This window comes from Esox lucius, chromosome 17 (assembly GCF_011004845.1).
Source record: "Esox lucius isolate fEsoLuc1 chromosome 17, fEsoLuc1.pri, whole genome shotgun sequence".
Taxonomy (NCBI): domain Eukaryota; kingdom Metazoa; phylum Chordata; class Actinopteri; order Esociformes; family Esocidae; genus Esox; species Esox lucius.
Genome location: NC_047585.1, coordinates 27,242,604 through 27,530,961, shown reverse-complemented (window position 1 = coordinate 27,530,961; position 288,358 = coordinate 27,242,604). Strand labels below are relative to the sequence as shown.

At 41.6% G+C, this 288,358-nt stretch overlaps 13 protein-coding genes across 24 annotated transcripts; 6 read left to right on the top strand and 7 right to left on the bottom strand.

Annotated features, from left to right (window-relative positions):
- Positions 1 to 4,847: 4,847 nt before the first annotated feature.
- On the top strand, positions 4,848 to 18,592 carry os9 (OS9 endoplasmic reticulum lectin). 3 transcript variants are annotated; one of them, XM_010881637.3, is made up of 15 exons: positions 4,849 to 5,050; positions 5,515 to 5,697; positions 10,110 to 10,173; positions 10,665 to 10,741; positions 11,698 to 11,796; positions 12,309 to 12,510; positions 12,650 to 12,787; positions 13,459 to 13,538; positions 13,615 to 13,669; positions 13,765 to 13,856; positions 13,945 to 14,160; positions 14,413 to 14,620; positions 15,318 to 15,485; positions 16,812 to 16,921; positions 17,119 to 18,592. In XM_010881637.3, the coding sequence occupies exons 1-15, from the start codon at positions 4,901 to 4,903 to the stop codon at positions 17,257 to 17,259; spliced, it is 1,983 nt and encodes a 660-aa protein (XP_010879939.1). In that variant the 5' UTR covers positions 4,849 to 4,900; the 3' UTR covers positions 17,260 to 18,592. The 3 variants fall into 3 exon arrangements, with proteins under 3 accessions (XP_010879940.1, XP_010879939.1, XP_010879938.1); XM_010881636.3 differs by having other exon boundaries at positions 13,444 to 13,538; XM_010881638.3 differs by lacking the exon at positions 15,318 to 15,485 and having other exon boundaries at positions 4,848 to 5,050; positions 13,444 to 13,538.
- A 1,884-nt stretch (positions 18,593 to 20,476) lies between these two features.
- c1galt1b (core 1 synthase, glycoprotein-N-acetylgalactosamine 3-beta-galactosyltransferase, 1b) lies at positions 20,477 to 29,299 on the top strand. Its single transcript, XM_034287486.1, has 5 exons — positions 20,477 to 20,769; positions 21,345 to 21,604; positions 23,191 to 23,855; positions 26,269 to 26,587; positions 26,658 to 29,299. The coding sequence occupies exons 2-4, from the start codon at positions 21,379 to 21,381 to the stop codon at positions 26,584 to 26,586; spliced, it is 1,209 nt and encodes a 402-aa protein (XP_034143377.1). The 5' UTR covers positions 20,477 to 20,769; positions 21,345 to 21,378; the 3' UTR covers position 26,587; positions 26,658 to 29,299.
- Positions 29,300 to 29,366: 67 nt separating this feature from the next.
- tac3b (tachykinin precursor 3b) lies at positions 29,367 to 33,481 on the bottom strand. Its single transcript, XM_010881641.3, has 7 exons — positions 33,406 to 33,481; positions 30,759 to 30,891; positions 30,499 to 30,598; positions 30,240 to 30,266; positions 30,073 to 30,126; positions 29,819 to 29,891; positions 29,367 to 29,683 (listed from the first exon to the last, which is right to left on the bottom strand). The coding sequence occupies exons 2-7, from the start codon at positions 30,864 to 30,866 to the stop codon at positions 29,665 to 29,667; spliced, it is 381 nt and encodes a 126-aa protein (XP_010879943.1). The 5' UTR covers positions 30,867 to 30,891; positions 33,406 to 33,481; the 3' UTR covers positions 29,367 to 29,664.
- Positions 33,482 to 56,610: 23,129 nt separating this feature from the next.
- On the top strand, positions 56,611 to 59,919 carry apof (apolipoprotein F). Its single transcript, XM_010881549.5, has 2 exons — positions 56,611 to 56,730; positions 57,296 to 59,919. The coding sequence occupies exon 2, from the start codon at positions 57,331 to 57,333 to the stop codon at positions 58,642 to 58,644; it is 1,314 nt and encodes a 437-aa protein (XP_010879851.2). The 5' UTR covers positions 56,611 to 56,730; positions 57,296 to 57,330; the 3' UTR covers positions 58,645 to 59,919.
- Positions 59,920 to 74,693: 14,774 nt separating this feature from the next.
- Positions 74,694 to 98,809, top strand: stat2 (signal transducer and activator of transcription 2). 3 transcript variants are annotated; one of them, XM_013138247.4, is made up of 25 exons: positions 74,694 to 74,927; positions 75,117 to 75,203; positions 75,357 to 75,492; positions 75,755 to 75,902; positions 79,855 to 79,950; positions 84,154 to 84,246; positions 84,353 to 84,431; positions 86,018 to 86,097; positions 88,303 to 88,454; positions 89,215 to 89,373; positions 89,837 to 89,926; positions 90,053 to 90,112; positions 90,333 to 90,353; positions 90,458 to 90,551; positions 90,788 to 90,835; positions 90,946 to 91,029; positions 91,210 to 91,308; positions 93,873 to 94,011; positions 94,382 to 94,434; positions 94,516 to 94,610; positions 94,734 to 94,873; positions 95,855 to 96,043; positions 96,182 to 96,236; positions 96,451 to 96,551; positions 96,862 to 98,809. In XM_013138247.4, exons 3-25 carry the CDS (start codon positions 75,362 to 75,364, stop codon positions 97,071 to 97,073), a joined length of 2,418 nt encoding a protein of 805 aa, XP_012993701.2. In that variant the 5' UTR covers positions 74,694 to 74,927; positions 75,117 to 75,203; positions 75,357 to 75,361; the 3' UTR covers positions 97,074 to 98,809. The 3 variants fall into 3 exon arrangements, with proteins under 3 accessions (XP_012993701.2, XP_019911221.2, XP_010879849.3); XM_020055662.3 differs by lacking the exon at positions 75,117 to 75,203 and having other exon boundaries at positions 93,876 to 94,011; XM_010881547.5 differs by lacking the exon at positions 75,117 to 75,203.
- A 1,333-nt stretch (positions 98,810 to 100,142) lies between these two features.
- Positions 100,143 to 102,226, bottom strand: gpr84 (G protein-coupled receptor 84). Its single transcript, XM_010881544.2, has 2 exons — positions 102,120 to 102,226; positions 100,143 to 101,712 (listed from the first exon to the last, which is right to left on the bottom strand). Exon 2 carries the CDS (start codon positions 101,710 to 101,712, stop codon positions 100,447 to 100,449), a length of 1,266 nt encoding a protein of 421 aa, XP_010879846.1. The 5' UTR covers positions 102,120 to 102,226; the 3' UTR covers positions 100,143 to 100,446.
- A 273-nt stretch (positions 102,227 to 102,499) lies between these two features.
- LOC105017160 (zinc finger protein 385A) lies at positions 102,500 to 179,758 on the bottom strand. Of its 2 annotated transcripts, none has more exons than XM_029113685.2 (8): positions 179,378 to 179,758; positions 121,446 to 121,609; positions 115,879 to 115,989; positions 110,142 to 110,313; positions 109,010 to 109,342; positions 104,873 to 105,060; positions 104,509 to 104,595; positions 102,500 to 104,362 (listed from the first exon to the last, which is right to left on the bottom strand). In XM_029113685.2, exons 2-8 carry the CDS (start codon positions 121,602 to 121,604, stop codon positions 104,108 to 104,110), a joined length of 1,305 nt encoding a protein of 434 aa, XP_028969518.2. In that variant the 5' UTR covers positions 121,605 to 121,609; positions 179,378 to 179,758; the 3' UTR covers positions 102,500 to 104,107. The 2 variants fall into 2 exon arrangements, with proteins under 2 accessions (XP_028969518.2, XP_028969517.2); XM_029113684.2 differs by lacking the exon at positions 179,378 to 179,758 and adding an exon at positions 153,989 to 154,498.
- Positions 179,759 to 181,816: 2,058 nt separating this feature from the next.
- On the bottom strand, positions 181,817 to 185,839 carry LOC105017158 (neurogenic differentiation factor 4). Of its 2 annotated transcripts, none has more exons than XM_010881541.4 (2): positions 185,587 to 185,839; positions 181,817 to 183,858 (listed from the first exon to the last, which is right to left on the bottom strand). In XM_010881541.4, the coding sequence occupies exon 2, from the start codon at positions 183,850 to 183,852 to the stop codon at positions 182,836 to 182,838; it is 1,017 nt and encodes a 338-aa protein (XP_010879843.1). In that variant the 5' UTR covers positions 183,853 to 183,858; positions 185,587 to 185,839; the 3' UTR covers positions 181,817 to 182,835. The 2 variants fall into 2 exon arrangements, with proteins under 2 accessions (XP_010879843.1, XP_019910943.1); XM_020055384.2 differs by having other exon boundaries at positions 185,681 to 185,839.
- Positions 185,840 to 190,147: 4,308 nt separating this feature from the next.
- On the bottom strand, positions 190,148 to 198,253 carry endou (endonuclease, polyU-specific). The gene is made up of 9 exons (XM_020055240.2): positions 198,195 to 198,253; positions 197,552 to 197,674; positions 196,480 to 196,608; positions 196,099 to 196,267; positions 194,153 to 194,358; positions 193,841 to 193,954; positions 190,805 to 190,911; positions 190,558 to 190,700; positions 190,148 to 190,352 (listed from the first exon to the last, which is right to left on the bottom strand). Exons 1-9 carry the CDS (start codon positions 198,250 to 198,252, stop codon positions 190,238 to 190,240), a joined length of 1,164 nt encoding a protein of 387 aa, XP_019910799.2. The 5' UTR covers position 198,253; the 3' UTR covers positions 190,148 to 190,237.
- Positions 198,254 to 199,369: 1,116 nt separating this feature from the next.
- tsfm (Ts translation elongation factor, mitochondrial) lies at positions 199,370 to 203,738 on the top strand. The gene is made up of 6 exons (XM_010881540.3): positions 199,370 to 199,507; positions 199,907 to 200,059; positions 200,546 to 200,674; positions 202,581 to 202,703; positions 202,778 to 202,859; positions 202,985 to 203,738. Exons 1-6 carry the CDS (start codon positions 199,460 to 199,462, stop codon positions 203,374 to 203,376), a joined length of 927 nt encoding a protein of 308 aa, XP_010879842.1. The 5' UTR covers positions 199,370 to 199,459; the 3' UTR covers positions 203,377 to 203,738.
- A 1,392-nt stretch (positions 203,739 to 205,130) lies between these two features.
- Positions 205,131 to 214,560, top strand: myl6 (myosin, light chain 6, alkali, smooth muscle and non-muscle). Of its 3 annotated transcripts, XM_010881539.3 has the most exons (7): positions 205,131 to 205,242; positions 205,507 to 205,534; positions 206,886 to 207,029; positions 207,708 to 207,881; positions 209,367 to 209,444; positions 212,509 to 212,544; positions 214,034 to 214,560. In XM_010881539.3, the coding sequence occupies exons 1-6, from the start codon at positions 205,240 to 205,242 to the stop codon at positions 212,535 to 212,537; spliced, it is 456 nt and encodes a 151-aa protein (XP_010879841.1). In that variant the 5' UTR covers positions 205,131 to 205,239; the 3' UTR covers positions 212,538 to 212,544; positions 214,034 to 214,560.
- A 1,096-nt stretch (positions 214,561 to 215,656) lies between these two features.
- Positions 215,657 to 239,249, bottom strand: smarcc2 (SWI/SNF related, matrix associated, actin dependent regulator of chromatin, subfamily c, member 2). Of its 3 annotated transcripts, none has more exons than XM_034287057.1 (25): positions 239,111 to 239,249; positions 238,103 to 238,222; positions 233,200 to 233,285; positions 232,893 to 232,974; positions 232,205 to 232,297; positions 231,908 to 231,977; positions 231,633 to 231,702; positions 230,116 to 230,191; positions 229,327 to 229,574; positions 228,996 to 229,120; positions 228,539 to 228,598; positions 227,752 to 227,920; positions 226,747 to 226,818; positions 226,479 to 226,592; positions 225,452 to 225,605; positions 224,595 to 224,717; positions 224,446 to 224,508; positions 223,267 to 223,525; positions 222,503 to 222,664; positions 220,863 to 220,921; positions 220,606 to 220,726; positions 220,330 to 220,493; positions 218,791 to 218,925; positions 218,299 to 218,683; positions 215,657 to 218,146 (listed from the first exon to the last, which is right to left on the bottom strand). In XM_034287057.1, the coding sequence occupies exons 1-25, from the start codon at positions 239,219 to 239,221 to the stop codon at positions 218,088 to 218,090; spliced, it is 3,180 nt and encodes a 1,059-aa protein (XP_034142948.1). In that variant the 5' UTR covers positions 239,222 to 239,249; the 3' UTR covers positions 215,657 to 218,087. The 3 variants fall into 3 exon arrangements, with proteins under 3 accessions (XP_034142948.1, XP_012993721.3, XP_028970006.2); XM_013138267.4 differs by having other exon boundaries at positions 220,863 to 220,924; positions 239,111 to 239,248; XM_029114173.2 differs by lacking the exons at positions 232,893 to 232,974; positions 233,200 to 233,285; positions 238,103 to 238,222; positions 239,111 to 239,249 and adding an exon at positions 232,631 to 232,635 and having other exon boundaries at positions 220,863 to 220,924.
- A 6,450-nt stretch (positions 239,250 to 245,699) lies between these two features.
- On the bottom strand, positions 245,700 to 281,981 carry LOC105017154 (complement C1q-like protein 4). Of its 2 annotated transcripts, XM_034287006.1 has the most exons (4): positions 281,448 to 281,981; positions 280,551 to 280,833; positions 279,075 to 279,751; positions 245,700 to 252,168 (listed from the first exon to the last, which is right to left on the bottom strand). In XM_034287006.1, the coding sequence occupies exons 3-4, from the start codon at positions 279,618 to 279,620 to the stop codon at positions 251,989 to 251,991; spliced, it is 726 nt and encodes a 241-aa protein (XP_034142897.1). In that variant the 5' UTR covers positions 279,621 to 279,751; positions 280,551 to 280,833; positions 281,448 to 281,981; the 3' UTR covers positions 245,700 to 251,988. The 2 variants fall into 2 exon arrangements, with proteins under 2 accessions (XP_034142897.1, XP_034142898.1); XM_034287007.1 differs by lacking the exons at positions 280,551 to 280,833; positions 281,448 to 281,981 and having other exon boundaries at positions 279,075 to 279,810.
- Between the last annotated feature and the right edge of the window lie 6,377 nt (positions 281,982 to 288,358).

The window sequence follows — 288,358 nt, the reverse complement described above, 5'->3', positions numbered from 1 at the left end:
CGGTTTGAGGCGACCAACACCATTCCTTCTGGAAGGCTTACTGAGGACCAGGAGGACTGCACTCTGTCCCTAAACACAGTTAATGTGAGGAGAGTTTTTAAAAGAGTGAACCCTCAGAAGTCACCAGGGCCAGATGGCTTTCCAGGCCTTGTTCTCATGGGGTGCACCATTCTGGTTAGCGGAGGTTTTCACCTCTATATTCAACCACTCCCTGACTCTGTCTGCTGTCCCCACCTGCTTCAAACATCTCATCTTCATCCAGTATCAGGTCGCGGGGACAGCAGCTCCAGCAGGGGACCCCAAACTTCCCTTTCCCGAGCCACATTTGCCAGCTCCGACTGGGGGATCCCGAGGAGTTCTCAGGCCAGGGTCGAAATATAATCTCTCCACCTAATCCTGGGTCTACCCCGAGGTCTCCTCCCAGCTGGATGTGCCTGGAACACCTCCCTAGGGAGATGTCCTGGGGGCATCCTTACCAGATGCCCGAACCACCTCAATTGGCTCCTTTCGATGCAAAGGAGCAGCGGCTCTACTCCGAGTTCCTCACGGATGGTTGAGCTTCTCACCCTATCCCTAAGGGAGAAGCCAGCCACCCTTCTGAGAAAACCCATTTCAGCCTCTTGTACTCACGATCTTGTTCTATCGGTCATGACCCAGCCTTCATGACCATAGGTGAGGGTAGGAACAAAAATGTACCAGTATATCGAAAGCTTTGCCTTCCGGCTCAGCACTCTTTTCATCACAACGGTGCGGTAAAGCGAATACAATACCGCACCCGCTGCTCTGATTCTCCGGCCAATCTCCCGCACCATTGTACCCTCACTCGCGAACAAGACCCCGAGATACTTGAACTCCTTTACTTGGGGTAACGCCTCATTCCCTACCCAGAGGAGGCACTCCATCGGTTTCCTGCTGAGAACCATGGCCTCAGATTTAGAGGTGCTAATCCTCATCCCAACCGCTTCGCAATCGGCTGCATACCGGTCCAGTGAGTGCTGAAGGTCACAGACCGATGATGCCATCAGGACCACATCATCCGCAAAAAGCAGCGATGAGATCCCCAGCCCACCGAAATGCAACCCCTCCCCACCCCGACTACGCCTCGATATCCTGTCCATAAAAGTTACAAACAGGATTGGTGACAAAGCGCAGCCCTGGCGGAGGCCAACCCCCACCTGGAACGAGTCTGACTTACTACCGAGAAACTGAACACAGCTCTCAATTTGGACATACAGGGATTGGATAGCCCTCAGAAGGGACCTCCTCACCCCATACTCCCGCAGCACCTCCCACAGTATCTCCTGGGGGACCTGGTCATACGCCTTCTCCAGATCCACAAAACACATGTAGACTGGATGGGCATATTCCCAGGCCCCCTCCAGGATCCTTGCAAGAGTAAAGAGCTGGTCGGTAAGAGCTGGCCGACCAGGACGGAATCTGCATTGTTCCTCTTCAATCTGAGGTTCGACTATCTGCCGAACCCTCCTTTCTAGTACCTTTGAGTAGACTTTCCCAGGGAGGCTGAGAAGTGTGATACCCCTGTAATTGGCACACAATCTCTGGTCCCCCTTTTTGAACAGGGGAACCACCACCCCGGTCCGCCACTCCTTAGATACTTTCCCCAACTCCCATGCAATGTTGAAGAGGCGTGTCATCCAAGAAATCCCCTCCACACCCAAAGCTTTCAACATTTCTGGATGGATCTCGTCAATCCCTGGTGCTTTGCTACTGTGGAGTTGTTTGACTACCTCAGTGACTTCTGCCATGCAGATTGACGATGCTTCCCCATCAGCCTCCAGCTATGCCTCCACTATAGAGGGCGTGTTAGTGGGATTTAGGAGTTCTTTAAAGTGTTCCTTCCATCGCCCAATTACCTCCTCATTTGAGGTTAACAGTGTCCCATCCTTACTGTACACAGCTTGGATAGTTACCCGTTTTCCCCTCCGGAGGTGGCGGACGGTTTTCCAGAAACACCTTGGTGCCGACCGAAAGTCCTTCTCCATGGCTTCCCCAAACTCCTCCCACACCCGCTGTTTTGCCTCTTTCACAGCAGAGGTCGCAGCCCTTCGGGTCTGTCGGTACACTGCAACCGTCTCTGGAGTCCTCCGGGATAACATATCCCGGAAGGCCTCCTTCTTCAGTCGGACGGCTTCCCTGACCACTGGTGTCCACCAGGGTGTTCAAGGGTTACCGCCCCTTGATGCACCTAAGACCTTTAGACCACAGCTTCCCGCCGCAGCTTCGGCAATGGAGGCTTTGGACATCGACCACTCAGGTTCAATGCCCCCAACCTCCACAGGGATGCCAGAAAAGCTCCGCTGGAGGTGTGAGTTGAAGATCTTTCAGACGGGGGCCTCCTCCAGACGTTCCCAGTTCACCCACACTACCCGTTTGGGTTTTCCCGGTCTGTCCAGAGTCTTCCCCCACCCCCTGACCCAACTCACCACCAGATCAGTTGACAGCACGATCACAAAATCAATCATCAACCTTCGGCCTAGGGTGCTCTGGTACCACGTACACTTATGAGCATCCTTATGTTCGAACATGGTGTTCATTATAGATAATCCATGACTAGCACAGAACTCTAACAACAAACGACCACTCGAGTTCAGATCAGGGAGCCCGTTCCTCCCTATCACACCTCTCCAGGTGTCTCCATCATGCTTCAAACAGACCAGATTTTCCCTGTACCGAAGAAACCTTTCATCACCTACCCTGTTGCACTGACCTCCATTATCATGAAGTGCTTCGAGCGGCTGGTCAGAACCCACATCTGCTCAACCCTTCCTGACACCTTGGACCCCTTTCAATTTGCACACCACCCCAATAGAACTACGGATGATGCCATCACCCTGATGACACACACCGCCCTCTCTCTCCTGGAAAAAGGCAACACACATGTAAGGATGCTGTTTGTGGACACTATTGTGCCCACTAAACTTGTTCCTAAAGTCAGGACCCTGGGTCTTTACCTCCCTATACAATTGGATCCTAGACTTCCTGACCTGTGGACCCCAGATGGTGAGAATGGGCAACCTCTCCTCCTCTGCACTGACCCTGAGCACAGGAGCCCCCCAGGACTGCATACTCAGTCCTCTCCTGTACTCCCTTTTCACACATGACTGCTTGGCCAAACACAGCTCCAATGTCATCCTTAAGTCGATGGTATTGAAGTGGAGAGAGTCTCCGACTTCAAGTTCCTCAGTGTGTTCATCAAAGATGACCTCATCTGGGGACAAAGCTTAGGAAGAAACTTAGAGAGGAACAAGGCTCTGAGGGGCTAGTCCGCTTCTGGTTGTGCTGGGTGAAAATTTTAAGAGTACCAATTGTAGTAATTAATAGATGCATGTAGGCTGTGTCCAGAGTCTATAAAACATAATCCACGTCAGAAGCATGACCAAATGGACGAGGACAGGGCAACCCGGGGGGAGGAATGGTCAGCAGAGTGGCAGCAGGAATCGTCAGGTATTGTCTTGATCTGCAACACAACCTGGAGGACTTTGGACAGGGACATCTATGAGTCTTTGAGCCTGGTATTCTTGAGTTGTAGTGAAGACCTCAAATTTAAATGGAGCAGGAGACCAAAAAACAAATTGAGAATGCATTCCTTAGATTAACAAGGATTTGCAATGGAGAAGGAGAACTCACCTTACTCCCCTGGCACAATAATATAGCAGCATAAACCTAAGGGCTGAGACAGGGAGGTCCAGTGACACTGTGGCCCATTTTTTAGCAGAGTTGAAGAGCATTGTACCACCAGATAATTCACGTTTAGCTTCCACTAGTTCTTATTAAGTGGCACTATGAAATGTATTACATATTGAAATGTTTAATTTGGCCTACATGTGCATTTCACAATTTGAGTAGCTAGACACGTAAGGTATGTATCATTTCTGTCATTGTATCAATTTAAAATACAGTATCACACAGATTCTAAAAACTATAATAACTTGTCTCCTCAACAAAGAACATCTTCATATTTCCTAGAATATGCTTGAACACAGGCGCAGTTATTTTTAACATAAGGTACACTACTAGGTAATTACATTAAAAGGAAATAGACGCAGATCATAAAACATACATATAGAAATATGTAATTAGCGTAATATGAAATCAAAATATAATGGTTCAGAGTATAATTCTCCAACAGACGCTATATCACTAACCAACATATTTTATCTGGCAGATTCGTAAGATAAAAATAAGTAGGAAAAGATTGTCTCACGCGCTGTCCCTGCACGCAAGATCCGTACGTTTCATTAAGTGCAGCAGATATCTTCATGTTCCAATTAATTATATGTATAAAACTTGCAAGCAGACAAAAGGCACGGGAGCACCTATTCATACTTATGTTATTTATCATTTAGTCCCATTGAATAAAATGCTAGGTCAAGTCAGGCTACATTAGACATAAGACTTTCTTTTTATTTGATTTATTTCTCCGTTTTTCATTTAGGAATTATTAGGCATTTTTCGGACTTTTCCTGGATTTAGGTTAATAGTGCATTTATTATCAAGGCATTTCGTGAATATGGGTTAGCCGTACTTCTGCTGGATGTAATGATTGCAACGTACTTAAAGATATCATTACGTGTAATCTGAATTTGATTACATGACATTGCCTTAGATTTTTAAAAGGGAGTAACTTGATATTACCACATGACATTCCATGCCATGATCCAATCGAGGAAACGTTCAATAGGCGGGATTCAGAAAATTATCCAATAGAATAACGAAGTTGCTTTGATTGACATGTAGAATAACTTATGGTGGGGTTGTTCATGTCCATGTTGTCCAATCATCATTAACCATGTCAGACGTTCAATTTCTTTGGACCAAATAAACACTTAGGAGATCTGACAGATTCAGCAACCAGTATCTTTAATGTAGCTTAGCTGTTATGGCTGCTTACTTGGTTAGGTGGTTAAGAGGATTGTACGTTTTCTTTTTGACATGTCTGCTATCCGTCTCGACCTTCTTAAATCTGGAAGAACTAAACGAGATGAAATATGGAATCCAGATTCTTCCGGATCCTGTCATTATGGGACAGGTGAGGCTTTTAATAAATAACTTGTTTTCTGGCTAGCGCAATAACAGTTAGCCTGTAGCATAATCGTTACTACATGAACTACCGCGTTAGCATAGTCTCATCTGTTCTGCACATTCTGCATGCTACCGATTAAGTAAGATGTTGTAACGTGAACTAGCTAGATAATTAACTAACTAACTAGATTATTGTTGTGAACGTTTGCGAGTTTAGTTGGCTAGCTACAGTATTTTTTATCGATCAGAACACGTAATATCAAAAGTGAATTGACAGCTGTCAGATCATACAGCCTGCTTTCCTAACGTCGTTAGCTATTATTACCCATTCAGCAACATTATGTTCAAAGGGTTCCTTTGAACAAATACGTATTTTTATTTACCGTGTGGAGTACAAGTGGTAAGAGTAACTGACTATTACGGTTCGTTTTTATCTAACCAAGGTTATACGTTATCTCTCCCACCCTGCAGGCTAACACAGAGGAAGTAATGCTTGTGTCAAGCAAATACAAGCAAATGTACGAATGTCGCCTTCCAGCCCAGGCAGTGAGGTTTCACCAGGACCCATCCTCTGAGTCTGATTCTGAAGGCTACACAGGACCAGGCATCCCAGACCTGCTCAAGCCCATGCACACTGCCCCCTGCCTAGTTAAGGTCAGACACAAACAAACAAACCCAAAGCTAGAGTAGCAATTTTCATACAAAAAAAACCTTGTGCGGTCCAAACTGTCAGGTTTTTAATGTCTTTGTGGGGAATTTTGATCCTTACCCTGTACATCATTTACATTTTATAGCCCTTAGTTGACACGTATCCAGAGCGACTTACAGGAGTAAATAGAGTAATGGTGTTGTTCAAGGACAGAACAAACTATTTTATGTTGCCAAATTGCAATTCAATTTAGACGCCTTTCTTTTTCTGATCAGATTGTTGTAGCTGCTGGATTGTCCGCCATACAAACACTAACATTTATTATATGATGTGTTATGAATGTACCAGGACCTGGTGTACAAAGACAATGATATGACATACATACAGGGAAGTTCGACTTGAAGTTTTATAGGTAGAATTTATTTGGGTAGCTGCTGTTTCCAAATCATTGCAATGCACCACATTGTAGAATAATACTGAAGACATCAGAACTATGAAATAACATGTAGAATAATGTAGTAACCAAAACAAGTGTTTAAAAGATACAAATACATTTCATATTGAAGATTCTTCTTAGTAGTCTCCTATTGCCTTGATGAGAGTTTTGCACATTCTTTTGATTCTCTCAACCAGATTCATGAGGTAGTCACCTGGAATGCATTTCAATTAACAGGTGATCCTTGATTAAAGTTAATTTGTGGAATTTCTTAATCTGTTTGAGCTAATCATTTATATTATGAAAAGCTAGGGTTGGAATACAGAAGACCATCATTATGTCTGTACTGTAGTAGTCCATATCATGTAAAGAACAGCTTGAATAAAGACAAATAAACAACAGTCCACTTTAAGACATGAAGCATAGTCAATCTGGAAATTTTTAAAGAACTGAAAATTTCTTCAAGTGCAGTTGCAAAAACCATCAAGCGCTATGATGAAACTGGCTCTCATGAGGACCGCCACAGGACAGAAAGACTCCAAATTACCTCTGCTGCCAAGGATTCATTCATGGGAGTTACCACCCTCAGAAATCGGCAATTATCTGCACCAGGTCAAATAAATGCTTCACATTGTCCAAGTAACAGATACATCTCAACATCAACTTTTCAGTGGAGATTGTGTTAATCGGGCCTTTATGATAGACTTCCTGGGAAGAAACCACTACTGAAGGACAACGATAAGAAGAGACTTTCTTGGGGCATGCAACATGAGAAATGGACGTTAGACGGGTGGAATCCAAATTTAAGATTTTTGCTTCCAACTGCCATGTCTGTGAGAAGCAGAGTGGGTGAATGTATGATCTCCACAATGTGGGGTTCCCATTATGAAACATGGTGGAGGAGTTGTGATGGTGTGGGGGTGCTTTGCTGGTGACGCCGTCTGTGATGTATAGAGAATTCAAGGCACGCTCACTCCGCATGGCTACTACAGCATTCTGCAGTGATACGCCATCCCATCTGGTTTGCGCTGAGTTGCACTATCATTTGTTTTTCAACAGGACAATGACCCAAAACACAACTCAAAGGAGAGTGGCCTCCACAATCACCTGACCTCAAGCCATTTGAGATGGTTTTGAATGAGTTGGATCACGGAGAAGGAAAAGCAGCCAACAAGTGATCAGCATTTGTGAAAAATCCTTCAAGGTTGTTGGAAAACCATTCCAGGTGACTACCTCATGAAGCTGGTTGAGCGAATGCCATGATTGTTCAAAGCATTCATCAAGGCAAAGGGTGGCTACTTCGAAGAATCTAAAATTTCAATATATTTTGATTTGTTAAACCCTTTATGGATGTTTTTGCTTACAACATGATTCCATGTGTTATTTCATGTGGATAAAAGTTAAAATGAAGAAACACCATTGAATGAGTAGGTTGGTGTGTCCAAACTTTTGTGTGCGTGCGTGCGCGCGCATATTTCATGTTGTGTTTTATGACAATACATTTTTGTTGGATGCAAGATGTCGTGTTTGGCCATTTTGTATTGAAAAATGGAATAGCACAATAAGCTATTCCTAACTATGAAGTCTGAACTTTGCATTTTCTTGTTTACTTTATGAAGCTGATTTTTTAAGAATTGTTATGGGATTATTTTCTTCTAGTCCAAAAATAACCCTCAATAAGATGTTCACTGCTACTCTTCCTTTATCCTACCATTTGATCGATAGGCTGGTGGTGGTGAGTTGGCTGGATATATGCCTGAGTGACTAAAGCGCTATACATAGTTCCGCAACAGTGTCTGTGCAGGCATGAGCGGACCTCATCCACAGGCAGTTGCTTAGGTGCTTGCCAACATACATGCCCGTTCAACTAATATACACTAGAGCAGGGGTCTCCAAACCATTCCACGGAGGGCCATGTGTCTGCTGGTTTTTGGTTTTTCCTATAAATTGGTTCCCAGTTCACACCTAAGAAACCAGGTGAGGGTAGAAACGAACCAATTAGTAACCTAATTAGTCAATCAAATACAAGGAGAGAGCGAAAACCTGCAGACACTCGGCCCTCCGTGGAATAGTTCGGAGACCCCTGCACTAGAGGGTAGTGTCGTATTTGTTAAGCAAGAATCTACAAAAAAAGAAAAAACGGAAACAGAAAAGTTGTAAACACAGATGATGTGTGCCAAAAAAATTTGTAAGGGAAAGAAATTAGTGAATGTCTTGAGAAGGACAACCAAAGCATGCAAAGCTGTATCAGTTTTATGGCGGATAGCTTTTTGCTGTTTATGTAATTCTGTGTAATACCGAAAATTAACTGCTCACCCAATCAGTGTTTGTTTGACACCCCGCATAACAGAATACGCACAAAGTTGTTAAATATTGGGAGGTCTGCATGAAAGCTCCTCAGTTGGCCTCTGTGAGCTACGATCACCCAAAACCCCTTTTAGCTGCGGCGTTTCACAGACCAAGAAAAACTAACAGTAAATGGTACTTTGCAGTTTTATAACCCTCTGGTAATCAGCGGTACCTTGATTTTGCCAGATGTAGTGCAAGGCATTCTAGCCTCATTGTTATCTGATCAGACCAGATAATATTTTTCCTCATGCTCTCAGGCGGCTTGTCATATGCCTTATACTCAGGAGTGGCTTTCGTCTTGCCAGTCAACCATAAATAACTAATTGATCGATACAGAGTTGGTATTCCTTCTGGCAGGTCTCTTCATAGAAACTCAGAAGCTATGTTACAGTGGCCATTGTGGTCTTAGTCACCACCATGACCAAGGCCTTTCTTGTCCAGTTACTTAGTTTGTCCAGACAGCCAGCTCTATGAAGAGGTTCCAAACTTCTTTTTTTCACAATGATCTATCCTGTATACTGTTTTCCTGGGAACTTTTCAAAGCTTTAGCAATTTTTTTATAACATTCCCCAGATCTATGCCATGACACAATTCTGTCTCTGAGGTCTACTCAGAGTTCCTTGGATATCATGGCTCGGCTTTTCCTCTGACATGCACTGAAAGTATTGGGACCTTACGTAGACAGGTGTGTGCCTTTCTAAATCATGTCCAATCCATTGCATTTGCCATATGGCAAGTCCAATCATGGTATAGAGACATCGCAAAGATGAAAATAGGACACCAATGCACTCAGTTCAGTGTCATAGGACAGGGTCTCAATACTTATGTACATGAGATTTTTCAGGTTTTATTTCAATAAATTTGGCACCCATTTCAAACATTTCTTTCACTTTGTCACCAAGGGGAACTGTGTGGAGATTGAGGATATTTTTTAATTTCTTCAGTTATAAATCTATAATACAACAACATTCAGAGAAATAGAAGGGTTCTGATTACTTTCTGAAGCCACCAGACACTTTCTTATTACATTTGGGCTGCAGTCAAGTCACTTTTTATTTTTGTATTAGTTCTTTTTTTTCACCCCTGTTGTGTTTTACAGGGAATCCCTGTCAAAACAGGATGCTGTTTGATTGCCAACCTCAGTGGTGGTCCATTCCACAAAGGTTTTTCCGTGGCCCCTTGATGTAGCTTGGGGGGATAAGTGTACTGCTTTGTTTACTTGTATGGTGATTTCACAGTCCGAGGCATACCGTAGTCACGGCATAAAAACTGGCGGCTGTGGTGTGTTAACTGTACTTCTGTAAATTGCTGTCTACTTCTCATTTTGACTGCAGAAATTGGGTCCGTTTACACTACGTTACATGACTGGTGACATTTACATGGTGCCATTTACATGACCAGTATTTGCTGTTTTGGTAGTGCTGGTTCTAAGACCACAGTGGGCCCATGTACTATTTAATGAGAGAACTGTTCATTTGGATGTGAACACGCAAAACCTTTTGAGGGTTCTTTTGGTCTGCTTAGTGGAAACACCACCGGCGAGAAGACTTATCATTATTCTGAATTTATAATACTTGTATGGAAAGAATGTTGCCACTTGGATGTCAACCAAGCCATTCTCTATGATTGCAGACTAAAGACTGGTGGACATATGAGTTCTGCTATGGACAACACATTAGACAGTACCATCTTGAAGGTAAGACTTATTTTCAAGAAGGACCAACAGCTGCGTACACACCTCTGTGCTTGGTACCTTCTCTGGTCCTGAAAAACCCCTTGGTAGATGAACTGTCAAATGACACTACCGACAGAATCCAAAATAAATCCTGGCTTCACGTTGATAGCTCCCTTGTGCGTGCACTAACAATGCAAACAAACATTTGGTCCAAGTAAGTTTGGTGGCTGAAAGTGTGGGTGTGTGTGTGGGTGAGGGATGGAGGCTATGTTGAAAAATGTGCTGTGTTTTTTTTTCTGGTATGAATGAAAACACCCACAACATAAAGCTGGCAGTTTTTGTATAATTTCCAATCCATATTGCTAAAAAAACTTGTTATTGTCCAAATACCTATGGATTTCACTGTGTTTTACTCATGTTTACCTGTCTTTCCAGTGCTGCTGAATCAGTTGGTGTAATTCATTATTACTGGTCAAGCCTCTAATGGTTTTCTTTATTTTGTATCTCTACAGACACAGAAATCAAAGGGGATGTTCTCTTTCTGGGGTACTATGAGTCTGAGTTTGACTGGAACAATGAAACAGCCAAGGTGAACTTGCTGTCTGTCGCTAGCAGCCTTTCTGTCTTCTTTCCATAGGATGTCATATGTTTCAAGGTTTATTTGTCAAATGCACCAAACAACACAGTGTCATCCTGCACAATAAACATCTTATGACATGACACAGAGAGTGAAAAGAAGAGTATATAAGTAAAAATATAGCAAGTTAGACAATAATAATAATTAAATAAAGCAACAATATACATAACACTGTAAACTTGCAGCAGTTTAAAAAAAGAGTACTGCAAACTAGCAGCAATCTGGGTAGTATTATTGAACATTTAGATATTACAAATATGGCGGTAATATACATAAGTGTAAGCTAGCAGCAATCTGGGTAGTATTATTGAACATTTAGATATTGCAAATGTGGCGGTAATATACATAAGTGTAAGCTAGCAGCAATTGGTGGAGTTATTGAATATTAAAGATACATATGAGTGCAATAAGCCTATGAATGGTGGCATAGCACACTACAACTATGTAGTGAGTATTTGTAGTGAGAACTTTACACACAGCAAACATATAATGAGGATAAAGCAATAATATACATAACCCTGGTGTGCATTTATAACTCTACTCATACATTACAAAAGCAGGAGTACGTTTTTCACTTGTGCTGTAGGTTAAGTAGGGTTCAAACGAGTGCTTGTTTAAATATGGCATATGACTGGTTCATGTCAATGACATGATTCGAGGAGAGCCTGTTTACAGCAAAAGTGACCCATGGTGAGATTCACCCGCTCTGGTGTTGCAGTACAATGTCCCATCTGTGCTTTGATATACTGTAGGAGCTACGATGCCGAGTGGCAAGAAATCTCTTGCTTTACTGAAATAACGACCCTGCTTTACTGCATCAATACCAAATCTGAATTCCAGTGCCATTGACACACTTCAGCTCTGTTCCTCTCCCTTTACTCCATCACTCTGTCCCACCTGCCGCCTAGGCCTCTAAGCAGCACAGGATGAAGCGCTATCACAGTCAGAGCTATGTCAACGGCTCCAAGTGTGACCTGAACGGGAGTCCTCGGGAGACTGAAGTCAGGGTGAGGGAATGAGTTCTTTTTATGTACCTGAATTACCCAGAACCAACTCTTAGTTGTATTTATGATATTAAATATTTAAATATTTTAACAAATTTGATGTGACTTGTAGGGCAGGGAGTTGTAAGGGAACTCTCGATACGATATTATAGTACTTTCATGGTGAAGATTTTTTCTAGTGTTGTTCTGGTTTCAAGTAAGGAGAAGAGGAAAGTGTAGGAATGCACAATGCTTCCGGCCAGCCATCAGTCGACCTATCATGTTCATGTTGTCATGCTGCATCAAGTGGTTGCCTAGCAAAAGTTACCTCCAGTGTACTGCACAGCTTATTGACCGTATACGGGTAACAAAACCAGCTTGCGTCAATACAATTCCACTGAGGTTTCCCAAAATCTAATTTAATGCTGTCAAAAAGAATAATGCAATACATTTCTCACATTTTCTGCCCCATCCCTGAGGACTACTTGAACTCCATTATAATTTGTGACCTCTGACCTCTGCTCCGTGTCTCCTAGTTTGTGTGTGAAGAGGTCTCGGCGGACTACGTGGCACGTGTGGACGAGCCCCAGTCCTGTCGCTACGTGCTGACGGTCCACACATCCCGCACCTGCCAGCACCCCTTCCTGCGCCCGCCCTCCACCGCCAAGCCCCAGGGCATAGTGTGCCAGCCGGCCCTCAGCGCCCAGCAGTACATGGACTATGTCAAGGCCCAAGTCTGTGAGTCACAAGGGTGTTTGGGTTATATGTATTGTGATATGAAGGCTGGGTGAATACTTGAATTGGTACTTTCCAAAGTGGACATAACCTGAAGGTTAAATGTAACCTGCTTTTTATTCTGTCACTCACTAATTTGTAGCGGACACAAAGCGTAAAGTGGAGCAGATCTCGGAAGAGCTGAAGACTCTGGATGAGATATTAGCTGGTGATGAGGGAACAGATGAGGAATCGGCAAAGCCAGCTTCTGACCAAGACGTCCTGGGGTCAGACACAAAAGGTACAAGGCTGTTTGGTTTACAGTTTTTCTCTGTTTCTAGGATTTCAATGTCAATGTCCTGGAGTTTTGCAAAACAGTAAACACAACTCTACAAATAAAGGTATATCTCAGTTGCATAAAATACAAGCATAAATGATCAGAAGACATCTACCATTATGTTTTAAGTTAATTCTTAAAATGTGGTTCAGTGTGCCTGAGATATTCCCAATTGTAACTTTTTCACCAGTCCTTTTATCATTTTGCATTGGCTTATAGTCTCCTCATACTCATTTTAAACACTCAAAGTATTATCCCCTGACCCTAAACCCCCCTGGACTAATACTATCCCCCACCCTAAACCCCCCTGGACTAATACTATCCCCCACCCTAAACCACCCTGGACTAACTAATACTATTCCCCAACCCTAAACCACCCTGGACTAGTCACAAGGGAAGAGTACGACAGGACAAGTTGTGTTATTGTTTAAATTCAGTCTTGTAATGTAAGAGGCAGGATTCTATAGTGCCCCTTAACTGTATTAAAGTGCTTGGACTAAAATGAGTAAGCAGTTAAGAAAAACAGTGATCATAGTACTTCATTTACTGTGTCATGCTGGTCTGATACTAGACTGCTTGCTTGATCAGTTATCTTGATTCATTCTTGTTGACCCAAATAGTTGTTTCCTCTGAAGAGTCGGAAGATTCTGATTTCTGGGAGGGAGTGAAAAAGCCAGGGGGAGGCACCACAGCTGACGCTGCTTCAGAGAATCAGGTATGAAGTCAGTGATTCTCATTGAACTTATGCTTTAGTTTTCCACAAGATGGCAGCAACAGTGTTGTTTTCACAGGCTGAAGAGGACGTGTATGATAACCAGCTCACAGACGATGAGGTCACGGAGGAAGGTAATGTAATGACCTTTTGCATTTAAAAAAAAAGCATACTTCTGTATCACATTAGAGGCTTTCAGTATCAGGTTGGTGTTTTTTAATCCTCACAGCTTTTGGAGATGAAAAATTCAACTTCAAGATCATCACAGACCCTGCAGACCTGATGAAGTTTGTGCAGCATCTCAAAGAGAGCAACAGAAAGGTTAATGCTGTCTTTAGAGCGTGGTTTGGTTTACTGTTATCTGTAACTGTTGTGTCTCATTTCAGGCTATTTCTGACTTCCTTCTCAGAAAGCACAAAATGAAGCCAAAACCAAAAGAGAGGCACAGAGGAAAGAGGAGAGGCGTACGGGCGAGGATGAGGAGGGTGATGTTGATGATGACGAAGAAGAGCGTCTCCTGCTTCAGGAGTTTGAGGATGAGATCGTTGATCTGTCTGTGCCCTCTGCAAACATCGAGGAGATCAAAGAAGAAATGCAAAAGGAGTTTGACAACATCATAGATGAGGTATTGATTGACCCTGACGATGTTAGACGAGTGCAGGGGGTAAATAGGTCTCTGTAGTAGGTCATGGTTTACAGTTATGTCTCAAGCTATTTACAGTGGTCAATATGGATGTATGGTAGACACAGATCTAAATTACTAGTATTCTTTGTCGAAATTGTACATATTTAGTTTTTCATTTGAAACCCAACCAACTTCTATTTACTGATTGACCGGCGCTGTCTTTATTTGACTTGATGGGTTTGTGTGTTCTAGGCTCATCAGGAACTGGAGACAGAGGGTCTGAAGGGGGAGTTTGACCGCACTCAAGCCACCCAGACCCTGGAGACCACTCTGGATAAGCTGCTGGACCGGCTAGAGGAAAAAGAGACCGGAAACGCAGATGCGGAGCCTCAGACAGAGCATGGACAAAGGGCCAATGACCCAGCCAGGGGAAGCCCAAGCCTGGCCCCACGACAGCCAGGTAACTGGGCTTTCTGGCTGGTGGTCCACTTATTCTTATTCTCAGTCTGTGTGATCATAGATAATACATCTACTGTCACTTAAAATTATTGGCACCCTTTGTAGGGGGGGAAAACATCTAAATCTCCTGGCTATTGAAACTGATGACGCTGTTGACGTTGACCAGGGCCACAGGAGCCAGTGTTGTTATTGTTGCTAAGGATGAGTTCTGGAATAGTGAGAAAGGGGTCCCAGTTTGTAAGAATACAAGAAAGCACAGAATTTTAATTATTTACTGTTTTTCTTTTTGCTCATCATTATCAAGTGTACCAATAATTTGTGGTGACTGTACCATCTGTGTATATTAATTTCTATGTAAATGTCTGTCATAATTTCTTGTCCCATATCATGTTCAGTACTGTTGGAGATTCACCATTCAAAGCTTAGGCGAGACTAAAACACATTTAGGCTTACTGGCGTTTTGAAAGTCCTGAAGAAAAATGATATCATAGAATAGCTTCTTCCTGTAGTTTGACAATGTTGTTATTGACCTTTAAAGGTATGACATTGTTGAAAAACCGGCATTAAATTTCCAGTGAATTGATGATTCTGTGAGCGACCCTACACCCTTTCCTGGCTTTATCTCCAACATCCAGCTGCCCTACATATTTACTGGGAGGTGACCTCTGTTGTTTGTCCCTCTTGTCTCGTCATCCCAGACCAAGCGGCTGACAACCATGTTAAGATCAGAGTTACTAAGTATAAGACTGGTGGCAGCCCCGATGGGGAGGTCAAAGTTCAGGAGATGGGCGAAGGCGACCCCCAATGGCAGCACATTAAGGACGTGGTTAAAGAACAGCTAGAGAAGGCGGGACTGAAGGCCGAAGGTAGGAAGGGGAGTGCCCAAAAACACACGGCCTGTCTCTCTCTTTTTCGCTTGGTATTTGTAGCATATGATCATATCACTCTCTTTAAATCTAATTTGGGCTGTTTGGTTCAGATTCCAAAGATAGAAGGGCTTCACTGGCAAACTGGCTACCCACCCTATAGGCCCCTATAAAATCTGTAATTTCTGGCCTGACAGTGTAAAAAAAAAGTGATAATTTTATTCTGGTTTCCACTATCAAAGTCAAGCTTGAGGCATGTTCAAATTCAGATACATTTTTAATTAATTTGGGTGTTGTTGTTGTTGTGGGCACAGAGCAAGAAGAGTCTGTTTAAGAGTTTCTTTATGACATACATGATGGTTATGCAAAACAAATACACACAGGTTAGATGAAGATAGTTATATTCTTTTGCCAGGTATGCAGACAACTACAAAATACTGTTTTCTTTAGCATTGTGTATTCAAATGTATTAATGGCTGCACAAAGTGGTGAACGTGCATACTGCAAACACCAATTAGAAAGTTGCAGGATCTACGAATCACTGATGCATTCTGTTAATCTTTTATGGGCAAACTGAATGCATTTAATTGGTTCCCTACAACAATGCTGAGTTTATGAACCCTTTAGCATTTTCTAAAGGGTTCACAAGAGTTCACAAATGTTTTCTGAGCACTAAGTTTGGATTAATATTGAGTTCCAATTTAATGTCTGTATTCTGTGATTACATATAAGTTTTCTGGGTGGCGGATTTCATAGAGGCCTCACGCGATCTGTTATGTAAAATGATCATCTTCAAATACTTTTTTAGAGAGTTGCAATGTCGTTTAAACATGTAATCCAAGGAAGCTTCCTGGTGTGTTTGTGATACTAACAATTCAATATAGGCTAATGTAGCTGAGACCAGACTAAGCATCAAATAAGAGGTGTACATGTCAGTGACATTGTCTCATCCATTTTCATTTAATTTTTTATGTGCTTTACATACGTGCAGTGTATTCAACAACTGTTTACTGTGCGTGGTCTTGTGGTAGCCGTCCAAGTTCAGGCACAGTTGCACATTTCCACCATCCATGCTGATATATGTTTGGTGTCTATTATCAGTGTAAGTGTGAGGTTAGATCAGCAGTTGCCAAAATGTATTTGCCCGTGTCCCCATATTCATAGCACATGTTTTTGTGAAGAAAAGTTTTTAACTGGATCAGTCTCACATTATTATTGACACATTTCTTCATTGACCATGCTCTTTTCCCTCATTTAGGCTGGTCATACACTATACATCTTTAAAAGAGTTGATAGTACTGTAACATTGCAAGATATTTTTTCCAGGTAAAATAGAGGTGAAGATTTTAACCCGAAGGACAGCTGAGGAGGCTGGGGACCAGTGGCTGACTGAAGAAGATACCAAGTCCTTCAGAGAGCTGCTCATCAACCTACTGGTCAGTGCATACATGACAAATATCAACCATGAATTACAATACAGGTGGATTGCGTGTTCGAGAATAATTGTCTGGAAACAGGCTTGAAAGATGAGAATCTGCTCCCTTTCCTTCAATTTTCAAAACTAAGATGAGCAATTGAAGACATTCTGGAAAAACTAAATGTATTAGTAATTGCGTTTTTTATCCCTGTATAGACGGGTGGAACAGAAGAGGTCTACAAAGAGCAAAAGAGACAGCAGGAGTTGGAAAACAACTACAGATTTGTATGGGGAGAGAGACAGGAAGAGGCCCAGTCCACCAATACTGCCCCAGACTCAGACGATGTGGAGTTATGAGCTCTGTAGAGACATATCCTGACATTGTGGGAACCAAGCACCTGTGAAGGCAAGGAGACAGGAATTGTCTCTCTGGCCTGCAAGGAATCTGAACTCATTGCCAAGTTTCTGCCGCCTACTGCTAAAACCAGTGTTCACAAACATCTGTTACCACACTCAGAAATGTAATGTGTCCCTATTAGGCACTATTTTATACCTGGCACAAACCAATCTAAATGTTTTAGTTGTGGTAGTGTAATAGTATCAGGTTTTCTTCTCTATCTTTTTTACTGAGAGGCCAATGTGTTTGCTGAAAATGCATTGTTTCGGTTGGGATAAGAGGCAGATTTGGACCTATGAAAATGTCTGTGGCTTTGACTGAATATGAGGTTTGACTTTGCATTTCTACAGAACTGTTTTGCCCTCTACTTGTGTAACCACACAGCACGGCTTATTACTATTCCTCTGTATTTGTCTATTGTTCTATGCTGTGATGGATGAATTGACCTGGTAGTTGCACTTATCTTCACAAAACTGGATGAATGCACTGTGTTTGCAAAAGGAGTGTTCTGTTTATCATACTGTTCAGACATTCTACAACGCTTAAAAATATTTCCGGTTCCTAATCCTACAGGACCTCGTGTTGTTGTTGTTTTAGAGATTCAAGCACAGTTTGAATGATCAGAGCCAGTGTGATTTAGTGAAGCTTTTAAAATGAATTAAATCAACATGCTAATTTGGTCATTTTGGAATTTAAATGGTTGTTTAATTAATTGTACTCCATTGGCATTTTCTTTAGCACTTTAAATGTTGAGAAAGTTCTGGAAACGCAGAATTAATACATTATACATTTAGTCAATTTCTTGGTTTGAAGATTTCTGATATACATTTTGGTTTAATTGCCATGTGATTTGGAACCAAATAATACTATAATTTTTATTTAGAATGGATCTAAAACATCGATTGGAGGGCTCCCAGGAAAATTACTAAGTTGTAATGTTGTCAAATTACAAAAAAACAGGTTCTAAGGAACCCACCGAGATTTTTATTTTGCTCATAGGTTTCTGTCAAAGGGCTTTGTGTACATTTTGTGAATAATTGCAGCTCCTTAAAATCTGTAAATAGCTTTGTTTAAACGTGAGGGAATAATTTTGATATTAAGTTAAGACCATTTATAAGCACACTTCTTTATGGGTTGAGGAGTGTTATTGGGTGATGTCAAACAAATACATTTTGTTACATTGTAAATTATTTTACACAAGATGGACACCCATACACTCACTTTGAGCTGCCTTGTAAATTCTTTGTATACTCATACCTTGCTAATTTAAAATAAAGACCATTAGAAAATGCATGGGTAGGATGCTTTAGTTTTCATTTATATATTGAGGAAATCCCTTAGTGGTTTGAAGTTGCAAGCAATAGTTCTGCAGTGCTTATACAGTGGGGAGTATTTGATACACTGCTGATTTTGCAGGTTTTCCTACTTACAAAGCATGTAGAGGTCTATAATTTTTATTATAGGTACACTTCAATTGTGAGAGACGGAATCTAAAACAAAAATCCAGAACATTGTATGATTTTTAAATAATTAATTTGCATTTTATTGCATGACAAGTATTTGATCAACTACCAAGAATTCCGGCTCTCACAGACCTGTTAGTTTTTCTTAAAGAAGCCCACCTGTTCTCCACTCATTACCTGTATTAACTGCACCTGTTTGAACTCGTTACCTGTATAAAAGACACCTGTCCACACACTCAATCAAACAGACTCCAACCTCTCCACAATGGCCAAGACCAGAGAGCTATCAGGGATAAAATTGCAGACCGGCACAAGGCTGGATGGGCTACAGGACAATAGGCAAGCAGCTTGGTGAGAAGGCAACAACTGTTGGCGCAATTATTAGAAAATGGAAGAAGTTCAAGATGACAGTCAATCTCCCTCGGTCTGGGGCTCCATGCAAGATCACACCTCGTGGGGAATCAATGATCATGAGGAAGGTGAGGGATCACCCCAGAACTACACGGCAGGACCTGGTCAATGATCTGAAGAGAGCTGGGACCACAGTCTCAAAGAAAACAATTAGTAACACACTAGGCCGTCATGGATTAAAATCCTGCGGCGCACACAAGGTCCCCCTGCTCAAGCCAGCGCATGTCCAGGCCCGTCCGAAGTTAGCCAATTAATCCAAGCTAGAGAGGCTACTTTGTTTTACAGATGAATATAAGAGCTGGTACAGCGCTTCTGATTGTTCTGGCCAAAGTCACAGATTATAAACATACACTATCTCAAATCACTGTATTTGGAAAAAGATGTTCCCTAAATTCTAGCCCTCATTTGACACTGGCAATGAAAGGTGTGTCTTTTGGCCAAGATGAGGAGACTAAACAATTTGGTTCTACTGTAGACATTACATTGTCATGGTCAGGGAATAATGATATTTTTAAGACAGGAAGAGGCCTGTTTGTGATAAAAATGTTTTGCATTCTTAACACCACACTCAACCAAGTTCTACAGGCTCTCAACCTATCTTTATTACCTTCCTGTGTTGCTACAAAAAGGCCCTGGGAAGCTGCAGCTGGTGGAATCGATTCCAGAACGCTGGCATTGCAGGTGCCATGCTGTACAAACGGAACTACACATGAATTCCTAAGTAAATATACTGTGTGACTGAGAGCTGTCTTGCATATCGCTCATCTGAATATCTGCAGAGAAGTTCGTGGCAAGTGTCAATGTAATTTCGCTAATTAGTGCAATGTACACCTTATAACAAAAGAGCCTCGTTCACATTTGCACTTTCAATATAAACACAACGAAGAATGCCCCCTAGCGATTGTTGCTGCATACTTTGACATTTTTCAAAGCTTCATTTCAGCGCAGCAAGTTTAAGTTCTCTTTGAAACAATAATCATAAGATAACGGGAAGTTAGAATCCCAGCTCTTTTTTGTAGGTCAGCTTGATGTTACAGAAACAGGTTGAGTAAAAGTAACCTAACAAAACCAATTTTATTTTGTTCTGAAACTTCATATTTCTCGTACGTTGAACACAAAGGTCATATTTTGCAATCTCTGATGAGATAAGGCCTATCATCCAAAGCGCTACAGACTGTACCCTTGTCCAATCAAGAAGCGGAACAAGATTGCGTGAATAGGACGTACGTTATAATGACACGTTGAAAAGTGAACGTTAACAGAATGCACGTCGCAAACCGGCGTACGGATACGTAACCAATGGACGTGAATACTATGAAAGCGACGTTTTCAATCTTCCCAAAAGTATCTCTGGTGATATCTCTTCGGCAGTACGGGTGATCTGACTGTTAGTGATCCCTTTGCTTTGGTCCTTCGCAATCGTTCCCGGAAGTCTCGCCATGTTGCGCCTCTAGTAACTATATGACCATTTGGAATATCGTATTTGGTTTGATGCTGTTTAACTCGTGAGCAAATGTCACTCATGACAGGCACCACAAATTCCCCAGTTTTCATCTGGACACAGATGGACTCTTCCGCAATGGAGTTTAAATAGTGGTAAGTGCCTTAATGATTTTGTAGTGTAGCCAGGCTAGCTAGTTAACTTAGTAATAGCATAACCAACCAGTTATTGTTTGGTGAACCGCTCCACCATCTGACATAAGGCCACCGGTAAAGTGGTCTTATATGTTACCAGCCAACAGTCTCACCCTTCCATACTGTGTCCTAAATTTAAAGTAGCGAAACTGAACACAACAATATTGTAGTTAAATCGTGGGATCAAGTTACCTGGCTAGTTAACTTAGATATTAGCTCGCTACGCCAAATTGTTGGTCATGGTAATTGCGCTCGTTTTTTTTAATAGATCACAGACCAAAAATATACTGTGTTGGCATACTATTTAACATTATATAATATCGTGCCTACAGTATAACAACTCAATGGAATTAACCAGCTGTTGAGAGTTTTCTCGCGAGTCCCTAGTAATGTAACGCTACACACCATACTGTAGTTAAGCTGAATTTTGATATAGATGATTTCAATACTACATTATTGTCAAATATCTGTTGTAGGATAACCCCACCCAGTCTTTCTAGGTTAAGCACACATTTTCCCTGTTCGTCTTGTTGTAGGGATTCAGTTAAAGGTACATCTTTGGAATTAGACATGAAGGCGGTGGGCTCGCGATGCGCCTTCTACATAGGCTTCCTGGTGGGGTCCTGTACTCTCTACGTGTTCCTGCGTCAGATGTGGTTCGAGAGGACCTTCCCAACACCCCAGTTTGAAGGCATGGAGAAGACAGTGACTCATCTATTAGATCTGAAAGCAGACAGCAAGAACTGGAAGAAAGATAGGTTGGCCCTCTTCAACCTCAATCACCCCCACCACACAGGTAAAGAGCCAACGGGAGGTTGTTTTGGTCAATACTAAGCAAATACTGCTAAATAGATATTGGGAGGGGTTCCATACATTAGCACATTCTTAGTGTGATGTAAACTTGCCACGTATACCAGACAGCTTTGTCATAATAGCCCAGGTGATTGTCAGGCCCGTTTTTTTTTTTCTCAGACATAGTCAAACAGACAGATGGCAGTTGGTAGGTCCTGGTTATTTGGTAATCATTAAGTAGAGGCACGATTTGTTATAAAGGGATATACAGTGCAGTGAAAAAGTGTTTGCCCATTCCTGAGTTCCTATTTGTCACACAGAATAGTTTCACCTCTTCATAGAAAATTTAATATAGGATGAGGAGAACCCATGTAAACACAAAATTCAGTATTTAAATAATCTTAAATAAAGTTATCCTACACCAATGGGCCCTGTATGAAAAAGTGATTGCCCCCTTAGTTACTCAGTTAACTCACTAACCAAATTCAATTGATCATTGGATTCAGTTGGAGCAGACACACCCTGAATTGACAACTGACAGCCCTGTTAAATCTGAACATGACTTCTATAGAATAACAACCTCTGGATAGAAACCTCACTGTTGAAGGACTTTTGATAAGGCTGTGAATCTGAAAGAAAATGACTTCAAACCATTTTACTAAAGTTACAAGTGTGTAGATTAGGAAAATGGTAAAAAGAAAAATCCAGATGTTCAGTTGGATCAATAATCACAAACATTTAGGTGGCATCACAACGACTAGGTACTGCTAAAAAAAGACTGACCCTCAAAACTTAGCACTCAAACACAGATAGTGGTTAGAAGGAGCCATATGAGATGACACAGAAAGGCCAAGGCTGGGAGTGGAGTAATAGTGCCGGAGTCAACCAAATCAAGAGCTCTGTATAAAATTTGCTTATGGCTAGAAAGAAGCCCTTACTTAACATTTGAAAGCCCATTTGGAATTTGCTAGAGTACGTGAGTGACCCAGCTGTAATGTGGAACAAGGTTATTGTAGTCTGATAAGATGTGAGTATGAGTGCTTTCTGGCCAAAACTGAAACCTCTTTGTGGTGCAAACCTAACAATGCCCATGTTTCAAGACATCACCCTAACACTATGGGTGTGACAGCATCGTGCTGTGGGGATGCTGCTTATCGTAAGGGTCTGGACATCTTGGTAATACAGAATGGAATAACGGATGAAGCAAAATACAGGGAGGTTTTGCTGATAGACAGTACTGTGCATAAGCCTTAGCCACCTGAAAGTCGAACTAAGGCCATATATTTGGGTAGTAGATGTTTTAAAAAAAAATGTGTATAAACAGTATAATATATAAGTACATGTGTATATAATATACTCCACAGTTCAAAAGTTTGGGGTCACTTAGAAATGTCCTTGTTTTTGAGTGTAAGAAAAGCAAATTAGAATAACATCAAACTGATCAGAAACACAGTGATCCCTGCTTTAAAGTCTTGCTGTGCCTGTTGTAGGTAGTTCCTTAAATGTGGTCTGTGGTTTTGGAGTGGGACCGCACACTTCTAATAAACCGGATCATAGACTGTTGGATAGTGAACCTGATGCATCCCCCAGGTGAGGACAGCCGCATGGCAGACGAGCTGTACAGGAAGGTGCGTATCCTGTGCTGGGTGATGACTGGGCCTAATAACCTGCAGAAGAAGGCTCGCCACGTGAAAAACACCTGGAGCCGCCACTGTAACGTGGTGGTGTTCATGAGCTCTGTGGACGACCCTGACTTCCCCACCGTGGGCCTGGGGACCAAGGAAGGCCGTGACCAGCTCTACTGGAAGACCATACGGGCGTTCCACTATGCCCTGGAGAATCATGGCCACGAGGCCGACTGGTTCCTCAAGGCTGACGATGACACCTACGTCATCGTGGACAACCTGCGCTGGCTGTTGGCCAATCACACGCCCGAAGAGCCAGTCTACTTTGGACGCAGGTTCAAACCCTACACAAAGCAGGGCTACATGAGTGGCGGGGCCGGCTACGTGCTGAGCAAAGAGGCCCTGAAGAGATTTGTGGAGGGTTTTAAAACCAAGGTGTGTACCCACACAACCCCAGTGGAGGACCTGGCTATGGGCCAGTGCATGGAGAAGGTGGGTGTGGTGGCCGGGGACGCCAGAGACACTGTCTTCAGGGAAACCTTCCACCCTTTTGTCCCCGAGCAGCATCTCACTGCCAAGTTCCCCAAGAGCTTCTGGTACTGGAGCTACTGCTACTACCCCATCTCAGAGGCAAGTACTGTGAGGCTGCTCTTGATTGTTCGTCTGAATAAGTATGTGAGACAAAGCTTAGGCTCAGCTGTGATACAGTATGGAGCAATGTTTATTTACTTATTTTCCCCCAAAAAAATTCTTAATACACTATTTGCTGTTGTTTGAGAGATACTTGTATTTTTATTTACTTTTGCCTAAAAGATAATTACCAGACTAGCATATACCAAGCCACGTCATTAACAATATACAGAATAGTCACTGCTATGGCCCTGACTGACCTAGTGAAACCAGTTTTACCAGTTCTGTGGTTGTGGATGCATTTAATAAGTGGATAGAGCCTTTAAGCCAATTGTCTTTCAAGGTCTGGATCATGATACATACTTAGCCATTCCATTGTAATTTCTTCTATTGTCGTGTAGACTGTTCATTGTCTCTGGTTGCTATAGTGCTGTAATAGCCCTGGGTTTCAGTGGTGGCACAGGGATTCAGGTGGGTATCAATGGGTCACGGGTGACCGTATTGATGGAAGTGGTGTGATTAGCTGTCAGTGGTGCTATATAACTCCGGTATGGGGTTGCCCGTGCGCTTGAATAAAATGCCTTTTCAAAGTTTTTCATGTTACATATACAGGTGCTGGTCATAAAATTTGAATATCATCAAAAAGTTGATTTATTTCAGTAATTCCATTCAAAAATTTTAACTTGTATATTATATTCATTCATTGCACACAGACTGATATTTCAAATGTTTATTTATTTTAATTGTGATGATAACTGACAACTAAGGAAAATCCCAAATTCAGTATCTCAGAAAATGTGAATATTACTGAAGACAAAAAAAAGTGTTTTTAGAAATGTTGGCCAACTGAAAAGTATGAACATGAAAAGTATGAGCATGTACATCACTCAATACTTAGTTGGGGCTCCTTTTGCCTGGATTACTGCAGGAATGCGGCGTGGCATGGAGTCGATCAGTCTGTGGCACTGCTCAGGTGTTATGAGAGCCCAGGTTGCTCTGATAGTGGCCTTCAGCTCTTCTGCATTGTTGGGTCTGGCGTATCGCATCTTCCTCTTCCATCCCTTCACCTCTCTATTAATGTGCTAGGGCTCAGAGCTCTGTGAACAGCCACCCTCTTTAGCTATGACCTTTTGTTTCTTGCCCTCCTTGTGCAAGGTGTCAATGGTCGTCTTTTGGACAGCTGTCAAGTCAGCAGTCTTCCCCATGATTGTGTAGCCTACAGAACTAGACTGAGAGACCATTTGCAGGTGTTTTGAGTAAATTAGTTGATTAGAGTGTGGCACCAGGTGTCTTCAATATTGAACCTTTTCACGATATTCAAATTTTCTGAGATACTGAATTTGGGGTTTTCGTTAGTTGTCAGTTATAATCATCAAAATATAATCTTGAAATATATCAGTCTGTGTGGAATTAATTTATAAAAAAGTTTCACTTTTTGAATGGAATTACTGAAATAAATCAACTTTTTGATGATAATCTTATTTTATGACCAGCACCTGAAAATACTAATGTATTTTTCTATCCATTTGTATAATTCACTCTGAATGCCTTATAATGAAGAAAAGGCATTGCCATTGCAACACATAGCTGTATTCTAGTAATATAATCTAAACTGTAAACTGTACCGACTTACTCAACTAGTAAAATCTGTTCACTTTCGTTTTCACTGTTAATCACTTATATGTTGCCTCTATTAGCTTACATATACTTGACAACTCTTTGAGAACAACGATTTCACAAATGTTTGATTTCTGAGCCAGCGGGTAGCAGCGAGCCTTTTCAGCACCACCCAAACCACAGAAATTCTAATATATTTGGCCCCATCTTTGGATTTCACATCACTGGTAAAACAGATGAAAGTCTTTTATTTCAGCTCATGAAACAGTACCAAGACTTACCATGTTGTTTATATTTTTGTTCATTGTAAATGGCAATAGCACTTTTTTTTTGTTTCAGTTATTCAAATTATGGAGAATGTAATGCATAGAATAATGATTAAATTACTCTACAGCTGCAGCCCTGTTGTTCATTCCATTTAATTAAGCAGTAAGTCAGGCATACCCAGGGAAAACATTTGCCAGTCCTCCTGTGACACAATTATCCTCAAACAGTGTGTGATTGTTCATGTATTATCAAAACATATCAACATATCTTGCCCCAAGTTTTAAGAAATCCTGAATAGTAAGTCTCGTTTACCTCACTTTCTTGCACATTCCCCTGGTACTCTGGCTTACTCCAACTTTGAACGTGTTTCAGTGAACTCATCTGAAAATCAAGGGCACTGCTTATTGCCTAAAACCTGTTCCATCCAAGTTGAGTCCTCTGTACATTTCTATGGTCTGCTCCCATTGTCTCTATCCCTGTTCTCTTCTCCAACCTTGCTCTAATCCTGTTATTTTGTACCATCCTCTAGGGGCCAAACTGCTGCTCGGACCTGTCTGTGTCTTTCCACTATGTGGATTCGTCCCTCATGTATCTGCTAGAGTATTACACCTATCACCTGCGTGCCTTTGGCTACAGGTACCGATACCAGCCACTGGTCCCCCAGGGCTATAAGCTGGAAGCCTGGGATGGGTCACTAGGGGGACATTACTCCAAAGAGAAGCTGGCCGTCCCGAGGGGGCCAGTGGCGAAGGTGGAGTCTCCGTCCAGGCTGGGCCAGGTACAGGAAGTGAAGCCTCCTGCAGAAGAGATGGACCTGCCTGCTGTTGCTCAGGCGGACAAACAGTAGCTGTGTGTGTGTGTGTGTGTGTGTGTGTGTGTGTGTGTGTGTGTGTGTGTGTGTGTGTGTGTGTGTGTGTGTGTGTGTGTGTGTGTGTGTGTGTGTGTGTGTGTGTCAGCAGTGATTGTGGGTATGGTCATTTCAGAGCTTGCATGTGTTTACTGTTGTGTGCAAGCACCCACACACACGTTGATGAGTGAAGAGCATGTGCAGAATGCGGTGCCTCCAAAGAAGCAGACATTTTGGGGGGGGATTCTGTCAGTGGTGAAGGATCTGCAAATCATTTCTACTGTGACTACAGGACTGGTTGTAGGACAGTGGGTGTGTTCCGTTGTCACTGGTGGCAGCCACATGCTTTTTAGTCTTTTGTTTGTTATTGTTCGATACCACACAGTCTATGTTCAAATTTCAATGGTCAGCAGTTGTATTTGTGGGTTTATATATTTAACATAACTGGTAAATCATCTATTTTTAACCAAATTGTTTGAATGCCCTCAACAGTTTCCAGACTACTGTCTTAAGACTCAAGAATTTCAAGAATGACTTCCAGAGGGTATTGATTTGGCAGGGTGACTGTTGGAGGTTCCTTCAGGACTGGTTCCCCTCACTCCTCCACACTGCCAGGTTGAACACTCCTCCTGGCTTTCACTTTGACCAGACTATTTTAACTGGATTAATCAGGAAGGATTTTGCTGGTGGATTTAGGCTCTGTTGCCCTTGGTTTCCCAAACCTTTTCTCTGGTCCCCCAGATGTCCCTAAACTGACACACCTGAATTAAATGAGTCAAATAATGATCAAGCCTTTAACTAATTGAGTCAGGTGTCTGGGATGGGGCAAGGGAGTGGTTTGAGAAACTTGACTCTGCCCTAATCATAACCTTACCTACTATTGGTTAAAACCCCATTGTTTCCCAGATTAAGCCAAGTCCTGGACTCAAAATCATATCTAATGGAAGAACGTCATGGACATACATTTTTTTAGTACTGGACTAGGCCTAATCTGTGTCTTGAAAACTACTCCATAGAAACAGGTGAGAAGCTTCTGTCTGCAATAGAAGATTAAGAAGACCAGCCTCTTGAGTATAATGCCCCCATTTCTGTTGAAGAGTTGGAGTGGCACATTACCTTGTCACCCCCAGTAGCTTGTGCCTTGTGAATATGGATTTTATGCACCAAGAGACAAAGCCTTTAATCCTGGGGGACCCGGCTTTGTTCTGTCACCCACGGTTGCTTGTGCCTTGTGAGTCAGAATTGTAATGCACATTCAGCTGCATGTTTTGAATCTGCACTGTGACAAAGTGTGAGACTTCTATTTTCAGAGTGAATAAATCTTGTTTATATGTTCCAGACAGATAGGGAAATCAACTACCTGTGCTTAATGAGTTATGTTATCTTAAACAGCTTTTGCACCATGTTAGGTTGGATACAATGAAGTTTGTTTTATTCTTGATTTAATTTGATAAAATCATATTTTTATGATGGAGGAGATGGTATTTTAAAGTATTTTTAATGGAGTGGAATACTTTTAGAATTTGCTTGTATTACTTTCAAACCAAACATGGATGATTAAAGTATTTAGGGAAGTATTTTATGGGAAATTACCAAATCGGTGGGGATGTCATTTAATGACCGATCTGTGTTTATTGTTGATTCTTCAATGTATTATTATCATATGAAAATGCACTCTTACTCTTTAACATTCTTGTTGACCCATTGATCACTCCATAAGCCAGAAAACCGTGCACTGTATCTTTTATTTTTGTCTTCCGTTCAGTCTCTCTACCACGTCCTGTGTTTTATTGATGTCTGTATGTTTAGACATTTACCTTAACACCCACGGTGCTGTATATTGGTCTGAGACATTAGCGTAAATAAGAGGTTCTGCATGTACATCCACAGTAACTTGAACAGTAAATTGAATCAACATGTGAGCAGAAATAATTATTTTATACCCGTTGGTTGTTTAAACCACCTGTCGTTTATGCTTTTCGTTCATTGTACGAGTCACCCAACTGGTTTATGGGTTTTGCCTGACTTTGAATGGTTCATAAAGGCCCTGGAGCTGTATTCGTTTTGTATGTTCTTTATGCCCACATCCTGGTAGGCTGAGGAACGCGTAACTAGCAGCTAATGACGTCAGTTAAAAGCTTCTGTTTAGTGGACATGTGCAGAGCAGGTCCTCTCTTTCAACCATAAGACAGAGTTAAAGATGCAGTCCGGGACTTTTGCGAGTTACAAAACATATTTTTAAGCCTCCCATTTTGGGTTGGATATATAATGTTGTTTAATATGTTTATGTACATAATCTGTAAGTAAAGTCAGTATCATACTTCAGTTAGCCATGAAGGTAAAGGTTTGAAAGTGGTTTTAATGACAACGGGGTACATTATTGGCACATGACAGTACAGTCTTTTGTCCGGCAGTGCCATTTATACAAACTGACCAAAAAACTCAGGAATGCATCTTTAAGTTTGCTTTAAATAACTGCCTATTAACACATCCATGGAATCCTCTTTCTGACGTAGGTCTGTTACAACACCCCAAATACAACACTCATTGATGATTTATAGTCCACTGGGAGAGGTTTACAGAACTACTCATTTTGTCAATTCATTTTGGCAGTGTGGTAAATCTTTTGTGAGGAAGAGAAAAGTTTGTCTTTTGTTTGAATCAATTCAATGGAAGGTAATTTAACCTGCTTAATAAAGAAGTATGTATTTGACCCTTGGGTTACTTGTGCCTTCTGTTTGAATGGGGAAAAGTCTCTTTTATGAGGTTATATAAGTTTATGGCTACATTACCCAAATGTTATTTTCTCATCTCTTCCCAACCAACAGAGGTTAGTTATCCTGATCACACATCCCTTAATTTGGTGTAATGTAGACATGTTTGTGCAACATTTAAGAACATACTATAAAAGTACCATGTTGGACCACAACAACACTATATTTTCTTTATGTTACAAATATCCATTATTTCTGATCTTGTGGTTGTGAGAGGCAAGTGCAGGGGAATAACGGCATGAAGGATGAGTCCAGCGTGGCCCAGGCTGCTGGTCAGGGATGTTGAAAGGAGCGAGACTGGACCCTACACACCAGGTACAAATCTGAGAGATGGAAGGAGGAAAATGTTGGGCAGAACTCAGTGAAGACTCAATTTACTCAGTAGACACGGGTCTTAGTTACAGATGTCTAGAAGCATTTTGTCATTTTTAGGCGGGGTCATTTCATGTTGTACTTGCCTCAGTCTTCCATTCTTGATGAGAATGCCTCTTAGCTGTGGGTATTGTTCCTCCCTCCAGGATGATGGGAAGGCTATTCCCATGCATAAATCAACAAGTTAATCCAGGAATGTGTCCCCCAGCCTTCTTTAGCCATAACTTCTTGTATTTGGGAATTCCCCACCGTGCCATTGGATGGCAGAATGTCCAGGCTTTACCCACCCACCTCCAGGACAACCTCAGCTCTGTGTAGACCCCAATAGCTAGTTACTCACCTGATCCAGAGCTCCTTCGACCCAGGAGGCCCACAAAGACATCATCCATGTCTCCTACAGAAAGAGGGGTGTTCAGAGGTTAAGAAAAACATTGTCATTGCATCTGGAACATTTTCACTGAAAGGTGTTAAATAAAATGTGAGCGATTTGAAACATTATTTTCTTACTTTTTTGTGACGGTTGAACACTGACACCTGTAAATAAGATGACTGCAAATTACTGCACAATATGTTGCTACCATCTGAAGAGAAGTTATCTGAATGGATTAGTCATAGACAAGGGGCTTCATGTAGATGAACCCACTGTGTATCAAATATTACTGCTTTATTTGCATATCCGAAAGGCTGATAAAATATATAATGAGAAGTCAGCTACCAAGGATGGCGAACAAAGGCTCTTTAGCACCCCAGATTCCCAGCCTCTCACCTGCACTCCTCCTGCCCATCAGACCCACAAAGGTGTCATAGTCAATGTCACTGTATCTTGTAGAACGACTTAAATCACTGCTGAGGTAGTCTGGTCTGTCCTGAGTGTGCAGACAGTTGGAATCAATAAAATACATTTTTTCTTTTTCTTTTTTATCTATCATTTAGCATTTAGTGTGATGGAAATACTGTCCATCAGCTACATGAGCTAACTGAATTATGAAGGACAAAAATGTATTTAGATACTGTAACAGTATATACCTGCCGTATTGAGTTGTAGGAGTCTTCTTTACAATCTGACTCCATGGGCCATGAGATGAGGGTAACCAGAATAGTCAGAATGGCCAGCACCCAGCTCTTGGTCATCATCTCCTTGTTGTCCAGGTATTACAAACTGGTAGAGGAGTTATGCCAATCATGGTAAATGGAAGGATTAAAATATTTATAGTACTAAACATGCAAATATTAGTTCTTACATAAACAAATAGTTGCATATATATAGATATATAACATTCTAATTTGCATATACAGTATCTCACAAAATTTAGAACACCCCTCACATTTCTGTAAATATTTGATAAAATCTTTTCATGTGACAACACTGAAGAAATGACACTTTGCTACAATGTAAAGTAGTGAGTGTACAGCTTGTATAACAGTGTACATTTGCTGTCCCCTCAAAATAACACAACCCACAGCCATTAATGTCTAAACCGCTGGCAACAAAAGTGAGTACACCCCTAAGTGAAAATGTCCATATTTTGTGTGGCCATCATTCTTTTCCTGGACTCCCTTAACCCTCTTGGGCATGGAGTTCACCAGAGCTTCACATGTTGACACTGGAGTGCTCATTGGGGTCATTATCATGTTGGAATTCCTACCCTGCAACCCAGTCTCTGAAGGGAGGTGATCATGTTCTGCTTCAGTATGTCCCAGTACATGTTGACATTCATGGTTCCCTCAATGAACTGGTGCTCCTCAGTGTCGGCAGCACTCATGCAGCCCCAGACCATGACACTCCCACCACCATTCTTGACTGTAGGCTAATCCTCACCTGGTTGCCGCCACACACGCTTGACACCATCTGAACCAAATAAGTTTATCTTGGTCTCATCAGACCACAGGACATGGTTCCAGTAATCCATCTCTTTAGTCTGCTTGTCTTCAGCAAACTGTTTGCAGGCTTTCTTGTTCATCATCTTTAGAAGAGGCTTCCTTCTGGGATGACAGCCATGCAGACCAATGTAATGCAGTGTGCGGTGTATGGGCTGAGCACTGACAGGCTGACACCCCACCCCTTCAACCTCTGCAGCAATGCTGGCAACACTCACGTCTATTTCCCAAAGACAATCTCTGGATATGACGCTGAGCATGTGCACTTAACTTCTGGCGAGGCCTGTTCTGAATGTAACCTGTCCTGTTAAACCGTTGTATGGTCTTGGCCACCGTGCTGCAGCTCAGTTTCAGGGTCATGGCAATCTTTTTATAGCCTAGGCCACAATAATTATTTTTTTCAGATCCTCAGAGAGTTCTTTACCATGAGGTGCCATGTTGAACTTCCAGTGACCAGTATGAGGGAGTGTGAGAGCGATGACACCAAATTTAACACACCTGCTCCCCATTCACACCTGAGACCTTAATGAGTCACATTACACTATTGTTCCCAGTGGTTTAGACATTAACCACATCGTACCTTTGACACAGTCAGTAATGTTGCACACAACCATTTGAACAGAGGAAATCAACCAATGCTAAGCTGCCTCATAAATTCAGCTGTTGTAATTTTATTCGGTGAAACAATTTTATTTCATTTATTTTAAAAGAACCAGATTTATAATGTATATAATGTTATTTATATATATATACAGTATCTCACAAAAGTGAGTACACCCCTCACATTTTTGAAAATATTTTATTTGTTCATGTGACAACACTGAATAAATGACACTTTGCAACAACGTAAAGTAGTGAGTGTACAGCTTGTATAACAGTGTATATTTTCTCTCCCCTAAAATAACTCAACCCACAGCATTTAACTGATAACAACAATACCTCGGCATTCTAATGTTGCATTCAAAACTACTCCAGATTTGGAAATCTATCATGTCCATTGTCCAACCTCCAACTGGGAGATCTGAAAATAAAGCTTAGACTGAGAAAATTATTTCTAAACCTAATTCTAATTCAGAAAATGGGGGAACCTCCTAAAGTGCAGACTTTCTGATGTTATGATGATAAATTGCATCATGATTTGACTTTTTTGGTCAAATAGGGTCTGGCAGGGGTCTGAGATGCCTGGGCAAAGGAAACATGCCCATTGTATCATTCCAATGAACATCTATATGATGTAACACAATGAGATGTGTAGGTCACATTTGATGCTTTTTTACACATAACACAAATAATATTACACATATAAATTGTCTTACTGCAAAGTAAGTTAAGCACATAATTCAATGATATTACATTAGGGGTACATTCTAGATAAGAACACATTAATGCTTAGCAACCATTATGGGCTTAACAAGTTTACATCAGTTAGTAGAACATCGGCTTGTGGGTTTGATTCCAATCGGTAACAGTTCATCGAAGTACGAAAAAATCCCTACGGCACTCTGGATAAGAGCACCAGCTAAATGTAAATACTGTGCATGCAGGTCTATCTTTTAGCATTATACATTGTAGTGGCTTATTATATGTAGTCTACACAAAATAGCAAAAATTTGCATGTTGTGCATTAGTGAGCCTCTTGCTGGAGACTTCTGTCTTATCATGTGTACATATCCAAAAACATTCAATAGCTCTGTTTTGTTACATGAGTGTAACTAAAAATACACAGGCTTACAGTAAAAAACATTTTGACATGTTTAAGAATGTTTTAATGGACTAAGAATAAAATAATTCTTACCTTATAATGTTGATGAGAGAGAGTGCTCCTGGTGCTTCTTCTGTGTAGCTCGCCTTTAGTCTTAAGTGAAAATGAAATGTCCACTGCTTGTTGAAATTCCACCACAATCTGTCTCACCTAATATCTGCCCAATTATAGGTACAGAACAGCACAAGGGCTCCAATCAGACTTCAACCATAGCTACACAATCACTCTTTTTCTCTTTCTCTCTCCCTGTCTTTCTCTTTTTCTCCCTGACCCCCCTCCCTCTCTATCTCGCTCTCTCAAACATCATTATCAAAAATATGTAGTAACATAAAATGCACAATATTTTATTATAACCACAGCAAGTTTATACCACAATGTTGGCTACTGTATAAATAATTAACAGTTCATTGAAGAAGTAGAGATGTAACTATTGAAATACATTTTTCCAACCAATTCACATTATATATTTTATGTCTGGATGTGGTAATAGACATTGAGGGAGTTCTCTTAGGATGTCACGTGTTAAACCAAGCAATAGTCTGTCACATTACTGTGAAAAAGCATTCAGAATGCAGTATCATTCTCAAATGGAATTTGAACAAATTTTTGCTCTGTTATTTGTATTGTCTTGCTTCCAGCAATGACTTTTTTCTAATAGCTAATTAATTAATGTGTATTTACTACACTTACTGCAACTGATCTATGTGTTTATGCTTTCTAACTATCATTTAGGCACTAACTGTTAATTGCTCTAGATATGAGCATCTTCTAAATGACTCAAATGTAAAAGTAAAATTGATAAAAACAGTAACCTGCACTGCTTGGTCAAGTGTTAAAAAAAAGCAGCTTTGTGCACTTTTCAATAAACTACAGTATGTTGGAATTTTCTGACTAGTTTTCATTGGGGAAGTAGATTGTGGTTTTATATGGAGAAAAAAAATCTGTTTTTTCATATAAATATATGTAATCCTACTGATTACTCCACATGCCTAATTGTGTCAATTATGTTTTAAGCAAATTTTACTGTAGGCTTTGAAAAGGGCAACTGGCTTATGCCCAGGAGGTAGTCAGGTTACAAAAGGAATCCAGTCCACTTCAACATGTGGAAAACACAAGTGCATGATCAGTTTAATACATTCCCCTCAGTGCTTGCATTTACACAAGCAAACCCATTCGGAAATTGTTTTCACTCAAAGTTAGAGCTGGTGTGTAAAGATCTGATTGATGTGATTGGTCAAAAGATCGATTTCTAGAAAAGGAGTAGGCTAGGATTAGGTTTAGGCTAGCTTTCCAATTTCTTTTGACTGAGGCTGCCAACCTATAACTCCTTGTAATGCATACTTCATTATCCTCTATGTCACTCTGAAACTTCTTTACAGGTAGAGCCCTAATATTGCTTTTTTCATATTTGAATCTCAAAATAATTTTCTCAAGTATTCTGTTGGAAAATTACTACATTCTTCTCCACTATTGTGATCAGATAATAGGAGACATGTAGGTTTGAAGCCACAGTTTTTAATTAGAATCTTTAAGAAGATCGATAAATAAATAATTGTTTTATTGTTGAACAGATTTTTGTTGAAGACAAAAGAGTGTCAATAGTTGTTTGGCCCTGAAATTTCTAGGCAAATGAGAAGATGATTGAATGATGAGCAAACAGATGTAAGGAAAAACTTTTGATTAGACCGTTGTGGGTGGTTGATTAAACCATTGACTGTGGCAAAATTATTCAATACAAAGTGTACCCATCTGTCCTTTAAATGAAGCAGACTGGAACAGCACAGTTCTAAAGGCTTCTATAGCCTTGTGACTGTATGTCTGCAAACATACATTTATCACATTTGACAAAAGGTGTGTGTATTCGTGAACAGCTTTTACTGTACTATATAAATGGTGACACAAATGTCCCTAATCAGGTGAATCCACACAAACTTAATTAATTGGGACATTTTCCCAGTCCCCTTATTGAAAAAGCAAATATTTTATTGTCTTGGGTGTTAAGGTAAGATTAAACGTAATAATTGAGGATAGAGTCAGAATTAAGGTTTGGATTAGTGAACATTTATTTTTTAAACTGTACTTTTGGTTCTTGCTCATGGTGATGTCCCTCTAGTATATGTGGAAGATAAATAGGACACAGGGCTTGGATTTTCATCCCATACATCTAAAGAGATGCCTGGAGGCATATCATGTGGGGTACTGTATGTATTAGTGTCTGAGCTGTATGTCATTTGACTGTAGAGACAATTTGTATTTCTCCTCACAGTAAAATGTCTCATTAACTGTTAACCGGAAGAGAGGCAGCAAATCCTTGTTCAAACCTTATGGGGTGGCAGGTGGCATAACATTTAAACATTTAACTTGTATTTGCCAGCCTTGAGAATTGAGCTGTTTTGGACTGCTGTGTTGTAGTCTGAAAGACTGTTATTGGACAAGTGTCACCCAAAAGAGATACTCAGAAAAGCTTTGTGTCTAGTAGCTATCAATTACTTGTAAAATGGTTGAGTTTCGTAGTTGATGTTGTGACCGGCAGATCATATATAGATGGTGTAATATTGAAAACAGAGGGATTTCTGGGCATGATGACAGTGTTAAAGGATTCCGAAGTTGAAAACATTTGGATCATAAAATGTAATACTGGTCAATTTGATCCCGCTCAGCAAGTATTTGTTTGATATTATATTATGTTCCCACACAATAACGTTCCAGACAGTTACTGTCTCTGTGTCTTTAATCAACACGGGTCTGCTACTCCCTGCATTCTCCTGCAACTGTCCTCAAGAGTCTGTTTTTGGTGGTTTTAAATATAATTCATTATGACTTGTAGAACGGAGAAACCTAGTTCCTCCTCTCTGTTTTTCACTGAACGCTCTCTTCCCAATGTCTTGATATACACTGCGCATAGAAGTGCTTTGTTATTTCAATACATTTGCGGCACTTGGGCTCAGATTGATGAGGTGAACGAAAAAAAGGAAGCATTGTAAGCATCCAAATGCGTAGTTTGTAGTAGGCTACAGTGTTCCAGAAAGTTATTTCCCCCATAGGATGAAGACAGTTTCTCACATCAGTTATGAACCCCGTCTCCAAGGATTACAAATAGCAGCAATCTATACTTTTTATTCAAGCAGGAAATCCCTGATTGTGTTTTTGCAACATAATAAACACATATGAACTACAATATAAACGACAAACTTTTTTTTAAGTTTGGGAAGCAGCATACACCTTTTTAGATAGGCAAGGTTGTAAAACGAGTTAGGCCATTTTCGCCATAGGATAAAAACAGCACACTCAGCATCAGCATATGTTTTGTAAAATTATGAATACAAATATTGTCAAAAGCATTGCCATGGTTACAGTCATGCATTTTGGAAGTAACCCCAAACGTAGCCCAGATTTCTAGAAATATAACAGATATGGCAACACTCCATCTTGTTCCTGTGCAACTTGGTTGACAGGTCACATCTGAATGTCATTGTTAGTTGGCTTTCAAGTATCCAATCATAGTGTTCTTAGCATACCACACTACAGTCCAATCAGAAAAGCTCAACCTAGCTAAAATTCGAACCCCTTATTGCATTTGCAATGCGAAGCATTGCAAAATTAAGAGACTACTCCTAATTTTTCTAAAATCAGCATCTCTACATGTATGGCAGCCATTCCATTCCAGTGTCTGCAACACAGGCACACCTCATTTTAGGTAATCAGGTACTGATTAGGTGATTACTTGAACGAAATCTAATTTAACAAGGAAAAGCATAAAAACCACTGCTGTGATCATTACTATCCTCTTGTAATAGGACCAGCTGGATGGCAAAAACAGTGCAAGTAGTACCTCAAAGGTAATTTGAATAAAAAAGTAACTATTCTGCATGACAAAAGAGTTGAAAATAAAAACTTCAAGTGGGGAAAAGAAGAGTTCAGTTCTGGCTTTACTGGCACAGGGATACAGTGAGCGTCAGGTTGCTTCCATCCTGACAATTTCATAAGAACAAGGTCAAGCAACAGACATTGGGGACAACAAAGCTACAGACTGGCAGAGGGCGAAAATGACCGTCCAATGAATGAGATGACCATCAACTCATTCGAATGTCACTCAACAACCATAGGATGACATTAAGTGACCTACAGAAAGAATGGCAAACAGCAGCTGGGGTGAAGTGCACGGCGAGGATGGTTCGAAACAGGCTCCGAGGGGCAGGGCTGAAGTCGTGCAAAGCTAGAAAAAAGCCCTTCATCAATGAGAAGCAAAGAAGAGCCAAGCTGATGTTTGCAAAAGACCATAAGGATTAGACCGTAGAGGAATTAAGTAAGGTCATCTTCTCTGACAAGTCAAATTTTCTGCTTTGCCCTACATCTGGTCGTCTAATGGTTAGACGGAGACCTGGAGAGGCCTACAAGCCACAGTGTCTCGCACCCACTGTGAAATTTGGTGGAGGATTGATGATGGTCTGGGGATGCTTCAGCAAGGCTGAAATTGGGCAGATTTGTCTTTGTGAAGGACGCATGAATCAAGCCAAGTATAAGGTTAGGCTAGAAGAACACCTGTTTCCTTCTGCTCTGACAATGTTCCCCAACTTTGAGAATTCATTTTTCCAGCAGGACAATGCTCCATGCCACACAGCCAGGTCAATCAAGGTGCAACTTGTGTGGATGGAGGACCACCAGACCCTGTCATTGCCAGCCCAATCTCCTGACATGATCCCCATTGAAAACTTCTGGAATTTCATCAAAAGGAAGATGGATGGTCACAAGCCATTACCAAGATTTTTGTTCCAGGAGTGGCATAAAGTCACCCGACATCAATATAACAGATTGGGGGAGAGCATGCCAAGACGCATGAAAGCTGTGAAAACATTAGCATTTTGTTGTTGAAAAATGAATATGAATTTGTTTACTTTGCATTATTTGAGGTCTGAAAACAATGCATCTTTTTATAACCAGTTGTTATTTTCTAGAAATAAATACTCTGAATAACAATATTTTGATTTGGAATTTAGGAGTCTGCAGTTTATAGAATAAAACAAAATGTTTTACTCAAACACAAACCAATGAATAATAAATAATGATAATTTTGCATTGGTCTATACATTTTTTCAAGAGCTGAATATACAGCTTCCTTTCCAAAAAGTTGAAAAGGAAGGTTTTGAGTGAGGAACAGAAGAGTTAAAATTAAGAGACATCTGCAAATTGAAGAAAAAAAAATTCATTTACAACCGTTTTGGAAAGGAAAGAAAAAGGTGCAGTGATCTCTTAATTTTTTCCAGAGCTGTATATGGGTTGTTGAAGTGACATTGACATTTTATGGTTCTGAGCATCAATCACAAATAAAAAAAAAAAATAATTGTCAAAAAACGTTTTTATTTTGTTCAGAACATGCTGCTTTATGTGAACACACTGAACATTCATGCAATTCATCCCTTACCTTTTCAAAAATGTTCAACCAAACATGAAAAGCTCATATGGTGTGACTGTCCCAAGAATGTTTCACAACGTTTAAACTTGAATAAACCTAAGGAAAATAAATGCAACTCAATAAAGTACAGAATGATAACTCAGATGTCTATTTGTAAGTCTCATATTTTCCAGGCATAATATTTTGAGTCAGCTCTGATCAAAAAGGTTTTGTCCCAGAAATTAAAATAATATAGAGTTTCACTATATTGTGATATTTAAATGGGCAATTGTTTGTTGACCCTTGGGGAGAAGGGGTCCTTGTTCAACCAGGAAGTACTGAAAACACCTCAGTAGGACATGGAAGGGTTACAATGTGAGTTGTCTATTGACATTTTTTCAATAAATCTAATATTTTTGTCACTCCCACTTCAGTACCCTTTCCCAGTGTCTTTTAGTGTGATGCTTTACACAAATGCCAAAAATAAATTACTCTTATGATTCATTAGTCACACCATATGATATGAACGGTTTTTTCCTACACACAGAATCATTATTAATTTGAGCTAACAAGTTATTATTGTGTTTTATAACTAATAGCTAAGCTTAATATATGATTTTTCCTTTTTAACACTTTTTGTCTATCATCACATCACCAGTGAACTAGGCTGATGCCTAGTTTTATAGCAGGACTGGCCTTGAACACCTTGCTAATCCGAGGGGTTTTCATTTCCTTCTTTAAGCTGACCTCACACAGTCAAAATAGACTATTATTTTACACTAGCACACATTGAAAAAGACTGTACCTACACCATTTGTCATACTCACTCATTACTAACCTAACCTTGTATATTTGACTGATTTATTTAGGGGTGGTTATGAGTAATCAATACTTACCAGTAGTTAATATTCAACAGACTTAACTGTAAACAATTACCTGTGATAATTATTCTTTATTTGTGTCACACCATATGATATTTTAGGCAATTTTCTATATTTGAAGTAAAAAGAAAAAACATTTTTTCAGGCTTATATGTCAACCACCCATGTATATAATAATTTTAGGAACTGTCAAATAAAATTAATCAATATCTATATCTATAGACCGGGGTGGGCGATAATTTTGGTTGGGGCCATATTGGGATTTTGAAATGAAAAAGAAATGCCGGTATGATACAATATAGTTTGGCCTTACCATTTGCCTCACTATTTTCACTGCTGAGCTGGTCAAAGCAGCTGAGTACATGTCTATTAGATTTGATCCTGTATGAATGGCACAGTGGCCCTAAGCACATTAGATATTTTTTTATTTTTTTATTACTTTACAGGCAGCTGGCAAATATATTTAAATTAAATAAACTCCATATAGACTCTATGCATTGTCCTGGGTAATGCTTTTGACAGATGATGGTGACAGACTCATAATGGTGTACTCCAGGTTGACTGAAGATTCAGTATGTTTTTCTAAATACAATTCAAAGATTTTACTAAAGTTTTTATATAAAAGAGACCATTCGCATTACATATCCATGCATAGAATGGTGTTAGTAAAAAATAAACTGAAAATCTTTGAAGGGAAAACAAAAAAAAACTCACAATAACCTGGTTGCATAAGTGTGCACACCCTTAAACTAATACTTTGTTGAAGCACCTTTTGATTTTATTACAGCACTCAGTCTTTTTGGGTAGGAGTCTCTTAGGCACATCTTGACATGGCAATATTTGCCCACTCTTCTTTGTAAAAGCGCTCCAAATCTGTCAGATTGCGAGGACATCTCCTGTGCGCAGCCCACCTCAGATCTCCCAACAAATGTTCAATTGGATTCAGATCTGGGCTCTGGCTGGGCCATTCCAAAACTTTAATCTTCTTCTGGTGAAGCCATGCTTTTGTGGATTTGGATGTGTGCTTTGTGTCGTTGTCATGCTGAAAGGTGAACTTCATCTTCAGCTTTCTAACAGACGCCTGAAGGTTTTGTGCCAAAATTGCCTGGTATTTGGAACTGTTCATAATTCCCTCCACCCTGACTAAGGCCCCGGTTCCAACTGAAGAAAAACAGCTCCAAAGCATGTGGCTACCACCACCATGCTTCACTGTGGCTTTGGCGTTCTTTGGGTGATGTGCAGTGTTGTTTTTGGAATTATGGCCAAATTGTTCAACCTTGGTTTCATCAAACCATAACACATTTTCCCACGTGCTTTTGGGGAACTTGATGTTTGTTTTTGCGAACTTCAGCCGGGCTTGGATGTTTTTCTTTGTTTGAAAAGGCTTCCATCTTGTCACCCTACCCCATAACCCATTCATATGAAGAATACGGAGATTGCTGTCACATGTAGCACACAGCCAGTAAATTCCTGCAGTTCCTTTAATGTTGCTGTAGGCCTCTTGGAAGCCTCCCTGACCAGTTTTCTTCTCGTTTTGTCATCAATTTTGGAAGGACTTCCAGTTTTTGGTAATGTCTCTGTTGTGCCATATTTTCTCCACTTGATGATGACTGTCTTCACTGAGTTCCATGGTATATCTAATGCTTAGGAAATTATTTTGTACCCTTCTCCTGACTGATATCTTTCAACAATGAGATCCCTTTGATGCTTTGGAAGCTCTCTGCGGACCATGGCTTTTGCTCTGAGATGCAACTAAGAAAATGTCAGGAAAATCCTACAAGAACAGCTGAACTTTATTTGTGATTAATCAGAGTCACTTTAAATGATGGCAGGTGTGTAATGACTTCTATTTAACATGAGTTTGAATGTGGTTGGTTAATTCTGAACACAGCCACATCTCCAGTTATAAGAGAGTGTCCACACTTATGCAACCAGGTTTTTGTAAGGTTTTTATTTTTCATTTTTCCCCCTCTAAGATTTCAGTTTGTTTTTCAATTGAATTGTTCACATTATAGGTCACATTAAAAGTGGAAAAGGTTCTGACATGATTTATCTTTTTATCATTCTTTTACATCACAAAAACCTGGCATTTTCACAGGGGTGTGTAGACTTTTTATATCCACTGTATATGGGTCTGGGTCTAGATTCAGAGGTGGAAACCTATGCAGTGTTTTCACCTGCAAGATAAGGTTGCCCTACCATATAACAAGTGGTTTTTACAAAACAATAATTTATATTTAATGTCAGTGATTCCGACTGGAGGTAGTCGGAATCACCTCTACGCACGGCTTGGGCTCTGGAACCACACTCCTTGAGAGAGGATGGACTCTTCACCACTCTGGAGTTGCCCATGGTGAGAGGCGGCGGGCTGGTGTGGGTTTGCTTATAGCTCCCCAGCTCTGCCGCCATGTGTTGGAGTTTACCCCGGTGAACGAGAGGGTCGTTTCCCTGCGCCTTCGGGTCGGGGATAGGGCTCTCACTGTTGTTTGTGCCTATGGGCCGAACGGCAGTGCAGAGTACCCGACCTTCTTGGAGTCTCTGGGAGGGGTGCTGGAAAGTGCTCCAACTGGGGACTCTATCGTTCTACTGGGGGACTTCAACGCCCACGTGGGCAACGACAGTGACACCTGGAGGGGCGTGATTGGGAGGAACGGCCCCCCTGATCTGAACCCGAGTGGTGTTCAGTTATTGGACTTCTGTGCTAGTCACAGTTTGTCCATAACGAACACCATGTTCAAGCATAAGGGTGTCCATCAGTGCACATGGCACCAGGACACCCTAGGCCGCAGGTCGATGATCGACTTTGTTGTCGTTTCTTCTGACCTGCGGCCGTATGTCTTGGACACTCGGGTGAAGAGAGGGGCGGAGCTGTCAACTGATCACCACCTGGTGGTGAGTTGGATCCGATGGCGGGGGAGGAAGCTGGACAGACTCGGCAGGCCCAAGCGTACTGTAAGGGTCTGCTGGGAACGTCTGGCCGAGTCTCCTGTCAGAGAGATCTTTAACTCCCACCTCCGACAGAGCTTCGACTGGATCCCGAGGGAGGCTGGAGATATTGAGTCCGAGTGGACCATGTTCTCCACCGCCATTGTCGAAGCGGCCGTTCGGAGCTGTGGACGTAAGGTCTCCGGTGCCTGTCGAGGCGGCAATCCCCGAACCCGGTGGTGGACACCGGAAGTAAGGGATGCCGTCAAGCTGAAGAAGGAGTCCTATCAGGCCTGGTTGGCTTGTGGGACTCCTGAGGCAGCTGACGGGTACCGACTGGCCAAGCGGACTGCAGCCCGGGTGGTTGTGGAGGCAAAAACTCGGGCCTGGGAGGAGTTCGGTGAGGCCATGGAGAAGGACTATCGGCTGGCCTCGAAGAGATTCTGGCAAACCGTCCGGCGCCTCAGGAGAGGGAAACAGTGCCCTACCAACGCTGTTTACAGTAGAGGTGGGCAGCTGTTGACCTCAACTGGGGATGTCGTCGGGCGGTGGAAGGAGTACTTCGAGGATCTCCTCAATCCCGCCGTCACATCTTCCATTGAGGAAGCAGAGGATGAGGGCTCAGAGGTGGACTCGTCCATCACCCGGGCTGAAGTCACTGAGGTGGTCAAGAAACTCCTCGGTGGCAAGGCACCGGGGGTGGATGAGATCCGCCCTGAGTACCTCAAGTCTCTGGATGTTGTGGGGCTGTCTTGGTTGACACGCCTGTGCAACATCGCGTGGCGGTCGGGGACAGTGCCTTTGGGATGGCAGACCGGGGTGGTGGTCCCTCTTTTTAAGAAGGGGGACCGGAGGGTGTGTTCCAACTACAGGGGGATCACACTTCTCAGCCTCCCCGGGAAAGTCTATGCCAGGGTTCTGGAGAGGAGAATACGGCCGATAGTAGAACCTCGGATTCAGGAGGAACAGTCTGGTTTTCGTCCGGGCCGTGGAACACTGGACCAGCTCTATACCCTCTACGGGGTGTTGGAGGGTTCATGGGAGTTTGCCCAACCAATCCACATGTGTTTTGTGGATTTGGAGAAGGCATTCGACTGTGTCCCTCGCGGCATCCTGTGGAGAGTGCTTCGGGAATATGGGGTCCTGGGTCCTTTGCTAAGGGCTGTCAGGTCCCTGTACGACCGAAGCAGGAGCTTGGTCCGCATTGCCGGCAGTAAGTCAGACTTGTTCCCAGTGCATGTTGGACTCCGGCAGGGCTGCCCTTTGTCACCGGTTCTGTTCATAATTTTTATGGACAGAATTTCTAGGCGCAGCCAGGGGCCGGAGGGTGTCAGGTTCGGGGACCACACGATTTCGTCTCTGCTCTTTGCGGATGATGTTGTCGTGTTGGCTTCTTCAAACCAGGACCTTCAGCATGCGCTGGGACGGTTTGCAGCCGAGTGTGAAGCGGTGGGGATGAGAATCAGTACCTCCAAATCCGAGGCCATGGTCCTCAGTCGGAAAAGGGTGGCCTGCTCACTTCAGGTTGGTGGAGAGTGCCTGCCTCAAGTGGAGGAGTTTAAGTATCTAGGGGTCTTGTTCACGAGTGAGGGAAGGATGGAACGGGAGATTGACAGACGGATCGGTGCAGCTTCTGCAGTAATGCGGTCGATGTATCGGTCTGTCGTGGTGAAGAAAGAGCTGAGCCGCAAGGCGAAGCTCTCGATTTACCGGTCAATCTACGTTCCTACTCTCACCTATGGTCATGAGCTTTGGGTCATGACCGAAAGGACAAGATCCCGGATACAGGCGGCCGAAATGAGCTTTCTCCGCAGGGTGGCTGGGCGTTCCCTTAGAGATAGGGTGAGAAGCTCGGTCACCCGGGAGGAGCTCAGAGTAGAGCCGCTGCTCCTCCACATCGAGAGGGGTCAGCTGAGGTGGCTTGGGCATCTGTTTCGGAAGCCTCCGGAACGCCTTCCTGGGAAGGTGTTCCGGTCCCGTCCCACCGGGAGGAGACCCCGGGGAAGACCTAGGACACGCTGGAGGGACTATGTCTCCCGGCTGGCCTGGGAACGCCTCGGTGTCCCCCCGGAAGAGCTGGAGGAAGTGTCTGGGGAGAGGGAAGTCTGGGCATCCCTGCTTAGACTGCTGCCCCCGCGACCCGGCCCCAGATGAAGCGGAAGAAGATGAGATGAGATGAGATGAGATGTTTGTGTTAAAAAAAAAAAAAAACAGAACGCAATGTCTATGTCCCATTTGTAATCCATTAATATGAGAATCCTAATGGGCTGTTATTCCTGTTACGGTTGACTGTCTGACAGGGTGAAAATTGTAATGTGATGCTTGCATAGGTATCAACCCCATTATATGTTCATGTTATTGTCGCCAATTCACTGATTTACTACATAGATTCTAACATACACAAATCGATAGATTTTTGGTATGTTAGCTTTGCTAACATCTAACACTACCAGCCTGGGTATCCCTGTAGGTTCTATAAATCTGACCCTCTCATTATGTCGGTCCTTGGCCCCAATATTCAGAAAGTGTGCTGAAGCCAATTCCCTGAATGGGAGAGAGGCTTAAGAGTCCTGGCCTATGGCATATATACAACCAGTTGATCTGTGCACACATTTTGACTTAACCATGCCATTTTTCACACCTGACAGTACAGATTAGGACATCTTCATCCTAATATAAACAGTTGTGTCAAGCAGCAAAGCTAAATTCGCTGGTGAGCTTAGCAGCCTCTGTAAGGAGAAAGAAGAAACAAATAGGGCATTCTTCTCTTCCCAAAAGGAACCCATAGTAAGTGAGTCTTCTTCAGTCAAACCACAAAAAAAAAATTGTGTCGGTTAAACACATGTGGAGCCCTGCTGAAAAAGCAATTCACCTGCAATGACACCTCTTCAGTTTTAAACAGTTTGAGTTTTGTTGTTGTTTTTGCTGTGGACCTGCATCAGTCAAACAAACTCAACAATTAATTCAAAAGATTTGATTCAAAGTCTCTCAATCACCAGGTGACTCATTCTTCCTTCCCCCTCAACACATTCTCCCCTCCTCCTTAACACATTCTCTACTCCCCCTTAACACTCTCTAATCCTACACGCCTGTTTTTCTTACTATACCCCATCCTTAGTGATGTAATTTGGATAACATGGATCACAAACAGTAGTCAAGGAAAAAATGTTATATATTATATATATTATATGTTTCCATTTTGAAATCAGTAGATGAAGTGGTCAGTAGTTGACAAATTATCCAGTTCTGAAAAACTGCCGGGGTATTTTCAAGTAGGCATGATTTGAGGCTTGCAATTTCCAGATACAGAGAAGAAATCTAAGAACCTTCACTAATATTAAGCTGTTGAGGCCATTATCCAGCAAAACATCCTCAAAACATCCCACTACTACCATTACTTCTGGGTGCGCATTGAAAAAGTATCTTTTGAATTGACATTTTTGGATCTTCTTTGAATAGGTCTACATGTTTTGTGTTTCATAATGACAGGATACAGCTGGCCCTTTCCAGTCACTACAGTAGGCTGTCAGATGCGACAGGCAGCAGAACTCCCACACGGACCAGAACTCCCACACGCTAGAATTGATGACTGGTCCACTCTCATCAGAACTGACATCCATAACTGCCCCGCTGCCTTTCCTCACTAATATAATTATTCTCTGTTCATTACCTGGATTATTCACTGGTTTAAATCAATTTACCCTTTGAGCAGTCACAGGGTTTTAATAATATGAAAATTAAGTGAATTTACCATCACTGGCATATTATGGCCAATATATTAGCACCCATGCACTTTTCTATTGGTCCCTATTTCTTAAATAAGTAAAAATAGACTTTTCTTTGGGCCCCACATTATTTTTAAAGCATATGTTGAGCATTGAACATCAAAAAACCACGAGCTGGCAGATTTTTATCATATCTTTTGAGGCCACCAATAACAGACTCAGCAATGCAGCTCCACAGAATAATCAAACCTCCACCATGTTTGATTATAGGGAGGTTCTTATCTTATTTGAATGCTTCATTTGGTTGTTGATTAACAGGGAAACAGCTAAAGGAGACACAAGGGTCCTTGTACCCCTTGGCCAGTTCTCCCACCTTCAAAAGGAAAATGGGTCATCGTTTCACTGATCCTCATCGGTTTTCTGTTATTTTAAGTTTCAGAGAAATCTACCCTGTTCTCTCCCAATTCGTAATTAAGGATATCCAAAAACTAGCACTGTCAAGGTAGGCAGGGAAAAAGGGGCTGCCGAACAGGGAGAATGTATTTTGTTTAAATCGGGGCCAGATAGTAACCAGAGAACTTTGTAATCGTTAAGGAAATCTAGCTCACTCACAGGCAGTTAAACAATTATCACAACAATCTGTATGCAGCTGAACAAGCTCTCTAATTAAGTGGCTATATAAGTGGTAACCTACCAGCCAGCAAACGTAATAGTCAGTCTGTGTTACTCAGACAATAGTGCATCCCTAATGACACCTTAGTTCCAACATTTCCCAATTATGCCCACAATCACTATGTAGGCTACTGTACTTCTTTTGACAAGAAACCTTAGATTTTCTGCATGATTGTGTGAATTTCCTTCTACATAATTTACAAACCCGATTCCAAAAAAGTTGGGACACTTTACAATTGTGAATAAAAACAGAATGCAACGATGTGGAAGTTTCAAATTTCAAAATTTTATTCAGAATACAACATAGATGACATATCAAATGTTTAAACTGAGAAAATGTATCACTTTAAGGGAAAAATAAGTTGCTTTTAAATTTCATGGCATCAACACATCTCAAAAAAGTTGGGACAAGGCCATGTTTACCACTGTGTGGCATCCCCTCTTCTTTTTATAACAGACTGCAAACGTCTGGGGACTGAGGAGAGAAGTTGCTCAAGATTATGAATAGGAATGTGTCCCATTCTTGTCCAATACAGGCTTCTAGTTGTTTAACTGTCTTAGGTCTTCTTTGTCGCACCTTCCTCTTTATGATGTGCCAAATGTTTTCTATGGGTGAAAGATCTGGACTACAGGCTGGCCATTTCAGTACCCGGATCCTTCTTCTATGGAGCCATGACATTGTAATTGATGCAGTATGTGGTCTGGCATTGTCATGTTGGAAAATGCAAGGTCTTCCCTGAAAGAGATTACGTCTGGATGGGAGCATATGTTGTTCTAGAACTTGGATATAACTGTCAGCATTGATGGTGCCTTTCCAGATGTATAGCCTGCCCATGCCACATGCACTCATGCAACCCCATACCATCAGAGATGCAGGCTTCTGAACTGAGCGCTGATAACAACTTGGGTTGTCCTTGTCCTCTTTAGTCCGGATGACATGGTGTGCCAGTTTTCCAAAATTAACTTCAAATTTTGATTAGTCTGACCACAGAACACTTTTCCACCGCAGTCCATTTTAAATGATCCTTGGCCCAGAGAAAACACCTGCGCTTCTGGATCCTGTTTAGATACAGCTTATTTTTTGACCTATAGTTTTAGCCGGCAACGGCGAATGGCATGGTGGATTGTGTTCACCGACAATGTTTTCTGGAAGTATTCCTGAGCCCATGTTGTGATTTCCAGTATCATTCCTGTATATAATGCAGTGCCGTCTGAGGGCCCGAAGATCACGGGCATCCAGTACGGTTTTCCGGCCTTGACCCTTACGCACAGAGATTGTTCCAGATTCTCTGAATCTTTGGATGATATTATGCACTGTAGATGATGATAACTTCAAACTCTTTGCAATTTTTCTCTGAGAAACTCCTTTCTGATATTGCTCCACAATATTCCGCCGCAGCATTGGGGGAACTGGCGATCCTCTGTCCATCTTGACTTCTGAGAGACACTGCCACTCTGAGAGGCTCTTTTTATATCCAATCATGTTGCCAATTGACATAATAAGTTGCAAATTGGTCCTCCAGCTGTTCCTTATCTGTACATTTAACTTTTCCGGCCTCTTATTGCTACCTGTCCCAAACTTTTTGGAATGTGTAGCTCTCATGAAATCCAAAATGAGCCAATATTTGGCATGACATTACAAAATGTCTCACTTTAAACATTCGATATGTTATCTATATTCTATTGTGAATTAAATATAAGTTTATGAGATTTGTAAATTATTCCATTCCTTTTTTACTCACAATTTGTACAGTGTCCCAACTTTTTTGGAATCGGGTTTGTACTAGAAATGTGTCAGTAGCACAGGGAAAGGTTGTTGAAGACAACCTACAATGGCGTAATTACATGCTTCCTTGTTTTAGAATGTATAATAAAATTATATTGGTCGAGTCCAAAGTTCTATAATGTTTTTTACTTTTTACATGCACATGGGATAATCGAAATACAGTATGACCGCACTCTGAGTAATCAAAGAATCTGGCTAAGACAGACGTCTTTATAATTTCTTCGCTGGCCACGCCCCCTACTCATATTACTCACACATTGAACACAGAACAAATACCAGGTCATTCCTCCAGCTAAGATCTCTTCAACAGATAAACAGAGAACCTATAAGTCAGTTAGTCTGTTAGTTTTTCATTTACCTAGGTCACAGCATACTAGTGTAACGGTCCCAGCCGGATGGGACTATTCCGCTTTGTGTTTTATCTGTGTTATTGGTTTGTCATGTCCTTGTTTGGTCTTTCCTGTTCTCATTTCACTTATTCCTTTCACCTGTGTTTAGCCCCCACCTGTTTCTGTTCTCCTTGTTAGAATGTGTATTTAGTTCAGCCATTTTCTCCCTGTCCTTGTTGGTCATTGTGTTGTTCATGTCACGTTTAGTGTTTTTGGCTCCATGTTATATTTTGTGGTGCACAGCACACAGTTTTTGTTTGCATTAAAGCTCCTTAAACCCTGTGCTTGTCTCCGTCTCTCATGGATCATGACAACTAGAAATTAATATGAACACATAACTGCCAACTTAATATAAAATAATAATAACATCTTATTGTGGTTCTCTGTTTCAAATTTCTATCACAAGATGTTGCCTGGTGAAAGTAAACCCAGCACACAAAACTAATTTGGGGTTCTGTAAAATTCAATTATAAGGTAATGTATGAAAGAAGTCACAATGAAGTGCAATGTAATTTGTTACCAGTGTTTTACATCCAAACTAATCTAATAGAATCCTAATGATGTGCAGTACTAAATATATTCTTGCGCAAATTAATATAATTTTATGAAAACAGTAGTGAATCAGCTTTCAAAGTAAACAAGAAAATACAACGTTCAGACTTCATAGTTTGTGTCATTCCATCTTTCAATACAAAATGACCAAACATGACATCTTGTATCCAACAAAAATGTATTGTCATAAAACACATGGAATATATATACACACACACACACACACACACAATCTCATCCCAAAGTCGGCAAGTGGGAAATGACAGTTCACAAATAAGTTAACGATTTAAAATTAAAAGAAAACACAATTAACTGTATTAACTCTCCAACATTGTGGGGTTGAAAAGAAAAACCTACATGACAGCAGATCTCCAAAAACAGGGTTGGGCATTCCTTATGTATTGGAAATAAATGAACAATGCGGTGTGCTGTTACCACCCGGCAACATATACAACGATTTAACTTGCTGAGGGGCGTAGCTAGATCCTGACAGGTAAAAGAGAAGTTTGACCATTAGGCTGGTAAAGTAATTGTTGATATGATCTAAGTTTACATGTTCATTGTAGAACATCCCTCAACTGGCACCTGAACAGCAGATTATCAGATGTTTTGGTGAGCGGTGTTCAACGCAGTGTACAAAAACAGAGTCTCTGTTAAATGTTGTGGGTCTTTCAGGAGGATAACAACTCTAACCGCAATCACATGCACCCTGCAATGTTTAAAGCAGAAATGCTGGATCGTTCTGGAGTGGCCAGGGACGTCCACATCTAAATTACATCCAGAACTTATACACACACAAAGATTGATCAGGCTGACCCCACATGGCTTCTAAATCTTCCATTCCATGTTGAGAACATGATTAAAGTTAACTGTGTTACTGTTCTAGTGAATCAGGGGCATAGCAGCAATACTGAACCACTTGCATTTCATGAGTTCTCCCAAAGCACTTTATTTTCACATCTCTATTCTTTAACAAATTACAGATTTTTCTATTTCAAATGATGAATGTAAAATCAATGCAAAGACAGACCCCTTCAAATTGTGTATGTCACATTCAATCAGACCCCAAGCCTTGGTAAATTAGTTTATTTGTGTTTTTATGTATTGGGTGGCTTGTGTGAAACAGGGTTTATTACGTTTTGCGTTTCCCCTGATAGATCCCTTTTTCGTTCTGTTTTATTAGTTCTTAATGAGTTTAAATCAGAGTGCTTTATAAATATCTGTAAAGACATCTACAAATGCAAATACCTTTAGGTCATGTCACCAGATGATTTATGACAGGGTGTCAAGTCTAATGCAGGTGTGTGTTTGTGAGTAACAGTGTACAGGGCAGATGTCAGAAACACACACACACACACACTTCAGGGTTTTGGTTAGGAAGATGTGGTCCTGGAAATTTACCAGACAGTGGAGAAATGTAACGTCATCCATATCCACCAGGGTTACACACCCATGTTGCTCAGAATGACAAAATCCAATTTAGATTTTAGTATTTCTTTATAACCAAAATGTATTTTGCATGTAAAGATGTAATAAAATAGAACTGCATTCTCACTCCAAATCCTGTGAACTGTCTCCTTAGTTATTTAATGTTTTGCAGCAGGCATGTGTACGTGCTTTGTGCATTGACCCTGGCTTTTTTTCTTTGTTGCTTTCAGACATGTTTGCTCTTCGTGTAGATCAGATTGAGACTGTTGAGCGGAAATGTTCTTCCCTCTTGCTTGCATGCCAGTGAGAACATGTTGGTTGTGTGAGCAGTGTAATTAAAAGCAGTGTGGCTTGGCGAGATGTCCTGAACTTTGACTGTCCTGCATCTGGTGTGAAGTTGTTATGATTTTGCTTGATAGATTTTTTGACCAACTTTTCAGTAGGCCTAGTGATGTATCTATGGCCCTGTCTCATCACAAAAAATTCCAATGTGTTTACGAGTTGTGGATTGCAGCAAGGCTTATCCTTGCACACACAAACTATGGTACACAAAATGTAACATAAACTATGTTGTTGTATTACAATTTCAGATTTCAGTACAACAAATTGTACATAATACACAGGCGCTAACCACTACCGACTCCAGAATTTCCCCCATTTATACAGAAATAGTACTTGCAAAAAGTACTCATCTTTATATGGATTCAAAAAAAATTGTGGGAGCCGGCAACAGTGTAATTTCAGTAATTTCTTGTTTTTTCTTTAATTGGACTGCAAATCCTGTCTCCCAAATATAGGTTACATTGTCATAATTGGAACATGAATACCACAGCAGTATCAACATACTCATTTTAGAATGTAATTATCAAATGTTAAAAGAATCCCATACAAAAAACATCTGCCATTAAAAAGTGTTAAAATATCAAGCAGCTGCCCCTGCCACATAGGAGTGTGTTCTTTCAACCCTGTGTTGATTTTTGCATTAGGGCAAGCTTTCCTGTCTACCCAAGGGAATCATTAACTCCAAATGGCCTGTTTGTGAGTTTGCGTTTGTTTGAGTGATGTGAGCCAGTGTTTGCATAAAAGGGGAAGGGCATTAATCCAACTTGTTATTAATGAAGACTGATGTATTCAATCCTCCTGTTGTATTGATGAGTGCTCATTATTGATGACCCAAGCACCACATCTTTTGTGTGTTTGCTGGTAATGGTAAATGTTTTTTGCACTGAATAAGGTACATTCTTTTCCTTTCCTATGGATCTTTCACTATTAAATAAAAGTTATTTTGATATTTATGGCTGGTTTAATAAACAACTCCTGATTTTGATTGAACAAATATTATTTTAAAAAAGATCCACAAGATGTTATCATCACAGTGGCTCTCAAAAGTATTCAGCCCCTTGGACCATTGCACATTTTTGTGTGTTAGGTTTAATTAGGATTTTTTTGATCAACACAAAAATGTCCATGTCCAGAAATGTTTCTAAATAAATTACAGATGAGAGTACATTTTCTCTGCCATAGCTCCTTTTGATAGTTTGTACATTCAGCAATAACTGCCGCAGATTGTGGCGGGAGATAGCTGCTTTGGGAAAACTCATGTTAGCTAGCTAGCAGTGATGGGCGTTCGGAGTTACAGTGGGGAGAAGTATTTGATAACCTGCAAAATCGTCAGTGTTTCTCACTTACAAAGCATGTAGAAGTCTGTCATTTTTATCATAGGTACACTTCAACGGTGAGTGACGGAATCTAAAACAAAAATCCAGAAAATCACATTGTATGATTTTTAAGTAATTAATTTGCATTTTATTGCATGACATAGGTATTTGATACATCAGAAAAGCTGTCCTGTCCCCTTTGCAGAAAAGCATCCCCAAAGAATGATGTTTCCACCTCCATGCTTCACGGTTGGGATGGTGTTCTTGGGGATGTACTCATCCTTCTTCTTCCTCCAAACATAGCGAGTGGAGTTTAGACCAAAAAGCTCTATTTTTGTCACATCAGACCACATGACCTTCTCCTGTTCCTCCTTGGGTCATCCAGATGGTCATTGGCAAACTTCAGATGGGCCTGGACATGCGCTGGCTTGAGAAGGGGGACCTTGTGTGTGCTGCAGGATTTTAATCCATGACGGCGTACTGTGTTACTAATGGTTTTCTTTGAGACTGTGGTCCCAGCTCTCTTCAGGTCATTGACCAGCTCCTGCCATGTAGTTCTGGGCTGATCCCTCACCTTCCTCATGATCATTGATGCCCCATGAGGTGAGATCTTGCATGGAGCCCCAGACTGAGGGAGATTGACCGGCATCTTGAACTTCTTCCATTTTATAATAATTGCGCCAACAGTTGTTGCCTTCTCACCAAGCTGCTTGCCTATTGTCCTGTAGCCCATCCCAGCCTTGTGCATGTCTTATCCCTGATAATTTTATCCCCGATGTCCTTACACAGCTCTCTGGTCTTGGCCATTGTGGATAGGTTGGAGTCTGTTTGATTGAGTGTGTGGACAGGTGTCTTATATACAGGTAACAAGTTCAAACAGGTGCAGTTAATACAGGTAATGAGTAGAGAACAGGAGGGCTTCTTAAAGAAAAACTAACAGGTCTGTGAGAGACGGAATTCTGGTTGGTTGGTGATCTAATACTTATGTCATGCAATAAAATGCAGATTAATTATTACATTTTTGTTTTAGATTCTGTCTCTCACAGTTGAAGTGTACCTATGATAAAAATTACAGACCTCTACATGCTTTGTAAGTGGGAAAACCTGCAAAATCGTCAGTGTATGAAATACTTGTTCTCCCCACTGTATTTGGTGGGATGACTTCTGGAACTGTTCACCTGAAAGAGCTGTCTCATCAAGTTCCCAAACTGCTTTTCATATATATAAAAAAACTTGAAATAACCTCAAAACAATGAAAAAAGCTTGGCTGCGGGAATATTTTTTGATCAGGGGGATAATGGTTGTGTGTGGGATGACATCTGGCATGCACATCAAAGGTAGTGATGGGGGGTCACAAGATGGCAAAGGAAAGGGTCTAAGTGACTTTGAAAAAGGGTTTATTACTGGGTCACTTGCCGAAAAACAATGGCCCCATCCACAGGGCACAAGGGGTCACTCAATGGTTTGATGAGTATGAAAATGATGGGAATCATAGGCTATGACCTTCGCAGTCAACAGATCTCTACACAACTGAACACCAATGGGAGATATTGGACCAACACGACAGCACTCTCCACCACCATCATCAAATGAATATCTTATAGAATAATGTTGTTCCATTCCTTCAGTAGAGTTACAGTGACTCACAGAATATATGCCAAGGTGCATTGAAGCTGTTCTGGCTTCTTGTGGTGACCCAACACCTTACTGAGACAGTTTATTTGGGGTTTTCCTTTTATTTGTCACCTGTCTGTATATCCACGTTTGACAATATAGACCTAAATATTTTTAAATGATTTAAATGTTTTTACTGAAAGTTACATTAAAATCCTTACAGTTCATGTTACACCTTCATACAGAATGCATGGTGCGTGTATTTTTTCAGCTGCAATGTAGCAGGATGTGCCAGACACCCTGGTTCTGTTCGCTGTTGATAACTTGGCTCCATGAAATGCTCCACAAATTCCTGCTCCAACTCGACTACACCTCCCGTAGTGAAACAGTGCCCTCTAGCGCCTTTAAGTTGAGGAAAACAAATTGGGATAGAACAGTGAAGTCCTATGACACAGACCTATCCACTCATCAGGCCAGTAATAAATCATTTTGGAAGGTTAGGTCAACCAAACTTCCCTGTCTCTTTAGTGTGTCTTGGATCTTTGTTTTGGACACTAACCCTTTTGCTGGCCAAGGATAGCCTTTGTCCCCGTAATGCCACTTGCAAAAAGTACTCTCCCAGTTTCCAGAAAGTAACTAAAGATTTGAGAGTGAGAGAAATAAAAAAAAAGATTTTTATGTGTAACTATTTGCACATTGGAATAATACTGTACACAGCTTATTCAAAATGCATTTATGCGTTCAAAACTTCTGTGTATTGAATAGTTAGAATTTCCGATTTCTTTATTTTATTTTTGTTTCAACTTTTGTTATAGCTTCCATATCTTCCACAACATTTTGAAATATCAAGCCCTTTTAAATAGAATTGAGAACAAAGCACAAAACCCAAGGTTGCATTCTGGGAAGCACATGAAATGTATATGTTACAAAGTCGCAATGTGTCACACGAAATGGGTGATGTGGTACACATTTGCATGATGTAGTAAAATTTACAGAAGTGCAAGGGAAGGGAACTGGACAGTCATTTCATCTCAATCAGATCATCATCAGCTGAAGCCCTGAGAGAATAACTATAATGCTATATTTAGAGGCTTTTCACCTCTAAACATGATGCTATACCAGTACACGTTATGATGCTGTTACATAACTTTTTGCATAGAAATGAATTTGAGTACCATAAATGTACTGCTAACCGTTTGCTTAGACTTTAGACAATGTTAATCATTTAACCATCATGATGTTCATTAATTAAATCTGGAACACATTGGTTTAGTTGTCTTAAGAAAAAAAACACTTGGCCATCTCAACAGGAGGGAATGGGATGTACCACGGTTGACACAACAGGGCTTAGAGAAGCGTGAGAGAGGGAGTCCATTTCCCATAGCTCACATATACTGATGGCATCCCGGGGACACAACTATACTCTGCTGAAAGCTCAGTGCCAAAGACATGGGCTTTTATTCACTTTCTATAGAAAGAAAGGCCAAATGAATAGGGCCTCAGAAAAGAAAAGAAGTGCATTTTCCATTAGATTTAAACATGAAGGGTTATTTTTTTTTCCGAATGAACAGGGTTATTGGAGTTAGTTTAGGTGTTACGAGATATGGAATTAGGTGCTACCATTGTGGTTGGGGGAATTTTTTGACAGTCAAACAAAAATAAGGAGGGGAGAGATGTCTTTTTTTTTTAAGATTAGGTTTTGTGGGACTGATGAAGCAGTCAACCTGGATTGCCTTCATCAGGAAGAAAAATACGCTCAGGGCACAATGGAAAATTCTTGGCAAGAATCTGGGTCAAAGAAACAAAGCCCAGTACTGAAGAATAGGAAGGAGAGTGGCAGGGTGGGAGGGAAGGAGGAAGATTGTAGATGCTGTTTTTATGTACAGTATCTATCTCTCTATATTTGTACATATATATACACATATATATATATATACACACACGCTGTTAACATTTATATACATTTTCATAATATATTATGTTGTAAAATATATATGCTTTGGCAATATTGACATTGTTACGTGCTGCCAGTAAGGAAATTTGAAGTGAATTAAGAAAGAGAGAGTGTGAACAAACACAACAGCTACAGAAATCATGGATTCTCTCCAGATGAATCAATATTCCCGCCCTGTCCTCCCTGTTGAGCAATGAGGCCCACTCTAAAAAATAAAGAGGGAGAGCAAGTGGGTACGAGAGAGGGAGGGGGTGAACCGTCATTGGCGAGGGGCGAAACCTCCACTGGTGAAGAACAGAAAAGATCTCTTCATTTTTTGGTTTGTACAAAAGCAGTTACACGGTTAGGCAACCTCACTCTGAGTATCACACAGACGAATGAGGTAAGTGTTTAATATTTGTTGAAGAAAACAATTATGTAGGGCTAGGGTTAGAACAAATTACATTGTAGGGTGAAAACAGGGAACTTTGATCGTGGTAAATATTAGATTTCTTACTTCATATTGCTTTATTGATTTATGACTGGAAAATGCTAAAGAAATACTACAAATTGCCAATACCTTTCATCCCTTCATCAAAACTCACTATTGTGTTATAAAGATTGTCATATATGTCTACAAAATAATGAGATGTTCATAGAATTTACTGTGTAAATAGCAAGGCCTATTGTTGGCTTTAAATAATGAAAGCATATTGTTGTACAGTATTTGTTCTGAGGGAAATAGTGCAGCTGTAAAGAGGGCTTAGCTAGAGAGCTAGAGTTGGCAAAAAGCCTGTTAGAGTGTTTGCCTGTTCCACGTGGAAAGTTTTTTATAAATTCCTTTACTGACAGATAAAACAAAAATTATTTCACAACCACAGTGGTTTAGAAAAATAACAAATGGTATTTGGGAAATCATTGATTTTGACTGACAGTGTTTCTCAACGTCTCCCCTGATTCCTGTGTAGAGGTGGATTGGAGTAAAACTCTAACAAGCAAAATAATGCATCACAAGATGAAGTGGCTGTTTCTGATTCAACTACTGCTGACTGAACAGGCTCTGTGCAGCACACCGACACCTCTGGATCTGAAGAACACTCCAACCTTCAAGACCTCCATCATAGAGGAGGGGGACACTATCAAAGAGCAGCAGATGCTCCTTAGGTCCCAGGCCCAGCTTGGTCTCCCACCAGGTGCAGCAGAGAGTGCAGCCCCTGAAGAGTGGGTGGTGCAGGATGAAGCCAGGGCCAAATCAGCCCAGCGTTTGGTCACCATGCTGAAGGCTAAGCTGCAGGGTCGGCTCCTCCTCCAGGCCAACGCCAGCTGTGTGGAGCTGCTGTCTGCCTCAACCATGCAGGACCCCTCCTCCCCCCTGTTTCCCCGGGAGCTCCTGGGCCTGTCCCTGGTACCGGTGCTGGTGGCGGCTGGCTGTCCCCAGGAAGCTCAGACCCTGGTACTCAGGCTGTACAACCTGCTCGGGGTGAAGGACACCGAGGAGCTCCTGATTGAGGTGGAGAGCCTGATAGCAAGGGGAAGTCCCCACCCCAGGACCACTACACCCCCTGCCTCGCACACGGGGAAGGTTCAAGCCGAGCGCCACCTCCAGGCAGTGATGTTTAACATCCAGCAGCTCGCCAGGGCTGGGGATGCCCGCAAAGGGCTTGGTGCCTCTGAAAGGAGGGGGCAGCAGGAGCAGTGTCAGGGCTGGACAAGGGTGAACGGGACCCTGCTTTTGGGGGATGCGATCGATGGAAGCACAGGGGGGTTGGAGGAGGAAGTGAGGGCCTGTGAGAGCCTGGGGTCCCAGTGTGCCGGTGTGTCCCGTAACAGAGGGCAGTACCAGGCAGTTCTAAAGCCAGGCAGCCGGGTGGTGCCCTCTGAGGACTGTGACTCAGAATGCTGGATTAGACAGTGCCAGGTGCAAGACGAGGAGTCCTCCATGGCCTCGGGAAGGCGGGTGCGGCGTAGCCCCCAGTGGAACTGTGTCAATAAGAAGGAGGAGCGTGTGTACAACGTAGTGGAGTGGATCCCCGTCGTCAGCACCCTATACAACCTGGGCACAGCTGTCTACTACACCTCCGTCAACTGTTCTGAGACAGCCAAGGAGAGAGCCATCCTCAGCGCAGTCGACCTGGGCACAGACGCCCTTATGGCCATCACTGGGGGAACGGTTGGCGTGGCGGGCTATGTTGCCGGGGCAGGGGTGAAGACGGGGGTGAAAGCTGGGATCAAGCACCTGTTGTCCTCAATGAAGCAGCAAGAGGACCTGATTGTTAATGAGTACAGTTGGCGGGAGGGAGTGTTCACCATACAGTAAACAGCTGGTTGGTGGTCCTGGTTGGTGGTCCTGGTTGGTGGTTCTGGTTGTTGGTTCTGGTTGGTGGGCCAGATAGGATTTTGCTTCAGCATGAAGAGATAAGGTGACCCACAATTGGTCTCAGGGAACCCCTGAGTCAACCCACGAACAGCTTGACCTCTACTCTAACCCCTCCTTTCATTCTAACGCCTCTACTCATTCTAAACTTGTCCTCTCATTCCAAAGTCTCTTCTCATCCCAAACATCTCCACTCATTCCAAAGCCACTTCTCATCCCAAACCTCTCCATTCACCTCAAACATTTCCATCTCATATCCCAAACCTCTCCTTTCACCTCAGACATTTCCATCCCATATCCCAAACCTCTCCTTTCACCTCAAACATTTCCATCCCATATCCCAAACCTCTCCTTTCACCTCAAACATTTCCATCCCATATCCCAAACCTCTCCTTTCACCTCAGACATTTCCATCCCATATCCCAAACCTCTCCTTTCACCTCAGACATTTCCATCCCATATCCCAAACCTCTCCTTTCACCTCAAACATTTCCATCCCATATCCCATACCTCTCCTTTCCTCATTCTATAGTACTGGTCAGGTGAGACTTGATTTTCATCTCTGATATAGATACTTCAGGTGCAGGGACTATTTTAATGAAACCTTTTGTGGTTATTGTTAATGGCAAAAGATTAAGAAAAATTCTAGCTTGCAATTTGTAATAATGTCAACTAATTGATTTATAAGCACTTTTTTGATACATTAAAGTCAACAACTTCCCTTTAAAAATGCAAGTGAAAGTCTTCATAGCCCACACAATTCACTCACAATTCACTCCACATATTTCAAGTGAAAGATCGATAAGGAATATTTTCTAAATTGTTAAACATTTAATAAAACAAATGACTATTGGTTTCACGTGTCTCCAAGCTCAGGGTTATTACCTGATAGGAACACTGTCGGTAGCAGTTTATAGCTGTGACTAAGTAATAATTACATTGCACCAACTTTGCTCAAGTCTTAGGGCTTCAAAATGCTTCAAACTCAGCTAAGATGGTTGGGCATCATTTATAGACAGCAATATTCCAATGCTGTCTTTGATTTTAAATCGTTCAGATTTGATCTTTAATTTTAGCAATATTCTCACTGAAGAATGAAACCATTTCCCAAAGTAAGATTTATGGAATACTGAGATGGATTTGCTCTAAAGTTGTGTTATTGAATTTAACTGAAAGAAACCTTTATATCAACGTCCCTTAATAAACCATTGAAAACAGTTTGCAATGTGTGGAAACACTTCATTCATGAGAGGTGAAAAGGTGTTAGATCATAGAATGACAATTTGGAAATGATGTACTACTAATGTACTTCTGATGTACTCATAGATCAGTAAATGAATTAGTTATTGTCAACTGAATAATTTATATTGTTTGTTAATGGTTAATTAATTGTTTTAATGATATACATTTATTTGTTTATATTTATTACATATTTATGTGTGTATTGAATCATATTTATAGTTTGAGTGCTTAAATGAATGTGAATATCCGCACTTATCAATACCACAATTAATTATTAATGGCAATCCTTTTAAAACATATATTTATTAAAGATTTAGCCAGACCCTGGTGTGCACTATATACATGATACTTTATAAATGTTTAAAACTTACCTTATAATTGCTTGTTAATCTAAAACATGTGTTTTTATATAAATGGAATACAATGGAATTTCAGTTACTTCCTGAATTGATTACATTTAGGAGGTATTTACTCCAGATTTGGTCTAATTTAGCAGTAACAAAATCTCAATAACAATCAAATAACTGAACCACACCATTAACAGCACATTGTGAGATATTTGTAAGATTTAGGAAACATTTAAAGCATGCAGCCAAGACACTGGCTGCACACCTTTTTGTTTCTCACTAATTATTCTTTTGAATAATCAGTTCAGGTTTTTCCAGTAACAGAAAATATCTGATTCTGACAGTTAAGAAAAGCAATTTTCTTTCCATTAAAATAACAAAACAAATTCTTTAGAAATACAGTGTAGACATTGTTAATGTTGTAAATGACTTATGTAGCTGGAAACGGCTGATTATTAATGGAATATATTACTGTGCAAAAGAACTAAGGCCAATTATTTGAATAGTGTTTTAATTTTAAAAAGTATGTACAGTATGCTATATATAAATACATAAACATGAATCACAACCCAAATAAATAACTTTAATTCGACTTTCAGGTGCCTAAGACTTTTGGACAGTACTGTGTCTACATAGTCGTACAGAGGCACATTATCAGCAACCATCGCTCATGTGTTTCAATGGCACGTTGTGTTTCCTTATCCAAGTTTATTATTTTAAAAGGCTAACTGATCATACCAAAACTCTTTTGCGATTATGTTAGTGCCGCTGAGAACTGCTTTTCAGGTGCTTTAAGAAGCAATAAAACTGGCCTTTAGACTAGTTGAGTATCTGCAGGATCAGAAATTGTGGGTTCAATTACAAGCTCAAAATGGCCAGAAACAAAGAACTTTCTACTGAAACACGTCAATCTATTCTGGTTCTGAGAAATGAATGCTATTCCATGCGAAATTGTTAAGAACCTGAAGCTATCGTATAAGTCATTATAAACATGTCAAGTAGTTACGGTCCGTTTGGAAAGTAGTCAGACCCCTTCACTTTTTTCACATTTTGTTAATGTTACAGCTGCATTTTAAAATGGATTACATTTATTTTTAGCCCCATCAATTTACACACAATACCCCATAATGTCCAAGAAAAAACATGTTTTTGAAAATGTCAGACCCTTTGCTATGACAATTTAGCTCAGATTAATCCTGTTTCCATTGATCATCCTTGAGATGTTTCTGCATCTTGATTGGAGTCCACTTTGGACATGATTTAGAAAGGTACACACTTGTCTATATAAGGCCCACCAGTTGACAGTGCAAAAATGTCAAAGAAAAGGCCAAGCCATAAGGTTTAAAGGCATTGTCTGTAGATTTCAGAGACACGATTGTGTCAAAGCACAGATGTGGGAAAAGGTACCAAAAAATCTGCAGTTTTGAATGTCCCCAAGAATACAGTGGCTTCCATCAATCTTAAATGAAAGAAGATGGGACCCACCAACACTCTCCATTGAGCTTGCCAAACAAAACTGAGCAACTGGACTTGGTCAGGAACATGAGCTGCTGTGTAGAGATGGGAGAACCTTCCAGAAGGACAATCCTCTCTGCAGCATTCCACCAACCAAGCCTTTATGGTAGTGTGGCTAGACGGACACCACTCCTCAGTAAAAGGCACACAAGAGCCACTTGGAATTTGCCAAATAGCATCTAAAAGACTCTCAAACCATGGGAAACAAAATTCTTAGTGGCTGTCATCAAGACAACTCTTTGGCCTGAATGCCCAGGTTAACATCTGGAAAAACCCATGCACTCATTATCACCTGGCCAATATCATACCTGCAGTGAAGCAAGGTGGTGGCAGGGGATGTTTTTAGCAGCGGGAACTGGGAGACTAGTCAGGAAAAAGAAAAACATTAACAGAGCAAAGTACAGACAGATTCTTGATGAAAACCTTTTGAAAGGGACAATGATGTTAAGCCCATGACAACCCAGGAGTGGCTTCAGGACAAGTTTTCTTAAAGCCACTGAGTAACTAATCCAGAACCCATCCATCCATCTTCTTCCGCTTATCCGGGGCCGGGTCGCGGGGGCAGCAGTCTAAGCAGAGATGCCCAGACTTCCCTCTCCCTAGACACTTCCTCTAGCTCTTCCGGGGGGGGACCGAGGCGTTCCCAGGCCAGCCAGGAGACATAGTCCCTCCAGCGTGTCCTAGGTCTTCCCCGGGGTCTCCTCCCGGTGGGATGGGCCCGGAACACCTTCCTGGGAAGGCGTCCAGGAGGCATCCGGAACAGATGTCCAAGCCACCTCAGCTGACCCCTCTCGATGTGGAGGAGCAGCGGCTCTACTCTGAGCTCCTCCCGGGTGACCGAGCTTCTCACCCTATCTCTAAGGGATCGCCCAGCCACCCTGCGGAGAAAGCTCATTATGGCCACCTGTATCCGGGATCTTGTCCTTTCGGTCATGACCCAAAGCTCATGACCATAAGTGAGAGTAGGGACGTAGATTGACCGGTAAATCTTCACCACGACAGACCGATACATCGACCGCATTACTGCAGAAGCTGCACCGATCTGTATGTCAATCTCCCATTCCATCCTTCCCTCACTCGTGAACAAGACCCCTAGATTCTTAAACTCCTCCACTTGAAGTGGGCAAGCCACCCTTTTCCGACTGAGGACCATGGCCTCGGATTTGGAGGTACTGATTTTCAGATAATCAAGAACCCAGACTCAAAAATCTCTGGAGACCTGAAAATGTCTGTAAGGTGATGTACCTGATCCAACCTGATAGAGCTTGAGAGGATGTGCAGAAAAGAATGGGAGGAACTCCCCAGATACAGATGTGCCAAGCTTGTAACATCATACCCAAGAAGACTTGAGAGTTTAATTGCTGCCAAAAGGTCCTTCAAAAAGGTACTGAGTGAAGGGGTCTAAATACTTATGTAAATTATATTTGGTAATAATTTTTTTGTAAAAATTTTTTTTAGGATAAGGCTGTAATATAACAGAATATGGTAAAAGTGAAGGGTTCTGAATACTTTCTGGAAGCACTGTATATATCCTAGTTACTGTAGTCAATTAAACTGCACTATCAAAATAGAAGTAAAAAATTTACCATGTGCCACTTGGTAAATATTGCATTTCCAGCTCAAAAAATCCCTCCCAAAAAACATGCTAACATGCTAGCTTTTGGAAGTGTGTAAATTTTTTCGAAAAAGGGGTTGTAATTTTTCTAAATAAGTATTTTTTCTTTTGAGACACACAATTTAAATCAGATGTAATCAATTGCATTATTATTAACATGATATAGTATACATAAGGCCTGACAAAAAAACAATAGCAACGTTTGTTTAAAACCATTTAGATCCCATAGCGGCCGCAGACGGCAGTGTTTCTTTAGCAATAATATTTGTGTAAATATCACAAAATATAACTGACAAAAACATGTTATTGTATTTCAGTGGATGTTGTAATTAATTTAAAAAAATTTAAAAGGGCATGTTGTCATTTGACTTTTTTTTTGTTTTTATAATTTATTTACTCGAAATGCTAGCAGCAAAGCCCGCGACTTTTTACATTAGAAGAGGCTGTTTCTGTGTTCTGTCATACTAAGTTGGAAAAGTCCTAGCTCTTTGAAAGCGATAATGATGTCGTGGTGAGTAACCAATACACTGCAGATATGTTTTGTTTTGTCTGTATTTGATGCTGTGAAATGTTGGTCATGTCTTTTGGCTGACAATAGACCTTGTTGTGATAACCTGATCGGCGAGCGCATCAGCTGTGGAGCTCGGTTGCTTGTTGTAATTGAAATCGTTGCAGTATTTAGCTGTGTAGTCGGCTAACTAGTTGGATGTTTTGTCGCGTTTATTTCCGATTTCATTCATAAATGCAAACTGCATTACCAAACTAGTGTAGATGTAGTGATTGTATGAGTTAGTGAACTGTTGTAAGCTGTTGTAACCAATGTAGATGTATTGATTGTATAAGTTAGTGAACTGTTATAAGCTGTTGTAATCAATGAAACAAAATATAGGACACCCTGTTCAAGCGGTTGCCGGGGAGAGAAAGATTTAGTATGTCTGTCTTGTGAGAAACAGGTCACAGGTCAGAGACACACACACACATAGTCGGACAGACAACACAGAAACCAGAAGCGGGGCAAGGGGATACTTGCAGTTATCCTATAAGGAATAGAACTGGGATTGAGCCAATGGCACACTTGCTTTGTAAGTTAACGCCTCTATCTTTTTGGGCGTAGTAGAAGTATAAAAATGATGTTTTGACTGTTGATCCTTAGACATTGTGCGGCGACAATTGTCTCCAGAAGCTTCTGTAATAAATGGATATACGATACGGTAATTGACCTGACTCCTGGTGTTTTATTCTCCTTTCCAACAAACCAACTCGAAGTGTTAGACTTCAACACTAGACAACTAATTGTCCGGTTCAGTTCGTATGCGAGACTATAGAAACGTTGTTTGGCCGCAAATGTGTTTCTCTTGTGAGGTGACGATCGAGCTGTCACTTTGCTAGCCAAGATTGGCCCCATTAATGTGCTTTTCTGACGACGTCATCACTTGATCATGACCTGCATTTGCTTACACATAGGGTACTTGTTTTGAGATGTGTGTGCCTTATGCTTACTTAATGACAGAGGTGGGGGACTCGAGTCACATGACTTGACTCGAGTCTGACTCGAGTCACCATTTTCAGGACTTGTGACTTGCTTGATTAAAGTATGAAAATGACTTGACTTGACTTTGACTTGAGAACAAGTTACTTGAGACTTGACTTGACTTGAAGTGGAAGACTCGACAATGACTTGACCTTATAATAAACAAACAGCAATAAAATTATTTTATATGTGACATCAGCACCACTAATCAGCGTATGTGCCTTTAACGCTGCACAATTCAAACCGCGCCAAACATGGCAGACAGTAACGTTAGTGGAGCTCCACAAATAGTATCGTTTGTTTACAAGGACTTTGAACTGGACTGTGTGAATAAAAAAAGATTTAAAAAAACAAGTTACACGTTGCTCGGGAGTAAGTTGTGCTTTTGTGCAGACTCAGGCGGTGTCTGAGCCTGTTAAGTCACTTGTATCTTTTGCATGCCCTAGTGTGCCTCCATCGGTGGCTATTAGAGACTCAGCGAGCACTGTCTCTGTCACTGGCATTTCCCTCATTCTCGCCCTGCAGCCTGCAGGTCTTCTAATGTTTTTGCTTTTGCACGCTCTATTCCTTTCCCTATGCAGTGTAAAGGTAAGAGTTATGTTTGCTATGTTCAGGGTAGTGAGTGTTCTCATGAAGTTATAGGTATAACTACTCTCCCCTCTCTACCCGCCACCTTTGACAGACATAAGCGCCGGCTAGCAGGTTCAGAGCGTCTCTTATTCAGTTCCCTGCCAGTCCCGAGCGTGTTCGCTATCAGAGTTCTGCCCCCTCACGACTGTTTACATTCACGCGTCGTCAGTGTAATGTTCCCATATGGAAATGCCGGGCTCCTCTCTCCCTTCGTTCGCGGGCTACCGAGCGTCCTGAGAGTTCACTTGATATTACAGACGTAACTGTGGTGGCTTCTCATCCCGCTCGCTGTGACAAGCTTGGTGCTAAATGTGCAGCATGATGGTTCAGTGGTTAGCGTGCTCGACTCTCGTTCAGTAGACCCCGCTTGACCTCCTGACGTGGCTCCAAATTTTCTCCTGTTTTTACTCATCCCTTTCTCTCCCTGCCCTCCCTAGGCCGTGTCTCTTCCTCTCAGGTCGAGCTCAGCGGCGGTAGGGGCAGAGAGAGGAATTCAAACTTTTCCTTACCAAGGCCCACCAACTTCATGCTCTTCCTCTCTCAGAGCGTTATTGGGAGGGGCGTCATCATTGTACCATGTCAGCCTGGCTCGATCGATCAATCAGACTGGCTTATCTGGTTCAGTTTCGCTCAGCTCCACCCCACTTCTCAGGGATAGTGGAAACGGTGATGTCATCACCCGACGGAGCGTCCGCTCTACTGTCAGAGGTGACAGAATTGTTGAGCAAAGGAGCAATCTCTGAGGTCCCAGAGGATCTCAGACAGGATGGCTTTGACTCCCGTTACTTTCTGGTTCCCAAAGGAATGGGAGGAGTGAGGCCGATCTTGGATTTTAGCAATCTGAATACGCACATAGCCAAACGACCGTTCCGTATGCTCACCACCAGTCGCCTACTAGAAGCCTTCCTGCTGGGAGATTTCTGTTCGAGCATAGACCTCAAGGATGCTTACTTCCGTGTCCTGATCGTTCGCAGACACAGGAAGTTTTTCCGGTTTGCTTTTCAGGGCAAGGTCTACGAGTATACGAGGATTCCATTCCGATACGCTCTGGCTTCATGCACCTTCTCCAAATGTCTGGAAGCGGCGCTGGAGCTCCTACGCAGAGAGGGCATCAGGATTTTAGCCTATCTAGACGACCTCCTGATTTTAGCATCTTCCCTGGAAATGGCCAGGATGCACACCTTCCGAGTGGTGTCCCTTCTCACGCGATTAGGTCTCGCTGTGAATTGAAAGAAGAGTGTGCCGAGGCCAGCCCAGTAGGTTTCTTATCTGGGTCTGGTCATGGACATGCGCACTATGAGAGGTTGCGTGGTCATGGTCGCGTACATCAATCGCCAAGGGGGGATCAGGTCTCCTGCTCTCCACCGGTCGGCGACACATCTTTGGGTATGGGCGCATGCCCACCTCCGCTCCCTGACTGCGACTCACATTCTGGGCCGTCTGAATGTGGGCGCGGACATGATGTCTTGGGGTGGCCTTCATCACGACGAGGGGAGTCTCCACCCAGACATCGCCCCCCTTTGGTGGTGGACACGTTCACGCATCACCTCTGGCCTCAGGGCCTCCTTTACGCGTTTCCTCCGCAGCGCTGCATAGCACGTCTGCTGGCTCAGATCAAAGCGGAAGGGCTTCGGGTCATCCTGGTGGAACCCGATCGCCCTGCGGCTATCTGGTATCCAGAGATTATCCAGTTGCTGGCGGACTGTCTGTGGTTGGTTCCGCTCAGACAGAATGCACTGTCCTAAGCGGAGGGCTCGATTCTACACCCTCTATCACTGTCAGGAACTCCCAGGGTCTGGCTCTTGAGCGGGACAGGCTTTTCAATAGAGCTTTCCGCACCGTCCAGGGTGCTAGGTCAGCGTCTACGTCCAAATTGTATTCCTCTCGCTGGAATATGTTTGTGTTGTGGTGCACGCAGAGGTCCTCGGACCCTTCGTGTTGTCCTGTGGAGGAGATTTCTTTTCTGCAGTATCTCTTTGATATGGATAGGTCTCCTTCGACGATCCGTGGATACACATCGGCCATCTCTGCATTTCATGGGGGCTTTGCTGGAAACACGGTTTTCAGCCACCCTCTCCTTCGCCCTTTTCTTTTGGGTATGCGCCGTCTGTGCCCGGTGGCCAGACTAGGCACTCCACAATGAGACCTTGCTAAGGTGTAATGTAACTCTGGTTATATGAGTGGAGCGGAGCCCCCTAGACCTGTTGTCCTGCCGTACCACGAGTTATGCTGAATAAACTCGAGAAGGCATTCTCTGGGCTCACAGGTTCTATATAGGGGCAGGCGTGCCCCTATTAGCTGTCACATCTTGCATAATGAGTTGTCAGTACGGCCGCGTACTGAAAACTTATGTCATGCAATAAAATGCTAATTACTTATGTCATGCAATAAAATGCAAATAAATTACTTAAAAATCATACAATGTGATTTTCGAGATTTTTGTTTTAGATTCCATCACCCACAGTTGAAGAGTACCTATGATAAAAATGACAGACTTCTACATGCTTTGTAAGTGGGAAAACCTGCAAAATCGGCAGTGTATCAAATACTTATTCTCCCACATACAGGTTCTGGTCATAAAATTTGAATATCATCAAATAGGTTTTAGGATTTAATAGGATTTATTTCAGTAATTCAAAAAGTGAAACTTGTATATTATATTCATTCATTACACACAGACTGATATATTTAAAATGTTTATTTCTTTTAATTGTGATGATTATAACTGACAACTAATGAAAATCCCAAATTCAGTATCTCAGAAAATTTGAATATTACTTAAAGACCAATACAAAAAAATTATTTTTAGAAATGTTGGCCAACTGAAAAGTATGAACGCATGTACAGCACTCAATACTTAGTTGGGGCTCCTTTTGCCAAATGTACTTTCATCAGAGACCATAACTCAGCAGCAGTCCAGTCCTTTTTGTCTTTAGACCAGGCGAGACGCTTGAAAAGACGTTTGTGGTGATGTGGTTTCACTTGACACTTGCTAGCTTCTGTTACTTCTAGATTAGATTACTGCAATGCTCTTCTCTCCAGTTACCCTGATAAATCAATAAATAAACTTAAATTAGTGCTGAACACGGCTGCTAGAATCCTAACTAGAACAAAAAAATTTAGACACATTACTCCAGTACTAGCCTCTTTACACTGGCTGCCTTTTAGGGCTAGAGCTGATTTTAAGGTTTTATTGTTAACCTATAAATCAATACACAGACTTGCTCCTACTTACCTCGCTGAAATGATCCAGCCATACATACCTACACATAACCTCTGATTGAAAAATGCAGGCCTTCTAATTGTACCTAGAATATCTAAACAAACAGCCGGAGGCAGGGCTTTCTCTTATAGAGCTCCACTACTGTGGAATGATCTGTCAATTAAGGTTAGAATTGTAGACCTAGTGCAAACTTTCAAGTGTCTACTAAAGACTCATCTCTTCACCATGGTCTATGATTAAGTGCAGTCTGACCCAGGGGTGTGAAGCTGAATGGAAATGCTTGATACTGGCCACCCTTGTTGTCTTACCAAGTGGGCTCTCATCGCCACTGGGATGCCCTCTTTGCAATGCCATTCGGGGGCGGAGTCACTGGCTTGTTGTTTTCTCTCTGTTGTGCCCATTGTGCAATTGGGTTGAAATCTGCTGGCAATAATCGGGCCCCATTTCAGGGTGGTTACAGTTGGTTGGTGTGCCTTTGGTTGATGCTTGGTAATGTGGGTGGATTCACTTCCTGCCTGTTGGGCCCTGTTCGAGGCCTCCCCCAGATAGGGCCACAGTGTTACTGGACCCCCCTTTCTCAGCCTGCTATATTATTGTGCCGGGGGAGTAGGGTCAATTCTCCTTCTCCGCTGTAAATCCTTGTAAATCTAAGGAATGCACTAAATGTTCCTTATCTCCTACTCCGTTTAAACTTAGGAGGACTTGAGGTCTTGGCCTACACCTCCTGAGTACCAGGCTCGAAAGACTTGTTGCTGCCCCTGTCCAAAGTAATATTGGTTGTGTTGCAGATCAAGATGATAAATGACGATTCCAGCTGCCACTCTGCTGACCATCTGGTCATGCTTCTGACCTGGATTAGGTTTTGTAGTCTGGACAAAGCCCACATGCATTTTCTAATTATTACAACTTGTACTCTTAAAATGTTCACCCGGCATAGAAGAGGACAGGTCACCCTCCAAGCCTGGTTCCTCTCTAGGTTTCGGCCACTCTTAGGGAGTTTTTCCTAGCCACTGTGCATCAACACGATTGTTGCTTGCTCCTTGGGGTTTCAGACTGGGTGTTTTGTAAAAGCACTTTGTGACAACTGCTGATTTAAAAAGGGCTTCATAAATACATTTGATTTGTGCACGTTTCCTACAGCTGTTTTCTCTTAAACTAGTGCAAGCAAGTAGTTAGTAGAAGAACAGTGAATGAAGCTGTTATAGAGAGCAGCCCCCTCTGTTGGCCAAAACTAGCACAATGCGATTGAGACATCAACAGGTAGGCTCTGCTGAAATGCCAGCAACAATTCCAAATAAATAGTGCCCCTTGATTATTTTTGCATAGAATCACTATATACAGTCTCCTGAACATTTCCTTCAATACATTTACTGTAGCGAATAGAATAGTTTTTTCTGTGTAGGGCAATATATACAAGCACAGTAGTTTATTATAGGCTTTTGCATTGGGGGCTAAAGAGGGTGTGGAAAATATTGTTGCTAGATGTAGCACACCATTCCCCATGATTAGACAGCTTTGACTTACTCTAAACACCCCCTTGAACATTTCCTACTTTGCTTTCTCGGTGGAACATTCAATAGTTTTTGATCTATGAGACAATATGTATTCCATAATTTCATAATTGTCTGAATTTTTACCTTGGAACATGTTTCAGCACCCACTTTTTATTGAAATTACTCTTAAATATGATAACATATGAATTGTCGTCAATGTTTTGAGAGGTACATATTTTTAAACAAGGAATAAATTAAATGTATACCAGTTTTGAGGTAATGTCGTTGGCCTGCTAAGTTTTCCTAATTTTCGTGACCCTGAAGTGTTTTTTAATGTTGCTCACAAGATCCTAACCCGTCTAAAGCTAAAATAGTATTTCACTTTTGCGGTCTGTTTTTAACGCAAAAAAATTCAGGGGACAGACCACCAAAAACGAGGACGTCTGGTGTTAAGAATTTGCGTGTATCAGAATCTCTGAAGAAGGATGAGGCTTGAATGAAGATTTAACAAAGTAGATTTATTAATAGGAAATGTTAAGTCAAAATACATGAAATACGCTGCAGCGGTCAAATACTTGTTGTAACCTTCTAGCTTCCACAAATATTTGCGCCGAATCAAAATGAACTATTGTTTCTCCCGCCACAGGGGCGGTTACTTTTCACTCTCGTGAGTAAAACCCATCCCTATTGGCTCTTCGTTGGCATGGTGACATGTTAGACGAATCTCGTTATCTTCGCTGTCCAATGAGGAAGGACATGCTGTAAACTCTTCCCCTTTGGGGTTATTTTTTGTCACCGATCAACAGGTTCTAGCATACAGATGTGAAATCTTAACAAGGTTACCGGAATTAGCATTCTATTGTCCTAACCTCGACTAGAACATCAGGGGTTGGAGACAGAAGGTCTCTTCGTGCTGTATAGGCAGCGGTTTCATTTGTGTGTTAATGGTTGGATTTTAATCCTGTCTCTCTAAATGAGCCAGGTGTAAAGTCTGAGTGAGTGTAAGACAAAAAGCGGTTTTGACCAATTCTTCCCAGAGATAAGGTGTGCAAATTACAACAGAATGTATGGAGTTTTAAACATAGAAAGTTATTGTATTCAATCATTTTCCTAACCTGACTGCAGCATACAATTTAATAAAACAAAAACATACAAATACATGGTTATTAAATCAGCATTATTTAAACTTAATTTATCTCAACACTGGTCACCCTACCATTGGCCTAAATACCAGCTATTTCGTTATTATGATAAATACTCAATTTATAGTCAGCCTCTAGCACTCGCCCTAGCCACTTCCTCTGGGGTGAATCCACAACTATACCGAATTCAGTTTTGATTGCCAAGTATCGATGCAATTTACAAAACCTGCGTCCTTGGTCCTTGATTGAGCGCGAGAGGACGAGTGAACCCCCTCGGTAAACCCAAACCGAGTTCACACAATGTCGTGCTATGCATACGCCAAAGTCCTTTTTTGCGTGCAGTTGAGACGCTATCTCCTACCATTACAGTTTTTTCTGAATGCTTAAGCGGTAATCGTGATTCTTGTAGCACAATTTCTAAAACTATTAATACGTATAGCAAAACCACTCACTGAGTTTGCAAAACTAAAAGCACAAACACTGCTTTGTACTCAGTTTGCAATTTTGTAACACACACTTTGCAAAACTGTAGGCATTAATTCACTGCACAACACTCTTTTTGCAGAACTTTAAACACAACTCACTGCTTACTCTCAATCACCAAATTTCCAACACACTTCTAGCAAAATTATACACATGTATGGCTATCATTAACACCATTTTGCCAACTGTCTGGCACACTTTCACATGTGAAAACTGTTTTAGATAATTAGTTCACTTTGCAATCAGCCTAAGCACTATAAAGAAGCCACAGGTAAGCTGTATGTGTGGAGTACAATGGAAGGAGCAGTAAGAGTGAGAAGAGTGAGAATCAGAGGAGGCCGAGGGAGAGGACGTGGAGGTGAAGAAGTTGGAGGAAGAGGACGTGGAGTTGAAGAAGCGAGAGGGTTAGAGGAAGTTGGAGGAAGAGGACATGGAGGAGCAAGAAGAGGACGAGGAGGGGAAAGAGGAAGGGTAAGAAGAGTAAGAAATAGAATAACTGATGACATCAGAGCTACAATAGTGGACCATGTCATCAACCATGACCCTGAGGGACGCTGGCCAACGGGTTCAGCCTAATTTGAGCCGCTACACTGTAGCTAGCATCATTAGGACATTTCGAAATGAGAATCGGTAAGTACTTTGTAGCACTGCCATACTCTAATGAGAAACACAACAGTACCATACATGCAAAAATACTGAAATTGTTACTTTACAGAATTGCTAGACATCCAGATGTTGGGGGCAGAGGAAGAATGTTCACTCCAGAGCAAGAGACCCATATAGTGAACATGGTGATTGCCAATAATGCAATAAGACTGCGCAAAATACAGCAGCGCATAATTGATAATGACACCATCTTTCAAAATATACACAGTGTAAGCATTTCTGCACTAAGTCGTGTACTTGCGCGCCACAGAATAAGAATGAAGCAAATTTACAGAGTTCTTTTCGAGAGAAACACAGAACGTGTAAAGCAACTGCGATGTGACTATGTGCAGGTAAGCTATAGTGTCATTGGTTCTGAATTTGGAAGTGCATACTGTTGTGCTGTGCATGGGCCTGATGTGTTGCATTTGTTTTGTCTTGTCCAGAGAGTGATGGAACTAGAAGCAGATGCCATGGGACATGAGTTACTTTTTGTAGATGAGGCCAGTTTTAACCTCAGTAAAACCAGGAGACGTGGCAGGAACATTATTGGACACCGTGCCATTATCAATGTCCCAGGACAACGTGGTGGTGACATAACCATGTGTGCAGCTATAAGCCTAAATGGTGTTGTTCACCATCATGCAACCATAGGCCCATACAACACTGCACACATTATTGCATTCCTGGACACCTTACATGACATGCTCACTGTTCAGAGACCAGAGCATACCCGATATGTCATCATATGGGACAATGTTAGTTTCCATAGGGCTGCTTTGGTCCGCAACTGGTTTACAGACCACCCATTCTTCATGGCACTCAACCTCCCTCCATACTCTCCATTCTTAAATCCCATCGAGGAGTTCTTCTCTGCCTGGCGCTGGAAAGTGTACGACCGTCATCCTCATCAACAGGTAGCCCTTTTACAGGCAATGGAGGAGGCATGTGGAGATATTGACCCGGCATCATGTCAGGCCTGGATACGGCATTCAAGGAGATATTTTCCCTGGGTCCGGCCCTGGTGGCCGGACCCAGAAAGACGACATGATGTAGGCTGATTGTCTTTTACTTTTATTTTGTTTTGTGAAATTACTATTTTGTGTTCTGACTTTGTCTTGGTTTTGATGAGTGTGAATAAACACCAATACTTGAAGTTTGGATCCTTGTATGTTTACATGACACTATGACAAAAGTATGACCTCAAATTGACATCTGTACACAGAGAAAGCAAAAGCCAGATGTGTTTTGTATTCATACCATCAGTGTGTAGTTGGCACATTGTGTGCTTAGTAAATGATGGCTTGTGTTTACTGTTTGATACGAAAACACAATTTTTACGAAGGTGTGAAGAGTTAATCTAGCTGTGTTCGCTTTTGCAAGAGAACTACAATGTTTTGATAATTGAGTGAAAGGTTTTCTTGTTTGTGTGTAGAGTTTTGCAAAAATAGCCAATAGTTACAAAAAAAGTGCTAAACAATCAGAAAAAACTGTAATAATAATGGTCAATAAAATCGTTTCATTGACACGCACCAACTGAAACTTATTTGACGTCACCATCATCGAGGCACGGATTTCCCGAAGATTGACGAATCGTTTAAAAGCCGAAGATTTACTTTTTTCTTGAAAGAACGTCAAAGGGTAAAGGTAAAACTTTAATATCGCATTTATTCACCATAGTTCTTAATTAGAGGAGATCGCGTCTGCACTGCACGCAAAAAAGGACTTTGGCGTATGCATAGCACGAAATTGTGAAGTGTGAACCCGTGTTATATGTACGCAAAGGGAAGAGAGTGGGTTGGTTTACCATAGTAACGAGTGTTGACCTTCCGGTTTCCATTGCTCAGTTTCGATACGCCATTCGTAACATTATTTCTTGTAAGTCTTTTTAGCGAGCCATTAGTTTCATTTCTTGCTGTTCTCCTGTTCGTTACGACCCCCTCTGCAAACCAAAATGCCTACTTCAATAGGCTATCCTATCTTATTGGCATGTGGTTTTAACCAATCATACTCATAGTGTTGTAGAAAGCACCAATCATACCATTGGGTACTTACACTGGTGGAAACTGGACTAACGTTCTACCATTTCAGCTCAGCGGATCCATGTATAACACGTTAATAAGAAACAAAATGGCGCCACGTTAAGTTGGTCAGAGACAACTTGAAATCGGAGGGAGGTGATTAGAATTTCGGAAATTTGTTATTTCTACTGAAATGAAAGTGACATCTGATGTTGATGGTGGTTTTAGGAGATATCAACGCCTTTCCTACAACATGTTCGGTTGTCAGAAACGCGAAATTCGTCGATTTTTGTTGAAAAACTACTGATAGCGCGTCTTCAACAAACGGAGCTACTGCGAGTGAGTGGATTTGCCAACACTAGTCGATTAGCATGCTAATAATACATATTATTTACTGACTAAGAAACTACTGGAGTAGTTGTGTACTGCAAGTTATTGCCGGGGTTAAAACCTCTACCTATATGTTTTAGTATTTCAATACATTATTAACAGTTTCTCAGAATGTCATGTGCCTTTTTTTCTCGACAGATTTTACAACCGAATGAACGGGTTCTTGAAACATAGTCAAAACCTCTTTTGTGACGGAGTTTAGAAAAAATAGTGTATATTAAAAAGGTACTGTGACTCTCGGTCAAATTGCCTTCTTGTTGTTATAGTCTTGTAACAGCTCAAGGAAGAGCGTCCCTGAGCAAACAACCTCATTGTGTGTTATGTACAAATGCCAGTTTTTATTGCTGGTGGCAAACCTGTCCGTGTTTGTGTACACAGCTAAAATGGCCCAATGGGAGAAGTTGAGGCAGCTTGACAACTTGTACCTGAAACAGGTGGATGAGTTGTATGATAAGGATGCCTTCCCCATGGATGTACGTCACTACCTGGCTTCGTGGATAGAGGGCCAAGATTGGTGAGGCAGTCCAACACATTTTTCACAATTGATTGTTTCAGTCAGTTTAGGAAAAACGTGTCAGATGTTTTTGGTAGCGCTACTTGGAGTGGGGTATATGCACATTTGCATTATCAATTTGATTGTATTTGTGTTTATATATCGTGTTTCTTATGTCCAATTGTGAATTAATAAAAATGCACAGATCCAAAGAATGCCCAGGAAAGAGGATGAGTGAGGTTGTATTGAGTTCCTAAACTCGTTTCCATGTTTTCACCCTTAGGGAGCGGGCAGGGCGAGAACATGACTTTGCCATGGTGCTATTCCAGTCTTTATTGGAGAACCTTGATATCCAGCATAGCCGTTTTGTCCAGGAAGGAGAGTCCTTTCTGTTGCAGCACAACATACGCCGCTTTAAACAAAACTTCCAGGTTTGTCTCTATGGGGTGACTGAATAGCACCTTGGCTTTGAGTCTGCAGTCTTGTGTTTCAGTCCACCACTAACATATTCAAGGTATTGATGAAGCAGCACTCTGTTAATGCAGAATTAAAATTTTCACATGTGTTTTTCACAATGTTCACACTGCATCTTTGCCTAGGGCTTGAGAGCCTCATAAGCCCAGGGCTAAGAGAGATTTTAGCCTTGGGCTAAGCAAGTGTTTTGAAGTTGGCTGGCGCCTCCTTAGTCTAGGGCTAGCTGGCCCAGCTCTGGTGCAGGGTTAGCACCGGCTTTTCAGGACTAGCCCCAGAATCACAGAGAGAAAACAAAAACGGTGTCATAGACAAAATCATAGAATGTTTATTGTCCAATCACAAAAGCTGCACTTTCACTTAATTTACATATGCGCTATATGTGGCCATTACCAGGGGCTACACTGTATTTCTGTTTTGGTCTTTTTTTTATACCAAACATTCGTTGTTTTAGTAAACTTTATCTTAATAAACAAAGTAGTTACTGCAGCGTGTTTTTGACGAAATCTAGCAATTATGTCAAAAGTATACAGGTTGACTAGTTACATTGTCTGCCTTATGTTTGTATTTCCATGCTGCGGTTTTTCTTTGCATAGTCTTAATGAAAAATGCCGACAGGGTGGGCATCTTGGTAAACAAATGTCAAAAAGTCATTAATTGTATCTTGGGAGAGTAAAATCGATCGCTTGTCAGTGATATACAGAAACATTATTCATATGCTAGAGAGAACAAAACATTTGTTGCTTGACATAGATAGAATGCAAAATATTAGCCCAGGGCTTAGGAATACTAGAGTGAAACCTTAGCCTATGGTTAAACCTTGGCCCAGGGTTAACAAACTCCTGTGTTAACACATGCTAAGCTGACCCAGGGCCAGTCTTAGAATGCGGCTAACAATGCTGTGTGAAAATTCCTTTAGATTTTTAACGTTTACCTATTGTAAAATGACCTCAGATATTAAGATAATCCTAGGACTTAGATATACTTCACCTTCAGTGTTTATCAGTAGGTTAAGTGTAGATAAATAGGGACATAACATTTCACCAGTATGCAATAAATCCCTTCTTGGCTCAGATTTCTACCTTCCATCTTTTGTAACTGTTGATACATCCTTTTTCCCCGCATGTAACTGGATAATCCCAGGGAATCTCAGACTTGACCCTAAGAAAAAGTAGGCCTATTCCTAATCTCGCACAAAGGAATTGCATATGTGCGGTTCCTTTAGTATTAGCATTCTTTGAAAATGGATTACATTTTTACTTAATAAAAATATTAAATGTTAGAGTTCAATCTTTTAGGCCTAGCTTGAGTACAAATGTTTTGAAAGAACCAATGAGGTTGCTTAGGAATCTGTTCTCAGCTTTTAGCCAGGAGAGAACATAATGAATGCCATCAACATGTACACTGGACAAACAGTGAAGAAGTAGGCATGCCGCTTTGTTCTGTCTTTTTGTCACACCCTACCAAACCACAGACCCATAGTCAAGATGAGGCATGACAAGCGCTTGTTTAACCTGTCTAATAGTGATCAGTCAGGAAATGAGCACACCTAATGACAGACACTGCCCTTCCCATTTTAGCTTAACTTTAGTGGCCCTCGAGGCAGAAAGGTTTGCCCTCCCCTGATCTAGGCAGTAAATGTTTATTTGATTCTTTGCTGAGTGCCAGGCCACACAATACATTTCAGTTTTAAGGGAAGACACACAGAGTATTGACCTGTTTTAAAAACAAAACTTCATTGTAGTAAAAATTGTTTACCTAAATAGTTTTTTTACTGTTCACATAATTGGCTTTGAATACTATTCTCAGGTAGGCTCTAGCTCAGCACTGCAATTGGTCATGTTAGATGGGACAGCAATCTTTTATATGCTTGTCTTTTTGTAGATGCACTGCAGGAGAAGGTTAAAATTGTATTCATTCACAAGGTACTTTGAAATTGTTTTAAAGTTAAATATTGATTACTGTTTATAACACTTCAACTGCAAAAATGACAAGTTAAGAAATGGTCAATGGTAATTTGAGATTAAGTAGGGAGCCAAAAAAGCTACTGCCTTGAGCCATTGTCATTGCTTGTTTTTTAATCTATTATAATTTTTTTCCTAATTGTTTTGGGATAAGAATTTCTTGACTCAAAGCCCAGTAGTACTATTGACCTCAATAGCAAATTTTATTCTCCTGTTTGTAAAAAACACATAATATGTCCACCATTAGCACTAGAACCACCAAATGCTTGCGCCAATTCGTAGGGCCATTGATAGGGCCTTGGTTTCAATAGGAGATACAGCTTTTTGTGTTAGCTAAATCATCAAATGTAAATCTAAAATGTCAATCGCATACACATCCAATCGTGTGAGTGATTTCACAATGGAAAACCGGACTCGACGCCTTGACAGCATTGCAGATGCTACAAAATTTGGGTGAGATGGAGTCAGATGGAGGATCAGAAATGGATCCTGAAATCGACGTGTCTGATTCTGATGATGAGCCGCCACCTCAAATGCATGAGCCTCCTCTCGATATAAAAATAAACAAATCAATGGTGATCACAAATGCCTCTGTGAGACAGTACTGTAAATTATCCTTTAATCATCCTTTTATTCTGCTAATCGAATGTAAATTTTTACATTTCGTTATTCATGTATGTCATGGTGTGGTAAGCAAGGAGACCAGGCGCAGGATGAACGGTGAAACAAAGGCTTACTAAGCTGAAAAGCGTAATGCCTAATACAAACGAAGGCTGAAACGGCTAGAACTGAGAAAAAGGAACAAGCACACTAGGCAAGAAAAACAATGAACACCCACGGACAACTAGCAGACAGTACTCCACCAGGGCAGTTATAGGCTGGGGTGTTCTGTGAATGCAGTTCAAGCAGTCAGAGGAATCGACGGTGGTGGCTAATAGGCCAGCAACAGGGAGTAATGTAGTCGAGCTTCCCCGGAGGGAGCCGTTATCATGTGAGGCACCATGACAGTGTAGGCTCCTGTTTATCATCTTTTGATCATCCTTTTACTCTGCTCATTGAATTTATAAATAAAAAACATTGAATACACTGCAATGTTTTTATGTGGAGAGGCTACATAACTTTGGATCTGTCTATTTTATTTCTACGAATCAGCTGTAGCCTGTGTTATTCATTCTTTGAAATGTATCGTGTTTATCAAGCAGCTGTGCTTTAGGCCTATGTACGACTATTCATGGGTATAGCCTTTGATTATTCCAAACTGGTCGATAATGTCTCTTATTTTACTTTGTACATCATCAAAATGAGATCCAAATGAAAAATACATTCTAATTGATTTATCTTTGAATAATTTAAGTGTAGTTTTCATTTTGTACATTTGTAGGGCCTAATAAACAAAAGAACATACTGTGTTCTTAGAAATAATAATTCTTCGTATTCTCAATAGTTTTTTTTGTATGATAAGACTTTCAATACAAACACATTTTTGTATTCCACAAACTTTAACCATTTTAAGCAAATTCTTTTAATAATGACCCACTGGCTGGCTGGTGATGAAGTGGAGGAGAATGTGTATGCTAATGACCCCGAACGGCATTTGGCTCTGGCGCGTACTAGGGGCCTGAAAGGCCTGGCGGTTCTAGTGCTAATGGATTTCTGTACTAGTCAACTGAACAGAGAAGGCAGTGCATGTTACATAAACATATGTAAGGTGACAAATTTTGCAGCTATGCTGAGCTCACTACGGGAAAAGGAAACTCCACCAAACTAGTTTAAATGTATGGAATCACTTGTGTGTTTTATGTAAATGTCCATTTGAATCTTAGTTCCATTATTTAAATTAAAACTCTGTTTATAGTCAGAAAAGGCAAACCTCTGAAAGCTTAAACTACCCCTGAAAGAAGTACAAATGCAACCCCTCTCACACTCTTGGCTTTCTGTCTTCCTACAGCAGTACCAGGAGAACCCTTACACTCTCGCCAACATCATCCTGTGGTTCCTGAGGAAAGAGAAATCCATTTTACAGAATGCTGAGCTGGCTGAACAGGTTAGAACCTCCTAATCGTTGTAAAGGAAATGTGGATCCTGCACGTACACCTGTCAAACCAGACAGACTGCAATGCTATTTAAAGAAGTAGAATATTCAGATTTACATTAGTTCAATTGTATTTGGAAAGAATGCTTAGGGGTTAGATAAGGAACAATAATTTTTTAACAAAGAACAGTGGTTCAAGTATTTACCTCCTATGGCAGGGCTCCAGATTACGACCAACTGGTTGTAAAATTTTTTTGTGGTGTTTTGAGTGACGTTTTTTGTTTGTTGCACCAGCACAAAATAAAAAAAAACAATAACAATAAAGTAAACCGAGCAAGGATGCCTAGATCATTGCGAAATTCAACAGGCCTGTATGCGGTTTAAAGTTCAGATCAGATAATTCTGGAAAAATCACCCTCCTGCTCAATCCAACGATGCTAAAGACAAAATATATGCTCTGTGTATTGGCATCATATTGGAACAAATATTTAAATATATGCCACTGTTCAACACAAAAGTCCATACTGTGAAAAATGAAATCTACTAAATGTTCTGAATTATTTACAAATGCAAAACAGAAAACAATGAATTGCGTAAGTATTCACCTCTTTCAGTCAATAATTGATACAGATATGAGTCTATTAGGACAAGTCTGTACCAGCTTTGCACATCTGGACACAGCAATTTCTATCCATTCTTTTTTACAAAATTGCTCAAGCTCCATCAAGTTGGATGGGTACACTTTTCACATTCTTAGTTGGACTGATGTCTGGGCTCTGATTGGAAAACTCCAGGACATTAACCTTAGTGTGTTTAACTGTCTTGGGATGTCTATCTGGCAATGATGGGATTTCAACTCTAGTTACCATGGTTGGCATATCCATCCATCCATCCATCTTCTTCCGCTTATCCGGGGCCGGGTCGCGGGGGCAGCAGTCTAAGCAGGGATGCCCAGACCTCCCTCTCCCCAGACACTTCCTCTAGCTCTTCCGGGGGGACACCGAGGCGTTCCCAGGCCAGCCGGGAGACATAGTCACTCCAGCGTGTCCTAGGTCTTCCCCAGGGTCTCTTCCCGGTGGGACGGGACCGGAACACCTTCCCAGGAAGGCGTTCCGGAGGCATCCGAAACAGATGCCCAAGCCACCTTGGAGGGACCATAAGGGGCCGGTGCGAAGTGGATCGGGCGGCAGTCGAAGGCAGGGGCCTAGACAACCCGATCTCTGGACACGGAAAAATGGTTGGCATATACTAAACTCTAATATACTGACTGTTTGAACAACAGGGAGGGGTTGGGTTGGGAACACGTTCAGCAAGGCCACTATCCTATGTGCCTGGCATTGTATGAGACAAACCTTATCACGCCCTTCAAACATGAATATTGCACATGATCATGTACCAACAACACTGTCATCTCATTCTTGTTTAATTACAATTATTGAAAATGTGTAACAAGAGTTTTTCACAATGTTCTTCCTGTGGCTGTGCTAGCAGCTTCTTTACATGTGAGGAAGGGTCCTAGGGAATAAACTAACCAACCTGGGTTCTTTCATCAAGAAACAAAAAGGCAAAGTCGGATGCAATGACAAATTATATTCTTCAAATGAAATCAAGATATCAATTCTCATCTGAGGGAATTCCGTATCTTTGCCGGCTTCTAGGGCCAGATGTCTCCAATGCCACTCGCCGGAGTAATGCGCTCATGTTGATCAGTGTAGCGTGCTTTGCGATATTTTGCCAGTGGACATTTCATGTATTCCATCGGTGATGCTGAACATCTGAGCAAGAAGAGTGTCGGCTATGATGTGCAGTTCACAAGGTGGTAGCTCTCACTAAACTGCTTGATGCATTTGTTGTGTTCCCTGGCCATTTAAGCGTTCTAAAGATCAAGTATGCTTTTTATGCGATCACAAGTAATTAGCAAAAAATACTTGGTCTATTTGTAATATGCATAGGCTGAGCCTAGGCAATATACATGAGAGATTTTTTTCCATAGGAATCCCAAAGGTGATTGGTGCGATTGACCGTACACATATCCTCATTAGAGCACCCCTGGGAGAACATGAGGGGGGTTGTGTGAATAGGAAGTCATTTCACAGCATTCATGTTCAGGTATTTGATCATTAAATTCATACAGGTAGTCCTACAACCTAGTTGTTTTATGGAGTAGATCTTAAATAATTAACAGTGAGTAATGGGTCTATTTCAGAGATGTAGCCCCTGACTATTTTACTTGTCCTTACATCTCAATCATACTACATATAAAAGTCTATAAGCAAAAAACTGTAGGTCATAGGACAAGAAAACAACTCTCAGAAATTTACTGACGGCAATACGCTGCCAACAAGCCTCCCTGTCTTTGTTGCCCGCCACGGTGTTAGATTTAGCCGTTAACCTTTTTTTTAAACTCCTCATATCCTTTCTATATTAACGTGCATACTTCCAGGAAAGAAGATGGAGCATGAGCCATTGTGCAAAAACTCAGCTTGCGTAGCCGTACGTGCCCCTTTTAGGCAAACACGCACAAACTCCAGTAAGTTAACACCGAGTCAACTAACAAACTTTTTAATCACTGTCAGAGTACCATTTATCACCACTTTAGGCAATCAGAGTTTGTCAACCCTGACCTTCCTTGATGACCCAGAGTTAAATCTGAGTAGGTTGAACACCCTTTGTAGTATACCGCTCTGGTTTAGGAGGACACCATAACTAACAATACATTTACAATATCTCTAATAATACTTTTATTTATTGAACTGATCTTTAGCCTATTCAGATGAATGACAACCAAATCACATTTTCAGTCGTGACAAAATTATTTCAATTGGAATACAAGGCAGGAGACAGAACCACGTAAATGATGAAAAAATAAATAAATACAGATGTTATATACAAGGAATAGAAATAAAAGAATCACATTGCACTAAACACTTTTTTAGAGGCCTTTAGTAAAAAAACATGCAGGGATTTAAATCAACCTGTTTAGCCAGTTGTTCCTTAGACAAAGAGGTGACTGAAAATATTTAGGTTTTTGACGCTGCAAGCACTTTACAACATAAGTATTATTTTTATTATTAGAATAATAGCGGTAGTAAAATACTATGTGCTAGCTTCTGCCCGGTAGTACTGTTCTCTCAAAATAACGGGCTGTGACAAATTAAAAATGTTGCTTAAACTAATTTTTGCCGGGCCACGTAAGCAGTGACGGCCAAGAAGAGCGAATGTCACTTACTGACTGACCGACTACCCTTTTTTTAAATTTTTTAATGGTTAGAGACGCAGGCTATGAAACAACAGGTCCCGCGTTCGAATCATGTCACAGTTAAAATAATATGCATTAGGATTTTTTCCAGATAGAGAGAAACTTTGCTGGCTACAACCTTCAGTAGCTACGTTATAGTAAGCCTAAACTAAAACTGTTTACGGTTATATTGCGACTATTTCTGGTGGCTTTTCAAGTACACATCCGTGCATGCTTTTTGTGGTAAGAGTAAGGATTTCCACAATTCTCTTGTCTTTTCACTTGACGTCACCTATATTAATTATTGTATCAATGTCATTCACAAATGAAAGAAAAATGAACATTGCTGTGCCATGAAATTAAGTAGCTTTGGCAGTGTAATCATCTTCAGTCTCTCTAGCAATTGCTCAGTGCTTATGACTTCCAGTTAGTAGGTTAGTAGATACTAGTAAGCCTATTACTGGCTAATAACCTTAAAATGGCCGGTTGCAAAAGCCATACAGGTCATAGACAGTATTTGCGGTGGAGGTAAACCTAATAAGAGGTTAGTTAAACACAATGCTTAGTGCCGTCTTATCACTTTTAATTGTGGGCCAGCTGAACTAGGCTTGCCTGGTTCCTTTTCAATTCTGTCATCAAACAGTGGACTTCTTTCTTGCGGGAGCCTCTGAGGCAAATTATTTCAAAACTGATGCATCTAGTAGCTACCACTTGTGCCTGTCAGTGCTGTAAAGTCCACTGCTGATTTGCTGTAACGAGGTCTTACACTCTGGCAATGTTTATTTTCTTGATATCGATCATTAAAAGGTTGCTAGTATCATATTGTTTTATTTACAATTACAGGAATGTCTCTGCTAACCGTGCATCGCCACTGGGTTATCCTGGATACTTTTGAAGAAGTACAATTATTATTATTTTTTTAAAGACTTTCAGCTTGTTGTCATCCTTCCTACCTTTCTTGACGTTCCGTCTCTCAGGTCCAGCTACTGCAGGTCCAGCAGGACCCCATGGAGACAGACAGCCAACGGAACCTTGAGCGTAGGATGGCAGAGCTAAAGAATAAAGTTCAGGTAAGATTCTCTGCTGAAGTCTGTTCATACAGGAGTTTTAATTGTTCACTAGAATTGCATGCTGACTGCTACTGGGAGTTTTGACAGTTTGTTTTTATTTATTCAGGGCATGGACCACACAGTGAAATGTTTGGAGGAACAGCAAGATGAGTTTGATTTTAAATTCCAAACCCATAACATGGAAGGTGAGCTCTTTTGAGGTCTTTCCTTTGTATTTGATGTGGTCTTAAGTGATGTTCAGTAGAGAATTCAGCAGGGGTGTCAAACCCTTTTGTGTTTTGTGTCAAAGAAAATATGAATATGGGGTAGGGGAACAACTCAATGTATTTGGGCTGTAATGGTACACATTTGTAACTGTACCGCACAGTATGGCTTGCTCTTCAGAGTTCGCACATGAACCCAAATTTACTTGAAAACATTCTGAAAATAAATAGCAAGCTGTGCTGTGTTAATTTGCCCTTGAATAAAATTGAAACAATAAAAAAAAACATGTATTGAGCTTTTGTGTTTAAATGGGAGCCTTTGAGAAGCTGTAGTCAAAATGATAATACTTGTTGGAGCTTTTCCAACTTGTGTGCCGCAATCAAGAAGGAACAGCTGCAGTGGCGTGTGTTGTTAGGCTATTTATAAACCAACATCGTAGAATCCTCCAGCTTAGTTTTAATCTCCAGTTTAACAGAATTGTAATTCCAGTAAACTGCTGTAGTGATTGACAGAGTTGTTGATGACAATAACTGTGTTTTTTCCACTTCTTGATGATCACAAACATGTTGACACTAGTTATTTGCTAGCTTCCTAGCGCTAGATTACACCTACGCCGCCATCACCACAATCGCCAGTAGCCGTTTACAGCTTTGACAATCAATGACTTATTCATTGATTGACACATACATCAAAGAATTTCTAATTTATTCTATAAATGCCATACATACTTTTACAACCTTTTTTTCAATATAAATTCTACTTAGGATTTAGTAGAAATTCCTGGAATCGGTAATAGTGCAATTAAAGCTATGACAATCAATAACCTATTGCTTGACATATTCACATCTAACAGCATATGATTTATTGAAAACAAAGGTCTTTATTGAAAACAAGTCTTTATTGAAAATGAAGGTTGCAAAACTATGCCATGCATTTATAGAATACATCAGATGTGGTTTGGGGTGTATATGTCAATCAATGAATAGGTTATTAATTTTCAAAGATGTTAATGGCTATTGGCGAATGTCTGTTGAATGTGCGAATATAAAACAAATTTTTCCTCTGTGTCATCACCCTTAGTCATCACCTCTGTGTCATCACCCTTAGTCATCACCTCTGTGTCATCACCCTTAGTCATCACCTCTGTGTCATCACCCTTAGTATCGCTGGAGCAATGCAGTAATGCAAAGAAACCACAGTTCGTCTCCCCAGTGCATTCAAGCAGCCCTTATGGAGCAGTTTAAACAGTCTAAAACAAATTACAAGAACAATCTCAGGTTGAGTTTTAGCACGGTTTCAGCAGACCGTTGGGCCTAGTACCCAGATGATTGTGAAACCATGTTTCCATATTGGACATCATTTTAAATTGTTTTCATCAGGCATTATGCATTATATATTCTTCCTGAAATGGTGCCAAGTCTTTTGCCGTATAAACTAAAAACTGTTTTCAAGAGTTGTTTTCCCAGTCAATTTCCTTCTATCTAAGAATGCATTAATGAAGTCTACAAGGTGACATCTGTAACCTCAGACTATGGTGTTTGAAGATAACTGGGGTTGTTTTGTGTAGGCACCACCAATGAGGAGCACAAAACTCAACAGCTAAAGATGCTGCAGACTCTTCTCAACAGACTGGACACCTCCAGAAAGGTACAGAGACAAACTACACCCTCTATACCTCTAAGTGTTTAGTACTGTCATATGTAAATTATAATTGGTGTATGTGAGAGTGTGTTGGAAGCTGTTCGATGGGAACTTTCCTGGAGAATCTAATTTGACACATCTGGTGTCATTGGTTTAAACCTCTTATAACTTGGGCAGTCCTGGTGGCCACATAACTGCCCACCCGGCAATTGTTTAATTAAAAGGCTGACATTGCCTTAAGCTACAGAATGTCTTGAAGCCATGTTATTCTCACTCTTTTTCATTCATTTCTTTCTGAAGCATGCTCAGTGAGAAATGTGTTTTCATTAGCTGAGATGTTCCTATACTAAATCCTGTGAGTTTTGATTGCTGCTACTGCTACAAGCTTATTGTTATTGGTAAAAAACGCTAATATTAAGGGATTTCTCCTCTGTACACTTGGAGTATCTGAACTGATACATTGGAAAAGGCTATTTACATTTGAGTCCTTTAGGAGAATCTTATCCGCCTTACAGTTAGTGCGAACGTTCAGGTACTGCATGTGCAGCCCCACTGTAGGAGTGTGTAGGGTGAGGTGACCAGATTTCTGACATGAAAACCGGGGACATTTCCAGTTTGGCCATCATTTTATCATTAAAATGTCCAATGTTATTACCTATGAAATACAAAAGGGGGAAAATTCTGGTTTAATGTATTTAGTTTAACAGGTACACTGGGATACACATAGAAACCAACTATATTACAGAAACATTACTAACAATACTTAACAACATAACAAGGAAATAAGATGATGAGATTGATAACTACATAATATACTTACACCAACATAATCTGTGTATTTCTCAGAAGAATGTATTTTCTTCAGGATTGCTTGTTACTCTTCTTACTCTCAACATTTTCTTCAGTCTTTCTCCTCTTTTCTTCACTTGTCTTCCTTTCCTACTCTCTACATTTCCACCTCACTCTTCTACACACTCCTCCCTTCACTCTTTTTACTCCCTTCGTTTTTCCTTCTCACTCCCTTCTCCTTAAATATATAGTACGCTATTAGGTTAAATACTTGGGTTAACAGATTAATGTTGCTTGCCTTATTTCTGTAAAAACATTGTTTGGAATAATAAATTGGCAGGCTTTGTAATCATATCTTTACCTTTCCTCGTCCATCTCCTTTACTCTTCTTCCTATCCAGTCTCCCTCCTCTCCACTCTCTAACAGAAAACATTATGCTAATGTTACAAAATATATTTTCACACTACTTATTATAATGCCAAACCACTAAAATCGTAATGTACAAATAAAAATGATCATGGTTAATTGTACATTCAATTAATATAATCTGGTTTTCAAAATAGCCCATCCACTGTGTGTTTTTAACATCTTTAAAAGTAGCTCTCATAATCAAAGGTTGGAGACCTCTGTGAACCCTTGTGAATAGTTTTATGCCATCTGTTTCTGGCCATAATTGTTGGGGTTAATTGTCCGCACTAGAGACAAACTACTACCCCAACAATAGAACAGTCCTCCTAAATGTATTTCCTTACACCTGATTTTTTATTTTACTAGCACATGCTCCTTGTAAAAAATGCCATTGTAGAGCCCTGTTATAGTGATATTACTGAAACTCCTGCCCTGCAATTCATTTATTCCTGATTTCTTAAGAAGTGAGTTGGAAGTGAAGGGAAAAAATTTATGTTGCCGTTTGGGTAACATACAATCACTTTGGAAGGCAACGGTCATTGCCAATCGGGTAGACCTGGTTTTTTTCTCCCAAATATCATAAGACATTCCTCCAAAAAAAGATTACGTTTATTTATCTTGTAAGATTGACAGGAAAGTGGTGAAAGATGAGGAGAGAGGTTATTCTGGAAGAGCAGTGTGTTGGCTTGGAACCTACACTGCAGCAATGCATGTGCAGTGGAGGCAGCCGGGCTAGGCCACTGGACTATACCAGGCCACCAAATGGCTGGACGAAACCAGGCCACCAAATGGCTGCACGATACCAGGCCACCAAATGTAATATCAGCGAGTGAATGACCACTCTAACCAAACTCAATAGCTGTTTGGGACTTCATAATTAGTTGGTTCTGGGTGTGTTGAATCTCAATCTGATGGTGGTTGGCTAGTTATAAAGTTGAATGCCAATCACTACATTATGCCCACTTTTCTTCATATAACATGGATTTCCCATTCCCTCCCCCCGCCACAATGTAGAGCATGCTGTCCGGCATCGGAGCGCTGCTGGACATGGCAGAGGAACTCCTGTGTGTGTTGGTGAGGGAGGAGCTGGTGCACTGGCAGAGGAGGCAGCAGAAGGCCTGCATAGGAGCCCCAGACAACACCTGCCTAGACCAGCTGGAAAAATGGTACAGTTCAGTTAATTGATCTACCTGACAAAAAACTGTCTGCTGTAACTCTGTTGAACGGTCATGACACCAGTCAGCTTGGCTCACAGTATTTCTGTTGAACGGTCATGACACCAGTCAGCCTGGCTCACAGTATTTCTGTTGAACGGTCATGACCCCTGTCAGCCTGGCTCACAGTATTTCTGTTGAACGGTCATGACCCCTGTCAGCCTGGCTCACAGTATTTCTGTTGAACGGTCATGACCCCTGTCAGCCTGGCTCACAGTATTTCTGTTGAACGGTCATGACCCCTGTCAGCCTGGCTCACAGTATTTCTGTTGAACGGTCATGGCCCCTGTCAGCCTGGCTCACAGTATTTCTGTTGAACGGTCTTGACCCCTGTCAGCCTGGCTCACAGTATTTCTGTTGAACGGTCATGGCCCCTGTCAGCCTGGCTCACAGTATTTCTGTTGAACGGTCTTGACCCCTGTCAGCCTGGCTCACAGTATTTCTGTTGAACGGTCTTGACCCCTGTCAGCCTGGCTCACAGTATTTCTGTTGAACGGTCTTGACCCCTGTCAGCCTGGCTCACAGTATTTCTGTTGAACGGTCATGACCCCTGTCAGCCTGGCTCACAGTATTTCTGTTGGTTTGCTTAAGGATGAACTACGAACAATCACTCTTTCCAAATAAAATACAAATAGTCTGGATTATAACTCCTGTGTATTTGACCTCTGACTTCTGTGACCTTATATGACCCTTATCTGACCTGTGGCTCTAGGTTCACGACAGAGGCAGAGTGTCTCTTCCAAGTGCGCAAGTTCCTGAAGAAGCTGGAGGAACTGATGGGAAAGGTGTCCTATGAGCGTGACCCTGTAAAGAGCCAGAAACCAGCACTGCTGAAGAGGGTGGACAGTCTCCTCACCAGCCTACTCAAAAGGTGTCTCTTAGATCATTTACAATACATACACATGCATCCACTCAGTGGACGCTTTATTGGATGCCTGACTTAGTATCAGGTGGGACGCCCTTTTGTCTCTAGGACAGCATGACTGTTTTGCAGTAAGAATTAAACGAAATGCTGGAAATACTCCTTAGGGATTTTTCTCCAAGCCGACCGCTGCAGATTTTTCAACCACAGTCTTGCCGCAAATCTCCAATTCCTCCTCATCCCAAACAAGCTCTATTGCATTGAGACCTTGTGACGTTCCTGGCCAGTGGTGGAAACTGAAGTCATTGTCATGTTTTTGGAACCAGCTTAAGATAATGTGTGCTTTGTTAAATGGCACATTGTCTTACAGGAAGTATCTATTTGTGTTAACAAGCAGGTTTACCTACTGTAATAAAGTTGACACACTGAAGAATGTTTGTCTCCCGTTTTTAATTTTTGTTTTTGTTTTCAGCGCGTTTGTGGTGGAGACTCAGCCCTCTATGCCTCAAGGGAAAGGCCCCTTAGTCCTGCGTACCAACGTCCAGTTCTCTGTCAAGACTAGGTCAGTACTTCAAACCAACTCTACAAATTATTATTACATTATTTACTAGCCGTATATAAATAATATTTCTGAAATTAATATAATCGCTAATGTAGATCCATTTAAAACTCAATTTTATCATTGTAGATTCCTTGTCAAATTTCCTGAGCTGAACCATGCCATGAAAGTCAATGTGTCCATTAACAGGTGAGGTGAAGTCAAATCATACATGAAAGATCACTTCCGTGAGCATTTCCTTGATTGTTTTGCTCCAGACGAGTTACTATACGTATTGATTATTGCTTTGCTTCTGCACTCAGCTTATGAGAACTTGTTCTTAAAATTGGCAGAAAATGAAGAAGGATTTTAGTGACCCTTCAAGACCAAAGTTTATGTGTGTTCCCTTCTGTCTCCTTTTCTGTTCTAGGGAGACTCCTCAGATAAAAGGGTAAGTAGTGACATTCTGGACTCATTCCAAATCTTACTGTAAAATGAAATCTCACATGCATATGACCAATATGCTATACAATCAATTACTGTCTTGGTCTATAGGTACAGGCTTTTCAATGTTCTGGGTACCAAAACTAAGGCCCTGAACATGGCTGAGAGTATGAGTGGAGGCATGGTGGCAGACTTCAGACATCTGGTGAGTTAATGAAGCAGCCTGACCTCTGCTGGTGGAGAAAGATGGATTGGTTGTTAGCTAAGCCTTGCAATGTGTAATAATTTACCCTACCTGTTGTGTAACAGTGCATCTGTGTACATCATAGTAATCCATCAAAGATTGATATCCTTTAACTGATTTGTAATGCAAATTAGTTTTATCACAATTGTTTATAGCCGAAATGGACTAACTGAACCTGATGTAATTGGTGTTTACAGACACTGAAAGAGCAGAAGCACGGTGGAGGGGGCAAGAGTATGCATGATGTGAGTTTCCCTCATCATTCTTCTACATATATCCACTGAACACCCAGAACCACAGACCATTATCAACAGCTGTACTTGAGCCCTTTGGTAATGAACCTCTCTGCCCACAGCTCTCTCTCAGCGTCACAGAGGAACTTCACCTCATCCATTTTGACACAGAGTTTGTTCTGCATGACATGACTGTCTCTTTGGAGGTGGGTCTTCCTGTGATTCCCAGTGCCCTTATTGGCTATCACCTAGATATTTTTGACTGACAATTGGTTTCCTAGATTGGTCTTCTATAATGAACGTCATTAATGTATTGAGATTCATGTTTCAGTTTTCTGTCCATCATACTTATGCATGTCCCTTTGTCACCTGCATCCCACTCTTAGACATCATCCCTTCCTGTGGTCATCATCTCAAACTCCAGCCAGCAGCAGAGTGCCTGGGCCTCTGTCCTCTGGTTCAACATGCTGTGCACTGAGTCCAGGGTGAGTCCAGTATACTGTTCACCAAACAACTGATGATGTCTACCATTAACAACAACTTAGCCTACTTTCTGTATTCAAAATAGTGCATAGTCATATGAAAAGGTAAGTGCTCCCTGGTAAAATCTTATTTTTGCCGGACCGCATAAGAGTGAATGTCTCTTACTGAGTGAGTGCCTGACTGATTGACTACCCATTGTTAAATGGCGTAGTGGTTGGAGACTCGGGCTGCCACGTAGGTGACCGGTGTTTCAATCCTCACCATGGACAAAATAAATTCTAGGATTAAATTTAGGATTTGTTCAGGATAGGCTAAAACTTTGCTGGGTACAAGCTTCAGTAGCTACATAATAGTAAGCCTAAAATAAAACTTTATGGTTATATTGCGATGGACGAACTGCACTGGCAACCAACACATTCCTCTTGATTGTGAACTTGGCTTGCCTGGTTCCTTTTCTTGTTTTGTTATATATTTGGACAAAAATTCCTAACAACATTCACTGATTATTTAACTTTATTTAATAAATCATACAAAAATAACTTTGGAAACATTCATGAGATTAAAATCAACAGAAATGCCATTTCATAGTCCGTTAAGCAATAAGTACACCTAGCTTCAATAGATGGTTTGTCCGCTTTGACTGAAATAACTTAACGGTCATGACCCCTGTCAGCCTGGCTCACAGTATTTCTGTTGAACGGTCATGACCCCTGTCAGCCTGGCTCACAGTATTTCTGTTGAACGGTCATGACCCCTGTCAGCCTGGCTCACAGTATTTCTGTTGAACGGTCTTGACCCCTGTCAGCCTGGCTCACAGTATTTCTGTTGAACGGTCATGGCCCCTGTCAGCCTGGCTCACAGTATTTCTGTTGAACGGTCTTGACCCCTGTCAGCCTGGCTCACAGTATTTCTGTTGAACGGTCATGGCCCCTGTCAGCCTGGCTCACAGTATTTCTGTTGAACGGTCTTGACCCCTGTCAGCCTGGCTCACAGTATTTCTGTTGAACGGTCTTGACCCCTGTGGAGCCATTTCTTGTAACTGTCTATCAGTCTCTTGCATTGTTTCAAGAGGAATTTACACTCCAGTCTTTAAACAACTGCCTCAGCTGTGTCATTTTGAGGGTTTGAGAGCTGTCTCTGTCTTTTTTTTTTTTCTTCCCTTTTTGTGTTTTTAATCATTGTCCTTTGCAAGATCCATGTTCAGTTCAGCTTTTTAACAGATTGCCTTACATTAACAAAGCATTCTCTGGTCCAATATCAAATGGTTGACTCAATGATGCCAAGTTGGCCCTGAGGCAGCAAAGCAGCCCAAAACCATAATGCCACGCTTTCCATATTTTACGGTTGGTCCAGTGTTATTCGGTTTTGTTTTTGCCAAACATGGTGCCCGGCATTGTGGCCAAACAACTCCTCCTCGGACATATCTGTGCAGAGCAGTAATATTTTTGGTCTATACCCAGGTATTGTCTGGAATACGTTGTCTATTTTTTGAAAACAGGGGTGTCTTCTGTGATGGAAATTCCAATGTATCGACACTCGGAGTAGGGGACACAGAGACAAAATGATCTTTGTACATTATAACCGTTTTATTAACTATTATGCACAGAGACTATTATGAGAGACGCGTCAACCGCTTACACACACATAATCGTCTGAGGAGTCTCTAACTCCATACATGAACAATCCGTATTTATTACAAAAAAGGGGTGTGGTAAGTTGTTGCCCATCGGTCTCATGTCAATCAAACACATGCCCTTTGTTCTATCACATGTCCTGGGCTTGACACAAGGGACATGGTGTCTTCCCTCATGTGGTTAACTTTCTCAACCCTTAAGGGAAACTTAAAGCATCTAGACAACCTCCAGGTCGGCTGATGATTAACCCTACAACCTACTGTGACCAATCAAGAATGACCCCTAAGACATATTCCAGATCCCTCTCTCCTACGTTCATAAAGAACAGAAAGGACTGACACCCTTCTTTGTCTAGGCAGGAGGACATGGCCCAAATACCTAATAACCCTCTGATATTATACAGACGTGTGTGTCACAATCAAAGTAAAGATCTACATACCAGCCAATAGAAAGACAGACATTTCTCAAATGCACCTTAGTTCAAAATGTCCATAACACTTCCTTCCTGACCTCCCATATAGGCTAGGTTTGGCACTTTCTGACTGTTGACTCGTGCCCTTTGACACAGAGAGGCCTGTAGATCCTTTGATGTTACCCTGGGGTTCTTAGAGAGTTCTATGAGCATGTTTCGGTCAGCTCTTGTCCTGAAATTTTTAGGATAATCTATGTAGATTGCCAGTAATCTGGAATTTTCTCAATTTGTAGATGATCCGTCGGACAATAGAATGATGTTGTTTGGAAATGGCTCATGGGCATTAATCATCTTCTGATGAACTTGATAGGTCTTTTTCATTTTGGCGTTTTGTAGCCACGCACCCATATAGTTTACACCAAACCAGACTTAAAGGTAGGGGTGTACTAAAGGTTTTAGAGTTTTTGTTAATTTACTGCTTGTTTTAATTGTTGATTTTGGATCTCCCTATGTGTTTCAGCAGAACTTAATTTTCTTCGCTAACTCTCCCGTGGCTACGTGGCCCCAGCTACGCGAAATGTTGAGCTGGCAGTTTCTTTCCTCCACCAAGCGGGGTCTGGACACTAAACAGCTGGAAATGATTGCCTTCAAACTCTTTGGTAGGGCTTTTCCTCTTCTCTATAGAGATGTACTAGCTGTGCTAGCTCCTCATTGTGTCAGGTGTGTTTACAGTTCAATGTCTTACAGTTACTGAAATGTACTGTAGCTGTTTTGTCGACGCTAGGGATGTGACTAATGGGGAGGTTTTGCATTACGTTTTCCCATGCGTTTTTCTATTGGTTTTCCTTTCTACCAATCTTTTTTTCTTTTTTTATGCTGAGTGTGTTGTTGGTTTTTGTCATGACAATGTCATTTAACCAGCAAATTCCTGCTGTACTAGCCTCATGCTTTACTAATGCTCACACCTCTGGGCAAAATTTTGTGTGTGTAAGGGTAGGTTAGATAAATGATTGTTTTCTGTCCCATCAGGATTGCAGCAAAATTATGATGCCTGCACAGTCTCTTGGAGTAAGTTCAACAAGGTAAGGATATTTTCACTGGTTAGCTCTTTATGATGCTGACAATGTCTGATGCTGTGCCAACTTTAGTTACTCCTGTTGCAGGAAAATGTTCCTAAAACCCACTTCACTTTCTGGGTGTGGTTTGATGGGATCCTTGTAATGGTGAAGGCTCACTTAGAGAACCTGTGGAGGGATGGGTATGTCTCAGGAAAAACACTACAGTTCTGAGATGGACTGGCAAATTGTTTCACAAAATATTGAGATTTTCTTTCCTCATTTGTTTTAATTAGTAACACATAAAGCACTTTTTTTCTCTACAGTTCTATCATGGGTTTTGTGAGTAAAGGCAAAGAGAAGGCCCTGCTGAAGAAGAAAAAGAGGGGCACTTTTCTGATTCGCTTCAGTGAGAGCATCAAAGATGGAGGCATCACCTTCTCCTGGGTGGATTATTCCCCCACTGGTGAGAGGAAATGATCAGATTTGCGTTGGACAGTGGGGAAGGATTTCAACATTACATTTCAAATGTAACAAATGTGGATATTAGTGCCCGCTTTTGAAGGAGGGTGTCATCTTCTCAACTCTGTATGCAGGGGTTTTCCTGTCTGAAGATTAGGTAAAGGTTGTACCCCAACTCCCGCTCCCCCGCACACATCTGGCTACACACTTGAAAAAGACAACTATTATAGTGTTAAATCTGTTCTGTTGTCCATGCCCACTTGAGCAGCTAATGCACACTACAATGTCCACCCAGATGGCAACCAAAATACAAGCAATATATTTATTTGTAACATACTAACATGTTACATATTTTCAGAAAGATATGTAATCACTCATCAGCTTTATAATTAATAAGTCATTATTATTGTCTATTTTCATTGTTATGCAGTGGGCTGTATTGTCTATTTTCATTGTTATGCAGTGGGCTGTATTGTCTATTTTCGTTGTTATGCAGTGGGCTGTATTGTCTATTTTCGTTGTAATGCAGTGGGCTGTATTGTCTATTTTCGTTGTTATGCAGTGGGCTGTATTGTCTATTTTCATTGTTATGCAGTGGGCTGTATTGTCTATTTTCATTGTTATGCAGTGGGCTGTATTGTCTATTTTCATTGTTATGCAGTGGGCTGTATTGTCTATTTTCATTGTTATGCAGTGGGCTGTATTGTCTATTTTCATTGTTATGCAGTTAGTGTTTTCCCCGTCCTTGCCTTGACTCCGCATTGTCACATTTGCTGCAGTGTTTTGATGGCATTTTATGTTTGAGTGCTAAATCATGTTTTACAATGCAGACACAGAGGCGGTGCGAGATTTGCGGAAGGTGGTTGCCTTTGAGTTTTAAATGCAGGAAAACCCCTGGTATCTCTGTATTACTATCCATGCCCCTTTAACAAGTAGTCTACTACCCCATGATCTCTGTCTTCACATCCTCCTCTTCCTCCTTCAGGTGAGCCTGACATTCGCACGGTGCAGCCCTTCACCAAGGTGGACCTTGCACAGATCCCTTTCCATGAGATCATAAGAAATTTCCAGATTCTGGAAGCGGGGAATGTTCCGGAAAACCCTCTTCTCTTTCTCTACCCTGACACACCCAAGCAGGAGGCCTTTGGGAAGTATTACTCAGAGAAGAGTGGAGGTGAGTATACCAGGGGGACATTTTGTGTTTGGTGCTGTCCATTAGTTGAGTATTGATTAACAAAAATGTAAGAAAATGTATATAGATTCATTTTAGAGTTGATTGATATTGATCTGAAGAATTTACCTTTCTTTTCAGTTGATAGTCCATATTTTAAGTACATCAAAACTAAGCTGATCGTGGTCTCTAAGGAGTAAGTATTATTTTTTATTTTTTTACCTTTATCTTGTCCAGTCATAGCGTGTGTGTTATGAGTGACCTGAGAATCCACACATGAGCCTACCTCACAACCTCTGACCTATTTGACCAGGGGCCATTTTGCTGTAAAGCTTTAGCTCCATTACCATAGTTGTGGATACCTAAGGGTCTGGTTCTGTGTAATGGTTGTTTATTATTGATTACTGTAGGAACATACTAGAGGCTAAGTCACCTGTGTATTCTGACGTTACGGATGTTGAAGGCCTGGAGACAATGAACCATATGGAGGTTCTGTCTGAAGAGGCCGCTGGTGAGTCACAACGCCTGCCAGTGAAACCACCAATCAGGGCCGTTTTACTTTTTTCTCATCAGACTGCAGTTCTACAATCCGTTTCCCACATGACACCAACTGATACCAGATGCATGGTCATTGCTGTGAATTGTACATCTGTCGCTGGGTTATGTTCTTTCAGTTACAATGGGATGTTTGAGCCTACTGCTTCCTTATGGAGTTACCAAACTCTGTTTCCAAAATTACCCCTTATTTGTCACTAGAAGAAATAACTTATCAATGAGTTCAAACTACTGAAACAGTAAACTCTGGTCCTCTTCTTCCTTAGGTCTAAAAAGTGAGGATCCTATGTTTCAAGGACTTCTCCTGAGTCCTGACCCAGGCCCCATGCTCTCTGGTGACATCAGTCCGGAGGAACTGCAGGAGTTCCTTAACAACCCCAGTGTGTTTGACCTTGGTGATATACACTCTGACGACGACGCCTTCTCCGAGGCGGCTCTACCCAGTTTTTTCAGTACCGCACCGCAGCCCTGCGAATGACTACTGAAATGGCATCCATACACCATGTCTAACCATACGATATTCTACTTCCTGCTGTAGAAGCAGATACCCATACCAACTAAGAAGACAACCTCTGTTCATAATTTATGAAACTGTTACCCCTACAATTCTTAAGGCCCTTTTTCACTAGAATATATTTTCAGAAATATATATGGAAAAATAAGAATAATTGATCCACTAAATGATTTTGTTTTGTACATTTGCTGAAAAAACATTGCTCAAGTCCAAGCATGGTTGATAATGTGAAGAAATATTTGAATAATGAGTAGCCTGGGCAAGTGTAAAGATTCTCTAAGCTTTTCGCCAGACCAATGGCAAGAATCGATGTAGTGGTACTGGCAGAGAGAACAGCAACTTGATGAGTAAATGTGCACCCAACACACCACACCTGTATATGAGAATAGTGATCATCAATTTCGGTGAGCTGATTTCCATGGTTGTTAACCAAAATGAGAGCTCATCTCCCCAGGGGTTTTCTATAGCAAAATGAAGAAATCTCCAATGTCATCTCCCAATAACCTTTTATGTAAACATTTGAAATCTGTGTAGAAATGGGCTACATTAAAACCTGGCTTAATTATAAGGGTGATCATCAGCTTACGTGCTGGGGTTTTCACACTCTAGTTTCTGGAGTTCACAGAGAATTATGCGATTATTGTCTGGGGCCCCTGGATGATAGATACCAGATGTTTGCTGTACGGTACCTCATATAGCGCAGTACCATTCTCTGTGTTGTGATCTTTGTTCAGAGTTAGTCAGCACTTATGTGTTGTGTTAAGTTTCTCAAGCCCATAATCTTTCATGAGGAGATTCCAGGGGAGAAGGGTAGGTCTTGGGTCAAGCACAAATTCTTACCCACAATCCTCTAGCATTAAATGCTATGTCATGTAAATTATCATTTGTAATAAGGCATGTTTTCTCTCTGGTTAACTGTCTCATAGTGTAAAAGGCCCTTACTAGTACAACCTTCACCAGCCTTGAGCATGCCTATTTAACCGCCTAGTTATTTGGTACATTGTAGTCTTGGTTTTAACAACATATAGAAATGTGCCAAAAAAGTTTTTTTGCACTAGTCTGACATTACTTCTGAGAAGACAACATATGTGAATTCAAATTTTTATTGAATCCTTTGCACTATGTCTTTTTGCTAGATGCAGAATGTTTTATTTTTTAGCAAAAGCAATGAATAAGGGACAAAACAAGCATCTGAACCCCATAACTGGAGTGACCGGTGTCTATAGTCTACCTTCCACAGATTTCAAGAACAAGTGAGATCCAAGTCTTTGATTCCCAGGTTGTTTCATTCAAGGCTATCAGACTGTACCACATGAATCATGCTTTTATAATTGTTTGGGATTTATGTTTTTTTTTTTTTATAAAACTTACCTAATGATTATGAATTCAATACATTCATTGATTCAACTCAACAAATCACAGCACAGATTACGGGGTGCCTTTTTTGCTCTCTGCATTTCTATATACCATTGTTCAAAGTGAAACATAACCACATACAACCTGTTGTCATTGTTGATGTCTTTTGTCTGCAACAGGGATGCTACGTAGCTGTCCAGGATTCACATAGCTCCTCTACGCAGAGTAGAGGAGCTATTGAAAAACACCATATGTATCATCTCTCAATTTATGTATAAATCTGTATCTTGAAGACAGTTATCTAATGATAAATGCGATAATAAAATGTCTTTCCTGCTCTCGCCCTGAAGTGTGGCAGTATTTTTCATATCAAAATCACAGTGATTTGTCTGTATTCTGTTCAGCTATGGCAGTGACAGATATGAGAGAATACCATTAGCCTTGGATGAGACAAGATCTGAAAAGAAAATCTAGTCTAGCCGACTTGCACAGTACATCACTGAATCTGTGCTATAATTGCGACCATTCCAATAACCATAACAAACAGTGATTGGCCCAGGCGTGGCCACGTGGGGTGCAGGGATATGGGTGGGAGGGAGCCCCTGTCCCCCTGCCGGTTGTGCTGAATGTGAAATGTAAGCAAAGCCCAAGTCAGTCTGCTGAATGTGAAATTGAAGCAAAGCCCAAGTTAGTCTGCTGAATGTGAAATTGAAGCAAAGCCCAAGTCAGTCTGCTGAATGTGAAATTGAAGCAAAGCCCAAGTCAGTCTGCTGAATGTGAAATTGAAGCAAAGCCCAAGTCAGTCTGCTGAATGTGAAATTGAAGCAAAGCCCAAGTCAGTCTGTATCACAGAATCTCAACTAAATGTTTTAAGATGTGTAGCACATTGATAAATACTGTCCCATCCATACCAATATCACTGCTATGTTAAAATGTGTACCATTACGACTGCTATGATTACATCCATACCAGTATGACTATTATCATTACATCCATACCAATAAGCTTACTATCATTATAGCCATACCAATATCACTGGCATGAATACATTCATACCATTACGACTACTATCATTGCATCCATACCAATAACATGAATATCGTTATGTCCATACCTTATTTATACAGTCTATGGTCCATACCAATACAACATTATTCACATCCATACCATTAAGATGACTATCATTACATCCATACCAATCTGACTACTATCATTACATCCATACCACTAAGATTACTATCATTACATCCATACCACTAAGATTACTATCATTACATCCATACCACTAAGATTACTATCATTACATCCTCACCAATATAACTTCTATCATTACATCCATACCAGAATCACTGCTATGATAAGATGCATACCGTTACGATTGCTGAGATTACGTCCATATCAATATGACTGCTGTTATTATATTCATTCCAATATGACTAGTACCATTACATCCATACCAATCTTATTACTATCATTACATCCATACCAAGAAGACGACTATCATTACATCCATACCACTAAGATTACTGTCTTTACATCCATATCAATAGGATTACTATCATTACAACCATACCTATATGACTACTATCATTACATCCATACCAATATGATTACTATAATTACATCCATTTCAAAATGGCTACTATGATTACATCCATACCAATATGAATATTATCATTACATCCATACCAATATCACTGCTATGATTACATCCATACCAATAAGGCTATTGTCATTACATCCATACCAATATGACTACTTTCATTACATCCATACCAATATGAAAGTCACCACCCCCTTTCAAAATGTTCACATTTTGTTGCCTTACAGCCTGAAATTAAAACACAAAATCGGATTTACACACAAAATCGGATTTATTTACACACAGTAGCCAAGCGAATAATAAAAACAAAATGATTCAGGAGCACAATATGACTTAGTAACACACAGGTTACATGGCCCATGTCAAGTTCATATCAAGTTAATGTGTCCAGAGGCGTGTGAGAGGCGTCAGTGGTGTGAGGGCCTTTGCCAACAGAGCCCTGTAGGCCTGTCCAAACTGCCGGTTCATGACAGCGTAAAGCATGGGGTTGATACAACTGTTGAGCCAGGTGAGGTTGGCACAGAACATGTGGAGCAGCTGTGGGGCACGATTCTGCTTATCAGCGATGTTCACTAGCAGAAACGGGGCAAAACAGCAGACGAAACACACAAAGACAGTGAAACACATCCGGGTCACACGCCTGAACTCACTGCTGTCCCCTGAAGAGGCGGCGGTGGAGGTGGAGGGGGGGGGGGCAGTGATTGGGGCAGGAGTGGCCACGTGGGGTGCAGGGATGTGGGTGGGAGGGAGCCCCTGTCCCCCTGCCGGTTGTGCTGATTGTGAAATTGAAGCAGAGCCCAAGTTGGAGAGGGAAGACTGGCCAGGACTTTCCTTCTCTCCACACTTGTTTTGGGCTAGTTCCTCCTGGCCGCTCAACTCACAGCTCTGGGTGCTGGCCACCCCACTCCCAAGCCCGCTGTCCCCCTCTGTCCCCTGTTCTGAGGATTTGGGCTTTTTCTTTCTGGATGAGCGCTGGCTGAACCGGTACTTGACCAGCGCCTTTGCCGCCACCTTGACTCGCCTGTAAATGAGCAGGTAGAACAGCCCGACACAGCCCAGGCCAATGAAGAAGTAGAAGAAGAGCAGCACGGTGGTGTAAGGGCGCCCTCTGGTGCGGTGGAAGCTGCAGGTGCAAACTTGCGGGGCAAAAACGTAGACAGGCCAGAGCGGGCCAAAGCTGGCTAGACCCAAGGCCCAGGTCATCGGAAGGAGAAAGAACAGGCCCCGCAGCGAAAACACCCGTTCAAACACAGCCCGTCGCGCCACCAGCAGGTAGCGGCTGAACGCAATCAGACACAGGGTGATGATGGAGACAGAGTTGGAGAGGAAGAGGAGGAGGCCGAAGACACGGCACCAGAGGGCACCGCCCCTCCAGCGGAGGTGGAGGTAGGAGTCCACGGAGACGGGCTGCAGCAGGGTGCAGTACAGCAGGTCTGCCAGGGCCAGATTCACGATGAGCACATTGAAACGTGTCCGGAGGCGCGTGTCCGTGGCGAAGGCCAGAATGGTCAGGATGTTCCCGACCGTTCCCACTATGGTCACGGCCGAACCCCACAGCACGCCAAAATAGCGGTAGACCTCCACCGAGGGGTTGTGGCAGGAGAAGGACTCATTCCCCGCGTCACCTGTGAAGTTCTCCAGCATCTTGGGAGAAGATAGTATCAATTCTGTTACATGCTATTGTATAAAATAGAAGGGTGTAAAAATACATTTACTGTATTACATACTGCAACCACTTGCACTGAGGGCTAAATCCAGTACCTTTAAATTATGTGTAAAATAATATTTTAAGCATATTTATTTTACGTATTGCTAAACCCTGTGCCCCCTCAGTTCTGAAGGACATTATGACCCCGGGTCCTGCATAAAAACTTTAATCCAATCTGTCCAACTCCAGGACTGCATAGCACACTTTACTTGATATTCAATTGTCTTTGATGGAATAACCATTCCGTTTCAATTACAGTTCTGAAAAATCAACATTTGAAACTACCGTAAATACAAATGTACATGTCAAATGTACAAGTAAATAAATCAAATCGGTTTCTCACCTCAGTTCTGAAGATTTATGTCATGAAAATATTAATAAGTGGTTCTTCCTGGGAGGTGAAGAACCAATTATTCTGTTACTGAACTGGTTACTCTTGCTTTTATCAGTGACTGGACTGTTTTTTTTTCTGTCACAGAAACTGGTTCCTTATTTATATATTTTAAACTTCCTGTAGTGTTGTCACTGTTGGGTTAGCACACCAAAGTTTCCTCATACAAAGCCTGGCTGAGTCATGAACTATTTTTGACTTAGTTCTGGTCAATTCCAAGTTTGCACTGACTGACTCTGCCCTCTTATTCAGTTATAATACATACCACCTGTATTCAGTAGCATTTCTATTAACACTGTAGTTTTTCCGCTGTATACAACATTACCAACAGAGACATTTTGTAAATAATTTATTCAACAGTAAGGAAGCTCTTTTGCTCACATAGCTAAAACAGTCTACATTTACAATAATGGATCAATCAATACAGTTGTCCTAAATAACATTTAATATATTTGTACACATATAATTCATTTCTTTATTGCAATAAACAATGGTTGTTAGCAGGAGTGCTGTAAGTATTGCTACGATTTCCCAGTCCTTTACCCTTCTTAAGACTCCATAACAAACTCAGTTAACAGTGATTCCAAGCTCAACCCAGGCCATATTCCTATGGGTTAGGGCGAGATTGGGTACCAATACATGAGGCAGAGTAGGAAAGCAGTCCCCTCTTAAAATGTAAATATATTATTGTCATTACTCTGGATAAAATGTTGACTTGACATTGCATATTATTCTACTATCCATGACTGCTTGTGATGAGCAGGTGAGAGAAAATACAGGTTCGTTGTCCTTGTTCATGTCCCCTCTGTTAATAGCAACTTTGTCTTACTTTTTCACATCAAAATGTCCCCCATCACAGTGTCTCACCTATGCCACACTCAACATGCTACCATCTGGGTATCAGGTCAGAGGTCATCAATGGCTTTGAAAAATACAAACAGAGATCTGTATATAATTACAAGAACCTACTGTCTCCGCCCAAATTTGACATAAATTGTTTGCAGTTTGAATGAAAGGGGTCAACACTGAGGCATAGTTGTGTGCTTAATATTTCTCTATCTCCAGAACACACACACACACAAACAAGCACACTCTTCGCCACCACCCATACAATTTAATAGAAGAGCCAAAACTTGAGGAATGCTCAAAGGAACCCAAGTGGACACCCCACTCTCCCCTTTCTTGGTCTTCTTACAGACAATAAGACTGAAAGTGGAGGTCTGCAAGGAAAACTACATTTAAATGGTTTATCACAAATGACCTTCAAATGTTCTATCGCTTTTCTCTCTCAACTGATCCAGCAACACAGCAAATGTAGGCTAACGTACCTTGTCCCTGAATCTGCACAGCAGGCATCTAATCTAACACCTGGAGTAACAGCGTGGGCTCAGTAGGTACTGTACTTATTGAACACCCTAACAGGGTTTTGCAGTAATGCACAATTGGTTCTACTGTTCTATGTACGACATATTACTAAGAGGCAGCTACAGTACTTTTTCTAAGCTAATGTCTTAGTTGGTGATGGGACATATCTTGCAATTGGCTTCAGGTGGATGAGCACTGAACTACAGAGGAAATAGGAAATTGAACTATTAAAAGAGCTCAGTCTAATGAGACATCCTGCCATTACAGATAATGTAAAATGTTTTCTATATGTGGAGGATCTCAGATTCAACTGAAAGTGGGAGGGTTGGTTAAAGGAGGAAGACAGAAAGTCCAACGGCATCTGTCAAGCGTACTTCCTCTTTGAAATATCTCAAAGCTTTTCACGTAATGTCCCCTGGAAGTTCCTGTGGAAATGTATGAATGAAGAAATGTGGAGGGATCGTTTTTTTTTGTTGTCAGTCAACATTTTGTAACCTCTGTCAAGTATCTATCAATGTTTTTCCCTGTTCATTTCACAGTGTGCTTCTTCCTGACAGGCCACCACCCCACCAAGCTCAATAGGGGGAGAAGAGGATTGGCCCATGGGTGGTGCGCATAGGCCCAGGAGCAGGCCGTAGAAGGCTGAGGTGCGTTCCCTGTAGGAGGTGGTGGGGGTAGTTCTGAGGGTGAGAAACATGACCAGGGGGACGAAGCTGAGCCAGCTGATTGGAGGAGGCTGCGGCTGCCATCACAGCTGCAACAGCCAGAGGATTCGGCAACAGTCCATGACCCAGGGTTTTTGGAAGGTCCTTTGAGAAGGTGAAGGAAGACTGAGATCCAGAGAGGAAAAAAAAACAAAATAGAGATGTAAAGAATAAAATGAAAAAGTTGAGAAGAGATAGAGTGTGGTATGCTGTCTAAAATAGAAAATCATTGAAAGTGTTGCTATAGCCTACACATAGAATTAAGTCATTACCACAAAATCTGCACGCTTCTTGTGCCGGCTAAGGAGGGGATTGGGCTTCCCTGCGACTCCGTCCCGATGCCTTCGACTGGATATATGCTGGGGACAACAAAACCAGGGTGTTACAGGTTTTCTCAATTCCTCCAACTATGTGTGCTTTTGTTCTGTCAAATAAAACATTATACTCTAAGATAGTCATAGGTGTAGGTTAAAGTTGCTTTTAGACAGTGGTCTTAGTTTAGAATGTTCTCATCCTGATAACAAAAATAATAATATATTGCATTTTAAGGACACTATACATCAACAGTTGGGATTGGTGGCTGAGTTCTTAGATCTGGTCCTAGTTTCCCCTCAGTGTGGATGTTGACTTCCTCACCTGTTTGAGCTGCAGTTCAGAGTTCACCCTCACATTGCATATCTCACAGTGGAAAGTTCGTTCCTGAGTGTTGGGGTCAGGGGGCAGGCCCCCTGCCTGCTCTGGGCTGAGGTTAGGGCCCAGACGAGGGTATGCCTTGATTGGGCCCAGGCCACTCCGCGCCTCCAGGATGGTTTTGTGTTTGGTACCTGTCACCCATGGAAAGAGTGGCAGTAGGAAAGGAAATAAATACACTTAAACAAATGTTTAAGTTATATAATCCTGCTAATTGACAACTGCTAGAAAAATAGGCTAGAAAAATCCTTGACCTAAAATCAGAGAATAATGTAAGCCTAGACATCAATGTTTTGTATTATGAAGAAATTACAGGACTTTATGGAATTGGCTACTCAAAACAAATAAAATATGGAACTAGGCCTAATTCATATTGTTATAGAATCATATACACTGTGGAGAACAAGTATTTGATACACTGCCGATTTTGCAGGTTTTCCCACTTACAAAGCATGTAGAAGTCTATAATTTTTTATCATAGGTACTCTTCAACTATGAGTGACATAATCTAAAACAAAAATCCAGAAAATCACATTGTTTGATTTTTAAGTAATTCATTTGCATTTTATTGCATGACATAAGTATTTGATACATCAGAAAAGCAGAACTTAATATTTGATACAGAAACCTTTGTTGCAAAGGCTGTTGCTGGGCAATACGGACTTTCAGCTCCCTCCAAAGATTTTCTATTGGGTTCAGGTCTGGAGACTGGCTAGGCCACTCCAGGACCTTGAGATGCTTCTTACGGAGCCACTCCTTAGTTGCCCTGGCTGTGTGTTTCGGGTCGTTGTCATGCTGGAAGACCCAGCCACAACCCATCTTCAATGCTCTTACTGAGGGAAGGAGGTTGTTGGCCAAGATCTCGCAATACAAAAAGCTCTACTTTGGTCTCATCAGACCACATGACCTTCTCCCATTCCTCCTCTGGATCACCCAGATGGTCATTGGCAAACTTCAGATGGGCCTGGACATGCACTGGCTTGAGCATGGGGACCTTGTGTGCGCTGCAGGATTTTAATCCATGACAGCGTAGCGTGTTACTAATGGTTTTCTTTGAGACTGTGGTCCCAGCTCTCTTCAGGTCATTGACCAGCTCCTGCCGTGTAGTTCTGGGCTGATCCCTCACCTTCCTCATGATCATTGATGCCCCACGAGGTGAGATCTTGCATGGAGCCCCAGCCTGAGGGAGATTGACCGTCATCTTGAACTTGTTCCATTTTCTAATAATTGCGCCAACAGGTGTTGCCTTCTCACCAAGCTGCTTGCCTATTGTCCTGTAGACCATCCCAGCCTTGTGCAGGTCTACAATTTTATCCCCGATGTCCTTACACAGCTCTCTGGTCTTGGCCATTGTGGAGAGGTTGGCGTCTGTTTGATTGAGTGTGTGGACTGGTGTCTTTTATACAGGTAAACGAGTTCAAACAGGTGCAGTTAATACAGATAATGAGTGGAGAACAGGAGGGCTTCTTAAAGAAAAACTAACAGGTCTGTGAGAGCTGGAATTCTTAGTGGTTGCTAGGTGATCAAATACTTGTCATGCAATAAAATGCTAATTAATTATTTAAAAATCATACAATGTGATTTTCTGGATTTTTGTTTTAGATTCCGTCTCTCATAGTTGAAGTGTACCTATGATAAAAATTACAGACCTCTACATGCTTTGTAAGTAGGAAAACCTGCAAAATCGGCAGTGTATCAAATACTTGTTCTCCCCACTGTATTTCAAGATGTGGTATGTGTCAAGGCAAGCCTACTGTGAGTATTATCCTGCCTTGCAACCTCCTGTCACAAAAGAGGCATTGTCATGATTTTCCAAACGCTGACATTTACTTTGACATCATAATGGTATGTAGCAATATCAGAAAGTTTTCAGTAAATATAAACTGCTTTTTTGTCAGCACTGATCGAATATTAATGTGTTGATGTAACAGGAAACTAGGCAAGCCTAGTTCAGCCTGTCTGCAATATAAATCTTGACATTCGGACCCATGTCGCCCTCGTGAAAGGCTTTGTCGTTAACCATTACACCACGGAGCATTTTATAGTTATTTGGCCTTTAATGATTGAAATTGATAGTTAAACAGACTAATGTTTCTTACTAAGTTTACCTCAACAACAAATATCGGCTATGTATTGCGTTTGCCACTGGCCGTTTTAACAGCGTACTAGCCAGCAATAAGCTTTACCGGTATCTACTAACTTACTGGAATAGTCAGAAGAATTGAGCAATTGCTAGCGAGTCTGCCAAAGGAATTATATTTCATGGCATAATAATTATTTTTTTTCTCTCATGGCGAAACAACGTACATCTTTATTTCATTTGTGAATTACATTTGTACAATAACTACCAATAAGGCGCCGATAACTAACGTCTTCATCAAGTGAAAAGACGAGAGAATCTACCAGAAATAATTAATGAACGGCGTTGCTCTCTGGTTGCTCTCAATAGATTCGAGCTTATGCCTTCCGCGTGAAAGGCTGCGGCACTGTCATTAACCACTACACCACGGCATTACACGTTTATACAGTCGCTAGACTCCATTGAGGATTGTGTTAAATAGGATTACTAGTATCTACTATCTTCCTAGGAATAATGATAAGAATTGAGCAATTGCTAGCGAGACTAAAGATTAACTTTTCCATGCCAGAAACATCACAATATAACCGTATACAGTTTCAGTTAAGGCTTAATATATAGTAACGTTAAGCCAGTAAGTGTTTGTCTCTCCTGACCCAAAACGCATGCTCGGATACGTACTTCGAAAATCCACCAGAAACAGTCTCGTAAACTGTTTTATTTCAGGTTTACCATAAAGTAGATACTAACGGTTTTAGCCAGCGAAGTTTTCGTCTATATTAAATAATTCACAATGCGTACTACGCATCGCCCGCTTCTCTTACCACTACGCTATTTAACAAGTTCAACTGAAAGTGGGAGGGTTGGCTAAATGAGGAAGTCAGTAAAGAGACATTCGCTCTTCTTAGCAGGCATAAATAAGACATTCAGTATGTAGTAGGTAGTGTATTGAATCGGAAGTGTTGTGACATTGACTCGCCGCTAGAGAGCTGTATTTGCACAGACAAATCTTTTCATTATTCAGTATTTTCCCCCTCTTATTGTCTTGTGATGAAGAGCCATTTACTCATTTAACATTTAATCCCCTGGCTTCTGTTTCTTTATATGGATACGTTTTTCTCATCATCCGCCGACTATCGACTACTGTTTTCATCTCTAAAATTCACCAGCACATTGTTTTTATTTTTGCCAACTCACTCTGTGGCCTATGATCCATTCCTAGACTGTTTTCTTTGATTACATAATGATTTACAGTATTCACCTGCTGTGAAGTAGCTTGGATACAGTGTATAACTAAACAGGGTGTATTTTAAATCAGTCTTTCTATACATACCGGTGGGCAAGCCCAAACCACTATGTGAAACGAGTATACTGTATACAGTACATAATGTTTTATGCACTGTGCATCATTAATAGTAGCCATACTGTTAACCTGAAGGTGATCCAGGCAGGAAGTAACTACATAATGTAATTACATCCTGGTTTGTGATTTGTCTGTCCATCTCTATGGTGGATGAAAATTGGTGTATACTGTAATTTACAACACCTGCCATTAACATGGATGGGAAGTTTCTTATCCAACAGAACCCAAAAAGTATCCTGACAGGATGAGGAGATGTAACCATAATTGCTCCTCAGGTGTACAATGTGGAGCCTCCTGGGCCTTTAAAAATTTGAGGGGTTAGGTTACCTCCTGGGCCTTTAAACATTTGAGGGGTTAGGTTATTTCAAAATGTGATTGTACCTTGTGTTCAGTTGACAAAAAATATATAATGCTTACAAATCTTATTAATATTGCAGTGGTTTACATTTCAATGGTAAATTATTGAGTGGAAGAAAACACAGTTTGATCAATTATGACACTGTATAGTTATTAATTATTACTTCATTGAGCTCAATTTAAACAGTTGAATATTTTTGGTTTTATAAATATAAATCCCTTCACAGCTGGTTTTAGGTCTATCTTGGCCAGAATGCACAGTGTCTGCTGTTGGAAGGAGCCTAACCTTTGTTGTGCGCCTCTAGCTGAGAGAGGGAGTTGACCGCCACCTTGCACAGGGAGCAGTAAAGCAGCTTCTTGGCCCTGTCCTCCTCAGACTCCCCTGGAGCGGGGCTTGGGACCGGGGACGAGGTGTCGGCGGGCCCCTCCATGGGGGTGTCCACCTCCGGGGCGCCCAGGGCCGGAGGCGGGGTGGAGGCGGTGGCCATGGGCACACTCAGAAGGGGCAGGGCCGATGACACAGGGTCGAGGGGTGTGTCTGGGGTGTCAGGGACAGGTACAGGGGCGAGGCTGTGTGTCATGGGTGAGCTGTTTGAACGTGGGTGGGACTGGACATCGTCTGTGAAGGGAACAGACACACAACATGTTGCAGGTAGACCAGATAGTGGTATGGAGAGGATTATAATGGTGGTCTTACTGTGACAACAGTGCAGTATGGCTGAACCTACTGGGTCTCTTACTCGGGGGGGGGGGGGAGACATCTGTCTCTCTGTTCGGATGTGACTTGGGTCAAGGGGAGACACTAAGGTCGTTCATTTTGGAAAGAGTGAAAGCCGGGTCAGCAGTACAGCTTAGTGTTGTTCATTTTACTGCAAGGTAGCCACTGTTTCTACCACAGGGCCATCTTAGCCAGCCAATTGAACCTAGCCATAGAGAAAACACAGTTCTTTGCCTTCATGGAAAAATTCACTAAACATCATCATAATAGACAGTATTTAACCATTGATAAAATGTAATCTGCCTGTATATCCTCTTAAAAGTTTATTTGGTTAAAGTCTCTGTGCTGTTTTTTCCTCTCCTTCCTCCCTACCGTCCATCCCCCTCTGCTGGCCAGTCTCATTGACTGATGCCTGCGAAGCTGATCCTTGTCAGTGCTGACAGAGGTGTTTCTTAGCAGATACCCTCCCTGCAACGCTCTGTTCTGTTTCACCCCTGACAACTGTCCTTTACACAGTTTATATTTCTGTTTAGGTTCAGTGTTGTGTTTGTGTTTAAGTTGTATCTCTGTTTGGGTTCAGTGTTTGTGTTTACATTATATCTCTGTTTGGGTTCAGTGTTGTGTGTGTGTGTGTTTTGGTTATATCTCTGTTTGGGTTCAAGGTTGTGTGTGTGCAGTGGAGGGCACAGGTGGTTCTTACCCTGTTTATTAGGGTTAGGCTCTGGGCTGGATGGTGAGGGGCCTACTGGAGAGGGGGGGGCGGCGGGGGTAGCGGTCAGCTTGTCTCCCTCCTGGGGGCGGGTCTTGGAAGTCTCTATGCCCTTTACCCTCCGAGCGTGGCGGTTCCCTTTGTAGTGGGCCTCAGCCTGACTCTGAGGAAAGAACAGGTCAAAGAGAGAGCAAGATATGTCAGTGTCCAAAATAGTATCAATAATAACATTCTTCATATGATGTTGCTACGAACTTGTACATGCCACTCTGATAACCAAAATACCTGACCAACATGCTAATCTGATTTTTGCCAGTATCAATGAAACAATAACCAAACTATAGTCTGTGACATCAATCACTCAACCCAATTACAATTTTCACTGTGGTTGTGTATTAAGTCTTTCCTGCCTTTCCAGTATGTCACAGGCCAAGTTGAGACCCAGTGAAGTCAATGGATTGAACTCTTAGCAGATGGCTTTAGTCTGTTGCATGAGCCCTAAGCCCTATACCCGCCTGTATCAGTGAATGCCATACTGGCTGGCTGACCAGCTGACTTACTGACTGGCTGGCTGACCAGCTGACTGACTGGTTGACTGACTGACCAGCTGAATTACTGACTGGCTGGCTGACCAGCTAACCTACTGACTGACTGGCTGGCTGCCCAGCTGACTGACTGGCTGGCTGGCTGCCTGGCTGACTACAGCACTTGTTAACAGTTCAGTAGATTAATGATGCTGTAATCTCAGATCCCTAAAGTTTTCCCCACATGTTGCTGCCATTGGAGTTCAGGGTTTGATAACTCACTCAACACGATCGAGCACTAAGACATGAGCGGGGTGTGGTATATTGACAATATAATAAAGCTAATTGCTATTCTAACCCACAACACAAGGCAAGGCAGGCGATGCTGGCCAATTTAAGTATAAAAGTGACAAACACTTGAATGAAACCATTGGATGCAACTAATATGGTCACAACAAAGCTTCTCTACAACTTTGATCTAAACCTATAAAGCTTGTTATATGCCCATTCATTTCAATTGCGGAAATAAAAATTCAAAATTCAGAACTCAAGCCACTGCCACAAAATAACGAGAGCTTGGAGAGCTTCCAAACACATAACTAGTCAAAAGCCTCCTTGGGAGGACCTACAGGGCACCATTTCCAAAGCTAACTAAAATGAAGCACTCCATAAGTAAAGTTGGCATTCAGTTTGGCAGAAATGAATACTTTGTCTCAGAGGCAGTGGCCCAGGATTATGGATCACCCTAGGCCACGCAACGTAAATTTTCAATGCAATGAGGACAGCTATATTTCAGTGACAAAGCCTTTGTTTCAGACGTAAGGAAGTGGAAGATTAAAACATTTTTCTTTTAAACTCGGAAAGAAATGAAATGCTCAAGAAAGAGATTGGATGTCGGATCCGACAATGAACGTTAATGCTGGTACAGCCACATCTCCCCCAAAACTGTGGAGACCTCATTGTTACTCTGGACCCTCTCTTAGGATGAACATTTCAAACATGTTTTGGGAGCAGCCCTTTTCATCTCTGGACTCTAGGTTTTGCCTAAAGTCTCTGGCCACAGCCCAAAGTATATTTATTGACCTTGTGGTCATCCAAATGTGTGCATATGAGGAAATATGAGGCCTCTTATAATGAATACCCGACACAGCGAAAACAGAAGAGTTCAGCTCCTCTGTACATTGTTTTACAGTGCTCACCTTATGTAATCAGCATCTTAATTTTAATCCAACATCTGGAATCGAAGTTAGATTTGGGAATAAATTAGACTAACCCATTGCCAATTATGACAAGAGTAAGGTTGTGTTCCTCCAAGTTATTTTTCTCAGATTCATCTACATTGTTGTCATAATGGCTTAGCTGTGATAGTATAGGGAGAATACCCAAACATGAATAATAATATTTAGAAATCAGGACACCTTAACTGTAGTCTGTACAGCAGAGGATTATGTATTCTAATGGTGGTCCTCTTCTTTAAATGACTGAACTGAGCCTGTAATGTTTATTGAGTGGTGGGATTATCTAAAATAGACCCAGGGGTGTAAGGAAACACTGACAGCTGCAGCTACCGTCGCTCAAGGAGAAATAAGGAACACAAGTGTGAAGTGTCACTGAGGGAGTGTGTGTGTGTGTGTGTGTATCTGGGCAGCTGCAAGGCCACAGAGAGAAGTGTGCCTGGGAGGGAGTGAGGGGATACTGGGACAGGTCAGGGATGCCTCCCTAAGCCCCAGGCATCAGACCCAGGGACAGAGGTACACTTACAGCCCCAGTCCTGATGGTCCATGACAGAGAAGCACATTTAGCCATGTATGTAACTCAACTCCTTGGAGGGCCTTCGAGAACTCATGCTCCCGAGCTACAAGTAGGTGAAGGAGGGTTGTGAAAATACGCCTCAGTTTTAGCTACAGGTAGGTGAAAGTGGGTTGTGAAAACACCCCTCAGTGACAGCTACAGGTGAGTGAAGGGGGTTGTAAAAACACCCCTTGGAGATAGCTACAGGTAGGTGAAAGGAGGGTTGTGAAAACACACCACAGAGATAGCTACAGGTAGGTGAAAGGAGGGTTGTGAAAACACACCACAGAGATAGCTACAGGTAGGTGAAGGAGGGTTGTGAAAACACACCACAGAGATAGCTACAGGTAGGTGAAGGAGGGTTGTGAAAACACACCACAGAGATAGCTACAGGTAGGTGATGGAGGGTTGTGAAAACACACCACAGAGATACAATTGTGCTCAAAAGTTTGCATATCTAAAGAAAACAGGAGTGAGCAGGCAAAAAATAAACATTATATTTCTTATGGAATTCAACTGTTAGGATCTCAAATTGACCAAAAAAATTAAAATAATAATTAGAATAGATTGGCACAATCATAAAAAAAAATGAACTGACACCTGTTCAAAAGTCTGCATACACTTAGTTCTTAATAATGTGTATTGTCCCCTTTTGCATCAATGACAGCATGCAGTATTTTGTAATAGTTCTTGCAGCTGCCCATTCGTCTTGGCAAAATGCCTCCAGGTCATGCAAAGTCTTTGGTCGTCTTGCATAATCACTCGTTTGAGATCTCCCCAGAGTGGCTTGATGATATTAATGTCAGGAGACTGTGATGGCCACTCCAGAACCTTCACCTTTTTCTGCTGTAACCACAGGAGGGTCAACTTGGCCTTGTGCTTAGGGTCATTGTTGTGCTGGAAAGTCCAAGAGCCTCCCATGCGCAGCTTTTGGGCAAAAGAATGCAAATTGTCTGCCAGTATTTTCTGATTACATGCTGCATTCATCTTGCCATCAATTCTCACAAGATTCCCCGTGCCTTTCGAGGTAACACGTCTCCAAAACATCAGTGAGCCACCACCATGCTTCACAGTGGGGATAGAATTCTGTTCACTATAGGCCTTGTTGACCCCTCTCCAAACATAGCACTTACAGTTGTGACCATAAAGCAGGTAGGTGAAGGAGGGTTGTAAAAACACCCCTCAGTGACAGCTACAGGTAGGTGCCCTAATGAGGTTGACTGTTGAGGTTGACTAATGCTTTGCCACCTCTCACTTCTCTATGACTCTTCTAACTGTATGTCCTTACACTCCTTACCAAACACTATCTTCCATATTCGTGACCTTCAGTAGTCAGGACTTGGGGGATCAATTAAGGTCAACTATCAATTACAACTGAATAGAGTCAACAAAATGGAGGCGAGATGGACAGGAACAGAGGATATATAGAGAAAGTGGGACGATATATCCAAGGTCACGATGGGACGAACTAAAGAGAGGAATAAATTATGTTTACAAGAAACAGGATTTTAGATGAGTGATAGAATAAGAAACTAGGTGAAAGCATTTAAAGATAAAAAATTTGAACAAAAGAGTGTCCCTGAAATCTTTGTCTCTCGGAGCAGGATGAGGCTTTGATGTTTTATCTATAAAGCCACAAATCCAAAGGAACCAGAGAGAACTGGTCTAGCAGCCAAAGCTACTGTACAGCCTACAGGCAACATCATGAAGGAGAGGGGAGGAGAGAAGAGACACAGGGACACAGGAAGAACACCAGAGACGTGGAGAGACAGTAAAATGTATGAAGAGGCGGAACAAAGAGAAGAAGGAAGTAGGGTATATCTTACAGTATACAGTGCGTAACAGTGACAGAAATGAGAGGACAGATGGAGAGACAGAAAGAAAGGTGTCCCGCTTTTTGGTGCTGCAGTGCAATTCAGTGCAGCCCAACCAAGAGGCATGTGACGTCAATCTTGCAGCATAGAGAGCCGAAGCTAAACGATGACAGCCCAATCTATCCTCTGTGACTGTTGTCCACTTACATCGTGATAATTACCCCATGTGGCCATTTATCCATTTCATTACTAGAGGCCAACTAACGGTTTGATAGGCCTGCAGTTACTTCTGGATTGACTGATGGGAAACACCTTCAGTATAGCATCACGTCTGATATAATAGCTTAAATCCTGGTTTTAAAACAAAGTTGTGATGTTTACTACTGTGTATTTTATTATTGGATCATATTATAACTCCGGAAATCGATCACGTGACATTCAATTATCAGTTAGTCCAGTAGATATTTAGAATAATGTTACTGTTACTGTTATGTGACTGTTATATGTCACACAGTAATCAAAACTTTATTGGTTAACTGGGAATATAAAGCATAGTGGGAAAAACCTATTCAAAAAGTTTTTATTTTAAATGGAACGCAAGAGAAAACAAGCATTCAGAGCTGAAGAAATCAATGTTCTTCTCGACGAGGTAGAGGCACCAGCACTTATTTGTTTTTAAATGGTTAATTTTGAGCACCTTTTCTTAATGACTTCTCATTTTATGTATGCTTTTCTTTAGCCTCAGTTGACCATTTGAATTTAATTACATTTATATCCACCCACACACTTATGATTTAATTTGTCTAAATAAATTGCTCTAAATCAAAACTGTTTTGATAATATGTAGTCGTTCTATAGCCTTAATATTAACTGTTTGCGATTACTCCTCGCATATTGAGAGAGGCGCTAACCGATCTTAAGTGTTTGTTAAGGTCGGTTAAGATGGACTAACGAGTGGTCCGGAACACTTGTTAATTAACGAGCGATGTTGCGTGCCACTTAATTAACGATACTTACGATAATCTTAGTGCTTTGGGAAACCGGGCCCAGGACTGAGAGATGCTGCCCGTACCCAATGCAAACTAATAAACAAAATTCTTTAAATCTACCAGTTTATCATGAATTGCACTTATCGTCACAACTGTCAATGAAACTGCTTTATTTCTGTGTAAAATGTCATGAAATGGTATCGACTGTCATAGGGAACTTGAAAAAGCAGTCTATGGCATGTAATCAATATTTCCTTAATTGTACTGGTGATGAAAACATTCCCCTCTATGTAGGGAGGTAGAGTGGGGAAGGGGCGGGGTGGGGTGGAAAGAACATCTAAAAAGTCCAGCCTTGAGAAACAATCAATGCCATCAAACAGAGCAGTGGTCTGTTTAATTCACATATGATGAGGTGTTCAGAGCTCAGGGCTTCTGCCTATATGAATGTATGTTTCAGAAGACAGTCAGTGGAATATCACCTGTCAGGGCCACCACTCTCAAATGGAATGTGACCAACCACAGGAGATGGACATGTGAAATAATTAAATGTTGGTTGGATGGAAGGATGAAGGGGTGGATGGAACACTGAGATGAATGAATGGGGCCTTACTTCTGAGTTGAAGCGGATCTGACAGACGTTGCAGGAGATGATGGGTCGTTTGGTCTTCATCATGGGAGGGCCAAAGGTGTGGTTCAGCACTGCCTTCTGTACAGGGTCCATCTGAAAGGGGGGAGGAACATTAGGTTGTTGTGTCACGATAGAAGATGTAGGGTTGGGTTAGAATCACTTAAAAATCACTTTGAAACAGTTTGAGAAAGACCCCTGTCCTGGGAAATCCAGTAATGGGATTTATTGGGGTGTGAGAAAGAGAGAAAAAGAGACAGAAAGAGAAAAGGAGAGTTAGGGAAATCGATTGATAAAGAAGGAAAGATAGAGAGAGAAAGACCTCATTGGTGATGACAACCATGAGCTGGCAGAGCTCATCTTGGGTGCTGTATAAACCCTTTATTTGACAGTGGGTTAATAGGGCCCCAATTAGAGACACCTAATTTTATATAAATTAAATCACATTGTTTGGGCTTCTGTGTTGAGCAGAGCAACAGCCTATTCAACATGAGGAGCGATTAAATGATACGCTCGAAAAGTTATTAACATTAACATGTTTTCTAATACTATATAAGGTACAACCTAACTTTACATATGAGGCATTCAAAGAGATGCCAGAGAGGTGTTTCCAATATTTGTGGTTTTGACAAGAATTCAAAAAATCTAGCGAGGCTGTCGTCTTCTGCAACCAATCCAGCAAATGTGAAAAAGGAGATACATTTACATATTAGTCATTCAGCAGACACTTTTATCTAGAGTGGCATTAAGTGCCAGTAGTGAATGTGCAAACTGTTTTACTGGCTTCCCATGGGAATTTTACCCACAACCCTAGCATTGCAAGCACCATGCTCTACCAACTGAGTGACTACCCATTATGAGTGCTGCTTTGCTGAAACTCATGGAGGTACAGAAATACTAGAAAATATTATACAATTCTCATTTCAAGCTTTTTTGTATATAAAGTTGTATATTACAAAGCATTTTCAAAAGGTAATAGAGCATTGGCTTCTCCGAACCTATCTGATAATGTTCCAATTTCCATGGTTGTATCGGTAATTGCATTGAAAACCGACAGGACATGCCTATCTTCAAACAGATCATTGGTGTGCCTGACTGAGAATACATTTATTTGTGCCCTAAATGGTTCAACAGCTGTTTGTGTAAGAAGACACATTCAAAAGCACGTTCCTCTGATTAAATGTACAAAGAAAGTCAAGTCCTGACTCCATAGGGGTTAGTCACCTTAATGAGATTAGAGTCTAGTTGCATTATCAAGGCCTTTTAAAAGCATAAGCAGAGTTTTTATTATAGATTATATTCTGCTGATTTGTTTTCATGGGGAAATAGAATCGAAAGTCTGACTTCCACTTTTGGACATTATGACTAATAAACGATGTATTAATACTTTGCAGCTCTTTTGTTATGTTGACTATGTGGAACTGACTCAAGCCAGCCCAGCTGGCTGATGTTTAAGCAGTTCCCTGACCAAAACGGCCCCAAACAGGATATGTGAGCGTTCTGACCACTTTCTAGGTAGCCACAACCCAGGCTGGGTGTTTCTCCACTCCGCAGCCAAAGAGACAGAGGTTTTACTCAACTTTTAATCGCTGACTGTTGCTGTGAACTTATACTGCAAAATGAGAGACTATTTCCACTTTCAGCCTTCAAACTCAGGCGAAAGATACAATTACCTTCCCATGTGGTTTAAAACATTTACTGGTTATATTTATACTCCTCATCCTTACTCTGGATGTTTCTTTGTTCCCCTCATCATAACAAACTTCATAGCCCTCTCTCTTTCTCGCTCTCGCCTCGTGTCATCCGATTTTGTGACTCGGACCTCGCATCCTACTTCTCCTCCAACCCTGCCCCGTTGTCCCCCGTTGTCCCCCGTTGTCCCCCGTTGTCCCCCGTTGTCCCCCATTGTCCCCCGTTGTCCCCCGTTGTCCCCCGTCTCCCTTCCTCCCTCTCTCAGTGTAACAATGGCCAACGATGCTGCCTGCAGATCTGTCTGTACGCTAATCTTTGCAGAATAACTATATCTCGCAGTAAAGATCCAGAAGCTTCTGCGCATGCGCAAGTCCTGCTAGGGTCATGTGTTGGTAGGTTAGTTGTATTAGTAGGTGAGTTGCAGCTCACCCCCAAAGTTTGGGGGACTAGCTGCAATTAGTCTACTTCGTGAACAGTTATCAAAACATGGTCTCACGACTGGCTAGTCCGAGAGATGCCGCAAGTGAGAATATCTGTTTGACAATCTCACTAAATTGTTTGTAAAAATTTAAATTAGCTTGAGTACAGATTTTCTTAAAAAAGGTATTCTTTCTATAATGCCCGGACACAGTTATAGGAAAACTTGTTTGCTATTCTTTATCTCAATTGTATTGGTTTCTGTTTATGAGTGTGTCCCTGGTAAATATGATTTTAGAAAAGGAATGCCAGGTTCCAAAAACTTGGAGAACCACTGAAGTACATCATACAGGGTGGGCAGGGAGGTCCTGGTCTCTACTCTGTGTCCTTGCATGATACTGTATGAGGTGTAGTATAGGATGCACCCTAACGTCTTAGAAATGAATAATGGAGGATTCAGTACAGCAGTCAGGCTAACTGAGCCCCATGAATCTGTGTCCTTACGGCGCTGCCATTATACACCCACATTGACAGGTCTTCATGAGAATTACATTCATTATGTGACAAATGGCAAACTCACCCTCATACATTATAAAACACTGTAGTTTTTATCACATATTATTCCAAATCGCTGTAGACAATTACCAATGGATATATTAATACAGTTATCAAACATTTTTGTCAGTCTGCCCTGTTTAATATTAACTGGCTGGTGTGCTCACAGCCTCGTTACTAGCACCCCCTAGAGGTTATACTGTTAATACGCTGTCGTAGGTCACCGCTCAGACAGACATGCTGCAATGTGACATTACTCATAGAGCCCCTATTTAAAGTGAAATGGAGGGAGTTGAGTGAAAGTATAAATTATACTTGTTGGACCATATAACTGGATTGTGAGTAATTATTATTAGGTGTTTGTTACATGGCGCGCGTGTGCTTGTGTTGATGCGTGCATATGTACATGTGGGAGTCTATCTGTTGTGAGTATATCAGGGAGTTTATGGTGTGTGTGTCTGTGTGTGTATCATCCAGGTCTAACAAAAATAGTAAAATCCATAGAGTAACACCCCAACAAGTAGATTTTTACCAGTTCCCACTACAAAAACAATTAAGGGCTTAAAGGTTAGGTTTAAGATAACATTTAGAATTTCGGTTATTGTTAGGGTTAGGTTACAGTTATGGGATAGGAAATAGACTTCTGGTTTTCTGGTCCCCACAAGTACAGAAAAACAAATGTTTGTGTGTGCATGCATGCGTGTATGTGTGTTCATGCCCACCAATGTTTGTCACTGTGCTGCTGACCTTCACGTGAAACCCAATCTGGAAATTAACTGGATGGTGCTGTGTTTAAACGCGCTGACTATGGAGAAAGCTGGCTGAGCTTCTTATAAAATTGATTAGCCATAACTCATTGTATTGCAGTAAAATGCACGCCTGGGCATTTTGTGAATATGCAGAGCTTCATTCTGCCATGGGGACAGCAAACACTTGTCAGCTTATTATTGAGGGTGATTCTATAAAAAACGCACTACTTCATCAGAATGCTTAAGGTGTGTTCATCCTCGAGAATAAATCTTTTCAATGACAGACACACTCATCCCATTGTCCTCTGTCATACTGGTGGCAGTAGGGCAACAAGGCGTGAGGGGGTGTGGTACATAGCCAATATGCCACCGTTAGGAGATTTAGGCACAGCACAGCACAGAATCCCTGTAAAGTGTCCATTACTGTATACCACAAACTCATAACGTGCCTTATTTCTATATAAACTGTTAACAAACGCAAGTATATAGAACAGTACAAAGAAATGCTTTGTCATACCCTTGACCCTCATATACCACAGTTTTCAGCTAATAAGTATTCAGGATTAAAACCACCCAGTTGATAAACTAGACGGATTTGATTCAATCAGCACATAGGAGCTAAACTACATGATTTAGTATTCAAGTTACCGTTTTTCTTGATAGCTTAGATACTTTTAATTCCACTGTGCTCAGTTTGATCTCCAATTTAACCTACTGAGCTCAATAGCAGCATTTTTATGCAAAAGAGTTAAAACAGAAGATGCAACACCCATTTGAGTAATCAGTCCATATTCATGTCACCCCTAAGTTTTTATTTTGCAAGAATGGACCAAGCAAGTAGTTCATTTTGTGTCATGCATTCAATGTTTTGAAACAGCTTATTTAAATGTTTTGAAAACAAGAATTTTGCTTGGATAAAAATATTTAAGCAATCAAGTAAAACTGTAACACTGATGTCGCAACACCAACATTCCACGGAGCATCCAGTTGCATAATGGTTATTGCCCAAAATTGGATCAATACCTATACATGTTTCTGTGGTTTTTCTACTGTACACCATGTTTCCAATAATACAGTTATGTTTATAACGGTGTCATAATAAAAAATAAAAAAAATGATTTGAGTTAAAACCATCCGGTCATATCCACAACATGTTCAAACAAAAGATTCTATTCACAACAACATGGTCATGTTCAAATTGACATGGTGTATGTTTTATTCGTGTGTGCTTGGGAATCCGAGCTTGGGATGATCCTGTGTGAGTGACCCTGTGTGTGAGTGACCCTGTGTGTGAGTGACCCTGTGTGTGAGTGACCCTGTGTGTGAGCATGCCCACCTTTATGTGAGTGACCCTGTGTGAGTGACCCCGTGTGTGAGCATACCCCCCTGTGTGTAAATGACCCTGTGTCTGAGTGACCCTGTGTGTGAGCATGCTCCCCTGTGTGTGAGTGACCCTGTGTGTGAGTGACCCTGTGTGTGAGTGACCCTGTGTGTGAGCATGCTCCCCTGTGTGTGAGTGACCCTGTGTGTGAGCATGCTCCCCTGTGTGTAAATGACCCTGTGTCTGAGTGACCCTGTGTGTGAGCATGCTCCCCTGTGTGTGAGTGACCCTGTGTGTGAGTGACCCTGTGTGTGAGTGACCCTGTGTATGAGTGACCCTGTGTGTGAGCATGCTCCCCTGTGTGTGAGTGACCCTGTGTTTGAGTGACCCTGTGTGTGAGTGACCTTGTGAGTGAGCATACCCCCCTGTGTGTGAGTGACCCTGTGTGTGAGTGACCCTGTGTGTGAGTGACTTTGTGAGTGAGCATACCTCCCTGTGTGTGAGTGACCCTGTGTGTGAGGGACACTGTGTGTGAGTGTGACCCCTGTGTGTGATTGACTCTGTGTGTGAGTGACCCTGTGTGTGAGTGACACTGTGTGTGAGTGACCCTGTGTGTGAGTGACACTGTGTGTGAGTGACCCTGTGTGTGAGTTACCCTGTGTGTGAGTGACCCTGTGTCTGAGTGACCCTGTGTCTGAGTGACCCTGTGTGTGAGTTACCCTGTGTGTGAGTGACCCTGTGTCTGAGTGACCCTGTGTGTGAGTGACCCTGTTTGTGTGATTGACCCTGTGTGTGATTGACCGGGTGTGTTCACTCACTGTTGAGTAACTGTTGGTGTTGAAATTGTGAAAGAGGCCCATGCTGTGTTGTGATGGAGCTGTTTCCAGTGGGAACTGCAGGAAGTGCTTCATGTCCAGTGGGGGTGGCATCATGGTTGGGGTCCTGAGGAAGGCAGGGACCGCCCCCGGACGGTTCATACTGCCTGGGGAGGGACACAGGGAGGAGAGACACATTATTCAGAATGTACTTAAACAATCTGTGGACTTTTTCTATTGTTGTTCAGTTTTTCGGTCTGTACTCCATCATCCACAGTTGTTCAATAGTTTTGCACTGGGGCGATGATTTGTAGTGTGAAAGGCTGGTCTTCGCTGTTGCACAATAACATCTAATAGAATGCATTGCCACACTGCTGACAGAAAGACTCTGCTCAATCCGTTCTCCTGAATCAGTAACTTACAGTGTCTCAGAAGCCAGATTGAAAAAGAGATCCGAAAAAAAGTTATTCACCTGACAGTCAATATTTCTCTAATCATTCATTCCCTCTGAGCCCAACACCAAGATATACCTCCAATCAGCAGCATCCATTCCCTCTGAGCCCAACACCAACATATACCTCCAATCAGCAGCATCCATTCCCTCTGAGCCCAACACCAACATATACCTCCAATCAGCATCATCCATTCCCTCTGAGCCCAACACCAACATATACCTCCAATCAGCATCATCCATTCCCCCTGAGCCCAACACCAACATATACCTCCAATCAGCATTATCCATTCCCTCTGAGCCCAACACCAACATATACCTCCAATCAGCATCATCCATTCCCTCTGAGCCCAACACCAACATATACCTCCAATCAGCAGCATCCATTCCCTCTGAGCCCAACACCAACATATACCTCCAATCAGCAGCATCCATTCCCTCTGAGCCCAACACCAACATATACCTCCAATCAGCATCATCCATTCCCCCTGAGCCCAACACCAACATATACCTCCAATCAGCATCATCCATTCCCTCTGAGCCCAACACCAACATATACCTCCAATCAGCATCATCCATTCCCTCTGAGCCCAACACCAACATATACCTCCAATCAGCAGCATCCATTCCCTCTGAGCTCAACATCAGAATAATCTATTTCCTTCCCCCTTCTAATGTCCTGTGATGTCTTCATTCCTCCATCGCTCCCTCCGCCAGCATTAAGCGGGGTTGAAAGCTTGCACTTGAGGAGTCTACTGTGACGGGCGGAGAGACTAAGCTCCTTAAGCCTCACAGCTGGAGCGCTGCAGATATCAGCCTGGCTCCTCCGTATTCCTCCCTCACTTTCTTTACCATTCTCTCTCTTTATATATATATATATTTATCCCATTTGCCTCACTCTATCTCCTTCACTCTCTTTACATCTGTCTTTCTCACTCATTTTCTCTCTCTACCCCTCTCTCCATCTCTCCCCTTCTTTCTACTGATCATTGTTTTACCTCTTTCCCTCACTCCCTTTCTCTACTACCCTGTCTCCCTCTCTTCCTTTCCCTCTCTCTTTTTTATCCCTCTCCCCTCACCCTTTTCTTGCCTCTCTCCCTGTATCTCTATTTACTTCACTTTACCTATCTTTTAACCCTCCTCTCTTTAACTCTCTCCTTCTCCCTCCCTCCCATGTTATTCCTCTACTCAGCTCACTTTAACGTACAAGCAGGTCCCAAAACGCAAACTGAACAGAATTTGTATGATCTGTTTTTTATTTTATTTTCAAGGATTATCTTTCATTTTCTTCTTTTATTGCGGGTGCCATTGTAATGGTAGCTACGTTTGGAAAAACTGTTCACATATTTGAAACACTGTGAGCAGTTGCTATTTTAGTGTTAGAGAGAGATGAGGCTCCTTTGAACTGGAGAGACTTGAAGTGGATCTTCACTGTGCTGTCAGTATTAGAGTTAGAAACAGTGGGAGTCTGTCACAGCTGTCGGAGATGATGCTCAGCTGCAACAAGTCTCATCTGTATTCATCTGCTCGTCGTGATGTGGCCTCCAAGTCTCTGTACAAGATGCCTGGAGAGTTTAGGAAGGAGGTGATGGTGTCAAAACCAACATCTGTAAATACACAATTATTTTCAACACCAGTATTTGTGACTACACAAATACCATCAACACTGACATCTATAACTACACACGTACCATCAATGCTATCATCTATGACTACACCTACTGTCAACACAGTCATATGACTACATTAAAGTTTCAAGGCTGACGTATGGCAACTCGAACCTTCAGCTCCCTCCACAGAATTTCTATGGGATTAAGGGCTGGAGACTGGCTTGGCCACTCCAGGACCTTAATGTGCTTCTTCTTGAGCCACTCCTTTGTTGCCTTGGCCATGTGTTTTGTGTCATTGTCATGGTGGAATACACATCCATGACCCATTTTCAATGCCCTGGCTGAGGGAAGAAGGTTCTCACCCAAGATTTGATGGTACATGGCCCCCATACATCGTCCCTTTGATGTGGTGAAGTTGTCCTGTCCACCTAGCAGAAAATCACCCCCAAAGCATAATGTTTCCACCTCCAAGTTTGACAGTGGGGATTGTGTTCTTGGGGTCATAGGCAGAATTCCTCCTCCTCCAAACATGGCAAGTTGAGTTGATGCCAAAGAGCAACATTTTAGTCTCATCTGACCACAACACTTCAGATGTTCACTGGCAAACTTCAGATGGGCCTGTACATGTGCTTTCTTGTGCAGGGGGATGTTGTGGGTGGTACAGGATTTCATTCACGACGTAGAGTGTTACCAATTGTTTTCTTGATGACTATGGTCCCAGCTGCTTTGAGATCATTGACAAGATCCTCCTGGTTAGTTCTGGGCTGATTCCTCACCGTGCTCATGATCATTGCAACTCCACGAGGTGAGATCTTACATGGAGCCCCAGACCAAGGGAGATTGACAGTTCTTTTGTGTTTTTTCCATTTGCGAATAATCGCAAACCTTCGCACCAAGCTGCTTGATGATGGTCTTGTAGCCAATTCCAGCCTTATGTAGATCTACAATATTGTCCCTGACATCCTTGGACAGCTCTTTGGTCTTGGCCAGAATTTGATCGATTGCTTCTGTGGACAGGTGTCTTTTATACAGGTAACAAGCTGAGATTTAGGAGCACTCCCTTTAAGAGTGTGCTTCTAATCTCAGCTTGTTACCTTGTGCTCCTAATCTCAGCTTGTTACCTGTATAAAAGACACCTGGGAGCCAGATATCTTTCTGATTGAGAGGGGTTGAATACTTATTTCACTCATTAAAATTCAAATCATTTAATAAAATTTAGCAGTCTTAGCTAAGCAGACAGTGGCTGGACAGATGCAGTCTTAGCTAAGCAGACAGTGCCTGGACAGATGTAGACTTAGCTAAGCAGACAGTGGCTGGACAGATGCAGTCTTAGCTAAACAGACAGTAGCTGGACAGATGCAGTCTTAGCTAAACAGACAGTAGCTGGACAGATGCAGTCTTAGCTAAGCAGACAGTGCCTGGACAGATGCAGTCTTAGCTAAGCAGACAGTGCCTGGACACATGTAGACTTAGCTAAGCAGACAGTGGCTGGACAGATGCATTCTTAGCTAAGCAGACAGTGGCTGGACAGATGCATTCTTAGCTAAGCAGACAGTGACTGGACAGATGCAGTCTTAGCTAAGCAGACAGTGCTTGGACAGATGCAGTCTTAGCTAAGCAGACAGTGGCTGGACAGATGCAGTCTTAGCTAAGCAGACAGTGGCAGGACAGATGCATTCTTAGCTAAGCAGACAGTGGCTGGACAGATGCATTCTTAGCTAAGCAGACAGTGGCTGGACAGATGTAGTCTTAGCTAAGCAGACAGTGGCTGGACAGATGCATTCTTAGCTAAGCAGGCAGTGGCTGGACAGATGCATTCTTAGCTAAGCAGACAGTGGCTGGACAGATGTAGTCTTAGCTAAGCAGACAGTGGCTGGACAGATGCATTCTTAGCTAAGCAGGCAGTGGCTGGACAGATGCATTCTTAGCTAAGCAGACAGTGGCTGGACAGATGCAGTCTTAGCTAAGCAGACAGTGGCTGGACAGATGCATTCTTAGCTAAGCAGGCAGTGGCTGGACAGATGCATTCTTAGCTAAGCAGACAGTGGCTGGACAGATGTAGTCTTAGCTAAGCAGACAGTGGCTGGACAGATGCATTCTTAGCTAAGCAGGCAGTGGCTGGACAGATGCATTCTTAGCTAAGCAGACAGTGGCTGGACAGATGCAGTCTTAGCTAAGCAGACAGTGGCTGGACAGATGCAGTCTTAGCTAAGCAGACAGTGCCTGGACAGATGCATTCTTAGCTAGGCAGACAGTGGCTGGACAGATGCAGTCTTAGCTAAGCAGACAGTGCCTGGACAGATGCATTCTTAGCTAAGCAGACAGTGGCTGGACAGATGCATTCTTAGCACAACCTCCACCTAAGTCTAATTTAGTGATAACCAATAGCATCAGATCAGTGAACACACACACTCACACTCTCGTTCCTCCAGCAACGATGGAGAGAGACAGCATCGATCTGACACTGTTTGTGGGGCATTAAAGTGTTAAATCCCTGCCAAACTCTATAAATTCTCATCCCACTCTCCTCTGCTTTAAGACAGCCCTGTACTATCGATACTCCCCTATTCCATCTCCTTATCGCCTTTCTCCTCCAAATGCAAATGTTTGGCTGAGGAGAAGATCAATGGTAGCGTAATAGCTTATTGGATTGTACAGGGGTTATAAGTGAGGTGGAGGAGACAGGAAAAGATGGAGGGGAAAAAAAAGTTGTACAGGATTAGAGAGATAACTGAGTAAGTAAAAAAGAAAAATATTTGATTTAGGTTGACATGTGGATTGATTTGTTGACACCACAAAACATCATTCTAGTAGGATGAACACAGTGACAGTCTGCGATGTGGTTGAACTGTAACAAGAGAAGTGATTTGATGGACAGATTAAAGGGTATTAACGGCCACTATTGAACTCCTTTAACTCATCTGTCCGGGGGAAGATAAACGTCTATGGGTGAAGTGAACAAATGAATGATACACAGAAGATTATTATGGCTGCACAGGGATAGAAGGGGTAACAAGTTAGAAGAAGCGTTATGGTTTAGGTAAAGGTTAGGTATTAAAGTTAAAGTTGGGTACAGTATTTATCCTGCAAGGTTAAGGTAAGATATGGGAAAGACCTAAAACAAACATCTAATTTTGCCTCTGCAGGGATAAAATCTCACAACAGTTGGAACCAAAGTCAACATTTCCATTCCCATCCAAAACACCCTCATTTAACCAACAGTCATTGGGATGGAAGCAAACCACCAGTCATTCTGATGGTACAGTAGCAATTTAATGGTGCTTATTGAAATGTTATGAAAATACATTTTACCCAGCGAGACAAAGTCTAATTTGACCTTTATCTGTCATGTGAAAGTGGGCAGCTCTCAGTCCTGGAGTGTGAGGTAGAGCAGGTCTTCGTTGCAAGGCTTAAAGCCCGCTCTCAATACATGTATTAATAAACTGCTCAAAATAATTAAGGGAACACGTAATCATCACAGTATAAACCCAAGTCAGTTAAACTTCATGGGTATCAATCAGTCCAGTTAGGAAGCAGAAGCGATTGTGAATCAATGTCACCTGTTTTGGTGCAAATTAAAGTGACAACAGGTGCACTGGAGAGGCAACAGTAACAACCCCCAAAAAGAATGGTTTTGCAGGTGGTGGCCACACACATTGGCTCTCGTTATCGTTCCTGAATTCATACAATTCCTGAAACACATTGGCTCTCCTTGTCGTTCTTGACTCCTTATCCTTCCTGACACACAATTGCTCTCTCCTCATCCTTCCTGGCTGTTTTCTCTAGTTTTGCATTATATTACTGTCCTTGTCACTACTGGTAGCATGAGGCGATACCTGCAGCCCATTCAGGTTGCACAGGTAGTCCAGCTCCTCCAGGATGGCACATCCATATGTGCCATTGCAAGAAGGTTTGCTGTGTATCCCAGTAAAGTCTCAAGAGCAAGGAGGAGATACCAGTAGCCATTAAACGAGGAGAGCTGGACAGGGCCGTAGAAGGGCATCAACCCTGCTGGACCTGGACCAGCTGGAGCTGAACCGGTATCTGCTCCTTTGTGTGCAGAGGAACAGGAGGAGCACTGTCAGAGCCCTACAAAATGACCTCCAGCTGGCTACTGGTGTGCATGTTTCTGACCAAACTGTTAGAAACGGATTTCATGAAGGTGGCATGAGGGCCCGATGTCCTTTAGTGCTCACAACCCAGCACCATGCAGCTTGATTGGTGTTTGCCAGAGAACACCAGAATTGGCAGGTCCGCCATTGGCAGCCCGTTATCTTCACAGATGAGAACAGGTTCACACTGAGCACATGTGACAGACATGGAGGAGTCTGGAGACGGTGAACGTTATGATGCCTACAACAAGATCCAGCATGACAGGTTTGGCAGTGGTTCAGTGATGGTCTGGGTAGACATATCCTTGGAGGGTCTTCACAACGGTACCCTGAGTGCTGTTAGGTACCGGGATTAAATCCTCAGACCCATCATCAGACCTTACACTGGTGCAGTGGGCCCTGGGTCCCTCCTGGTGCAGGACAATGCCCGGCCTCATGTGGCCAGAGTGTGTAGGCAGTTCCTGGATGACAAAGGCATTGATACCCTTGACTGGCCCTCATGTTCCCCAGACCTGAATCCAATTGAGAACCTCTGATTCATTATGTATGGGTGCATCCGACGCTGCCAAGTAGCGCCACAGACTATCCAGGAGCTCACTGATGCCCAGATCCAAGTCTGGGAGGAGATCCATGAATTGTCTCATCAGGAGCATGCCCAGACATTATCAGGAGTGCATACAGGCATGTGGGGGCAATACACACTACTGAGTCACATTATGAGTTGCCATGATGAAATTCATGCAAGTTGGAACTGCCAGTGATTTCAATTGTTCATTTTGATTTGGTTGGTGATTATGGTTTCCATTAACCATTGTTATGTAATTTTGTTCTCAACGAATTACACAATGTACCGTAAAGATTTTGATCTTTAAAATACTCCGTTCATTGAGACCTGATGTGTGATTTAAGTTTTCACTTAATTCTTTTTAACAGTGGCCCTAATTCGTTTAAGGTGCGTAAGATCAAATTCTATCTTAAAATGATTGTACAATCATTTCACCGACAGTGCTGGTATTCATCAATATAATCTTTCTTGTATCCTTACGATCAAACTCAGGTCTGGTCGGAGACCATGTAAACCAACGTAAAAAAACAAGATGATGCTTGATTCGCAATAAGACCATCATTATCACGAACACTGCGCCAAAAAACAGCCTCAGTAAAAATAACCACAATTCTAATTATAATAATAGTATAAAATAAGATGACAAGGAATAGAACACACACAAACGTACCACAATTGTATCACTACCGTAGGCTATTACTATATTATTTATTTCTCTTATTTCTGTTGTTCATGCGTTTATTAGGTTTGAAATGCCTTTGTGTATGTAAATTAACTTGCAAGACATATAAACTTCCTTTGCCTAAGTCACTCAGGCAGTATCGACATACTTGGAGATTGTAAATGTTCATTATAATTTCGGTGGCTGGCATATTGATTAGCTAACAGATCTTAAAATGACTAGTGAGAGGATAAATAAACCGGTGGTTCTGGGTCGGGCAGTTACCCTAATGATGGCAGAGCGTGCTCTGGGCTGAGACGCACAAGTGTTCCTGCGCTGATTTCGTCATGGAGAATTACAGCCGTTTCAGGCTGTAATTTATGTTTAAATCTGTCAATTCATAGGTTGCTGATCGCCACACCACATACATTACGGGTGTGTCATGTGTAAATGGACAGGTGCATCGCGTTCTCGCGTACACGTCTTTATCCGATGTATCAATCTGCGATTACATCTACGGTCATTTCGACCAGGTGCGACAGTTTCGTGAATCACACTTAGAGATTATCGTACATCTCTCCCAACGTTCATATCTGAGATCTTTTCTGAGAAGGTTTCATGTATGAGGGCCAGTGTGTATATTATACACTACCGTTGAAAAGTTTGGGGTCACTTAGAAATGTCCTTGCTTACCATGATTTTTTTTTTATTAGTTTATATAGGAAATATAGAAAATTATTAGGAAGGATAGTCATTGACAAGGTTTGAAATAATGGTTTTTAATTGAAATAATTATTGTCCTTCATACTTTGCTTTCATCAAAAAATCCTCCATTTGCAGCAATTACAGCCCTACAGACCTTTGGCATCCTAGTTGTCAGTTAATTTGTTGAGGTAATCTGTAGAGATTTTGCCCCATGCTTCCTGAAGCACCTCCCACAAGTTTCTTACGTCAAGCTCCTCCCACAATAGCTCAATAGGGTTGAGATCCGATGACTGTGCTGGCCACCCCATTATAAGCAGAATATCAGCTGACTGCTTCTTCCCTAAATAGTTCCTGTATAGTTTGGACCTGTGCTTGTCCTGTTGTAGGAGGACATTTTCTCCTATCAAGTGCCGTCCACAGCAAATGGCATGGTGTTGCAAAACGGAGTGATAGTCTTCCTTCTTCAAGATCCCTTTTACCCTGTACAAATCTCTGACTGTATCACCACCAAAGCACCCCCAGACCATCACATTGCCTCCAACATACTTGACAGATGGCTTTTTCTTTGCAACTCTGCCTAGAAGTCCAGCATACTGGAGTCGCCTCTTCACTGTTGTCATTGACACTGGTGTTTTGCGGGTACTATTGAATGAAGCTGCCAGTTGAGGACCTGTGAGGCGTCTGTTTCTCAAACTAGACACTCTAATGTATTTGTCCTCTTGCACAGTTGTGCACCGGGAGCCCCCACTCCTCTTTCTATTCTGGTTGGAGACAGTTTGCGCTGTTCTGTGAAGGGAGTAGTATACATCGTTGTATGAGATTTTCAGTTTCTTGGTAATTTCTCGCATCGAATAGCCTTCATTTCTCAGAACAAGAATAGACTGATGAGTTTCAGAAGAAAGTTCTTTGTTTCTGGTTATTTTGAGCCTGCAATCAAACACACAAACGCTGATGCTGACGACACTGAGCTAGTCTAAAGAAGGCCAGGTTTATTGCTTCTTTAATCAGCACAACAGTTTTCAGTGGAGCTAACATAATTGCAAAAGGATTTTCTAATGATCAGTTAGCCTTTTAAAATTAATGACTTGAATTAGCAAACACAACATGCCATTGGAACAAAGGACAGATGATTCCATTGAAAAACAGTTGTTTCCAGCTACAATAGCCATTTACAACATTAACAATGTCTACACGGTATTTCTAATTTGATGTTATTTTAATGCTTTTCCTTCAAAAACAAGGACATATCCAAGTGACTCCAAACCTTTGAATGGTAGTATATATAAATATATTTCATCATTTTTCATTTATGTAATTAAGATACAAATAATATATAATTGGAGTGCTGCCTTCATAATTTTAGTTAATGGAAATGTAGACTTATTTAATTTTACCTTGACACTGTCCAAAATTCATTCATTCCCAGTCTTCTTCCACAGTCTAGGAAAAGCAAATGATACACACTTACACACCTACACAGACACACATACACGCAAGCACGCACTCACACACATACACACATTTCTCCCCAACCCCCCACACCCAAGAACGTACACAGCTGTGACTAAGGCTGCTGAAATTGGCAATTAATTTACCCAATTCAAACCTAATGATCACAGAGGTAATGTCAATGTCAGTGATGTGGTGGATCCTCTCAGTATTCCCTGTCTGTCTCTATCTCTGCCTCTGTCTCTGCCTCATCCTGTTCAAGGGGAACCGGGGGGCGACTGTGTGTTGTCTACAATCTCCCCAAATGAAAACCTGGGAAGAAGCAAGGCTGCCAGGCTCCATAAACCATAGAGACCAACACGACACACACGCACGCACTCGCACTCAAATTAAGTGGATTACTTTAGCACTAAGCTGAGCACATTACGCTGCCAGCCTGCCCACATCTGCATGTCACCAGGACTGTGAGATGAGCTAGCTAACTCGCTAAACACTGTACTGGATTAACCACCAGCTCCTGACAAAAGGCTGTTTAACATAATTCTGGAGAACAGGGAGCGCAGGAGGGAAGGTTGCATGACACAATATGGACTGAACGCAGATCGCTTATCCACTGGATCTGCTGGATTTGTCCTGGCCATTGTGAAGTGTCAAGGTGACTTATTGTGCGCTGACAGCCATTCAGGAGAGAGATGATTACAATTACTATCGGGGCAATCAATTGCACACCACATTAGTAAGAGATGGACTGTTATTCAGCCCTCAGTTGCTCTGGAGCCTAAAATGGTTCCCAGGACAGTCTTTTATATGCAGTTGTTTGTCACATCATCACATGCATATTCAGAACTTTCATCCACCGATGTAGACGTGGTGTAAATGTTCTGTAGGTTGTGTCCTTTACAGAAACACTGTGCTGTAGACGCGATGTAAATGTTCTGTAGGTTGTGTCCTTTACAGAAACAGTGCTGTAGACGCGGTGTAAATGTTCTGTAGGTTGTGTCCTTTGCAGAAACACTGTGCTGTAGACGCGGTGTAAATGTTCTGTAGGTTGTGTCCTTTAGAGAAACAGTGCTGTAGATGCGGTGTAAATGTTCTGTAGGTTGTGTCCTTTACAGAAACACAGTGCTGTAGACGCAGTGTAAATGTTCTGAAGGTTGTCTCCTTTACAGAAACACAGTGCTGTAGACGTGGTGTAAATGTTCTGTATGTTGTGTCCTTTACAGAAACACTGTGCTGTAGACGCAATGTAAATGCTCTGTAGGTTGTGTCGTTTACAGAAACACAGTGCTGTAGACGTGGTGTAAATGTTCCGTAGGTTGTGTCCTTTACAGAAACACTGTGCTGTAGACGCAATGTAAATGCTCTGTAGGTTGTGTCGTTTACAGAAACACAGTGCTGTAGACGTGGTGTAAATGTTCCGTAGGTTGTGTCCTTTACAGAAACACTGTGCTGTAGACGCGGTGTAAATGTTCTGTAGGTTGTGTCCTTTACAGAAACAGTGCTGTAGACGCGGTGTAAATGTTCTGTAGGTTGTGTCCTTTGCAGAAACACTGTGCTGTAGACGCGGTGTAAATGTTCTGTAGGTTGTGTCCTTTAGAGAAACAGTGCTGTAGACGCGGTGTAAATGTTCTGTAGGTTGTGTCCTTTGCAGAAACACTGTGCTGTAGATGCGGTGTAAATGTTCTGTAGGTTGTGTCCTTTAGAGAAACAGTGCTGTAGATGCGGTGTAAATGTTCTGTAGGTTGTGTCCTTTACAGAAACACAGTGCTGTAGACGCAGTGTAAATGTTCTGAAGGTTGTCTCCTTTACAGAAACACAGTGCTGTAGACGTGGTGTAAATGTTCTGTATGTTGTGTCCTTTACAGAAACACTGTGCTGTAGACGCAATGTAAATGCTCTGTAGGTTGTGTCGTTTACAGAAACACAGTGCTGTAGACGTGGTGTAAATGTTCCGTAGGTTGTGTCCTTTACAGAAACACTGTGCTGTAGACGCAATGTAAATGCTCTGTAGGTTGTGTCGTTTACAGAAACACAGTGCTGTAGACGTGGTGTAAATGTTCCGTAGGTTGTGTCCTTTACAGAAACACTGTGCTGTAGACGCGGTGTAAATGTTCTGTAGGTTGTGTCCTTTACAGAAACACAGTGCTGTAGACGCGGTGTAAATGTTCTGTAGGTTGTGTCCTTAACAGAAACACAGTGCTGTAGACGTGGTTTAAATGTTCTGTAGGTTGTGTCCTTTACAGAAACACAGTGCTGTAGACGCGGTGTAAATGTTCTGTAGGTTGTGTCCTTAACAGAAACACAGTGCTGTAGACGTGGTTTAAATGTTCTGTAGGTTGTGTCCTTTACAGAAACACAGTGCTGTAGACGTGGTGTAAATGTTCTGTAGGTTGTGTCCTTTACAGAAACACAGTGCTATAGACGTGGTGTAAATGTTCTGTAGGTTGTGTCCTTTACAGAAACACTGTGCTGTAGACGCGGTGTAAATGTTCTGTAGGTTGTGTCCTTTACAGAAACACTGTGCTGTAGACGCGGTGTAAATGTTCTGTAGGTTGTGTCCTTTACAGAAACACTGTGCTGTAGACGCGGTGTAAATGTTCTGTAGGTTGTGTCCTTTACAGAAACAGAGTGCTGATTTTTTTCTTGCAGGGGAAAGATGCGTAGCACACTGCCACTGTGAAAGACTGGGCATGAAATCGTATTTACTGCAGCTTATCTTACCCCCTTGCCAAAGGCAGCTATAGCAACTGACGCAGGACACTCAGATGCGCACACACGCACACACATCCATGAGCACAAGTGCACAAGCATGCAGGCAAATACCAACACACACATACAAGCAGTCAACATCGATTTGGATTTCGAATCATTGAATTCCGAGGCTTCTTCAGTGGGGGAATGGGAGATATGAGAATCACACACACAGACACATACACACACACACACACTATTTTGCATTCAAATGGCTGCACTGATGTTTTAATGCAGAATTGGCTGTTTTCCCATTGTCTCTCTTACAGTGCGAAACTATAACTCTGGACCCATCAAAAGTTAATTCCTAATAGGCACGCAATAACACCAATGATATCACCTTATTGACATAATGACCTATTAGTTCTGTGATATCCCCACATTGACATAATGATCTATTAGTTCTGTGATATCCCCACATTGACATAATGATCTATTAGTTCTGTGATATCCCCACATTGACATAATACATTTCTCTTCCTTTGGAGGTGAGCTCAATAGAACAGAGAGAGAGAGAGCGAAGGAGGACACACTGTTCACGTCAGTCTTCAGTAGCTTTAATGATAGATGCTCTGCACCTCAGTGGACTGGTTGAAATGCTGCCTCAGTGCTCCTTGTGTGGGATGAATGTGTGTTAAAGGGAGTTCAAATGCAATATAGAAGCATTTTAAAAATAGATCTCAACTGTCCGCAATCAGTGTGTATGCTGTTGAGACTAATGGTATTTAAATTGACATCTGAGTGCGTGTGTGTGTGTGTATGTGTGTGTGCGTAGCAGTCATCATGGATGGCTTTGCCATAGTTGCGGTGATCACAACTACAGTGCCTCTTCCAGCCCCATCAGACGTCTCAGCAGCTATTTATAAGAAGCTCTTTATTAATGAATGAAATGTTGATATCAGTATGCATTATTTAGATTCCATCCATGCAACACCCTACGTCTACAGCAATCGCAAATGCCTTTTAGAAACCAGCGGCACGCACGCTCAGACACACGCACACATGCACACGCACACGCATACACACATGCACACACACACACACACACACACTGAGTACACTACACATGTAGAGGACAACACACATTTAAGCTGTCACACACGCAAACTAATTCGTACAAGCACGCACACACACACACGTGACAAATCGTCTCTGATGAGATCTAATGTTGCACTAAAGAGGGCTTTGTGATGATGATGATGATGATGACGGGTTGGTATTTCAGTGAGTGATCACCTCCATAATTGACCCACTCCACAGAGACAGACACGGTTGCTGATGGAGACAGACTCCTGTAACAGAAGGTAGTAGCAGAACAATACTGACACATTCTGTTCCAAACAGATTCAGTAGAGGTCAAATTAACGCTGAAAAAGAGAAAGTGAGGCACTGTAAAAGATGAAGCCACAAGACTCCAGAACGTACTGTATTAACTGGTTGAGAAAAGACGGACAATATATACATCTGTGTTTTTGCTGATATTCTTTAAATGAACCTCGGGTCTAGTTGATCTCCATTATTAGTGAGACTGGGCAGTACAGTGATTTTGCTTATTTTGTACGTTTGCCCATTGACAAAGAAATTATCAGTCTATCATTTTAATAATAGGTTTATTTGAACAGTGAGCAACAGAATAACAACAAAAAAAAACAGAAAAATGAATGTCAAAAATATTTGCATTTTAATGAGTGAACTAAGTATTTGATCCCCTCTCAATCAGAAAGATTTCTGGCTCCCATGTGTCTTTTATACAGGTAATGAGCAGAGATTAGAAGCACACTCTTAAAGGGAGTGCTCCTAATCTCAGTTTGTCCACAGAAGCAATCAATCAATCAGATTCTGAACTCTCCACCATGGCCAAGACCAAAGACCTGTCCAAGACCTGTCAGGGACAAGATTCTAGACCTGCAGAAGTCTGGAATGGGCTTCAAGACCATCGCCAAGCAGCTTGGTGAGAAGGTCACAACAGTTGGTGCGATTATTCGCAAATGGAAGAAACAATGTTGTGGTCAGATGAGACCAAAATCGAGCTCTTTGGCATCAACTCAACTCGCCGTCTTTGGAGGAAGATGAATGCTGCCTATGACCCCAAGAACACCATCCCCACCGTCAAACATGGAGGTGGAAACATTATGCTTTGGGGGGGGGGGTTTCTGGTAAGGGGACAGGACAACCGAATCAAAGGGACGATGGACAGAGCCATGTACTGTCAAATCTTGGGTGAGAACCTCCTACCCTCAGCCAGGGCATTGAAAATGGGTCGTGGATGGGTATTCCAGCATGACAATGACCCAAAACACACGGTCAAGGCAAAAAATGAGTGGCTCAAGAAGAAGCACATTGAGGTCCTGGAGTGGCCTAGCCAGTCTCCAGACCTTAATCCCATAGAAAATCTGTGGAGGGAGCTGAAGGTTCGAGTTGCCAAACGTCAGCCTCGAAACCTTAATGACTTGGAGAAGATCTGCAAAGAGGAGTGGGACAAAATCCCTCCCGACATGTGTGAAAACCTGGTGGCCAACTACAAGAGACGTCTGACCTCTGTGATTGCCAACACGGGTTTTGCCACCAAGTACTAAGTCATGTTTTGAAGAGGGGTTGAATACTTATTTCACTTATTAAAATGCAAATCAATTTATAACATTTTTGCATTTTTCTGGATTTTTGTTGTTGTTTTTCTGTCTGTCACTGTTCAAATAAACCTACCATTAAAATTATAGACTGATCATTTATTTGTCAGTGGGCAAACGTACAAAATCAGCAGGGGATCAGATATTTTTTTCCCTGACTGTAGGTCCAGACCAATCATCAGTAGTAAGAATATTCAAGAATGACAATAAGTTACAATGCTATACCAGACAATATTTTACCATTATCACTGTACTGTATAGAGTACAGTATACGTGTAATATCTGTTTCTGCATTGGTCTTCATGGGCAGTAAGAGAATACTTCCCCTGCCGTGATGATACAATATGTTCCCTTGCATTGTATGGTACATACTGTTATTATATTATGGGACAAACATACAAATGGGACAAACATATAATATAAGGTCAACCATGTTAGAGTATATATAGTAGTTGGTATTTATTGGGTCATTCTATAATGATTGATTGAAATAACTTTTCATGAGATAACAAAGTACAGTGGGGCAAAAAAGTATTTAGTCAGCCACCAATTGTGCAAGTTCTCCCACTTAAAAAGATGAGAGAGGCCTGTAATTTTCATCATAGGTACACTGCAACTATGAGAGACAAAATTAGGAAAAAAAATCCAGAAAATCACATTGTAAGATTTTTAATGAATATATTGGTAAATTCTTCTGTAAAATAAGTATTTGGTCACCTTCAAACTTTTGGTCACCTTCACCTTCAAAAGATTTCTGTCTCTCACAGACCTGTAACCTCTTCTTTAAGAGGCTCCTCTGTCCTCCACTCGTTACCTGTATTAATGGCACCTGTTTGAACTTGTTATCAGTATAAAAGACACCTGTCCACAACCTCAAACAGTCACACTCCAAACTCCACTATGGCCAAGACCAAAGAGCTGTAAAAGGACACCAAAAACAAAATTGTAGACCTGCACCAGGCTGGGCAGACTGAATCTGCAATAGGTAAGCAGCTTGGTGTGAAGAAATCAAATGTGGGAGCAATTATAAGAAAATGGTTGACATACAAGACCACTGATAATCTCCCTCGATCTGGGGCTCCACGTAAGATCTCACCCCGTGGAGTCAAAATGATCACAAGAATGGTGAGCAAAAATCCCAGAACCACAAGGGGGGACCTAGTGAATGACCTGCAGAGAGCTGGGACCAAAGTAACAAAGGCTACCATCAGTAACACACAACGCCGCCAAGGACTCAAATCCTGCAGTGCCAGACGTGTCCCCCTGCTTAAGCCAGTACATGTCCAGGCCCGTCTGAGGTTTGCTAGAGAGCATTTGGATGGTCCAGAAGAGGTTTGGGAGAATGTCATATGGTCACCAGATCTCAATCCCATAGAAAATCTTTGGAGGGAGCTGAAAGTCTGTGTTGCCCAGCGACAGCCCTAGAGGAGATCTGCATGGAGGAATGGGCCAAAATACCAGCAAAAGTGAGTGAAAACTTTGTGAAGACTTACTGCAAACGTTTGACCTCTGTCATTGCCAACAAAGGGTATATAGCAAAATTTTGAGATTAACATTTGTTATTGACCAAATACTTATTTTCCACCATAATATACCAATAAATTCATAAAAAAATCCTACAATGTGATTTTCTGGATTTTCTTTTCTCATTTTGTCTCTCATAGTTGAAGTTTACCTATGATGAAAATTACAGGCCTCTCTCATCTTTTTAAGTGGGAGAACTTGCACAATTGGTGGCTGACTAAATACTTTTTTGCCCCACTGTAAGTCCTAATGCATGTAGATGATTTTCTGTCATAATTTAGAAAATTACATTTGTCATGGTGGCCAACAACGTTTCACTTTTGCCCTGCGTGTTAACTGTTTTGAAAAAGTTATTTCTGGTTGGACAAAAGTGTTAAAGCAACTGAGGAAAAAAAAACATGTTTAGGACAGCAATCAGGAGGTCTATATTTAACCTGAGAAGTTAAGGCCTGTGAACTGGGTAACGCTCTTACATGTCACTCCCCTCTTGTGTTTCATTTGAATCTTTAGTCTTAGGAACATTATTTAGAGAATTAAAATGTCTGAAAACTCTTTAAAGAGGCAACAGTCCATTGAACCTACTTGAGATGAAAAGACATGGAACGGAATGTCAAATGGGTAGGAAGCAGACCGAGATACTGGGGGAGGAAGGCAATAAAAGATGAAGGCAGAAACAAAGACTGAGAGGATATTAGCATTGGGACAGAGGGAGTAGAATGAGGGGAGCATAGACGGTAGAGGGGGGAGTAGATGATATGGAATGAGAGTGAGAGAAAGGAGAGGGGGGAGTAGATGATATGGAATTAGAGTGAGAGAAAAGAGGTGGGGGAGTAGATGATATGGAATGAGAGTGAGAGAAAGGAGAGGGGGGAGTAGTTGATATGGAATGAGAGTGAGAGAAAGGAGAGGGGGGAGTAGATGATATGGAATTAGAGTGAGAGAAAGGAGAGGGAGGAGTAGATGATATGGAATGAGAGTGAGGGAAAGGAGAGGGGGGAGTAGATGATATGGAATTAGAATGAGAGAAAGGAGAAGGGGAGTAGTTGATATGGAATGAGAGTGAGAGAAAGGAGAGGGGGGAGTAGATGATATGGAATGAGAGTGAGAGAAAGGAGAGGGGGGAGTAGATGATATGGAATTAGAGTGAGAGAAAGGAGAGGGGGGAGTAGATTATATGGAATGAGAGTGAGGGAAAGGAGAGGGGGGAGTAGATGATATGGAATTAGAGTGAGAGAAAGGAGAGGGGGGAGTAGATTATATGGAATGAGAGTGAGGGAAAGGAGAGGGGGGAGTAGATGATATGGAATTAGAGTGAGAGAAAGGAGAGGGGGGAGTAGATTATATGGAATGAGAGTGAGGGAAAGGAGAGGGGGAGTTGATGATATGGAAAAAGAGTGAGAGATAGGAGAGGGGGAGTAGATGATATGGAATGAGAGTGAGAGAAAGGAGAGGGGGGAGTAAATGATATGGAATTAGAGTGAGAGAAAGGAGAGGGGGGAGTAGATGATGTGGAATGAGAGTGAGGGAAAGGAGAGGGGGAGTAGATTATATGGAATTAGAGTGAGAGAAAGGAGAGGGGGAGTAGTTGATATGGAATTAGAGTGAGAGAAAGGAGAGGGGGGAGCAGATGATATGGAATTAGAGTGAGAGAAAGGAGAGGGGGAGTAGATTATATGGAATTAGAGTGAGAGAATGAGAGAGGGGGGAGTAGATTATATGGAATGAGAGTGAGGGAAAGGAGAGGGGGAGTAGTTGATATGGAATTAGAGTGAGAGAAAGGAGAGGGGGGAGTAGATGATATGGAATTAGACTGAGAGCAGTGAGGGCGGGGGTAGACTGCATATTTTGAGGTGAGCCCAAGGTGACCACGGGAGGTACAGCCTCATGTTAACCTGCTGGTTAATGGACAGAGGATGTACCATCTGCTGGTAGTTATAGCCATGTAGCTGCACACAGACAGCATGAATGGAGAGAGAATGGTGCCCAAGTAAATCACTGAATCTCACACACACAGTTACAGTTTTTCTTGATTGTGTGAGCACATTTGTCCGATCAGAATTTAGTTTTTGAAAACAATTAACGTGTAGACTGAATGGATTGCCAAAATGTCACATTTGTATAGCTAAATGAACTATGACTCTCAAAACAAAATACATGAAACAAAATCAACTACTTGCACAAAAAACTAGAGGTTTTCTCAATCTAACATTACATAATCGCCCAATAATTTGAAATTATATCTATCTATATCTCTTAAACTTGTTTTATATGTGCCATTTGTTGATGACATAAAAAGCAAGTAAACATATTATCATGGCTTGGCCAGTTTTCTTTCACCCTAATATAATTGTATTAAAGATTAATACAAAAATAATGTCACTCAAGAGCATGAAGATATTGTACTGTACAATAATACTGAAATAGAGTGGTATAGTGTTGTGACCTGTCATTTTGGAATATTATTGTTATTGACGCAACAACTGATGTAGTGACATTGGTCTGTACCTGTTTACTAGCCACTTTCGTAAGTCACATACCATGTACTGCATACTGCAAGTAAGTACTTTCCTGGTGATGGTGAAGTATGTACTGTTTAGTAGTAAGCTAGTATGCCAGTATTGGGACATACTACCACATATTAAAAACCTGTTTATTAAAAGAAGTTCTAATATTTAGTATATTTAGACACGTTAAGCATTGTGTTAAACTGTCTAAGGTTTTTATGTATTAGTATGATTTTTAAAAGGTTTGCTTTCACAACATTCATGTATGGCTTCATTCAATTCATAAGAAGTGAGACCATGTTTGCAAGACTGAAAGATGAACTTTACACTGCCAAAGCTAACCTTGCTTGTACAAAAGCAGGGCACTTTTGGCATACTGTTCCCAGCTTACATTTTGGGCTTTGTATGATATTATGGACTGTACATAATGTCTAGAGAGTATATTGAAGTTATTTGTATTATAATCTGTGAATTGATTTCTCGAAACATATACGGTTCTGTACCCCCTTAATTAAGAAAAACATTTTGAGTACCGTGACGTCGCCCGGTATGGCGCAGCCGGGGCCCCACCCTGGAGCCAGGCCCGGGGTTGGGGCTCGTATGCGAGCGCCTGGTGGCCGGGCCTTCCCCCATGGGGCCCGGCCGGGCTCAGCCCGAACGGGCGACGTGGGGCCGCCCTCCCGTGGGCTCACCACCCACAGGAGGGACCATAAGGGGCCGGTGCGAAGAGGATCGGGCGGCAGTCGAAGGCAGGGGCCTAGACAACCCGATCTCTGGACACGGAAACTGGCTCTAGGGACGTGGAATGTCACCCCGCTGGCGGGGAAGGAGCCTGAGTTAATGCGTGAGGTTCCGATTAGAGGTAGTCGGGATCACCTCTATGCACGGCTTGGGCTCTGGAACCACACTCCTTGAGAGACGATGGACTCTTCACCACTCTGGAGTTGCCCATGGTGAGAGGCGGCGGGCTGGTTTGGGTTTGCTTATAGCTCCCCAGCTCTGCCGCCATGTGTTGGAGTTTACCCCGGTGAACGAGAGGGTCGTTTCCCTGCGCCTACGGGTCGGGGATAGGTCTCTCACTGTTGTTTGTGCCTACGGGCCAAACGGCAGTGCAGAGTACCCGACCTTCTTGGAGTCTCTGGGAGGGGTGCTGGAAAGTGCTCCGACTGGGGACTCTATTGTTCTACTGGGGGACTTCAACGCCCACGTGGGCAACGACAGTGACACCTGGAGGGGCGTGATTGGGAGGAACGGCCCCCCTGATCTGAACCCGAGTGGTGTTCAGTTATTGGACTTCTGTGCTAGTCACAGTTTGTCCATAACGAACACCATGTTCAAGCATAAGGGTGTCCATCAGTGCACGTGGCACCAGGACACCCTAGGCCGCAGGTCGATGATCGACTTTGTTGTCGTCTCATCTGACCTGCGGCCGTATGTCTTGGACACTCGGGTGAAGAGAGGGGCGGAGCTGTCAACTGATCACCACCTGGTGGTGAGTTGGATCCGATGGCGGGGGAGGAAGCTGGACAGACTCGGCAGGCCCAAGCGTACTGTAAGGGTCTGCTGGGAACGTCTGGCCGAGTCTCCTGTCAGAGAGATCTTTAACTCCCACCTCCAGCAGAGTTTCGACTGGATCCCGAGGGAGGCTGGAGATATTGAGTCCGAGTGGACCATGTTCTCCACCGCCATTGTCGAAGCGGCCGTTCGGAGCTGTGGCCGTAAGGTCTCCGGTGCCTGTCGAGGCGGCAATCCCCGAACCCGGTGGTGGACACCGGAAGTAAGGGATGCCGTCAAGCTGAAGAAGGAGTCCTATCAGGCCTGGTTGGCTTGTGGGACTCCTGAGGCAGCTGACGGGTACCGACAGGCCAAGCGGGCTGCAGCCCGGGTGGTTGTGGAGGCAAAAACTCGGGCCTGGGAGGAGTTCGGTGAGGCCATGGAGAAGGACTATCGGCTGGCCTCGAAGAGATTCTGGCAAACCATCCGGCGCCTCAGGAGAGGGAAACAGTGCCCTACCAACGCTGTTTACAGTAGAGGTGGGCAGCTGTTGACCTCAACTGAGGATGTCGTCGGGCGGTGGAAGGAGTACTTCGAGGATCTCCTCAATCCCGCTGACACGTCTTCCATTGAGGAAGCAGAGGATGAGGGCTCAGAGGTGGACTCGTCCATCACCCGGGCTGAAGTCACAGAGGTGGTCAAGAAACTCCTACGTGGCAAGGCACCAGGGGTGGATGAGATCCGCCCTGAGTACCTCAAGTCTCTGGATGTTGTGGGGCTGTCTTGGTTGACACGCCTGTGCAACATCGCGTGGCGGTCGGGGACAGTGCCTCTGGGATGGCAGACCGGGGTGGTGGTCCCTCTTTTTAAGAAGGGGGACCGGAGGGTGTGTTCCAACTATAGGGGGATCACACTTCTCAGCCTCCCCGGGAAAGTCTATGCCAGGGTTCTGGAGAGGAGAATACGGCCGATAGTAGAACCTCGGATTCAGGAGGAACAGTGTGGTTTTCGTCCGGGCCGTGGAACACTGGACCAGCTCTATACCCTCTACGGGGTGTTGGAGGGTTCATGGGAGTTTGCCCAACCAATCCACATGTGTTTTGTGGATTTGGAGAAAGCATTCGACTGTGTCCCTCGCGGCATCTTGTGGAGGGTGCTTGGGGAATATGGGGTCCTGGGTCCTTTGCTAAGGGCTGTCAGGTCTCTGTACAACCGAAGCAGGAGCTTGGTCCGCATTGCCGGCAGTAAGTCAGACTTGTTCCCAGTGCATGTTGGACTCCGGCAGGGCTGCCCTTTGTCACCGGTTCTGTTCGTAATTTTTATGGACAGAATTTCTAGGCGCAGCCAGGGGCCGGAGGGTGTCAGGTTTGGGGACCACACAATTTCGTCTCTGCTCTTTGCAGATGATGTTGTCGTGTTGGCCCCTTCTAACCAGGACCTTCAGCATGCGCTGGGACGGTTTGCAGCCGAGTGTGAAGCAGTGGGGATGAAAATCAGTACCTCCAAATCCGAGGCCATGGTCCTCAGTCAGAAAAGGGTGGCTTGCCCACTTCAGGTTGGTGGAGAGTGCCTGCCTCAAGTGGAGGAGTTTAAGTATCTAGGGGTCTTGTTCACGAGTGAGGGAAGGATGGAACGGGAGATTGACAGACGGATCGGTGCAGCTTCTGCAGTAATGCAGTCGATGTATCGGTCTGTCGTGGTGAAGAAAGAGCTGAGCCGCAAGGCGAAGCTCTTGATTTACCAGTCAATCTACATTCCTACTATCACCTATGGTCATGAGCTTTGGGTCATGACCGAAAGGACAAGATCCCGGATACAGGCGGCCGAAATGAGCTTTCTCCGCAGGGTGGCCGGGCGATCCCTTAGAGATAGGGTGAGATGCTCGGTCACCCGTGAGGAGCTCAGAGTAGAGCCGCTGCTCCTCCACATCGAGAGGGGTCAGCTTAGGTGGCTTGGGCATCTTTTTCGGATGCCTCCGGAACGCCTTCCTGGGAAGGTGTTCCGGTCCCGTCCCACCGGGAAGAGACCCCGGGGAAGACCTAGGACACGCTGGAGGGACTATGTCTCCCGGCTGGCCTGGGAACGCCTCGGTGTCCCCCCGGAAGAGCTAGAGGAAGTGTCTGGGGAGAGGGAAGTCTGGGCATCCCTGCTTAGACTGCTGCCCCCGCGACCCGGCCCCGGATAAGCGGAAGAAGATGGATGGATGGATATACGGTTGTGTTCAACAACCATGTTCACAATGGCTAGTTCTTGGGCTTTAGAAATGCAAGGAATTTGAGATATTTTTGAGAACACACAACAAATCTCCAGCTCATGTAATGTTCTTCTAGTGTCCTGTGTGTTGAAATACATACAGATGTACATCACAGAAAACAGGGCAGTCAGCCCAGTAATCAGATACGTAAACAGTAACTTCTCTATTTTGATTCTAATTCTGGACAATTCATTCAACAGTGAAACAGAACAGGTTTGGCCGTCCTCACAGCCCAGCTTCTTTCATTGTAATACCATGAACAGGAACATGGTCGAGTTCAGTGACACAAATGTTTTTGATGCAAATATTTTGTGAGTGTGTGTTTGTCTGTTTGTGAGTGCGATGCTTCGCATGGCCCAGGTCACCGCTACTGAGACAAGGTGACAGGAACACATGAGTCATGCACTACAGACATGAGGAGCAGGGCAACCCAAAACCAGCCAAGTCAGCCCTGTGTTTGTGTGTGTGTGTGTATATGTGCGTGTGTGCATTCATGCCTGTGTGTGTTGGTGCATGTCTGTGGAGTCAGGGTGCGAGTGTGTGTGTGTGTGTGTGTGTGTAGATAGAATAGGTTTGTGAAACATCCAGAACAGAGCCCTCCTCCTCCCCTTGGTGCTGTGAAGCCTGTCATGGACCCAGATGCCTCTCTTATGTGGTGGAGTGGTGGCACCAGACATTCAGTGTCTTATTAAAGTGCGGGAAGTCTCTGGCCTCAACTTCTCAGGGGAAATGTTTGGAGTGAATCAAGCTGCTTGCGTTGCCTGTTATTACATTAGGTTTTCATAGGGCATAAAGACCTGAGCAAACAGAGAACACAATAGGAAAACTACTGATGCATGGAGTGTGATGCGGAATATGAAAGCCTCTACAACATCCAGACTGACAATACCAGATCCAATCGGCCTTTCTGTTCTATTTGTCTTCCTTTTACTGGACATGCACAGCTGCTTGGAAACCAACAGAGAACACAAGATGACATAATGACCCATGGAAACCTGATCGTAGAGACACACACAGATGGACTGGCCAGAACACACATATGCAGGTAATCCACATGCACCCATATAGCATGATCATTTCATTTGGAGAGTCTCAGTGTCAGTCTGTAGATGCTTTACAATGGGTCATATTATCAAGAAAAGAACTGTTGGTAATCAACTGCTTGCTATGTTTCCGGGTAAGGGTTTGGGTTAGGGTTAGGGTAAAGGTTATGGTTAGGGTTAGTAAGCAGTTGAAAATGTACTGATGGTCTGTAGAGTCCCAGGCTCTGTCTGTATTCCACTCATAATCACAAATATGTAGGTGCACTACAGGTTAGAGACCACTACGCATTTCAAGAATCCCCTAGCACCTGCTTTAATTATAAAGAAAAATATATAGTATGAAGAAAAGACATGGTTTAACCACAGAAATAGAATAACTACTATTGCCATGTTGGAGAACAGAAGCTACATTATGTAAAACCATAAGAGTGAAGCAGCAAATTCAGCATTCATTATGTGTTTATGTTCTAGTTATTATTCTTATATGGGTTTTACCCGGGAACTTATTTTAGGATGTGAGTCTGTGCAACATGCCAGGTAAGATTGGGTAGTGCAGTGGAAATCATTGGATTGGGAATAGAGATTTTCTATGCCTTTCTATAGGGCCCATATGTAAGATTTGTAAATATATAAACACAAGCATAAAATACCAGTGGTAAATCTTGTAACTTTTTGTTTTCTACAAAACTGTTCCAAATGCCTGAGATATTTAAACTTCCTCACCAGTTTACATTGATGTCTAGTCAATACTCACCGTAGACACTCACAGTTCTATGACCCCACCCTAAACCACCCTGGACTAACTAATACTACCCCCACCATAAACCACCCTGGACTAACTAATACTACCCCCCTAACCATAAACCACCCTGGACTAACTAATACTACCCCCCCACCATAAACCACCCTGGACTAACTAATACTACCCCCCCACCATAAACCACCCTGGACTAACTAATACTACCCCCCCACCATAAACCACCCTGGACTAACTAATACTACCCCCCCCACCATAAACCACCCTGGACTAACTAATACTACGCCCCCACACTAAACCACCCTGGACTAACTAATACTACCCCCCCACACTAAACCACCCTGGACTAAACTAATACTACCCCCCCCCCACACTAAACCACCCTGGACTAACTAATACTACCCCCCACCCTAAACCACCCTATGCTAACTAATACTACCCCCCACCATAAACCACCCTGGACTAACTAATACTACCCCCCCACCATAAACCACCCTGGACTAACTAATACTACCCCCCCACCATAAATCACCCTGGACTAACTAATACTACCCCCCCACCATAAACCACCCTGGACTAATTAATAATATTCCCCCACCCTAAACCACCCTGGACTAACTAATAATATTCCCCCACCCTAAACCACCCTGGACTAACTAATACTATTCTGGTTTGTAAGATGCTAACAGAAATCAAGACAGAATTATTTTTATTAAACATTTAGAAGGTTTTACACCAAAAGATAAAACATTAATTAAAAAGCTCTTAACACACAAAAAATGTAAATAAAAAAACAAAACATGATTTGGTTACTATAAAGTCTTATGGCAGTTGCCATGGTTGAATTCAGCAGACTGTTTGACCTTGCTGAACAGTTAATTCAAGTTGTGCTGGACACTGCTGGTAATGTGTCCCGTTCTCTGACCCTTAAACTTGACACTATCATCACACCTCATTTTTCTCAGAAAACTGAGCTGCTATCTGAGCCATCAAACCAAACCTTGCTGTATATAGTGTAACTTGGTAAATTATATTTATTCTTCCTATGATAATGATGCCTTCGGTCCTCTTACTGTAAGCTTTGGCCATTATTTAAAATTAGAATTGGTTATCAACTGATGTAACTGGTTTAACTGGATTAAATGAAATTCTAATAAAATAAAACACTCTCTTAGTCTGTTGGTAGCTTTTGTGACCACAAAAAGAGCCTCAGTGTGGTTTGATGTGTGTCACTTACATGGAAAGTCAGGGAGGTTTCCCTAAATTAAATGTCATTACACTTCATCCCTCACTGCAATGCCCATATTTAAAGGTCATGATGTTGTTTTTGAATCACTGTATGTAGTGTGTGTGTTTGTGTGTATGTGTGTGTGTGTATGTGTTTTCTGACTTAACTACAGGCCCCCTTCCCTTTCTCCACATGTTGTTGTTTTATAGACTTAATGTATAATTGATTACATTGATTTATTTTTTTACATTGATCTACACACAACACCAACAATGGAATATTGTATCAATCTATTGAAAATAAAAACTCAAATATCTCATGTACTGTACATAAGCATTCGGAGCATTTTTTCAATACTTTCAAGAATCACCTTTCACAGCAATCACAGCCTTGAGTCTTTTTTTTTTTATATGTTTCCACCAGCTTTACACACATGGAATTAGGCAGTTTCTCACATTCTTCCTTGGAGGCTTTGTCAGATTAGATGGGGAGAATCAATGAACAGCCATCTTCAGGTCTTCCTAAAGATGTTAAATGGTGTTCAAGTCTGGGCTTTGGCTGGGCCACTCAATGACTTGTTCCAAAGCCACTCCAGTATTGTCTTGGCTGTGCGCTTCAGATCATTGTTGTACTGAAAGATAAATCTTCACCCCAAACTGAGGTCTTGTGTGCTCTGGATCAGGTTTTCTTCAAGGACTTATGTATTTCTCTCAATCCTGACAGTCTCACAGTCTTCTGTCTGAACACTCTACCATAAAAACGTGATTTATGGAGTGCTGCAGAGATGATTGTCCATCTGGAAGGTTCTCCCATCTCTGCAGAAACTCTGAGAGTGGCCAATGGGATTTTGGTCACCTCACTGACCAAGTCCCCTCTGGCCTTTTTACTTAGTTTGGCCGAGTTCTGTTGGATCCAAACTTCTTAAATTGTACAATGATGGAGCCTGGGAACCTTCAGTTCTATATACTTTTTTAACATTTCTTTGATCTATGCTTTGACACAATTCTATCACTGAGGTCTACGGAGAGTTCCTTGGACCTCAATGCTTGTTTTTTGTCTCTGAAATGCACTGTGAAGTGTGGGACCTTATTCTGACTCGTGTGTGTCTTTCTACATCATGTCCAATCAGCTGGACACAGATGGATCAGATTCTAGACATCTCAAAGAAGATCAAATTACACTGAATTTGGAGTGTCATGACAAAGTGTATGAATTATTGTACATGAGATCATTTGATGTTTAGTTTCAATAAATTTGAAAAAATGAAAATGGCAATTTTAATTTCTTATGTATGTTAGAGAAAGGCTATAGTTTTGGGCCAGGTTTACGATTAGTAAAACTAGATTTTTTTGAGAGCAATCAACTTTGGTGTCCCATTTAGATCACAGTTTGTCATTTGAATTTGATTAACTCTCCACTTCCTCCTTGGATGTTAATTAAATCACTTGATGATGTGTTGGTGTTGTAATGTGTGATGTGTCCATTCTCAGTCCTTTCCTCATTACACCATACAGAAATCACTCAAATCATTCAAAATGGCCCCAATAGACAGCATGATTTGAACAAACGGGATCATTAGATATAGAGCTATGGAAAAATTAAGAGACCACTCCTATTTTTTCTTAAATCTGCATCTCTACATGTATGGCAGCCATTCCATTCCAGTGACTGTTAAATTCCATCTCATTTTACTTACTGTGGTACTGCTTAGGTGATTACCTGAACCAAATCTAATTTAATGAGGAAAAGTATAAAAACCACTGTTATGGTCATCACTATTCTCTTGCAATAGGACCAGCTGGATGGCAAAAACAGTGCAAGTAGTACCTCAGACTTAATTTTAATAAAAAAAATAACTATTCCACATGACAAAACAGTTGAAAAGAAAAGCTTTGAGTGAGGAAAAGAAGGGTTCAATTCTGGCTTAACTGGCATTGCATTGGGCAGGGGGATACAGTGACGGTCAGGTTGCTTCCATCCTGAACATTTTAAAGACAGTGTTTCATAAGAACAAGGTCAAGCAACAGACGTTGGGGACAACAAAGCTACAGACTGGCAGAGGGCGAAAATGACTGTCCACTGACCAAGATGACCGTGAACTCATTTGAATGTCACTCAACAACCGTAGGATGACATCAAGTGACCTACAATAAGAATGGCAAACAGCAGCTGGGGTGAAGTGCACGGCAAGGCGGTTCGAAACAGGCTCCTAGGGGCATGGCAGAAGTTGTGCAAAGATAGAAAAAAGCCCTTCATCAATGAGAAGCAAAGGAGAGCCAGGCTGAAGTTTGCAAAAACCATAAGGATTGGACCATTGAGGAATGGAGTAAGGTCATCTTCTCTGTGTCAAATTTTCTGCTTTGGTTAGACGGAGACCTGGAGAAACTTTGGTGGAATTTGGTGGAGGATCGGTGATGATCTGGGGATGCTTTGTCTGATCGGGCAGATTTGTCTTTGTGAAGGACGTACAAGGTTATCCTGGAAGAACACCTACTTCCTTCTGCTCTGACAATGTTCCCCAACTCTGGGAATTGCTCCATGCCACACAGTCAGGTCAATCAAGGTGTGGATGGAGGACCACCAGATCAAGACCCTGTCATGGCCAGCCCAATCTACAGACCTGAACAGGGCCCACTGTAAGTAAGGCGGCACAGGCATATGTCTTTTCAGAGGGCCACGATTCCTAGTCATGGCCCTGAATGTGGTTGTTAAGTTCCAACTGTCAGTGAAAAGCAACAGAAAATTTAAAATCCATGATTCAGTTTTCTTTATTAGCCATAACAAACTACCGCCAACCGTAGGCATGGCAAGTTAAAATGAATGAAAAGAATCAGGGAAAGTAACTATGCAAAAATTTAAAATGAACTACAGATTGATACCTGAATAGGATTTAGCTATAATAAAAAGAACACTTCGACCCGCTGTGATTACTCAAACCTCTACACTAACCCAAACGCTTAATCTTGAATCTAACCATTAACATAACAAGTAACCCCCAACCCAAAACCCCAACGGTATCTTTCAACCTACACCAGTAATCCCTCATAGAAGCCTGCAAACTGCATCCATAAGGTAACATTTTCTGTTCTTACTATCCATGCACGGACACAAACTAATTTGGTCTGAACTGAATCAGCAACTAAGGCTGACCTTTTTTTTTATATATCAAGCTCAGCACACCTCTGAACCAGACCAGGAGAAATAGTGGCCATGTCTAAATAAATAAAGACCTCAAACATTCCAATCTAAAATATTCATAATAAAATCTGAAATGGTTGCTATACTTCTTTTAGCATTCCCCTTGTGTCAGAGGAGATCAACAAGCATTGTAGGTATAGTAAGGAATGCTAACATGTTAGTATGTTTCTATTCGAAACAGGTAAGAGATGAGAAAGTTAAGTATTTAGAAAGTCAAAGAAAGAAGGGGAGGAAATGCCCTGACTTCCTTTCTTACCTAAAGCGGAGGTAAGGAAACATGGAGAAACACATTGAAGGGGGAGCGGTGGTTGATGGACAGAATACAGACAGACAGAAGACATTGCTGATGTAGGCATGAAGGAACTGACTGACAGACATTTAGTAGGTAGACACAGAGTGGAACCACTGTTCACTAAGCACGCCAATTTTTCATGAATTTGCTGGATTACTTTTTTTAAATTCAAAATCCTTTTTATACAAAACCCTGAACCTAATCCTAACCCTGACCCCAAACCCTAAAACCCATACCCTGAACCTAACACTAGCCCCACCCCAACCCTAAAACCCATACCCTGAGCCAAGCCCCACCCCCACGCCTAACCCTAAAACTCATACCGTGAACCTAACCCCAAACCCTAAAACCCATACCCTGAACCTAACCGTAGCCCCAACACCAAACCCTAAAACCCATACCCGGAGCCTAACCCTAGCCCCAACACCAAACCCTAAAACCCATGCCCTGAACCTAACCATAGCCCCAACACTAAACCCTAAAATCTATACCCGGAGCCTAACCCTAGCCCCAACACCAAACCCTAAAACCCATGCCCTGAACCCAACCATAGCCCCAACACTAAACCCTAAAACCTATATGCTGAACCTAACCGATAAGCCTTCCAAGCGTATTGAAGTAAAGACTTGCAAAAACTACAAACTTTTTACTACGTTTTGTGTTTTCATGTAATATCATGGCCAGAGTGTGGGGGGACGGGTGGTAGAGTGAAATGAGGTGATCAGTGAGAGGAACATGTGAAATTTGGCTTGACCACGCAGCAGGTTTCCAAAATGTTGGAGTGGCGTCCATCTGTCCCACTCCAATTCACTCTGGTACCTCTCAGCCATGAACTCAGGCTCTGCCCAGCATATTTTGTTCATCAACCTTCTTTAGATTTGTTCAGTGCTTTTTCTAAGGTGACACCAAACGGTAGCTTGCATAATCAAAACGTAGATGGGGTTTTTGTGACATGGTGTTTAAAACTTAACAATCAATGGAGCGTTATGGAGCAGCAGTTTTTGGTTTATGTCCTGTGAATGTGGACATTATTTTTGAACAGTGGGGAAATGGACATTGAGCACCTGGTGTGGGGCTCAGATACTGTTTAGTGAGAGACAGTTCTGTTGCCACTCAGCCCCTGATCAGGGTTCTTTAGTGAATTGTGGTCTTTAACAAATAGGTAACAAGTACACAAATACACACACACACTAGGAAAAACAGGGAGAGCATTGTGAATGAAGGAAATTATCAAAGAAGATGATAAATAATTTGAAAGATGATGAATGTATTTGCAACATTTAGCCTGCATGTCTGAGTGAAATCTGAAAGCTGGCATGCTGATTTGAGGTTATATCTTTCCATTGGTGATGACATTCACACAGTCAGCCAGGCATCACAACCACTTTCTCCCATCAGCCCCTCTATCTGCTGTTCTCTCTTCTTCCCCTCTCCCCCTATCTGCTGTTCTCTCTTCTCCCCCTCTCCGGCTATCTGCTGTTCTCTCTTCTCCCCCTCTCCCGCTATCTGCTGTTCTCTCTTCTCCCCCTCTCCCGCTATCTGCTGTTCTCTCTTCTCCCCCCCTCTCTCTGCTGTTCTCTCTTCTCCCCCTCTCTATCTGCTGTTCTCTCTCCTACCCCTCTCCCTCTTATCCTGTCTCTCTCCTCCCCCTCTCCCTCCCACGTGTCCCAAATCTTTTCTCATCCCATCTCTCTTTCTTTCTCTCTCTATTTTATGTACTTTTTCTGTTATTCTCGTTCTTTCTCTGCTTCTCTCCCCACACAGCACTTTTGGTCTTTCATCGTCAGCATAATGAACTGTCATTACTGTGACCATGACGACTATTTCAGACTGCTGGCTGTAGGTTCTTTGCAGAGGGAAATGATACATTCAGTATATCCACAGCCATACTATACACCTTAACATTATTCAGATCATGTCAGAAACCATCTTTCTGATGAGGCTGGAGGTGGCTGTTTCCCAACACAACACGGGTGAAGCCTTCATGATGTAGTCAAGGTCAGTTAGAGATCAAAGTGAAATATATGGCTCTGGGGAAATACACACACATTACATAAACACATACACACATACAGACACTTTCAAGCATGAACCCCCCCCCCCCCACACACACACACACACACACACTCACACACACACACACACACACACAGGAGAGAGCCAACTCAGTGGGCAGGACAACGTATTGCATTTTACATACATTCCAATCACAAGCCCATCTGAGTGTGTCCAATTATGTCCAATTATTCACCCTCTAACTTCAGATGGTTATGCCAAAGAAGGGAAATACAGAATCATTACACAACCACAAGGACACACACACCATGTTGGCAGGAAGGACATCAAGCTGTATTGTGTTCCGGGCTCATTGGACACCAGGGTCAATAATGTATTCATCCACTCCAAGCCTCACTAACCTCAGTGAAAAGAAAGTGGGTGAGCTTGTGTGCGTGTATGTGTGTGCGTGTTTGTGCGTGTGTGTGTGCGTGTGTGTGCGCCCTGAATGTGTAGAACAAACAAGGGCCTCACATTCATATGTTATAGATTGACTGCTGCGTTAGCTCATTCAATGATCTGACATTACAACAAGATATGTGTGTGTATGTGTGTCTCTTTGTTCATGTCTGTGTGTGTGTGTGTGTCTTTGTTCATGTCTGTGTGTGTGTGTGTGTCTTTGTTCATGTCTGTGTGTGCATTTGCACACATAATACAAGCAAAGCACTGTGTTTATAGGTGAGCTAGAAGAAGATTGAGTGAGATAGGATTTATTCATTTAACTGTTAGTGTGTGTATGTGTGTGTGTTTGTGCGTGTATGCATGTATGAGTGTGAACAGCTACTGAAATTGCGCAAGCGTGCGTTAAGCAATGTGGGTCTGAGAGTGTGAGAGTTATTTAACAGAAACTGTCGTCCTCCCAGTCCTCCTGAAGCTCTGAATTGTCCCATACAGCCCACTGTAGACACCTCAGAAGGAGATCACAACAACAGAACAGTACGCAGCATGAAACAACACAGCCACACTTAAAGGAGCTTATTTGGATGACAGGACATATTGCAATGCTCATAAGAGCCTGTTCATCCCTTATAAATTCACCTTGTTCTGATTAGCCAATATCCTACTTGTCAGATATATCTATATAAATATATCTGATTTACCTTTTATTTTCAAAGTCATATTTGTGTGTACAGTACAGGTAGCCTACTTGTCAAGCTAAAGAGTATTCTTAGTAAATGAAACCTGAAACCTTCTCCCGGTAGAAATATTTCGAATGATAGATTACAACACAAGGACTTTATGAACAGGGGTTTATGTGCCACTTACCCAGAAGCATCCTGTAGTACCCTTCCACTCTCCTCCAGTCAATTCCAGTTTAGATGCTCTGCTTAAGGTGTCTCTCTCCCGCTGTGACGTTTGTCCTCTTCCTCCCAAATGACAGCTAGTAGTTTCTCCTAACTTATGTTTCACATCAACCAAGGAAGGATTAACTTTAGAATGATGGAGGAATCCTCAACGGTCGGCGCTCCTCCGACGGTCTGCCTGTGCTCTTCAGGTGAAGGTCTTTCGAAGCAGGGGCTGGTTGTTGCAGCTATATGGCTTTGCTGTTGAATGCCACTGAAAGGTGAGTCTACAGGAACACGACAGACATCCAGACCTCAGCAGAAACCACCACAGTGTTCTCCAGTGAAGTGTTCCTTGCAGTGTATCCTCTGTGCTGCATTCACTCCAGCAGAAGCAACACCAGAGAAATTCACTCTGACAAACCCTCTCCTCAGTAGAGAAACCTCTGCACTACAGCACGCCTCTGAAACCCTGTCAGCCTCCCTCTCTCTCTCTCTCTCTCCCAGTTTTTTAGGGTTGGGTATAACTTAAAGGCACCTTACATTCCTGCGCTCTGATTGGTGGAGAGCTGGGCAAATCAGAGCATCCGATATGTAGCGCTTTCTGGGGGTGTTAGAATCAGAAGGCAGACGTTAGCCGGAGTGATAATGCCACTTTTGCTTTTTATCTGCCGTTATCTCTGTCTCCCTCTCCCTCATGTCTTCCCTCATTTGCCTGTCTCTACTCGTCAGTGGGTCCCCCTCCCCTCTCTCTGTCTCTCTCTCTTTCCCTTCCATGTTTGAGAGTGTGTGTGTGTGCATTTGTGTTTATATACTGTGTGTGTGTTTGCCTATACATACTATACATTTCCCCAGAGCCACATATTTCACTTTGATCTCTAACTGACCTTGACTACATCATGAAGGCTCCACCCGTGTTGTGTTGGGAAACAGCCACCTCCAGCCTCATCAGAAAGATGGTTTCTGACTTGATCTGAATGGTGGATGTGTGGTGATATATGGAATGTATAATTTCCCTCTGCAAAGACACTTGCAGCCAGCAGTCTGAAGTTATTACAGTCTAGGTAAGAGTAAGGAGAGAGACCAGGGCAATGAGAGGGAGAGAGAAAGAGAGAGAGTGATTGTGATTCAGAGCTGTCAGTGTTGGTATGTCATCATCCATGGAATTAAATTATAACATCAAATCAACATCCACCTTTAGTTTTTACTTACACACAAAGTTAACATGTTTTAAACACATCCATCATCTTTCACATTATTTCTCATCGTCTTTCATCTTCTCCTTCATTCACCGCGCTGTCCCTGTATGTCGTTCCTTTTTCTCTCTCTCTCTTTCTGTGTGTGTGTGAGTTTCCAGTTTGGGGAAGCAGATCTTCATGTGTGTATGTTTCTCAAGTCTGGCAGTGAGATAAGGTCAGTGATGTTCCCTTAGGTTATAGTACACATTGAATGTTTAGAAACAGGCAGGGTTTTAGCTGTAGACAAGTAGAATGTGTAGAATGTGTAGTTTACGACTCAATCTGCAGGATGTGTAGTACTGTCTTCTGTAGTACTGTATTCTTTAATATTACATTCTGTAGTACTGTATTCTTCAGTACTGTATAATGTATTACTATATACTGTAGTACTGTGTTCAGTAGTACTGTATACTGTAGTACTGAACACAGAACTAATTTTAAGCATGTTGTAAACTTCCATCAATGTGTTGAGAATTACTGTGTACTGTGGGTATTAGTCTAAACTGTTGACATTAGTTTGAATTGTTGCTATTAATGTTTGCTCTTTTGCTGATAATACATTGCGTATTAGTGTGAACGATTGATATTGGGGTGTACTGTTGATATTAGTATTTACTGTTGGTATTAGACTGTTGATATTAGTGTGTACTGTTGGTATTAGACTGTTGATATTAATATTTATTGTTGGTATTAGACTGTTGATATTGGTATTTACTGTTGGTATTAGACTGTTGATATTAGTGTGTACTGTTGGTATTAGACTGTTCATATTAGTGTGTACTGTTGATATTAGACTGTTCATATTAGTGTCTACTGTTGGTATTAGACTGTTGATATTAGTGTGTACCGTTGGTATTTGACTGTTGATATTAGTGTGTACCGTTGGTATTAGACTGTTGATATTAGTGTGTACCGTTGGTATTAGACTGTTGATATTAAAATTTACTGTTGGTATTAGACTGTTGATATTAGTATGTACTGTTGGTATTAGACTGTTGATATTAGTGTGTACTGTTGGTATTAGACTGTTCATATTAGTGTGTACTGTTGGTATTAGACTGTTGATATTAGTGTGTACTGTTGATATTAGACTGTTCATATTAGTGTGTACTGTTGGTATTAGACTGTTCATATTAGTGTGTACTGTTGATAATAGACTGTTCATATTAGTGTGTACCATTGGTATTAGACTGTTGATATTAATATTTACTGTTGGTATTAGACTGTTGATATTAGTATGTACTGTTGGTATTAGACTGTTGATATTAGTGTGTACTGTTGGTATTAGACTGTTCATATTAGTGTGTACTGTTGGTATTAGACTGTTGATATTAGTGTGTACTGTTGATATTAGACTGTTGATATTAGTATGTACTGTTGGTATTAGACTGTTGATATTAGTGTGTACTGTTGGTATTAGACTGTTCATATTAGTGTGTACTGTTGGTATTAGACTGTTGATATTAGTGTGTACTGTTGATATTAGACTGTTCATATTAGTGTGTACTGTTGGTATTAGACTGTTCATATTAGTGTGTACTGTTGATATTAGACTGTTGATATTAGTGTGTACTGTTGGTATTAGACTGTTCATATTAGTGTGTACCGTTGGTATTAGACTGTTGATATTAGTGTGTACTGTTGATATTAGACTGTTGATATTAGTATTTACTGTTGGTATTAGACTATTGATATTAGTGTGTACTGTTGGTATTAGACTGTTCATATTAGTGTGTACTGTTGGTATTAGACTGTTGATATTAGTATTTACTGTTGGTATTAGACTGTTGATATTAGTGTGTACTGTTGGTATTAGACTGTTGATATTAGTATTTACTGTTGGTATTAGACTGTTGATATTAGTGTGTACTGTTGGTATTAGACTGTTCATATTAGTGTGTACTGTTGGTATTAGACTGTTGATATTAGTGTGTACTGTTGGTATTAGACTGTTGATATTAGTATTTACTGTTGGTATTAGACTGTTGATATTAGTGTGTACTGTTGATATTAGACTGTTGATATTAGTATTTACTGTTGGTATTAGACTGTTCATATTAGTGTGTACTGTTGATATTAGACTGTTCATATTAGTGTGTACTGTTGGTATTAGACTGTTCATATTAGTGTGTACTGTTGATAATAGACTGTTGATATTAGTGTGTACTGTTGGTATTAGACTGTTGATATTAGTGTGTACTGTTGATATTAGACTGTTGATATTAGTATGTACTGTTGGTATTAGACTGTTGATATTAGTGTGTACTGTTGGTATTAGACTGTTCATATGAATGTATATCTGCTGACAAGACAGGTAGTCATGCTGAGTGTACATACAGTAGATCTGTGTGGACAGACCACTGGAAAATGAGGTAGGGAGATGAGATGTGGAGTGACAGCTTGAAAGACTGTAGATGGGGGGAGGCTGGGCATGCAGATTGACATGAATGATAACTGAAAGGAATAAGGTGGAAGGAGGGACAACAGAGTGTCATGGCAGGAAGATGTGAACAGTGTGGTTACACAGAGGTGTTGGTAGAACACACAAATGGGAAAATCACAAAAACGATTTTCTCTCTATAATGACCCTTTGCTAATGGGAAATCCAGACCACAATGTGTGGCCTTCATAAGCACTTTAATACAGGCGCATGCAACATGTTGATTTAATCGTACCCAAAGATAGCACGCCCCGGCAGCTACTCTGGTTTAGAGGGGACCATCCTTCAGTCAGACCTCCCCAAAAAGCACCAGTGAAATTTGTTTTTGTAGTCATGCAAAGGGACAGGGTCTCTATTTATAGTGTAGGATTGGTTAGTGTGTGTGTGTGTGTGTGTGTGTGTGTTTGTGTGAGTGTGTGAGTTTGTGTCGGAGTGTGTGTGTGCGTGTGTGTATTGGGGCTCTATGTTTCCTCATTAGTAGATTCAGTCTTAATAATGCAGGTAGGTCTGTTGTTGTGGCCAATGGCCCAGGTGCTAATGGGGCTGTCTCTGGGCACAGGGCAGACACTGCACAACCTTAATGGATGTCACCAGGAGAGCCTGAAACCAGAACTCTAGGCTCAAATGACACATCAAGCAGGGACAGGGTGCTGTGTTTGTGTGTCTAAGTGTGTGCCTGTCTGTCTCTGTGGGTGTTTATGTGGTATCAAATAAGTTTCATGAACAGAATGGGGAGAAGAGGTGAAGTCAAGGAGTTTATTGGTAAAGGAATAAATGGATAATAAAATATACGGTTCTGATGTCTTGAAATACAGAGCCTGAAAGTTTAAACATATGTCTTTTATTTCATATAATGTAGAGCTCTCTAGTAAAGAATTCCTTAGTAAACCTTAAAACATACTGTACTATGTAATTGATGGCCCCTGTAATTAATATGGTCACCTACGTAGTGTCAGCTTCTACTTCCTCTACTCTCCTTGTACCGTCAGTCCCCTATTACTTTATTCCTCTTTCCAGTTTTACTGCCTCTACTCTCCTTGTACCGTCACTCCCCTATTACTTTATTCCTCTCTCCAGTTTTACTGCCTCTACTCTCCTTATACCATCACTCCCCTATTACTTTATTCCTCTTTCCAGTTTTACTGCCTCTACACTCCTTGTACCGTCACTCCCCTATTACTTTATTCCTCTCTCCCCTATTACTTTATTCCTCTCTCCAGTTTTACTGCCTCTACTCTCCTTGTACCATCACTCCCCTATTACTTTATTCCTCTCTCCAGTTGTACTGTCTCTACTCTCCTTATACCGTCACTCCAATCTAACCTTATTCCTCTTTGCAGTTGATGTGGTAAAAACCATAACCACGTTGTCAAGCTTGTTAAGATCTAATTTTAACCCTGATCGTTAACACTACATTCAAAAGAACCATAGCAAACCTTAGTCAAGACATTATCTGTCAACTAAAGACCTTTCACAGTAACTAGCACTTATGCCATGACAGAACCAATGTGAACCAATTAGAGCCAATGTGAACCAATGTGAGCCAGACTGAAGTAGACTAATGAAAGTCAAAGTTAGCGATTCCTTTGAACTATGAACACTAGTCTGTCTGAGCCACTACAAGTTCCATAATTGTCTTGGGGTTATCCCACCCAGTAATCAGCATAACTCAAGTATGGTGCCACACACACACACACACAAGAATTTCTATCTTTGTTTGGAAACAAAAAGTTATTTCCCTAAGCCCTAGTCCTAAACCTCTAAAACTCTGAACATACCCCTGACAACATTAACACTAAACCTTAACCTAACCCTAACTCAGCAGCAACCTTAAACCTAACCAATAATCCCTAGCCAAAATTTTAACAAAAGCCCTAATTGTAAAGTTGATCCTAAATCCCTAAGCCAGAAATAACCTTTTTCTTTGAGGGGACCAAAAAAAGTGAGTTCTTCACACCACATCATTGCATAATCATTTCACAGGCGAGCAATAACGAATGGTTAGCTGTAGAGTTCATTGTCCAAGGGTTAGCTCTAAACACGTGTGTGTAAGGAACAGGACAAATTTAAACATTCCATGATACCTCCTGTGGTATGTTTAGACTCGTGTCAAGCCCTTTTTGTTGCCATGGCGCCCCCAACCCATTTCCTGGGTTATAATAAGAGTCAGAGAGACATGTGGTGAAGACCTGAAGTCACTGTATGTAAATACAGACACAGATGGCTAAACATATCTGCTCACTGTCCACACACAGTAAATAACAGCACAGAACATAATTTGTACATGACATATCCACACAGTGCCTCATGGGAGGGGCTTGGTCTGCTACCAAACAATGGACATACTGGTTAACCTGTCCTTCAGCACTATACTGTACAAATGAAATCAATCCAGAGATTCACATTCCCAGTGGTTTACACTTAGTAAGTGACACATAGTAGGACACATAGTATATTTAATTGAAATGCTTGGCCATACATCTGATACCCGGCTATAAAGACTTGAAGCTCATGAGGCAAAATTCTATCTTTTGCATGATACGACTGATCATGCAAAAAAAAACGGTATTTTATTTAAGTATAGTGATCAAATGAAGCCATTTATTATCACACAGTTGTTTGGCTCCTTTTTTAATCATAATGTTAACAGAAATCTCCCAAATGTCCCTGAGCAAAAAAAAAACAGACACACAAGGTGACACACGCAGGTGAAAATGGCAATTAAGGGGACATTTCCCACACCTGTGGCTTTTTGAAATTGCAATTAGTGTCTGTGTATAAATAGTCAATTCGTTTTTTAAGCTCTCACATGGATGCACTGAGCAAACTAAATACTGGGCCATGGGGGGCAGAAAATAACTGTCAAAAGACCTGCGTAACAAGGTTATGGAACTTTATAAAGATGAAAAGGATGTGAAAAGATAACCAAAGCCTGGCAAATGCCAGCCAGTCCAGTTAAATCACTTATTAAAAAGTGGAAAATTCAGGGCTCTCTTGATTCCAAGCCAAGGTCAGGTAGACCAAGAAAGATTTCAGACAAAACTGCCAGAAGAATTATTTGAGATACAAAGAAAAACCCACAAGTAACCTCAGGAGAAATACAGACTGCTCTGGAAAAAGATGGTGTTGTTTCAAGAAGCACAATACGATGATACTTGAAAAAATTTTGGTGCATGGTCGAGTTGCCAGAAAGAAGCCTTTACTGCACAAATGCCACAAAAAAGCCTGGTTACAAAATGCCCGATAACACCTCACTGATGTGTGAGCTCTAAAGGCACGTGGAATCTTGTGAAAATTTATAGCAAGATAAATGCAGTATGTTATCAGAAAATATTATCAGACTCTTGGACTTACCAGCACGACAATGACCCTAACCACAAGTTCAAGTTGACCCTCCAGTGGTTACAGCAGAAAAAGGTGAAGGTACTGGAGTGGCCATCACAGTCTCCTGACCTTAATATCATCGAGCCACTCTGGGGAGATCTCAAACGTGCAGTTCATGCAAGACGACCAAAGACTTTGCATGACCTGGAGGCATTTTGTCATGTCGAATAGGCAGCTATACCACCTGCAAGAATTTGGGGCCTCATATACAAATATTACAAAAGACTGCACACTCATTGATGCTAAAGGGGGCAATACAAAGAAATAAGAAATAAGGGTATGCAGACTTTTGAACTGGAGTCAGTTCATTTTTTTCATTGTTGCCATGAATATGTTGCTTATTGATACCACTTAGGCACCATTTGACACTTAACCATAATTGTTCTTGACAAGAGCGCCTGCTAATGACTAAAATGTGGACTTTGGGTTCAGATGTTTTCTGAAAATCGGCAAGAACTTTACTGTCCTAGCTTCAAGGAAAGCTGCTTTCATAATTTTGTTGTAAGAACAGATTGAGTTTCGGACATCAACTGAGTTACTAAGTCATTGGATGCACTGTCTTGTTATACAGGTAAAAACCCACCCCCAGGAACCCTTTAAATATGTAGACTGGCTTTAGCATCACTGCATAAAAAAAAACATTGTTTCAAATGTTTTGATACTACGTGTATTTTTTATACCACAACAATATTTGCAGAAATGAAGCACCCCCCTACTGGATTTCCTACTTCTCTTGAAATGTTGAAGTTACAAACACCAAAGAAAGTTTGGCATGTTACAGATGGACTCAGTTTGCTAAACAAAAAATGACCAATGCTATTTATACCTGCAAAATGACTGGCCAAAAAGATTAGCAAATATTCTGCATAAAATATACATCACAGATAAGCTATATTTTTATTTTCCTAGCTACATGTGGAATATATTGGATATATAATGAGTATACATAATTATTTGCACTCATTTTCAGTACTTTGTGCAAGGTACTTTGTGCCCTCCCCTTGCTAGGATAATGTCGCTGAACCTTGGAGTCATTTGTATGATAAAACCATTGGCTTTCAATTACATCAAATCTGGAGACTGAGATGGCGATTGCAAAATGTTGATTTTGTAGTCAATAAACAATTTCTTTGAGGATTATGAATGCTAATTAGCAAACTCCTCATGTTCACATTTGTCTCTTTATTGATCCACACCAGTAGTCTATTTGAAGTCAATATGAAAATGCATGAGCAGAAAAAAGTGCCATAACTACTGTAATATATAAATATAAAATTCTGCAGCTGAGCTGGCATGAAATTGCACTGACTCGGGGCAGAACAAGATGCTGCATCATTCATTACTAAAAAAATTGTCTGACCCACTAAAATAAATGTAACTATAGTAGCTAGCTAATTAGCTAACTAGCAAGCTTGTTGAAGGAAATTTGTATTTAGCTTTGGTCCTAGTTGGTTAGACTATTTTCTGTTTAACCTAAATTTGCTGGACAATTGAATGTACATGATTAAACATCCAAAATATCACTCAATGGGCGTGTTTCACAATGCACCTTAGCCTAGGGATAAGTGCCTCTTAAGTCCCAGAGTCCGCCTGCTCCTGTCAACGTGCTGATACACCTCCCTTCCAGTGAAAACACTGGGCATCGGGACATGGTGCTCTATGCAACAGAGCAGTCAGGATCGCACTAGAGTAGCCTAGCAGTAATGAAAGAAGGTACTGCTGCACGTTTACTAAATATACAATACAAAATGTAATTTTATAATCTTGCATTAGCAGCAGCCATTTATTATAATTTAGATATGTCTAATATCGTTTACTAATGTAATGCAATTGTCAATATTATTGGTAAAGTCCGCAAGCTAGCTAATTTGCAGAAGAAGAAGCTTGCCACCAACGCCATGTAATGCTTGTCCTGATGGCTAGCTAGCAAATGGGCATTGAACAATGTTGATATAGCTTGCTATGGACAATTAAATGTTTTATTGCAATAACGTCATCTCTTTACACCAGTCTCTCTCCAGTCTCAACTTAACATTATTTGACAATACTTATTTTACATCATTCCCTACTAACCTTATTACTCCCACTCAAGTAATCATTCTTTAAAACTTTTCTTAAATCGACTCCCAGATTTATAACACAATCCCTCTCCAAACCTAATGAGCAAAAGCAATTAACAACAATAATATAAAAAATCGGATTTTCTTTATATTTGAAAGGTTCTCTACGTTAACTTACTTAAGATCTACCCATATCTGAATGTGCTCCTCCTTATAATATTATTAACCTTATATAATGTATTATTTAAATAGTAATTTGTTAAATTTATATTTTACCCCATATAATTTTTCCTTTGAAAATATAAACAATTCACACAATCCATCGCAGGCTTTTATTTTGAAGGCAAAACACAAAAACCAGACTTTAATTTGGAAGGCAAATTACGAAAACTGGAGGTCTTATTGCTTCTGCCGAATGTCTAACGTTGCCTGTATGACGCTAATCCACTGTGGCTATAGAGTTGTGAAAGTTAACTATAGCTTCTTACCTTGAGTTGTCGCTCAGATGATGGCTACCTTTAAATGAATGTGACAGACACTGACAGGTCATCACAAACGTGCGCATACAGACACAGCCAGTTACTTTTCTCTGGCCTCACTAGCTAGTTTGATACTCTGAACGTGCAGGAAGTTGATGCTCTGCTCTGATGCTCGTACGACAGTTAACTGTGCGCAATTCATTGAATCTTTTTATGCTCTGCTCTTTCTTTTTGTTCTGCTGGCGGGCTGTCTCTGGACATTTTATTTAGCTTCTCCAGTGTTGGAGTTAGCTGTTGTTGTTGTTCTTCGCTGCTTGACTTAGCACAATCTTTTAACTCTGGGCTGTGTTGTGTCTAACGATGTTTGATCAAAGTGCTTGTGTTAAATTAGTTTTTTTCCGTTTCTCCTGACAATTTAGCAGAGTTTGCACTCTACTTGTGTCATTGCTGACATCCGTCTTCCCGCTCTACCAATCTGAGTTATATATTCTATACTTCGTCCAGAGGCGACACAACCATCCAGTTTCACTTAATGTTTCCATGACGTGGTATCGTCCCGTGGTTTTGGCATATTTCTATGAGTACGAGTACAAGTACATGAGCCCAGTATCGGCGCATCCCTAGTGCATGAACCGCACGTTTGAGATCTGCAAGTATGCAAACTTATGAGCACACCTGTATAATATTTAGGGAACTCCCAACACTCATTGAGATTTTAAACACTCGAAAGACTCGTACCAAATTTTGAGCACATAATCACATCAAAGTGTAGGACATGATATTAGCAAGACATTACACTGTCGATTTACAGTAGTTGGATTTGTATAAATAAAGTGGACATTACCAACAATAGAATGATATGCCCCCTCCAAGAACTGCCACCTTAACGTGGTGGAGGGGTTTGAGTACCCGAGTGACCCTAGGAGCTATGTTGTCTGGGGCTATATGCCCCTGGTAGGGTCTCCCAAGGCAAACAGGTCTTAGGCGACGGGTCAGACTAAGAGCGGTTCAAACCCCCCTTAATGAAGAACAACATAATGAGTACCGTGACGTCGCCCGGTATGGCGCAGCCGGGGCCCCACCCTGGAGCCAGGCCCGGGGTTGGGGCTCGTATGCGAGCGCCTGGTGGCCGGGCCTTCCCCCATGGGGCCCGGCCGGGCTCAGCCCGAACGGGTGACGTGGGGCCGCCCTCCCGTGGGCTCACCACCCACAGGAGGGACCATAAGGGGCCGGTGCGAAGAGGATCGGGCGGCAGTCGAAGGCAGGGGCCTAGACAACCCGATCTCTGGACACAGAAACTAGCTCTAGGGACGTGGAATGTCACCTCGCTGGCGGGGAAGGAGCCTGAGCTAGTGCGTGAGGTTGAGAGGTTCCGATTAGAGGTAGTCGGGATCACCTCTACGCACGGCTTGGGCTCTGGAACCACACTCCTTGAGAGAGGATGGACTCTTCACCACTCTGGAGTTGCCCATGGTGAGAGGCGGCGGGCTGGTGTGGGTTTGCTTATAGCTCCCCAGCTCTGCCGCCATGTGTTGGAGTTTACCCCGGTGAACGAGAGGGTCGTTTCCCTGCGCCTACGGGTCGGGGATAGGTCTCTCACTGTTGTTTGTGCCTACGGGCCGAACGGCAGTGCAGAGTACCCGACCTTCTTGGAGTCTCTGGGAGGGGTGCTGGAAAGTGCTCCGACTGGGGACTCTATTGTTCTACTGGGGGACTTCAACGCCCACGTGGGCAACGACAGTGACACCTGGAGGGGCGTGATTGGGAGGAACGGCCCCCCTGATCTGAACCCGAGTGGTGTTCAGTTATTGGACTTCTGTGCTAGTCACAGTTTGTCCATAACGAACACCATGTTCAAGCATAAGGGTGTCCATCAGTGCACGTGGCACCAGGACACCCTAGGCCGCAGGTCGATGATCGACTTTGTTGTCGTCTCATCTGACCTGCGGCCGTATGTCTTGGACACTCGGGTGAAGAGAGGGGCGGAGCTGTCAACTGATCACCACCTGGTGGTGAGTTGGATCCGATGGCGGGGGAGAAAGCTGGACAGACTCGGCAGGCCCAAGCGAACTGTAAGGGTCTGCTGGGAACGTCTGGCCGAGTCTCCTGTCAGAGAGATCTTTAACTCCCACCTCCGGCAGAGCTTCGACTGGATCCCGAGGGAGGTTGGAGATATTGAGTCCGAGTGGACCATGTTCTCCACCGCCATTGTCGAAGCGGCCGCTCGGAGCTGTGGCCGTAAGGTCTCCGGTGCCTGTCGAGGCGGCAATCCCCGAACCCGGTGGTGGACACCGGAAGTAAGGGATGCCGTCAAGCTGAAGAAGGAGTCCTATCAGGCCTGGTTGGCTTGTGGGACTCCTGACGCAGCTGACGGGTACCGACAGGCCAAGCGGGCTGCAGCCCGGGTGGTTGTGGAGGCAAAAACTCGGGCCTGGGAGGAGTTCGGTGAGGCCATGGAGAAGGACTATCGGCTGGCCTCGAAGAGATTCTGGCAAACCATCCGGCGCCTCAGGAGAGGGAAACAGTGCCCTACCAACGCTGTTTACAGTAGAGGTGGGCAGCTGTTGACCTCAACTGAGGATGTCGTCGGGCGGTGGAAGGAATACTTCGAGGATCTCCTCAATCCCGCTGTCACTTCTTCCATTGAGGAAGCAGAGGATGAGGGCTCAGAGGTGGACTCGTCCATCACCCGGGCTGAAGTCACTGAGGTGGTCAAGAAACTCCTCGGTGGCAAGGCACCGGGGGTGGATGAGATCCGCCCTGAGTACCTCAAGTCTCTGGATGTTGTGGGGCTGTCTTGGTTGACACGCCTGTGCAACATCGCGTGGCGGTCGGGGACAGTGCCTCTGGGATGGCAGACCGGTGTGGTGGTCCCTCTTTTTAAGAAGGGGGACCGGAGGGTGTGTTCCAACTATAGGGGGATCACACTTCTCAGCCTCCCCGGGAAAGTCTATGCCAGGGTACTGGAGAGGAGAATACGGCCGATAGTAGAACCTCGGATTCAGGAGGAACAGTGTGGTTTTCGTCCGGGCCGTGGAACACTGGACCAGCTCTATACCCTCTACGGGGTGTTGGAGGGTTCATGGGAGTTTGCCCAACCAATCCACATGTGTTTTGTGGATTTGGAGAAGGCATTCGACTGTGTCCCTTGCGGCATCTTGTGGAGGGTGCTTGGGGAATATGGGGTCCTGGGTCCTTTGCTAAGGGCTGTCAGGTCCCTGTACAACCGAAGCAGGAGCTTGGTCCGCATTGCCGGCAGTAAGTCAGACTTGTTCCCAGTGCATGTTGGACTCCGGCAGGGGTGCCCTTTGTCACCGGTTCTGTTCGTAATTTTTATGGACAGAATTTCTAGGCGCAGCCAGGGGCCGGAGGGTGTCAGGTTTGGGGACCACACAATTTCGTCTCTGCTTTTTGCAGATGATGTTGTCGTGTTGGCCCCTTCTAACCAGGACCTTCAGCATGCGCTGGGACGGTTTGCAGCCGAGTGTGAAGCGGTGGGGATGAAAATCAGTACCTCCAAATCCGAGGCCATGGTCCTCAGTCGGAAAAGGGTGGCTTGCCCGCTTCAGGTTGGTGGAGAGTGCCTGCCTCAAGTGGAGGAGTTTAAGTATCTAGGGGTCTTGTTCACGAGTGAGGGAAGGATGGAACGGGAGATTGACAGACGGATCGGTGCAGCTTCTGCAGTAATGCAGTCGATGTATCGGTCTGTCGTGGTGAAGAAAGAGCTGAGCCGCAAGGCGAAGCTCTCGATTTACCAGTCAATCTACGTTCCTACTCTCACCTATGGTCATGAGCTTTGGGTCATGACCGAAAGGACAAGATCCCGGATACAGGCGGCCGAAATGAGCTTTCTCCGCAGGGTGGCCGGGCGATCCCTTAGAGATAGGGTGAGAAGCTCGGTCACCCGGGAGGAGCTCAGAGTAGAGCCGCTGCTCCTCCACATCGAGAGGGGTCAGCTGAGGTGGCTTGGGCATCTGTTTCGGATGCCTCCGGAACGCCTTCCTGGGAAGGTGTTCCGGTCCCGTCCCACCGGGAGGAGACCCCGGGGAAGACCTAGGACTCGCTGGAGGGACTATGTCTCCCGGCTGGCCTGGGAACGCCTCGGTGTCCCCCCGGAAGAGCTAGAGGAAGTGTCTGGGGAGAGGGAAGTCTGGGCATCCCTGCTTAGACTGCTGCCCCCGCGACCCGGCCCCGGATAAGCGGAAGAAGATGACATGATGACAGAATGATATGCAAACCTTGAATTTCAACTCGCCACCCTCCTCCCACCCCATGTAAAGTTTTCTAGAAACGCCACTGCTTACAGCCCTGTGGAAAATCATGATATGAACCAATAATGCAATTAACCTGACAAGATAGGAAGTGAAAGGAATTAATTGAATACATTTTGTTAATCTTAAGTTGTTCTCAAAAGATTTTGAGCAGAATACTATATATGATAATTCGTAATTTTTTTGGGCAAAATTAAACCCAAAGTAGAGGGTTTAAATCCTGCTGTCTTTTACTCTTTACCTCCTGATTCTAATTTGTCTAAAAAGTGAATATAAAAGTACAATCCCACAAAAACTGTGTCCATGGCCTCTTGTCGGCAATTCATGTTTAGGCTATGAATGGTCAGCATTTGACCATGTGATTTTATAAGAGACTCTTCTTGTTTTTATGCTGCCTCTTATGCACAGAAATCCCAAAAATAGTTTTCAGAAAACTCTAAAAACATGCACCAATATTCAGATTGAAGAACCATTCTGTTAAAAAGGACTATTTATAACACAGAAGATTGGGGTTTCCATTAAAATACCCCCCAAACACCAGACCTCAGACCTGGGGGAGCTACCTTTCATGGTTTCAATACACAATTACATGTTTTCGGCCTGCGTATTTTTACACTGTTGTTATTATGAAGGCTTGCCTAACTTTGGTCTGTCTGTTAAGGATATGTTTCTCTTTGGACTACAAGGAGGTCTATCTGAAACAGTGGGTTCCCTCTTATCCTTCTCCTCCTCCTTCTCTTTGCCTGTGTCCCTTTCTCATTGTGCTGGTGAATGTGGAGCCTGCCAGAGACACTGCACACGGCCGGCCAGCACAATGGGAGTCAGTCATAAGGGCTCGGATATGTAACATCAAATATCTACATTTCGGAAGTCACGCACACACAGGCGTGGACAGACTCCGTGGCACACCTGCATTCACACACACGGACCCAGACACACACGGACCCAGACACACACGGACCCAGACACACTCGGACCCAGACACACACGGACCCAGACACACACGGACCCAGACACACACGGACCCAGACACACTCGGACCCAGACACACACGGACCCAGACACACACGGACCCAGACACACACGGACCCAGACACACACGGACCCAGACACACACGGGCCCAGACACCCACGGACCCAGACACCCACGGACCCAGACACACACGGACCCAGACACACTCGGACCCAGACACCCACGGACCCAGACACACACGGACCCAGACACACACGGACCCAGACACACACGGGCCCAGACACCCACGGACCCAGACACCCACGGACCCAGACACACACGGACCCAGACACACTCGGACCCAGACACACACGGACCCAGACACACACGGACCCAGACACACACGGACCCAGACACACACGGGCCCAGACACCCACGGACCCAGACACACACTACTGCATCAGATCACAGAGCATCTTCTGCCTGAGGAAAGCCCTGTTGCAGATATCAGGCACCCTGTTCACAGAAATTGTTCACTCTTATATCTTTATTATATAAACTTGTACCTATGATTGTGACCCTATAGCCACTGTAAATAATTTCAAATGAACTGATATTCACATGTCCATACTGTCACATTTGCTGTTGTTTGGACCATCTTCCTGTAATACAAACAGCACCTTGCTTAGAGTAATTATTGTGGTAAATGTAGTTTTAACTAATGCCATGCCAATATTGTGGTGAATGTAGTTTTAACTAATGCCATGCCAATATTGTGGTGAATGTAGGATTGAAGTTACTTCAGGATATAGTCAGAACAACAAACATTACGGCAATCTTACTACAATATTCATAAACATTACCTTGTTTAAAATTATTTGTAGCTTAACCAAGGCTGTGGTCATTTAAGTATTTTAAACTGCTTGCTTGAGATTGGATTTGACAAACATTTTAGGGGACATATTTGTTTTGCATAAAACTTCATTAAGATGTTGTAAATGTATTGTAACACTAGAATGTGTCCTAATTGTTTGTCAACTGTAAATGATGGCAATGTTATGGTAAACAAATGGTCATGCATTGTGACATATTGAATACAATGTATCCAAGCCTTTCACAAATTAATGATTTACAACATTGAAGACTCCTTACCTGAGCCCCACATTGGCAGCTCCTCTTCTCCAGTACTTCAAAAGCGTACAGCTTTTTGAAAACAATTTTTTTCTAAACAAACCAGTGTGAATGAAGGGGCAATATATGTCCTCTGGTGCACAACGGGTTGACAGAGAACAGGTGAATACAAGCAGATCCGTTAGAATCACATGTTACTTTAGGGGAACACGTGAATCGAAATACTACAGAGAGCCAAGCGAATAAACCCAGGGTGAGAGAATGTGACTAAGAGATATGTGGGAGAGACGTACAGTGTACACAAGCACATGCCCGCGGTAGAGGAGAGATCAAACTACAAGATCCTTCATGCTCTCTCTTTCACTCTCTGTGTCACAGTCTTAACGTCACACTCGATTTCTCTCCAGCTGTCTCTCTCTGTAAAGTACTCGCTCACATTTTATTTCCCTCTTCTCTATTACTGTTTCACCTCCACTTTTTTACCCTCACGGCTTCTTTTCTGTTACTGGACGCTTTCGACTCTCTCTCCCTCAACCCCTCGTTGCTTCTCCACCCCGGAGAGAGAATGGAACAAATGCACAAGATTCCAGCAGCTAATTCTGCCTCTTAAGACAGGCAACATAATATGTGAGGACAACTGTGTGGGGGGGGGTTGGAGCAGCCGGGGGCGTGGGGGTGGGGGCTGAGGTAAAGACGATTGGCAGATGAAAGCATAACAGAGAGAGGAGTGTTTGTTTTGTTTGACTCAGAGATCAACTCACATGCTAGGTTCGGCCTTCCCAACTATCTCCTGTGTCAGCACCACATTAGATGGAATTAATGGCCATTGCTCCATCGGGACTTCATCATAACTGGGCTTTACACAGATCTTTGTCAGTGTAATTCATTAAAATCTTTTTTTAACCCTGTTTTCTAAATGGTAGGGGCCTTGTGTAAAATAAAGAAAAACAGAACGCAAAAATGTGCGAATCATTTAAACTCTATATTCAATAGAAAATAGTACTAAGACAACATATCAAATGTTGAATCTGAGAAATGTTATTGTTTCTTGGAAAATATATGCCCAATTTGAATTTGATGCCAGCAACACGTTTCAAAAAAGCTGGGATAGGGGCAACAAAAGACTAGGAAAGTTGGTGGAATGTCTTACAACTAATTAGGTTAATTGGCAAAAGGTCAGTAACATGATTGGGTATTAAAAGAGCATCCCAGAGAGGTTAAAATAGGGAGGGGTTCACCACTCTGAAAGTCTGCACAGGCAAATAGTGCAACGATTTAAGAATTATATTTACAGAAATCTCTGTATGCAAGGGATTACTACAGTTCCATCGATCTGTTTTGACCTTCATTTCTCCTCGGGAAACTTGTCACCTAGGTTTACCAACTTCCCCAGGTAATTGCCACTACATCAGACTGAAGAAGACCAGGGACACGTAGCTTCAAGACACACATTCACAATTTGATCTGCTCATCATTTGCTCAATTCCTTTTTTGCACTCTGTTTGAGCCCTAGTTAGGTGCATTTATCTGAAGGGTAGAGCTGCTGGAACGTAACACGACCACCTGCTGTTTGATATTCGATTGATACACTGATATAGAGGCCAACACCAGGCTCTTGATCCCTGACAAGTTAACTCCTGCTACTGCACCAACAGTAGTTGTACAGGAAGTTTAGATCAGATGTCATGAAATGTGCTTGCAGGGTGTCATATAAGAGAGGTGAGGGGGACGGAGGGGGAGGGGGGAGGGAGGGGGAGGAGGGGGGCGGGCAGGGAGGCAGTGAGATTGACGCATGGTGCAATGTCGTGTAAATGTCAATCTAATTCTGATGTGCTAAATGACATTCTTAGAAGGCATCTCCAATGTGTTTCACCCTGCCAGTGAAAAGACATGGATGGACTGGCATTAGATAACCCAGTATTGAATACCTCTGTATTATTTATTACATCTCATAATAGCTCGGGAGACAGAGCTTTTTACTCCAAGACTAGGATTAGCGTGTGTCTCAAAATGAGACTGAGATTTGACACGTGTGGATGGATGTAACTATAATTAGTTATTTAGTTGCCTGTGGGAGTTCAGCTGTATACACTGCTGCATTACTTCATGTACTGTGCATTCCAGCATTATCTAGAAGATATTGATGGAAGTAGTTAAAGCCGTCATTCGTCGGCCCTGTTAGGCTTGACAGGGCCTCATGGTGTGAATACTGAGCAGGAACATGTACACTTCTATCCATGTGTTCAGGCCAGCCAGACAGCCGTCCTCTGCAAACTTTTTTCTGACCTTTGAACTCACACATGCATTCGGCTATAGTACGTAAATAAATCACACACACATATGCGCAGATGCTCTCTCTCTCTCACTCTCTCGCTCTGTCTCTCTCTCCTTGTAAAATCTCTTGAATAACAAGCCTACTAAGTCAAATCCCGCTATCTGAAAGTTTCCTAAATGTATCTAAAAGGCTTGTCAGCAACAAAGCCAATACAATCAGCTTATTTTATTTTAATAACCCCCAACATGCCTTCTCTGACCTCCAGCTACTCCTTAATATTAAAAACAATGTGTGCTTGAAATCTCCAAGAGGGTTTTTTGGCTGTTCTCCAAGGAGAACCCTTTCTGGTTTATGCAGGAAGTATTTTTGGTTCCAAGTAGAACCCTTTGGAGTCCCATGAAGAATCCTCAGTGAAAAGGGTGTGAGGCTCTAATTGGATCCATATTCATAGTCTTATTACCCAAAGGGCCACACATTAAATGTGTGAAGACATCATTAACCCAGATGAATCCATTAGGGTAACCAGATGGGCATACACAAAGGAATTGTGCAACAGACAGAATAACTAACCACAAATTTGGAATTTCCTCATTGCGAAAATAAGATTTTCCTAATTTCACTGGTAGTAATCGGCCATCTGCGTTTCCTGGTTATAGGTAATAAAAAAGATATCTGTCTTTGAAAGGTCTCTTGATAAATAGTGTAAGCTTGGTTTTAAAATGTCAATATTCCTGAGAATAAAGACCAAACCACAATATCCTCAATTTCATATCCATTTTGAATCATGAGAAGCAGTCATTTGTTTGGGATCTCAGAAAATAAAAAGCTACCTAGTGAGCTCCCAGATCTTTAAAAACTAGTCCCAAAGCCGACTTTCACAAGTCTGAAAAGGGCTCCCATTAAGCTGTAGTCTTTACTAAGCCAGATAAATGTAGTCAACCTGACTATCCTGCAATGTTGTGGCCAATAGGAACATTTTGAGTCCAATAGTTGTAGTGACCAAGGATAACCAGACCCACCCACCACTAGTGTGACTGTGCAATCAGCAAAACACTAAGGCCTCAATGACTGCTACAAAACATGACTTTGTTTTAGATCAGATAACAGTCTCAAGCAAACAATGACATAATTGAAACTTTCCCATTATGAAATGTCAATTATTCCGCTTTGGTGCATATTTATGCATAATAATTAAATAACTAAAAACAGCACAAATAGTGTTTTACGTGGATTTCCCCTTTAATGGTTGTGAAGTTGGATCTTATTTACCAGGGTAAACCCCACCAGAATTCCATCCTTCGGCTGTATAAAATATGCATACCGTCAGAAATATGACAAAAACTGTGTGCATATAAAGGGAACCATATAAACATTCACAAATTACTTTTCACAAAAAATACAGAAATGACTGTTTCAAATGGATAGAACACACAGACAGACACGCAGGCAAACACAAAGGTCCCTCTGGCCACCATTGATGGAGGGTTAGGGGACAGTAAGGAAGGGCAAGAAACTGCAACAGTAAGCACATTTCCTTGTATAAGAGCATTAGTATTGAGTTACAGGGGCACACACTCACTACTTATCCCTGTCCTTCCTCTCCCAGGCATCCATTCTACCCCACACAGCTTGCTTTCCCGCGGCCTCTCTCTAAAACGTTTACAAGTGCAGTGGTTGATATAAAATTGGGCAACTCAGTGAAGGACGTCTTAGCTCTCCTCGACTCTGATCTATATTTGTGCCTTAACACATGTCTTTCATATGTATCCACAAGCCACACATTGATATCAACATACCAGCATCCTGCAGCTTAGGCTGCTGTAACGCCCTCTCCCTTTGTTCTCTTTCACATTTTTCTTTGAAGATGTATTTGGTGTGATTTTTTTCATCGACCTTTTTCATGTCCAACCACAGTAATTAATAATATATTATTTTCATGATAGCACAGGTCTCTACGTAGATTTCTCATAGAACTGATTCCCTAGCTAGCTTCATTAACCAAATTATTCCATACGAGAAAGTCACTCCCCCACTGCACCTACATGCAGATGGTTTGTCTGTTCCCCCACTACAGTACGGTGGTGGTCTTGTTTCTAACGGATGAGATTTGTCCCTCTGTCCCCTCTCTCCCTGCATCCACTGTTTTCACTACTCGTGGTCACAGGAGATCAACTTTAAAAGTGGTTGTTAACATGAATCTTTGTATCACTCTGCATTATTCTTCCATATTTTGTCCTGCTGTCTGGATGATCAATGTGTTTTTTTTATTATCGTAATAATTTAACAGACAAAAGAAAGGTGCATTCCTCATGTCCTGCCATCCAATACACGTAACATTATAGGTGTTTAATAAATCATTATTATATATTCCAATAATGTTATCTGTGCAGTTGTCCTAATTTCATCATCAACCTGAGTTATGACATTGAAGTGAATATGATGCCATCCAAGGGTTACAAATATCAGTTTCACCTCACCAGTAACACCATCAATTTTAGCCGACTGTGGCCACCTAGTGGCCAGACAAAAAAAACAGCCTCTTCTCTAGTCCATGCATAAATAGGACTGTAGGACTGCATTGTCACACTAGGGGGCACTGTGGCTCTATTCTTGTATCTATTCTTGTATATATATATATTATAATGTATATGAATACATTTTCATACTTCTTCTATACAGGCCCCTGTGGGAATAGATCCCATAACCCAACAGAGCACCACTAATTTCAATGGTATGATATTCTGTAGTACTGTATAATGTACCACTGTATTCTCTTGTACTATATTCTCTAGTACTGTATCTGTCTTGGTGTATCTGTGTACTGTATGTGTTTTGGTCTCAGTGTGTCTGTGTGTGTTGGTCTCGATGTGTCTATGTGTGTGTCTATCTCGGTGTGTGTGTGTGTGTCTATCTGTCTTAGTGCGTCTGTGTGTGTGTGTGTCTGTCTGTCTTAGTGCGTCTGTGTGTGTGTGTGTGTGTCTAAGTGCGTGTGTCTGTCTTGGTGTGTGTGTGTCTATCTGTCTTGGTGCATCTGCGTGTGTGTTTGTCTTTCTCAGTGTGTCTGTGTGTGTAAATGCGTGTGTCTGTCTTGGTGTGTGTGTGTCTATCTGTCTTGGTGCGTCTGTGTGTGTGTGTGTGTGTCTGTCTGTCTTAGTGCGTCTGTGTGTGTGTGTGTCTATCTGTCTTGGTGCGTCTGTGTGTGTGTGTGTCTGTCTTTCTCGCTGTGTGTGTGTGTGTGTGTGTGTAAATGCGTGTGTCTGTCTTGGTGTGTGTGTGTCTATCTGTCTTGGTGCGTCTGTGTGTGTGTGTGTGTGTCTGTCTGTCTTAGTGCGTCTGTGTGTGTGTGTGTGTGTCTAAGTGCGTGTGTCTGTCTTGGTGTGTGTGTGTCTATCTGTCTTGGTGCATCTGCGTGTGTGTTTGTCTTTCTCAGTGTGTCTGTGTTTGTAAGTGCATGTGTCTGTCTTGGTGTGTGTGTGTATTTGTGTGTGTATCTTTCTCAGTGTGTGTGTTTGTGTCTGTATGTCTTTCTCGGTGTATGTGTGTGTCTGGGTGTGTATGTGTGTGTCTGGGTGTGTATGGGGCTTTAATAAGCTATTTAAATGACCCAACGTGTATACCACCACGTATGCAACCGTGTATACGTCTATACGAGTATGCAACCGTGTATACGTCTATACGAGTATGCAACCGTGTATACGTCTATACGAGTATGCAACCGTGTATACGTCTATACGAGTATGCAACCGTGTATACGTCTATACGAGTATGCAACCGTGTATACGTCTATACGAGTATGCAACCGTGTATACGTCTATACGAGTATGCAACCGTGTATACGTGTATTCACCCATGTACACGCGTTCCTATACCGGTATACGCGACGCCTCCGTATACACGTTCAGTCATCTACCCAGACAACTGAACGCACGTGTATACGCGTGTAGATATTATTCTATACAGCAGAGGGCGCAGTAGCCTGGGATCTCTACGAACAGGAAGTTGTTAAACACCTCCGACGAAGAGATGAAGAATGGGTTCATTTTTCTACAGGTGAGTGAAGGTAGTCATTCATCTAGCGAAAACCACCAGGCATGTTGACTGGAGGTCTTTGGTTACATGCAATATAGCTAGTTACCATTGGGTTTTGTTGCCTCGGTTTGCTAGTGACATTGTCATAATTCTTTTCACTCTCGAACATTTAATCAATGTGGCCATAAACCATCATCCGTTGACTATAGCCTGTAGCTACGTCCTCCCTTCCTGAACCAAAGTTCATGTCCATTGTTCAATCAAGCTTGTTGTTGCTTAATGTTATATAGCCCTAACCGCAAAATATTTTTTAGGCTCATAATTTTTTAGTTAACAATTAATTTTATTACTGTCTTTGCTGTGCTGCTTTCTCTGTATATGTTTTAATGCAAGCGAGACTGGGTGGCCAGTTAAAACCACAGACAACGAATTCAAATCCCAGACATTAATATGTTTTTCATCTTTTTAATTTCAATTTTGCGTCTCTCTTTCAGGTTTCACAGAAAAGTGCTACTCCTATAATGTGTAGCCTATAAATGTTCTTTTTCATTTTTCTACACTGGTTATTATTCAATCCATGTTGAGTATAATAAAACAGTAGAGATCCCCGGGCTACTGCGCCCTCTGCTGTACAGAATAATATCTACACGCGTAATATCTACACACTTGCGTTCAGTGGCCTGGGTAGGTGGTCTATCACAGTAGACTGAACGTGTATATGGACGCGTCGCGTATACGGGTATAGGAACGCGTATAGATGAGTGCATGCACGTATACACGGTCGCATACGCGGTAATATACACGTTGGGTCATTTAAATAGCTTATTAAAGTTCCTTTTCACCTGCCATAGTGGGTGTGTGGGTGTGTCTGGTTGGGAATTGCCATGTTATTGCACATTGAGTAAGTAGGTGACATGTGGTTCAGTGTAGTCCATGACAGGGGATGGGGAGTTTCTTTCCTCTGTCAGGATTACTGTGTTAATGCAACGATTTGGAGACTGAGCTCTGATCAGCTGCTTAATACAGCTTCATCCCTCCCAACAACACACACACACACACACACGCGCGCGCGCACGTACATGCAATGCATGTAGCTTTATAATTGTAGATAATCCTCAGGTTGTGGGGTAGTTTCCCAGCATGCTGGAGCCTTGGGTTCAGACGTATCATATCATTAAATAAACAACAACTGACAGATGTTGTCAGCTAATATTTCACACAACCTCTGAACACAATGGCCCTGTTCCATCTGTTGGCCCTGGACCTTCTGAACCACTCACCGCTTCGTTTGCACCTTGTCACATAAGGATCAGTCTTTCTCAAGTTCATGCCATATTGCCATAAAGCAAGTGGAAAATTATATAAAATAAATAAAACCAGCAAAATAAAAACAATCAGAAATGCAAAGTAGAAATTACACAAAAGGCATTTTGAGAGTTAAGTTATTAGATGTGTGCCGTGTAGTAAATACATCCAGATAGCATTGAGTAAGTGTGACAACCTTTCCAATTACGAAATGTCAATAATACCACTTTGGTGCATATTTATGTATAATAATTAAATAACTAAAAACTGCCCAGATAGTGTTTTATGTGGATTTTCCCTTTAATGGTAATGAAGTTGGCTCTTATTCACCAGGGTAAACCCCTCCCACCAGAATTCCACCCTTCGGCTGTATAAAATGTGCATACCAACAAAAATATGACGAAAACTGTGCGTATAAAGGGGACCACATAAACATTCACAAAATATTTGTCACAAAAAATACAGAAATTACTGTTTCAAATGGATATAACACACACGCACACACACACACACACACACACACACACAAACAATACAGCATCATCGTATTGATAAAGTATGACAAAGGAAAACCAATAATTAGATGAATACTGGTCAGGTTCACAGTGCTAGTGCTCCAGGGGTTACCCTTTTTACCCGGGTCACAAACCCGTCCGCAGTGACTGCACACTGAGGTATTTCACAAGACAGACGCAGAAATTCAGCAGGGTTGAATTTGATTTCAGAATATTTGTGAGTCTGCACGATATGAGGGAAATACATGCCTCAAATGCGGTCATATATTTGGCAGGAGGTTTGGAAGGGTTGATCAGTTTTTCTCACTCAATCACCAGGTTCCCTATAGTGGAGGTCTCTTTTGCTAGCAAGGCCATGATCACTGAGACTGTGCTCAAGGCTGTACATATTCAAGTTGTTTTCTCTGATTTGTGGTCAGTCACATTGGTAAGGTATTCTTCCCCTTTGTACACTCTGTTTAGTTTAAGGTAGCATTCCAGTTTTCCTCTGGTTTTCTTTAATTATTTTTTTTTAATTCTTGCCAGAGGACCAAAAATATTTGTTGGGTCCGAATTCAGCTATGCATACATTATTCGTTTTTTTGCTTTGTACTCTGCATTTTTCATTCTGTGTGCAATCTCAATTTGGTGTTCATCCTGTTCTGACAATTCTTGGTAAATGGACCCCAGACCTAATAACAATCACAGGTCAATGGGTTCTATACATTCTCTCTCTGCCTCTCTCTTTCTCTTTTTCTCTGTCTCTTACTCTTTCACACTATCTGTCTTACTCTCTCTTTCATTCTCACTCATTCTCTCTCGCTCATTCTTTCTCTCTGTCTCACACTTTCTCTTTACTCTTACTCTCTTAGACTATATCTTTCTGTCCCCCCATCTGGTCAGATCAACCTGGTCTGTGTTGACCCTCTGTATGTATGTTTCATTATGTCTGACATTCAGAGGACCTAGCATTAGAGTGCGTGCACACACATCCACACACACACACACACACACACACACACATCAAGGATTATTTTAATCCTTGTAAAAACAAAGCAATATATTTCCCCCAAGCCAAGTCGAGCGTGGGATGTCCATCAGCATTTAAATCAGGATTACAGGTTCATTTTCAAATATCTCTTCAACATGATCTAACACTGCGCAAACAAGGTATATTGGACCGGGTGGACACAAACATTATGTAGCAGCACAAGTTGCAGGGACACAAGTGGATGATGTGATGTACCTAACTGACCACCAAGGACCTTTTAGGCCATTCCCATCCCTGACCCCGGATGACCCCAGAAAACTGACCTCTCAGTGGGTGGTCTCATCTCAGACCAGTGCAGAGCGAGGACAGACTGAAAAACAAAACCCAATCCTCCTCTTCCGTCTCCAGTCTTTCTCTCTGTTCCCTTTGTCTGTCTATCTCCAGCCTTTAACTCATCCCTGTCCTTCTCTTCCTCACAGCATTCAGCTCTCTTCATGACTCTCCTCTAGTAAAAAAAAAAAAAGCCCATCTGCTTGTCCTCTCCGGGTCTTCTTTCTGTCACCTCTGCAGAATAGGGACTGGGAAGGGTGAGGGTCACCAGGGTCAGAGTCAACACGCCTCCCTCCTCAGCTCTTTAACCCTTAAACTCTCTCACCCCACTCACACGTGCACACGCACGCACGCACGCACACACACACACAGCACCCTGCACACAGTTACGTCCTTCTCCCTCTGGCCTATTTTTCCCCTTCATGCTCTGGTTTTTCACGAGACCATTATCACCCTCACCCAACCTGGGGGGGGAGGAGCTGAACCCAGTTGGACTGTACAGGATTAATACAACATAAACTCTGTGTTGGAAGCCTCCCTGCCTGCACTCTGAGTCCAACCATCTTAATCACCAACTTTTATCCATCTGCAATCCAGCCTCGGCACATCCACCCTTTCATTAAGAGCCAGTCAAGGGATTAGCAGGCTAAAAGATGGAGGGAGATGAGGTTGAGAGGAGAGAGGCTGGATGGTGAGAAGAGAGAGGGGGAAGAGAGGGGAGGGGAGGGGATTGGAGTTGAACGAGTGAGTGGGAGAAAGGGGGCTTGTTGGAGGGCTTGTCTCTCTGTAGAGTAGTTAAGCATTCATAACCCTTACCTACCTGCCTACCAGGAATATATCAATCTAAAAACCACAATCAGAGGGTCTATCTCTTTACATTATCTCTATGTTTCTCTGTAAATGTTTCTCTCTACTCTTCTGCTTTCCTGGTGGATAGTTACATCCCTAGCTGCTTTTAGCTGAAAGAAAGTGACATTTATTCCGACGGTTCTGTCGAGCGTTAACTATGCGACATGGTGGGATTCATTCACTAGGGTTTGTTAACCCTTCCCAGGTCATGTTCAGCTGTCTGGCCCCAGTCATGTTCCCCTGGACCTGGGGGTTAATGTTGATGTGCTGTTTCTCTTTCCTAGACAAATACATTGGAATATATTGTCGATGTGATTTCCCCATTGCTAGACTCATCTGTTGGTAATGTATTGTCGACTTGCGCGTGTGATCGAAATAATCCTCCTCGTCATCCACCGACATTCACCCTAAATAACCGCTGATGTCTTCTTGAGATCTGCACAGCTATTTAGAGTCGGTGATTTGAAATGTTGCTAAGATTCTGAATAGTGCCTGCTCAGCAACACAGAACACAGTACAGAAACTCCCAACAACCCTTGTTAAATGTGTAGGACACTAATTACATTACCATCATCCACCTGTCTACTGTGTGTGTGTGTGTGGGGTGGGGTGTGTGTGTGTGTGTGTGTGTGGGGTGTGGGGTGTGGGGTGTGTGTGTGAGTGTGTGTGTGTGTGTGGGGGGGGGGGGGGGTGTAAGAGCGAGCCAAGCTGGTGTACATGTGGATAGTCAAATCTGAAAGTGTGGTCTATACAACGTTGTTCTGCCAGTTTCACAAGGAAAAAGTATATTTCAGGCTTTGAGGTTAGTTATAGGTTCAAGTATTAGGGGTTAAGTTCAGGGTTAGGCATTAGGGTTGAGTTAAGGTGAGATCTTCGAGGTTAATAAGATTAGGGTTTGAGTTAGGTTAGTTCAGGGATAGGGAAAATAAGGAATCATACGAGGACAAACATGTCTGTAGTCTTGTAAAGTTATGTGTCATTCCAAAGTTTAATGAAGAGGAATTGCATTGTTTGGAGGTGGGGTTGTGATGGGGTGTAGCTCCCCCTCCCCATTCATTAGGCCCACTATCTGTCTGTCAGAGAGATGTCCCTCCCCTCTGTTTCTCGCAGCTGTCTTTCCTTACAAAGCCGGTAACTTCAGCACAATACATGGTCAGGGGTCAAGAGAAAGAACAGGGTGCGTTGAGATTGGCCCCACAGTGGCCATTTAACAACAAAACTTTCATGCATCTACATTTTCTATCTCTCTTTTTCTCTATCTGTCTCATTCTTCTCTTACTTGCATGCTCCTTTCTCACTCCTTTTTTTCTCTCCTCCTGTAGGTGTGTATTTGCATGCTGGCGTGTCTATGTGTGTGACTGTATGTTTGTGTTTGCGTGCATGCATGCATGTGTGTGTGGAGGGAATTTCTCAGAGAATGGTTGCAGAGTTGTAACAGAAGTACTCTCATTAGAAACATGTCATCATGACATCTTCTCTCACACACTCCCTCCCCCTCACTCAGTATCAATCAAACGCAATTTCACATTTTCATAAAGAAGAACAAGGTTCAGATGGTTTTAATTATTTGCATTTTTGTTCAAAAAGACAATCCATAAGTTTTCATCTGAGAGAACATTTTAATTTTTCATATTTTCATATATATATATTTGGCAATTGAGAAAGTGTCAGAAGATGATAGAAAATATATGCTTTGTATTGTGTTAAGGAATGTCAATTAATCATTTTAGTTGATTCATTTCCAATGATTCTGTATCTAGAATAAATGACACCTAGTTAAACTCTGTTCAGATTATGTAATTGACATTTGATCTATTCATTACAACTGTAGACAGCTTTGACATGAACAGATTCCTTCCTGGACATCAGGTACATTAGTATTATTTTTATATAAGATTATTAGATTACCTTTTAAGATACTGTAGTAATATTATAGTAGAACACCTTCTAAGTGCAAAACAGGATACAACAGACATCAAAAGAGAAATGGACAGAGAAAAGAGAAAACCCACTCAACAATGTCACAAGGAAAGAACAAACAGAGATGGCCAAGACAAAACATGTGTAAAAACAGCAGTAACCGCAGTACTAACAGCAATAACAGCAGTAGTACCAGCAGTACTAACAGCAGTAACAGCAGTACTAACAGCAGTAACAGCATACCGAAAGCAGTACTTACAGCAGTTCATATAAATATTAAATAAGAAAATAAATACATGGATTATGCATACATGTGAATGTTTTATATTCTGAGTGCTGGTCAGAAGTGCTCATAATGTGGTCTGTCGTCAAGCTGAGGTCTTTACAGCAGCCCTTACCACCTACAGGACCTCTTCCTCTAGTGAAACTCTTGTGAACCAACCCACAGTCAAGTAGTATGGTGCATTTTAGCTTAATTCACTTATTAGCTACAGCAACAGTAGAGAAGTGGTTTAAGTCTATGCGTGGGATTTGACAGTGTTCAACGCTAACATATACACTAATGTAAACATCTGCCCACTTTCCATTTTTTCACTCAGAAACCACCCCGCTGATTAGAAAACTCATTAGGTTGGATTCATCCAAACAGCCAACACAGTCATTGGTCAACATGTTGTGCCCATTAATCCCCATAGACTGTACCCATCTGTGGAGGTGCCATGTTAGGAGGGTGGTACGAGTCATAGGGCATCTCGAGAGGCACCTCGTAGCGGGTACTCTGGTACAGGACCTGTCCCTGAGGGCCTGTCAGGGCCATGGAGGAGGGTGGGTAGTGGTGAGGGGGGAGGTAGTGGGGGGAGGACTCCTGCTTGGGCACCAGGTTACTGCCAATGCTTAGCGGGGGTGTAGGTGGGCCGTCGTAGGGAGGGGTGCCCACCCCACCGTTACAGTTGTTTGGGGAGTGGCTCTCGTAAACCCCTCCCTTCACCCCCCTCATGTGGAGCAGGTGGGCGGAGTCAAGTGTGCCATAGGGCGGGCTGGGTAGGCCAGGGGAGGAGTAGCTGATTGGTCCAACGGGCATCCCGATCCCTCCAATGACGGTGGGCCCTCCTCTCCTCCCGTGCCTGTCCTCTGCCCTCTCCTCAACCGGCCCGCCAGGCCCCAGCTGAAGACAGCCCGCCACCAGGTTGCTAGTGGGCTGGGAGAGGCCTTTACACAGCGTCTCCAAGAAGGTCCTGCTCTCCGTGGACTGGCCTCCCTCCAGGGCTTCAGAGAGGGCACAGATGTAGTTGCGGGCCAGTCGTAGGGTCTCAATCTTGGACAGTTTCTGAGTCTTGGAGTGGCAGGGCATTATGCTGCGCAGGTTTTCCAGCGCATCATTCAGCCCGTGCATTCTCGAGCGCTCCCGGGCATTAGCCTTTACACGTCGCGCCTTAAAGCGTTCCTGTCGGGCCTTAGTCATGCGCTTCCTCTTGGGCCCTCTGCGTTTGGGAGTGTTCCCGTCCCCTTGGCCCTCCTCCTCATCCTCCTCCATGTCCTCACTGCCCAGCTCCCTGCCCAGGTGACCCGATCCACCTGCCCTGTAGTGGTGCCTTATTGGCTCATCTCCATCCGGGGAGCTCAGGTCCTCCTCCATCCACTCCAGGGAGCTGACCATCCCGGCTCCCTCGCCGGGCCTCCCGTATGACTTGGCCATCATTGTGTCCTGCAAACAACAAACTAACATCAGCGACGATTTGGATGTTGATATAAACCTTTTCATAGAGATTATGTTGTGACAACTCACTTATTTCCAGCCAAATGAGGCTCGACATAATTTTACCTTTTAACTCGGTAGGTTTTCCTCAACTGTGTTGATCTGCTAGTGCTGGGACACTGACTTTAGCCAGTCTCGAGGACCAGACCTGTCTATTTTTAGCGGCTTATATCCCACAGCCTAATGAGTTCTGACCATGTGTGGTCTACTCTAGTAGCCCCAAGGTAAGCATAAAACCAAGCCGGGACCTGCTTGTAATGTTTGTCCGGGGACAGAGCACGTTGCTTTCAGGGATTCCTTTCAGCACTGTAACCCAGTGGACAGCTCTTTCTTCTACCTTCTCATGCTCAGACTCTGCTGCTCTCGCAAAATACAGAAATATACTGTGATTCCAACCACAGAACATCTTAGCTGGTGGCTCCAATGTTATTACTTATTACCAACAAATATATGTGCAACTCCACTGCAAAATCCTGCAGGATAATGAATTTTGGACTTGATTACTATAAGGCCAATAAGTGGCAAGGAGTGTAAAGCAATTGACCACTCCATTACCCAGCACACATGAGTATGTAAATGTTACTTAATGGTTATGAGCTTGAATCCCACACACACACACACACACACACAGACACACACACACACACAGACACACACAAATAAATAACAAATGTTTTGGAGGGTTTTAATCTGAGAGAAGACTTGATCTCGGGGACTTCTAAAGTATGTAATTCCACGCTTTTAGGTTGTGGCGGACACCAGGATGCACATAAACTGGGCCATTGCAGGATTTGCTCCCTGGATGGATGAAGCAGCAACATGGGATTAACTCAAGGTTAGACTACATGCCCGGATCAGTGACAGGAAACTCTGGAGTATTACATGTCTAACTCTGCAACTCCACTGATTGTTCTGCGCTTACGGTTGTGTTGATTAGATTGATAATTTTTTTAAACTGGTGCGTGTTATCTGCCCTGAGCCATGTGTTATATACCCTGAGCCATGTGTTATATATCCTGAGCCATTCTATATTATTTGTTACATTTGTTGACTGTAGGCCTCTTTGTTATTAGGTAAATAATTTTTAAGTGATTTATTCATAGTTTTGTGTGTAGATGTGATATTCCATACAATAATAGATTTATATTCATTCTAACCAATAGCATAATGATGTAGCTACACTACTTAGGCTAACCTATCCAAAAAAATATGTTTATTTATTGTGTTGTAGGTCTCAGTAATCATTTGTGTAGTCTTTTTAGAAACAAACCGGTATACAAAGTGATTCTGAAGCAAGCTGAGCTGGTGGGGCAACCTAGGTTTAGACTGTCTTTGGCAGTGGTAAATAATCACCGTTTTGCCTACACCTGATAATTTATTCCGGTTGAGATTAGTCCAGGTGCAATAAGAACAGTATCACTATTGCACCAGTCCTTAAAATCAGAAATGAGATTATACAAATGTATTTATCTATCTGTAGTCATGACTTTAACATAGTTGCAGATGTTATTTACTCTATTAGACTATGCTATTTTGCCTAATAACCGTACACATAAAGTCCAATAACAATATACTACCTTACCTTTTAATTCAAATAAATATGAATATATTATATATATTATATTATATTATTATTATTTCATATGAGAGAAAGTCGAAAGCATTAAGTTGGCCTACCTGATGTTCGTAATTATGCTCCAAGGACCTCCTGCGACTCGGCCTACTTCTTGGCTGTTGAGCAGGCGTAGCCTGTACGTTTTTATTTTCTCACCTTTCTGGATGGAGTAGGCTAAATCCTTCTTCTCATCAAGAGCATCAAGCAAACAATTTTGAACTTTCTCCGCGGCGTCCCTTCAGTGTTCCATCCAGGAGTGAATCCTCTCTGCGGGTCACCCGGCGGTGGCCCGGGGTTTTAGCCTCCGACCGGCAAACAGGCTCCTCCTCCCACTCCCTCATCCCTTTGCATCCAATTCATCTACGCTCGAGCGCGTGTCAGGCCCGTGGACAATATCGTTAATAAAATCAGTTCACAAGCTTTGTCTGCGTGTGTGTGTGTGTGTGTGTGTGTGTGTGTGTATGTGTGTGTGCGTGCGTGTGCGTGTGCGTGTGGTGTGTGTCAAAAAGGTTGTGTAGACATTTTCTAATCTTTTTACTAGATTGATTTCCTGCCGGTCGAAACTCTTACGGTTCGTGACGGTTATGTTGCTCGTACTTCTGGATTACGCGTACACTGTTTTCATAGTTAAAACATTTTTGATTTTATTTCATTTGTATTAGCACTCTGTTTGCAAATAAATTGCGCACATTAGGATGGAGTGGCTTCGAGTGAGCTTAACCGATTGTGACAGCTTGGGGTTGCGCTCGAGCAGGTGTTCGCGCCATTCCCCCGTCCATTCATACACCCGCGTGTGCTGAGCAGTGATTTGCGTCCGACATGCGCTCATTGCACCCAATTACTCTCACTAAATAGGGCTCCAGAGACCCACTCACGAGACAGGACAGGCGCAATGCCTCCATAGTGAAGACCAGAGGTGAAGGAAAGAGCAAACCAACCTGAGATACGGGCTAGCAGGCTTATATGCCTACATTTTACAATTAGAAAATAATGTGGGTTAGCCAGAATGATTCTAGTAACATGGGTATAGACCATCCTATTTCATCATTCTGTGAATTAACTTACAAACATTCTTTAAACATATATTTTCATCGCTGTATTGACTTTATTTTTGACAGAGAGTCCTACACAGTGTGGGTTTGTGTGTGGGACAGATAGAAATGGAGCAAAGTTCTGCTATCTCCTGAGAGAAAGAATCATATGTGCTCATGGTGAAGGGAGATGTGGGGAGTAAAGTGTTTTATGGGGGAGCTGTCCTTAGACCCAGAGGATGTGTTTTACACTCCCCTCACTCCCCAGACAACCCCCATCCACTTCCCTCTGGGTCTCTGCCTGTTCTATTCCACACCTGCAGCCCAGAAAGGGAATAACTGAGCCCGGCATCACTTTTCCCTGGAGTGTTAATAACCTGGGAATATCTTACTATGAGGCCTCATGCTCCCAAACTGCCTCAGCTTGGCAGAGTGAACTATGGGTGAAACATAACTAGATAATTTAGACATGAAGTGTAGCTGCAACTTTACTCACCACATAAACACTTTATTTTGGTTTTAATATGTTTTCATGCATTTTAACAAATTTATAGCAAAATGGAGGGACATGTTACCCAATTCCACAAGTGGTAAAGAGGTAACGGTGTTTCTGTCATGTCCCCTGGTCCCATTGGTGTTGGTCATGCTCTACGAACTTCTCTGACAGATGGCTCATACTTCCTCTCGTTCACTATCTGCTAGCGACTCAGATGTACTTGCATTTTCACCTGACCTAACATTGACCCCTAAGGACCTTCCCTCTTCACCTTGTACACCCACACATCAACATTCACGCATACAGACACACACACATACACACACACACACACACACACAGAGACACACACACACATACATACACACACACACAAACCTCTTCCTGAATCCCCAGTGCTCCTGTTTCCAGTTACAGTGGGGAGAGGGGCTGTGTCCATCTGTCAGACTGGGAGTCCTATGAGAGATCCCAATAGCTCGGCGGAACAAGAGGACAGAGCACATACATATGTTGGGTGGGGGATTGGGGGTCACCATTAGTCTGGAAAGATTGCGTGTTTAACAAAAATCAAGTTGTAAACATTTGAATACCCAATATCACCTTTCATAAATGAGATGTGCAAAAATTTTATTATTTGATCATCACGTTCATATCTTCACATCATTATGTTGGACACAACTGTCCTATCACCTAAATTCTCTACAAAATTAGTTTTTATTTTCTGAGTGGGGACAACAAGTCATACTGGCAAATCAAATTGTTCATTATATATCTTTCAGAAAGACAGAAATGCTCAGTTTCGCTGAGTTTTTATGGTCCATCATCAGCGTGGAAGTTGCTCTAAGCCACAGTTGAACTTCCCTCCCTCCAACGTAAGCCTAAACGTTCTGGTGATCTGGGCCATGTGTCCTTAAACCAACCATCCCATTGATGAGCCCGCTCCACGAGGCTGCAGAACTACACACCCCCCAGCTACACCCCAAACCCCCTTAACCCTTCCCTAAACCCTCCGTTGGCCCCCTGCAGTGCGTGCTTATTGGCCGACCGCCTTCAGGCGTCCCTTTTCCACGGGCCTATTGTCTGACCCCATAAGCAGCTTTGTTTCTGCATGTGCAGCTGGACTGGTGCACTCCGCTATTAGCCACGACACGCTAAAGAGAGCGGGATAATATAATTACAAAACAAAAGTCAGGTGGCTAGTAGATCTGCCAGGGGAAGCCCGTTTTGGGGCTATGTGTTTGTGTGTGTGTGTGTGGATGGGGCGGGGGGTGATGTGGCGGGTGGCCAGCTATAATTCAATTATGAAGTTGTGAGAGCAACAATGGGAACAATTGCATTTTTTTCTCTCTCACTCGCCCCTCTGTGATTTAATTTGATTCCATCTCGGGTTTAAAAAGAGGGGAGTGTGAAAAGACAGAAAATTTACTCTTCTAATTTTCAAAGTCACCGGCCCAGAAAACGTATTATGGTTTGACGAAACTGAACTGGAGACATTTCCCAGTGCATGGCGCATCTTTATTGTGAGGTTGACGTGAGACTGAGCCTGTTTGTGGAGGCCCAAAGCCTAACAGGCTGTGTTTCTATATGAAGTGAGTGGCCTTGTGTTCTGGTTTGGTGTGGACACACCCATACCCAGGGACAATGGGATCTAAGGCAGATCCATCTCCTCTAATACTTTCTTTAAACAGGGGAGCAAGTGTGTCCCCCTGTCCCATCAGCAGACCCAAACTTTATCCCGTTAGTCACCCTGGATGAGTGAAAGGGAGTATTCGACCCCCCATGCCAGCTGGAAGCAGCCTCACACACACATAGATCCTCACCCCCAAGTGGGGTGGGACACACAGGGCTTTTCAGACAGCTGATAGGAACAGGTCTAGCTAGTAGGCACTGTTTGGAGTAGGTCAGGCAGAATTGGATTCGTTAAACGTTTTTGTTTTTATTAGTTTCCATTTGTTTGTTGGTGAGGGGTGCAGGACTGCTTAAAAAAACATACCTTGGAAAAGACAGAAAGGGGTTGTGTCAGATGCACACATGCTTTTAGTGGTGGGATTTACCCATTGTGCCACTCTGTGAGCATGTAAATGACCCGTTTTCATCCCTTTTAGGGATGGTTTCATCATGACCCCAAGAAGGCATAAGACTCTCAGACCCTGCAGATTTCCTCATTGACTAACTGTTTGGAGAAATGGAGCACAATAAAGAAAATATATAATTTAGTGGGCAGGTTTTGGCAACTGTGGTATAGAATCTTCTTTTCTATTATTTGATAAATCACAAATTCATATTTTGAAGGGGCCATAGGTAGAATTTTGGTTAATCAGAACACTTCCATAATACAGTGAATATCAAATGTCTACTTTGAATAAAAAACGTATTTTGCTCATGCAGAGGCTGAAATTAAGGCAAATCATGTCAGAACTTTTTTCACCTTAATACAATAACCAACAATATTGTTAAATACTAAATTATAATTTCTCAAGCCCAGTGAAATTGTAAAAGGTTGCACAACTTTAGGTCTGTCCATAAATGTTCTGTAGGATTTAAGTCTGGGCTCTGACTGGGCCATTCCAAGTCTTCCTGTCTTCAAGATATTCCTTGGTTGATTTGGCTTTTATTATAGGACAGCAATTTTATAGTGAAAGATCTTAAAGGTGAAAAAGTCTGATGTGATTTTTTATTTTATTTCAGTTTTTACATAAACAGAAGCTCCTTCTCTAACTGTTTGCTGCCATTTTATGTATGTGTAGACTTCTGATATCAATAGTATTTCTGCAGTAATAATGAAATGATAGTGGAGTTTTACAACATTGACTCACCAGAAATCCCTTTGGGTGCATACAAAAGTGCAGAATATGCATTGGTCATCAGAAGAAAACATAGAAATTGAAAAGAGACACTTCGCATCTATAGAGGACCCAAATATCCATGTAATGTCCATATGTTTTATAAATCTAACTTACGAGTTGGTTTAAATGCAAACCTAGATCACCTAAATTCTGCAGGATGAATACATTCTACATACAACCAATTTAAATAATTATATATAAACAAATAACAAAGCACAGAAATTGTTACGCCTCAAAATTGAATGCCACTTATATTTTATTGCAAGATATTTTCTAGATTTTGCATGAGGTGATTTTCAGGCTGTTGGTGGGTTGAATGGTGTGCTGCCATGTGTTTCACTTAGGGTGTAGATGGAAAAGCAGAGCCAATGTATTTCTTCCCATTCTCATAGGAGGATTTGTCCCAGGTGTAGGTCTGGATTAACAAAGGCTTCCCTCCCAGGCTGAGTTTACACCTGGACACAAAACCAGATCAAAACTTACATACATTGGCAACAATTACAGAAGGGGAGAGTCCAAAATGGATGGACATTTAGAACAGCAATGGCTTCCAATAGTGTGTACATCTTCTTTGGTAGAAAATGAAAAAGGAGTGACACACACACACACAGACAGACACCGACATAACAATCTACAAACACAATTGAACATAGTACTCACTGTTTCCCTGGGCGGGTAATGTAGCAAAGACTGTACAAAGCGAAGTCGAACTCAGGACTGCTGCCAATGAGGGCAGAACCAACCTGCTTGAAGTAACCATCCCACATAAACTGCATTCCCAGAACATCAGGGTAAGAAGTCCACTGAGAGGAAAAAAGAGATCTTGTTTTGTGGGCCACACTTTAGACCCCTGGACCACTCTAACTCACTTGTGTGTTTTGATTTTGATGGGTTTTTTTGTGCTTACAGGTCCATTGAAGCTGTGGCTGTAGTAGTCAAGCAGGCCCTGTTTCTCTTGTAGGTAGAACTGGAGCCAGTTGTGGAAGCCAGATATTTTCCCACCCTTAATCTCCCCTACAATAAAAAACATACACCTTATAAACACACACACACACGTATATATATGACTGTGTCTACCTCAGGGAACTTCATTGCTGCTATCCCTGCATTTCAGTTGCACATATTTACTGTACCTTGCACCTTCAATTTGCCTTCATTGTACATTAAAATTGCCATCTGTACTTGCATTTGCCTTCATTGCATGTTTTCAGTTGTTACATGTACATGTCTACGACGGGAACCTTGTTGTTGCTATCCCTGCATTTCAGTTGCACATGCTACCTGGCACCTTCAATTTGCTTTCATTGCACATTGATACATCCCACCTTTAACATACCTTGTTCTTAATTGTTTCACTTGTACGTTTTCTGCACTTTTCTATTTGCACTTCTGGTTAGACGCTTACTGCATTTAATTTCTACTGTACTTGTGCTAGGTGACAATACACAACACCATGTGTACACAAACATTCCGGAGGCTTACAAAGCCATTCTCTGACCATCTTTCACTATTTCTACTCCCCAAGTATTTACCCCTCATTTAACGGGTGAAACCATCAGTGAGGACAGTCAAAGTGTGGCCAGAAGGATCAGACTTACTTCTACAGAGTTTGTTTACCACTCAAGCCACCCTTGACTCTTATACAGACATTGAAACATATGCTTCCTCCGTTCTGGATTGCATCAACATCTGCACCAAAATGTCACCATCCACAAACAAATAAAGACCTTCCCCAACCAGAAGCCATGGAAGAACAGAGATCCGACAACTGCTTAAGGCACACAAACGCTGCTTTCAAATCCGGCGATGTACAGGGCCTACAGCTTATCCAGCTTATCTAAAAAGGGGCATCAAAATGGCTAAATATTACCACAAACTGCAGATCGAGGAACACTTCCCCAACAAGTCTGAACCACGATGCCTGTGGCAGGGCATCCAAGCCATCACTGACTACCGGCCAAAAACCCTACCCCCACAGCCAGGGACATCTTCTTCACCAAAGAGACGCTTAGACAGGGACAACAAAGAGCCAACAACAAAAGTGTTGTCTGCACTGAGCAGGGCGAATGCTCGCAAGGCCACTGGTCCTGATGGCATCCCCGGGCGTGCTCAGAGCATGTGCTGGGCAGCTGGCCGAGGTCTTTACCGACATCTTTAACGTGACACTAGCCCAGGTGGCGGTCCTGACATGCTTCAAGACTGCAAGCATTGTGCCAGTGCCGAAGCAGTTGACCGCGTCTGGCATGTATGACTTCCGACCTGTTGCACTCACCCCCACAATCATGAAGTGCTTTGAAAGACTAGTTCTGGCCCACCTTAAGTCCTTTCTCCCCCCAACACTGGATCCCTACCAGTTTGCCTAATGGTCGAACAGGTCTACAGAGGACGCCATCGCCACAGCTTAACACTCTGCCCTGACCCACCTGTTCAAAACCAACACCTATGTGAGAATGCTATTCATAGACTTCAGCTAAGCATTCAACACGGTCATCCCCACTAGGCTGGACAACAGACTCCATGACCTGGGGATCAGCCCCTCTCTCTACAACTGGACTTTGGACTTCCTAACCAACAGACCCCAGACCCCAGATTAGGCAACCTCACCTCCACCACCCTGATACTGAACACTGGTGTTACACAAGGCTGTGTGCTGAGGCCCCTCCTGCACTCCTTCTTCACCCACTTATGCGTTCCGTTATATACTTCCAACATCATCGTCAAGTTCGCAGACGACACCATGGTGGTAGGCCTGATTAGTGACAATGACAAGTCAGCCTACAGGGAAGAGGTCAAGTGCCTGGTGGCATGGTATGCTGACAACAACCTGGCCTCTCAACGCAAAGAAAACCAAGGAGCTCATTGTGGATTACAGGAAGTCTAAAGGCTGCAGCCTTGCCCCAGTCCTCATCAATGGCACTGAGGTGGAGCATGTGTCCAGCTTCAAATTCCTGGGTGTCCACATCTCTGAGGACTTCTCTTTGACCCTCAACACCTCAGCCCTGGTCAAAAAGGCACAGCAGCGTCTGTACTTTTTGAGGAGGCTGAAGAAAGCCTGCCTGTCCACCAAGATCCTTGTGAACATTTACTGCTGCACAATCGAGAGCATTCTGACAAACTGTGCCACAATGAGGTTTAGCAGCTGCTCCATAACCGGCCGGAAGGCCCTGCAACGGGTGCTGAAAACAACCTAGCACATCACTGGTGCCCAGCTTCCTCCCATCACAGACCTCCAGCAGAAGTGGTGTCTGCACAGGGCACGCAGGATCACCAAGGACCCTTCACACCCATGCCCATGCTATTTAGAAATTGCCATTTGTAACAACTTTTATTCTAATTGTAACATACACTATACCTAATACTAATAAAACCTCCTCTATTTGTCTTATTGCACATTTAGTATTACACATCTACACATTCCACTGGTAATATACATATACTTAATAATTGTAAGTACATTTTCTGCCCTCCTCTATTTGCACTTCATGTTAGATGCTAACTGCATTTTGTTTTACTGTACTTGTACTGTTCAATGACAACCAAGTTGAATCTAATGTAATCTAAGTTCAATCTAATCAAGAAGAAGACTGGCAATTTAGTACCATTACAAACAAAAATTTTACCTAACCCTTAAACCTAACCCTAAATAATTTCACCTAACCCTAAACAACTTCACCTAGACCTAACCCAAAACTGAACACTAACCCTGAACTTAACCTCAATAACCTAACTTTTATGCCTAACCTTAACTATACCCTGAATCGTAAACCTAAACCTTAATGCCTACACTTAACTCTAATTCTAAGCCTAATTCTAAATCTAAACTTTACCCCAAGCCAGATAAATCTTGTGAAAGACCACCCAAATGTCCTCACTGCATGATTTTCCTTGTTTAACTATCTAATGCTTGCACACTAGCAAACCTAAACACACACACACTAAAAACCTGCAAAGATGTGCTCGAAGCCACTGGAGTCCATCTTGCCAGCATATCGGGAGTAGAGGCCAAACCACATCATCTTCAGGTCATGGAGGAACTCTTTCTCTGAGCCGTAACGTCCTGGGAAAAGATCATAGTGACACACAGGTAATGTCTGGAAATACAGGTATAATAGAGAGATAGAGAAGGAGTGCTATCATAGTTATCTGTTAACTGTAAGTGCAAGTTGGGTAGAGGTGTGACGATATGGCACATCAATGAAAGTAGGGACTTGAGAGGCTTTAATGATTTTATGAGTGGACGTATATACTACTATACCCTTGGTGAAGAGGAATGCATAGAGCTCTCTGCCTAGCTCAGTGTTGGACATAGTCTCCCTGAGGAAGGTTTCCTGCTCAGCCAGTTGTTCGGGTGTGAAGTCCTCTGTCGTGCCTGTGTTTCTGTTATAGTTGTCCAGCAGGGCCAGCAAGGCAGCATATGACGGCTTGGAGAACAGGGAAGCCTCGTCCAGGAACTGGAACAAGCTGGATGGATGACAACACAGCCAGCATATAGGTCAGAGACAGCGATGGGTAAGGGAAGTGAGAGGGATGAGTAACCAGGGGTAAGGGAAATGAAAGAGATAAGTAACCAGGGGGGGAGGGAAGTGAAATGGATGAGTAACCGGGGGGAAGGGAGGTGAGAGGGATGAGAAACTAGGGGGAAGGGAAGTGAGAGGGATGAGTAACCAGGGGGAAGGGACGTGTGAGGGATGAGTATGATTCCAGGGAAGAAGGGTGAGAAGATGTCAGAGTGATAATAATGAGGGTGAATATAATAAATAATAATGAGAGTTGGATGAGAGAAGGATGAGCGTTGGATCATTCAGAGGTGTATGATCGGTAGAGGATGAGACGTTGGATGATGGACAGGTAGAGGATGAGAGATTGGATGAAGTAGAGGTATAGAATGAATCGTGGAACATAGAGGTAAAGGATAAGAGGTAGAATGATGGAGGAGGTCAAGGAGGAGAAATGGTTGACAGATACAGTGAGGGAAAACATTATTTGGTCCCCTGCTGATTTTGTACATTTGCCCACTGACAAAGAAATTATCAGTCTATAATTTTAATGGTAGGTTTATTTGAACAGTCAGAGACAGAATAACAACAAGAAAGTCCAGAAAAACGCATGTCAAAAATGTTATAAATTGATTTGGATTTGAATAAGTGAAATAAGTATTCAACCCCTCTGCAAAACATGACTTAGTACTTGGTGGCAAAACCCTTGTTGGCAATCACAGAGGTCAGACGTCTCTTGTAGTTGGCCACAAGGTTTGTACACATCCAAGGAGGGATTTTGTTCCACTCCTCTTTTCAGATCTTCTTTAAGGTTTTGAAGCTGACGTTTGGCAACTCGAACCTGCAGGTCCCACCACAGATTTTCTATGGGATTAAGGTCTGGAGACTGGCTAGGCCACTCCAGGACCTTAATGTGCTTCTTCTTGAGCCACTCCTTTGTTGCCTTGGCCGTGTGTTTTGGGTCACTGTCATGCTGGAATACCCATCCACGACCCATTGTCAATGCCCTGGCTGAGGGAAGGAGGTTCTCACCCAAGATTTGACGGTACATGGCCATGTCCATCGTCCCTTTGATGCAGTGAGGTTGTCCTGTCCCCTTAGCAGAAAAACACCCCCAAAGCATAATGTTTCCACCTCCATGTTTGACGGTGGGGATGGTGTTCTTGGCGTCAGAGGCAGCATTCCTCCTCCACCAAACACGGTGAGTTGAGTTGATGCCAAAGAGCTTGATTTTGTTCTCATCTGACCACAACACTTTCACCCAGTTCTCCTCTGAATCATTCAGATGTTCATTGGCAAACTTCAGAAGTGCCTGCACATGTGCTTTCTTGAACAGGGAGACCTTGTGGGCGCTGCAGGATTTTCAGTCCTTCACGGCATATACATATTTTTTTCCCTCACTGTATGTGGAGGATGAGAGATGGATGATGGAGAGGTAGAGCGAAAGGGGTGTATGATAGAGATATCGAGAACAAGAGGTGGCTGGATAACATAGAGGTACAAGATGAGAGGTTGGGCGACAGAGAGCTAGAGGATGAGAGGTTAGGCGACAGAGAGCTAGAGGATGAGAGGTTGGGCGACAGAGAGCTGGAGGATGAGAGGTTGGGCGATGAATCGGTAGTAGAGGATGAGGAGGAAGATAAAGGAAGTGGATGAGAAGGGGATTATAGAGAGGTCGAGGATGAGGGGCAGTAGGCTGTCTCACGGGCGTGGGGACAGATCGTTCTGGGAGTTGGTCTGGGAGTCGGGCACCAGGGCCTGGGGGTCAATGATCAGCTCTGCCGCAGAGGGCTTGTTGGAGTCCAGAGCATACAAAGTCTCAGACAATGCCTGGATCTCAGCATCGGTAATATCACTGCCTCCCTCTCCACCACCTGAGCATAGCAGACACAGGAAACACATACTTTAGCCACAGACACCCATAAAACCCGTAGCACCTATAATATCCAGTAGAATACATCATTTTGGGGGAATAGTTTAAGGACACACGTGGTGCTGGGGTTGAACATCTCATGGGTCATTTGATGTGATTCGATTGGGTCATAAACTGGTGGTACTGTAGGACAGTAGGGACCAGCGGACACACCTCCACAGAGAGAGGAGTAGTCACTGCAGCAGTTGTTATGGTCCCCACACTTCGTGTTGCAGTGGCACTTGTTCTGGGAGTTGTATTTCTCTCCACATCGACCCTTGCAGGACAATTGTGAAGTCGGTCCTGAGAGGAGAATAATGACGTGTCAGTGTGTCTGCTGTGTGAGACCTGAGTGCTGTGCAATAGAACACATGTAAGGATTTCCATTGAGAGGCGTGAATATCCCATTTCACTAACTCTCCCCTTTTTCACAATGCTTATCGGCAAAAGACTGCTAAGTCTTTAAAATCTGTGTTTTCCTCAAAATTGCACTGTGAAGCTTTTGTATACTTTCTGCTTGTAGAAAATGGGAATATGTTTTCTTACAGTATCCTATTTTGTGTGATATTTTACAACCTGCGGTAGGTTTTAAATACAATGAGATAATCCTGGAATGCGACTTTGATTCTACTGAAGATCGTTTAAAATACATGACGATCTACACTTTACACTGAACACTGATGACCCCTACTGGCCAAACACACGTATGCATTCTCCTGCTGTAAAAAGACTGAAGACGTTTTGATTCAAAAAATGGTGAGCCACCTGCAACCACAAAAGGATAAATAACCAAATGTCCAAAATTTATTTAACTGTCATTATGTTGAAAAAAAAGTAGTTAGGACCAGTAAAATTCAGGGGTGTCTCTAAGGGGCATCGTGATCAACCTCAGTCCTGAGAATTGCAACAGGTGTTTGGCTAATTGTCTGGGATATCAAAAGGGCGCCGCACACAGATAACAGACTGATAATTTACTGTGTGTAGGCCTAATAGTGCTACAGTAGCATGGTTGATACGTTTCAGGGACATTGGTATTATTTGCATGCCACCAGATCAGAATGGCGCAGGCCACTCACATAATTACGGCAGGCTGAAAAGTCACCACAGGATTAATCTGACTGGGAGCACTTAGACTCACAGTGGCATCCCAACCAGCAACGGTTTGTCCATCTAGTTTTGTTTATAAGTGTCTTAGAATCCTAAATAATACAACACTGACACAGAGAGGATTGATACTGTCACTGACCTTTGCAGTGGCTTTCATAGTCTGAGCAGCAGTCTCCAAAGCGCTCACACGATGTATTACATTGACAGGTTTTGCCAGGATCTGGCAACGAGCCACAACGCCCTTCACAGGTGTCTAGGGTGTCTGTATACACACAAGGTTATTGTTGCACAAACATCAAAAGAGACATTTTAGGCAATGCAATGTAATGTTTATCTACTACTGTATTACATGGTCTATAATTCAAAAAAGTGGCATTATAGAAAGGGAGAGAGATCTGTGTATGGGTCATACATCAGCAGTCATATATTAATTGTTGCTAATTTGAAAGAAATGCATGCTCACATATGCTGATGGTAGTGTCAGGTATACAACATCTTCTAGATTAATTGAATCACAAATAAAACACTTAAAATGATGCATGCCTTACAGACATGATGGTTTAGGTTGATGGGAGATAAAAAACATTTTTAAATCAATACAGTGACACAACATAAAATAAAGTTTCATAAAATTTGAATAATTATTTCTGACATCCATGGCTAAAGTTTTCTATCAGTCTTACATTTAATTTCAAGTAATACAAATCTAATGAACAAAAACTATATATATTGTTGATTATTATTTGCTCCTTGATACCCTGCTGAGAAGGGCTCAAACTTACAGCTGTGCCCCTGAGAGAACAGGGTCAACCCCAGAATGGAAACCAGAATGATCTTCATCATGGACAGCAACTATTAAACATGCACTGCCTCAAAGGTGGATTGCCTTTTATAGCCAAGTTTCCATGCCAATCAAAAGTTCCAGTGTCCAATCATATCAATGTACACTGGGGATGGCAGATATACTGCAATAAAAAGGGGCATTACATTTGTACTTGTTAGACCCAATTTACACATATCGTCCACAAATGCATTTCCAATGTGTTGTCTATTATAATAAACAATACATGTGAACTATTGGCAAATGAAGAACATAGCTAATTATGCCATTTCTAAAAGCATTTAAATTGGACTTTTTCTAACTTGTAATAGGAGGGAATAAATACCACAAGCACAGATACATTTCACACTTACACCTGTGTCTACAATTTTTTAAATAGCATCTCATCATATTCTGTTCAGTAATAAACCTGGCATGTTTCTGAATTTGTTTAGAAACAATAAATCTGCATTTATAAATGTATAATGTATTATTGTCAAATAGTCTAAACTATTACAAATGTGGCCAATATGCATGACAAAAAAAATCTATTAAAAAACTATATTTGAAGATGTCTCTCAAATAAGGTATTTTACTGGACCTATTTCAGTCAAAGTGTAGAATAGGTCAGCTATAAAAAGTACCCCCAACCCATCTGGTGGAGTTCACACGGTTTCTGCAGTAGCATGTTCCATAACACCTGCTGCCATTCTCCCATGTCATAATGGAAATGTATTCAGCTCCATAGGCACATGCCTTACCAGAGGCACGTGCCTCTGTTTTGACATAGCCATACATTATCCTTGGATGTAATGCGCAATTTAGTTGTTGGTGTTGTAATGTTGGGGCCTGTCGGTTTGTAACTGGGATCCCACAGGATATAAACAACTTGCCCTTCATAGCAGCATAGGTCAACGTGTTACAAAGTATTTCTCAAAATGAAAACGTATAAGCAAGTTAATGTGTTATTCATCAACAAATAAAACAATAATCAAGATTCGTCTATTAAGCGTTATCACAAAGTGGTGATTTTGGGTTCAATGTGATACCACCTCCAGTACGATAGATGGCGCTAAAATGAAAATTTAATTTCCATGCTCAATAAAAATGCGTTTGGTAATAATAGGTTTTGTTTGGCCATGTTTATGTTCCGTACTAAGCGTGGGTCAATGACATTCCGGCTTTTTAAATGAGCATTTGGAGCTTTGAATTGTGAATGTTCCAATAATGTCGATAACGTATTTGTTCAGATCAATCAGAACAGAGTTCTCAAAGGTAGGTGAGAACTTCGCTGGCCTCTATCATTCTTTCAGTGGTTGTTCTTTCTGAATCTGCTGTTGGATGTTGATTTGAGTCACGTTAGGTAACAGTACTGTAGCTACCTAGCTTGCGTTAACCAACAGTTAGTTTAGACTCCGTAGATTAAAAAGTAGCAAGATTTTCTAACCAACATTTCCAGGTATCTAAGCACGACTGGGACAATAAAGTTCAATAGCTGGTAGACCTAAAATTCCAGCAGGAAGCAATTTAACACCTACGGTAGATTGTTGGATGTGAACATCTTCCTAGGGCCAGAGGTCATTACTGTATATCGTAGGGAATGCTGTATCCTTCTGTTAGGAATGAAACTACTGGCTTCCCTGAAATGTAGTATTTTCCCCCCCCCAACCCCAGGTCTGCAACATTCAGTATGTACAGTCTTTACACACAGGATGTCCACTTCTAGCGGCAGAAAAAGAGCTCCTTCTGAAACTACGCAAAAGCACTGGTTACACGTTTGTTAACTGCAAGAAGGCATTGGAAACATTTGATAATGACATCATACAGGTAAACATCTCTTCTGTTTTGCAGATCTCTGAAAATGTTCAATCCAACCGCAATAGGAACGTGCTTGTGTTTTGTCATTATGTATTTGTATTTTCGGTAGATGGCCCAATTTGTTATATATACTTATTTTCCACCGTTCAACACCTAAAACGTTTTAATGATTGCCCTGACTGTGCTTATTGGTATTTTCTGCTTTGAATGTATTTTTTTAATATATATCCTTTACCTGATCTGTGTATGTCAACAGTCAAAGAAATATGGGTTGACAATACTTTAGAAACCTATGTTTTCAAGACAAATCAGACTACGTGTATTTGAGAAATTGTGTTTAAATGAAAATGTCTCTTATGCTGGAGCCCAGAATATGTCCCATTGTTTGTGTTTATTTTCATTCATTGTTTAGCACAATTTCAATACTTGAATTGGCTGTATATATTTTTGAAAAAATTATGTGTGTAATTGTATCTCCCCTTTTCTACAACCCAGGCAGAGACCTGGTTACATGAGCAGGCCCAGAAGGAAGGCTGGAGCAAGGCCAGCAAGCTGGAGGGGAGGAGGGCCAAGGAGGGCTTGATCGGCCTGTTTGTTGGAGGCAGAGCTGCCGTCATGGTGGAGGTAAGCAGAACTCAGTCTCTTACTGAGAGACTTTCTCATCCTGCTTAATCATGTCTATGTGCAATAATTACATTGATGTTTAATACACCTGATTTGCAGTAAACTCGAATATGCCACTTTAATAGCCATCCTAAAATCTGCCAATTTGACCATGTTGTGAGTTACTAGCAAACTTAGTTTTCTGAATGGTAAATTTGTTTCTGGCAAGTGATTTTGATAAAGTTGTACCTCTGGCGTAGTGAAAATGGAATCAGCATTTTCATTCACTGTGCTTTACGGCTTTGGCTTTAAGGTCTCGACGTGCAATACTTTCTTTGGTGAACCAATCACAAAGTTTCAGAATAAATGCTACTAGGCTGTCACTATTACCTAAGTTGTCCATACACCACCAGAACTCAATGAGAGAAACGGTATGTATTTATTGTGTTTACTTCCAAAAAGTATTGCTAGTTACAAAAGTTATTTGTTAACGCAAAGTATTTGGCAGTGCTGAAAAGCTCATTTACAATATGCACGAATTGGCATTGTGGTCATGATGCTGGGTGACGACAAATCTAAACCTGCTAGCGGTCTGCATGTGCTGAGGTGAACATAGTTTAGCTTGTGTCATTCAGCTGAAGCTTGTAGATATGCTGCCCAAATATTAAGTGTGAAAACATCGGAAATCAGGCTTTAGTAGAAAATGTTTCTTGGTGTAGCTACCTTTGATGTGCTGTGCTTAGCATGACACAGGAGTCTGGAGGTGTTGCGGCAACAGCCGGCATGAGGCAGCTGGCTTTTTGAAAACTTGTGCTTCAGCTAGCAGCTAATGACTTAGCAACGATAGCTAAAAACGATACTTTTTGTGCAATGCGTTTACGTCTGTTGTATGCTGCACTGGTTGGTTGCATCTGTTTTATAAATAGTAAGCTATGAAATGTTTGTCTGGACATTGTCAAACAGGAATTCCTGTAACTGGTGCACAAAACATCGTAGCTATATGTGAAATTGCTCGACTAAGACGTGCACACCAGATAATGTCAACTGTATTTATTGTTTTGGATTTAGATTATTTCAGCCTACATGAATGGTCCTAAAGAAAGCTCCATAGTGTTGAGTTACCACTGAATAGACTGTGATAAAAGCGTCATGCCTTTCGGTGCACATGTGCCCTTTCTGGGTGGATGGGCTATGGGGACATTCTCCTTTATACATTTGTTCATGCTTTATTGGACAGGAAAGAGATGAAAGGTAGAAGAGAACCTTTTTACTGAAAGAGCAGTAGGCTGGATTTGAACTCATGCTGAGGCAGTACGTGTGCACTGATGGCAGTGGTTTGCACTGGTAGGTCACCGTAGGTCATGAACGTTGTGTGTGTTTCTCTTCTTTCCTTTTGCAGTTAGGAAAATATTCATTTAACAGTTTGAAAATACTTAAAACAACAATTTTTGGAGTTAAAGGGGAATCACTCATGACTACAACCTCATTACGATGTCGGACCACACAGCGTTGTTACTTTGGTATGTAAAAAACCCCATGGGGCCTTGCAGGCGGCGTGGTGGATTAGGGCACTTTTGGCGCACCAAACTGACCACCACAATCTGTCCTGGAGACCTGATTGTGCTGCCAACTGATGAGTGGCTGGAAAGCCCTGTGAGCAAAGCAAATTGGCCAAGGGTTCAGGCGATAAAGAACTGGATATGAGATTTACAGCGTGAACACTTTACATCATTAACCATGTCATGTATTAACACAATATTAACATTCCTGACTTGCAATATGTAATTTCTCTGAACAACCCACCAACCCACGTGTTGGAGGAGGGTTTGCATTCCACCCATCAGATAATTGAAATGGTTTTGTTGCACATCACCGTAATGATCAGCTTTGTCTGTATCCCAATGGTCCCTATGTCTTTGTGTTGCAGGTGAACTGTGAGACAGACTTTGTTGCTCGTAATGAGAAGTTCCAGCAACTTGTGAAGGATGTGGCATTTGCCACAATGGCTCACCACCACGTTAAAACTGACGGCCGGACTGGATACATGAAGGTATGACACATCCTCACAAACCCTCCACTCAGTACATGCCTGTTGGAATACGGAAAATCTTATCCTTGTTTCAGTCTCTCCTGGCAGCAGAGGACCTATCTAAATTGAATTTGGGGGATGGTGCTTCTCTGGCTGATCAGATGGCCCTTGCCATAGGTGAGTGTTTGCTTAGTTCTGAATTAAAGAACCTATATTTGCAGCATTATTTCTTGATTGAAAGCATTTGTTCATGTAAGATTATTAATTACATTTTGGTTTCCCGGCATTTCCTGTCCCGCCAGGTCGTCTCGGTGAGAACATGTCCGTGAGGCGGGCAGTGACAGTAGGCGTCCCTGCAGGCTGGTTCATCGGCTCCTACATCCACGGTGGTGTAGCAGGCCAGTCTGACGTGGCCATGGGGAGATACGGTGCCCTGGTGGTGTTCCAGGGGGGCAAGGACGGGGCGCAGGGCATCCTGGGGAGGAAATTGGGTCAGCACATTGTAGGAGAGGCCCCTGTATCCCTAGGTAACATGGATGATATTCCCTGTGGGGATGCAGAGACGCGCCTGCTGCCCCAGTCATTCCTCCCTGACCCAAGCAGGACTGTGGCCCAGTACCTGACGGAGCAAGGGGCACGTGTCCTGGACTTTGTGCGTTTTCAGTGTGGGGAGGCAATCAGTGGTTGTGCATAGGGAAGGAGACAGGAAAGCCTCTCAGAGACCTTAAAGATTGTTTGTTTGGCTTTTTTTTTATTAGGCCAAGGTGCGGGTCCTAAGTGTGCTATGAACTCAACCAGTTTCATTGTATTGTGCTTCCTTGCTGTGTGAAGCTGAGCCTAATACTAATGTATAATAAAATGGCTTATGCTGCAGTTACCTGAATCACCCAAATAACAAATGGTACCATGTTTTTGTACATGTTGTCTCCACATACTTAGATTAGGATACATTTAAATGTTGGTTTTCCATTTGGTAAAAGATTTATAGATAACCCCTGATTTAACCTTTCAGATGTTTATTCACTGCATGTTGATTCAACCCAGCATCAGGATCTCAATGTTTCTTGAAATTTTAAAATGTTTTACTTAAAAGACATGTAAAACATTTAGATTTAATGCAGTGGATATACAGTGCATTTGGAAAGTATTCAGACCACTTTAATTTTTTACAGCCTTATTATTAAATTGATGAAATAATGTTTTCCCTAATCAATCTACATACAGTACCCCAAACAAGGAAAAACTGATTTTTCTGAAATGTTGGAAAATGTATTTTAAAAAACATTCTTTCAGTGTGTCCGAGCACAGCCATGGAGGACTAATTCCTTTAGTTGCCAAAGGGCTTTAAGTTTTGATAGCCTTTGTATTCAATGGCTAATTTTTACATAATTGGAGCTACGACAATCAGTAAAATGTATAGGAAAGTACATTTCCCTCCCGTTTGTCAAAAGCTCAGGGTGGGGCTGTTGAAAATGTAAAGACAGTGCTATGGATACAAGAACTGACCATCCCTGATATCAAGATATTTGCACCATGATTTCCGGCTATGAAAGCGTATGATATATGTACTTTTGCTGCAGAGTCAAACAAGCTGATATTTTGGATATCTCCTGGGTACAAAAGATGGAAGCCTGAGGCAATTGTAAGTTATATTGTTCAAGAATTAATTGAACTCAACATATTTGTCAAAACATTTGGCAGAAAATTTGATCCATGCCTTTCTTACCTAAATTTAGACTATTCTAATAGTCTTCTCTCCAGCTACCTGGATGACATACTAATTATAAATTAAAATTTTTTTAAATACTTTTGCTAGGTTGTGTGGGTGTGGTACTGGACTGACAAATCGCCCTTGTGGTCTCTGCCTGACGCCCTCCCCTCTCCGTTGGGATATCATCTCGGTATTATGAGGGCTGAGTCACTGGCTTACTCGTGTTCCCCCATACTGTTCCTAAGAGAGCATCACTGTCAGGCCTTTCGCTGTTCTTGACATGAGTGGGTTGAATCATTGACAAGGTCACATTTCTGGCGTTTTAGCCTGAGTGTCTCTATAAGCACTTTGTAACAACTGCCATGTAAAAGGGGCTTTATAAAATACATTTGAATCATTGACTGATTGAATGGATACACAATTTATAAATCCCAAAATGGATGAACACTAGATTGCAAAAAAATAAATAATGTAATCCCTCTGTTGGTTACAACTATGTGGTTACTGGTGATTACTCGCCTAATCAGTGGTTATATCTCCAAGGCAAAATCTATTGGATTTGTAAAACATATGACAGGCTGTTGTACATCGTTCTCATGATAACTAGCAAAATTATATTCAGTCCATGTCTGCACAGTTTTCTTGCCCCGGTCTTTTGCAGTTACCGTAAATACTCCTGAAAGCCAACGCCTGCGAGAAGTGATTGGCCCCTGCAATGCATGAATTAAATTGCATGACGTCACTCACATCGTTTTTGTCAACGTTCGCCTCCGTGAGTCTACTCGGTTCTACTAGCTACATTCCACTGACCTCCGCCCATAGTCAGGACACAAACCAAGCCCAGACATGGTAAATGCCTTCACTTTCTTCTGATTTTTATATTTACGCATGCAACGTGCAGTGTAGACTGCTAGCGTAACATATGTTCCTTTTAAATTTCTGTATCCAATGCCTACCTGCGTTGGTTTATTCATTGGACACATTTCACTGTTCAGATTCTCAAACCAGGCATGGCTAGCAATTTTAGCTGGCTAGTTAACCTTAGCTTTGTCAGTTCTCTTCATCTTCCATAATCACATGGTGTATTGTTTTCTTGCCGTCTTTCTCAACTAGTCTGACTTCTCAGAAGACCAGATCATTGGTGAGTTCGATTTAGTTTTATGATTGTAGTAAACGACGTAAATGGTTGGATAACAATGTTAGCTAGCTACATGACGTTAGCTGCTAAACTAACGCTGTTACTAGTTATCCCTTAATCAGTCATGTCATTCATGATTATGGATTAGCTCTACTTGTTTCTTTTCTGTCCTCATGTATGTCTTGTGTGATAAGCAGTTATCCTGCTGACAAGTTGTTTTAAACTGAAGCCTACAGCACTATTTTAGGTATGTGGTGAGTTTGAGTGCCCAGGTTTTATGTTGGCTTAACGTATTGGAAAATTATTGCACGAAAACTTGCATTGTCTTCAGACATACAGCCGGCGAAGACTGGTGATATTAATTAATTAATATAATGATTTAGGAGTTTACTGGCTAAATCAATCCCATGATATGGTCAATCTGGTTGTTTGATCATCACAGCGGATTTGATTGGTTTCAGCGGATTCGTGTGTTTTGTACTTTGAACGTTAGTTACTGACCAACTAATTTTGCACTGGGTTCTTTGTGTTGTATTTCTTTGCATGCTTAATCCGAATGGGCCGATGTTAATTTACCAGTGTAGTTCAGCTACGTAGAGATCAAAGTAAACCGGAAGTACTGCGTTCAAGAAAGTGAATTTGTTCCCCTGTAGTCAGAACTTTATTAAATATGTGTAGGTATATTGTTACATACTAAATCCACCAACTATATTGTACTTTTCTGAGTCCTTCACCGGTGTTGACTCAGACGTTGTGTAAGAAAAGGAAATGACTAAATTACTTCTTGAAGAAAAGGCGTGGCCCAAATAAACCTCTGAGACGAGCTATTTTCTTGTTTGCAAAGTATAAAGTTAGCAAAGCATAGTGTCCTTAGGAACGACATGAAGCGACATAGTGTTGCTGTTCTTATTGATTGCCTATGGTGCCCCTTTGTAGAATGGCCTTTTAGAATTTTCTCCCCCTCACCGCGGTTGATACATTTCCTTTGCTCGCGTTTGTTTAAAAGATGGATGACAGATTATTCGGCCTGCGTTTGCTGTCAATGCCATATATGGGTAAATAAGTGACTGCTGTGTTGTTTAGACTGGCGGTGTCGGGATGCAACGAATACCAGTAACGGGAGGCAAGAATCATAACAAATGAGGAAATGCATAGACAATAGCTATTAATATAAAGTAAAAATGCTTGTAATAACTATATTTTTGGAATAATTTACAAGAGGTAATGTGTTGTAAAGACTCACTTTTTGCCTTTGGGTTGTCATTACAACCCTTTTTAAAACCTGCATTTAATACATCTTTAAGGCTCAATCCAACGTTGGTGCCTTTGTAATTCTCTTCTCCCCGTGTGTTAGAGTTCAAGGAGGCCTTCCTATTGTTCGACAGGACAGGTGATGGGAAGATCAGCTACAGCCAGTGTGGTGATGTCATGCGGGCACTTGGCCAGAACCCTGTCAACGCTGAGGTTCTCAAGGTCCTGGGAAACCCTAAGTCAGAAGGTTAGCCCTACGTGATGCTTGCTAACCGCTAATGTCCATTGGCTAGATTGAACATAGACTTCAAATTTTGACTAACATTTATTATGTAGGCATGGCTTCATATTATAGGGTTGAGTAAAATGTAGGCATAACTTGTTTAACTACATTCTTCTGGGTTTGATTTCCAACTGTATGGAACGTGAACCTTTTGGTTTGTGTAATGAAAATTAAGTACCACAGATGCACAGGTTTTGTCAAGAAAGTGGTACCACTGAAACTCGCCAGAACTGTGTGCTACAAGCGGTAGACAACTTAATAGGGACCGTATACAATGTATGGATAGTTAAAATACAAATATACAATGGTGCTGGTCATATAATCTAAATTCAATTACAGTTGATGCGCACATTTAGTTCTTCATTTTACAAAATGTGCTAGATCAGCGTTTACAGAAACAATGTTAAGCCGCATGTACATGGGAGTGGATACTGTACTTTATATACTTTTTCAATTGAGAAATGCTTGTAAAGTTCTCTTTTGGGGTTGGCTAAATAAAAATAGCTCTGTACTTGTAGAATGTGGCCTTGTTTTAGATTGTGCAGATGCAGGCATTTTTTGTTGTGTTTCTAGTGAAGTAACAGTATTTGTTTAGTGATAGTATCTAGCAGAGTAAGACGTTTCTTTGTATCCTTCCCCCAGAGATGAACCACAAAATGCTGGACTTTGAGCAGTTCCTGCCCATGCTTCAGGCAATTGCTAAGAACAAGGACCAGGGCTCCTTTGAGGACTTTGTTGAAGGTCTGCGTGTCTTTGACAAGGAGGGCAACGGCACAGTAATGGGCGCTGAGCTGCGCCATGTTCTTACAACACTCGGTAAGACCTCTTGATCAGAAGCAGTAGCCAGATTTCCATTTCCTTTATGGTTCATTTCCCTACAACTGCACACATTGTTTATCCTTTTACTATAATATAAAACTTTAACAAGTATATTAAGTTTCTCTCCAACATGAGAACTCAACTGTGAATATATTCATAATACACATCCACTAATAACCGCTAAAGTCTTGTTTCAGGCCTTGTTGAAAATTTAAACCGGGTCTCAAAAGCAATCTCTAAATTAGAGTTCTTTATAGCAATTCCTTATATAATCTAATTTGTTTTATCCTCATTGTGCATTTCCTAAATGTAGACTAAACTGTTAGTGTAACAGCTGTGTGCGGTTATTTATTTTTGTGTTTTGGTTAGCCTCGATTTAAATGTTTGTTTTGGACAAAGCTAGGGGACATTACAACATAGATGATGTCACAAAATAATGTTTGGATGTGCCCCAACGCTTTGTAAAGTTGAATAGTAGTTTGGATGACAAACCGATAAAAGCCAGGCAGGTTAGCTAGCTAACAATACTCCCTTGTGTATATGTGTAAAGGAACAAAGGAGATGAGGTCAAACTGCTACATTCTGACTAATGGGGCTCTTTTGTAAACTTGAGTTGGATTCATATGAGAATGTGGGTTACTCTTCTATCAACAGTTTAAGGGGGGGGAATTCTGTCTTTAGAAAGTGAATATTCTGTCCTTGTTAATTGTTCAATTTCCCTTAATGAGTTAATATGCCTGTGGAAACCGTTGAGTAGAAGAGACCTGGCTCATCATGTCTTAATTAGAACCACTGGAACACAAACACATGATCAGTTTGTATGATATGATTGAATTACATGAATGTCTGTTTTGCTTGTTCACCTTCTGTCCAGTCTGATCCCAGACCCGAGGCAAATGATCTGGCTTGGGATGTTGTTGGAAAGGGAGACATGTTTGCCTTTTGGCTTTTTTAATTCAATTTGGGTAGAGAAACATTTCCTCCTCTCAGTCCTGATAGTTTACCTCTTCCCCTTATCAAACACACCCAAAGTGGTACCAAAGGTCTCTTGTCACTAATCAGGAATGGAATCAGTTATCACCTAAACTACTGACTCAATGCCCTCCCTTATCCATATTGATTCTCTTCATTTGATTCCTGGAGTTCTGTCTTGTCAGTAAGACAGTTATACGACTTGCCCGATGACGTCGTCTTGTTGACATCCTACCGGTTTACCTGCATCAGTAGATAACCCACCTGTCCTTGCAAAAGGTTAACCTCGCTAGTACAAACTAATGTGTTGTAAGTTCATCTGCATTGAGATTAGACTGTGCAGCACTGTATCTGTGTCCTTATGGGAATGTCTGCCTGCCAGTGGGGGTTTACCTTCTATGCATTTGCTTTATGGAAAGGTATAGTTTAAACGGGATTGCCTTTAAGTCTTCTTTCAATTTGTCTGTTATTTGCAACATTGCAAGATGATATGGATGTTTTTTGTTGCAGGTGAGAAAATGACAGAAGAGGAAGTGGAGACCCTTTTAGCGGGACACGAAGATGCCAATGGCTGCATCAACTATGAAGGTAGATAGTTGAACCTGATGGGTGTGAAGGCATAACTCTGGACCATTACTTTAAACTGGATATAGTTATTATCCAACCTTGGATTTCACATTGTCCTTCCTGTGGAACTAACATTCTATCATTTGATTTAAATGAAAAATCTAATAATAAACCTTGGTTAGATAACTATTCAACTCTGAGACAATATTTTGGAATCCCCTTTGGTTGAGATTAGGGCTGTGAAAGTCTTTTCTTCTAAAAGTCTGACTCATATCTTGCCAAGCCTTCCTGCTTCTTATCACTGCATGTTTAACCAGGACGTACTCCCCAGCACCTGTGAGTCCCCTGGGCAACCTGAACCCCTAGCCACACATGAGCCTCTGTACCGTGGGGCAGTTACTTGACCACTTCTGTTATCCTTTTTGTTTTTTGATCATTTGGATAAATCTGGATTTGGTGAAAGATGCTGATTATAATTTTTTTCAGTCTGATGATGATTGTCTTCTATTAGATGCTACAATGTAAAAATGGGCTATGGCTTAAACTCCAAATTAGGAACGCAACTGAAATCAGAAAGGGGTTTGGCCTAGGGATGTTAATGATCAATTGAAGATCGATTAATTGTCAGTGAGAATTTGATTGACGGCCATTATTTCATCAACAAAGGGAATTTTAGTTTAGTATTCATTGAGAATACAATTGAGAATGAGAACATTGAGAATGTTAGTAGTTGGGTGTGGAACGCTCTAAAAAATAATGTTCACAGGAAATAAATAACACAACTACGCCAATCATGTATTACTTGACAAACATCGTCCTCTCAAACGACCATACATCGATGTTCGCTAGAAATAACTGTAATCAACAACGGGCAGAGGGTAACGCAAGAGATTAGCCAGGTAATCGGGAAAGATATGATGCCAATAAATATTGACAGTGAAGTTTTTTGCGGTTAATGAATTAGAAGGAAGCGGGATATAGCATTCCATTGTGAGGCCCAGTCACCGGGAGCATAGAAAGGCGCTACTGAGATGAAGTAACTTCCTGCAGGATGTTCTACCACTGCTGGATGGAAATCCAACAGACTGGTGGAAGGTAGGCTAAATGAAGGAAGATTCCTCCGGCAATATATGTGCATCCCCGGGACCTCCGTGCCATCCAATTGGGTGTTTTCAACTGCTGGGCTAACCATAGCGACTCACCCCTGAGCTTGAAAAAAATAATTTAGTCATCGGACTCCAATGGCACTTCATTTTAATCACTTCATCTTTGAGGGGAAAAAATAAAAACTCACAATAACCTGGTTGCTTAAGTGTGCACGCCCTTAAACTAATACTTCGTTTAAGCTCCTTTTGATTTTATTACAGCACTGTCTTTTTGGGTAGGAGTCAATTAGCATGGCACATTTTGATGTGGCAATATTTGTCCACTCTTCTTTGCAAAAGCACTCAATCTGTTAGATTGCAAGGACATCTCCTGTGCACAGCCCTTTTCAGATCACCCCACAGATGTTCAGTTGGATTCAGGTCTGGGCTCTGGCAGGGCCATTCCAAAACGTTAATCTTCTTCTGGTGAAACCATGCTTTTGTGGATTTGGATGTGTGCTTTGGGTCGTTGTCGTGCTGAAAGGTCCTCTTCATCTTTCTAACGGGCGCCTGAAGGTTTTGTGCCAAAGTTGGCTGGTATTTGGAACTGTTCATAATTCCCTCTACCTTGACTAAGCCCCTGGTTCCAGATGAAGAAAAACAGCCCCAAAGCATGATGCTGTCATCACCATGCTTCACTGTGGATATGTTGTTCTTTGGGTGATGTGCAGTGTTGTTTCTGTGCCAAACATACCTTTTTGGAATTATGGCCAAAATGTTCAACCTTGGTTTCATCAGACCATAACACACTTGGGGGAGGGACGACGACGACTTGATGTTTGTTTTTTAAACTTCAGCTGGGCGTTGATGTTTTTCTTTAAGAAAAGGCTTCTGTCTTGCCTCCCTACCCTATAGCCCATTCATATGAATAATTCGGGAGATTGTTGTCACATGTAGCACACAGCCAATACTTGCCAGAAATTCCTGCAGTTCCTTTAATGTTGCTGTAGGCCTCTTGGAAGCCTCCCTGACCAGTTTTCTTCTCGTCTTTTCATACATTTTGGATGGACGTCCAGTTCTTTGTAATGTCTCTGTTGTGCCATATTTTCTCAACTTGATGATGACGGTCTTCACTGTGGAAATTATTTTGTACCCTTCTCCTGACTGATATCTTTCAACAATGAGATCCCTCTGATGCTTTGGAAGCTCTCTGCGGACCATGGCTTTTGCTCTGAGATGCAACTAAGAAAATGTCAGGAAAATCCTACTAGAACAGCTGAACTTTATTTGTGATTTAATCAGTCACTTTAAATGATGGCAGATGTGTGCTGACTTCTATTTAACATGAGTTTGAATGTGATTGGTTAATTCTGAACACAGCCACATCCCCAGTTATAAGTGTGCACACTTATGCAACCAGGTTATTGTAAGGTTTTTATTAAAAATGTTTCCCCCTCGAAGATTTCCGTTTGTTTTTCAATTGAATTGTTCTCATTATAGGTCACATTAAAAAAAGTTGATTACGACCATCTATTAAGGAAAAGCCTTAACATTTGCGACCATAATTTGGCCTGGAGTTTCCTTTTGCAATGGAGTAGAATTAGTTTAATGGCGTCACTTGTCAACGTTGCTAGCTGGTCAGATTGGACCCACTGAGTTTAGAAAGCAGGTGCGTTGACTACTTAATAAACTGTCATATAGATATCAAAATATATGGAAGTGTTGACACCCGCCAGTACTTTTATCTACTCTAGTTTGTTGCCATGCCAATGTCTTTGTAATGGAGGGGGTGGTTACATGCTTATTATACTGTGCATCACACTGCTTTTGGAATGATCATATCCTGGATCAACTTGGTGGTAAGACAAATTGTAACGAAAGACCATGACCGTTATCTTGAATGTGATTTACTTGTTTTGTCATAGTAAACCAAGCCGTAAGGGTGCGCATGCGTGTCCTTGTGTGTTCACTATACTGACCTCCATGTTCCTCTTCCACAGCCTTTGTCCGCCACATCATGTCCGGCTGAGCGGAGGGTACGAGCAGACCCCCGTAAAACCTCCCCTTTCACTCAGCACCTATCCCAGCAGTGGGCTCTCACCTGCTCTGGGGGATGTGTAGGAAGGGGTGGCGGGGCCCTCTTATCAACCTATCATGACTCAGAATGCTCCTACTTTAAGCTACCGGTACCACAGATATTGAAGCAGTTGTGAATTTGTGGATTAAAAATGAAACCGTTCAGTGTTTGGGTCTAGTCTTAAACACCCAACCGTGACCGTTTCTTCTCTCTAGTGCACGTATAATGAACAGTGGAAGCTGTGGTAGCAGTGGTCTAGAGTAGGACATCTCTGTGCTGTGATGTTGTCAGAGGCTGCTTAGTTCAGCGGTTTGGATTTCTAGTTGGTTCTTGTTCTTTAACTTTCTGTCCTGCAGAGCCCTTCTTCCTCTCCTGAACCCTCAGGCCCCCCCACACCCCCCCACACTGCAGCCTGCACGTAGCACCTCTGCATGTGCCTGGATGGCTGTCGTGACTCGACCCCAAGGACACTGCCTCCAACTGCAGTAGGGCGCTGTGTTAAACTAGAAGGGGAGACCGTTCAGCTTAGAACGCATCAGAGTATATGGGCGGGAGTGTAAATTGGTGTAAGCTAAGGCATTTCAGCGGTCTCAAATGTTCAGCTGTCGTTCCTTCTACTGTAGTGTGTTCCAACTTGAGCAAAATCGCAGAGTAGTTTAATTTTCTTGGCTGTTTACTTCAGTTCCCGCCTCAGTCTGTCCTCATGGAACCTATTGCAAGTACTGTAGGTGGAGTGTAGACCCTTGGTTTTTGTCTTCATGTCTCAGATCTGTTGCTCCTTCGCCTCCTTTCTTTGTTTTCCTGTGGTAGAACTGCCCTTATAAGGGCCTGCTAACCCCAACACATTCCAGTTCCTGAGGTCTGGCTGGGCCTTGGATGTTCTTCAGAGCCCCTCCTGCCCCTCCTCATTCCTGGCCCCTGCCTGTAACGCTGAATCCTTTAACACAGATTCCCTCTTCTGACTGACATAGGGAGTCTCTGTGGATCACTGAGGCTGCCGCGTCCATCTCCAGCAGAGAGTAGTGCTAACGTAGCGGAGGAAGACGCCTCCTGAACACTGGGAGGAAGTCTATTGTGGACTAGACTCCACTGAAAATTCAAAGAATTTGTCTCATTGTGATTTTGAAATGTGTAGGTGCCTGTAGGCCCTTTAAATGTTTGTTAATGACATGTCATTGGGGAAATTCTGAGGAAGGGTTTTGGTGAAAATTTGGTGAATGTGTGGATTGAAATTCTCCCCATAATATGCTAGGATATATAAAGTCAATTTTAAAAATAAGGAAAAGGCCCTTGTCTGTTTGAACTGACAGGCTGTTTGGAAAAGAGTGCAGGTTCTAGCACTGCTGGCAGATGGTGGAGGTGGCGTTTGCTCCAAGCTCGGATGTTTTTTCTCAGACCGATGACCAAGCATAATGCTGATTTCTTTTCTTTTTTCCCCTCTCCCCTAGAACTCGTCCGGATGGTTATGAGTGGTTGAAGATTTCAAGGACTCATCAGTTATATGTATTCCCAAATGTTTTTTCTATTATATACGTGACGTCAGTCTGCCCCCAGTCACTCTGTCTCAGTACTTGTCCAACTCTGGTTTGCCCTCATTCTATCTAGTTTCATTTTTTATTATTATTATATTTTTTTTAGAAGTGCCTTTTCTGTGTGAGTTGAAGAGCCCTGTTTCATTTCACTTCAGAATATCATCCAGCCACAGAGGTGCGTGCTGTCATGCCCGGCTTGTGGACAGAATCGGCAATAACATTCCCTTGATTGTCCCTTACATTCCCATCTCTCCCCTTGTCACTCAGCCCGTCTGCCCTGTTGCCCCATAGCTGTGTTTTTATACGGATGAGATGGCATGTTCATTGGCTGAGGTCAACTGTAATGTGGATTTTACAAGGCCAACTAATCATGAAATGGTAGATGAACTATCTCATGTTGTATCAAATTCTATTGAATAAATATCACCAGTTATTAAAATAAATATTTGTGATTGTTTTTAATGAATATTTTTAATGCAGCAACAGAGTTTGAAGCAGCGTTAATTTGGCTTTGCTGCTGGTATAGGTGTTTATGAACTGTAATACACCTTGGCCAGGCATTGCCTGGGGCGAGGGTGGCATTAGGGAGGTACTTGACTGACTGCACTCCAGTCACTCCCTCATGCCAATGCCAAACTGAGGTCAACTGTCATGTGGGCATGTCCTCACTTGCTGTCTTGATGGATGTGCAGTGTTTAAAAAAAAAAAAAAAAAAAGCAGGATGTTTTGCCAGTATTTTCAGCTTTCCAAGCAATTTGAGAGTTGCTTTCGTGTTTGAGTGTTAACATCTCTAGTAGTAGTTTATCCATCTTAAGTAAATGCCTTTTTGTGTAAGCTTTCTCAGAAAATCTAAAGGAAATCTTTTGGCTATTCTTCTGCAGTGCTGTTGTGTATAGAGCCTTTTCTTTGCATTGTACAAGAACTACTAAACTTCAAATGGATAAATAGTATTTCCAGTTGTGCATAATAGAATCATTCTCATTTCTTTTTCATTGCAGTGGCCCTGTATGGTTCTTCGTAAGACGCACTTAAACATGACTCACTAATTGTGCCAAGGCAGTAGGCCCTGTACGGTAAGATGTTTCCCCACCAAGATTGTTTGCGTTCTCTGGGTGTAGTCTGCAGAGTGTATGTTAGTGTTAGGTGATACCTAAGTTGAAAGAAACGTGTGCAGTGTCGTTCAGCCAACACAAATAATAATTGCTGCAGTCTATGCTCCACAAGAGGGCACGCTATGTATATTGCACAGGTCCTCCACTATGCATGAATTTCTTATTTTCAGTGAGACCAAAAGAACTCAGAGCATGCCCTCTTGTGGTGCCTGCAGTGCAGCCATTAGGATAATTTATGTTGGCTGAAATATATCAGTTGGATCATACCTTTATGAGGGAGGAATTTTCTGAGCCATACAAGTCAAACATCCTTGAAGAAAATGTTTGTAGGTGCAGTACCAGTCCAAATTTTGGATACACCCATTCAAGTGAACTGGTACTGTATGTATTGTGCTTTGATGGCAACAATTACCAAACTATGCCCAAGTCATTTTATGTTCATTTATTTGATTTTCAACATTTTTTGTAAGTAAAACCTTAGCATCTTTTTTTCATTATTCAATACGAACTCCAGATCAACTGTTGACACTAGGCAATGTTTGACTGAGGAAAGGTTAATTTCTACTGTATAATCATTGCTACTGTAGCAATAATGAAAAAACAAGAAACTGAACAGACACGTATTTCATATCACGAAATCCACACAAGGTAATAACACAGACCAGAGCAGTCATCCATCTCCATAACCGTAGTGATGTTTCTAACCCTGACTACCTGCATGTTTCATCTGTATGCCACAATCCTGGAGTATGGTAGGGTAATGTGCTGCTAAGTGACAGTTTGATGTATGTACCAGTGAGCAGATGGTACTGAACTGAAGGCTCTCTGGGGAAACTCAATAAATGGCATGTATTCACAAGTTCATGGCATGCATTCACCCCTGATTCTCAGTCACACCGATGGCCAGGTAATGGTAACCTGTCATAGGATCACACACGACAATGGATTAGAGAGATTACAAAGATGATAAAATACAGCAATAAAATGCAAACAGTAATATCAAAGAAACAACATGGAAAATCAGACAGTCAAGAAATATAAAAATAGATAGGATACATAGATATTGTTACAGATATTAAAGGACAGAATTCTCTCTGCTGACTTGAAATCCCTTGACATACTTTTCGTTTAACATTAAAGCCCCTTCCATGACAGCTTCATGCCAGTGGACGCTTCGGCCGGGAAAACTGGAGAAAACAATTCTACAAATTTCTGAAACATCCACAACTCTGGCTTTACCCCACTAACTTACGGAGGAAAAAATGAACAAAAAATTGTGATGTCTAACCTTCTAAACTGTCAATAAGGTTATTCTGGCGTATACCTTTACAATGGTATGATTCACTGATAGTGGCAAGCCTTACTGGAAGTGCAGACCAAAATATATGACTCAATATTAAAAACATATGAATACAAATCATCTTATTTCTTAAAGTTGGGACTTTAGGTAATTGCAACATATTCCTTGTGACTGTGATTCTTTTTTATTATATCAATTGACTATTCAATTGTATCGCAAAGGATCAGTGTTACATCAATCTTCAAGTGTTAGCGGAGATGAAACTACATTCACTATAAAAGCTGCATATGTCCGCTTATTTGGAAATTACCTACACATTTCTATCATGTCAGGCTCAGTCAGAGAGGAATTTGGTACATTCAAATTGGAGTAAAACATTTGTAACAGAAAGTCAAGTTACAGTACATAGACTTACTGAATGAGATGGTTTTCTAGAGGAATGCAATGATCACCATTAGCAGATTACCATTTGTACATCTATTTTCATTGCCCCCACACATACTTTTAGTTCAGGATACATGTAATAAAAAAAGGCCAAGCCAAATGTTTCATAATGTCACATTCACACATAAAGGGCAATAATCAACCAATCCAATTAAACAAGTGACTTGTTCAATTGAAAATCTGATATTTGGAAACTATGACAATCTTAAAAGTAAAAACAACAAGAGAATCATTAAGTGCTTCAGGTCTTTTTAGTTAATGTTTCTTGTCTCCAGATATGGCCGCCAGGAAAGTGCAAATCTTTTATTCCCTCTTCTCTAAAGTACCTATCCCAGCTGCGTTCAGTGAACCGTGCTGTTCTGAACAACAGGTTGAAAAGCGCAGATGTTGGGTTGTGGTTCAGGAAACGCAGTCAGCAAGGTCTCTTTAGTTATGTCACTCAAAACTCAAGCCACACCTCAATGTAAATGTCCCTCAAAGTCTATTCAACAGTTTTGTGGAAACATTTAGTTCAGTACAAATTGTTCCTGGATATAACAAATGTTCAAATGAACTGAACGCACCCCTGGAGGTACTTTGGGAGAATACATGGGTAGGTAACATGGGAACATGGGGAAACACCTAACCTCCATACATAATAGAGGCAATAAAAGCACCACTGGCCGAAGGACGGATAAGACTAACAAACTTTAGATCTCTTCACATCCTCAGGTCAGTTGCCATATATACATGACTATACTGTGTTGGTTTAAATTTGTGTTCTGATGTGAAAGTAATTACTCAAATAATGTCTATGAAATGAAGTGGGGACTATTCCATTAAAACTTTTTAAAAGTTCTTTCATTGGCATTTTCTTGTTTAGTTGGGAGTCATTTTGAGGGATTATTTTTCCAACTTATATTCATTCAGGTAGGGTACATTCAACTTACATGAAATTATTTTGTTTAGTTTTTCTCATGTCAATTGTCAAGTCCAGATGTTGAAGTTTGTTGCATCTCCAGTTTGACTTCTTCAGTTTTAGATGACACAGGCAGGATTCATAGGTACAAAGTGGTCAATGTCATTCAGTTTTCCAGTACCCTTTCTGTTTCTCTCCTATCTCCTGTCCTCTTCACTATGGGTGAATGGCAGCTGAGGAGTGGAGTGTGTCCCCAGGTAGAGGGGCGCTGGGCTCTTAGTTCAAGAAAAATGGACAGTAAGAGATGTGTAACATAGAAACACAGTGCCAAAACAATCGATAGTTAATTCCAGTAGTTTACATGATTACCTTTACAGTATTATTTAAACACTGACAATTCCCAGTTGGTCAATACAAAGCGTCTCACCTTGGAGTGTTGGGGTGGTGGTGTTGGAGTGGCCTGGAGGGCCAGGAGGTGAGGTGTGAGGACCCCCGGGGACCAGCTGGGGCTCGGTGGGTTGGGCCTGGGCAGAGGGGCCGGTCATGGGGATGGAGGCAGTGGGGGCGGGGCTGGCAGCAGGCTGCGGTGCAGGGTTACTGGGGGCTGGCTGGGACTGGGTGGCTGAAGGGCCCTGGGGGGGGTGGGAGGTGCCTGTGGGGGCAGGAGAGGGGTGGGGGCCTCCAGTCTGGCTGTGCTGTTGGTGCTGGATCTGCTGGAAGTGCTGCTGACGTGCCCTCATCTCTGCATACTTCAGCTGCTCCATGTGGAATGACTGACGATCTGCCAGCAGCTGCTGCCTCTGGTACTCCAGCTACACACACACACACATACATTGGAAAAACATGTCCAGTCCGACTAACAAAACCAACATGTCCACTTATACTACATCCCCACGATCCCGCAGGACTCCAGACTCACAGCCTCCCTCTCTCGGTCCATGATGGTCTCCAGTTCTTCAAAGTGTCTCAGTTTGATCTCCAGTTTCTTCATCTGAGTCTCCACCAGCAGAGCCACCAGGGACTTGATCTTCCTCTCCTCCACCGCAGCCAGGTGCTTTAGTCAGTAAAAGACAGACAGAGAGATGGGGGGACAGAAAAATAAACAGGAAGAGAAAGGCAGAGAGAAGGGGTAGGGAAAATGACGGAGATATAGAAATGAATGGGCAGAAAAAGATCATCTTCAGTATATGAAATAGTGCAGACTCTATTAACATGTATTTTGTATTATTATGTATACTAACATGTATTGTCTATTATTATATATACTAACATGTATTGTGTATTATTATTTATATTAACCTGTATTTTGTATTATTATGTATACTAACATGTATTGTCTATTATATATACTAACATGTATTGTGTATTATTTATATTAACCTGTATTTTGTATTATTATACATACTAACATGTACTGTCTATTATTATTTATATTAACATGTATTGTCTATTATTATATATACTAACATGTATTGTGTATTATATATACTAACATGTATTGTGTATTATTTATATTAACCTGTATTTTGTATTATTATACATACTAACATGTACTGTCTATTATTATTTATATTAACATGTATTGTCTATTATTATATATACTAACATGTATTGTGTATTATTTATATTAACCTGTATTTTGTATTATTATACATACTAACATGTATTGTCTATTATTATTTATATTAACCTGTATTTTGTATTATTATACATACTAACATGTATTGTCTATTATTATTTATATTAACATGTATTGTCTATTATTATATATACTAACATGTATTGTGTATTATTTATATTAACCTGTATTTTGTATTATTATACATACTAACATGTATTGTCTATTATTATTTATATTAACATGTATTGTCTATTATTATATATACTAACATGTATTGTGTATTATTATGTATATTAGCCTCCTGAGACCCTGTGTCCGCATATGAGGACACTGTTTTAGGCTTCCTGCACCATGTACTTAAAAATGCATACATTAACAAAGCTCAGGTCTTATTATTATTTATACTAACATGTATTGTGTATTATTATTTATATTAACCTGTATTTTGTATTATTATGTATATTAACATATATTGTCCATTTATTTATATTAACATGTATTTTGTATTATTATGTATAGTAACAGCTACTGTCTATTATTATTTATATTAACATGTATTGTGTATTATTATTTATATTAACCTGTATTTTCTATTATTATGTATACTAACATGTATTTTGTATTATTATGTATACTAACATGTATTGTCTATTATTATGTAAACTAACATGAATTGTGCTGTGTTTATTTTTGGACCCCAGCAGCAACAGTCTAAGACGGGGCTAAATCAGACCCTTATATATACTTTATAGTACTATGCTGAGCAGCTTGCTCAACACTGCTCCTGATCCTAGATCAGTTAGGGACATTTAACTGAATGTGGGTCAGAGATTAGACCTTGGCTTTAACGGCAGCAGCAGCCAGAGCGGAAGCAGCAGCGGTGGCCAGGTTCCCCTCTCCCACATCCCTCTCCACTTTTGCCTTTCTGTCCCCTTCGTTCTCTCCTTCTCTCTGGCCCTCTTCGGCGCCTTCCTTCGCATCCTTCTCTCTCTGTCCATCACCTAATGTTGTGACATGTACAAAATGGATCACATGAATATTTGTTAAAGCCAGACAGACTACATTGGACAAAGATTACAGAGGTACATACAATATTTTTGTGACAGACATTACCCATCTCTGAGTCTGTCTTCTCAGCCTCTCGCTCTCCTTCTCCCTCTCTCCCTCTTTCCTCTTCTTTCTTCCCATTTTCTCCTTGTTTCTCTTCATCTTCCATTGCTCCATCTTTGTTCTCCTGTTATCACAGTGGAAACACCATGGAAAGTTCTTCTCACATCAAATCCTCTCACATCAACAAACAATTCAGGTTGCAGTTTGTAGGAACAGTTACCCGCACACAAGTAAAGCAGAAGTACCAACACAAATCATACCTTGGTCTCCCTCTTCTCCTCACTGGATTGGCTGTCACCCTTAGTCTCCTCATTGCTCTCTTCTGGGTGCAGAGAAAAGATAAGTTAGCAAGCATAGCATCTTATGTGTAACGCACCTGGAAAAATATAATCAGATAAACTACTTTAGGTTACATTTTTGTGTTTCCACTAATTTAACTAAAAGCAAAAACTTGCTTTTAGTGAAATTAGAAATGCAAAAACAAACCTATATCTGGCAAATGTTCAGCATGTTGCTCCTGTTGGTTTAGTGGTGCTTTTGATCATCAGCTAATAGGTGTGTGTAAAAACTGTCAAGGACATCAGCCTGGCAATTACACGTGGTACACCACAAACTTCAACAGGGCACAGAGCTGTAGTCAAATAGTAGTTAAACTTTTGAAGGGATCTATTAACTGCTGAAGGGATCTTTTAAAATAACAATTCTGGTTCTATTAGATCTCAGTGCAGCATTTGACACTGTAGATCATAGGACACTTATAGATAGGCTGGAAAATTGGGTAGGACTGTCCGGGACAGTCCTTGATTGGTTCAGATCTTATCTAGATGGCCGGAGTTACTTTGTCACCATTGGTAATCACGAATCTGATAGGGTGACTATGACATGCAGAGTTCCCCAGGGATCAGTTCTCGGGCCACTTCTGTTCAATCTCTATATGCTACCTCTGGGCCAAATTCTACAGAACAACAACATTAACTACCATAGCTTTGCAGATAATACTCAAATATATATGGCTCTCGAACCATATGAAAACAGCTCAATAGACTCACTGTGTCACTGTATAACGCAATCATACCTGGATGAATAAAAATTGTCTGCAATTAAACCAAGATAAAACAGAGACTATTGTGTTTGGCAACAAAAATAAAATTACTAGTATTAGTAAAGAGTTGGATTCCTGGGCCCTAAAAACCATCGACCAAGTGCATAATCTTGGTGATCTGGTAGACTCAGACCTTACATTTAACAGTCATTTTAACTGTCTCCAAAACAGCATTCTTTCATCTTAATTCCAAAACAGCATTCTTTCATATGGAATGGTCTCTTATTTGGACTCCCCAAAAAGACTGTAAAACAGCAGCAGCTCCTTCAGAATGCTGCTGCTAGAATGTTAACCAGGACCAAGAGAACAGAGCACATCCCTCCACATCACTTAAATCTTTGCACTGGCATCCAGTCAGTTACAGAATAGATTTTAAAGTGGTGCTTTTAGTTCATGAATCACTGAATGGTTTAGGTCCCAAATATATTTCTGATATGTTTGAAGAATATAAACCGAGCAAGACTCTTAGATCCATGAACTCACGTCAGCAAGTCCAAACTAAACATGGCTAAGCTGTATTTAGCAGTTATGCTGCACATAACTGGAATAAACTACCAGAAGATCTTAGACATGCCCCAAACTTATACACAGGTTTTATTGACCACATGCCTGGTGGTCTACGAATGACACTGTTATTACAGCATAATTTCTCTCAGTAACCCAAAAAAAGAAACATTGTCTACAGTTGTCCTGGGCACTGTTGGTATGCTGCAATAAACACTTGTTGAAAAACTCTAAGGACACACTGTATGTGTTTATGTCACCCAACTATAACTGTAGTTAATATTAGAGCAGTACCAGGTTTTTCTCCATCCTCCAGACTGGTGCCTGCGATACCGCTGCCCTCCAGGCCGTACAGGGGGTCCTGTCTACCACTGGCCCGCGCTGCCTCCTCAACTCTCCTCACATGGGCCTCCACCAGTGCTGCTGGGACCTCCTCCTTCATACGGGAAAACTCCTCTGAGAGAAATGGAGTAAGAGATGTAGAATTCAGTGGTTTAGAAGCTCCCCCTTTCTTTTTTTCTCCACCATGTATTATCTAAGGTTTCTGAAGACAAAATAAATGCTTCTGGAACATAACGGTTATCTGAACAACTCTCTGAAATACATCAGGCCAGTTAACAGTCAGCAGTGCTGTGCAGTTCTTATTGACATTGCCAAAGCATTTTAACTCCACCAACCAACAAGTCCTAACCAATAGACTCAACAACCTTGGGTTCTCTGAGAATTGGAGAGGCTGAACTAAAACCTACCTCTCTGACCATGTACATTGCAATCTGAGGATATGCTGTCAATCAATATTGTTGCACTTGCTCCTTGTGACTTTCTTATGTCTATATACAGACTAAACCATATATCTGGCCCTTCCAGCTCCATAAAAAGAGTCAGATTGTCAGTGAGTTTATACATCATCCAGGAAAGCACTGCGCAAGCATGACTTGCATCTTACGGCACAGCCATGTTCATGCTTCAAGTGTTCTCAGTCGGCTTATACTTGGTTAAATAAAAACCTATTCCGTAGTGTTTGTCACCAACGGATATTTACTGAGAGGACCTCTCACCTAAAGCAGACTTGGCGGCTGCTGATGCCACGCGGGGGTCCACCACAGAGGCCAGGAAGGCCACAGTGCTCATGACGGGGTTGCCCGCCTGGCTGAATGGTACTGGCTGGTAGGCCAGTGGGCCCAGGGAGGAGGATGTGTCCTCCAGGTAGGGGTCCTCGATGGGTAGGCGTAGGAAGTGCAGGATACACTCATCCTGGGTGCGTGAGCCCACATGCTCCGATACCTTGTTCCAGTCATCTTTGTACATCTCCAGACCCTGAGGGGAGATGGTAGGGATGATTTCTAATGTATTTATTTAACTCTGATTTAACCAGGGAGACACATTGAGACCAAGGTCTCATTTACAAGTGTGCCCTGGGAACATTAATCCAAGAATAAAACAACAATTAAATACAAAATAGATTTTACATACAGACTGACATCAGCCATCTCAATCAATTAAAACAAACACATCTCTCACTATAAATAGCTAACACCATGTTTTTTTATTTGACACAAGGACACCAAGGCATCCAACTGAAACTCAAATTGGATACCATTCCAACCAAGAGGTGCTTTATATGAAAAGGCAGAACTACCCAACTCAGTAGTTACAAAAGGTGTCTGTGACACTGACCAACCCTGTGATCGTGGATTGTAACCAGAGGATGTAGGGGTCACCAGAGATGTTAAGTATACCAGAAGCCTGTGGAGTAGGGCTTTATATACACAAATAGAGTAATGAAAGGATCTATGCACAAATTATGAGTTATATTAATAACTATATAGATACTAGTTGGACAACCACAGCTGAGTGAATACTTGTTTTTATATACACTTCATGATATAAAACTATTTTAATATAATATTTGCATCTTTGATTTTAATTGTTTGACCCTTTATTATATTTATAAATAATATACTTAAAAATATGTTTTTATTTTTTAAATATTGTTCATTAATAGGGAATTCATATTTTGTTAGTTTTGTCCTATATTCCAAGTTTGGATTTGAAACAATTACTATGAGGTTAAAGTACAGATTGTCAGCTCATATTTGAGGAAATGTGTGCCTATATTGGTTTCACCATTAAGAAATAACCACACTTGCATGAATGGGCCGTATTTATTATATACACACTATATTAGTTCAGTAGAATATGTCTAGTGTTACATGGTAGACAGAGTTGTTGTTTACCTCCAGCAGCAGTAGTGTCTCCTGTTCAGTCCAGTCTCGCATTGCGCTGGCAGCACTCTTACTCTGCAGACAGGAGGAAGTAATGTCACTCAACACACCTCCCCAGCTATACATGCATCATGGTCTTCATGAAGTGTAGGGAGGCCTACTTTAGGAGTCCCAGTCTTCTTGCTGTACATGTCTGTCCTCAGGCCAAAGTTCTGCAGATCGGCTGGGGGCTGCTTTTCCTTCACCTTGTCTGGGAAGGACAGCATCTGCTGGGCGGCTGGAGTCTGGAGGTGACAGGGAAGAATGTGAGGATAGTGAAATACAGTGACTAAAGTGTAGAATAATAGTGAAGACATCAAAACATTGAAATAGCATATATGGAATGATGTAGCAACAAAAAAGTGTTACGTCGGGAAAACATCAGTTGTGTTTTGACAAGGTGGGGTTGGTGTACAGAAAACCATTATGTCTGTACTGTAGTAGTCCATATTATGGCAAGAACAGCTCAAATAAGCAAAGAGAAACGATAGACCAACATTACTTTAACACATGAAGGCCAGTCAGCCTGGAAAATGTCAAGAACTTTGAACATTTATTCAAGTGCAGCTGCAAAAATGACCAAGCTCTATGAAGAACATGGCTCTCTGCCACAGGAAAGGAAGACCCAGAGTAACCTCTGCTGCAGAGGATGAGTTAATTTGAATTACAAGCCTCAGAAATTGGCTATTAACTGAACCTCAAATTGCAGCCAAAATGCTTCACATTCTTCTGCTACTGAAGGACACCAATAAGAAGAAGAGCCTTGCTTGGGTCAGAAATGGACATTAGACAAGTGGAAATCTGTCCTTTGAGATTTTGAGATGCAGAGTGGGTGGACGCTCTCCGCATGTATGGATCCCACGGTGAAGCATGGAGGAGGTGTGATGGTGTGGGGGTGATTTGCTAGTGACATAGTTGGTGATTAATTCAAGGCACATTCAACCAGTGTGGTGCATGTGCGTGGTATGTGTGTGTGTACCTGGGAGGCCTTGGGCTGCAGGGGGACAAGGCTGGAAGGGGTGTCAGCCAGGACGTGAAAATGGGAGGTGGGCGGAGGGCCCATGGGGGTGGGACGGCTTTCTGAGTCCACCTGATAGTTGATCAGACCCCACTGCTCCAGGAACGCATGCACCCTAACGAGGAGGAGGATATGTTGAGGAGGTAAATAATCAGAATACACAACAATTACATTATTACACAAAGTTACACTAGCCTAATCAGAGCATAACGTTTTTAGTATTATACAGTGTGTTATAAATTGTTAATATTATACAGTGTATTATAAAGTGTTAGTATTATCCAGTATTTAGAAAGTGGTAGTATTATACAGTGTATTATAAGGTGTTAGTATTATACTGTACATTGCAGGGCATGTTAGACAGCCATGCTCAATGGCAATGGGCATTACTATGTCAAAAACAACGTTTTGCTAGATTTGAACTCCCAGGTCAAAAGCGTGCAGTACAATGATTGGCAAGCAAAGCAACATGCCAAACGGTCTATTCATCTATTTTTCTATTTGCCACTGACCATAATCCTTATGTTTAAAAGCATAACGTATGTGGTAGTTAGCATATCAACCTAATGTAAAGAACAAGAAAGATTGCAAGAAAGCGCATGAGTGGACAGCATGCGTGAAATGTCCAATTGAGTATAAGGGTTGCCATTCATCAACTATCTCCATGATTCAAATAACCTAATGGAATTCCATTTCAGACATTATTTTTGTCACTGAGTATGCTAATGAGAGAGAAGATAACAACTGCATGAAATAATCAGGGAGGGAGGTTTAACTGCCGTCTGAAATCCGTCCTGAACCAAACCCAAACCTAAAACCAACCATAGGCTTTGGTAAATACAGTTACCATGTCAAGTTACATTTAAATTGGCTATTTGTAATATTATAGTTGAAAGGTTTATTAATGTCCTTGAATTGTGCAAGGATTTAGGAAATGTTGTAAAACTGTAAAATGACTATTGTATATGTATTGATGATTCCACCCGACCTCATGATGGCACACACATCTCCGGCCAGGTTCCTACGACAGGCAGTGGAGGTCAGATACTCCTGGGGGTTCAGCCTGTAAGTGTCAATCATGAAGTTCCTGTAGGCCAGGTAACTGTGACGAGAGAGAATGAACATAATAATATAGGTTAATAATATTGCAGTCTATGTAGTTGTATTTCTGTCAGTGCTCACGTAAATCACAGGTAAACGTGAGTGTTTTAAACTAAGAATGTATAATGTTAATATGCTGGCATGTGTTTGCTTACATCTCAGGGGTTTTGGATTTGTTCTTGCCGTTGAAGAATTCAGGGAGGGCTCTGCGCTCAATAGCATGAACACTAGGAAAGAGAGAAAGAGGTGAGCATATATTACACTGTCCCTACCATTTCAGAACATCTAATAACAGTGATTTCAATCATTTAAGCACTGGTTTCATAACAGTGAAGATATTGAAGCAGACCAGGGGACTACAAGTGTCTAGCGGAAATGTGTTTTTATCCTAATCCCCTGACACACTGCTGGAGCACTACTGTCCACCCAGACTGGAGAAACTGGGGTTAAGAGCCCTGCTCAATGGCACAGCAATGTTGAAATGAGTTGGTTTCTTGGAATAGAATGAGGAACATTTTGGTTTAAGACCCGACTTTCTGGGTAACATTTCTCCTGAAAATCTTAACACTACATCACTGATGGTTGGATGGACCATCAAGACATCTCTACACTACATTATCAATGGTTGTTGGGTGGACCATAATGACATATCTACACTACATTATCACCGGTTGTTGGGTGGACCATCATGACATCTCTACACTACATTATCACCGGTTGTTGGGTGGACCATCATGACATCTCTATACTACATAATCTCTGGTTGTCGCATGGACCATTATGATATCTCAAGACTACATTATCATCACTGGTTGTTGGATGGACCAGCATGACATCTCTAAACCACATTATTATCACTGGTTGTTGGGTGGGCCATCATGACATCTCTACACCACATTATTATCACTATTTGTTGGGTGGACCATGATGACATCTCTATACCACACTATTATCACTGGTCATTGGGTGGACCATCCTGATATCTCCACACCACATTATCATCACTGGTCATTTGGTGGACCATCCTGATATCTCCACCCCACATTATCATCACTGGTCATTGGGTGGACCATCCTGATATCTCCACACCACATTATCATCACTTGTCATTGGGTGGACCATCATGCTGATATAGATAGACAGATAGATATGGAGCCTACCTGTTGTAGTCAAACCAGGCAGCATAGCTGGGGATGATTATGTGGTGGGTCTGCTCCGTAACGTTGTCCTCATGGAGGTCCGACCCTTTCACAGGCTCTCCCTTCACACTTGGAGAGCCCTCCTCCTCCTCCTTTCCTACAGTTTCCATGGATTCATCCTCCTGTTCATCTATTCAAGTTAACAGTGAAGATAATGAAGAGGCAAGATCACAGTCCAGTGCATAAGAACCAAAAATACCCTACATGTGCATTTTAGGATTATCACTAATACTTCATATCATATTGAGCTTTTAAAGACAGGAGGCAGTCTGAGAAATCTGTTTTAATAAAATGGGTACCATTCAGATTTCCTGAACCAATAAAGAAATTCCAAACCAAATTAAAATTACTTTTGCTAAATCCTAAATTAAGCTGAGGGAGTGAAGATGATGGGGAGTAGAAGCTAATTAGACCTTCCAGTGGCCCATCCCAGTGAGTGTGTGTAAAAACACAGCAGTGGGCCGGACTTGAACCCACAATGCCTAAACATGGGTGCCGGATAAACCACTAAGGAACAAACGAGGACATCCATTTGTTCATTTTGTTTGATGCTTATATGATTATTTAGAAGTTGAAAACGTATGTAGACAACGTAATACATGTAATGCTACCTACTCTTTAAGGGTCAGGGTGACAGCAAAATAGACATGCTTTCTGAGAAACAGCTGCTACTAGCATGGCAGTAAAAGTAGCGAGAGTTGACAGTTCATTTGATGCTGAAACCTATTAAGTAGATCTGGGAACTCACCCAGGTCTGTCATAGTACCTCCCTTCACTGGTGTTGACTCAGAGTCTTTCTTAGTGTTAGCTACAGGGAGGCAGACAGAGGGATTGAGACACAGAGAGGGAGAGAGAGAAAGAGAGAGACAGAGGATTGGGGTGAGAGCTTTATAATAACTAAAACACAGAACTCGTTGAAACCCTGACCTTAACCATAACAACCAGAATCAGAATTCCAGGACATGTAAACATACTCAGAACTATATGTGGTGCCATGGTGCTGTTAGTAGAATACCACATATAGAGACAGAACACGCAAAACCTACACAAAGCTGGCAGACAGTTAAATACAGTGGTTGGTGAGCATACAAGACCAAACAATGAGATGTGATAGGCAAGATTACAACGGATTTATCATGAAGTGCGAGTGGTGTTCACCAACATAATTCCTTATGTTCTGTGGTGTGTGTGTTTTTGCAGGGTACCTGTTCTAGGTAGGGTGACCTCTTCCACTGCAGGTACCGGCGATGGTTCATCCAGATCTTTTGTCAGATCCTCCTGCTCCTCCTCTCTCTGGCCTCGCTTAGACTTAGTGTACGGGGTGGTGGGCCTACACACACACACACACACAAACACACACACACACACACAGACACAACGTATGGCATCTAAATGATTGTGGAGGGTGTTATCCCGCCTTTCACAGTAGTTACATACACATACATTATCCAGCCTTTCACAGTAGTTACATACACATACATTATCCAGCCTTTCACAGTAGTTACATACACATACGTTACATAAACATACACGCACCCTTTCTTGGTGTTTTTCTTCTTGCTCTCCTGGGGTGGTGGCGTGGGCGAGGGGGAGGGGGAGCGCTTCCTCTTCTTGGCGCTGCCAGGCTTTTTATCTCGGCGTTCGTCCCCCGGGGTGGTCACCTCATCCGTCAGGGTCTTGGCTGAGATCCTCTTCCTCTTGGGGCCCCCCTCCCCAACCTCATAGTCCTCCTCATTCATCCACTCATTGAACTGGTCGAGGTCTAGGATCCACTTAGCATGGACCTGAAGGCACAGGTGTTAACGTGATAACATGAGTTAATAATTATTTAACATGGCTTTGTCAATAGATGTTGGCTGTATATACTGTATACGAGTGGGTGGGTGGCAGAGAGAGAGAAATAAATAGAGAAAAACAGAGCAATAGAGAGAGCATAGAAATATCATGAAGTCCTAACTTGCAAACAAATCATTGGTATGAAAGACAAAAGAACAACCTACTCTAGTAAAACAGACAGAGCCAGTGCACCCCCTCCCAAACAGTTTCTGAACATCATTGTGATTGGTGTGGAAATGGTGTTGATTGATCTGAGGCAAGGTGACTTTTGACTCAAGTTTTTTAGACAACAGCTAATAATCACAAAAGGAGATGAATGGCAAAGCACAATGCCACATTATGTGAGCTTTCTCAGGCATTTGCTGACATTTGGTTAGTATGGTTAGTACGTTGAGTAGACCTGTAGTAATAAGTAAGTAACAACGACATCAGACACAGCCCATGACACACACACATAAAGTCAAAAGGAAGAGAGCTATGTGTGCTGACCTTCCTGGGTTTCTCTGTGCTCGGGGGGTCTTCTACAGCAGCCTCCACCTCACTGGCTGAGATCCAGGTGTCATAGCTGAAAAGTACAGGGAAAAGGACATAGGTCAGAGACCGCAAAAGTGTCTAAACATGGTTCTATAAGCTGTGGGTTGGTGTTAGGTAAAGGAGTTGTGGGTATGCGTAAGTTCACTGTGTGATGAAGCCAGTTGGGCTGTAAAAGGCTGTGTTAATTAACCTCCTAGCATGTGCAGCTGAGATGGAGTCAAGACCACAGCACTGGAGACCCAGACCCAAACCCTGGAGACCCAGAGCAATATCCAAACCCTGGAGACCCAGAGCAATATCCAAACCCTGGAGACCCAGTCCAAGACTCAAACCTGGAGACCCAGATCAAGACCCAAACCCTGGAGACCCAGGCCCAGACCCTGGAGACCCAGAGCAATACCCAAACCCTGGAGACCCAGAGCAATACCCAAACCCTGGAGACCCAGTCCAAGACTCAAACCTGGAGACCCAGATCAAGACCCAAACCCTGGAGACCCAGAGCAATACCCAAACCCTGGAGACCCAGTCCAAGACTCAAACCTGGAGACCCAGATCAAGACCCAAACCCTGGAGACCCAGGCCCAGACCCTGGAGACCCAGTCCAAGACACAAACCCTGGAGACCCAGGCCCAGACCCAAACCCTGGAGAGCCCGACCCAACCCCTGGAGAACCAGACCACATCTTTGTGGACTCAAGTGGTCTCAAGACCAAGACTGCAAGATCTTGGATGTGCAGTATCTACTAGTGATGTTAAGGTAAACTAGGCTATCCCAACCAAATCCATTCTAGTTTCAAGAGATGAATAATGTAGAGACAACAGTAAATTATAAGACCTATTTCTGGGAATAGCGCAACATAATTGGAAGTCAATTATATGCAACATGTAAATCTAATCAGCTCTAAAGAATATTAACATAGCTTCCCTATCTAATAATCTTTCAAACCTCACAACTAATGAGGGTACGCAGAGAAGAGAGGCACAAATAAGATAAGAAAAATAAATAAATAGCATATTCACTGTCTGGCTTGATTCATTAGACCTGCCTGCCATACTTACTCATAATTAAAAGCTGAATAAAATGTCCATTAGGGTACTTGCATGGCTTCTATGCATTAAATAGATTACTAGACTACATGTGTAGACCACACTTGACCTCTTGGGCACAGTTATGGTCGACAAAGTTCCTCCGTAATGTCAATATCACGTTCAAACCTCATAACATTTGCTAGAGAAAATGTACCTTTCATTTTCATTAAAACAAAATAAATACAACAGGAACCATTATATTATATTGATATGTTTATATTATTCAATATTAATTAGATTCTATATTTCTCTATGCTCAGCAAGATAATCATTTCATATTTCTCCTGCTGGTAATAAATAACATGTTAACAGGAATGCCACAATGTCCGGTCATTTCAATTTATTTATTTTTTATTCTCTGAAGAACAAACAAAGCTTATGTACCTGTCAGGAGAGTAGCCCCAGTGAAGCAGCACCTGCTTGTCTCTCTTCATCACCGGGCGCACCCACTCCTCTGAGCCAACCAGTGGAGAGAGAGAAAACAGTTAAACAAAATCAAATATAATACAACAGATATATGGATCATAGAAATATTGTGCATTTCTGTGATTAGTCCATTATCCTAGTTAATTGCTACAGTAAACTACACTAATTTACTTGGTCACGAAATCAGCAAATTCCAGCCACTACGGTAGATCTGATATGTGAGGCTAATTTACCTTCCTCCAGACTGGTAGGGATAGGAACCACCACATGGGAGCTGGCAGTCTTGTCTTCAGTCACTGAGCCCTGCAAAAAACAGAAAACTCCTTACCTGTGTTTTCTTGTATTGCACAGTGTTTTATTTAGTTTAAACTGAGTTGTATTTTATTGTGACTTTGCGGTGTTTTAGTTTTTATGTAAATGTGTTGTATTTTATTATGATTGTGCTGTTTTAGTTTTTATGTAACTGTGGCGTGTGTAACTGTATTAAGCTTTACAGTATTGTGTCATTAGGTCAGAAACAATAAGCCTACCTGATGTCTCTTGATGATATCCTTCAATTTCCCCAATAACTTGGCCTCAATGTCAGAGCTCAAGTAGATTACTGGTCGACTTAGACAGTTGTTCTGAGAGTGAGAAAAATAGGGAAACAGAAAGACCATTATTTTCTAAAGATGACCAGTGCAGACTAACCTCTACCCTGAACAGACTAACCTGTACCAGGGCAGACTAACCTGTACCCTGAACAGACTAACCTGTACCAGGGCAGACTAACCTGTACCCTGAACAGACTAACCTGTACCAGGGCAGACTAACCTGTACCCTGAACAGACTAACCTGTACGAGGGCAGACTAACCTGTACCCTGAACAGACTAACCTGTACCAGGGCAGACTAACCTGTACCCTGAACAGACTAACCTGTACGAGGGCAGACTAACCTGTACCAGGGCAGACTAACCTGTACCAGGGCAGACTAAGCTGTACCAGGGGAAACTAAGCTGTACCAGGACAGACTAACCTCTACCCTGAACAGACCAACCTGTACCATGGGAAACTAAGCTGTACCAGGACAGACTAACCTCTACCCTGAACAAACTAACCTGTGCCAGGGCAGACTAACCTGTACCAGGGCAGACTAACCCCTACCCTGAACAGACTAATCGGTACCAGGGCAGACTAACCTGTACCAGGTTAGACTAAGCTATAAAGGGCAGACTAACCTGTACCAGGGATTTCTCGATTGTCATGAACATCTCCACATTGCGGTCCATTCGAGAAGGATTCTGGAAGTCAAACCTGCGCCTGCCATGGAGACAGACAGGTGTAAAAAACAATATCACAGAGCATCATCTGTAATGTGTAAACAAAAAAAATGTATCATCAAAATAGTAATTACTGAATAAGTATTTCCTTTTTCTTTGTCAATTGGTTAGTATGGTTTACTTTGTTTTACTCTGAGACTAGTGTGTTCCATTTTAAGAGAGCATTGAACCAAACAAAACCTGCACATTAGCATGAAACGCTTACCAGCCCTGGTCGCTCTTGAACTTGTAGGCTGCAGCCAGAATGTGGCACAGAGCCCCACCAGACTTGAAGTCCAGGAAACTCTTCATCTGAACAGAAATAGTTAGAGACTGTATTACGACAGTGGTATAAGGAAAGCGGAACAACCCATTGTGTGTGTTTACAGGTTTAACTAAACATGTGGGGACAAACAATCATAAGGACAGTAAAAAAAAATATCTAATCTGCGACTGAATTAGATCTACAACCCCGGAACACATTAAGAGACCACTGCACCTTTCTCTTCCCTTTTCAAAAAAGTTGAATTAGCAGTGGTCTCTTAATTTTAACCCTTCTGTTCCTCACTCAAAACCTTCCTTTTCAACTTTTTTGAAAAGGAAAGAAAAAGGTGCAGTGGTCTCTTAATTCTTTCCAGAGCTGTATGATGAACCCAAATTAAGCTTTTTTGCAGCACAAGCCAGCACAATAGTTCAGACTTTTCTGACAGTAAACATTAATGTAATTAATTTATTGTGTTCCTAAATAATAGATTTATGGTCCATAGCTTAGTATTTTACTAATGACATCCTTACAATGTGGGAACATAGATTTTTATATATGTTTTGATTTTCATAAATTTTTTATATTTATGTACACATAATTATTACTGCATCTGACTGAGAGCAGTGACTAATACACTTTTTTCTGTTTATCTATATTCTGCAGGCTTTCTTTCAGCCTGCCGAGCAGCAACATCTACAGGCATAACAGCGGGAAGTAGGTGAGACGAGATTGTGAAAGCGACATTGGTATAGAAATAGAATACTGCCAAAATGTTTGTATTCACAGCATACAACTCACAAATGTGAGCCATGATTCATAAACACACAGCATACATGCCAAACATGTAAACCGTAAACTGTAAGTACACAGTAGCGAATCCAAAACTGTAAACCATGATTCGTATATGCACAGCTTTAAACTCACAAATGCGCAGTTGGAAATGTAAAAAAAAAAAGAACACAAATATAAGTCACTATCCACAAACAAACACTACCTGACTCGTATTTCTAAAATCACATTTGCATAAATGCAACCAGTTTTGTCAGTCAACACTTTCGTGTTAGAACTGTCAAGTGTGCTTTTGGCAGTTTTTGGAGTGTTCTTTTGGCAGTTTTTGGAGTGTTCTTTTGGCAGTTTTCTACCTCCGTACATTTTGCTATACTGCAGCCCCATTCTACTGAAATGGATAAAGAAGCATAATATTTTCCCCCCAAATTTAACTGAAATACTGTATCCTTTACATTAGGGTGACCACATTTTTAAACGCCCAATACGGGACCCTTCTGTAACCGCATGTTAATGCACGCGCACCCGTATGCGCTTGTGCACATGTTGGTCATCATGCGTGCTTGTGGTTGGTGGAGTGGGGGCACTTTGAGCTTTGATGAGAATTGTTGCTTTGCTCTGCAGTTCTACGCAGTTGTTTGTTTGGCTCTGACTCGTATGTGGAAACATTACAGTATTATTATTATTATTGTGGTGAAAAACGGGAAAATTTGGTAGTGAATGTCGGAAACCGGGACATTTTAGTGTTTTACTGATATTTGTCAGGACCCGGGACACCCAGCTTGAAACCGGGACAATCCCTGGCAAACCGGGACGTCTGGTCACCCTACTTTATATGTAACAAAATAAACACCCGCCACCCACCAAAAACGTAATGAGAATCAGGATTAAAGTGTTGAAAAAAATTATTCCCAGCGCAAGGTACTTTTAACCCGAAAGATCTCATGAAGGAAGTGTTTCATTGGTATTTACATATTGTTTCACATGATTGATGGTTTTAACTGTTAATTTAATTTTAAACCGAAGGCATCAAATGACTACAGTCAAAACAGACTCAAGCTAGCGAGTGGCAGCCATTCTCCCGCAGCAGGTGCTGTTGTCTCCGTTACCACGGTAACCTCCTGCCTTTTAAGCAGCAGCAAAAATGTATAATCTTTTTTGCTGCTACAATGTGAGTGGCAGGCAGATTTTTTAACTATCTGCCAAAGTGGCTGGGGAACAAAAAGGTTTATTAGAGTCTGAGACAATATGGATATGTTTGATAAAGTCAACACCACGGTTCAGATGGGCATGGGACTGAATACAACAGGATATGTACATGGGGTCAAATGACTTTCCTAGTATATACAGTGGGGAGAACAAGTATTTGATACACTGCCGATTTTGCAGGTTTTCCCACTTACAAAGCATGTAGAAGTCTGTCATTTTTATCATAGGTACTCTTCAACTGTGAGTGACGGAATCTAAAACAAAAATCCAGAAAATCACATTGTATGATTTTTAAGTAATTAATTTGCATTTCATTGCATGACATAAGTATTTGATACATCAGAAAAGCAGAACATAATATTTGGTACAGAAACCTTTGTTTGCAATTACAGAGATCATACGTTTCCTGTAGTTCTTGACCAGGTATGCACACACTGCATCAAGGATTTTGGCCCACTCCTCCATACAGACCTTCTCCAGATCCTTCAGGTTTCGGGGCTGTTGCTGGGCAATACGGACTTTCAGCTCCCTTCAAAGACTTTCTATTGGGTTTAGGTCTGGAGACTGGCTAGGCCACTCCAGGACCTTGAGATGCTTCTCCTTAGTTGCCCTGGCTGTGTGTTTCATGTCGTTGTCATGGTCATCCCATCTTCAATGCTCTTACTGAGGGAAGGAGCATAGGCGCCGATTTATGTTTTCCTCCGTGGGTGCTCATAGGCGCACGCCATTTATATATATATATATATATATATATATATATATATATATATATATATATATATATACACACACCTATATATACCTATATATACATATATAAACGCACTACGCACACCTATTCATTGACTTAATAAAGCCGTAAAGTAGATCTTTCAAAATTTACCACTTATCACAAATACAGGATTGGAGATGAAAAGTTTAACTGACACGTAGGCCTAACCGCGATCAGTTTGTGGGAAATTAATGTTTTGCGCTATTATCTAAATATCGATTAAAAAAAACGACACATAGTTTCTGGGAGTTTCTCCCTAATTTCTGCTACGAGTTTTTGATAGTGGCATTTTTTCATCTGAGAAACGCTGTGATTGGTGGATAGGGAGCACCCGGAGCAGGCGACTGTCACTAATATCGACATAACCAATCACAGTGTGACAGACGCTTTACATATCACCAACGGCAAGTTTAATTTTAAATGAATGTAGCCTACTGGCGGTCTGGCACACGTGGGTGCTCGTGCTCGGTATTTTCGTGGGTGCTCGCTATTTTCCGTGGGTGCTCGCTATTTTCCGTGGGTGCTCGAGCCCCGGAGCACCCACGGTATCGGCGCCTATGGGAAGGAGGTTGTTGGCAAAGATCTCGCGATACATGGCCCCATCCATACTCCCCTCAATACGGTGCAGTCGTCCTGTCCCCTTTGCAGAAAAGCATCCCCAAAGAATGATGTTTCCACCTCCATGCTTCACGGTTGGAATGGTGTTCTTGGGGTTGTACTCATCCTTCTTCTTCCTCCAAACACGGCGAGTGGAGTTTACACCAAAATGTTATATTTTTGTCTCATCAGACCACATGACTTTCTCCCATTCCTCCTTTGGATCATCCAGATGGTCATTGGCAAACTTCAGACGGACCTGGACATGCGCTGGCTTGAGCAGGGGGACCTTGCATGCCCTGCAGGATTTTAAACCATGACGGCCTAGTGTGTTACTTATTGTTTTCTTTGAGACTGTGGTCCCAGCTCTCTTCAGGTCATTGACCAGGTCTTGCCGTGTAGTTCTAGGCTGATCCCTCACCTTCCTCATGATCATTGATTCCCCACGAGGTGTGATCTTGCATGGAGCCCCAGACCAAGGGAGATTGACCGTCATCTTGAACTTCTTCCATTTTCTAATAATTGCGCCAACAGTTGTTGCCTTCTCACCAAGCTGCTTGCCTATTGTCCTGTAGCCCATCCCAGCCTTGTGCAATTTTATCCCTGACAGCTCTCTGGTCTTGGCCATTGTGGAGAGGTTGGCGTCTGTTTGATTGAGTGTGTGGACAGGTGTCTTTTATACAGGTAACGAGTTCAAACAGGTGCAGCTAATACAGGTAATGAGTGGAGAACAGGAGGGCTTCTTGAAGAAAAACTAAGAGGTCTGTGAGAGTCAGAATTCTTACTGGTTGATCAAAAACTTATATCATGCAATAAAATGCTAATTAATTATTTAAAAATCATACAATGTGATTTTCGGGATCTTTGTTTTCGATTCCATCTCTCACAGTTGAAGTGTACCTATGATAAAAATAACAGACCTCTACATGCTTTGTAAGTAGGAAAACCTGCAAAATCGGCAGGGGAACAAATACTTGTTCTCCCCACTGTATATAACATTTCTAAAACCACACCTCAAACTCTAACAAACCATTTAAAAATGCCAAGGGACGCTTATTGAGCGAGAGAGAACTGGGACAAAATTCTGCTGATCTGATCTCAAAACAGTATTTTGTTCCCAAAAGTAAATCTTATTAACAAGCTGGACTACGTTTTGTAGACAACTTCCTTTGTCAAAGATTTAAAAATATGTTCTTTAGGTGTGCAAGTTGAATTGAGTTATTGAACAAGCACCACTTCAAGCAACCAAAACATGCTAGGATGTGACAATATCTTCAGCCTAATCAGCGTCACAAGCCTCCCATTGGAAAGAAAAGCTTCTTGGCAATTCTAGCTTAGTTTTACATATCTCTAAAGCAAATATGTAAAAAAGCCACCATTCGGGATCCGACCTGGATCCAATAATAAAGTACAGAATTTCCACCCCAACCCGGATCTTGGGAAAACGGGTCCGGCCTGGACCACCGGGATGGTCTAGTGTCTCCATCCATGTGTTTTTACCGGCAGCTTGGTGAGAGGTGGGTTGCTGACGTGCCGTCCGAACACCTCCTCCTGAAACTGCAGTAGCTGCACCACCAGGCTGGACAGAGACTTGTTCGTGGGGGGCTCTGCCTGGATGTACTGGGGGGGGGGGGGGGGGGGGGGGGGGTAGAGAAAAGTGACATAAAAAAATCAGCAGTAAAAAGCACATTTCATTCATTCAGATGATTATTATTCCAAGTCTCTGCGCATGTGTATGCAGGTGTGAGAGAATGTATGAGAAAGTTGACATAAGACATTTTTCTATTAACCACCATATTACAGCGTAGATTACTTCATTTAAGAAATCCGGAGATCACTTTATGGTCAATAGAACTACAGGTACTACTTTGTGACAACTGTTAATCTGTCAATGCCAAGTGGATAAAAAGGTCTGAGGACTTCCAGACAATAGGCAGGTCTTTTTGGCAACACTATGAGAAAATTCTGCAATCCATCAGGAGGGGGTAAAAAGGGGCGGATCATAAAAGCTCAAGGCGCACATATAGCCCTAAAATAATATGGTGTGCACAGGAGTGAAAGCGAAAACTGAAAGCCCCGGTAAACCACATCTCAACATCTGGATTTTTGCACTTGCGCCGGCGAAGCACTGGCGGGAGTAGGCATCTGCAATCCATGAAAATACCGTTAGCAGCTAGCTGGCTGGGTCCGCCCCCGTCAAACAAAAACCTGCAACACAGGCCATTCATTTCCCTCTACTAAATGTAGATAGAAATATGTACGTATAACCTATCACATCTCAATCATTTGCAGCGCTCCCAAGACGTTTCCTTAGCATCCTTTTGTTTCCGTCAGGAGAATGCGTGAAATAAACAGCTGGACTAACGTATCCTGGCTGCAACCCATTTCATCTCACACCCTCCCTCTCGTTTCTCTGTAGCTCACTCCATCTGTTGTTAAGAAGCCCTTCTTGATTTATTATAATATGCATGCGTTTATTTATTACGACAGCAATAAAGCAAGCAGTACCTTTTTATAGTTCTTGCCCAACCAAACGCGGACATTGTCGAATTGCGAGACGGTATCAGACGCTTCGAAATATTTTACATTCGGGCCGCCGTCTTTCTTCCGCACCGCCATCTTTGTCTGCACAATGTCAATTTAGACCGCCGCCTGGTGGTAGAAATACGATGCCGCAGGCATTAGGACCCATTGCTGCCACCGCATTACACCTACTGCAGGTGGCGTCGTTGTTTAAAGAAAATCAAATCCCTGTAATGACGTGAACCGGTATTGCGGTACAGAGCACACTATGTGTCCGTACCATATCATGTCTTTCGATTTGTGGATATCTTTTCATAATTTTAAGAATATTCGATCGGGTCTACCGCCTATATTCAATGTAGTGATATGCTAGTGTATAAGCATAAGTATGTATATACCTCGAATCTCAAACAATGACAACTCTGTAGCTAAGCCCTTTTTTTCTAAACGTTTATGGGATTTCACGTGTCCTACTTATATCAATACACACGTAAGAACCGAAGTATAACGAACTTTCAAATAGTATAGGCCCTATTCGTGATGGAAAGTGAGTTGGGTTATGTTTATATAAATACGTTTAAATTAAGAAACCAAATGAACGATCCTTTCACCAATGCAAATTTGGTTCCCAACATTCACCAAAAAGAACCGTTCAATGGCAAAAATCAGCATTAATTATGCCTCACGTTGCAAAAAAGAAAAAACGAACAAAACGTTATTGTTTCCATGGCGAATACATTTCTAATCCATACAACACCTACGGAGCCCCTGGTGAACAAACATATGCCAGGCAAATCAAGGCTAATTCTCAACTTTTTATTGATGTTCTCAGATCTCATCTGGTGAGTAGACATTAGGTTGGCAATTTCTCTGTATTTAAGAAACATTTGTCTGTCAAGTAATTCAGTGTAATATGTTTGCATTCAAACAGACATTAAAATCCCACTGGAATTGTCAGAATGGGTTTCTTTACTGGACCAAAATGCGAAACAGATTCAGTGTCTTGGTCAGATGTATTGAGCAATGTTATCATGGAATTCTGTGCCACAAAACATGACTTATACAGAAAAAAATAATTAAATTTATATAACTAATTTATATTTCCATATTTCTTTCTGTGTAACTAAATAATGTAATTTAATCAATAGTATGTTGTCGGATCTATAAGTGGTCTGTACAGTCGTGATTGGTGTTTTATGTGGAACCCAGGACGTCTAGCTACTTAACCCGCAGATTCGAGTGCATGTTGCTATCATGGATCGATCTGAGTTAATTTAATTATGCTTCAATCTGGCATTGATATACAGAGGTATTCTTCAAGTTTAGAGTGTTATTGAATTCAGATCACTGCATGATAAGGACACGTACTGGAATCTGCTGGTGAGATATTGAAATGAGACATAAAAATAAAACAGGGAATGTATAAACAAATTGAAGGAATGAATAAAAAATTTGAGGGAATCCATTAAAAAGTTGAAGGAATGGATTAAAAAGTTGAGGCAATGAATTATAAAGTTGAGGGAATGGATAAAAAAAACAGAAGGAACATATAATCTTGGCAAACCCTACTCGCTTGGTGGGAAAAATAGCAAAGGCCACCTGCTGAAGACGATTTTCTGCTCAGTTGGGCCTCTGATTTCGATTCTTCATCTCTGAGAAATACAGTAGTGTGTGCATTGCATCCTAATGAATTAAACTCATTTGGATATTTTCATTTAAGCCATCCACTATTCTGAAGTAGTCAACTGGGTTAACAGTAGAAAGGACAGGTCTTTTTGGACTCCCCTTTCTGCCATTGAGGAGTTATTTTGACTGAACAATTTTAATAGTCAAATGAATAGATTTAATATATGCTCGCATTTATTTGGTTGTTTGTGTTTTATGAAGTAACATTTTTTTAAACTAAACATTCACATTACAGGCATGTTTTAAGCAGTTTTTGGCTCACCAGGAAAATATTGACATGTCCTCTTAAAACTGCTAATAACACAAATTCTGTCTGTAAATGTGAAATACTAAATAACCACACACGTGTGTAAAATAGACTTACTTAAGAAAAGCCAAGGATGGAGATAGGCATGTTTTTAAGAATGGCAGATATATTTACTTTAAAATGACCATTTAGTGTTAACAAAACGTTAAAAACACGCCATTAGTATTGAAGGATCAGCTAATAACTATACTAATGAACAAACATTGCAAGTGGCAGTGAACAACCTAAAGGAAGGTAAATATTAAAACTAAACACTAGATGGCAGTGATGCATACACCCAGTAGCAGAAGTTACTGGAGCCAGGCAGCTTACTATGTTTGGCTATGCAAATTCATTTATAGTACTAATGATGATTTTAGTGGCAATCCCGAAATCAAAATATGATGCACATTTTCAGCAGAGCCCCAAATCTAAAGGGTTAATCCCCTGATGTATTGATGTTAATGTGTTGATTCCTTCTGTATCTATATAAGGATTTTACAATGCATGTGGTTCATACAGCTTTTCTGTGATATTTGTCAAAGGTGTAGGGAGAAGGAAGAGTGTAAATGCAAAAAATTGTCTGTATTTATACCATTCAAAAGTTTGAGGTCACTTAGAAATGTCCTTGTTTTCAAAAGAAAAGCAAATTTTCTGTCCATTAAAATAAAATAAAATAGATCAGAAATACTGTGTCAACCTGTTGTAATGTTTTAAATGACTATGGTAACAGGAAACAACTGCTTTTTAATGGAATATCTACATAGATTAGGTGTACAGAGGCCCACTACCAGCAACCATCACTACTGCATGTTGTGTTTGCAATTCCGAGTTTATGGTTTTAAAAGGGAAATTGATTATTAGAAAACATTTTCACAATAATGATAGCACAGGAGAAGATTGTTGTGCTGAATAAAGAAGCAATACAACTGGCCTTCTTTAGATTAGTTGTGTATCTGGAATATCAGCAATTGTGAGTTTGATTACTGGCTCAAAATGTCCAGAAACAAAAAACTTTATTTTGAAAATTGACAGTCAGTTCTTATTCTGAGAAATTAAGGCTATATTCCATGCGAGACATTGCCTAGAAACTGAAGATCTTGTACAACGCTGTGTATTACTCCCTTCACAGAACAGGGCAAACTGGCTCTAACCAGAACAGAAAGAGTAGGGGGATGCCCCTGTGCACAATTTAGCAAGAGGACAAATAAATTACAGTATCTAGTTTGAGAAACAGACATCTTACAGGTTCTCAACTGGCAGCTTAATTAAATAGTACCTGCAAAACACCAGTCTCAATGTCAACAGTAAAGAGGTGACTCCGGGATGCTGGCCTTTTTGACAGAGTTGCAAAGAAAGAGCCAAATCTCAGACTTGCATGTAAAAAGAACACAGGCACAGGACAGATGAAGATTGGAAAAAGTGTTATGGACCGGCAAATCTAAGCTTGAGGTGTTTGGATCACAAAGAATAACATGCGTGAAACTCAGACCAAATGAAAAGATGCGGCAAGCCATCTGTCAATCATGGTGGAGACAATGTGATGGTCTGGGGATGCTTAGGTGGTGGTAAAGTGGGAGATTTCCTAAGAGATCTTGTAGAAGGAAGGCTATCACTACATTTTGCAGTGCCAGGCTATAACCTGTGGACGGCGCTTGATTTGAGCCAGTTTCCTCCTACAACAGGACAGTGACCCAAAGTACAGCTTTGAACTATGCAAGAACTATTTAGGAAAGAAGCAGGCAGCTGGTATTCTGTCTATAATAGAGTGGCCAGTACAGTCACTGGATCGGAACTGTTCTGGAAGCAGCTTGACCGTATGGTATGTAAGAAAGTGCCCCTCAAGCCAATCCAACTTGTGGAAGGTGCTTCAGGAAGTATGGGGTGAAATCTCTTCAGATTACCTCAACAAATTGCAACTACAGTATATACGTAATCCATAACTAAACAAACAATTTAGCATTTTTCAGTTAAGTGCCTAAATACACTGTCATCAAATACAATATTCCAAATGCGCAGGTTCCTATATTAACTATTTTGTGGTTCTTTGAACAAATGTATTTGTGTTATTTGTCAGTGCCAAGAACCCTATAAAACTTTGAGAATCTTAGAAGAACCCTTTATGAACTCTTCCAATTTTTTGTTAACCTTATCAGTTAGTTGTTGACATGGGACAAGATAAATCTTTTTTTACAAAAAATTTGTTGTCGCTTTGTTCTTTTCTACATAAAAACCATTGTTACCTAAGACTGATATTGATGCAAATGTATTAGGTTTGTTAGATTTTAAATATTCTGCTCTCAAGGCTCACTTGAAAAATGTCTACCCTGTGGTGTCCTTGACTTGTAAATTATGATCAAATAAAGAAAGGATAGATAAAAGTTAAATAATATATCCCAGAAACATACATTTCACAGTGTTCTAAAGATAGACACGTAGCAGGCTGGTGAACCTGGCCTTGCCAAAAGCTATGACCTTTTGCTCTCCGCCCAGCTCCCACATACCTCTCATTAGCACTGGAATAGGTGTATACTGTATGTGTGTATGTCTGTGTGTGTGTGTGTTTGTGTGGAATAATCACTGTTGTGTGTGTGGGTTCATACAAGACAGTGTGTATGCATGAAAATGTGGAAGTAATTGAAAGTCCAAAGTAGATGTGTCATGTGTGTGCATGTGTGTATGTGTGTGTGTGTGTGTGTGTGTGCGTGTGTGCGTGTGTGTATGCTGGAGAGGGGAGAGTGAAGCCTATTGATTATTTTAATCCTCCTATTTGTGAGTCTGTGATCCTCTCGGCTCAGCTATCCATGGGGGGATTGCTAATGGGCCCGAATGCTCCCCTCTTCAGCCCTCTCTCCCTGTCCAATTAACTTTACACTGGAATCTGCCAGGAGAGTGTGTGAGGAGGCAGAGCAGGAGAAGCGGGAGGGTGGGGGAGTGCTGAGCAACCCAAAGCCCCATCCTTTCCACCTCCACTTTCTTCCCAGTCTCACATAGGAACAAAATTCATCAAAAACCTTAACATCCAGAATTCTATTGTTCATCTTTAATTAAAGAATGGTCTGCTTGTTTTCAATGAAAAGCTGAGACCTCTGTTCAGCTGATACCTCAGTACCTCATACTTGTATACTGAAATTTGGAGCAGGAGTCCATTCTGTAAGCCTTAATATGCTCCTAACAGTTTAATGAGTGAAGCCATAGAGGACGATATTGGTCTCTAATGGCCAAAAGGCCATTCTAACATGGACAGTACCATTTACATGGATAGATCCATTAAGGACATTCACAATTTAAAAGTAACCATGTGAGTGGATTTATAAGAAAGTTTCCATGTCGGTCATCAGGAGTGTTCACATAATTAATTTAACGGGTTGTAAAGCATTTCATAACAGTAGATGGCAGTAAATCACCTAAATATACTTAATACTAGTTCAGACAACACCCTTTCAGTTAGTTTGGCTACTTATTGAAAAGGGAGATTGCCTCAATGGCTCTGCTCATGGAGTTACAGGCTCTATAATGGGACATAGAGATTATATCATTCTCCAGGTGTGAACCTAATTAACAATGTTTTGGCTGTCAGGTTGACCTATTATTGTTGGGAGCATAATAAAATGGCAGTTATTTGTACGTCAGAACCGGTACAGACATGTCTGGTTGCGTCGACAGTCAGCACCGGTACAGACATGTCTGGTTGTGTCGACAGTCAGCACCGGTACAGACATGTCTGGTTGTGTCGACAGTCAGCACCGGTACAGACATGTCTGGTTGTGTCGACAGTCAGCACCGGTACAGACATGTCTGGTTGTGTCGACAGTCAGCACCGGTACAGACATGTCTGGTTGTGTCGACAGTCAGCACCGGTACAGACATGTCTGGTTGTGTCGACAAGTCAGCACCGGTACAGACATGTCTGGTTGTGTCGACAGTCAGCACCGGTACAGACATGTCTGGTTGTGTCGACAGTCAGCACCGGTACAGACATGTCTGGTTGTGTCGACAGTCAGCACCGGTACAGACATGTCTGGTTGTGTCGACAGTCAGCACCGGTACAGACATGTCTAGTTGTGTCGACAGTCAGCACCGGTACAGACATGTCTGGTTGTGTCGACAGTCAGCACCGGTACAGACATGTCTGGTTGTGTTGACAGTCAGAACCGGTACAGACATGTCTGGTTGTGTCGACAGTCAGAACCGGTACAGACATGTCTGGTTGTGTCGACAGTCAGCACCGGTACAGACATGTCTGGTTGTGTCGACAGTCAGCACCGGTACAGACATGTCTGGTTGTGTTGACAGTCAGCACCGGTACAGACATGTCTGGTTGTGTTGACAGTCAGCACCGGTACAGACATGTCTGGTTGTGTGTCAGTGCTTTTTACATAATAGTGAGATTCTACACGAAAGTAGCAATTAATATTACACTGTCAGATTGAGATACTTGTAGAAGACTGAATACTGTAAACATAAATCAATGCAGTCTTCATCCTTAATTCTGTAGCGTCATCACATATCAACAGAAAATGACTGCAGTAATAAAAGTATAAAGTTTTGCATGGTAAATATTATCAGCATTAGTGTAAATAAGACAGTGACTCAAATAAATCTCTTTACATTGTTTTATTATAGGTCTTATATTATGGTATTATAGGGCAGAGTAAATGCATGTTTATATAATACATAAGTTATACACACACAGCTCAGCTTTCAAGATACAGTGACAACAATCAATTCATACTGTTCACAAATAAAGATCAAGTTTCTTTTAAACAGTAAGATATTTAACATAATGTGGTGCCAAGGAACAGTAGAACGCAGCATGGCACAGAGGGAGGTCATGTATACTCACACACGAACATACATGTACAACATGTGGGTTTAAATGGGATTTAGGTTAACACTCTGAAAACGAGGGGTTCAACAAGGCTCCTTCTAAGATCCTTTTGGCATTGAAAAATACCCCCAAACCTTGTTTCCAGAACTCAAAACAAAGCGAGGTCCATCGAGGAACTGCTTTAGTTCATGAGGGTTCTCACAGGAACCTAACTGCCTAACCTCCTTTTTTAATTTAAAGGCATTAGGTGGATGTTTTTTCTAAAGGTAATATTTTTTAGGATGAGATCATCTATCTTTTACATTTCTGCAAATGGATGCGTAGTTTTTTTTTTCTCTTTCTAAGACAGAACATGGATACAATTCAGTAGATATGAATAAACAAAGAGGCAGTAATATGTTGAAGGCTTGCTGCATAGGGCACCGATGACTGATCTATTCACCTTTGTGTTACGGACAAGGAGGCACACACGTATATACAGTTGGTGTTAGTTTGCCTCATATTGTTATGCAGATCACATATCTACAAAATATTTCTTATGAATGGTTTCTCTTTAGTCACTCTAAGTCACAGCAGATCCCAGGGCCCTTTACATTATGGAGAATGCATGTGTATAAAACCCATTGTCCAACATTTATGTTTTTCTTTTCATTCGCAATCACATGACAATATACTGTACTGTACCTCATAAACCGAGGTGAGAATACTGACAGGTGTTGTGCATGTTTTGGTGATTACCAGTATAATAATAATTATCTTATCATTCACAGTCTACACATCTGATGAATATAACTTTTGGCATGATAATCCAAAATAAAAAAAGACCTCTAAATCCTCCTTCAGGTGTGTGTTTGTTGTAATACTGTCAGGAGGTAACACAGATCTACAAGAATACAGTTTTTCCCCCCTAACTGATGCAGTTTGATTAAAACCACTGTCTTGTCTCGAAGGTTAAGCCCAAAGTGCAATCATGTAATGGGAGTTTAGACTGGTCACATGGGCCATTTCCTGTTGCAACTATAATGAACAGTTACATATGTTCAGCCGTTTTACACATGCAACAACTTGTTCCAATACAAATATCCTCTGAAGTCCAGTGACTGTCACAGCTACTTCAATTAGGTGATTAAGTTATACTATAACTACCAGTGTATTAGAGAGACCTTTTTTCAGTGCCAGTGTAAACTAAGCATTGATGTAAAGATAATTGTGCTGTAATGAAAAGATAATAACGATGACATAATTAGCTACATCAATCCATTCTGATCAATTACACAAAGAGACATGTTATAGATTCTCACTGCCAGTGTGTCAAGTGTTTGCATAAAACATCTTTGACAGGTAACATCAACCTGAAACTGCATATTTGAATTGCATTTACAATTAGTAATAAATGGTACGCAAACAAGACAGAAAGGCGCACATTAAGGAACCGTTTCTAGGTTCTACAGTAGCAGCATAAATGAAAATGTGAAAGTAGTTCTGCAGAAGATTTGTCCTCACTGTCCATACATACTATGAACAAACAAGCTGACATACCTTTGAAGAATATAAGACTCATGGTTCCACTAATAACCAGCAGGATCTGAAGCTCCGTCTCTGTGTATGCCTTTTTGACACCCAGTTTAAATTGCTCTGTTATCAATTGAATGTAAAGTGAATGTAGGAATGCTAATGGAGTCCCGCCAACAGTTAAGGGTTTAAAAACAGGATGTCGTGGCTCATTAGTGCAACATGATGATGCTCTGTCATTTGTCGCGCGGTCTTTGTGTTATTTAGCGGTCTACCATCACTCCTCCCACTCCCCTTAGCAGGGGACATGTAGGTTTAACTAACTACAATATGATACTTAATGTCACACACACAGACATGAACGCACAGATAAGCACGCATGCAAGGACACACGCACACGATGCGGGCGGATGTTCGTGATCTTGGGTGTATTATAAGCTCAGATCAATATATTCAGGATTTTTTTTTTCTTTTGGTGTCTTCAGCCATATTGGAAATCCATCTTGGAGGGAAGAAAGAAAGCGGGAGGCCGCAGCCAAGCTCACAGCCTTCGATTTACAGTCTGCATACCGAGACCATTTTATTCAATTCCACACCGGTCAGCTTGTGTCAATACAACGCTAGATAGGGGACATTCAATTACATTTTTTATATAGCTTTGGTGCTATTCTTCAAACTCCTAGAACAAAACTCAAAACAGAGAATCTTAAAGGAAGCTGTTGCAAAACTCTTAGAACAATTCCAATTCAATAAGTACAACATACAAAATCCTACAGTTACTTTTTTACTGTACATAATACATTTTGCAGCTAAATTTACATTCCACATGTAAATACATGTTCCTGTAAAGTAACTGCCTTTGACAATGTAAATCTCACAATCTCACATACTTTTGATATGATTCTCTTTTGTTAAAATGTGTTTATTTTTATTTAATCTGCCAGCCATCTCTTCTTAACGGTATGCTAAACCTATGGACTTTAAACTGGTTTGTCTACAACAGATTTTGAGAAATACATAATGACAATGCATGTCTGTAATGTACTGTAGCAACATATTCAGTACAGTATGATATATCTAGTGTGTATGTTTGCATCTGTGTCTGTCTGTGTGTCCGAAAGCGCAACGCGATGCACAAAAGTCATGTAGTTAGGATATTTCGCTCAATTACAAGTGAAAGTAAATAAAAAAATCCAGATCATATTTTTGACATAGATACAGTGTCTAACATGTATCTGTAGATTTATGCCATGATCATGACTAGTATGATGTCATTTTACATTTGTTGCTGGGGTATTTTTATTGTGTCACTAAACTGTCATTGGTCAAATAAAGAAATATCAAACTATATGGTATTGATATGTTACAAGTCCACAAATATTTGTATGTGACCCCAGTGTGGCTTGAACCCAAAACTCTGGTGTTGCCAGTGCCATGCTCCAACAAGCGGAGACACACAGGAACACAATCATACAGAAACTAAGTACAATACTGTAAAATACAATAGATGATTACAATAAAGGCGTGTGATGTATGATTACCATCTTTTGAACATCCCTGTCCTTTAATTTATCTGACTGGTTAGAGTTTAACCAGATAGTACAAGTATAATACCTAATATTAAACATTGCAATGCATTGTAATTTATAAATTTTTAAACATACAGTAACGTTATTAATTTTGCTATTGGTTTAACTGATCGTTAAAAAAGCTTGAGAATACAGAAATATTTTGTCTTTTAATGATTAAATCAATCCACTCATTAAAAGTAAACATTTAGAACCAATGTTTGGGCAGTGAAAGGTGTCTACAAAAAAAAAGAATGCACAAGAGGTGTTAAGTTAGACCAGTTGGGAATTTTGTTCTAAGAGTTAAACGTAAGTTGTGAAAACATTACCAAAATGGTAAAAATGACTTCTCATTGTCTGGGCATGTGTTTATGTGTATGTTTGCATTTGTGTCTGTTTGTTTGTGTGTCTGAAAGAGATGCACAAGAATCATGTAGCTAGGATTAAAGTAACTATAAAAATCCAGATTATATTTTTAACATCATCAGAGTAATGCAACCAAGATTATTATAGTTTAATATGGATTTCATATTAGTTTACATTTTTATTTGAAATTAAATGTAGTTTCATTTTGTTTTCAGACTTGATTTACTGGTTTTTATTTTGTTGATCATTTTGGTTTTATATTATACATTTTCAGTCTTTGTTTTAGGGACGAAAAGTAGCAGCCATGTACTGTATGTTGCATGCATTATCATCTTTTTAGTTTTTTGGTGTTTTTGGTTAGGTTTAAATTACAGTACCTTAATGTGAAAATATGGTAGAAGGAAGCTATCTTACCTATCTTAAATGCAATCCAAAGCTCCTTTGGTCTGCAAATTGGTCTGTCTGGAGTCAAGATAATAAGCAAAGCTGAGTGACCCTGTCTGACTAGCAAGATTAGTCAGTGACATTATATTGAAAATAAATTTGATACATTATATTGAAAATAAGTAACCACCCTTCAAAGATAAGTAATACATGCCTTCAAAGATAGGCAGGTAGGAAGAGGCCAGATCCAGGGATCATTCTGGTTGATGAGAAGGCTGTGTGTACAACAACAGGCACAACTTACATCTGAACATTTGAAACAACCTAAACCCCACTAGGTTACACTGTATACTAAGATCACATTCCAAATCAAATGATCACGTGTTTCTGTAACACCGGGTGCAGACTCACAGTGAAATGCTTACTAGCGATCCCAAAAATGCAGAGCACTTTAACTCTGTTGAAGTGGCATTGTCGACTCGCCTTTTCTTGTAGTCCACAATATACGCATTTGAGGAGGAGTTGAGGAGGAACCTATCTGGAGGTCCAAGACTCAGTTGTAGAGGAATGTGTTCATTCTCAGGGTCCTGAGCTTAGTGATGAGCTATGGTATGACTGTAGTCAATGAAAAGCTTTCTCACAACGGTATTCATGTTGTCCAGTTGGGACAGTGGAAAAGTTTTAGGCAGTTTTAGTTTTAGGCAGATAGCAAGAGAATAGAGTTGTGGTAAATTTTGGCTGAATCCACTTTTGTGCGTGGGGTATAAATCACTGGGCATGAGAAACCCCCTTTTATAGTGTGTTTATGGTTTTCATGCCAGCATTGGTTAGAAAACAACAGATGTCTCTTGGTAAATAATATGTTCTGCAGATTATTATGAGGTATTCAGTCTCAAGCAAGAAAAAATTATGACTTCCTTAACATTAGAAGTCACAATTGTGTTCAGCAATAGTATGGGCTGCATCAGCGGTTTATTCGGTCATTGGCGTAGTCTTGTTAGGATGCCAACGAGCTTGCCTCTTTTGGGCCACCTCTTCCAGAGCTCAGGGATTAGGTCTGGACTACTCATAGCCCATATAAAGGAGAGCAATTGCAGTTCATGTTTTTTGAATGTATGGGTAAACTCATTTATAGGAAAGGATGGCAGGACAATTATTTACAAAAACATGATAATATCAGAGTAAATAAAACCCCAAAACAGAGGAATTTGTCAGTAAAGACATTTGATTTCTATTTGAAAGGACATCATATTTAGAAAGGAGTAATAGATGTAATATAGGGATAATGAATTGCTGTGCTTAATTGTCATTACATTTGTCAAATTGTCATTAATTATTCTCTATCACATATTGCCCTAAGATCTCACAATAGACCAGGACATCACAATCGACGAACTTCTTACACCCTAGTTTTATCACACCTGAACTACTGGACATTTTTATGGTTGATTGCTGCAAATAAGGACATTTGTATGTTGCAGTTCGCACAGAACAGAGCAGCGTGTGGGTTAAGAGTACAACATATCAAAACCAAACGTCTTGGACAGCACCAATGCTCACACCCAAAATTAGGAATATAATGATATATATATATCTAGTGATTGTAATGAACAAGTTGAGCCTATTTGAAACGTTGTCTATTGACAGCATTTAACCCACCACAATAAGAAGATCAGAAATACCATTACAAAAATAGCTTGAAACCCACATTAGATTTTTGCCCAATTATTATTATTATTTTACATTTATGTTGGATTTCAATTTTTTTTGTTGGATTTGCAGAGAAATAATTCATTTTGGTTTATGATTTAGTTTAGTAAAAATTTTGTTTGGATTTTCGTTACTATAATAATCTTGGATGCAACAACACCAATAGATGTGTGGGTGTTTGTGTCATACTAACATTTCTATACACTTCAGATGCCATGTAACAGCTCTTGGGCTGGAATGTCATGGTTTGGCATTTACTCAATGACAATAACAACACAGAGCCATTAAACATTTACATTTCCACTGTAGCTGTTTCTCTCAATACTGTGGATTTTCATAATGAAACAGGATAGAGAGACAGAGACGGAAATGATAAAAAGAGAGAGGTTCGAGGTTGAAAGAATCAGGTTTGATGAGGATCCTGAAAAAGGTGCTGCATTTGTTCGCCTGGGAGATTGTTTGTTGGTTTTGTTTGTATGTACGCGTGTTTGTATGTGCGTGTATTTCTGTTTGTATGCCATCAATCAGTATAGATGAGGAAGCCAGAGAAGGTGCTGTATTTGTTGGTGTTTCCTCCGTGCACTTTGCCCCCATCGAGCTGCACACACACCTCGTCGCCCACATCCAGGTGTAGGATTACACTGTTGGAGGCATAGTCATAGTTCAGATCAGCGTCCTGGGCTATGGCACTGGCCCTCACCTGAGAGACACACGGAGACAAACAAATCATAGTTCAATAATGTCAACACAGTACACTGCTCGTGTTGCCTGACGACTTAAACTGAATGACATAAACAGAAATCATCAGTTAATGCACTATTGTTTGCTACTTATTTCAGTCAGAGACTCCACTAAGGAGCTGTCCAACAAGGTAATCAGCAATTGGATTATCTCTAATCAATCAGATTATCAAAGCCAATCCCAGATTTTCAGCATGTTGCTTTGCCCACTCTGCCCTAACCAACTGATTTCAGATTTAACCCATTCGTTTCTGGGAGCAATCTCAATGGGTGCATAATTTGTTATCAGTTTCTGGGACCAATCACAATGGTTGCATGATTTGCTATTAGTTTCTGGGACCAATCACAATGGTTGCATTATTTGCTATTCTACAAATCCTTTTGTAGGTACTAAGAACCACATTCCTTCCAGAGAACTAATTCATGTCTGTGGGTATGGTGTTGTTTTGGGAAGCAACAAGGAGTTTTGGTAGCCAGTCAACCAATAAAGCCCTATTAAAGTTAATTGAAGAAGAGTGAAAGACAGATAGAGACAGAGCAACAGAAAGATACTGCGATAGATTGGAGGAAGGGATGAAGTACAGAAGTTAATATATAATACCAAGTTGAAAAATACATTATTTATCTAAAAGATGTTTGCAAACTATGGCACCCAGAGACACAATCATTATTTTGGCTTTGATGATTTCACTTAAGTACAATACTATAAATGTACACATTTAAATGAATAAAGAGCAACACATACACATGCACTACTGATACCCTTTGTAAATCTTTTTGCTATCCCTGCTTCCTCGTATTTCACCGCGCCACCCAGCCCACCGGGCCTGGTCCCATTTTTCACAGGACAGCGACTCTAAATATCTGCGGTACATTCGCCTCATATCAAATAAAGTTTAAATAATATATATATATATATATATCTGTAATGACATGTGGTCGAAACAGATTTCTGCCCCTCCTACAGGATAACATTTGTAGATAACTGGCCCACTTTCTAAGACACACACACACAAAAATAGCCTAACGTAGTGAGTGTCAGCTTAGTTGCTGTTTTAAATGTTATAGGCATTAAATAAATTCAACCTTTGTATTCATAAATTGCACATTGGAGCTGATGATGGTTTGGTCTAAAGTACATTACTAAGGCTTGAAAACATGATAAACACCTATAAAGAAAGCAAATACTTAGTAGCTACACTACCATTCAAAAGTTTTGGGTCACTTAGAAATGTCCTTGTTTTTGAAGGAAAAGCACATTTCCTGTCCATTAAAATTACATCAAATTTATCAGAAATACAGTGTAGATATTGTTAATGTTGTAAATTACTATTGTACCTGGAAACAACAGAGGCCCATTATAAAAAAAACAGCAGTCCTGTGTTCCAACAGCCAATCATTTTAAAAGGCTATGTGATCATTAGAAAACCCTTTGGCAATTATGTTAGCATTGCTGAAAACTGATGTGCTGCTTAAAGAAGCAATAAAACTGGCCTTCTTTAGTCTAGTTGAGTATCTGGAGCATTTGCATTTGTGGGTTTGATTACAGGCTCAAAATGTCCAGAAACTTTCTTCTGAAATGCATTGGTCTATTCTTGTTTTGAGAAATTAAAGCTATTCTGTGCAAGAAATTCCCAAGAAACAGATCTTGTACAATATACTACTCCCTTCACAGAACAGCGCAAACTGTCTCTAACCGGAATAGAAAGAGTGAGGCCTCTATGCACAACATAACAAATACATTAGGCCAAATACATTAAAGTGTCCAGTTTGAGAAACAGACACCTCACGGATCCTCAACTGGCAGCTTCATTAAATAGCGGCCACAAAATACCAGTCTCAAAGTAAACAGTGAAGAGGCGACTCTGGGATGCTGGCCTTTTTTCCCAATCTTCCTCTGTTCAATGTCTGTGATAATTTTCCCATTTTAATCATTTATTTTTATTGTCGTGTTTGAGATATGGGTTTTTCAACTCTGCCTAGAAGTCCAGCAATCTCGGAGTCACCTCTTCACTGTTGGCAAAGACATTTCTAAGTGATCCCAAACTTTTGAACGGTAGTGTAAACCTTTAACAATTATGATTGATTTTAGATGTATAACTTTAACTAACTAATATTGTGGGAAGTCCCTGAAATTTTAACTAGCTAACATTAGCATCACTAACATTAGCATAAAAATTTCTTGACGAAATTTGCTAGTTGATGACATTGCCATCTGTCAAAGTACATTTGATAAAATGATCATGGTACTGGGGTTTTCTACTAAATATTAGCCTACTTTAGCATTGTTGTTGTATTTCCAAGCCCTATAGTGTAATTTAGACTAAATGGTAATTAGCCCCCATTAAAAGTCATTAGCCCCTGTTCAACTTCTGGTCATCAATATGACTGCAGGGTCTATAGACAGTTAATGAGCACAGCAACGATGCAACCAAGTGACAGAGGTGCAAACCATGAAAGCTACTGTTTATATGCCTCCTGGACTTTATTTACTTGTACATTTTGGATGAAGATCTAAAAATATCTTAATCTGAAGATAATTATTAGCAAAATATGAGAAACTGAGAATAATGGGAAATACTTCTTCATGGCATTGTATTCTACTACAACTATTCATTATTTTATTTTAAAATGTTACTGCTATGCATTTAACACACAGCTGTACATATCCATAAAACTCCATCTCTGCAACTCAAAAATCCTTTGGCCAAATATGATGCAGATCAAAAGTCAAACTAGAGCTGGAGTAAGTACATTGTCACATAGAGCTCAATTTTTGTGAATTGATCTGTCGATACAAGTGAGATATGAAAACTCTGTCTTAACCTTTAAGTCTTCACTAAAGACTAATCTCTTCAGTATGTCATATGACTGAGTGCAGTCTGGCCCGGGGGTGTGAAGGTGAATGGCAAGGCAAGGCACCGGCTTGACTAATCACCGTTGCTGTCACTTCCTGGCAGGCTCTCCTCTCTACACTAATACTCTGCCTCTGACCATATTATAGGGGCGGAGTCACTGGGTTACTCTTGGTCTCCCATGCCATTCCTAAGTGGGTGCATAATGCCAGGCTATTCTCCTTCCTGGATGTAAGTGGGTTAAGGCAAGGAGACGATCAGTGTGTCAGTTTGGCGCCCCTCACTGACACACATGGTGGGCAGAGCTCTGTGGCAGGGGGATCTTGCACCCCAAAGGCACAATCAGTGTGAATGGTCTGGGAGAAAAGGGGTTTTGCCCTTTAGCAAGCAGTATAATATTTTTTTTTTTTAAGATCTAAAACAGCTTTTGGGGACATATATTCTGAGATTGATCTATCTGTTTTTCTGAACAATAAGCGACAGTTAGTCTACTAAACACAAACAAAAAATTGTATGTATTCATTCAAAAGATTGAGAATCTTTTAAATATATTATATCTGAAGCATACTAACTGAGCTATCCTACTGGTATTTCTTTTAAAGAAACTATGTAAGATCCTCTGCATCTTTGCTCAAATCGGAGTTGACATTACTGTCGATTTAAGTCGATTTAAGGGAGGCCGTCTTCTTGCCGTAGCTTATTTACTTTTATTGAAACAGAAAAAAATAAGGAACGGCTATCAATAAGACCTGCATGCTTAGAAAGAAACCAATTGGCAGTTGAATTATATACATTTAGAAAAATGTATTACTGGACAAATTTGTGCCTTCAATGGGCATGGAGCCTCTGCTCTGTGGGCTTTACTCTGCTTTGTCTCAGAGTAGTTAGTTCATGATTTGTGGATGTCATATTAATAGTATCCATAACAATGTGGTTGGGGCTATTTTCTGCCTGCCTTTGTCTTAACCTCTTAAACACTCACTTATGAAAAGCCAACGGATATTCACATTTTCTCTGGAATTTTTTCTTTGCATCCTTTAACCAATGTTATTACTTTTGAATGCAATGTACTCTTATAATATCTACCCTTGGGAGACAAAGTGGACAACCTCACCTCCTATCTAGGTTTGTTCCTAGGTACTTGCCTTTCTAGGGAGTGTTCCCTAGTCACGGTGATTCAACATCTTATTGCTTGCTCTTTGGGGTTTTAGAGTGGGAATCTGTATAAGCACTTTGTGACAACTGCTCATGTAAGAAGGGCTTTATAAAATACATTAGATTGATTAATGGTCATCTAAATGTTAATTAGGAGTATGAGAATGAGGACACATGGGGAAACATGAGCTGATGATGAATCACCCAAGCTTATTTGTTAGTTTACATCTTAAACTAGTTTATTTTAACCTGAAATGAGAATTTGCTGAAAGAAGGGATATAGTGGACCATATACTAAAGATATGACCCTAAAAAAAGTATGATGTAACCAGTTTGAAAAAGCAATAAGGCACTTTAAGGAGGTTTGTGGTATATGGCTAATACTGTATACAGTATACCATGGCAAAGGACTGTATCCAGGTGTTAATAACAACCATTCATCTAATTATAACTGGTAATAGCCTAAAAGAAGGCATATGGGTACATCCTTTTCACCAAATCCACTTGGCTATTTTGGCATTTTCTCTGCTGTCAATGTTTTTTTCCCTTTTCAGTCTCTCACTTTCCCTCGCCAATCCTCCCCTTACAATTAATATTTTATCTCTCTGTCCCTCTCAGCCCATCTCCCAATCTCTCTCCTTTACTTTTTTCGCTCTACAAACCATGTCATATTATTTTCTTCACTCTGGGGTCTTGGTATAATGTCATCGTTATAGAGTCTTTCCTGTCCAATGAGCATGTGTCGTTCTAAATAGATGAGCTGTTCACTGACCTTTGACCCAAAGCTTCTATTGAGAACACAACCTTACACTCTATCGATTTACCAGGATGTTCAGTAACTTGTTGCTGTAGGACAATGACAGAGATTGCCTTCTAGACAGTTTGGTTGGAGTCAGGAAACCCATGCTTCAACAATGTAATGTTCCTCATCATGCAGAAATCCTCTTACCACTCAATGATTAGAACATGGTTTGTACTGGTCTATTGCTTTCTTATTTAATAATCTAGCACTGTACAAATCTCATCAGTCACGCAGGCATATGCCTCACACAGTTAGTAAGACAGACACTCATTAAACATTAATATACATATTTAGATTCTTATTGCTGCTTCCACTCCTGTTCCAATATAAATAATAAAATAAAGATACAGTGTTCTTGGTATACACATTTTGTGTACAAAAATGGCCTCCAAAGACTTTTTATACTTTACATCTTAAGTTCTGACATTTATTAATTGTCTGTCAGCCTAATAACTAAAGCTGCTAATAATGAATGGTACCATCATCAGAAATATAGCCAACTGCTCAAGCAAGGGATTCATTTAATCCTGCAAAAATAAAATACACTAGCACATCCATATTAATGAATGCAAATCTGATACCCTGGCTCTCTCTCAGGGCCTAGGTCTGGCTGAGGAGATGTTTCATCATCTCAACCTGTCACCAAGTCCTCCGCCCCATGATCGTTTAGACATTTTAGATGAGACAAAACTAACCATTTCTCCACAACCTTGTTGGTAATAATGAGTTTTTTTTTTGCACCAATCATCAATTTAACTCATTTCTCACTTTCCTTCTACAATGTTGCATGGGCCTTTCTTTTTCCCAAAGACCCAAATGAATCAATACATTCCCTTTGTTTTTAATTCCACTCACATCACTCCATTAATTGTTCTGTCTCTCCCTTTCTGGCTAACACCCCTTATATCATCCTCTCTCCGTTCTTACCCCCTCACTATCTCTCCATTCTGGACCTATCTATCTATCTTTTCTCATCCTTTCCCCAGAATGAGATGCAGGTCACGCTTGCCTTTCCTTCCCCCCGCTGTGGCAGTGTTGGCGGGAGTGGCGGCTAAGCGTGTCCCTGTCCGCTCTAAATCGGATTGATTAACGGCTTCTGCTGTGGCAGGTCTCCAGGGACCTCCCACAACGGCCTCCACCCCCCAGCCCCGCCCCCCCACCCCGGCCCAAACTCCAGATGCGTCCGGCCAGGCTACAGGGCTACAGGGCTGGGTAATTGGTAGTCCAAGGGCCACAGTAGCTCCTTCCCTAATGGTTCCCACTCCTCAATGACTCCATACAATCACAATAAATGGAGCCACAGAATTGGCTACTGCGGTCAGACGGGCTCGTGAAACAGATGGTAAGTCAGAATCAAAATTCCTGCTTGGCTACGGGATAATGTTGTACATAAATGCTACTGGACCAGTATGGTATATCGTTTGTTATCCCCCTCAATTGGACTGAAGATACACCAAGGAATTGTATCCATAATTCTTTTTTAACATCTTCTATATGTCCTTTTCTCTGAGAGGAATACACGATTCCCCTAAGAAGGATATGTGTGATGTGGTTTTGTGTCAATAACTCAGTACAGCGTCTGATTGTCGGTTCCAACATCTGGCTATGTACATAGTTGAGTGGCAGTAATCCCCTGATATGCTCTGTGTTTTATTTTAAAGGGCAGACAAAGAGGATAATCTTTCCAGGAGAACATGTTCCGTAGATGTAAAACTTAGCATATATTGGGCATATTAGGTTGCTGTGATTCAGGGTCTGTACACACCATTTGCATTGAAATATCAGAACATTTCCATAATATATCTACAGAAAAATAGGTATGATAGTGTTTCAGAACGTATTTTGGTTGCATACAAAGTGAATCGTAAATGCTGAATTTCTATTGATCAACACATGCTGGACCGGTTTCTGTGGTCAAATGGAAAGGCAGTTGCCAAAATTCTACACATTTCAAACACTGAATATTGTAGGGAATAAAAAGCTTTTACATTTTTAAGCAACCAAAAATGCTTAACAGCGTTTGTAAGCTAGTCATTCAAAAGTGCATGTAAAAATGTTGAATGATGTGCCTGTTGCTAACATCCAGAAAGTGGGCGCAAATCAGGACGATCCCTTTAACCAAGTTAGTTCTTCTAAGGCAGAGGTTCCCAACCAGGGGATCTAGGACCCCTGGCGGTACTTGGCCTATCCTCAGTCCCAACAGGTTTACTGGTAAAATGCACAAGAGGCGGTACAACAATCCAAACCATTTGGAAACCGCTGACCTAAGGGCAGCCATGATAGGCCACTGTTCACAGTGTTTTTTTATTGACGTGTAGGCATCTTTATGTCCTGTGTAGTTCAGTTGGTACAGCATTGTGCTTGCAACCCCTGAGGTTTGATTCCCACAGGCGACCAGGTCAGAAATCTATGCAATTCCTACTGTACTGAACTCTTAGTTATTAATGTGCACATAACTTAAAATATACACCGATGAGCCAAAACATTATGACCACCTGCCTAATACTAGCACACCTGATTCTAATAATTAGCTGGATGAAAAGCTTAATCAGGTTAGTCACAAATGGGGTTGAAGAGAAAACTTACAGAATAGTAGATCTCCAGGAACAGGGTTGGGCAGCCCTGCACTAAGGTATGGACGCTTCAAGACCCCTGAAGGTGTCCTGTGGTATCTGGCACCAATACATTAGCAGAAGATCCTTTAAGTAAGTAACTTAAGTAATGCACTTAATCCTGTAAGTTGCAAGGTGGAGCTGCCATGGATCAGACTTGTTGGTCCAGCACATCCCACAGATGCTAAATCAGATTGTGATCTGAAAAATTGTCACCAGTTTGGGGTTGGTCCCTCCTCGGACCACTGTCGGTCCTCACCACTGCTGACCTGAGGCAACCAACAAACCTTGCCGTTTCAGAGATACTCTGACCCAGTCATCTGGCCTTAACAATTTGGCCCTTGTCAAAATCACTCAGGTCTTTACTCCAGCCCATTTCTCCTACATCCTACACTGACTGTGAGAACTGATTGGTCACTTACCATCTAATCTACCCAGACCTTGACATGTACCCTTGTTAGGAGATGATCAACGTTAATCGCTTCACCTGTGAGGGGTCATAATCTTTTGGCTCATCAGTGTATATGTTAGAGCTATGTTGAGGAATATTAATCATACATCCTACATTTAAACAGTAACCAGGCCCAGTGGGCGGGGCATTATAAGATGCATTAATATTGAATGCATTTATATTATTTTCTCAAAATATTGAAGGAATAATTGTGCTGAGTCAGATAAAAAAATTTTCATGAAAACCTCATAGGGTCATATCAAGGTCTATGTTAGTGCTGTTTTTCCCCCCTCCTCTAAACCTTTAAATATGTCATTCAGCTAATTATATTTGCTAGTGATAAGAAAGCCTGGTTCTTCATGACTCATTGCACTACATAACTCATTAGCATTATTCCGCGAAAAAGGGAATCATTAAAAACGTATTGTTTAAGACATCAATGCCAAACTTAAAATGCTAGATCATGGTATTGTATGATGACACAAAACATTTTAAGGAGCCATATGTAAGATTTTTACTGTACTACTATCATAAATACAAACATAAAAGAACAAAATATATCTGCAGTTAATGTTTTAACTTAATGCTTCATCATTTATTTCTGTATAAGTGACTAAGATATTACACATTTCAACTTTCTCTCCGGTCCATCTAACAGTTTGCAATGAGGTGTAGTCTCCTCATACTCACCTCAGACACTGGCACTACTATTCCCCCACCCTGAACCACACTGGACTATCTGCTAATACTATTCTGGTCCCGTTTGGGAAGGGAAGGAGGAGACAGTTTGTGTTGTTGTTAAAATTCAGTCTTATGAACAGTCGAGGCAGGATTCTACACAGTGCCCCTTTAACAAATCATTGTGGAGTGGATTTAAAATAGAATTTTCTGAAAGTAAGCGAAAAGGGTATTTTACCCAAAACATTTATGGTATTTTGTTTATTATTCCACTGATTATGCAATCCAACACATTTTTTAAAATCTAATTAAATAAAAATATTTACAACTCTGTTTCACTTATCTAATAATAAAAATAGGTTTCTGCTAAATATGATATCGGCCTTCACATATGAGGTTATGTTTCTGACTACAATTCACACATTCCACTGTAACACATACCCGTTAGATTACTGCTGTTTAAGCACACACTCGTTTCTACTTTATATGACATAATGGTAAAACAGCATCATATAAACCATATGACCAAGAATAATAGCCAAATCGGTGCATCCCTAATAAGGAATAAATGATGAACTTTAAGCGCAACTGACCTGTTTTGTTCAATGTACTACAAAGTCTTCAAAGGCAAATGCCATAAGCATTCTGTCTATTTCACTAGCCCACATGTTAAAGGGTCATATCAAGGGCTGTCAGTGCTGGTATTTACCCCCCCCTCCCTCCACTGATCCTTTAAACATGTCATTCAGCTTATTATATTTGCTAGCGAAAAGAAGACCTGGTTTTTTTATGACTCATCTGGCATGAATCCATTCAGGACTTTACTTCACCAAGGCTCAGACAACATAAAATATATGCAATTGCTGTCATTTAATGTGTAATGGTTATGATGAATGGGTGGTTGCATTGTGCTTCCTAATGTAATCTAGTCTAGTGGCTCACCTGCAATTCTACAATTTTGGTTTAAAATTTTTGTTGGTAAAACTGATTATTGAAAATGTCAATGCATTTATGAGTGTTATTTATTTACTGTCAACTCTAAAATAGTTTATAGTTAAATAGCAATAAGTTCTGTTTTTAAAGTACACTGGCTCAAATAAGACATCCTTTCAAACCCTTCATCACCCCAATAATTTATTAAACAAGGAGGCCCAGTGAGGAATGACAGGAAATGAATAGTGAACCAGAATTGTAAGTATACATTTCAGCTCATTGGACTATTGAAATGAAACCTTGTTTGTCGAGGAGGGGAGGAGCAAAGAATGGCAAACCAAGATTATTGTCATCTGCACTGGAGATTGATGTCGACAAGGGAGTGAATTTCTGTCTGTTGTCCAAATGCCGTTCCGAGTTGAGCTGCTGCTGAGGAGAGCATGAGCCCACGGGACGACTAGTAGGATAACACTGCCTCCACTTTTCATTACTGGGGTACCATTAAACAGAAGAAGGAGAGAAAGACCGAGTGATAGATGGAGAGAAGGAGGTGGATGCAGGGAGAGGAGAGAAGTGCAGAGATGAGGAGAGAGAGAGAGCTAAATGCAGGGAGTGAACTGTTGTAGAGAGGGAGAGGAGAAAGAGATAAAGGACAGAAAGAGATAAAACAGGGAAGGGAGAGAAGGAGAGATAACACGACGAGAGAGGGTAGTGGTGTAGAAAGGGAGAAAGGGACACAGAGCTAAAGACAGAGAGGAAAAGTGTAGAGATGGAAAGAGAGTTAAAGACAGATATTAGAGGGAGAGAGGTGGAGGTAGAGGCCATGAAGAACAGGAGCAGGCAGAGAAAGAGAGGCCAGTACAGAGGGATGACGGAACAGGGCAGAGACAAGAAGGGAAGTCAGAGAGCTTTAGAAAGAGTGCACAGAGGAGAGGCCAGCTGCCTGCCACTTTAACAGTCGAAGCACAAGACAGGGGTGAAGGGAGCCAAACTGGAGGGCGGCTGGAGTGAAGAGGAGGGAGGGATGGAAGGAGCCTGTTGGATAACAAACTGATCAAGCGAGCCTATTTTTTGGGGGTAGGAATGAGACTGGGGAGGTGGAGAGATGCATAGTCTCTGTTATTTCAGTGTTTTGCAGTGGTGCCCTGTTCCTCTGGTAATAAAACTGACAGGATTCATTCTCCATGATGTACAGACCTCTCAGAGCGGAGCGAGGCGATTGAGAGGGGTCTCTTAAACTCACCTATGGGACCAGCATGGACAGAAATGAAGGGATTGTGGGGAGGGGGGCTAATGGACATTTTCTGTTTATACAATGCTGTGGTTCTCTCCATCTCTCTCTCTCTCTTTTCTTTCTCATTTTCTGTGTTCAGGGTTAAGGTGTGCTCTGTAACCATTAGGGTGATGCTGGTGGAACCCTTTCAGCAGCCGTGTGGGTCTGACCGCTAATTGGCATGCTAAATGCTAATATATTGCCATGACACTCAGGACCTAAGGTGTCAAGACGTTGATTAGAAAGTCCCTAATTGGCTCTGGGCTGAAACGTTCCAATGGTGGAGACAGTTTAATTGGATATAAAGGGTTTTCAGCTACAGACAGCTCTACCTGCAGAGCATCAGCTATGAAGCAGCCAAAGGTTGCACAGTGACTTTAAGTACTGCACCACTTAGTCAGTGATGGGTCAAGTTCAGGCCCGTATTGACAATTTGGAAAGATTAGTATAAGAATTCTTATGATATTTACAAACAAAATAGACACACACACACGTGCATATGCATACAAATATAAACACACACACACATACACGCTTGATTGGACCTTACTAACTATTTTCTTCACCAGTGTTGTTTAGTCATGTAAATATCATGTGACTGATTTAACATTTACTTCACAATTCCAGCCAATTCTCACACTGCTGACATTTTCACAAAGGGATCAAGCTGTCATGGTGGAAGAAATAAGCTTGATTGGCTGCCTTTATTTACATCATTATACAATGCCAAGAATGTTGGGTTACTGCTCTAATGTTCGCCTTCACTATGCATTTTCTAGGACTGTTATAAATCAATGTTCAAAAGTTTGGGGTCACTTATAAATGTCCTTGTTTTCCCATGAAAACATATATGAAAAGAGTTTGAATGGGAAATATAACAAAATGAATAAGAAATAAAGTCACTGACAAGGTCAGAAATAATTATATTTAATTTAAATAATAATTGTCCTTCAAACTTTGCTTTTCTTCAAATAATCCTCCATTTGTAGCAATTACAGCCTTGCAGACCTTTGGCATACTAGTTGTCAATTTGTCAAGGTAATCTGAAGATATTTCACCCCCATGCTTCCTGAAGCACCTCCCACAAGTTGGATTGGCTTGATGGGTGCTTTTTACAGTACGTACCATAAAGTCAAGCTGCTCCCACAACAGCTCAATAGAGTTGAGAACTGGTGACTGTGCTGTTCACTCCATTATAGACAGAATACCAGATGACTGCTTCTTCTGTAAACAGTTATTCTATAGTTTGGAGCTGTGCTTTGGGTCATTGTCCTGTTGTAGGAGGAAATTGTCTCCAATCAAACGATATTCACAGGGTATGGCATGGCATTGCGAAATGGAGTGATAGCCTTCTTTCTTCAAGATCCCTTTTACCCCGTACAAATCTCCAACTTCAACACCACCAAAGCACCCCCAGACCATCACATTGGCTCAACCATGTTTGACAGATGGTGTCAAGCACTCCTCCAGCATCTTTTCATTTGGGCTGCGTCTCACAAATGTTCTTCTTTGTGATCCAAACACTTAGATTAATCTGTCCATAACACTATTTTCCATTGTTATATCTTGTGTCTTAGTTCTTTTGCCCATCTTAATCTTTTCTTTTCATTGGCCAATCTGAGATACAGCTTTTTCTTTGCAACTCTGCCTAGAAAGCCAGCATCCCAGAGTTGCCTCTTCACTGTTGACATTGAGACTGGTGTTTTCCAGGTACTATTTAATGAATCTGCCAGACCTGTGAGGCGTCTGATTCTCAAACTAGACACTCTACTGTATTTGTCCTCTTGCTCAGTTGTGCACTGGGGCCTCCCATTCCTCTTTCTATTCTAGTTAGAGACAGTTTGCGCTGTTCTGTGAAGGGAGTAGTATTGTACTAGATCTTCAGTTTCTTGGCAATTTGAAGCATTTCAGAAAAAAGTTATTTGTATCAAAATTGCCGATGCTCCAGATACTCTAAAGAAGGCCAAATGTATTGCTTGTTTAATCAGCACAAACATTTCCAGCTGTGCTAACATAACTGCAAAATAGTTTTCTAATGATCAGTATGCCCTTTGAAATGATAAACTTGCAAACACAACATGCCATTAGAGCATACACCGATCAGCCATAACATTATGACCACCTGCCCAATATTGTGTAGGTCCCCTTTTGCTGCAAAACATCCCTGACCCATAGAGGCATGGACTCTGCTAGACCTCTGAAGGTGTATATCTGGCACCAAGACGTTAGCAGCAGATCCTTTAAGTCTTGTAAGTTGTGAGGTGGGGCCTCCATGGATCGGACTTGTTTGTCCAGCACATCCCACAAATGCTCAATTGGATTAAGATCTGGGGAATTTGGAGGCCAAGTCAACACTTTGAACTTGTTGTTTTGTTCCTCAAACCATTCCTGAACCATTTTTGCATTATCCTGCTGAAAGAGGTCAATGCTATCAGGGAATACCATTGCCATGAAAGGGTGCACATGGTCTGCAACGATGCTAAGGTAGGTGGTACGTGTCAAAGTAACATCCACATGAATGGCAGGACCCAAGGTTTACCCAATGGCTTTTCCTTCCTTGGACCACTTTTGATAGGTACTGACCAGGAACACCCCACAAGGGCAGCAGTTTTGGAGATGCTCTTACCCAGTCGTCAAGCCATCACAATTTGGCCCTTGTCAAAGTCGCTCAGATCCTTAAGCTTGCCCATTTTTCCAGCTTCTAACACATCAACTTTGAGGACAGAATGTTCACTTGCTGCCTAATATATCCCACCCACTGAGAGGTGCCATGATAACGAGATTATCAGTGTTATTCACTGCACCCGTCAGTGGTCATGTTATGGCTGATCGGTGTAGATATTCCATTAGAAATGTGCTGTTTCCAGCTACAATAGTAATTTAAAACATTAACAATGTCTACACTGTATTTCTCATCAATCCGATGTTATTTTAATTATCTTAATACAAAAATATTGCTTCTCGTTCAAAAACAAACATCCATCCAAACATTTCATCCCGAAACATGTCATCCCAAATATTTTATTGGTAGAGGATTTCTATAGGCTACATTTACATGATGCATAAGGGATAAACGTTCTGTATCTTCTGTTAAAGTATAAATATAACACACATCCTCCCTTACATTACAAAACACATTTTCCCATTTCAAGGGCCGTGCTATATAAAAATGACCCATGAATGTTTCCAAAAAAGTGTTCCTAATTGATTTACATATAATTTAAACAGTAATTTAAACGTTGAAAATGCATTTTACATATCAACGTATTCAAAAATATATTTTAAACATATTTTTGTCTGTCTAGGTGGGTATTTAAATACTTCTCAATGGAAAAACCCTTTCCTTTGGGATTAACTATTGAAAAAAGGTGTAAGGCAAATGAGAAGGAAAACAAAGACTAGACAAAAGACAGGGAGAAGAAGAGAAGGGTGGCCTATTAGTCTGCCCTGTATAAAGGCCTCCATAATGATTAGAGAAATGTAAGTACATACAGTATAATAGCTGCATGTCAGAGAGAGAAAAAAGTAAATGAGATGGAAAGAATACAGGAAAATTGTATTTTTCGTGTGCTGACTTAATGAAACATGCATGATGAAAAGAACCTGAACATTTCTGTCCTAGTCCTTCTAGCAGTTGGTGTTTCAAAGACACCTGTATGTTTTTAACTGCTGGTTGACAAATAAGGGAAAAGCAAAACAAATGTAGTCATTAATTCCTGTGAAGTAGACAGTATATGGAAGGCTGTTCTAAGTAACACCTCTAACGAAACCCACAGTAATTAGTAGCTGCTAATCCTGACAGCTGACACATAAGGTAGAGTAAATGAGATCTAGGGCTTCAACACAATGTGTCATGCAGTTGCCCACAAATTAGATGCTAGCATCATTAATTAATGAGCTGATTGAGCTGATGTTGGAACGGATTTCTTCTGAACTTCTCTTTTATAGACAATTCCACCAAATGAAAGTATGGTTTGGTGGACCAGAAGCTTCAAATCAAATAAGACAGAAACCAGAATCTCCCTGCACATACAGTTGCTTATCAATCTGACCAAATTAGCCTACTAACCAATAATCTTCTACAGCTCTGTACCCACGTGGTATTTGTGGAGGGAGAGAATATCCTGATATACAGTAAGTTAATTAATTTCCTCCTTCTCACCATTGTTAATAGAAAACAGAGGAAACTCTTGCTATTGCAGTTATTGTGTGATGTTGTAAAGCTTGGGGAATCCAAGTAACTATCACAGCTGCAATCAGTTTTTCTATTTTATGCTTCATTTTCTAGGTTAGTAACTTCAGAGGACAAAAAATATACTTTTAATTTACATAACCAACATTTATTGATTTTACAACACAGACATTTTAGTGGGACACCTTAAAAATATGTAACTGGTCAGGGTCTAGCAAACATCACAAGGAAAATGCATAAAGTAAAAAAACAGCTCCTGTACAAGCCTGTGGTAGAACCCATGGGTGGTTCGGAGATCTTTCAGTGTAAATAATTTTAAATGCAAGTACTGCCTCCATAAATGTGGAATATGAGCAAGAAGTTGTATCATTTGATGAGAATAGCCTACTAGGCCTACTAGTGAGTGGGAGGACATTTCATTTGGTAATATGAATAGCTAGTTAATACATATGTCGTCACCTAATACAGAGGCACTACACTAGCTACTGTAGTAGTACCCTGTAGCTACTTTCTCCTCCTATAGAACAGTTTGAATTGTGATTCATCTGGTTTATTTTCATTAACCTTATTATCCCTTATCATTACCTGTGCTCAAAAAAGTGGATTGACATCATAATACTACAAGCTAGTTAATGTAACTTCCTTCGTTGATAAGAAAACCAGATACTTTATTGGAACAGAAAACCATACATGCCCACAAGCGCAGAGTGAACAGCGAAACAAGAGAAGGCACGCGTAAATGCTAAACACCAAGTGGACATGGGCTGGTTACTGTCACCCAACAGCTACTGGCAAAATTCCTCTCATATTTGCATATTATTGGGTGGGGGTGTGGCTCTATTATCCTCCACCTCCCAAGCCAGATTCGCGCTGCCAGGTATCCCACACTGCCATGCTTTCTTCCATTCCGTTAACCAGTATACTTTTTCAAGTAATTGCTTTCCTCTGTCTTCTAGAATTTGACTCTTCAGCTTGTTTGATGCAAATGTACTGTTTATCATGTCCAATCTCTGTTTTTCAGAGACTCAACAACTATCTTGCTTGCTCTTTGGCACCGTCAAGTTTATAACTGATATAAAAAGCTAACTTCTTAAATTTACAGAGACCAAGTCATTCATTTCATTTTCATTAACACTGCTGGAAAAGTCAATGTGATGAAATCTTAGTTCCTCACTGGAGCAGCCCTCTCCATAGGCAAGCCATTGATATGTAATCGCAGCACTAGGCATTCTACCCAATGCCCCACAATTTTGCATGTTTATTATTACACAATAAGATGTAAACACTTTTACCAGACTTTTATCAGAATTTGGTAACATAATCCACAATATATGAAAATATATATCAATAAAGAAATATATAATCCAATTGGAGTTTTATGAGGGTGATATGAGTAATACTCAGGCCACTCCTGTCACTCCTGTGTCGTCTTTGATCATTCCTGCTAAGGCACATTTTGAATCGTTAATATCCCAGGCTTTTTGTAATATACTGGCAACGAGTCAACATCTGAAGTGAACAATTCGGTAAAAAAGTAAAATAATCCAACCGAATCAAAAAACACGCTTGCTCTTCAGACGTGTGTCCTATGTGAGAAGAGCAGAGGGCTGTGCCGTGTGGCGCAGGAAGCAGGGCCGCTGTTCCAGTGTTGTGTTGGGCTTAATTAGTGTTCTGCCTGTCCCCCAGCTCTCTTTCTCCAATAGGTCAAATCAAACCAAATGCCATAGTGCTGTAATAGGGACACAATGTCACAGGAGACACAATGCCTCTGAGTAGACATGGTGGGACTAAATGGGCTAGCAGCAGCTTTTAAAACACTGCACTGGACTCGTAAACTATCAGACTCAGAGGAATTATGGGACCAACATGGGCCTAGACACTCTCAAAATGACCAGTCCATGCATTCTATCGCCACTATAAATATTCATGATAATCCCACTCCCAGCTCATCATCGCAAAGGGCAAAATCTATATTGGTTGTAAATTATAAATCCATAGAAAAGGTCACTTGCTTTTACAGAAATCGTTTGGTGGCTTAAGAATCATGGAGAGTGGAGATCTGACAGCTCAGTAGGTTGTGCAGGATCCAACATCTTACAGATCTAATAGGTAAACCACCTCACTGGGCAAGATGTCAAAGAGCCCATGTGAAGGATTTGATACATTTCATTTCTTCTACCTTTCTATCTTCACACTGGCCTTCTCTTTCAATCTTCCTTTCATTCTATCCCTCCTCATCTGTCTTGTTTATGTTGATCTGATCCAGCCCTCTCATGTTGGCCTCGCTGTATCCGTGTCTCTCATCCCCCTATGTCCGCTCTCTTCTGTTCATCCATCCATCTTCCTCCTGCCTTGATCTCTCTGTCGCCCCACTTGTCCGCAGCCTGCTTCCCTTTACAGTAATCTCTCCCTCGACTGGGTCTTAATCCCACCTCCCTTTGACGTTCCATGGATAAACTGTATCTCTGTGTCAATCAGACGCCACCTGAACACACATAAATAAGCAGACACAAACCTAGTGTGGTAAATGTTACCCCTTTGTGAGGATTCCCAGTCAAAATCAATTTTCCCCAACCCAAAACCTAACCCGTATAATTTGTCAGCAAACATATGAAGTGTGACAGTGAAGGAGACCTACATACATACTCAAGCAATTAGATTAGGAACTGATAATGCCAGAAGACCTGCATATTCAAACAATCAGATGTCTTGTGAATCAAATCTAACCAAGTAAATTTTCTTCGTATTCATCATAATGTACTGTATTTACTGAAACAGGGCCACAATGTGTACTAAACTAAATATAAATGCAAAAAGCAATAGATGAAGATTTTATGAAGATTTTACTGATTCCCTGCACAGTACAGTTGAAATCGGGATTCATCTGTTAAGAGTACACTACTCCAGAGTTCCAGTTGCCAGTTGAGCTAAGCATTTGCCCACTGAAATTAGTTAAGATGCCAAACTTCTGCCAGGTCAGGTCAATACTCTGTCAAAGATGATGAAATGGTGTTGGTAAATGTGGTCTTTGGTTGGACAGTGACAAATCCTCTAAAATGATGTTTGAGGCAGGTTATGGTAGATACATTTACAATGAATCCCCTGAAATATGCTTTTAGTGAGTTTTTGCTGGATAACATTTAGAGGTTACAGTCCTTTTTAGGTTTAGAAGTGACTGCTAAATGCTGACCACAGAATCTTCTTGCATTTGGTCTTAGTTTACAACAACCCTTCTGGCAAACTAGCAAAGTGAGTTGTTTTCTTTTTCTCTCAAATATTGTTCACAAATTTGTCTAAATCTGTGTTAGTGAGCACTTCTCCTTTGCCTAGATAGTCCATCCACCTCACAGGTGTGGCATATCAAGATGCTGATTAGACAGCATGATTATTGCACAGGTGTGCCTTAGGCTGGCCACAATAAAAGGCCACTCTAAAATGTGCAGTTTTACTGTATTGGGGGGGTCCGAAAACCAGTCAGTATCTGGTGTGACCACCATTTGCCTCACGCAGTGCAACACATCTCCTTCGCATAGAGTTGATCAGGTTGTTGATTGTGGCCTGTGGAATGTTGGTCCACCCCGCTTCAATGGCTGTGTGAAGTAGCTGGATATTGGCAGGACCTGGAACACGCTGTTGTATACGCCAATCCAGGGCATCCCAAACATGCTCAATGGGTGACATGTCCGGTGAGTATGCTGGCCATGCAAGAACTGGGATGTTTTCAGCATTCAGGAATTGTGTACAGATCGTTGCAACATGGGGCCATGCATTATCATACTGCAACATGAGGTGATGGTCGTGGATGAATGGCACAACAATGGGCCTCAGGATCTCTTCACGGTATCTCATCAATAAAATGCACCTGTGTCCGTTGTCTACAACACACACCTGCCCATACCATAACACCACCGCCAACATGGGCCACTCCATCCACAATGTTGACATCAGCAAACTGCTCACCCACAGGACACCAAACACGCTGTCTGCCATCTGCCCTGTACAGTGAAAACCAGGATTAATCCGTGAAGAGAACACCTCTCCAAAGTGCCAGACGCCATCGAATGTGAGCATTACCCACTCAAGTCAGTTCCTGCATTCAGCATGCCAATTGCATGCTCCCTCAAAACTTGCGACATCTGTGGCATTGTGCTGTGTGATGAAACTGCACATTTTAGAGTGGCCTTTTATTGTGGCCAGCCTAAGGCACACCTGTGCAATAATCACGCTGTCTAATCAGCATCTTGATATGCCACACCTCTGAGGTGGATGGATTATCTCGGCAAAGGAGAAGTGCTCACTAACACAGATTTAGACAGATTTGTGAACAAAATTTGAGAGAAATAGGCCGTTTGTGTACATAGAGAAAGTCTTAGATCTTTGAGTTCAGCTCATGATAAATGGGGGCAAAAACAAGTGTTGCGTTTATAATTTTGTTCAGTGTATTTTAAAATGGTCATTGAAATGTTAATTCAAAATCTTAATCTTATCCAAGCCAAACCTTAATGCTAAACCTAACCTCCCTTTACCCTAAGCCAAATGTAGCCCTTTTCCTCATGGGGACTGACATAATGTCCCCACAAGGTCAAAGTTTTTCTTATTTTACTTTCCTTGTGGGGATAGATAGTAAAACATGGACACACACTACAATGAACAGATGAAATTATGTAATTTTTTACACAACTTAAACAGTTTAGCCTATTACTGTAAGTATCAAACATTGACATTAGTACTGCTGTAACTCTTGTTTATGTGTTGATCTACATTGCTGGCTCTTCAATAATATCCCATGCATGTGTTTATTGGACTCCATTGGTTAGCTCCCCTATGAGAGCTCTTGTCTAACCGCTGCAACACGGGACCACAAAATGGGGTGGGCCTGTGAAGCGGGCATGGCCACTGAATTGGGTTAAATAATTTAGTTGATGGAAAAGAGAATTAATGGGCAAGCTAATAGACAAGCCAGAAGCGATGAGGGTGTGGGTGGTTAGGTAGTTAGTGTATGTGAAAGACGCAGTGTGTGTGTGTGTGTGTGTGTGTGTGTGTGTGTGTGTTTGTGTGAGGGGAGGTAAAAGGTGGTGTGGAGAGGATCTCATCTAAAGGCCATGAATGATTTAACACCGTTACAGGACACGAATGCCAATTTCAGTGATGGCACGTGACAGACCAGGCCTCCCAATTATACCTGCCATTTTCATCTCAATCTTCTTTACTGTGACTAGTATTGACAGCGTATGAACTGGATGAGTGGGAAGGCATAGTGGAATCTTGTTTGAAACCTTCCTCTAAACAGACCTGTTAAAATACATAGACTATCATAAAGGTATTTTGGTGAATCATGTTGAAGTGCCAAGATGGTACACATGCTTGCAGACCAGATGTTTCTCAGCTCTATGGTCCAGCTACACAAAAACTGGTGGGTATAATGAAGTCCAATAAAAATTGAATCACATGACAATTACAGTATTCTAGGCTACACAACAGGATATAACATAATAGCATAGCAGAACATGAAGACAAAACAGCACCATATTCAACCATAAATTATAATATTTTGTGTTAACATGCCTATAGCAACAATCTGATTGCAATCAGATTAAATCTTCTTGATTTATGCAGTTTTGTATTCAATGGTTTGCAATTAACACATTGTATATCTTTGCCAACCTGTTTATTCTGCCTAGTGAAGAAGATTTAGGAAGCTCCAAGTCTTTTGTTCCAATGGAATAAATATCCCCCAATGGAAGTCACATCCACATCCACTCCATATGTTACAATACTGTAGATGCTATAATATAAATATATGCCTAGCTTGAGGCTGGTGCTTACGTTTCAACACTGAAGTCACCTGATTTAAGTAGATATTTATAAATTGTTACATAAGGGTTTAAGTTTAATGCTAAGTAAAGGTTATAATATTAGTGTTTTGGTAAGGGACAAGCACAGACTGGTGCCTTGAGTGCATTCAACCTATTTCAAAGGTAAGACAACCTATCGCAAAATGTCTGCCTTTGAGGCAGAGCTGCCTCTAGAACAACATTCATTTGTAATTTTCCCTGTGAGTTTCAGTTCAAGATCATCAGAAATAAGCACAAGAAATAAAAAAAATTGGAAAATACTTCTTCAAATTAACACAACAACTTGTCCTATTTATACGTTTAAAATCTTTAATTCTGACAAATTACTTACATCACACTTAAATCTATTTAAAAAAGGAAAGAAGTTTTGAGACAATTTATAAGAGATATTAAACTAATGATTTTTTATAACTAATGACTCAAAATGTTGAAGCTAACCAATCTGTGGTGCATAAAAAGTAGCTTTCAAGGGGTTGATGGTGAACTCAGTAACACACAGCTGCCTTGGCTATAGAGCATGTAAATTATGGGTAAAAAAAACCCAACCACCAGTGTTTCATCAAACACTCAGGCTGATTTGACTTGGCTGGTAACAATGCAAAGTGAGTCTTATTCTTTTCCTCTCTAGTAATCCCTTGGCATCTCTCTTCTGTTCCGCACAAAACACGTCAAAATCAAACCTTCTTCGACAGAGTCGGGGTTTAATTCCTCAAGCTTGTCATGCATCTCCAGATGGGAAACTTTCAAGGCATTTTTGGGCCATTTTGAAATGTTTTGCTTATTTATTTATGTTAAAACTGGAGATCCTCTGAGGACAGTAGCCAGCTGTTGCGTTTCGGCGTCACTCCACAGAGATGTGGAGGATCGTTATCCTCTTGATCGCTTAGCTGTCACTGCCTTCTCTCTCCTGTTGCCTAAATCAGGAAGCGGAACCAGGCAAACGCAAAACCCCCCCCCCCCCACTACCAACACCTTGTTTCTTCTTATCTCCAACTGTATCTATAGCCTTGTCTCATCGCAACAACTCCCAATGGATTCCGAATAGCTGAAGATTGTGGCCAGGCTCCCGTGTAGCCATTGTGTTTTTTTTCCACACTGCTCTTCCAACCAAGACATCATGAGCGTTAACGTTTCAATAGCAATTCATGTTGACAATGCTTTCCTGCTCACTAAGACAATGCCGGAAAATTTGTATCACCCATTGTGCTTCCCAGCCACTCCTCAACTAGTGGCACAGTCAAGGCTTGAACCTAACCTGGTCCGCTTGGGCAGACATTTGTAAAATGCAGTGCCAGCTGGGAGTCCCAGCATTCCAATTTTATACTTAAGTTTGTTGTTAGCAGTTTTTTTCTACACAGAACAGAATACACTATTATTGTCTAATGATCCTGTGATATTTTGCTCAACATCCCAAACCTTTCTGATGTCTTGTAGTAAATCTTTGAACCAAAAATATGCTTTATTTTAAATGTCATACAATTGGATAATATATTTCATTACATGAGAGTCACGTGTTAACAGTACTCATGCCACATTCAGGTGCTATTGGAGTTAACAGAAGCTCCTGATTAAACATGATATTCTCCAAATCGGAATATTGGGAGTGATTTACCATCGATTCATATCAGTATGGATAATGAAGCTTATCTGACCATTGTAAAACCTATTCAAGTCCATAACGTAAACATATAATTTTCTTTGGTGCAGTTGTCTTCTGAGCTTACTGAACATTTTTAAAGCATCCAAAGTATTTATCTATAATGTGATTTTTATTTTTATTGTACAGTATTTGTCTTTGGACTTAATCAATTAACGCCACTCCATATCTAAATGAAAAGTATTCATAACCCATTGCTTTGACCACCTTTTGTTGTGTTATAGCATTCACTGCTAAAGGTGCTTCTACAAAGTACCGAACAAAGGCTCTCAATACTTATGTACAATAAATATTTTAGGATTTTACTTTTAATAAAAATGAACTACACTGGACTAGCTAATAATATTCCCCCACCCTAAACCACCCTGGACTAACTAATACTATTCCCCACCCTAAACCCCCCTGGACTAATTAATACTATTCCTCCACCCTAAACCACCCTGGACTAACTAATACTATTCCCCCACCCTAAACCACCCTGGACTAACTAATACTATTCCCCACCCTAAACCCCCCTGGACACATTAATATTATTCCCCAACCTAAACCACCCTGGATTAACTAATACTACCCCCCCACCCTAAACCACCCTGGACTAACTAATACTATTCCGGTCTCGTTCGGTAAGGGATTAGAAGGAGGAGAAAAGTCATCTCATTATTTAATTTCAGTCTTTAAATGTTTGAGGCAGGGTTCTACACAGTACCCCTTAAACTATAGTTTATATTTCGTATTTCTAGTTAGCCAATGTTAGTGTTGATGCAAACACACCTACTATTTAATCAGAAGAGATGATAGATAACTAGCAATATGTTCATACCAGGCATGCCCTCCACGGTATCCCTCATCACTCACTCACGCACATCCTATACATTGGCCTGCCAGCTTCTGCTACTGTCACTATACATCCGTGCTGCAGCTCCAGTTATACAATGGTATGTTGGTTATTAAAACAAGTTTTTTCTCCATGTAACATTCTTGCATATTTTTTTACGATCTCTGGAACATGTTTTCTGGTGATAACTGTAGATTATAATTTTTTCATTTTATTTGGGCAATTGAGCCATATTATTTTTCATATTTGCAGCATCCCAGCACATCAAACCATGACTATGAGCAAAGAGATGAACAATAAATGTTAACTGGCTAAAAATGAACCAGAAAGATTAGCTAACTAAGGACGTTTACATCATGGCGCTGCTATGTAAAAAAGTACTGGCTCTAACAGAGAGTTCGCCCAGTAGACCTATGGTGCACGTGAGAACTGTGCACATGACCACTGTGCACGTGACTACTGTACACGTGCAGTAAGCTCATGAACCGGCATTTCCTCATCATTGTTAAGAAGTCTGAAAAGGTTAGCTTGAAAAACTGTGACTGATATTCATCACAAAAAATTGACATATCATGTATCACAATCAATTGTAGTTCGCTGTGACAGAACATTCCTTTTTCAATTAGATAATTATTTCCAAAAGTTCAATTAATTACTTTTGGAGGAAGAGCAATGTAACCCTCTGATTCTGCTCTCGTTATAACTAGACCCTGCTCTCCCTGAATAAGAAAGCTGGCTGCTTATGATATGATCTTAGACACATCACTGATATTTTCTGTTATTTACCTTTAATAAGTCAAAGGTGTATGGTACCACCATGACCCTGCCTAGATCAGGCTGTCCCTCAAAACTGCATGACAGAGCAAGAAGGAGACTGACGAGAGAGGCTGCCTGGAGGTCAAAAGCAAATTTAAATGAGTTAGCTGCATTTATGGCCAACACTGGTCAAGCAATATCCCAAACACTCCCCAAATCATGGTAGGGTAGCATGAAGTCCTGCATCAGTTCGATAGCCCACGGTTCCCCACGGGTGAACCTTGTACATGCATGCCCCTATGGTTTCATTACATATTTTTGACACTTTGTACCATGAGGCGTTGAGATTTGTTAACTCAAAAACTCATCACTGTTCCCTTTTTTCACTAGCTTTACGGAGATAAAGCCATTGGTACATTTTCATTAACAAGGCCATTCTTAGGCAGCTCCCATTTTATCTATGTTCTTACATTGTCCAATAGACTAATGAAAAATGCTGTGCTCCCAAAACAGTACTGAAAAAGGGGGAAACATTTCTCTTTGATAGATGCTATGGGGCTGTAAATGTTTTGATCCTTAACTTGCACTACTGTATACCTTTGACATTGGATGTAATTTTTGTTTTTAAGTTGTGAATGTATGTAACTTCTGTGTGCAGCTATCTTTGGCCTGGTCCCTCTAGCAAATTAGATTTTTAATCTCAACATAGCTACATCTGGTTAAATAAACACAATAAAATTATAATAAATAACACAAAACAATCACTCAACAAGTTGCACAAAAAACAACCCATAGCTCAGTTCAGAAATATTATTTTGTGGTATGAGAACATATTATCACCTAAATACCTAGTGTTATATTTGGTGCAAACTAAACATAGCACATCACCCAAAGAAGCCCAGTTCTACAGTGAAACATGGTGGTGGCAGCATCATGTTTCGGGAATGTTTTGTTATTGTCAGGGACTTGGGGACTGGTCAGGATAGAAGACTAAGGCAATTGATTAATTAACAGAAAAGTCCTTGAGGAAAAGCTGTAGCGATATGCAAAACAGCTGACACTACAATAGAAGGTTACCTTTCATCATGACAAAGACCCAAAGCACACAGCCAAAGCAAAAGTGAAGTGGCTAACAAAAGGCCAAATTCCTTGATTGGCACAGACATGACCCCAAATTAATCCAAAAATATGTGGCAAGACTTGAAGATTCCTGTCCATCAACACTCCCCAAGGAACTTAAAAGAGCTTGAACAGTTTTGTAAAGAGGCATGGTCATCTATTGCCTAATCTAGGTGTGAGACTTATTCCAAAAGACTCCCGGCTGTAATTGCTGTATTAACCCATAATTTAAATGCATGAAAGTCTGAGGAACTAACAATACAATATGTGAAATGTATTATATATATATACACTCACCTAAAGGATTATTAGTAACACCATACTAATATTGTGTTTGACCCCCTTTCGCCTTCAGAACTGCCTTAATTCTACATGGCATTGATTCAACAAGGTGCTGAAAGCATTCTTTAGAAATGTTGGCCCATATTGATAGGATAGCATCTTGCAGTTGATGGAGATTTGTGGGATGCACATCCAGGGCACGAAGCTCCCGTTCCACCACATCCCAAAGATGCTCTGTTGGGTTGAGATCTGGTGACTGTGGGGGCCATTTCAGAACAGTGACACTCATTGTCATGTTCAAGAAACCAATTTGAAATGATTCGAGCTTTGTGACATGGTGCATTATCCTGCTGGAAATAGCCATCAGAGGATGGGTACATGGTGGTCATATAGGAATGGACATGGTCAGAAACAATGCTCAGGTAGGCCGTGGCATTTAAACCATGCCCAATTGGCACTAAAGGGCCTAAAGTGTGCCAAGAAAACATCCCCCACACCATTACACCACCACCACTAGCCTGCACAGTGGTAACAAGGCATGATGGATCCATGTTCTCATTCTGTTTACGCCAAATTCTGACTCTACCATCTGAATGTCTCAACAGAAATCGAGACTCATCAGACCAGGCAACATTCTTCCAGTCTTCAACTGTCCAATTTTGGTGAGCTCGTGCAAATTGTAGCCTCTTTTTCCTATTTGTAGTGGAGTTGAGTGGTACCTGGTGGGGTCTTCTGTTGTTGTAGCCCATCCACCTCAAGGTTGTGCGTGTTGTGGCTTCACAAATGCTTTGCTGCATACCTCGGTTGTAACGAGTGGTTATTTCAGTCAAAGTTGCTCTTCTATCAGCTTGAATCAGTCGGCCCATTCTCCTCTGACCTCTAGCATCAACAAGGCATTTTCGCCCACAGGACTGCCGCATACTGGATGTTTTTCCATTTTCACACCATTCTTTGTAAACCCTATAAAGGTGTGCGTGAAAATCCCAGTAACTGAGCAGATTGTGAAATACTCAGACCGGCCCTTCTGGCACCAACAACCATGCCACGCTCAAAATGGCTTTCTTTCCCATTCTGACATTCAGTTCGGAGTTCAGGAGATAGTCTTGACCAGGACCACACCCCTAAATGCATTGAAGCAACTGCCATGTGATCGGTTGATTGGATAATTGCATTAATGAGAAATTGAACAGGTGTTCCTAATAATCCTTTAGGTTAGTGTGTGTATATATATATATATATATATATATATATATATATATATATATATATATATATATATATATATATGTGTAAATTGACTGGAAATCTACCAATACTAAAATACTCCACTATTTTCAACAACCCTGACCCCCACTATACGCACACAGACACCATACGCACACAGACACCCACACAGACACCTCTGACTCACCTGTCCATTCTTTTTAAGGTCTGCCCACATGCTGGTCCCATCGCCGCCCCTCATCAGGACATGGTAGGTGAAGAAGTAGATGCCAGGTAGGGGGCAGGTGAATTTCCCAGTGCTGGGCTCATAGTAATTCCCCACATTGGTCACCACGTCATCAAACCTCAACACCTCACTTCCTTCATGCTGTTTGCGGAGGCCTGCGTAGAAGGCTATCTTGGGGCTGTAGAAGGAGGGTACATAGCCCCCTGGGCCAGGGCCGGAGGGGCCCGGGGGGCCTGGTTTGCCTGGTTCTCCTGGGGGACCTCTGGGGCCTGGGGGCCCAGGGAGTCCAGGGCTCCCACGAAACCCAGACTTACCCCTTCTCCCTGTAAAGTCTGGGGGTTGGGGGGAGACAGCGGTCATTTCATGGCTGCCCTGTGGGGGTGTGAAAGAGTCGCACACCATCTTGCAGCTTCCGAGCATCTCATAATGGGTGCTACCGCCTCCAGACGCCCCCCCTTTGGTGGTGTGAACCAATAACGGGATAGCAACCAGCAACACCAGCACCATGGCCACGCCCACTCCTGCCCCAATGACACGTTTCCTGCGACTGAGCCGGGAGGCGGCCAGCGTGAGGAAGTCCTCCTCCCCCTTGGCCGGAATGGTGGTGCCGGCCAGAATGAACTCTGTGAATACCGGGACTAGGGGGAGAGATGATGACAGAACGGGTAAAGGAGATGGGGTAGAGGGAGTACACAGAGTCGAGGGTCAGGTACACAGGACAAGTGATGGAAGTGAGTGGGAAATAAGGGAAAGTGAAGGAGGGATGTAAGGAGAGACTGGAAATGTAGGTGATTTCAATGTAAAGACAGGAGTGAGATGCAATAAAACTCTGAGGAAAACCAAAGGAACAGAAAAGCTTAGTGTTTCAAAGTCAAAAGCTGCTGTCCAACATCAGGAGAAATTTTCGCTGCATACAAATTTCTTAAATGTTTTTTTTCTAGGTTTATCCTCCAATTTATTAACTCAGTTATATTTATTCTTCAAACTTTTAATCTGCCAAGCAATACTTATTGGTTTTCTTCATCCCATTTCTCAATAAAGATTTTAATGATATCGAATGTTGTATATTTTTGAGGGCTAGAGATTAAAATAGATAGGTCAGTGTGGACACCTCAATGCTTTGTGTTACAGACAGGTTTAAACTAAGTCAAACAAACAGTTCATTAGACGGAAAAATACAAGGTTCTCCCTGGGCTGGGATATACTAGAATATAATAGAGAGCGCTCTTTACGTTTCTCTAAAAATAAAAATATTTTTGTTCAGCCAGAATGGCAGCCATATCCTGGTGGAATGTCCTTATATTTCTCAGTTGGAAAGCTGTCAGGTGGGATCTGCACCAGTATTCCCACTGGAGTCCATCTCACCCACGGCATTCAGTGAAGGGCGCTCACTTGTCTGGTCCAAGGATGAGTGGAGAGGAATGAAAAAACACTTACATCTCTGGTATTTTTCCCTTCTTTCTTCCTTGCGCTTCTCTTGACTTTCTCTATGTATTTTTCATTTGCTTAATCCTGGGTGTGTTTTCCTCTTGGGTACGCTAACAAATTACCCTCTCAGATATGGAGGTTTGAGGGAGGTTTTTCAATTGTCAGTATTTATCGAAATGAAGTGTTGAGAAAATGTTCCATTGTTTATAAAAACTTGTTCCTCTCTTTTTTTATTTGTGGTAATTGGAGTTGTAGCAGAGAATATCTCAGGTTCCACTGTGCCAGGAGCATTCTAGTGGGGGAAGGAATATATATATATATCTTGATATTGAAATATATTGCTAAATGAATACAGTATAGTCAATATATTAATTGTAATGATTACCATGACTCAACCTTACTAATTAAAATAAAATACAATAAAGTGGATAGAGAATATCTAAACAATATCACAAATCTAACAAGTTACACAATTGCTGCAGTTCTTTGTGTTAATGCAATTCTTTAGGCAACATTTCATTTTAAAATGCAAGTGCCGAGTAATCTAACTGAAGACCTGTAGTAACATTTGTGCAAAATGAGACATTGTGAATACATGTGCCTACTTGTTCTTGAAAAATATGATGATAATATTAATTATAATACAAAAATGAATATTAGCCGAACCAAATGTGTTGTTGTAACTTTGACCTGCATAGTTGACCAGATTCGTTCATTTTTACAATTCAATTAAGAGTTACTTCCGAACTACATCCCAGAATGTTAAATGACACGTTAACATCCAACCCATTCTGATCATGTTACTATTTTTCTTATATTGTTATCTCTACGAGTGATTAGAAGAGACTATTTCAACCAAACCCTTAAAAAGACAACAATCATACAGGCTATTAAATAGTTGCTTACCTTTTCCTCGAAGCTCAGTAAGTGTCGGTGATCCGGAGTAGGCTACAGTGGATCCTCAGCCGACTTCCAACGTGGTCGCGAAAACTGTGAAAACAGCTCATCTTCACCGTAGCTTCGGAGAGTTGCCAAGCTCACAGTGCAACGACCTCGAAAACTAAATAGCCTATCTGCAAATTCGTTTTCTCGCTCGCTATTTACAGAACTGATGTCGTAAATCACAAACCATTCACTTCAACGGATACTAACTACTATGAACTGTCCGAGTGTTAATGTGTACAGGTCACTCGCTGGTCGTTAAGAACCGAGGAATGCACAATTAGTGATATATATATATATTTTTACTTTTCACTTCCTTTCTGTTATAATAGATACTGCAATGAGAAGTGTTGTATATTTTCGTATTAAAATCAACGGTAAGGTAGGCCTATCTTTACCAGAAATGCAACAGTTTTCTCACTTGTTTGATTTCCCCTTCTCTGGTAGGCTATTGTCGCTCTACTCCCCCGCCCTCTTGTACAATGATTCTGCGCTCCTCCGCACTCTCTCAGACGTCTACTGTATGCCAATAGTAAGACTATATGCTTTTATTATGGTCTTATTAGCATGTTGATAACTTATTTTATTACCTGTAGTGTAGAAAGTAGTATTTGACATAGTACATAGACATAGTACATAGTATTTGAACATACACAGCTTTTAATTTATGTTTTTATTTCCCCCTTATTTAATCAGGTAAGCCGAGTGACAACAATCGCAAGACAAACAATCCGTCACGCATGAAAACGATATAAACAATCAAACATAATCAAGATACATTGTTAACAATAGAATTATCAAGAGGTCAAAAAGTATTTGTTACTGTATTTGTACAACGAATTAGGTAATGCATATTTACAGACGGATAAGGTGCAAAGATTACCATATTAAGTTAATACTTATTAATACTTCTGGAATAAAGTTAGACATACTTCTTGGGTAATGTGCTCAGCAGGTGCAGTGATCAGATTGCCGCTCAGACAGTTTGATTTTAAAACAATAGGGGCTATGAAAGTCTCAAGTTAGAAAATATTTTGCAGTTAATTCCAGTCATTGGGAGCAGAAAAGATTGATGGCCAAATGTTGTGCAAACTTTAAGGATGACCAGTGTGAGGTATAACCCAGAGATATTAATGCAGGCTTGTTATACCTTGCTGAAACAAAAGCCATGAGGCACTGGCATAAACAGCTACAGGTATAACCAAGAGGCTGAACAGAACTGTAACATTTTGTGCTGGTCAACTCCAGTCCTCTGTTGCCTAACTGCAATTGGCAAGGATGGCCATAGATTTGTGGGGATGCTAAGCAAGGTCTGATTGGGGAGCCAGTCCCCCCACCTTCAACAATATTTTATTGCCTCTCCTGACAGCAAAGACAAATATCTTTTGTAATTCTTTTATACAAGTCTCCCGCTATTGCACAAATGTTGACATGGAGCGAGAACCAAATGTTTCAATGTTATGAAACATGTAATGCAAATATATTAATTTTGCCATAGAAAGTGTGCTACTTTATGCGACGACCTCATGTGACTGTTAAATCCAATGGTTTTCAAACCACCCAGCATTGGCAGAAAAACACCAAACAGTCCAAGATAATAAAAAAAATTGCATGGTTTTGGTAACTAAACATCATGATTTAGTAACTAAACATCTCACCTGAAATGATCTATTTCAGTTAATGCAACATTATTACACTTATGCATACTATTTGGAGGAGTTTATTTTTATTTGGGGAAAACAATAGGCCTAATAATATGTGTACTGTGCACTGAATACATAGGTGAAAAGAAAGTTAGATGTATAAGAATTGTACTGATTATCTGAGTCTGATACACATTGTGAAGAATGACTAAGTGTGTGTGTGTGATAGAGAGAGAGAGAGAAAGAGTGAAGGAAGGAGGGTGGTGTTCTCAGGGCTGTTTTCAGTGCCTCTGTGTTTCTCCAGCTTTCAGACCTCATTAGCGGTGAAAGACACATTGCTACTGACAACCTCTTGTCATTCTTTCTCTCTTTCATTTGTGCTTACTCTCTTTCTCTTTGTTTTCTCAACACATTCTATACATTATGCCCCTTTAGAGATGTTCCTTGGTTTATGTCAAAAGTCTCATATTCTTATACTGTGTCATTTTGACTGTTTATCGTTGTGCCATAGCACCCAGATCCACACAATCTGACATGGTTGACATTACAAACTCATGAACAATGTTTTTTCTTTCACTACAATGTGTTCTGTAAAATAAAGTATATTAAACCATGTTTGCCAATTCAAATGATTGAGAGTAATGTACAGTCGTTTGAGCAAGTTCGTTTGTGGAGAAGATAGGCCTCAGGCTTTTTCATATACAATCCAAAAGTCACATCTCAGCTTTTGTGGCATAGGTGTGAGTACTGTCAGTATCACAATTGAGCTATTCATTGGCAAAATTAACAAGGGGAAAAGTGATGCACATATTGAAACATACTGAATATGGATCAACATATCCCTCCTGAAGATGCACACTCTCTTCTGCCTGAGCCTCTGGTCATATTAACTTGCAGAATGAAAAATACTCATGCAGAATGTGTTTTATGGGGTGGTGGCAGAATATACTAACTATGGTCTATCTGCTGATATTCAGTTTTTACCAAGAAATTAAGGAAATTAAAATGGCAAACATATATAAAGAAGGTAAAATTCAGATATTATATAATTTTCTGAATTTGATAGGGACAAAACTGCAATGTAACATGGGTGACTGATAATGGTGCACATCAGTTAAATGTGCAAATAGATCAGAAGAATCTTTGTATTAAATGCGAAATGTTAAACTACTGCTGTGAATTCTTTATCTTTTTATTTATTTTTTTGATTTTTGTGTATTACAACATTCCTATTCATGTTATAAAAATTATGGATTAAGTATTGAAAACATGTTTAAATATCATTCTGACTTTATCTGTCTAAAATGTATTTTGATCAGAATGTGCGAAAACAATATTGTGTCATTTGTTTGAGTTGTTCAGTGTGATCGGTATGTGCTATATGTGATTATAATTAATAATTGTTCAATAAAAACATTAGAAAATTTAGCATGAAGCAAAATGTTTATAAGGAACTGTGCTTACAATTATGATAATAAAAATACAAAAAGATTAACAGAGAGCCAAGTCTGACAAAACAAAACAAAGAATTTGTGGAAAGTGCATTGGGGCCATTTTCTTTTAGCACCTAAACAACAGACATGTTTTCATAAGTCTTTAAACTTTAATGTTTTCATAAGCCTACTGTATCTTTTGAATCCCACTGCCCCTCCTTAACCCTTCCTTTAACATGTAAACATCTCCAAATGTGCATTGAAAACATTACACTGTGTTGATTAGCTAGCTATGGAATGTTAGCCATATCTGACAAAACAAGACATTGTATTAATAACAAGATACAACTGTAGCAATAATTAAATCTCTATCCAGGCTTCCAATCTAATTGAAACAATTCTCCACATATACTTGAAAAAAATGACACAAGTCTCATTCACCCCATTCTAGACTATTCCAGTCGAGTTGATTTAAGGACAGATTTACAAAACATTTCCATAACCATTCGTGTGCAAATGCATTCAAGTGTTGTAGTATGGTCCGTGCGTGTGCTTGCGTGTGTGCGTAAAAGCGAAGCGAGCATAATACTGTAAGTAAGTAGCTGCTGACCTAACTGACTGCCCAATGTTTAAATTATTACTGCCATGAGGCAATGACAATTGACAGCGAATGAGCTTTTTAGAGCTTAATAAAATATTAAGCAAGCTGATGAATATAGAATTCTGTGATTATGTATTCATATTGTAATGTGTCTCTCAGCCACCCTCCTTTGTATCGCTCCTTATGTCTTTGGTACTTTTCTTCACTGAATGGTTTGTGTTTACACACAAAACTAACTGTTAGTATAGTTAAATGTTTAAATGTGCCAAAGGAATATGTTTAGATGATTAGTAATGTTAAGCAACACTCAGTTAAAACACTGCCACAATGTTTGTGAATACTGCCATAATGTTTGTAGCCACAGCATTCAATTTACCAAGGTGGATAATGATCAGTAAATTCACAGTCTAAAACGTAAAAAAATTTCACAAATTGGATTCACTATCCACCAACAAACACTGATTTAATTGTATTTATATACTAATATTTGTATTAATAAAAAGATTTGTAATTCAACACTTTAACTGTAGAATTGTTTAATCTGCATTTGTAGAACCCATTTTTTGTGTGCATGTCTTTCTTATTTAACTACAATATATGAATGTCTTAAGGCAAAACAAGTAACACAGAGTGATGAAATCCTTTACTCTTTTGGCATCTTAATCTAAGAAGACACCATTGGAAAATAGCTACATAGCTAGCTAGTTATGTTGTACTGAGTTGACTGTAAATTAAAAGATTTGAATGACATGTTTCTTATTCTTTGAAGGTGATGACAAAAGCTTTATTAGATTAGTTCCTGGCAGCCAATGCCTACATAATGTTAAAAGTTAGCTAGCTAATTTACACTGTTATTCACCATTCAAAACATTGTTTTCCAAGGTTTGATTTCCACCGGGGTCCAGTATCAAAGAAGAAAAAACTTATACTCTAATTATTGTAAGATGTTCTGGATAAGAGCATGCAAAATGTTATATTATGTATATATACTTTTTTGGAATCGGGTTTGTATATATACAAACCCGATTCCAAAAATGTTGGGACACTGTGCAATTGTGAATAAAAACAGAATGCAATGATGTGGAAGTTTCAAATATCAATATTTTATTCAGAATACAACATAGATGACATATCAAATGTTCAAACTGAGAAAATGTATCACTTAAGGGAAAAATTTTTTTATATTTCATGGCATCAACACATCTCAAAAAAGTTGGGACAAGGCCATGTTTACCACTGTGTGGCATCCCCTCTTCTTTTTATAACAGACTGCAAACGTCTGGGGACTGAGGAGACAAGTTGCTCAAGTTTATGAATAGGAATGTTGTCCCATTCTTGTCTAATACAGGCTTCTAGTTGCCCAAATGTCTTAGGTCTTCTTTGTCGCACCTTCCTCTTTATGATGCGCCAAATGTTTTCTATAGGTTAAAGATCTGGACTGCAGGCTGGTTCATTTCAGTACCCGGATCCTTCTTCTATGCAGCCATGACATTGTAATTGATGCATTATGTGGTCTGGCATTGTCATGTTGGAAAATGCAAGGTCTTCCCTGAAAGAGACAACGTCTGGATGGGAGCATATGTTATTCTAGAACTTGGATATAACTGTCAGCATTGATGGTGCCTTTCCAGATGTGTAGGCTGCCCATGCCACACACACTCATGCAACCCCATAACATCAGAGATGCAGGCTTCTGAACTGAGTGCTGATAACAACTTGAGTTGTCCTTGTCCTCTTTAGTCCGGATGACATGGTGTCCCAGTTTTCCAAAATGAACTTCAAATTTTGTTTTGTCTGACCACAGAACACTTTTCCACTTTGCCACAGCCCATTTTAAATGATCCTTGGCCCAGAGAAAACGCCTGTGCTTCTGGATCCTGTTTAGATACAGCTTCTTTTTTGACCGATAGAGTTTTAGCCGGCAACGGTGAATGGCACGGTGGATTGGGTTCACGACAATGTTTTCTGGAAGTATTCCTGAGCCCATGTTGTGATTTCCATTACAGTATCATTCCTGTATGTGATGCAGACGTCTGTTGTAGTTGGCCACTAGGTTTGCACACATCTCAGAAGGGATTTTGTCCCTCTCCTCTTTGCAGATGTTCTCCAAGTCATTAAGTTTCTGATGTTCGTCAACTTGAACCTTCAGCTCCCTCCACAGATTTTCTATGCGATTAAGGCTTGGAGACTGGCTAGGCCACTCCAGGACCTTAATGTGTTTCTTCTTGAGCCACTCCTTTGTTACCTTGGCCATGTGTTTTGGGTTATTGTCATGCTGGTATATCCATCCACGACCCATTTTCAATGCCCTGGCTGAGGGAAGGAGGTTCTCACCCAAGATTTGACGGTACATAGCCCCGTCTATCGTCCCTTTGATGCAGTGAAGTTGTCCTTTGCCCTTAGCAGAAAAACATCCCCAAAGTATAATGTTTTCACCTCCATGTTTGACGGTGGGGATGGTGTTCTTGGTGTCATAGGCAGCATTCCTCCTCCTCCAAACACGGCAAGTTGAGTTGATGTCAAAGAGCTTGATTTTGGTCTCATCTGACCACAACACTTTCACCCAGTTCTCCTCTGAATCATTCAGATGTTCATTGGCAAACTTCAGAAGTGCCTGTACATAAGCTTTCTTGAGCAGGGGGACCTTGCGGGCACTGCAGGATTTCAGTCCTTCACGGCGTATTGTGTTACCAATTGGTGACTATGGTCCCAGCTGCCTTGAAATCATTGACAAGATTATCCTGTGTAGTTCTGGGCTGATTCCTCACCGTTCTCATGGGGCATGGAGCCCCAGACAGTTCTTTTGTGTTTCTTCCATTTGCAAATAATCACACCAACTGTTTTCACCTTCTCACCAAGCAGCTTGGCGATGGTCTTGTAGCCCATTCCAGCCGTGTGTAGGTTTACAATCTTTGTCCCTGACATCCTTGGACAGCTCTTTGGTCTTGGCCATGGTGGAGAATTTGGAATCTGATTGATTGATTGCTTTTGTGGACAGGTGTCTTTTATTACAGGTAACAAACTGAGATTAGGAGCACTCCCTTTAAAAGTGTGCTCCTAATCTTAGCTCGTTACCTGTATAAAAGACACCTGGGAGCCAGAAATCTTTCTGATTGAGAAGGGATGAAATACTTATTTCACTAATTAAAATGCAATTTATTTATATTTTTTGTTGTTATTCTGTCTCTCACTGATCAA

Bases quoted from the DNA above. Each gene is read 5' to 3' on its own strand.
- tac3b (XM_010881641.3), bottom strand. From the start codon at position 30,866: ATGATGACCAAGAGCTGGGTGCTGGCCATTCTGACTATTCTGGTTACC. The intron at 30,599-30,758 runs GTATATACTGTT...CTGCACACTCAG, and splicing joins CCTACAACTCAATACGGCAG to GACAGACCAGACTACCTCAG. The intron at 30,127-30,239 runs GTAAGAAAATAA...CTCTTTCTGTAG, and splicing joins TGTTCAACCGTCACAAAAAA to GAGACATGGATGATGTCTTT.
- tsfm (XM_010881540.3), top strand. From the start codon at position 199,460: ATGTCGATAACGTATTTGTTCAGATCAATCAGAACAGAGTTCTCAAAG. The intron at 200,060-200,545 runs GTAAACATCTCT...TCTACAACCCAG, and splicing joins TTGATAATGACATCATACAG to GCAGAGACCTGGTTACATGA. The intron at 202,704-202,777 runs GTATGACACATC...TCCTTGTTTCAG, and splicing joins GCCGGACTGGATACATGAAG to TCTCTCCTGGCAGCAGAGGA.
- LOC105017158 (XM_010881541.4), bottom strand. From the start codon at position 183,852: ATGATGGCCAAGTCATACGGGAGGCCCGGCGAGGGAGCCGGGATGGTC.
- c1galt1b (XM_034287486.1), top strand. From the start codon at position 21,379: ATGAAGGCGGTGGGCTCGCGATGCGCCTTCTACATAGGCTTCCTGGTG. The intron at 21,605-23,190 runs GTAAAGAGCCAA...TGCATCCCCCAG, and splicing joins CAATCACCCCCACCACACAG to GTGAGGACAGCCGCATGGCA. The intron at 23,856-26,268 runs GCAAGTACTGTG...ACCATCCTCTAG, and splicing joins GCTACTACCCCATCTCAGAG to GGGCCAAACTGCTGCTCGGA.
- LOC105017160 (XM_029113684.2), bottom strand. The intron at 110,314-115,878 runs GTAAGGCCCCAT...TTCTTTCCTCAG, and splicing joins AGATCCGCTTCAACTCAGAA to AGTCAGGCTGAGGCCCACTA. The intron at 105,061-109,009 runs GTTAGGCTCCTT...CATGGGTGACAG, and splicing joins GCTAGAGGCGCACAACAAAG to GTACCAAACACAAAACCATC.
- endou (XM_020055240.2), bottom strand. From the start codon at position 198,252: ATGAAGATCATTCTGGTTTCCATTCTGGGGTTGACCCTGTTCTCTCAG. The intron at 197,675-198,194 runs GTAAGTTTGAGC...GTGTGTATACAG, and splicing joins GTTCTCTCAGGGGCACAGCT to ACACCCTAGACACCTGTGAA. The intron at 190,353-190,557 runs GTGAGTACTATG...TTTTGTGTCCAG, and splicing joins ATTACCCGCCCAGGGAAACA to GTGTAAACTCAGCCTGGGAG.
- apof (XM_010881549.5), top strand. From the start codon at position 57,331: ATGCATCACAAGATGAAGTGGCTGTTTCTGATTCAACTACTGCTGACT.
- gpr84 (XM_010881544.2), bottom strand. From the start codon at position 101,712: ATGCTGGAGAACTTCACAGGTGACGCGGGGAATGAGTCCTTCTCCTGC.
- os9 (XM_010881636.3), top strand. From the start codon at position 4,901: ATGGCTGCTTACTTGGTTAGGTGGTTAAGAGGATTGTACGTTTTCTTT. The intron at 10,174-10,664 runs GTAAGACTTATT...GTATCTCTACAG, and splicing joins TAGACAGTACCATCTTGAAG to ACACAGAAATCAAAGGGGAT. The intron at 15,486-16,811 runs GTAGGAAGGGGA...TATTTTTTCCAG, and splicing joins GGCGGGACTGAAGGCCGAAG to GTAAAATAGAGGTGAAGATT.
- LOC105017154 (XM_034287006.1), bottom strand. From the start codon at position 279,620: ATGGTGCTGGTGTTGCTGGTTGCTATCCCGTTATTGGTTCACACCACC. The intron at 252,169-279,074 runs GTGAGTCAGAGG...TGTGTCTCTCAG, and splicing joins ACCTTAAAAAGAATGGACAG to GTGAGGGCCAGTGCCATAGC.
- myl6 (XM_034287000.1), top strand. The intron at 207,030-207,707 runs GTTAGCCCTACG...TCCTTCCCCCAG, and splicing joins GGGAAACCCTAAGTCAGAAG to AGATGAACCACAAAATGCTG. The intron at 209,445-214,033 runs GTAGATAGTTGA...CCTCTCCCCTAG, and splicing joins TGGCTGCATCAACTATGAAG to AACTCGTCCGGATGGTTATG.
- smarcc2 (XM_013138267.4), bottom strand. From the start codon at position 239,221: ATGGCGGTGCGGAAGAAAGACGGCGGCCCGAATGTAAAATATTTCGAA. The intron at 230,192-231,632 runs GTACATAAGCTT...TGTACTTTTCAG, and splicing joins TGGGGCTACTCTCCTGACAG to CTATGACACCTGGATCTCAG. The intron at 220,727-220,862 runs GTATGATTTGTG...CTGTGATAACAG, and splicing joins AGGAGAAGAGGGAGACCAAG to GAGAACAAAGATGGAGCAAT.
- stat2 (XM_010881547.5), top strand. From the start codon at position 75,362: ATGGCCCAATGGGAGAAGTTGAGGCAGCTTGACAACTTGTACCTGAAA. The intron at 79,951-84,153 runs GTTAGAACCTCC...TCCGTCTCTCAG, and splicing joins ATGCTGAGCTGGCTGAACAG to GTCCAGCTACTGCAGGTCCA. The intron at 90,552-90,787 runs GTGAGTTAATGA...TGGTGTTTACAG, and splicing joins TGGCAGACTTCAGACATCTG to ACACTGAAAGAGCAGAAGCA.